At 42.3% G+C, this 288358-nt stretch overlaps 2 protein-coding genes across 6 annotated transcripts in view; one reads left to right on the plus strand and one right to left on the minus strand.

Annotated features, from left to right (window-relative positions):
* Window positions 1-1546: 1546 nt before the first annotated feature.
* Window positions 1547-116925, plus strand: FBLN2 (fibulin 2). Its single transcript, XM_082211854.1, is given in 22 exon segments — window positions 1547-1619; window positions 13957-13990; window positions 15751-15831; window positions 21558-21593; window positions 21596-21665; window positions 21667-23039; window positions 64177-64288; window positions 67131-67260; window positions 73662-73848; window positions 84821-85027; window positions 88326-88436; window positions 88914-89015; window positions 90386-90526; window positions 98700-98834; window positions 100353-100490; window positions 100816-100959; window positions 104638-104766; window positions 105831-105956; window positions 108102-108218; window positions 108317-108445; window positions 111725-111848; window positions 113567-116925. Coding segments are annotated over 20 exon segments (3903 nt in total). The 5' UTR covers window positions 1547-1619; window positions 13957-13990; window positions 15751-15797; the 3' UTR covers window positions 113925-116925.
* Window positions 116926-283017: 166092 nt separating this feature from the next.
* The window catches only part of WNT7A (Wnt family member 7A), a 52757-nt gene continuing 47416 nt past the window's right edge, over window positions 283018-288358 (minus strand). For all 5 annotated transcript variants that reach the window (XM_082213159.1, XM_082213160.1, XM_082213158.1 and 2 more), the window contains exon 4: window positions 283018-285081. In XM_082213159.1, the coding sequence (XP_082069285.1) occupies window positions 284602-285081 (480 nt within the window). In that variant the 3' untranslated portion in view covers window positions 283018-284601. The remainder of the gene's footprint in view (window positions 285082-288358) is intronic.

Below are 288358 nucleotides of genomic sequence, written 5' to 3' on the forward strand. Positions count from 1 at the left end.
AAAATACAACCCTTCTGAACTATTTGGAGGATGCTAACCCAACTCAAGACCTTTCAGAATTGTGTATGATCCTGTGGGGGGGACAGCATGGACACCTGTGAAGGAAGGATGGACTCTTTCCATTTCTTTTATCCGGGACATATATTAGCAGTGTCTGCACTTCCACAATTACCATACTTATCAGCTAAATCTTATTTTCCATGAATTTTCACAATGGACTAAGAACTGATTTCCCATACCCTGTGTCTGCCTAGCTATTGGCCAAGCTGCTGTAATGTCATGGAATATTCACAAACATTATGATGACTCAGTGGAAATCCTCTGAGGGAAGCAGAGAGGGGTAGGTCTATGGGATGCTGAAAAACAACAACACACATTCAAAATACAGGGACCGGAAGGGATGTATGCTGTTTATGTGAGAGAAGGTTGACTGAGTCTCACTCCAGCTGTCTTGCGATAACAGAAGTAGGGGGGAAAACCATGAATTCTAGCATGACCTAGAAGTGCAATGTCTTTAAATATCCCATTCTACAAGCCACTTAAAGAAAAATTGCTTACTTCTAAGGAGTCCAGCTTAACTAGCACACAAATTTTAACGAAACCATTTGTGTTTCCTGTGTGCTCTAGTTTTATATCTATTTCCTCTTATTCTGAATTGCCTTGCTGTTGCTTATCTTTAATCTCCTCTTGCAGCTGTTTGTCATGTAGCTTTCCCTTCCAGGTGTCTCTCTGGGCTATCCGGGAAGACAACGGAAGTGTCTTCATCAAATTCTGTTTCACTTACATTTTCATTCCAGACTCAACTGTAGATATGGGGGGCAACTGGGGGGGGGGGAGCCACAAAGAGTTGTGAATCTGCAGCATCCCATGATGTGGATGAGAGTTCATGGGAAAGAAAAGGGTTCAGAAAAGAAAAAGCAAATCAAGATATCAGGGAAGAATGCCCATTATTATTGCTTACATTGATAGCCAATTAGGGAACTTTAGCGAAGAAATAAATTTCATACATCTCCAGACGACTTTAAGCAGCACATAACCCAACTAGCATGCAGTCGTAAAGATTAAATTGTAGGAGAAACTAGCCATTATATTTTTAGTCTATTCTTCGCACAGGCGGTGCTGGCAAGTCTGTGCTTCTGCACAATGTGTGACTGTTACTTTGAGTATGATTGATCTCCTCAGTCCTCTCAACTCCCTCCAGAGCCTCTAGAAAAAGTTAGCAAAAAGATCTGTACCAAGCAGGCAGGATTAGAGCTGGTCTGCATGAAAGCCAAGTGGTGGTATTTCAAGGCAGTGAATCTATTTAAATGCACAATAAAACACACAAAAAATCCAAAATGGCCACATATAAATATGCTGCTGTTAATTTCTAAATCCTGCTGAACAGAAAAACAGTATTTCCATTTTTGTGCTCTCCCCTCACCCCGTTGCACATCTGAGGGAGGTAAAAAGTGAATTAACCGTATCATAGGCACATGGTACTTCCCTGCTCAGATTACACCACAAAATCTAGGCAGTTCCTTTGGAATGGATGTGAGTTGAAAGCAGCACTTGGAAACAGAGGACCAGTAATATGACTGGAGACAAAAGGTTATAAGAAACTGTAACTATAGTCACAGGTCTGTAAATCTACCCACATGTGCATTGTAATAGTTAACTAAATGCATCTATTAGGTTTATTATTGCATAAGAATTTTATTATTGCATAAGAAAACCAAAGTTTTGCTACATATTGTGATTTGCTAGTTCTAAAAGTATATATTGCTGTCCTCTTTATTCCTAGGCTTTGTTCTTAAGATTTACCTCTCAGCATTTAAAGTTATTGTTAAGTTTGTTCTGTCTGACAAGGTTTGAAAACTTTTAGCAGATGTAAAATGATTTAGTGGGTATTTTTAGCTATTGACTGTAAAAACTATGGTGAAGGTTGCATACAGAGTTTTTGCATTCTACTTTTCTGCAAGGTATCTCAGATGCAGAAAGAAGTATTTGTATTATTAATTACATCTTAAATTGGTTTATGCATTCTTTTTAATGAGAAGCAATTGCTTTAGATGCTATGTCTGAGCTTTGGGCTGAACTAAGCAATGTCTTTTAAACTTTACATTCTTAGAGAAAGTTAAGTTTGCTTTTGTTGGTACAAATCAAGGAGGAGTTGTGATTCAGTGTGACAGATTGAATGTGAGCCATATGAGACTGACAGGGTCAGGCCCTTATAAAAGCTGATTGCGTGTGTTACAAAATATCAGAGAATAATTTAGATTCTGACAGTGTCGAGTGCTTCATGAGCTTTTTTTCCTTTCCTCATTCCATTGGCTTGTGTGATGAAAAATGCTTGGGAGCAGTCATTTCTTTGCAGAATTTCTTGTGATGTGAATTCTTAAGGAATCACAACAGCTACAAAGAGTGCAGAGTAAGCAAGGGGTAGTATATTCAGTTGATGGTCATAGCTGAATCACTTCAGATCAATCAAAATTAGCTATGTTTAGGGGTTTTTTTCTGCATTAGGAAACATGCTATGAGACACAGCATACTCCAAGCACCAGTCTTCTCTTAATAAGGATTACATTTTCACTGTGGCATGTGATGAAATGTAACTCGCACGACTCTCATTAACACTGCTTACAGAACTTGCATGTTCACTCTGATGAACAGTTGTCCCTAAGAAGACCATAACAATGAATCAATTTGCTGTCTCCCTTTTGCTTTTAGCAAAGAGAGTGTATGTGTATTTGCAATCTTTTGATGAATAGATTCTCTTCCAATCTGATATTTCTTTTTTAGAATGGAGTAATTGTCTTCATTATGTAGAAGACAAATGAAAGACATAATTGTTTTGCAAGTCCTGTTGCTGGTTAATCATGAGGTCTCTTGATACAATGTGTATGAGCACATTTTTTTTTCTTTTAAACTTCACCTAATTCTCCAGGAGCTGAGACAATGTTAGAGCTGATTGTGAATGGAGGATAGTGTGTGTGTGTGTGTGTCTACACTAGTGAGAAGCAGAAAAAGGAGCATTTTTGTGCATTCACACGTGTTTCTTGCATACAATATAACAGATGCATCAGAATATAAGAGAATTAATCATCTATATTATAAGGCATTAAAGAGTTTTATAGGGGAAGTGAAGCTTTTGTCAGCAATTGCCTGAGCTGTCCTTGTGTTAAATGTGTGTTGGGCAGACAGCAGCTGCCCTAATCCTAGAGAAGGGCAAAGGAAATCAGGGTCTGGGGAAAGGGGGTTTCAAAGGAGACCCTAAGAAAGAAGGAGGCAGTGGGTTCATAAAGCAGTATATCCAGGATGGAGTTGAATAAGAAAGTTGGAATGCTAAGAAACATAAAAGAATGAGAAAAAAGAAGGTCAGAGCTAGAAGAATTAGGTGGGAGAAAATCTGTAAGAGAGAATGGACACTGAAGATAGGACTATGCAGCCAATTCATGACAAAAGGAGAGCCAGGCCAAAGTTCACATACAGTGGTACTTCAGGTCACATACGCTTCAGGTTACAGACTCCGCTAACCCAGAAATAGTACCTTGGGTTAAGAACTTTGCTTCAGGATGAGAACAGAAATTATGCTCCAGTGGCGCAGCGGCAGTGGGAGGCCCCATTAGCTAAAGTGGTGCTACAGGTTAAGAACAGTTTCAGGTTAAGAACGGACCTCCGGAACGAATTACGTACTTAACCTGAGGTACCACTGTACTGATCTGAAATAGGTGTCCAGATCTTTGACTCCACTATTTAACCAAAGATCTAAACCAGGCTTCCTCAACCTCGGCCCTCCAGATGTTTTTGGCCTACAACTCCCATGATCCCTAGCTAGCAGGACCAGTGGTCAGGGATGATGGGAACTGTAGTCTCAAAACATCTGGAGGGCTGGGGTTGAGGAAGCCTGATCTAAACTGTAGTGTTACATACTAATAAATCTCTACCTACAATATACTATCATAATGCATAACCGATTGAGGGTCAGCTAGAGAACTGGCCAGTTTGTATCTCCATTGAAGTCACAGTAGCCATCCCTGTGCATCTTAAGCAGTATATGACTTCTTAACCAAGAGACAAAAAGACAACTCCTGATATTGGTTTATTATGAAGGATGTGCTAGCAGAAGTCATCCGATTCATTCTTACCTCATCTTTGTAAGAAGCTGTCCAAATTCTGTTCTTAATTTATGGAATGGTAAATAGTTCCTGGTCCTATTGTGCCCATCTAGAAAGAACAGATGGTAGTTTAAACAAGTTCTGCTATGGGATAAAATGTTCCAAGTCTTTGACAGATCGCATCCATCTGTATGGAAGAAACAGGGTTTGGGTAAGGAAACAAGATAAATAAAAAGAATTTAAATTCTGTCTTGAAAAAGGGCTGTTTGTGGTTCTGTACCTCAAACATTACCCAGTCAAAAGGCATTATGTACACTTAAATGTGCTATTTTTGTCAGATAGGCGCAAAACACCAAGAACCCGTAGAACAGTGGAGAACAGTGGTCACTGTCCAGGATAATAAGCTCAGAAACTAATGATCTATTACAATCAGCCAAAAAAACAGATGTTCTTTATTTATAGAAATACATCTGTATATGAGGCTAATTGTTGCATTTGTTGACCCAACTGGCTAGAGTTTAGCCCTAGCCAGCCCAGTATATATCAGCTGAGTTAAAAATATACAAAAATATAAGAAGTGCCCTACTAGATTGGACCAAAGACCTAGGAGGTTGGTTTGTTCAAACATCGGAATAAGGGCCGTCTATTTACTCTCTTGTGTAGAAGCCGAGCTCCAGATGTTACTGAACTACAGCTCCCATTTTCCCTCAACACTGGCCAGGCTGATGGGGGATGGAGTCCAGTCACATTGGGAGAGCATCATATTGACTACTGCTGCCTGGTGGGTCCTCATAAACTGGGGTCTTACTGGGTGTTGACATCTCCTCAACATCTAGTTAGCAGCTTGTTAGTAGGTCTATCCCAATTTGGTCTTCGGCTTTTTGTACATTTGTATTCCAGAAATGCTACACTGGGCAAGAATGGTATTGCACCTAAGGGTTCAAAATATTTAACATTTTATAGGCAAGCATGACCCGCCCACCCCTGGGTCTGTGTACCCCAGGCTATGCATGGGCCCCATCAAACAATTTATATATTTATGTAATATGTGAAAGTGTCCACTTAGGCCTTCCACTTCCACTAAAGAGCTACATCAGGTCCTCAGAGGGCTCATCCTACCATTAGCTAGAGTGCTTTGAGGTGTCATGGAAGGGCAGCAAACTGTGAGTTATATACAGTGGTACCTCTGGTTATGTACTTAATTCGTTCCGGAGGTCCGTTCTTAACCTGAAACTGTTCTTAACCTGAAGCACTACTTTAGCTAATGGGGCCTCCTGCTGCATGATTTCTGTTCTCATCCTGAAGCAAAGTTTTTAACCCGAGGTACTATTTCTGGGTTAGCTGAGTCTGTAACCTGAAGTGTATGTAACCCGAGGTACCACTGTATATTGGGCCCCACCCTGGGCTCCCTCTCTCCCTGTCAGTGATCACTGTCTATACTGTGATTCTAATAAATCAAATTGTAATCTAGAACAAATGTTCGATTCTTATCACTGGGGAAGAAGATGTGTTGCAGACATATATAGAGTATTAATTTTATTGATAACATGTGGTGCTTTCTATCAGATTGAAAACTGCATCTTCTTGAAGGCCTTTCTTTTCATGTCAGTTGTTTCTTCATGTTTCCTTCTGTTGCATTAATTTTTACTGGCTCTGTTATCTGTTGTCTACGGACTGTGGGCAACGTGAGTGGATTGCTTGAGCATTAGCTCATTTTCTTGCTTCCTTGTAATAATGAGTTATATTCCCTTGCTTAATCCCGCTTGCGTTTATAATTTTCCTTTACTGGAAAACGAATAAGAAGTTGCTTGTTTTCAAAGGAATGAAGAATTGACAAAAGTAGAACATTTCATGGAGTGGCTACCATGCTCAGATGACTTGCCTTCACCCATTTATGCCAAGCGGTAGGAATATTGTATCATACATTTGGGCTTGTACTTGTCTAGGAGACTTTAACGAAATAGGACAGTAAAATGCATGTGTGGAGGTTGCTCGTATGCCTCATAGCTTTCCTGGCAGCTGTGTAGTAAAGGGCCTCGGAATGACCAATAACTGCATCTCCCTTCTATCCTGAATGGATGCTAGCAGTCAGACTTGGAAAACCTTACTGGCCCATGACAGATTTTACACTGGAGTTTCTCTTCTAGTTTCTCTCACAGGAGTTTCTCTCTCTTGTCAATCTCTGTCCCCTGACCACACCCAAACCCTATGATATTAATGGGTCAGCCTACACACAGTTGACTGAGGCATGTGAGGCTCATCTCGGCCAGCTGACCTCTAGTTGAATGTTACTGCTGTGGATTTGCTGTGTAGGCCTGTCACTTAGGACCAACCTTGAGTTTAAGCTTTGACAAAATGACATGAAGGTTCCTTGGTGATGAGTTAAAATCTGCTGGAGCAAACTGTTGTTGGAAGATGGCTTTTTGATACACAGTTCTCTGTGGACTGTTTGGATCTGTAAAGTCAACAAGGGTCAAGCTAGATGCGGACTTAGGCACAATGGTCCTGCCCCAGAAAAGCAAAAACTGTAGGTTAAGGATTCAGGTAGGTAGCCGTGTTGGTCTGATGCAGTCGAAATAAATTTAAAAAAAAATGTTCAGTAGCACCTTAAAGACCAACTAAGTTTGTTCTGGGTATAAGCTTGAAGAAGTGTGCATGCACATGAAAGCTTATATCCAGAACAAACTTAGTTGGTCTCTAAGGTGCTACTGGACAATTTTAGTAGGATAAGGAAGGCATCTAGGAGAATATTCCTGGCTGTAAGGGCATACAAGATAGTGCAAGATTCCTAAAACAGCCAATTTCATCTTAAACAAGATTTTGTGATATTAGGGGGTGCTTGGGACCACTTTTCTGGCTCCAGGAGAAGAAATAAGGATAAATATAGAAGGTAAAGCTTTTTGGGCAGCACAGACCAAGTGATTAAGAAATGGGTGTTGGATATGAGTCATATTTCCTCATGTAGTGAAATGTTTAAGAATTGTTCTGCAGTTAGATTCTAGAAATAGGTATTGCACAGAACATTTGGACCCATGCTCAGACTTGTGCTTAAGTGCTCGTTCCTTCCTTTCAGTCTGTTTCATCTGGTATTTATGTTTGAGCAGGTAATAATACAACTTGGGGCAATGAGACTAGCCACAGTAATACAACATTTGATGGACAAGGGCCTTCACTTTAGCCTTTTCTTTTTATTTGTTAATAAAGTACAGCACAACCCATTTGGTACAGGACTGGTTTGCAAGCCACATGTTACTTATGGAAAAGACCACAATAACTTCCTGTGGTAATAAGGGAACATAATATATAATTTACAAAAGAAACCAAAACAGATATTCTAATGTGATTCTGGTTTATGGGGGAAATCTGGTATGAAGCTCCAAGCTCATTAAGATCCTGAGAACCACACAAATACATCAAGGGCATAATGTGACTGTAAGTATTTCCCCCAAATTCCCAGAAAGACTGGCCTTTGCAATTACTATGCATAGATTCCATGTAGTATACAAAAACCCAGACCTCAAGGGTTTGCAAATTGAATTAAGATAATAATGCAACCTATATATATATATTGGCTTTTTTCCAAAGGTTAGTTACAATGCATACCTAACCTGTCTACCCAGAAGTAAGTCCTATTGAAGTCAATGGGGCTTACTCCCAAGAAACTGGGGTTAGAATTACAGTCTTAGCCACCAGACAAACCCACAATTTTGTAGCTTGTAATTCACAAGCATTACTTCCTTACCCCCGTGTGTCACGTGGCACCCCGCTTTGAAGACTAACTTTCAAAAGCAGTTTATTGTAAGTGATTGAAGCCTGATGTTCTGTGAATAGTAAATCTGCTAGGCATCTCTAAGCACATCTAAAATAGCATACTGGTTTCCAACATGTGTCCTGGTCTGCAATAGCCCCATGTGAGATAGATCTGGTAAATAACATAGATTTTCATTAAATTCTCATTTTGCCGCTGGTGCTGGTCCAATTTCAACTGCTTGGAGATCTCTGAATGCCACATTGGTGACTGACATCTCCAACTAGCTGAGCCCTCCAGCTTTCTTAAGCAGCTAAGTAGAAGAGCTTATTTAATGTATTTAACATACTACCTTTTTCTCCAAGGAGTACATGGTTCACCCCACTCCTCAGTTAATCCCTAGAATGACCCTGTGGGGTAGTTTAAGAGACTATGGCTGGCCCAAGGTTATCCAGTGAGCTTCATGACTGGGTGGGGATTTGAACCCAATCTCCTAGGCCATAGGCCAACGCTCTAACCACTACATCACCCTGGCTTCCTAGAGTACATCTGTTATGGGGCAGCTTTATCATTGTAGGTAAATAAATATAGGAAAAGAAAAATGTTACTTAGAGAAGAATCTATATATTTTCCTTGAAGCTTGAATTTGATTTATTCTGGACTGCTTTGTTTGTTTATTGCTTTATTTATTTATTGTTTATTTTATTTAATGCACTGTAAACCGCTTTCAGGTTTTCTCTTTAGAATACAAAGTGGCATAGAAATGAAATTAAGAGTAATAGTAATAATAAATTCCAAAGCAGAAAAAGGCACCTAGACATTCCGTTGTGGCGACCATAGCCTAGGTTTAAGGAGCCATTTGGTGATTAGCTTATAGATCTGAGTTTCTAACACTGCCATTAAAACCCTTTCCCCAAAACATGTATATTTATAAATGTTTTTGATTGGGTGATCCTGAAGCTTTGCTGTAACACAATATAGGGGAAAAACAATATTTTAAATTCCAGTAAAGTTAAGCAGCTTAAAAATAAAATTTGTCACCAAGATCTGCCCACTCAATCTTGCCCTGCACTTCCCATCCCAGAAGCAAGTTGGTTGTAGAATGGTTGTAGGTTGTAGAATGCTTCCAAAGGTTCTTCAATTGGTTGCTTTCCAAGGAGAGGTACTCCCACTATAAAGCACATAACATTTTGATCTTTTCTACCTGTATACCTTGAGTTAAGGCACTCCTTTCATCAGTCTTACCCCCAGAAAGCATGTGAGATGAAGGAAAGAAAAGTGAACATGATTGTATAGAAGGTTTCCACCATACAAAGGTTGAAGAAACAACTGCACCCTTCAATCACTTCTAAATAAACATGATTAGGAAGAAAGTCCCATTACAAAGGGGGAAAGTTTTTTTTAAAAAACACACAACAAAACCCTGTTTGGTATATCCAAACCCTTGTGCACTTCTAAAGTTGCTCTGTTATGGTAGAAAATGTCTGTTAAAGAACTGAGAAGAATCTTCAAAGTGGGGAAGAATGGACAGCAACAGACCCACAAAGATTGATCCAGTGGTCACAAATGCCTCCACAATTCCTGAATAAATAGTACAACGCTGTGCCCACCATACTACTTCCATTACTTTATGGAGAGAAGACCATTTCACAAGATTCTCTCCAGAGGTTCCCTGTGTGCCAGCCTTTTTTCATACATTCATCAAAATGGGCCAATATCTGGGACTATGTCCAGAGCACAAATAATAGTAACAATAGTAACAACAACAGCGTCTTCTTCCTCCTCTTCTTCTCCTCCTCTGTTTAATTTGTATACTGCCCTTCACCTGACAATCTCAAGGTGGTTCACAGCATAAAATGTCTGGGATGTAGCTAGCTGGTGTTCTCCATGTACTTTAGAAACACGGAGGAGAATATATGAAAGGGGCAGAGTCCAGAGTGTTTAGAATTCAGATCAGTTCTCATAATGGGAAATTTCCGGATTGTAGTGTAGGATTCTACTGTAACTAATGGATAGTGTAGCAAAGAATCCTTCTTGGGCCCATTACATACTGCGCAACTGTCCCATTTAAATTGGGACATTCCAGATTTACAGAAGCCACCCTGGCTTCTGACCCCAATCCCAGGTGTCCCATTTTTCACGCCATGCTGTGGCGCAAGTAAATTGGCTCACACCAGAGTTCAGGACCAAAAGACAGAAGCAAAACTTACCTTGCCCCACCCACCATCACCAGTGTTCTTCTTCCTTCCACTGTGCCTTTCCAGCCAGAAGCCAGCACCACACTGGCCACACTGGTGGCAGTGACCATGGCAGTGGTGGCTGAAGTCAGTGCACAAAGATGCAAAGGAGGGAGCTAGAGGTGAGAGGAGGGATGTCCTCCGTCAAGGTTGTGTCCCAGTTTTCCTCACTCCAGTGTTGGAAGGTATGCCATTAATTTTGGGTCTATTATTTTTGGTAGGTCTACTCTGAACAGGACTTCAACCTTTATTTGCTAGCCTACATTCAGCCTCCTCCGCCCCCAGCTTCTAAACCCTTGTTAAGGTTTCACACTGTCTCCTTGGCATCTGATGGAAAAGAGAGAGAGAACTGGGAGATGTTTGCATATTGTTGACACTGTAGTTTTAATCCCTCATGACAGCTTCACACAGTTCTTTATTCAAAGTACAGCACACTTAAAAGCAAACATGAGTTACATGGGAGAATCTGCTGGAGAAACCTCTACAGTTGGTGATATTGTTATTTCTGAATGGCAGCATTTTACATCAAAGAGAAAGGCATGCATCTATGTATCTTAACGAATCAAATTAATTTCATTATCTTTTATGGAGAGATTTTGTACAAGCTTTTGACTGATGGTTAATGGTTGCAGACTCATTAACAGCATGACAGATTTAAGCTTCAGTTTCAAAGATTTTGCTTCCATTCCTGGAGAAAAACTAGAAAGTACTGTTTCTCAGCATGTTTGGGTTTTGTGTCATTAAAAACTCCCCTCTTCCTGAAACATTTGTCTGAATTCAATTTGTTTGAAATCTGTGGTAGTGATTAACATTTCAGTCTGAGTATTTCAAAGACGTGCTTCAGCTTGTCCTGCATTAAACAATAATTTTTCGCCTCCAGCTAAATGACATTAATTGGTATTTATATATTATTATTAGGAAAGTTTGTTTTGTCAATTGAGTTTCATAGTAAACTAAACAAGCTGCTGGTGTGAGTGGAAAAGCCAGATGCATTTATGCCACATCTTAATTTCCAAGAAACAATTTAACCCATTCAGCTGTTATGCCAACTCACCCAATGCAGCTAAACTGTGGAATTTAACTATGTATTGGGTTCCGCAAGATGGCCACCAACTTGGATCACTTTAAAAGGAGATTAGATAAATTCATGGAGGATAAGACTGTCAGTGGCTACTAGCCATGATGACTTTGTGCTACCTCTAGTATCAGAGGCAGAATGCTTCGAAACATCAGTTGGTGGGGATCATGAGTAGGAAAGGGTTATTGTGGTTGTGTCCTGCTTGCTTACTGTGAGACTAGAATGCAGGACTTCGAAGGATACTTCTTGTGTTATTAAGTAAAGGCTCAGTATCTGTGTTTAGTGCCAGAGCTCGCTGTCTAATGGAGAGCAGAGACTGTCAAGGAAAGTAGGCTGGAAGGTGCGCAGCTCAAGTTACTTTCTCCTTGAAGCAGAGCAGCAATAGTCTCCCCATCTCCAAGTCATGGTGCATAATGCCCAAGGCCAGCCAAGTCATTTTGGCTCCAGAGACAAATCATTCCACTTAGCAGCAAATTGCTGGTTATTTAATTTACTATTGCATGACATCTGAAATCAGATGCCTTAGGGGTGGCTGCCTCACTATATCTAATGGTAGGACTGGTCCCAGCTATAAGGGTAAGCAGAGATGTGAAGCCTTGGAGTTGTACTATATCTATATTTGTCATTCAGAAGCCAAATGTGTCTTTTCTCTAAAAAGAAATAACAGGTTGAAGATTTCATCTTTTTAAGGATGAGCTTACACAAGGAGAGTAGTTAATTGGTTGTTAAATGCAACCTTTTATCTAAGGAAGTGTAACAGGTATGTGAGTGCAGAACAGAAAAGGAACCAGTTTAATACATTTAAATTGCTCTGAAAAGTGTTATTTGAAAAGCAGCAGGGGTCATTCTTTGTGAAACACAATAATTTTTTTTATAAAAAATGTTTTAAAAAGGCCTGATGTGTATATGCCCACATTACAAGACCACCAGCCGGGCTAGAAAAATGGTATGACTGGCATCTTATCCTCTGGAGAACTGGAGTTCTTAGATGCTTCATGAGTATTTTGAAGATCAAAGCATAAGCACATTAACAGACTCCAGTTTTATCTGCAGCAATCAGTCTCTTGCTGTCAGAGTGTGGAAAATCATAGAAAGGCTGCAACCAAAACATGCTGGAGATTGATATGGAGAAAGCAAAATATGGTGCAATTAACATGCTACTGTATATTGCAATCAAATTTGACTGTTAATCATGGAAAATGGCATTGTCTAGACAACTTTGACGGACAATTTATTACAATAAATAGCAAATACTCCTGTGGTGAGATTTATTGTGATACAAATGTCCCTTGATTTTTTCAGAGTTCATTATCAGACTTGAACCAAATCTTATCTGTTATTTTGGAGATATGGCTATAGCAGAAGGTGAAACCACTAAGTATAATTGACAATTCAGGGTGCACTACCAAGACTGACATACTATGGAAGATTTCTGGATGCTGGGCTTTGATGCTGATATTTCCCAACATGAAATTCAACAGTTTCAGGAACAGTCTTGGTTTGCTGAAAACAGCTGATAAACATATTTCTATCTTCCTATTTTTACCTGAAGTGGAAGGCAACATCCCTGTGGTATACCATGACTCTAGAACAAAAATCTTGAGAAATACATGTCTCTGTGGTGACGTGTTTGCATGCATGTCTCTGTGTAATGTGTGAGCTTGGTTACAACAGATACTTGCAATTTATCTAGAGAAAATTCAACAGCAAAATTGCCTGCAGTGAATTGAGCCTTCATAAATTCACATTCTGCTTAATATTTTAAATACCCAAGCCCCTTTGGAAAACATGCAAAGAAACATTAAACTTTGGGTAGTTCCTGTATTTCTGAGGGATAACCTGTGTATGCCTTGGAGAACAGAGTGGGAAAGGAAAGTATGAGAGGCAGCCTGTGGAAAAGACACAAGTAACCTTTTATACATGCAGAAGGGAAGGTCAGTGTATGTATATGTGAATGCATTTATTCATTCTGGCTTGTGGCCTGTCTTATCCCAAAGGTGGATAACATCATATATAATATATACAGCCGACAAAAATGGAGGAAAATGCAAGCAAAATATAATCCCCTGTCCTTGCCACAGCCCCTATCCTGCTACTCCTGTTGCCTCCCTGCCCAACCCGCTTGCTCCTATTCCCAGCCAATATTCCCTAGTACAGAGGTCAGCAAACCTTTTCAGCAGGGGGCCGGTCCACTGTCCCTCAGACCTTGTGGGGGGCCGGACTATCTTTTTTTTTGGGGGGGGGGCGGAAATGAATGAATTCCTATGCCCCACAAATAACCCAGAGATTCATTTTAAATAAAAGCACACATTCTACTCATGTAAAAACACGCTGATTCCCAGACTGTCCATGGGCCGGATTTTGAAGGTGATTGGGCCAGATCTGGCCCCAGGGCCTTAGTTTGCCTACCCATGCCCTAGTATGTGGACCAGTTCAATTAAACCAAATTCTTTCCAAAATGCATTCCTACAGGCTGCAACTCAGGCCCCCCTCCCACATTTTTGATTGGTTGCAAATCTGTCTCCTTTTTACAAAGTACTATAATCGATTTGACCCCTATGATGACCTTTGACTACAGGTTTTCTTGCATGTTAACATTGTTTCACTATTTTTTACTTGGTTCAGCATGTAAAATTGTTGAAAAATTGTGCCAGTTGTGAGCATGGGAGATCTCTATGCTGGCTGCATCTTCCTATGCATATTGTAGAATTTTCTGTCATGTTGCATGTGATGTATTTTTATGTAATTATGGGCACCAGGAATATGCTGAACTACATAATTTGTTTTTTGTTTCAGTTACAAAGATGAATAATGAACTTGGAGACTCTAAGTAAGTAAATAAGTTCCCAGGCTGTATGCTGATTTGTTTCAGCATATGATATGCTAATATATACAATCGGGATATTGAAGGAATTTTAATTAGTTCGTAATCCATCATGGCCTCAGTACATAATGACGAAGGCTGGTGTTTATTCGTCCCCATCCAAATTTACCATGTCCTGGCCAGGGGGAATCTTGGTAACAAAAAAAGTGTGGCTTAAAGAGATCAGATAGTCATGGGTGAGGGGTCCTACAGCTTTGACATATTCCTAGCATTCAGCCTGGGCAGCTTGGGGAGCCAGGATAACTGGGATCAAAACTGAGATTTCCCGTGGCTCATTGACTGATCACTAATATCCTCATCATTTGCAACTAATAATGTAAAGGATTAGCATTAGTTCCAGAGGTTTTTGTTTTTTGATCAGGCTGATGGTAAACAGCAATGGAAGGGCTGCTGGTGTTGAAGCCATTGAGTTTGCACTTGGTCACCATGTGGAATCCAAAAATGTCCTTTAGGGAATATACAGGAATCATGTTTAAGCAAAGCTTGCTTCGAAAAAGAGGATTAATGATGGCTGGGTCCCCATCTCCAACAACTCAAGAACTGGCTGTTCCTTGATAGGTGGAAGTTCCTCTATCAACAGGACTCTAGGTTCTCATTGAATTAGCCAAGGTGCTAGGCAAAAACTTAATAGAAAGCCAAACTGTGGTTAATATGATTAGCCACTGTTCAGGGTTCTGATGAAATGCAGAAACTCCTATACTCCTTTTTGTGGCTGCACCAGAGGCAGAAAGGGAAATTCATGGAACCTCAGGCTAGCCTAGCCTTATCCTCATAATGCTAAACCATGGCTTTGTGCTATGTGAGCTAGAACGTTTTCCAGAACCGTCCCTCAACACCACCCCAAAAACCTGTCTCCCCTGCCTCCCCCCGGCATGATCTGTGTGTCATTTTAGAACCAACTAGAAATGCTGACATCGAAATAGAAAGGATCCCAATATTTTACTTCAAAAGTCAAATTCTGAGCAAGCGCCTTTGAAAATGGCAGGGTTCAATGAGCCTGTTTGACAGTTGTTCTTAATCCAGATTTGTACGTCCAAGATTTTGTCTGTTTCCAGTGAGAGAATGCCGTGAGATCTTGGATTTAGACTGGAAATGCAATTCTTACCTTCAGTTGTAGGGTATCCTGCACACTGCACAAGGAAATTTATATGCCGTTTGGCAGGACTACAACTCAGCCCTTCTGTTTCTACATCTCTCGCCTTCACAATCCATTGACTAATTTGTGGCTTTTCAAAACTTAGCAGTGAATATCTATAGCATCTATATTAATATCTAAATAGCTATATCTATCTTCCATGCAGTTTTATTCATTTCAGTAAGAACCCACCAGGTAAAATCCTACCAGAATAGTGCTAAGGATAACAGCATGTCCACATGAGTGCGAGAGGCCCAGTCAAAACACAAACTTGATTTTTCTGTGGCTGAAAATATGTGTTTAATTAGAATAGTGCAAGGGAGAGGAAAAGGAAGGGTCTCATGAGAATAGCCCAGGTGTATGATCTTTCCAGTGACACATTCCCCCAACCAACCCTGGTATAACAACTGGCTATTCATGGATGCTGGAGTAACATTCAAATAATATATTACCAAGTTAAGCACTAAAAGAAAGGGGGGGAAGATTTATTTAAAAGCTGGCTCTAAAGATAATATTTCTAGTGGCAGAAGAATGCTATTTATTTTACATTTACGTTTTCCATTCTCTTCAGAAGTTCCCAGCAGAAAAAGAATGTAGGCCGCACTCTGAACTGAAGGCATGGCAGGCAAGTTCACAGATAGCAAGCAGGCATGTAAGTCCTAAGGGAGAAATAACGAGGATAATGAAATTAGATGAACATTGTATTTTAAGGTCAAAATTACTAAATGGCTCCATTTTTCTATTCAAAGTTTGCCACATAAGCCTGAAATACTGGAACTAAGCACATTCATACTCCCTTGCATACTCAAGTTGTCCATGATATTTATCTTTTCTATATATGCAGGTAAAAAGGTAAAAGGCAAAGGGACCTCTGGACAACTAAGTCCAGTCGAATTTGGCTATGGGGTGCAGCACTCGTCTCTGCTTTCAGGCTGAGGGGACTGGCATTTGTCCACAGACAGCTTTTCTGGGTCATGTGGCCAGCATGATTAAACTGCTTCTGGTGCATGGAACACCATGATGAGTGCCAGAGCACATGGAAACACTGGGAGGGGGGTTGCGTGTGTATGATATCGAACGTGTGTGTGTGTGTGTGTTTCTGGAAAACTGTAAACCTAACAGGATTACCAGCATACTTCCTTAAAACTCTTTCACATAAATTTGCATGTGCATCCAGACAAGCAAACACCTATTTACTTACCATTCTCGTATAAACCCCAATTATAAAATTAAAGTGAACATATTTGTAAGCCACATAATCACAACAGACACATAAACAAAAGATGCAGAATCAGCCCCTATTGTGTGTGTTTTAAAAATTATTACTGCCATGAAAGCAGTTTTGTTTCTACTGTCTAGGACAGCAAGCCCATATGCCAATTTCTTCTATTGTTTTTCAGCCTTCCTTTCCCTCCTCCTTTTAGATTGCTATACTTTTCTGCTTTGCTCACCAATCAGTGTTCTTCCCTTCAAAAGAATGTTTTCCCCACAGCTGGTGGTTGCTTTTGTTTTTCAGATTTCCTTATCACTATGAATGTTCTGTTTTATTGTGATGGGCTATATAATTTTTAAGTGGGCATGGAAATAGAGGTCTCTGTTCACTGTTAGCATAGTCACAAAGTTAGGCTGACAAGATAATGAGTGAGTTCGCATATAATTCTAAGCCACGTTTTGTTTAACCCATGGTTTATTGAATAAACCTCAGAGCTGTCTCACAGATGATCAAACAAGCCATAGTTTGTTTCTGCAAAGTTACTTTGTTTTCCAGCTGTTCTTGCCTCATGCCTCTGTAGATTTGCAAGTACAGTGGTACCTCGGGTTACATACGCTTCAGGTTACATACGCTTCAGGTTACAGACTCCGCTAACCCAGAAACAGTGCTTTAGGTTAAGAACTTTGCTTCAGGATGAGAACAGAAATCGTGCTCCGGTGGCGTGGCGGCAGCGGGAGGCCCCATTAGCTAAAGTGGTGCTTCAGGTTAAGAACAGTTTCAGGTTAAGAACGGACCTCCATAACAAATTAAGTACTTAACCCGAGGTACCACTGTATGTGCAGTGGGGTACTCAAACAGACCATGGTTAACAAGGTTCCTGGGTTGGGATGTAATGCTGAACCATAGTTAAAATAAGCCATGGTTCATGAGCCAACAGGAAATTATGGCTTCACATCATGGTTTATTGCTGGAAACAAACTGTGGTTTGTCTGTCAGACAGGGTTCAGATATTCAAACAAATCACACCTTCACTAAATGAACAATGTTTCAGTGTTAAGTGTGAACCCAGGTCAATAAATACATAGAATAGAAAGTGTTCTACAACATATAATTATTTGAAAAACATATAGTGTATAGCGCAAGTATTATATTCTATGTTTTTACCACCATAGAATTGCCAAAAACTTGCTAGTTTCATTTGACTTTGGTACAAAAAGCAACCTCAAAATTTCAAAGCACAAAGGGAATTGAGGTGGGCCAGATCAGTATGAAAACATGTTTTGAACAAAAAGAAGTAATAGGGGAATCATGTTCAAAATATATAAAACCTACAACTTCAGAAAGTCTGTTCCTACCATTAGATAAGTGCTTCCTTTCACACCCTCACAATCCGGAAATGTGTGAGCTCATCACAAATTAGTGCGAGAATATTCTTGGCATTTTTACCAAACCACACCGTCAGAGGTAACTGAAGTGCTTTTCAGAACATGAATGAACAACTTGGCAACTGCAATAATTATGCAGTAATTATCCTATATAATGTAGAGGATAAACTGCTTGCTTGATATGGATCAGAATTAGACTCCTGACAAAGACAGCAGAAGATTCTAAGCAGGAATAGCAAGCATTGTTTGAGGGCAAAAAATGGCATAAACTGACATCATTTAAATCCAAAGACATGTTTCATATAATCACCCTATATTCAGACAGCTCAGGAAATGTTTATGAAGAGGGAATCCTCTTGCCCTTAGGCTTCATGGAACAGTTTTTGTTCACCAGTATCATTTGAATAATTCAATAAGATGGCCATTGGAATATGGGCACTTGCACCAAAGAGTCTGTACAAATCAGATTCAGAATTACTTACTCCTATTCTGTTTTGTTGAAAATGAGAAAAGCAGGAAATGCTGCAAGAATTTGTAAGTCTGTTCAGTTCAAGCTCCAGTGTTGCAGTGGAGTAATGACCTTCCCCAAGATATCTTGCATGTTCAGGTAAACAGAAGCAAAAACTGATAGTGAAAGGGGAAGCATCAGACGTTGCACTGATGTTGGATGAACATGTTGAGGCAGCCCAAGTGGTCAGTGTGACTACTTTCTTTCTCAAACGCATTGTATTTTAATTCCAAGCATACTTTCAGCTGTTGCCTTTCTATACAACAGTGGAAAACATGGCTCATAGCAAAATCACAACGTATTGTTACAAGGTTTTGGCGTTTCCATTTTTATTTTCTTCTTCGTTTTATTTGAGTCAAACCCTTAGAATAAGTTCCAGATCTACTTAGTACATTCCTACTCCACCCTTTCTGTAAATTATGAGGTTGACACCAAGAAAATCCACATGTAATTAACAAGAGAACAATGTAGCAATAAAACCAAAGAATGAATATATACAAAAAATCTGCAGCTAATTAAAAATAAAAAACAGATTAGAAACACATATTAAAAGAAAGAGAAGCAGGGGGAGGGGAATTAGCCCTGTAAACCAACATGGCTCTTACGTTCTATGTCTTGTTGCCTGTGTGTCTTCTGGAATTCCCCAGAGGGATCTGGCTAGGCACTTTGGGAAACAGGGTGCAGGGATGGGTGGCTTTTGGGGTGTGATAGGATTGGGGAAGGGCACAGGCCAGGATGGAGAGGCTGCATGGAATCTGTAGGGAGAAGCAGGATGGTTTAAAGAAGATAGAGGGGTGTGTATAGCAGAGAGAAGAATTATGTGCGATAAGCAGCATACAGGCAACTCCTAATCTTCCCACCCTGACTCACCTCCATGTCCAAACACCCCATGAGCACCCTACAAGCTACAGACTTGCCCTTTCCATTGGGTGCACAACCCCGTCCAGAAGAGGTCACCCAGGTCGCAAGACTTGCAACACATAACATCTCTTGGAGGTTTTAAAGCAGAGGCGGGATGCCCATCTGCCATGGATGCTTTTGTTGAGATTCCTGCATTGCAGGGAGTTGGGCTAGATGACCCTTCCAACTCTACAATTCTATGATTCTATTAAATGGATTGCGTGCCCAAAACATTATTTCATAATGTTGTATTGCTGGTCAAGTTGCTGAAAAAGAACAGCTCTTTCTGGCAATAAGATGGAGCAGGGTTTGAAATGATTAATGCAACCTGGACTCATTTCATCAAATGATGAATACTGCTGTGGTGAATTCAGTATTTTTAAGGTAAAAAAGAAAGAAAGACTAATGCAAACTTCTTGAAGAAGTAGTTCAAAATTTATGGCGAATCAGGGGAAGCAGTTGTGCAGTTAACTCCTGCTTCTGCTGTCTATGGTGAGACTGTAACGCCTAAAGGAGGCTGGCTTTTCTTGCAGTTGAGTTGCAGATGTTGTGAGCTCCAGGAGCTCTTGTTAGGAATTCATAGTCCGCATGGACAACCCTCGTCTCCTTGTTTCTCCTTGTTTTGAGCTGCTCTGGGAACACATTGTGACACTGTTGTTTCGTTTCTAGGGCTGTAGTTACTTTCCTTTCCCATTAGTGCAGAAACTCATAATATCAAATATATTTATAAACACAACGTATGGTTGCTAAACATCTCCCAGTAAGATTCTGAATAGACTCAAGAAAAATGATTAGTTTTCACCGTGGAAAACATTGTTTTTGGGGTGAGCCCATTACAGTTGTGGTTTGGGAAGTATGGTACCATTCCTGGGTCATGACAGATGCTTTCACATCTTTGCTACTGTATTTCTCTACTTAATACCTTTCCTGTTGAGCTCCAGTGCAGCAGTGGCATCCCACCTCACACACTACAATCATCCCTTTCTAGGACTGGAGTTCACTGTGCTCTCAGTGATGCCACTGGGAGAATTATTATTGATTTCATTTCAACAGTTAATATGTAGCTTAATTCCATACTCTATAAGCAGTGCACAGTAAGGTTGCAAAAGATGCAATATAGATAAAATCAGTTAAAATAAACCATAAAAACTTTCTTGAGGTGCCTTTTGAAATACAAAGGTCTCCACCAAGTGCCAGAAGTTCAGCTAAGAGGTGGTCTATCTTAACTCAGCCAGGAAGGTGTTCTTCAGCACTAGACCCATAATAATGAATGTGTGGTTCCTGGTGGATATGAGTTGCATGTCTGTGCCATGGGAGGCCTACTGACAGGGAACTAAGGAATCAAGCAGTCCTTAAGGTATCCTGGAACCCAAGTTGTTAAGGGCGTTGTTGTCAATTAATATAAGAATGATGGGCCTGAGGGACTTCTCCTATATTTTCTTCCATCATAACAGTATTGGTGACAATGACTATGTTGGTGAGGGGCATACAGAGTTGGGGTTAGGGGCCCAAGAAAACAAGGGGAAATGCCTGGTCAGATTCCCAGATTCTTTTCATTTTCTGTGCCTCCTGGTGTCCCATGGACCTTCTGGTTCATGTCTGTCACAGCATTTAGGGCCTAGTGAAGGTCCAGCTATGAGGAGTTGCTGCCATCAAATTAGTTTGGGTCAGGGACAGGGACCCACGCCAGAATTGCCAAACTGAGACCATTTTGACTGTCAAATTCAGATTCCAAAGGGATCAAAATATAGTATGTTCACCCCTCCCCCATCTGAAGTTTAATTTGAAATTTAATGTGTGTGTGTATCAACTTGAGAAACTGCTTCAAATTGACACACACACACACACACACACACACACACAGGCAGCCTTCCAGGGCAAAAGCCTTCACACACAAGGCAGTTTCCACAAAGTAAAATACAGTATACAAAAGCAAAATTATAGACACCATAAATACATTCCATGATCAAATATAGGAATGTTAAATCTGAAGAAGAAAGAACTGTGTATTTGTCTGCCAACTATTAATTTTTTTTAAAAAAACCAAGGCTTCTAAAATAAATAAATAAATACCAAATGTTTTCAAAATATTGCTTTTTATTTTACTATGTGTATATTTTATGAATAGATAAAAAGGCCACTTTCTTGTTTCTTTTTTTTTTAAGGGGTAGTGAGGGGAGGCAAAAGACAGAGAAATGAAAAACATGCATCTTGGAATTGGGTGTCTATAGCGCTTGGACGAGATATTATGATTAATTTTATATGTAGCTTTCCAGATGTTGGAATTTTATCCCATTTTAAAACTATCTCTAATGTCTAACAGGATATGTGCAGAGTATAGCCTTTAACAAAGTTCTCTTTCATAAACCTAGGCTCTAGTTGCAAAACAGAATCCAGGGAAATATTTCTGACCAGGAGCTGAGTGAGCAGAAATTCCAAAGGGGGGAAACGCACGAGAGAGAAAGAGCGAACCCAATAAAAGGCTGGATTTTTGCTGCACTTGTTTTGGAAGATTATGGATAGGCACCGAGTGCTACATTTATGCTCGCTGAACACAGCCCTCTTGCTGCTTATTTGGATTGGCATCTCCAAAGCTCAGAAGGATTGCACAGGTGTGGAGTGTAAGCAGCTGGAAAATTGCATTGAGGAAGTGCTTGAGCCGGACGAGTGCTGCGCCTCTTGTCTCCAGCATGGCTGCACCTGTGAAGGCTATCAGTACTATGACTGTGTGAATGTCGGTTTTGTCAACGGCAAGGTCCCCGAAGGGCAGTCTTACTATGTCGACTTTGGAAGCACAGAATGCTCCTGTCCCAAAGGGGGCGGCAAAATCAGCTGCCAGTTTATGCTCTGTCCAGACCTTCCGCCCAACTGCATCGATGCCGTGCTGCCCGCGGACGGGTGCCCTCAGTGTGGGAGAATCGGCTGCCTCCATGAAGAGCAGAAATACGCAGCAGGACACACGTTCCACATGCCTCCGTGCAAGGTTTGCCACTGCCCCAATTCGGGAGGGGATCTCATGTGCTACCTGCTCCCAGACTGTAATGAATCCACATTAAACCCTCATAGCCCATCCGATACCGGGGACACCGAACCAGAACGGCACTATGATGATTCCTATAGTTATGACCAGGAGGCACCAGAAGGAGACACCACTCAGGTAGAGCCACCTAAGAAGTTCTACAGTTATTCGGCTCATACAGAGCAAGAGAGCATGGGCCAAGAGCAAAGTGAGGATTATGATTACCTTGCAAGCAGCAGTGTTACTCCTCCGTCACTAACTCACCCTGCTTCAACGACAGAAGCTTTGCCACCCACAACCACAGTTGCTCGTGTTCTGCAGTACCCTGAAACTAGTCGCGCCACTGAAAAGAGTGAGGAAAGGATTTATACGACAAGCACGGTATCAACCCCCAAAGCACGGCAAAGGCATCATCGAACAACCATTGCTAACAGCGTTAGAAAGGAACAAGCTGCGGTTACAACTGAGAGGCCCAGAAATATGGCAGATGTGGAGAGGAGAAAGCCAGCCAACAGGGAGAGGAATGAGCAAGAAGAAAATGCCCGCTTCAAAATCAAGCTAAACATGAAGAAAGACAACAAGCAGAAAGAAAACAGGTTGTTGGTCTTACAAGAGTCCAATATGACTCAATCGCATGGGCTAAACTCTTTGCAGGAGAAAAATGAGGAAATTAAGTTCCCCAAGGTCAAGTTCAATCCAACACAACCATCTCCCATTGCACTGAAAGAAGACAACAATAGGATATCCTTAAAACAGCCTCAGACTCTTTATCATTACACATCTGAAGAGGACATAGATCCCAACTCTGTTCAGACTTCCCCCAAGTTATCAGAAGGTAAGATTTTGTATTCAAAACCGATAAATCAGATTTTGTATTCATAACATTAAATGTTTCAAAAGAAATAGAGCAGAATATTGGTTTTGCCTGCCTTGTATGATGTCAAACATAGCTCTAATCTTCAAAACTATCGACTCAATTCTCAGTGAGTGGCCTCAATCAATGGTCAAGTCTTTGTTCCATTGTGGCCTATTGTTTTATTAGAACTATTTCTCAGAGTGAGAAGTTTAACGTCTGCATTATATATATATTTAAAAAAAACAAGCATGAATAATTGTTCGCTTTTGTAGAACTTTCATTATTGTATTCCTATCCACTCTACTTTCCTTCATAGATTGTTCACAGTGGCCCAGTTCACACATCAGCCTAGTAAAACCACCAGAGGAGGGTGGCACCAGAGTATGGCCTATGAGTGGGGTATGGCCTGGGCAGAGTCCTGATGGCTGGATAGTGAGGCATGGTGGGGCACATTTGGTCCCTGAGCATGATGTACAGTAAACCATGGCTTATGTCTTACCATAGAGGTTGCTAATATGTGGCCCTCCAGAGGTTGGAGGTTTGACTACAAGTCCCATCTACCCTTGACCACTGCTTATGCTGACTGGGACTGATGGGAGTTGGAGCCACCAACATCTGTAGGGCCATAGGTTAGCCATACTGTTGTATGGAATCTGGCCAGTGCTATCTATTGTTATAGAGATGTTCAGTCTGAGAAACTATTCACCTGGTTATAAATATCTGGTCAAAATGCTAAATGATGGCCTTTTAAAAATAATGTTGCTAGTAAACCTAGTGGCAAGCAAGTTGCTTATAGAAAGTTAAGTCAATCTCCATATACTGTTGAATTTGGAACATACTATCTGTTGTGACATTTCTATGCATTATGGGATATCCTCTCAATATAAAACACAATTTCTCATGAACTGTGTAGAGGGAGTATCTGACAGATATGCAGATCTGTTCATGAGCTATTTGTTACCGGTAATTAATGTTAGCTAAATGGTTGCAATTCTAAGTGGTTACAATGTTTTGTGATTAGCCTCTACAGTGTGTCAGTCAAAATGACCATTTGCCGTAGTGGCTTACCATAGTACACACAAAACTCCCTGTTATCTGTAGCATCTAGCCATGAGCTGGTGGGTATTTCCTTTTGTTAGTGATATGAAGTGTGGCAAAGTAGAAAAGAGGTAAAGGTTGCCTTATTACTACATGACTGTGCACTGATGACAATCTGTTACTGATACGGCTGTAGGTAACCTCCACCCAGTGCATTTGAATAAAGTAAAGTGCATATACATATGTCTGTGCTATAGAATACTTTGTGGAACTGCAAAAATAATTTATCAGTGGTAATCCACGGTAATCTAATTTTCCTTAGATTAGTGAAAGCTAAGGCCACTGATGTGAATAGTGACCAATATGTGACACAGTTCAGGTTCATTTTCTGTCAGACTTTATGTCACCTTTATCATGGCATTAACATATTTCTTAATAAGCACACTACCATGTTTATTTGTACCCACATTTAATATCTGAAAAACGTCCAGGAAGCCCTGATTATTTTGGAGGCTTGACTTTGCGTTGCATTTCTTCACAGTAACAATAAGCCATAAAGTGATCCCTTCCTGTTCCCACTCTGATAAGATGAGAACTGAGATCAGATCACAATGGCTCTTGTCCAAAATAAACCATATCCATGATCTAAAGATTGGGACGTCTGCCTCTCCCTTTCCTGCCAATCTGAGAGTCCCCATGCTTGTGTTTCTCATTTGTTTTGTTGCCAATGCTGACTTAATCAGTCACGATTGCCACCCTAATCAGACGGAGACCTTATATGTTCCAAACTGTGGTAAAATAATATCCTGAACTAGGTCAAATAGCCTAGTGCCAAAAAGATAAAATGCATTCATTTGTACAGTAAATGGGCTGTATTTCTGGCTGGTGTTAAAGTTGGGAAGTTGCCACTTAACGACTTACTGGAAATCAACGCACGCAAGTAAAGGAAAGTAAAGATTCAGGTTTGTATCCAACTAAGGTTGGAACTAGATATAGTTTGGAACATGTTATTGCCACCAAAGCAGCAGCCTTGTTTGTCCTGTACTTCTCATTCCCGTCAAGAACCTGTGCTATTATAAAAGACATGATGGCATGTCACAACGCTGGGAGTGTCCCTACCCCTGCAAGCAGCATCCAATGTAGCATGAGGGGATGGGGTATAGCATGATGACATCATGTCAGACATTACTTTGATGTTTCCAGGGGAGGGGAGAAGCAGGAGGAGACATGGAGAAGGAAATCATCAGGGTTGAGGCATAGTTGGCCACTGAGTAGAGGTCAGGAACCAAGAGTCAAGCAGAAGATCAGAGATGAGAATTCAGAGCAGTAGAACAAGTTGAGAATCAGAACTAGACAGGCATAATATAGACTACTGTTGTCTAAACAAAGCCCCAGCCTAAACAGGAAGTCTCTATAGCATGGGTAGGCAAACTAAAGCCCAGGGGCCGGATGTGGCCCAATCGCCTTCGAAATTCGGCCCACGGACGCAGTGGCGTAGCATGGGGGGGTGCAGGGGGGGCCGGCCGCACCGGGCGCAACATCTGGGGGTTAGGGTTAGGGGGCGCAAATCCATGGGTTAGGGGGCGCAAATCCACGGGTTAGGGGGCGCAAATTACTTGCCTTGCCCCAGGTGCTGACAACCCACGCTACGCCACTGCACGGACGGTCTGGGAATCAGTGTGTTTTTACATGAGTAGAATGTGTATTCTGCTCTGGTCAGACCTCACCTGGAGTACTGTGTCCAGTTCTGGGCACCACAGTTCCAAGAAGGACACTGACAAACTGGAACGTGTCCAGAGGAGGGCAACCAAAATGGTCAAAGGCCTGGAAACGATGCCTTATGAGGAACGGCTAAGGGAGCTGGGCATGTTTAGCCTGGAGAAGAGGAGGTTAAGGGGTGATATGATAGCCATGTTCAAATATATAAAAGGATGTCACATAGAGGAGGGAGAAAGGTTGTTTTCTGCTGCTCCAGAGAAGCGGACACGGAGCAATGGATCCAAACTACAAGAAAGAAGATTCCACCTAAACATTAGGAAGAACTTCCTGACAGTAAGAGCTGTTCGACAGTGGAATTTGCTGCCAACGAGTGTGGTGGAGTCTCCTACTTTGGAGGTCTTTAAGCAGAGGCTTGGCAACCATATGTCAGGAGTGCTCTGATGGTGTTTCCTGCTTGGCAGGGGGTTGGACTCGATGGCCCTTGTGGTCTCTTCCAACTCTGATTCTATGATTCTATGTGTCCTTTTATTCAAAATGCATCTCTGGGTTATTTGGGGGGGGCATAGGAATTCGTTCATTCCCCCCCCCAATATAGTCCAGCCCCCCACAAGGTCTGAGGGACAGTGGACCGGCCCCCTGCTGAAAAGGTTTGCTGACCCCTGCTTTATAGCCTCTTTCCGGCAAAGAAATCAGTGGCAAGCCTGTTACTCCAGCACCTTGAGATGCTTTCTTCCTGGTGCCCTTCCGATGTTTTGTTGGCCTGCAACTCTCATCAGCCCCAGCCAGCATGGTCAAGGATGATGGGAGCTGTACTCCATGGACAACTGGAGGGCACCAAATTGGCTACTCCTGCCTCAGGGAGACACTCTCTGGTCTGTAACCCTTCTGGCTCACCACACAGGGCAGCTGTGCATAGAACTGCATGTCAGCATCTGACTTGATTTTGGGGGTAGTTTTGTTTAGTCTTTACCATGAAAACTTCTTCTACAGCACTGTTTCGTCATCAGCATGTTAAAAAGGTGTTTCTTTCATACGCACAGTATGTATACACTCAATCTTAAGCAGCACTGCCATGTGATGAACAGTGTAAAGCCCTCCCTGCTGCCACACAGCCCCCCAAGTGAAGCAGCCTGCCTACAGTCACGTATACCTAAGTGTGCAAGGGGCCTGGTTCATGTTATTCTTGACCCACAAAAAAGTAGGGGGATTTATGTGAACTAGGCCTCTGCCTGATGGGTATCTCATAGAGGTTCATAGTGGGTGTAAGATACACACATGGCTTTTCCACTTAGACATAGTAGTGCAGTTCTGGAGTGACTGCATTAACCAAAGTAAACACATGGTTATTTTTCTGGATAGCACGAAAGGAAAACAGCAAATGTAGTTGGGTATAAAGTGTTAGCAAATCTCAGTGAATCTAAAGTTCACAGAGAAATATAAATTGGTACATAAGGAAGAAATGGATGCACTTTCTGGCACTGAAAACATCCATTACCACTCTCACATTTACAGGATCTTGAAATAGCTCTGAGCGCTAGAACTAAGTCATTCAACTCTTTCAGTTTCCTCCATTATATTACAATCATGGCTCCAAGGTAGCCGCGATGACTAATTTTGGCATCATTTGAAAAGTATCTGGTGATGTTTTGTGGATATTACTTTTGCTGACACAGACTGGATAGGTTTTGTGACAGCACCAGCAAATTTTCAAAACCATAGACTTGAACCATATGTTTTTTTAAAAGGAAGGCGGAGGTTGCCAGTGCCTGAAAAAGTGGGAGTTCTTAAGTCCCACCTAACCAATCAAGCTATCATGTTTTCTGTCAGTTCTATACACTCAAACTTAGTCATAAAGCTATCCTTCATCTGTATTCTACTTACATGGGTCCTGCCAGCCATGATAGCTAAATAGAATATTGGGTGCTGAAAACACAACAGTGGAAGACCATCACCCCATTTTAAAGTTCTGTAGATGAAGGTAGGAGGACAAAAGTTTGGTGGTAGAACATCAACCTTGCATACAGAAGGTTCCAGGTTCAAATCCTGGAATGTCCCCTGTCTGAAATCCTGGTATAGACACAGATTGGAATAGATAATATTGCGCTAGATGGACTGGTGGTCTGCCTTAGAATCATAGAACTGTAGAGTTTGAGGGGACACTGAGAGTCATCTAGTCCAATCCCCTGGAATGAAGGAATCCTCCTCACAGCCTTCCCTGGGTGGGCTCGAACCACCAGCCTTCTGGCTACCAGTTGTGTCACCTGAGGCCTAGATACAAGGCAGCTTTCTATATTCCTATACGTTTGGCCGACCTCCGTTAACAGTGTACTGTATGGAGACAAGTGTAGGGCTGCCATACGTCCAGAATTTCCCAGATATATCGGGATTTGCCCATTGAAAATAGCGTAGAGGCGGAATTTTCAGAATTCAGTGGGTTTTTTTGTTTTTGTTTTTTAAAAAAAATCTCAGCTTTTTGAAATATGGCAACACTTCTTCAAAACCATGGACTACAGGATCCAGGTTTGGCCCTTAGCCAGAGAAGACTTTATATTTGAACACCAGCACTTTAAACCATGCTTAGTAGTGAACCAGCAGCCAGCAAAACTGGTGAGAGATGCTCTCACCATCCCATTCCAGTTAAAATTGTATCAACAGCAGCAATCTTGAAAATTCTGGGCAATCTTCAAGGGCAGTCCCATACCGTAGTCTAAATGGGCCACTAGCAGAGCTTGGATAGCTATGGCTAGACTTCGTATGTAACCCTTCTTATTCAGGTAGACATGAAACTAGTGCAGCAGCTGCAAAAGACCGATGATCAGAGCTGCACAAATGACAGGAATCAAGGCATTTGTTTTCCATTTTCCCTTTGAAAATAGGTGATATTGACACACTTTTAAAACAAGCAGACTGCAAAGGATCTAAAAAAGCATCTCATAATTAGGAATGTCTTCTGTCATTGTTGGGAGTGGGACCAAATTACTGCCTGGTAATGATAGTCGCTTTAATTGGGGGTAATAGTGACTCATATGAGTGCATCCATATGTGTTTCATGATTAAACACACATGTTGAGGGTTTTTTCCTTGGTAACTCCTTGAGCTAGTATGAGTGGTGAGTTTGAAAGAAAATTGACAAGCTGGGAATGGGGGGGGGGAATGGGATTGTTAAGACCACATCTAATGTGAAAGTTAGTGCAGATGCTGGAATTGCCTTCCAGTGCCTTCCAGAAACCCACAGTTACTCACTGACAAAAAGCAATGAGATAATTGTTTTAAAGAGGGCAGTTGTTAAGCTCTCTCTTTCTCTCTGTTGGTTTAAGCAAGGTGAAATTGATTAGCCACTTCTAAATTAATGGTTTCCAAAGTCAGTGAAGAAGGTGGTCTGTTTAATAATTCTGATGACAATACAACCATGCAGGGGGCTTTGAAATTTCTCAGGTTCACAGACGTTTAATGGGTGGATACATTTTTCAGCTCAAAGGTTTGCGATGGAAAAGTATTAGCAACCACAGAGCACAGTGTGGTGTAGTCATTAGTGTCAGAGAAGGTTCTGAGAAATCAGGAGTCATAGCTCCACTCAGACAAGAAGTTCACTGGGTGACCTAGGGCCAGTCACTGGGCTCTGCTGTATTGGTAAAGAAAAAGCATTTTATATGTGTTGTATATGCGATACAACACTGTGACACCAGATAGCGCTGTGGAGTCCCATCTTTCTCTACCGGATTTTCCTGTATGAGCTTACAACGCGTTTAACTGAATCGCTTCGTTGACATGTCTGGATCCACCCACTGTCTCTCAGCCTAAACTATCTCACAGGGTTGTTGTGAAAATAAAATGGAGGTTGGAGTGGGCAGGGGAGAGAGAAGGACGCCTGCCACCTTGGAGGAAAGGTAGGATATATAAATGTAAATATAAATTTAAATCACCTAATAACTGAACTTCTGTTAAATCTTATTAATATCATGAGTATAAGCTGTATCAGTATGGGATAGTTCAGTCGGTAGAGCCTGAGATTCTTAAGAGGGTCATGGATTTGAGCTCCACATTGGGCAAAAGACTCTTGTATTTTGGGGGTTGGACTAGATGACCCTGCTGGTCCCTTCCTGCTTTTGATTCTATGAGAGGACATCAGGGTCGGCCATTTGCCCTAGCTGCAGTTCTGTGCAACCCAGTATGATTTATCATGTATACGTCAGGTTGTGTTGCTTATGCATATACAGTATACCACTTTTAAGGGTTATTTAATGGAGTACAACTTGCTTTTGAGTAGACATGGCTAGGATTGCCCTTGGTGGAGTTTTAAATGTTGCATGACTGGTCTCTGCACACACTTATCTGTTTCTGTAATTTTATTCTTGTTTATAGAGCTTGAAAAATCCATGCATGTATTGAAAGTTTACAAAAGAGTTAATCTACATAAATATATAAAGATAAGTTGTATAAGTATGCATGCATGCATGAGGAGACTCTTTTCACAGCAGAAACTTTGCAAAGGTTCAAACAGATGATTATATTTCTCCTAAAGTGGGAAGCAATGCTGATCTTTCTGTTCTTATTATTAAGTTTCCTGGCAAATAATGATAATAATAATTCAGATGTGGTTGATTCCTTCATGCCTTTGGTTAAACATCTGGCTTTACTACTTAAGTTTTTGTTTTTTTTAATGTCTCCACTTTGGTATTCAGTTTTCATCTTCTGAATCATGTGAGCTTTTAACCTGTAGCGTGTCACACCATAACATAATGTAGCTTGGGTTTCCCCTCCCTCTTTTTGTTTCCTCAATTTCCATTTTTCTTTTAATTTGGTATTTTAGTATGGTAAAAGCACACTGTATTATCTCTCTGGAAAGAATAACACTGATGGGCACGGAATAAGTTAAGAGATAATGATTGAAGTAACACTCAGAAAAGGCAATCACAATGCAAACTTTCAAGCAATGCAGGAAGCTAATCACCCAAAGCAGTGAAAGCAAATTGCCCTTTGTTTGTTCAGGTGGGCTGATCTGAGACAATAGAGACAAATCAAAGCAAGAAGTTCTGGAGATAATGGGGATGATCTGCATCCCAGCGAAGTCAGTGGCGAAGCTGCCATTGGTGGATGACACCCAATGGAATCAGTGCCAATGCTTGTAGCAAGGAAGGGCGAAAGAACCTGGTGACCACCTGCCACATCCTAGCTAAAGGATTGCCCTTGGAAAAAGGAGCATTGGGAGTTGCCTATTACTGAGTCAAATCAGTGGTCCATCTAGTGCAGTATTATCAATACAGTATGACTGACAATAGTTCTCCAAGGTTTCAGGCTGGGATTGTACTAGGGACCATCTGATTGTAAAGTGGATGCTCTGTCCTTGAGCTACAACTCTTCCCTTAGGTCAGGTACCAGCGATGAAAGGAAATGCAAGATCTCAACATAAAACCCATGTTTTATGTCACACTCACACATTAGCCAAAGATAACATTGAGATACCATCCCTGCCCCACCAAAACCCATAGATGACAAAAAAGTACCAAAGGTTGTTTTCCATAAAATATACATTTAGACTCTTAAATACACATGCAAAGTAGATTTGGGCAAGATTATAGCTAGCTATGGACAAGGGTGGCGCTGTGGGTTAAACCACTGAGCCTAGGACTTGCCGATCAGAAGGTCAGCGGTTCGAATCCCCATGATGGGGTGAGCTCCCGTTGCTTGGTCCCTGCTCCTGCCAACCTAGCAGTTCAAAAGCATGTCAAAGTGCAAGTAGATAAATAGTTACCGCTCCAGCGGGAAGGTAAACGGCGTTTCCATGCGCTGCTCTGGTTCGCCAGAAGCAGCTTAGTCACGCCACATGACCCGGAAGCTATACACCGGCTCCCTCGGCCAATAAAGCGAGATGAACGCCGCAACCCCAGAGTCGGCCACGACCGGACCTAATGGTCAGGGGTCCCTTTACCTTTACCTACAGCTAGCTATACGTGACAGCAAAGTTTCCTGGTGACCTATACAAACCTCCTCATCTCAAGGATTTGGCTGCTCCAAAACAAATACACCTGATCTCTCTTATTCTGGGAGGCAGGCAAGTCAGAAAAGGAAGCAGGATGACAGGAGCCTGTGGCATGACTTAAGGAGCTGAGAAGAGACACCCCAGAGTGGCTTTATAAAGTCTGTCTAAAAATAAGTATTGTCTCCCAGGGTTGTCAGTCGGGGGGGGGGGGGAGGTTGTTAGGCAAGCACTGCAACATGCCTGAGCTGTTTTACTTTTGCATGAGTTTTGAATGCATTTTCCTCCAACCATCCTGCCCACCCTGACTGTCTTACCCTGCAACTGTAGGTAGTAGCATCCAGTGGTGGCTGCTCAGTGCTTCCTGTAGCTCCCTTCTTCATTTTCCTCCTGATACATCTCCTGCTCTCCCTATCCCACCTGAGCTTAAGGGGCAAAGGTTGCAGTCCCTATCCCACTGCTGTGATATTTTTTTAAAAAAGCCAGTGGGACAGTGTGGTACCTTCCTGGGAAATGTGGTCTTTGCAGGATGCCTGACATACCGGTATTTTAAGAACCATGTGAAAGCTACATTTGCTAGAGCATGCATCTCTTCATTAATGATGTTTCTCACCCCAGGGATGAGAAGATGAGGAAGGGTGCAAGAAAGACAGCAAGAGAGAGAAAGCTCCTTCTTTTCTGCACCACAAAGTCCTTTATGTGGGAGACAGGTGGAGAGTTCTTTCACGGCTTAGGTAAAAAGGAACTGAGTTTAGGACAGAACTGATCACCCTTATACTGAAGGCCAACTTTGCAAATCAACAACATTCATATTAGGAGCCTAACTATTGCAAAACTTTGTCAGCCTCACTAGTTCTCAGTGTAAAAAGGACATGAACATACAGCTAGAAACAGAAAGTTATGCTAGATGAGGAAAACTATGTCTTGTTCTTCAGGAAGGTGAATGGATTGACTTTTTAGTACCAAGGATCTAGTTGATTTTGACCTATTTGCCAACAAAATATTTTCCCCCATTTGGTAGTGTTCTTGGCTTGGTATTTGGCCAGGTTCACATGAACCTTGCAGATTGCTTAAATCAACTATTCTTTGCTTACAGATCCTTGTGACATGGTGTACCTCTAGGTCTTCAAAATGTTCTTTAGCTATGGCCATAGATGTAAGCAGAGAACATGTGTGATTTGTTGAAGGTATGAATTCCTATAGTTATGGTCCTTGTAATTGGCAGGCCCTCTCCCTTTCTCCATACAGATCCATCCAGTAAATACAAGATCATTGACTTTTATGGGAAAAGTAAAAAGGAAACCAATGTGTGCATGAGGGGCACATTTAACTCCAGATCCTGCCATCCCCAAAGTCCTGGGTTAGAAAGAATGCTCCCCATCAATGCTACAATTTTTAAAACAAAGGAAAAAACAAAACACTCCATCCGCTTCCTCCAGCTAATCTTATTTCTACTCCTTCCCAATATTTCCATCTCCCTCTTTTCTTCCAAGCTGTGCCCAGTTTCACCTCCATGCCTTGGTGGCCGTGTTTGGGTAGGTGAGCTTTGCTGTGTTACATTCCTGGAAGATATGTCTACCTAGAAAGGGCATTCCTTAGAGCATGGGGCTGCCATCGTATATCCTGACAGTTTGATTACTTTGTTTTCTACTGCTCTACCTTCTAAGAGAACTTCCTTCCTTCCTTCCTTCCTTCCTTCCTTCCTTCCTTCCTTCCTTCCTTCCTTCCTTCCTTCCTTCTTTCTTTCTTTCTTTCTTTCTTTCTTTCTTTCTTTCTTTCTTTCTTTCTTTCTTTCTTTCTTCAAATTCTTGTCTGTGTTGCTGTATCACTCGTGGAAACATTTTAAATACATCTGTTTTGCCTATATTCAGACCCATCCTTTCCACCCCAGCAATACATTAGCCTTTCTGCTGTTCCCAGAAGGAAAAAATGCTAATTAGTACATTCCATGAGGATTTGTTGGGAACATTCAGAGTGAAGTACAAGTAGCTACTCAGCTCAGAAGGCATAAATTACTTGAGCACGTTTACAACCAAAAGAGTGGGAGGCAAGACTGACTTTGGCTTTATTCCGTTCCTTGCTTGGTGCATTAGTATTGCTCCAACCTTGTAAGTGTCACAAGAGTAATAAAAAGGGGTAGTTATTGCCATGCCATATGTCCTCTTTCTCCATCCTAAAAAAGTCATGAACAAAGTTGAGAAGATAGAACAGCTTAGAAGAATTGTTCTCAAGTTTTATTACAGCTTTCCCATCATTTCCTATATGTTTTCCCACAAGACAATGGGTGTTTGTTTGTTTGTTTGTTTTGATCAGCAGAACTTGTTTACTCTGCTTGGTTATATTGCTTTAATTTAGGATTGCGTGTACTTGGAACAATCTTAAAAGCAACCAACTAATTTTACTTGAATTGCATTCATTACAATGGAAGAAAATACTGGTTGCACATCATGGTGAGCCATAAAGAAATGGCCTACCCTGGCAGCATGCAAAACCTCTGCCAAATGACCCCTGTTTTACTCCATCCTTTCTGGAGCTGCACACAACAAATTGAGAACCTCAGTGTGCAAACCAGGGCCTGTTGTTTATCCCAATCTGCATTTTGAAAGTGCAAAGCAAAACTCTTCCCCATCACCAAACAAAGTGTGAGCACTGGTTTGCATGTTGCAGTAAGCCAAAGTCCGTGGTTAGTTGCTTCTGGCTCCAGGAGCAAAAGGATGGAGTTGAATCACCAGAATTAACTAGCATGCTGTCCATTCACAGAAAGCCATGGTGTATGTATGTATGGTTTATTGGGGATGTGTGAATGTGTTCCATGGTTCATAGAGCTCATCCACACATTGCATCAGTATATTTCCCCTGTATCAGAAAGAGTGAAAATGAAAAATAAAATAAAAATTGATTCCCACAAATGTCTGCAAGAGTTGAAATGCAGTCCTTGCATATCTCTGACCATCCCACTCCCTGTGCTGGTATAGAGTACCCACACAGCACGACTGACACGTCTTCCATTACTCTGAAATATGTTCAGTATGAGACTTGGATAGACTATATGGGAAAAGAATATACTATGAATGCGGGAAATGCCTTTCTGGGTGCCTTTTGTTTTGTTTGTGGATGGCAATCAATTTAGAGATGGAACATAGACAATCCCTCAGTAAAGGAGATGTTTAATTTAATTAACCACCCGCTGTCAAAAACTCTTCCAGCAAAACCAAGCATAATACTGGCAGGAAGACATTATGTAAAATATTTACTCCTGCATGGCTATGTTTTTGTTTTTGAAAAAAATTGATTCAGTGCTTATTCATGTGGTGGATAAAAGCCATACCACATCTATACCAAGGCTGAAATCCTGTGCCTAGGAATTTGTGGAATTGTGCCAAACCGATAGCAGGACTACACCTTCAGCATTTAAACCCATAGTGGGAGGGAGCTGAACTGTTATTATTTCTTCCCCCAAACACTGGGAAATGCAGTTCCACAGCTGCAGTTGTGTAGCCAATAATGCATGGTTGTGTTTCATCGAACAAATGAGATTTGAGTGCACATAGCTCAGGCCAGGAACTGTGTAACACATGCTCACTCCTGAACAAAATCGGCTCTGGATCTTGCCATAGACAATCTCTCTTACCTCTTGAGGGATTCTTAAATGGCAAGCCAAAAGTATCTGATGGTTTTACAAAGGTTTTCAGGTGGGGGAAAGACTTTGTATTTCATTGACTATCACCAGACTGTCTGCTTTCTCCAAGATGAGTTGTCGCCCCCTCCGGTGCCACATATGGCTCTTAGCCAATGCTCTTTGGAGAGATAGAAGTCATTACGTTATCATTCCAAACAGCAAACCTCTATAGCATGTTGACCCCTTCCTGCCTTTGTCAAAAACTCCTGAGGAACCATTGTTCGTAGGGCATTTTTTTATCGTTGATTGTGGAGTGCATGCTTTGAGCCTTTCATTATTGAATTATGTTACATATAAAATGGCAAAGACTCAAGAGCTCAAACTTGGCTGTGTATTTTGCATTGTGACTGCAGAAACCACAAACAGGAATGACAAAGAATTTCCATGTTTTAAAGCTTTTCCTATTTTCTTTTTCAAATTGAAACTTGAAACTTAATTAGGTTGGAGGGAAACTTTCTGCCCCCAAGCATGACTTTAAGTGGTATATTTAGTTGTATAATGCTTAGGAACTTTTTTTTTTTTGGTAAATTACTTTAATTTGTGCAGCAAGCTAATTTGAGAGTGATAATTTGAAGTCCTTAAGATCCCAAAATAAGAGAGTTTCTGAAATGGAAGCCAGTGATGGTTTGAGGCTCCTTCAACATTAAAAGTGACTGTTACTCTTTGTACTAACAATGGCCAGGACTTTGTGCGGGTGCCATGTTAATAAACCATTGTCATTTATAAAATTGTGCAGACTTGTTCGAATAGGGTCTGGTTTCCTAGTTTAAACTTTACATGTTGTAATCTAGGAAAATGAGGTGGGATGGGTCATATCTGTTGGCTCTGTGTCTGGTCCCATACATTAATCTAAGTCTGTGGTAGGGAATATTTTTTTCATCTCTAGGGCCCCGTTTGCTTGCAGATAGTCTTCTGAGACCATAGACCATTGCTGGAAGGGCCAGAGGCAAAGTTTTGCAGAGCAATGGATGTAGCCTGTACCTCTACACAGTAGGCTAAATTCCAGCCATGTGAATGTAAGAGGTTTCTACAAACATCTCAGTCTCTCTATTCAGGCAGGCAAAAGGCATTATCTTAGTTTTAAAACACGCTCTAGCTAGGCAAAAGTCCCCCCAGAGGGTTTTGGCCCGGTTGGTGACAGATGTGGTGTGAGAGTTATTATGGTCTGTTGAGAGTCCCAAGGGCCAGATTAAGAGGGCCATATAAGGTCCCTGGGTCTGAAATTCCCTACTGGTGATTTAAACCTCTATAGACACCATCCACATGTATAGACAAGCCGCACCAAGATTGTTGCTAGGTACGTACTTAAAGTACTAAGGGGCAAAAACAGGGTTGCCAAGTTGAATGAAATGGGGGGGGCAGGTAAGCCCTTCCCACATAATTGATCACATGATGCAGTGCATGCACACCATTTGAATGACAATGCTCATCAACTTGGGGGTGTCAAATATTTTATTGGGGGGCTGTCAGCCTCTAGGAGTTGGCTCCTATGGGCGCAAACCTATAGGGCACAATTTTGTATCACATTAGCATAAAATCAGAAGTCCAATTGAGTTCAATGGGGCTCACTCCCAGGTCAGTGGCTGTAGTCTAAATTAGGGCTAAAGGTTGAGGAATGGATAATCTTATCCACGCACTTGAACAGATCCGAGTTAAAACATCTCAAAATATTAAACTATAAAATATTTAGGCCATCTTTCCTCCTTTCTAGCCCCCTTCCTTTAAAATGTTTATTTCTCATGACACACATTATTTTTCTAAGAGTGCAGAGGGGATGAAAGATGAGAAATTCAATAAGATTAATTCCACTGCTCCCCACCCCCAAGTCTTTAAAATGCCAAGCAACATTCCACCCTCTCCCCACTTCTCCATTGGCCCAAATTGCTAATAAATCACCGCAGACAGCCTTTAATTTCCCAGCAACATCACCATCTCATCTCATTTGATCTTGTTGCAATAATATGTCTCTTCAAATAAAAGCGGCACACAAAAACAGCAGCAAGCCCATTGGCAGGTCAGAGGATTGCATAGTGGCATTTTCAGTTCCAGTGGCAAGCTGTCTTTATTTCTGGGCATGCCAGACAAAGGCAAGCGACAAGGGAAGGGAGGGTGTGTGTGGACAGGAGAACAGTAGAGCACTGCAGAGCTCACCAGGCAGTGGATGATTGATGAAAGATGACTCCCACCAGGAAGTGAGGGTGGGGCCCCTATCCCGGAGACCATTTATTCCTTGAGCAAACTGAAGTTGCAGCTGCTGCCCTTCCTGGTTGTCATGTGCTCCAGTGGCTCGTGACCACATGACTAGGCAGCTGATTAGTGGTCAGACTGGGGCCTGGGTAGGCAGCAGTGGCAGCTGTGAGTTAGGCTCTTGGACCCCAGGCTTGGAAAAGCAGGTGTGGCTATATTGCAACCACCAAGCTACAGTTGGATGTTTCTTGGGGTAGTAAAATGTGGTAGTAAAACCACAAGGATGTAGTGTCAGAAGAAGTAGGCTTCCTTGGGTCAGTTTTTGGCTCAAAAAGCCATGTGGCATTCTTTAAATCTCATTATATTAACATTTTAGCTGGGCGAACAGATACTCCAGTGGTAAATACAACAACAAACAAATAAATTTCTTCAGAAAACACTTTCTGGTCACTTAAATTGCATCACTGGATCATTTTTATTTGGTGTGGGGGGAATTGTCCCAAATGCATTACATTGGCTGGCAAAACACACCTACCTGTAAAATTAAGCTGGGGATATTTTGTGCCCCAGACACTTTTTGTGTATAGAAAGAAAATGGAAATGGGAAATGGCTGAACCCTGAAGATAATATTTCCTACTGTGCAGGTGACAATGTCCTTGAAAGTTTGTTGCAAGTCTACCTCTGTGCAGATTCTGCAACAAAAAGTGCACTGGTGTGGAATTTTACCCCCAGACACCTGGGTTAGATTTTGGGATTTGCTATCACAAGATTTGTCAACACTGCCGACATGGGCTGCCATACGTCCAGATTTTCCCGGACATTTCAGTGATTTCTGCCCAGACACTGCTTACGATATGTCTGGGAAATTCCAGACGTATGGCAGCCTTAATACCCACTATCTCAGATGCCAAAAAAGGGAATTGATGTGTGTGGTGGATAGGACAGTCCATGGATAGGGCTACCAGTGATTTGTCTTTGCTCGGAAAGGAGCAGCAGCAGGAGAGGGCTGTTGCCTTCATTTCCTGCTTGTGGACTTCCCAGCAGTATGCTGTGGGAAACAGATGCTGAACTCACTGGACTGGTCTGATCCAGTTATGTTCTTAACCTTAGATGTCAGAGCCAGCCCTAGGTAGGAAAACCTTATTTCCTCAAGGATTCTAAAAGCCAGGAGTCCATGTCCTCTTTTATCTGTGTCATATTTTGGAAGAGAGGCAGAAAACAGATGGGAGTAAACCATGGGAACTGAGTTTCTCAGCCTTGGGATGTGATGCTGGGAATGGCAAGGACTAAGAGAGCTGGGTTTGTTGCAGAGTTGGTGAGCATGCTTCTTAGGTTGAGAAATGGGAGGCGATATTGTATTAGAGATACATAGAAATGTTGGGGGCTCCTGCAGTGTTTCCTTGAAGCTCAGTTTGTCTAATTACACTAGAGTGGTGCCCTCCAATTACCACCATTCTTGACTGTTGGATGATGTTGTACTGATGGGAGTTGGAGTCCAACACCATCTGGAAGGCACCACGTTGGGGCCCCTTGAGTTTCATTCTTCAATCTCCATATCAAGTAATTTTTAATTCTTCCCATGTCTGTGAACCAGCATTGTTTGCTTGCTAAGCACATGTGGAATCAGTGGGCTGATTTAGAAACACACCACATTTGTCCCTTGTTTTGGGGGAGATCTTGAACTAAAGTTGTAAGAAAAAGAGCAACCTTTATTGAGCTTTGGAAATTTTGAATGGAAGAAGAAGAAGAAAACCTTTGTTAATCTGAAATATATAGCATATTAAGAGTATGAGCACCCTGATCCACTTAAATTTAATATTGAAACAAGAAGCAAATGCTGTCTAAGAGAAGGCATAATGATGACATCAGAGAAGCTCCTTATAATTCTAGATTCTCAGTCAAATCAGATACATCAAGAAACAGAGCTCTGTCTAAACCCATTATTTGGTTAAGATGCTGGATCGAAATTGAGATCTTTATTTGCTCTGGCATGATCCTGAGTGACAGGTAAGGTGGGCTGTCTGGTCAACCGGAGTGAATTATCAAATACTCTCTCATTGGAAACTTAGCTTTATTGCTGAATTTTGCAACTGGAGTTCAGGCACCACATTGCTGTGAATTTAGCCAGGTTAATGAGCCTTTCAGATTTTGTCAGTTCTTTAGTCATTTCCAACTTATTTAGACTGCATCTTGGACCAAATATTTAGTGGCTTCCACCTCCTGTTTCAAAAACATCAAAGCTCCATGGATGATATTATTGTAAGATGTTGATACTGTGTACCCAATATGGAATGATTTCCCATTGAAATCACTTGAATGGCAGGTAATGCCCGATCCTGCAGATAACAACATTTGCTCTTTCCTTGGTTCTGAATCGAAGCCTAGAAATAGTCCCTTTATGCAATTTATGGTAGTTTTATTTTTAAAAAATGAGGCATTAAAGATGTGGGAGACTGCCAAGTTTCTAAAGCCATCAATTACAGTAACAAGTGAACATGCTGTTATCAGTGTGGATTAGTTCAGGTCAGTACTTGGTCTATAATAACAGTTTCGCAAGCTCATTTTTCATTTAAAGACAACATTATCAAGGCTTCATCATCCAGTCATTTATCATGGACAGTAATCAGGGAGATACGATCCATTATTTCATCAGCATACCTTCAAGTAGAGGCTAACAGTATCAATCTATTGCTAGTTCAAACATTTCCTGTAAGGTATGTTTAGTGCAATAAATTTATTAGTACACAATAAAGCCACATCTATAAGGACCGGGTTGTTGTTTTTAGTTACTCAGTTTAGTTCATTATTGGGCCATGGGTGGCGCCGTGGGTGAAACCACAGAGCCTAGGACTTGCCGATCAGAAGGTCGGCGGTTCGAATCCCTGCAACGGGGTGAGCTCCCGTTGCTCGGTCCCTGCTCCTGCCAACCTAGCAGTTCAAAAGCACGTCAAAGTGCAAGTAGATAAATAGGTATCGCTCCGGCAGGAAGGTAAATGGCGTTTACATGGGCTGCTCTGGTTTACCAGAAGCGGCTTATTCATGCTGGCCACATGACCTGGAAGCTGTACGCCGGCTCCCTCGGCCAATAAAGCAAGATGAGCATCGCAACCCCAGAGTCGGCCACGACTGGACCTAATTGTCAGGGGTCCCTTTACCTTTACTTAGTTCATTATTTGTGTCCCCTTTTGTCTATTACAATGATAAAAGTTGCTTGCAATATTAAAAAATAAAGGAAGGGCAATTTAGACAACAACAACTTATTTATACCCCACCCATCGAAACAGTAAAATAACAAGAATTTAATACATCAGTAAGAGAGCAGAACTAAAGCTTCTACCAAATGACAAGATTAAAAATGTAAAGCAAGTACTGTAGATCAGATTAAAAACCAGATGGGATTAAAAAGACTTTACCAGCTGTCTATGGATAGAAAGAGAATCATAACCAGGAGGGAGTTTGCTGATTAAGTGGGATATAAATAATTTAAATAAATAAATCACAGCACCACCACTGAGAAATCGCTCTCTCTTGTTCCTTCGTGTCCTGTGAGTGACAGAAAGAGATGGTTTATGAAGCTGGCTTTAAAGTCCTGGTGTGCTCAAACAGTTTCTGAGAGCAAACAGTTTCTGAGAGGACATATTTATTCTGTAAGCAGATATGTAGGTGGGATAGGTCAATCAACAGAGCAATTCCCACAGTTACATTTCCCTGAATGCAAGCAGGGAAACTTGATCACGTCAGGAAACAAGAAGGTGTAGTAGATCTTCAGACCCTCTTATAGTCCTCATGGCTGCATTTTAGGAAATAGCTATATTAATGCATAGCATGGGTCGCATGAACATGCTCACGTGTTCCTGCTGAAAGAGAGACTTAGCTGCTCTTAAGTAGTGGGGAAATGGCTGTGTGAACTGTCTAGAACAGGGAATGAGACTCTTCTGGAGTCCAAGGGCTGCATTCCCTAGTGGATTCCCTTCTAAGGGCCACAGGGCGATGGCTTTGACGTATCTTTGACAGGAGGCTATATCCAGCTGTGCAAAACCATGTACATCTTACAATCTAGGCAAGCAAGAGGCATTATTCTAGTTCCATCCTGACAAAAGAACTGAAGGGGTGTGTGGCACAGAGCCAGTGAGGGTAAAGCCCCGAGGACTGGCTAGAGATGCCTAGAGAGCTGTATTTGGTTCCTGGGCCTGAAGTGCCAAGCATTTTGTCACATGGTGGACTCAGTGTATAGTTGGAATGCTTGCTGCAATACTTCAGTTGTCTTGCAACTGTTGCTAGAGAAACCTCTTTGCTTCTTGGTTCCCTTGCCTTGTCTCTGGTGATCACAATCTGCTCCCCATCTTTCTGCCTGTGTGACATCTAGCCAGAAGCTCTCCGACTTCTGCTCCTCAGCATCCATTTCATGCTGTTGCTGCTGATGTTGCATTTACAGTGGTACCTCGAGTTGCAAACACCTCAGGTTACAAATGCCTCAGGTTACAAACTCCGCTAACCTGGAAGAGTTACCTCGAGTTGAGAACTTTGCCCCAGGAGGAGAACAGAAATCGTGTGCCGGCAGCGCAGTGGCAGCAAGAGGCCCCATTAGCAAAAGCACGCCTCTAGTTAAGAACAGTTTCAGGTTAAGAATGGACCTCCAGAACGAATTAAGTTCCTAACTAGAGGTACCACTGTACTTCTTCAGATATGCACATCCGAGACAGAGCACAATCAAATAATCAAATTCTGCCTTCCAAGTCCTTATACTTAATTTATTTAAAAAACATACCTCATAGAAATGTACAATAATTATTCTCAAATGTTGCTGTAGCTATTTACCTTGGCTTTGCAAATTCCATAAGGGAATTTCTGTCTTCTGGGCAGAAATAATTTACATGAAGATGCATAAAGCAATGACAAGAAATTAATCCTGTGGTCACTCTTTCAGAGTGCGAACACGGGCTGAATGTAATGAACCAAACTTTGCTTTGAAAAACAGAGCGTTTCTCACACATCCCGTGACAGAAGTCCTTTTCAGTTGTTCTCTCACATGTAATTCCCACCCTCACAGAAGTCTGCTGCAGTCATTGGCTGTGCAGAGTTCTAAATTACAAGAGGACAGCAGAGACCCAGCTGCAAAGGTTTTGCATGACTATATGGTAGTCACTTTCCTGTTTTATACTCTGTAAACTGCTCTGAGGTGTGGTTTTTTTAACAATAAATTTTATGAAATAAATAAATACTAAAGAAATTACAAATATTAAATAAGTAATTTTAAAACATACTATAATCATGTGACTAAAATTACACGCCTGGGTAGCCTTACTGGAACAACAACAATAACAAAAAGTCTTCGCAGGCACTAAAAATAATCCAATGAAAGCATTTGTCTAATATCATTGGCCAGGGAGTTAATGGTTTTTAGCCATGATAAGTCATTGCAACCTCCAGATTCAAGTTTCTGGAAGGGTGCAAAGATCAGTGGGGAGTTCTGACCACCAACTGAGGGGGTTTCCAAAGGCATCTGGTGGTCCATCGTTGGAAAGAGGATGGACTAGATTAAAACTTCATAGAATTATAGAATCCTAGAATCCTAGAGTTGGAAGGGACCCTGAGGATCATCTAGCAATGCAGAAATACGCAGCTGTCAGACTGAACCTCCAACCTTGGCATTATCAGCACCATGCTCTAACCCAGGCATCCCCAGCCTGCGGCTCTCCAGATGTTTTGGCCTACAACTCCCATGATCCCTAGCTAACAGGACCAGTGGTCAGGGATGATGGGAATTGTAGTCCAAAACACCTGGAGGGCCGAAGGTTGGGGATGCCTGCTCTAACCAACTGAGCTATTCAGGCCTTGGCTAAATATAGGCAGAGCTTTCCTTGTATTTTAATATAGGCGCAAAAAAAAGAGCAGCATTTCTTGTCCCATTAGGAAAAGAAGGTACAAAGTGATTCCAGTGCTCAAAGTATAAAAGAGGTGTTAATGGCAGGACACACAACCTTTTATGTGTTTGGGTTACACATGCGCCATCTTAAAGAAATTGTGAAAACAGGATTCTGAATGGGGCTCTCAAACATATTGCAAGCCAGATTATCGACATCTCAGGAGGCATGAAGTCATGCTGAAGCCTGTTTTATCACGGTGAGGGATTCAGCTTTGCTGTGGAAAGAGTAGATAAGGCTTGCTGATGTCATTCTGCAGCTACTGCAGAAAGAGTTCACACTGGCAGAGTCTCTGGAAAGAAAGAAAAAACAATAATCTTCACACTTCAAGGGCTTTCTTGTCTCTTACCCCAGGAGGTCTGTCAAGCTCCAGTATCCCTGTGGTGTTCTGCTTCCTTACAAAAAAAGGGTGGGGGCCCTGACTCTCAGATTTAAAGGGGTGTTTTTTTCAGCCAAAGGGCATTAGATTATTAATGCTGAAAAGAGGCATTCTTCTCAAATAATTTATTTCCTTAAGAATATTTCCAATGTTAGAAATCATGCCAACTTTGCCTTCATCCCCTTCCAGAATGTGCAAAGAAAACATGAAAATGGTTTGGCTTTGTGCGCGGGAAGCTTTTCCAAAAGTTTTGGTTGCCACAAATGAATTTAGCTCTGGGGACTTGGAAATATTCAACTGTTACCCTATATGCTTTGAGTCGTTCACATGTGAATGCTTTTGTGGTATGATGACATTCTCGGTGATCTCTGGCTCATCCTGAGAAAAGCAAAATCATGGCTTTTCCTCATTGGGTCTGTTGCAGAGGATGTAGTATGTATGATGCTGGCTTGCGTCTATATAGACTGAGAATATGCCTATGTTGATTCTTCTGGGCACCTTAGTTGCCTTTGATCAGCTCATTGTCAAGGCTTGCAAAGCACTGGGCAAGAGGCTTTGTAGGTAGCATTGATAGGCCTGCAATACCCATTTTGCTTCAACTGTGTTTTTACCTGTCCCACACCTGATAGGTCAGGTGGGTGTAGCTTGACCAAAATGACCTCATGAGTCAAATGGGGAGGATCTGCTGGTTCCCCACTGTTGAATGAGAGTATTCTTTCTGGCAATCTGTATGGAGAAGAATTTAGAGACACCACACTGGACGTTCTAGAATCTAATGCTGGGATTTATGTTTATTTGTTCACTGTATCCCAATGACATGGAGTGCTTAAAGATTTCTGCTGCTGTTCAACTTAGTCACCTGTTTGTTTGAGACAAAAGTGCTATCAACATGCTGATGGCACTTAGCTCTGTTTCTCTTCTTTATCTCATCCAGGCATAGGCCAACTCGGCCCTCCAGATGTTTTGGGACTACAACTCCCATCATACTTGACCACTGGTCCTGTTAGCTAGGGATGATGGGAGTTGTAGTCCCAAAACATCTGGAGGGCTGGGTTGGCCTATGCCTGATCTCATCCAAGTGTGGCAGCTGATGTTCTGATCGTCACAAGGCATTTGAGACCAGTCATTTAAGTAACTTCTACTGTATATGATTCGTATCATCAAGCACAACTCAGGCTGCTGACTGTGCCCTTTGAAACCCTACACTATAAATTGATTTTGAGCATGATATCTGAATTGCCTTATCTCAAATTTATTTAGAAGATTTCCGTGCTGCCCCCCTTTTAAAAAAAATCAACATGCATGTATGCTGCCTGATCACTGGAGACCTTGTACTGTGTACCAAATTGTCAAAAGAGACATGGGGGGGACGACTAGAATGTCCTCCACAGAAAAGTCTTCTTGGCCACCTCCCTCCTTTTTAGATGATAAGTGAAAGAAATACCCACTTTGAAGGAGAAAGGAGATTAAATGTTTCTTTGTTCTTCTGACACTGGGTTGAATCCAGCTAAATCATTGTTGTTGTTTAGTCGTTTAGTCGTGCCCGACTCTTTGTGACCCCATGGACCAAAGCACGCCAGGCACTCCTGTCTTCTAAATCATTACAAGAATGGAATGACATCTGCAGACACAATGGAACTTTCCCTCCCTCTTCTCCTGTCATGTGTCCCCCATTTACACCCCAAATCTGCTCCAGAGGTTTGGGGGAGCCCCCAGAGCAGATTTGGGGACACAGTGCAGAAGGAGAGGAAGTTCCATCGCACTCTCAGAAGTGATTCTGGGCAGGCAACTCTTTAGTTGGGTAAAACCTATCTGCATTACTTTGTGTAGACTGACAGCATTCTTTATCGGCATTAATTGTTTGCTCTTTTGCGATATACTGTGTGTGTGTGTGTGTGTGTGTGTGTGTGTGTGTGGTTTGGTCAGAACGGAGACCACAGTATTCAGGGAGTGTTGCTTCTGACTAAGCATGCATAGCTATAATGCTGTTGGCGATCATGGGTACATTCTAGTGGAAAGGCAGGATGTAAATATTTTTAAATCTATATATCTTTGCACACATTCACGATCAGTGGCCAGTTTCTCAGCTGGCATAAGTCAAAACAGAATTTCAGTGTCTCTCGCTGCTGTGGATGTAGCTCTGCCAATTTACACAAGTCAAAAGGCTGGTCCTTGGATTGTATAGTCTGCCTTTTGTGTTTTATTTCCTTTCCAGTCCCTCCGCCCCTTGGTAGGTGGTATGGAATAGGCATTTAATTAGTTGCAGGCTGCAAATGACAACCAACCCCCTCACATTGTTTACATTTCTGAACCAGACTCTTTCTGGAATGTGCTCTGTGGTTGAATATATTTGGAGTCTCCATAGGCCACATTACAGTTTGTATTTATGAGACGATAGCAATCTTTTCTACTGTACTGAGAAAAAAGGAATTCCGTTCCAAATAATAGACTTGACTGCATATCTTGCTAATTTTATGGTAATAAAAATCTTTGACATGATACAGTTTCCTGAAGCGCCGGCTGCGTGTAGCTGTGAGAGGTCTCCTTTGCTCTCTCCTTACCACAAATAGTGTGTAGTGCCAGCCAGGAGATGCATTGCTGCATGTGCTTGCCCTGGGTGCTAGGAATGGAAAAACTATGATGCACAGAGGCAAGGTATATCCTGATCATTTCAGAGACAGTGTGGTATAGTGGTTATAGTGTCGCATTAGGGACCTGGGAGACCAGGACTCCAATCTGCCCTGTCATAAAGCTCACTGGGCCAATCATTCTCTCTCAGCCTAACCTACCTCACAGGGTTGTTGTGGAGATTATATGAGACGGGGAGAAATCTGTATACCACCCTGAGCTCTTTGGAGAAAAATGTGGGATCTAAGTGCAATAAATAAGTCAAAAAGTCAGCTGTTCTAAGATTTGCAGACTGGATGTTTATGTATTACAGTGGTACCTCGGGTTAAGAACTTAATTCGTTCTGGAGGTCCGTTCTTAACCTGAAACTGTTCTTAACCTGAAGCACCACTTTAGCTAATGGGGCCTCCTGCTGCTGCTACGTGATTTCTGTTCTCATCCTGAAGCAAAGTTCTTAACCCGAGGTAATATTTCCGGGTTAGCGGAGTCTGTAACCTGAAGTGCGTGTAACCTGAAGCATATGTAATCCGAGGTACCACTGTATTATTTTTTTACTTCTCCGAAGAGCATAGGATGCTGTACCTAGTTCTCCAAGTACACTTGGGCTGGATCTAGACACATCAAAGAAGCGTTTCAGTTCAACGTGTTTTTGTATGAGAAATTGTGTTGGCAAAAATGGAACTCCACAGCACCCTCCGGCGTCACAGTGTTAAAATGCAAATATGAAACGCTTTTTCTTTACCAATCTAGCTGAGTCCTTAGTAATATGGATGGAGCAGCTTACTTGTTTCTGTCTGATGGGTCACTGGGGCAAAACGCCTGGCTAACAGCTTGTGGCTAAGTCTTGTAGTTAAGTTTAACCAGCAGTACAACCTTGGGAGGTTGTGGACTCTCCTTCCTTGGAGGTCTTTAAGCAGAGGTTGGATGGCCATCTGCCAGGGATGCTTTAACTGAGATCCCTGCATTGCAGGGGGTTGGACTAGATGACCATTGAGGTCCCTTCCAATTCTATGAGTCTACACAAAGTAAATAGACCTCATCCTTAAACCAGGGAAATCTAGACTCTCAAACTAATCATAGCTAACTATGAAATCTGTAATATAATAATAATAAAATAATATTGATATGATGTAGGAATAACTTGCTCTGGATTTCAGAGCAAAGGGACTCCTTTATGGCAAAAATGTGTACTATGTACATTTTGTAACCATCTGGTTTACATAAACTACATTGGATCCAAGGACTTTTTCTTGAGACATGTCAAAATAAAGTTTTTTTTAAAATTATTTGGCTTAGCTTTTGGTGCCTCATGTTAAGCTGGCAAAGGTGGGAATGTTTGTGTCATAATAAATATTCTCGGTTTTATCCAGCTACAGTGGTACTTCGGCTTACAGACTCTTCAGGTTACAGACTCTTCAGGTTACAGACGCTTCAGGTTACAGACTCCACTAACCCAGAAATAGTACCTCGGGTTAAGAACTTTGCATCAGGCTGAGAACAGAAATCACACGGTGGCAGTGCAATGTCAGCGGGAGGCCCCATTAGCTAAAGTGGTGTCTCAGGTTAAGAACAGTTTCAGGTTAAGAACGGACCTCCAGAACGAATTACGTTCTTAACCTGAGTTACCACTGTATGTCCTACACAGAGGAGACCCGTTGAGATTAACAAACCTGTTAGCTATGCCCAATAACTTCAAGGGGTCTACTCTGAGTCGGACCAGCACTGGGTACAACCCACAGTGATTCCAAGGCTTTGGGGACAAAGCAGGCTAGAACTCTTGCCACTGATTGATTTTTTTGAAAGGAGGAATAATACAAATACAAAAACTCAAAGCAAAAGCAAACAAGGAAAGCAAAAAAGCAATTCAACAAGCAGTTAAATGACCCACTTTGGGGTAAGAGAAGGGAACTGTAGCCGCTAAGCATCTTGCTTCAGTTACTGTGTCCAATCTCTTTTCCAGCAATGACAACATCACAAAGAACCAACTTACCTGCATTTCAATTTCCCTCCTCAAAACTTGTTCCCATTCTGAAGTCATATACGATACTGTTTTAAAACAACAACCTCTGCTTTTGTCACCATTGGCTATTGCTGCCATTGTTATGTGGGCAAAATCATTTTGTGTGGGGAATGACTTTGTCAAGCACAACATAATTACTCTCTCCTCCTCCTCCTCATGTGTGTTGCCCTTCCCAATCTGTTCCAGGTTTCACCATAACTCCCCACAGCAGACTTGGGGGTGATGTAGGGTGGCGTGCAAGGGAGAAGAGAGAGGGGGGAAGTCCTGTTGCAATCACCGAAGTCGAAAACCAGTTGCTGGAAAACACATGAGGGGAGAGTGCTCTTGTGTTCGAATCCTGCTTGCAGGTTTCCCACAGGCACCTGGCTGGCTACTGTGAGAACAGGATGCTAAGAATACATGGGTTACCAGTGGCTCGATCCAACAGGCTCTTCTTATGTTCTTAAGGTTGGATTCGGTTACTACTAGATTTCTGTTTTTATCTGTTTTTTTATGGTACAATGATACCTTGGTTCTCAAACTTACTCCATTCCAGGAGTCCGTTTGACTCCCGAAACCATTCAAAAACCAAGATGCGGCTTCTGATGGGCTGCAGGAGCTTTCTGAACTCAAGCAGAAGCCACATCGGACGTTCAGCTTCTGAAAAACGTTCGCAAACCGGAACACTTACTTCCAGGTTTGCGGCGTTCGGGAGCCGATTTGTTCAACAACTAAGCCATTCTGGAACCAAGGTTCTGTTATCATTTACATTTTTCTACCCTACTTAGACGTTTGAAGCAGTTTTGAAATACTTTTGAAATAAATAAAAATTGTTTTATCTTGTTTTCTGGTATCAGCTGGAGCTGTTTCCTTTCCCTTTCTTTGACGCTGTACATCTGCTCCCTTCCTCATGGTGCATTGTAGTTTGGCTTGAGTGGGTTGACTTGTGGAAAGCTGATCAATGGGTGGCAGCAGAATTATGGCAAGGCTGGATGGTGTATCGATCTCTTCTAATTCTGTGATATATTCTAACTCTGTGATATATTTGTACAGGCGGGGTGGGGGGAGCATGAAAAAGATGGCAAGGATTATATGAAAGAGCCTTGGGAATTGGACAGGATTATCTTCATAGTCATTCCACTTGAAGCCACTTGGAGCTGTCATTCTGTTAGCATTGCTTCTGAGAGAGAGAGAAATCTAGCACATTACTGGTTTCCTAGGACAGTCACTTCTCATACACACTAATTGGGTCTGAACTGGCAGTGACTGACCAGGAAAATGAACTGGGGGTGGGGAGTGATGGAAATGTTAGTCATTAGGAAATGGATCAGAAATAAAACTGCTACTGTCATAATGCTTTTATACAAATCTCTGCATTTATTCCACCTGGAATAATGTGTACAGCATTTCAGAAATGGGGAAAGGGCAGAAGAGAGCAACCAAAATAATTGGGGGGCAGGAGCTACTTGAGGAAAGGTTGTAATGTTTGAAGCTTTCTAGCTTAGGAGAAAAGCAAGTAAAGAGGGAACAAAATAGAGGTGTATAAAATTATGTGTGGTGTCATGAAAACTGATGGGGATAAGTTTTTCTTCTCTCATACTCTTAGGCCCCAGAAGGCAGGAATGCTTCTGAATTCAGTGCCTCATGTTCCCTTACTGCTACAGTGCCTCCCAAATGTCACAACTTCCATTCCACATTGAGGATTCAGCTATAGAGCTGTAAATAAAACATTTTAAGTGTGCTGAAAAGTGTATTATACCAATGTGGCACTAGATGGCGATTGTGAGCTATGGCAAATTCAATATATTTTTCAAAACTTTTTTAAAAAGCATTTTCACAGTGTTTTTTTATATGTGTGTAGATTTGATCCCAGACTCTGGTGCGCTAAACATCAACTGTTTAAATATTTTTTTATGTTTTTCCACAAATAGTAAATTTGAGACTAAACTGTAAAGCGGAGATCCATTTTATATGTTAAGTATGTTCCCAAGTGTTGTTTTATGTCTTGCAGACTATGGTTGGGGTTTTGGAATTCTTGATATGGCTGATCCTCAGGCTAATTTGTCATTTGAAGTGGTTACCATCAATTGCTTGCCTCTTGTGGGGAATACAATTTTAAAATATCCTCCTCTTCATGTGGCCAAAAAATTGAATCATTAGGTTATTGTATTACTTCAGATGTCTGGTATTTATTATGCATACAATCAAGGAACAAAGGGTCTGAGAGTCTACCAAGATTCCCTTTGCAATATTTACCTAGAAACTTGATTGACCAGTGCAATCTTATACACACCCACTTAGGAATAAGTTCCACTGAGTTCAATGTAAGTGGATATAGAATTGCAGCCTTAGATGTATTTCTTTAGTACAGAACTGTAGCTCTACAGATGTTCCTAGACTGCAGTTCCATTATCCCCGACTGTTGACCCTGCTGATGGAGTCCAAAAACATCTGGAGAGCCACCAGTTTCCTATCCCTTCTTTACTTGCTTTGATGTACAACTATGATCCACATTTCTCTAGATAACTATCTGGTTCGTTATTTCTTTACCCATTTCTGCAAATTAAGGGCAGGATTCCCCCAAAGATAAACACCTGAAGGTGTCACGGATTTCAAATGGAGAAAGTTCAGCAGCAACTGTCCTGCTGTAAAGAATTAGTGCTTAAAAGAGCTTTAAGTTTTGGATGAGTAAGGTCTATAATATCTATCCTTACTTTTTAGCAGATTGCTGCAAGAAAGCTCCACTGTTATTAAAGTCTGGCAAAACTTCCCTAATGAGCAATTAACAGGGCACCACTTAAATGGGTTCTCCTGGCACCACTTTTCGAGAACAGCAAGTTAGCCTTAGCATACTACTGAGTATACAGAACAAAATATTGCAGCTAGACTGGAGATTGGGAGTAGCCACTGAAACCATACAACACCAGTCCTGAAAGACCTACATTGGCTCCCAGTACGTTTCCAAGCACAATTCAAAGTGTTGGTGCTGACCTTTAAAGCCCTAAACAATGTCTCCACCCCCATCATTCAGCCCGGACACTGAGGTCCAGCTCCGAGGGCCTTCTGGCATTTCCCTTGCTGCGAAAGGTGAGGTTACAGGGAACCAGGCAGAGGGCCTTCTTGGTAGTGGCGCCCGCCCTATGGAACACCTTTCCATCAGATGTCAAGGAAATAAACAACTAGCTGACTTTTAGAAGACATCTGAAGGCAGCCCTGTTTAGGGAAGTATTTAATGTTTGATCGTGTTTTTAATATTCTGTTGGGAGCCACCCAGAGTGGATGGGAAAACCCAGCCAGATGGGTAGGGTGTAAATAAATGATGGTGATAATGATGCTTCACCAAATTTCCCTGCGAGAAATGGTTTCTCAGGAGTGAGGCCCACTATTAGGAGCTGGAGCAGCGTTGGCTTCACAGCTTCCTCATGCGGTGAGCACCCCACCTGTCCTGCCTTCTCTGCTGCTGTGGAGAGGCAGTGTTGGTATTGGTGCTGATTTCTGGCGAGATCTCATGAGATCCCGCTTGGAATCTGCCACCTCTGCTTTGCACCACTGCCATGCGGCCTTGATAAGGGATGATGGCAGGGCAGGGCAGCACTTCCTGTTTGGTCTCAAGAGGTGAAATGGGAAGTGCCGCCCCTGAGTGCGAGCAGCACAGCTTTTTCTTTTTCTTTTTTAAAGTGTTCATTTTGTTTTGTTTTCTGCTGTCGCTGCAAGCAGCTACAGCGGCAACTGTGTTGGCAGCCTGCCAATTTGCTTCTTTGCAACGCACTGCTACATTGTAAGGGAAAAGCAGCAGTTCGCCACAAAACATGATGGTGGAAACACAAAAAGTGGCCTCCTTTTGCTAGGGTTGGGGGATGAGAAAAAGAAACCACTGAGAAATGTGTTTTCTAAAGTGACTTGTACGTATTCAGCCAAGTCCTACTCGGAGTAGAACCACTGAAATTCATGAACTGTTCTGAATAGGACTAGCATTGCATGCCAGCCTGACTTCCACAATCTCTTTGCATTAGTATATGTAAGTCGTTGCCGTCAGTTATCCCTCCACATGTTTTTAGTTCTTGATGCTGGAACATAAATAAACATTCCTTAGTGTGGTTCCTCTTCATTTTTGCCCCCATGCCTTTAGACACAATCCGCTTACTGGTTGGGGGCATAGCTGTCAACCTTCCCTTTTTTTGTGGGAAATTCCCTTATTCCAGCGCCGTTTCCCACTGCTTCCTGCTGCTATCCCGGATTGTTAGATATCCCATAGACTGTCCCTGGGACAGGTGAGGCTGCTTATCCCTTATTTTCAAATCTGTAAGTTGACAGCTATGGTTGGGGGCAATCCTTTTCTAAAAAATGAAGGCAAGGACCATATATCCAGCTGCAAATATTTGGGACATGACCCAGCCAAAGTTGAGAACATTTAATTCCCAATACTTCCTAATGCATAGTAACAGTGCAGTCATATCCATATCTACTCGGTAGTAACTGCCATTGAACTCATTGAACTCGCAGGTAATTGGTTACAGCAGGGGTCGCCAACATGATGCCTTCTAAAGGTTGCTTAGCTACAACTCTCAACACCAATGGCATTGCTGAATGGGGCTGATGGGAGTTGTAGTCCAAAGCAACTGAAATGTGCCACCTTAGCTATCCCTTGGGTATAGAATTGCAACATTGAGCATCTCCATCACTCTCTCCCATTGAAATCAATAGGACTTAATGGGTCCTTGATTGTGATTTGATTGTGTCCTTTACTGTCCACTTTTTAATCCTTCCAGCAGTGTCTAAAGAGGGCATGAATTGATCATTCTGAGAATGCATTAGTTTTTAATAATGTGGAAATTACTATTTTGTAGGGGGAAATACTTATGCAGCACCGATTTATTTTATTTTAATGACTTGAGGTCTGCTACTGAGCATCATGTCACACTGTGTGTTGTGGTGGCCCTGCTCCCGAAATGTAAACAATGTTAGAATCAGTGCTTTGGAGGCAAGATGTTACATGCCAGAAATGTTGCTATTTTGCACAATTTATCCGACAGCTCCCCTGGATGATTATATTTTACCAGGCATTGCCCACACAATTTGTATCTTTGCAGTCATAAGTATGAAAAAACTTTCAAAAGCTGAGATTCTGTGTCTAGTACCTCATTCGGTGGAGGGTTTTGTTATGAAATCACAGCATATACACTGGGTATTTTTAGGGATATGTTCTTGAACTGCAAATTACATATATGGAGTGATTCCAGTTTATTTTTGCAAAGTGTACTGTAGGGAAAGTAGTCGTTATTTTGGAAGAAAACATATTTATGACTTAGCCAGACATCTTTGCTATATCCCACATGTTTTAAATATGTCCAAAAACAAACTTCCCCCCTTTAAAATTCCTGCATCCCCTCTTAAGTATGAGCAAACCACTTCAAGATAATTTTTAAAATAATACAAAAGATTTGGTGCATTAAAAAAATATCTTGGCCAATTCACATGAAATAAAGTAACTGTGGTTTTATGGTGACTTCATCATGCATTAATAATAAGTTGTGGTGAAATTGCAGTGGTGAAATAACTTTGTGGGTATGATACATGCTATGAATGCAGATGGCTTCAGGCTAGATGATCTGGTGACCTGCATGGACTTATGGGGCAGCTCAGGCTCCCTTGTGCCCCTGAGAAGAGGGAAGCGGTGGTGTTATCTCTGAAGATAGCCCCCAAACTGGGTGCTCTAGCCAGTGGCGTAGCGTGGGGGGTGCAGGGGGGGGCCGGTCGCACCGGGCGCAACATCTGGGGGGGCGCTCGCACTCGCAGCTCTCTGCCCCTACTTGGCTCACTCACTCTCTCTCAGTTAGGGGGCGCAAATTACTTGCCTTGCCCCGGGTGCTGACAACCCACGCTACGCCACTGGCTCTAGCATTTTAGCTCTAGAGATCAGGAGGGAGGAGTTCTGGCATGGAAGTGACCACAAGAGTCACCTTTGTAAAATTTGGAAGCAGCCCCTTCTGTTTGCAACCCACTTTATGTCATTCTGATTCAAATTGTTCAATCAGAGCTCTCTCTTCTCTTCTGAAAAACAAAACAAAAAACCTGCTAGAATTAGATGCAGATGGCAGGTGTGGTTGTCTCTCCTGTGGTGCCAATTTGAATAAATTATTGTGGGGGCCCAGGAATGTCCCACCCAGCATAATCAATCACATGACGCGGTACACACACACCATTTGAATGGCAGTGCCCATCAACTTTGGGGGGCTCAGCCCCCACAAATGCTTTATTGGGGGGGGGGTGAAGCCCCCATGGCCCCTAGGAGTTGGCTCCCATGGTCTCTCCTCTGGGGATGAAGCCTGAAAGATAGGTGGAGTGGTTCTGCTGCAATACCAGACTTGACCATTTGGGGGTTGGAAAACAGAAATCATGTTCCCTCCTCTAGTTTTTTGTGGGTGGGGGACAACCACATGAAGACTGGGGGCAAGATGAAGGTGCTCCTGGATAAGAAACCTTCCGAAAATCAAGTCAAAGAGTGGCGCAGAAGCTATCATGCTTAGGTGATTAAAACTGGAAAAGTCAGTTTTTCTTGCACAATCATGCAAAGTTCATGACTGAATATAAAGATAACATTTATGACTATGGTTCTTATAGTTCCTGGTGATTTCCTCGGCTTGCTCATAACATAAACAGACAGTCATTTCAGATTATATTTCCCAGTCATCCTACAAACACATACAAAAGTATTTCAATATTGGGAGGCAGGGGAATGTTGACTAATCCCATCTCTCTCGACCACCTCTCTCATAATGAATTTTAACAGCAATTATAGCTCCAAGTGCAGACATTTCCTAGGGACTTCAGAGCTGGCCAAGTTTAATGGATCAAGGCATAGCTTTGGACTATCAACTTTTTCCTTAATCCAGGAAATACCTTGGACCGCAATCTTAATTGCTGACATTCTTCTGCAAGCTCTGATTATGACAGCTAATAAAGTGACAAAAGTAGGAAGCCATAAGGAGCAACGGTGCTTGACCTTTTGTAAATGCTATGTTTACTTGGCCCAGAACATAGTAAGCAGACACCATCATCTGTAATTGTAAAGATGGTTCTACAGACTGGTAGATGTCTATCCTCAGCCTTTGGGCTTGTGTCCCTTCCCCCACCCCCAAAAAGAGGTTTTGACATCTTCATGTCTATTGAGAATCTGAAGCATTTCCTTCCTATTAATAGCCAGTGGCCTCTGGCCAAACACCCTGTCAAAACCTCTCTTATCTAGAAGGAACTGGGCTTTTGAGGTGTTTGGGATTTGAAAGAAAATGCTCAACTCACAACACCACATTATCTTGTCTTTGGCTCTGGCTCTCATCAGTGCAGATCATGACAGCTGAGATAGGGCGCCCAAATTGCAACCCACAGATCCTGCCCACACCTTGGCTATTTTCAAGGCAGCAAGAAAAGATGCTACACTTTCTGCCATATCCCTTCACATGCTCTGCTTGTTCATCTACATTGATGCCCTAAGGCATTCTGGGCAGATAAAGGTGGCAGGAGGTGGCAGCCTTGGATGGTGATTTGCAGTGCACCTGCACATCAACTAAAATCAGGTTAAAGGCAGAGGAGATGGGATAAAATGGATGTTGACAACTGGTGTCAGTCCTGGTGAGACTACCTGGCCTCATGCGCCCTAGCATTTAGCAGCCATGATGCCTGCTGGTGGTGGCGGCCCTGCTCTGAGCCCTGTTGTCTTGATGCAAAGCAACTTCCAGCACCATGCTGAGAGGCAGAAGGAGAGCAGATCTAAGCAATGTAGTGCTGCTGTCCTAAGTGATGCAGCCTCTGAAGTTGCACTCCACTGGAGCAGGTGACTGAGCCTTGCCCAGTTGCCAAGGGAAAGTGGGGGCTCCTAGCCTGGCTTCCTCCACTGTGCTGCCTCGCATGGCCAGCCTCAAACATTTTGCTGCCCAATAGAAAAGTTTGAGGTGATTATTATTATTATTACAGTGGTACCTCAGGTTAAGTACTTAATTCGTTCCTGAGGACCGTACTTAACCTGAAACTGTTCTTAACCTGAAGCACCACTTTAGCTAATGGGGCCTCCCGCTGCTGCCATTTCTGGGTTAGCGGAGTCTGTAACCTGAAGCATATGTAACCTGAAGCGTATGTAACCCGAGGTACCACTGTATTATTATTATTATTATTATTATTATTATTATTATTATTATTATTATATTTAAAAAATCTAAGTGGTGTACAAAAAAGAAGCAACAACAGATAACTTAAAACAAAATATTTCAAAAGTACACAACATTTTGATTTCACCCCCTGAGGCACATTCCACTATCTCTCAAGACAGATGGATGCCAACAACAGAAGCCTGCAGCCAATGGATGCCATCTGTTGGCTGCAGAGACAGCTAACTCATAACTGCTGCCTCCTATGTCGTTTTTGCTGCATTAACTGCACTGAAGTGACCTCTCTGAGTCACAAGCTTTTGGGTAGTGTGTATGGAGGTCCAGCCCAGACAATAAGACCCCACTCTTGGTCTCCCTGTTGTGTTCCAAAGGAAAGCAGAGCAATACATTTGGCACCAGCTTGGCTGCAGGTGTTGGCAGAAGAAGGCATACAAGGAGCCACCCAACCTTCTTAGGGACAGCACTCCAGACTTGTGTACCATTTACTCTGTAGCCTTTTCTTCTCCAGAAGATGTCCCGCAGAGCAGGACAGGTACAGATTTTTTCCCTTGGGGTTTCATCCTGAAGCCTTTCTCATGAATGAACATAGCTGCAAGGTAGTGTAGGTTTAGGATCAGAGTTTCCTTCTCCCAGGTCGATGAGCCCCATCTGCCCTCATTTTTCTCTACAGAGTGTGCAGTAAGCACTGCTCAATCATACAGTGGTGCCCCGCAAGACGAATGCCTCGCAAGACGGACGGAAAACTCGCTAGACGAAAGAGTTTTCCATTTTGGAGGTGCTTCGCAAAACAAATCTCCTATGGGCTTGCTTCGCAAGACGACAATGTCTTGCGAGTTCCTGCGGGTTTTTCCCCCTCCCCCCTTTTCTAAGCCGCTAAGCCGCTTATCAGCTGATCCGATCAGCAGATAAGCTACTAAAAGCCGCTAAAAGCGCTAATCCGCTAATCCGTCAATGGGCTTGCTTCGCAAGACGAAAAAACCACTAGACGAAGAGAATCACAGAACGGATTATTTTCGTCTTGTGAGGCACCACTGTATATATATACTCTGTGTTCAGGTAGGTAACAGTGTTGGTCTGATGCAGTCAATATATTGTCCAGTAGCACCTATATAGTAGCACCTATGTTGTCCAAACATCACCCTGGGTAGAAAACACTTTAATGTTTGGGAAAATCCAATCATATGGCAACTCATGTTAGAAGTGTGGATTTTGGTGAATATCCTTAAAAATAGCTCAAAAACTTCATTGGTTGTGGGATTTTTTTTGTTTTTTTTGAGATTTTGCAAAAACACACACACCGTTGACCAAAGAAAGCTCAACAACTTTTGTGTCCAGATTTCACTCTTTTGCCAGCCAGCCTCCTTATTCAAAACAGATCCAAAAGCCTGCTGGAATAAAAAAGTATCCATCTGCAGTGGAAGGACAACAAGGAGTGAGCCAATCTAACATCTCTAGGGAGGGAGTTCCAAAGTCTGAGAGCAGCCACCAAGAAGATCCTCTCCCACATCCCCATCAAGTGTGCCTTTGAGGATGGTGGAACCAAGAGAAGGGCCTCTTATTCTCCTGGCACCACTGTTGGTATTGTGTGAAGTAGTAATGTATGCATTAAGCTACCAAGTTGAGGCACTGAGCATGAAGACAGGATGCAATTTATTTGAATAGAACTTTCAAGTTTGAAGGATCTTTGAGTATCAAAAGAGAGCCTTTACCTTTTCTCCATGAAAACCTGGAGCTAATAAATTATGCTTTCATGGAAACGTTATAGATTAAGCATGCTAAATTAGTTGACCTCTGTCTCGGATGGTTCAAGGTTCAAAGTAGGAGGATTATCCTACACTCTGGCCAGAGGGAATATTAACTTGCCTGTTCATTTGCATTAGGAGCAAAGTCAACCAAATCATTCAGGCTTGTGGTTATGTGCATATGCTCATGGGGTGAGGAGATAGCTCTATTTATCTGCTTTTTCTAGTTGTCTTTTTTCAGACTAACTGGATTTTTAACCTGAGAAATCAAGCCAAAGAACATTTATGCAGCAAAGTGTAAGCTATGAACAAAGAGAGCATTATTGGAATCATATCAAAGACCCAAATTTTAAAAAAAATTAAAAATGAACAAGCAATTTATGAAAGCATGACTTTGGAAGCAGATATGGCAATAGCTTTAGAAGGAAAAATAGATTTAAAAACAAACCATTTCTCTATATAAGATATGTTATAGATAATTTTGTATACGTGAGCAGAGGTGCTCTCAGGACAGAGAAATTACTTGCCTGCCTTAGTAATGCAAGTTATGTGATTCAGAAATATGAGACACTGTTCACAATGCTGTCCTTACAGTTTAAGGTATGGGTAGGCAAACTAAGGCCCAGGGGCCAGATCTGGCCTAATCCCCTTCTAAATCCGGCCCACGGATGGTCCAGGAACCAGCGTGTTTTTACATGAGTAGAACGTGTGCTTTTATTTAAAATGCATCTCTGGGTTATTTGTGGGGCATAGGAATTCATTCTCCCCCCACCCCCACCCCCCACAAAAAATATAGTCGGGGCCCCCACAAGGTTTGGGGGACAGTGAACCAGCCCCCTGCTGAAAAAGTTTGCTTACTTCTGGTTTAAGGCAATGAACTTGTATACCTCTGTTATGCAAGCTTTAGAGGACACGCAAGGCAAGAAGTTAGACAAGAACTTTATTGTCACTAATAAAGAAAAATAGATAGTAATGGGAAACTCTTGACTCCACCCAGAAACAGCCACCTAATGTCCATTATTACACTTTCCACACAATATAGTTTCCTTCACAATTCAATCTATTATTATTTGAAATCAAATAATTATTCCATATTCACAGTGGGTTCAATGGAATGATGGTATTGTTATTAGTGTTTCAATATTGTTTTATTCTTGTGTTTTGACCATCTTTGTCATATCAACCACAGTATGTATGTCTGTCTGTCTGTGTGTGAAAATATATGCACTAATGCAATACTAAGGAACAGGTTTGTGTTACCATCATTCCAATTCATGTTAGAAACATTGTAATTATTCTGGGTGTAATTATTTTTGACTAAGTGATACACAAAGTTGATCCACTGAAATCAGATACAGTATATAAATATAGGTACAGTATATTTAGAAAAATTCCAGGACTATGACAGGTTCATAATCAAATAAATTGTAAGAACCTGATAATTTTAGTTTCTTGGTTCTGCATATAAATATTTAGTTTCAAATGCCTGAAAGTGCGTGTCTCTATGTGTGTATGTATACAGTATGTAGGTCAAATCCACTTTACCTGATTCTGTTTCAGAACCTCCATTTGATTGCATGGAGGCTGACATGAGACATAATACAGATAAAAACTATGAGTTGGCAAGGATACTAACAGCCTCAGTTCACTAATGCAATTGTCTTACTGTCCTTGAGTTTTTTGTCTAGATAGAAAAAGTAGATCTGTATTAGGAGTCCATATATTTCAGGAGAGGCGACTCATAACTGATCTAGACACTAATGTGATCTAGACATCTGTTCCAAAAAGGATGCAGGCCACTTCAAGCAGGGCTCTGGGATCTGGGATAGCCCCTAGCAGGTGCACCAACTCGAGGGGGTGGAGGTGTCTTCGGCCCCCTTAATTTTTGTTGGAAGCGGGCGGGGCCTCCTCAGTGCGGAGGGAGCAGAGGAGGCCAAGTGTGGCGCTCAATGCAGCACAGTTTCAGTGGCCGGCTGCTCCAGAGCGCTCATCCTTCAGAAAATGTGATGTCACACATGTGAGCTGCGTGCAGGGCCCCTCAATTTTGGAGGCAACTTGACCCTTTGTGTTAACTCCCAGGAGCAATGGAATTAGCTTTGGTAAGGGTCTGAGCTTAACTGAGCAATTAACGTGGTAACTAGGCAGCTTTCATTATCATCATGTTCTCTGCTACTTGTTAGAGCTTACGAAGGAGGGCAAGAAGATGATGAGAAACTGGAGAATTTGATTCTTTGACTGACGTCTGAATTCCTGGGTTTGGGGAACAGCCAAGTGATGAATCCTCTGACTCTGGTCTCCTGCGTAGTGCTCTTCCTTAGACTGCATCTGAGGCCAGCTTGAAGTTGTAGGACTCTTGAGGCAAGGACCCAGTAATCCACCTCCAAATTTGACTGAGTCATCTGGTGTCCGCTAGATTATACCTTATAGAATACATGTTCCATAGCACAGGTCTTTCTTTAATTCCAATATCAAATACACACTGTGGTGGTAGAAGGGCTGCAGTTTTATATTTTCACAATATGTACTAGCGAATGAGAAATTTCCTGTAATTTAGATGCTGTTTCTGACACTGAGATTTATAAGTTTCCTACAAAAAAATTCCTCCTGAACTTCAAACCTTCCTGCAAAAGTTCATATTACCACAAATTATCTGTAATTTGTGTGAAATCAGAATTCATCTGGCCACTTCATTTGCAAACACTGCCCAGCCAAATCAAGCAAAGATGTTAAAACCATCCATATATATATATTTCCAACATCAGCAAGTATTTTTACTCTTCCATTATTTTCACTGTGATAGCTGATCTGTGAGTCCCTTTTGGATATTCCTGCAGAAAAAAATTCAAAGGGCATGTAGGACCAAACATTTTCTATAATTGCCTATGTGCTTGCAACCTACACTTGAGATAGAGGCTGAAAAAATACCATATTGCCCCCAAAGAGCAATAGTGGACAGGCGGAGTCCCCCCAACTCCAGGTGACCCCCGAGCGGAATAATGACTCAAGACAACGTGCTATGGGATTAAAATTGGCCACAACTTTATTCAGATGTAGGGAGACCTTGGCTCAGGCATTGGGCGTTTATCCTTCCCAGTCCCCAGCCTGGGAGACATCAGGGTTGGCTCCCAGTACATTTCTGAGCCCAATTCAAAGTGTTGGTGCTGACCCTGAAAGCCCTAAACGGCCTCGGCCCAGTATACCTGAACGAGCGTCTCCACCCGCATCGTTCAGCCTGGACACTGAGGTCCAGCTCCGAGGGCCTTCTGGTGGTTCCATCACCTTAAGAAGTGATGGAACCAGGCAGAGGCTCGAGAAGTTAGGTTACAGGGAACCAGGCAGAGGGCCTTCATGGTAGCAGCGCCCACCCTGTGAAATACCCTCCCACCAGATATCAAGGAAATAAACAACTATCTGACTTTTAGAAGACATCTGAAGGCAGCCTGGTTTAGGGAAGTTTTTAATGTTTGATGTTTTATCATGTTTTTAATATTCTGTTGGGAGCTGCCCAGAGTGGCTGGGGAAACCCAGCCAAATGGGAGGGGTATAAATGATGATGATGATGATGATGATGATGAACTGACCCCTGGCCTCACCCCAGTGTGTATGCTTAGACAGACACCATTCCTTGGATCTACTAACCCTATTCCTGAAATCCTACAGTATGGGAAGCATGCTTCTTCTGCTTGCCTGGGCTATGAACATCATTCTGCCTCCACCCCCAACCCTGAGGTAACATCCAATTGTTTCCAGAAGCTGCACTGTGGACAACAGAAGAAACTGGTTTTCTTTCTTTCTTTTAGCTTGCGGAACAAGCTTTTACCTGTGAGAGTTTAAAAATACATGAACAATGAAAGCGGATAGTGTTCAGCCTGTCTGTCATACGCTTTGTTTGCTGACAGCACTGGATTCTTAAATGGTTCGCCAGCTGCATCTGTCTTGTAAATTGGGCTGGTAATTGAGTATGCCTAAAGCTACTGGCCACAAACCACTCATTTTGGAGTCATCCCATTGACCTTCTGTACTGAACCCGAGCACTGAGGGTCTCTCGACAAGCAAAGTTCAGCTTCTTTTTCTTGGAGGCCTTAAGGCCTTGAGGAGTCTGTTCTTCACTGAATATGGTCAATACTTGACTAATGATAATTCAATAAAAGACATGGCCTTTTAATGCAACATTACTCACATGAATATTGATCAAAACCAGTAACATTTGTTAAATCCTTGCTAGATAGTTATTCCTCTTGTATGCTACATTGTTGCTTCTGCCTTCAGCAATATAGAAGATTAATCAAAATTGGTTTTATGTAGAAACACCACAATCAAACGTGTATTTTGTGAGTGACACAACAAAAAGAAAATAATCCATATGGCCGCTAGGAAAGATAAAATACCAAATTCTGGAATTTAAGTTTCCAATGTGTATATGAGTTTTGGTCGCTTCTGGCATTGGTTTTAGTGGTGTGGAAGCTGCTCCTCATCATTCTGTCATCTTGGAGAGTCGAAGTCACACCACAGCTCATTTCCATGATTGTGTTGCTCCTGCTCTGGTGTGGTGGGAGCCACAGAGAAAGCTCCTTCTATACAACCTTGGTTCTCCAATTATACCAAGTAGTATTCAAAGCAATGGCATTGCATGGGTTCCTGTGCCCTCAAAAGCTGGAAGGGGATCTTGGGAAGCAGGCTTCTTTTCGAGAAGTAAAATCTGGTTAATGGATCTTAACTAACACTTGAAGAAAAATGCATTGCAGAACTGAAAATGCAAGTGGTACCTGTATACAAAATGTTGCAGTAAGGTGTGGCAGACATCCATGCCCTTTTACAGGATACTCCATTCCACACACCCCTTCCTTGCTTTCCATTTCTCTCCCTTCCAATAATCAGCCAGCATTCTGTGACCACGGAGTATGCTCAGTCCCCATAGGGCTATTTTGGGCTTTAAAAAAAAAAAATCCACTTAACATTTTGGTACTTCTGAAAACCTTGGCATTCCCCTAAGCCTGCTGATACATCTACCTTGTCTGTGGAAGGTGTCATTTGGCTATATAAGGATCAATTATTAAGACAATGAGCTCACTGTATAGGATGGACGACAAGGTGGGTGAAGCTATTCATAGGTTATATGTTGTTAATAGTAAATATTCGGACAGGATCTGTATCCCTCAGTTGAAGCAGCTGTTCAAGAGAAGCTTGAAGGCTGCAATCCCATGTACACTTACCTGGCAGTAACTCCCATTGGACTCAGTTGGGCTTACTTCTAAGTAGACAGAAGTGTAAGAAGCAGTACAGTTGTACCTTGGTTTTCAAACAGCTTAGTTCTCGAACATTTTGGCTCCTGAATGCTGCAAACCCAGAAGTGACTGTTCTGGTTTGTGAACTATTTTTGGAAGCCGAACGTCCAACGGCTTCCGATTGGCTGCAGGAGCTTCCTGCAGCCAATCAGAAGCTGTGCTTTGGTTTCTGAATGTTTTGGAAATCGGACAGACTTCCAGAACGGATTCCATTCGACTTCCAAGGTATGACTGTGCTGTAATTGTAAGCTTCTGCACAATGGAATTTTCACAGATATACCCAGGTATGTCCCTTTGTACAAAATCAGGAGACCAGGTTGCAGAACTCATCCTAGCATACAAAAATCTGTTTTCCCAAAGCGTATTTTATATAGTTGTATATCTGCTATTTTTCAGGTTCAACGAAAGATTTAATTGAAACTTGCTGTGCTGCTGGACAACAGTGGGCTATTGACAACAATGAATGCACAGAAATCCCTGTAAGTGGAGCTGATGGCGATATCTGCAGGTATGTAAACTAAAGTTAAGAAGCTGAAAAATCACAAGCAGCCTGCGTTTTATAATCTGACATATGATCCATGTTACACACATACAGGGATTATCCACTCTTACCATTTGCCCTGCTCTTTCAACCCAGAGCTCCATGCTTTAACACTCCATGTCCAAACGTGCCTTTTCTCTCTTTTTTGGCCCCAAGCTTTTCTCACAAAAACCCGTTCTATAAAACTTAAATCAGACCAAACATCAATTCAGGTTTTCTGCAGATTGACGTTTGTTCTGATTGAGCTATAAAGAGCTAGTTTTCACCAGGAAAGCTCTGGAGGGGTGCACCCTGTCACAGAGCTTTAAATTGTGGACCATGCCTGGAAAGTGCAGAAGAAAGATATGGATAAACCCATCTGTGCACATGCTGCGTAAACTTACTGAAGTGTGGCAAGACGGCCTGACATATATATATGGAACATTTCTCTCCCAAAATATAGAGCCTGAATGAACTTGAACCTTTTAATATGCACATTCCTCCAATTACAGGAGAACAATTATTTTGGCTTATCGCAGATCATACGATGATTTTTTTAATGCTATAGATGAATAAGATAAGGCCTTTAATTTTGCCTGATAAAAATCAAGCTCCCTGCTGAGAATCTGTGCTAAGTGCAAAAGTCTGTTTCTCATAAACGGCACACATAAAGTGCACTATGCAAAGGACTGTGCATATGGAACTGAGTTAATGGGATGCTTACTTTCCGTCACTGCCACCTGAATCTCTGTTTCCCCAGCGTAATCTCACAGAATTTGATATGACCCATTTGCTAAGAAGTGCACTATTATAGTTACATAAAGGAATCAAGACCCTTGGTCTAAAATAGCAGGAATACTGCATTTAAGAAAATGTGAGCCAGTTTCTCTCTCATTTGTGGGGGGGAAATGTCTAGCACAAATGGAAACTAAATAAATAAAGATCAAATTTTAAGTAAATGAGCTCCTTACAAAGGGATTTAGAATTTAATTAATGGGTCTTTCTTCTCATTCCATATGTAAATATCAGACTGAACTCCTGCTCAAAAGATTATACTCATTTCACTGCAACTTTCTATAGCAAGTTTACAAATAACCAAAGTAGATCTGATATTGGTGGAGTACAGGAGCTTAGCGAGGAGAAAAAAAGTGCACTTGGTGATAGAAGCATGATATTTGGTATGTATTTATACAAAGAGGAGCGTGTCAAGCCTCCTCATTTTATGCTTTTATAGCAGCTGCACAATCCCACCTCTTATCATGGCCTGAGCATTGTACCAATGGAAGGTGTGGACTGGATGTGTACTGAGCCAATAAATAAATATGTATAAATCAATATGTATAAATATGTATTATATGTATATTATATGTATAAATAAATATGTATAAATAAATAAATATCTATACTGAGCCAATAAATAAATAATGAGAATGACTGAATCCATGTTTGCCATGGATGGAATGGTAATGCTTGTATCTGGCAGGATAATATAACATAGGAGCCAACCCCTAGGGGCCAAGGTCCCTTTGGCCCCCTGAATAAAATATTTGAGGGGGCTGGTCCTCCCCAAGGTTGATGAGCATTGCCATTCAAATAGTGTGTGTGCACTGTGTCGTGTGATCTATTACGTTGGGGCATGGCTTACCTTCCCCCAATATTTTATTCAAGTTGGCACCCTGCAATATATAATATTTCTATGTTGATCAAGACCTGGAATGTATGTTCTTGCATAGGGACCATAGGAAAGTGCCTTATACTAAATCAGACTTGTTGGTCCATCTAGAACCGAACTCTCCAGGATTTCAGAACAGGGACTTACTCACAAGTAAGCATCCAGTGGATTGCAGGGCATCTTGCAGGAAACCCCCCCCCCCAGAGATGGACAGTACTAATAGTCATGTTGTTATGTATAATAATAATAATAATAATAATAATAATAATAATAATACTTTATTATTTATACCCCGCCCATCTGGCTGGGTTTCCCCAGCCACTCTGGGTGGCTTCCAAAAGAATATTAAAATACTGTGATACATCAAACATTAAAAGCTTCCCTAAACAGGCTGCCTTCAGATGTCTTCTAAAAGTCTGGTAGTTGTTGTTCTCTTTGACATCTGGTGGGAGGGCGTTCCACAGGGAGGGTGCCACTACCGAGAAGGATGCATTTTAAGGACATGGAGAAACTAATTTGAGACCCACCACTTGGCCCCTAGATCCTTCTGAATCATGGTTGCTAAAATCATGGTCAACTCTAGGCAGTTGGATCATGCAAGACCAAGATTGCATCAGTTGCTCTAGTTGCCAATGAATTCCCAAGCTAAATGTAAAGTGCTGGAGGGGCGGGGGGGAATCTCCGGGTTTGGTCCTGCTGGGTGTGGTGAAGCAAACCACTGCAGTCGTCAGCATTGAACCAGCTGGCAAGCAGATGGTTTAAACCTGCTGGGTGCTGGATTGCCAGCACAAAGCAGCCCCTTGCAGCCAGCAGGATTGAGTGGAGAAGTGCAATCCTGTGGGAAACATGCTGGCGAAGCAGCCTGCAGGATTGATCCCTGTAGAACAACAGTGCCATGAGCCTAGAGCTCCACTAACATCATTCCACAACCTTCCTGTTGTGGCAAACACAGTACTGCCCCCCCCACACACACTCCTTTGCCCCTGTTAACCTCTTGATTCAGCATTTTGAGCTGCAAAATAGTGATGCCAATGAAAGGGCAAGAAAACATGCAGAACATCTATTTGGCGTGTCCCGTGGTGTCAGTTCTTACTGAATAATGGCATTTGCAAGTAGAAACCTGCCTTTTGAGAGCAACATGTGTTTTATTTGTTGTAGAATTGCTCAGAAGCAGTGTTGTGTCTCGTATTTAAAGGAAAACAGCTGCATTGCTGGCATGATTGCTGCCAGAGAAGGTGAATTGTGTGGCCCGGATGAAAGTGAGACCTGCGGAGGATCGTTTTATAAGGCAAGGCACAATGCTGGAACCTTTGTGGCACCATTACTAATTCAAATCAGGTTAAGCTTTGGCACTTTTAAGGGCTTGGCATTTGTTCTCTCTCTCTCTCTCTCTCTCTCTCTCTCTCTCTCTCTCCTTAATTGCAAAGCATCATGGACCAGGAATGAAAATTTCACTTAGCTAAGCATTTTGACTGCTCATATTTATTTCTCTGCTTCAGCCAGATGCACAATCTTGAATTTCAGGGCCTTCATTTTAATTTGCTTTTCCATATATCTAATAGATAAGAATTTCATTAGTGCATAGCTTAAGAAGTCTATCTCCAGTATTATACTTAACAGCATGTTACTTGCTTTTTAAAAATCATATTATAGATAGGGAAGTAGATTACATCAGCCCCCTCCCCCTCCTTGCTTAACCACTTATTGGATTGAAGCTGAACTGAGTAGTTGAACAGAACACTTCACTTAGAAGAAGAAATGTTTCGCTCCAGAAACTTTAGCTCATAAATAAAGATCGATGCAGATGCTAAATTAGGGGGGGGGAGAGGGGGATTTGCCCTGGCAAAAAAAATTGCACAGCTTCATTCACTTCATTGATTCCCATACAATGGAGCCTTGCCAAACTGAAGGTTTCAGAATTCATTAAACATTGATCACCATTTACAAAGTTGTTTGATACTCCCGAGTGTAATTTTCCATAGCCTCAGCAGGAAATGCATTAATCCTGCCAAGTCTTGTAATATCAAAGTGTCTTACGAATAACTTCTGTTAGTATGAAAAATGTAAGGTCATTCTTGGTGCAACACAGGGGTTAATTGGTTACTGAGGCTTATTATTCCTACTGAATAATCTAATTTTCAGGACATTATTACAGTATTTGATTATTTCTGAAAATGAGTAAAAATGCTATGCTGAGATTTGTGTTATGGATCATTTATCTGCAATGGATGTTGCTATGATATAAACTGTACAGCCCAGTTGCCCTAAAACTCCTAGTGAGTGAACAGGGAGAACTGCTTGTCAAGGACGCCTCCAAATTTCGGGAATTACTTCTTTGTGCAGTGAAGTCTTGTTCCATGCGCATTATTTCAGAGAATGGGGCTGTGATTTCATGCATGCTTACCTGGGAGCAAGTCCCATAAAAAGGTTTGATGGGACTTGCTTATGAGAAGATATGCACCCAATTGCATTGTAAGCAGCATTGTAAGTCAGGGTGGTATTACTGGTGCAACTACACCTGATCACCTATTAAATAATGTTGAATGTTGAGCTGTTTGAAATAGGAAATGCATGCTGTGTTTGCTAGCATTCAGCCTCCTGCTGTTGGCAGTGGTGGCTGGTGCCCATTGGGACTGGGGGTGGAGGAGGTGGAGCCAGAGCCAATGACAGGTAAAGCCAATGACATCGCTTGTCCCCATCCTCCTGCTTGCTTTGTTCAACAAGCGTGGCATTGAGATGATAGCTCAGTCAGTAGAGCATGAGATTCTTAATCTCAGGGTTGTGGGTTCTAGCTACACATTGAGCAAAAGATTCCTGTACTGCAGTAGGTTGGAAATAATAATAATAATAATAATAATAATAATAATAATAATAATAATAATAATAATAATAATAATAATAATTTAATATTTATACCCTGCCCATCTGGAAACCCAGCCACTCTGGGCGGCTTCCAACAGAATATTAAAATCACGATAAAACATCAAACATTAAAAACTTCCCTAAACAAGGCTGCCTTCAGATGTCTTCTAAAAGTCAGCTAGTTGTTATTTACTTGACATCTGATGGGAGGGCATTCCACAGGGTGGGTGCCACTACCGAGAAGGCCCTCTGCCTGGTTCCCTGTAACCTCACTTCTCGCAGTGAGGGAACCACCAGAAGGCCCTCGGAGCTGGACCTCAGTGTCCAGGCAGAATGATGGAGGTGGAGACGCTCCTTCAGGTTGATGGCCCTTGTGGTCCCTTCCAACTCTACAACTCTGTCAGACTAAGGAGAAGGAGGAAGTTGAGGGCCAGGGCCAGCACTGGGGCTGCTTGTCACTAAGAAGGCAGGCAGCTGGGGGCCAGCTGAGGGCAGGCTGATGTTGGCAGTCCAGGGCTTAATTTGCCCTAATGGGCCAGCCTTCACTGGCTGATGGTTCAAGGAAGATGCCTTCAAAAGAACAGTTAATAGTAAGACTGCAAAGAGTATTTCTGAGGCATAGAGAAAATGGGATTGGGTTTCCCAACTACAAATGTGCACTGTGGGGCATTGGCAAGAATGAGCAAACAAGATGAATGGGAAAGGGAGGCATATTATCATATCTGTATTCCTGGATTGGTTTGTGGTGAATGTCACTAAGACAGGATAACACTTAGTCCTGAGGGCATTCTGTTTTTTTCTGAGACAACCCAATCAGCCTTACAGCCTTAATTGTGCTTGATAAGCTTCGTACAATGCTGTAATTCTGCTTCTCATTCCTTTGATTAAGGGTAGTGTACCTATAAAAAAGAAATAAAATAACAGATTCCTTTTATTGAGCCAATTAATGTTGGTTTAAAAGCATGCATGCTCTTAAACATCATTTAGTATTCTGTGGCAGGCTACAGAGATCTGAATATGAAAGCATCCAACACACTGAAAAGATAAAACCTCAAGCCCAGATGGAGGGAAGTACAATAAAGATGACATCTGTAAGAGAAGAAGGAAGTGAGAAGAAAAGAATAAAAGCAGGCGTGGAAAACATAGAAATGCTGCAGGACACTCTGCTCATTAAAGATTCCAAGTTTAGTCCATAATGACTCTCTAGTCTACGGAAGACTCTAGGAGGAATATAAAATGTATTTATGTACATTTGAATTTGTTTACTACATTTGACTACTAGGGTCCTCAAAGTAGCAGCTTATAAAAAAAAATAAAACATCAGCAATGCAAAACATTATAAAATCAGTTCATAAGAACAACACAGATGCAAGATGTTAACAATATTCCATCTTCTTAAACACAAATGAACCAATCCTGTCTTCTTAAGACGCCAAAGTAAGTAGCCCTATTTCTTAGACACCCCTGTGGAATAAAGCCATCCTGACAGATCTCACAAAAACTGCAGGGGGAAGGGTCTGGTCAGTTTCTCTGGGGAGCAAACTCACAGTGCAGGTCCTGCTATGTTTCAGGTAGAGGCTAATTTTATCTCAGAAGTTTGATAAAACATCACCTTTGCTCCCCGGAGACATATCTATTAGAGGTGTGCATCAGATTCAGATAAATTCTAAATCCCAAGCTGAAGAAGACTGCTTTTGAAAGGTTTAGGGCTTGCCAAAGGTGAACTGAGATATCTTCAAGGCAGTATGTGTTGAAGCACCTCTGAAGTGCTTAATGGCTCCAAGGCAATCCAGATTTTTAAAAAATGCTTCAGACAGGCATCTATTAAAAGCAAAAATACTGTCTCTAAACCTGCCATTATACCATAACGCCAGGGAGGAGTGATGGGCAATAGCAAGGAAACACCACAATGGGGAGAAGGCAACACAAAAGTTCCATTGTGCCTGACAAGTCAGGCTTGTAATCATCAGAGGGGGTTACTTTACCTGGAAAATGAATTATTTTTTGTTTGCACCTGATTTATTTATTCCCAGGCAAATTCTTTTAGGGTTGCAGCTTTAAAGTTAAAAATCAATACCTTGAAAGCAGCCTGTAATCAAAACAGCAACCAGTGAAATTTTCAGAAAATGGGTATGAACTCTGCAGGGCAGTTGTGAAGATGCCTAGCCTTTGGTGCTATTTCCTCTTTGAACTCAGGAGCGCTATCCCCTTCACCACTTCCCTCATATGGGGGGCAATAATGGGGGCAATTTTGCTGCAGACATTATGAGGCCCAGAGAGAAATGGGCCTGAGATTAAAATAATACATTTCTTGTGATGAAAGGGACTGCAGAAATACAGACCAGGAATGTAAAAACCAGGCAGCAAAGTTTCTTAAAGAAAAAGTTTTTTTATTTGGATTTTGTCAGACAAAAAGCAAATGTGGGTGCATTTAGGAAAATGAGAAAATGCCCACCCCTCCTTAGGGGCAGCCTACTTATATACCTTCTTGCAAAGCACAGTTCAGCCCCTTGGCATCCCTTTAGCCAATGATTGACAATTTCCTATGGTCATTGATGCATATTCATTAAAGCTCAACCAATGAATAAATTGGTGTGTCCTTTCGGTTCCAAGTTGCCTATTCCACTAGGTGGCGCTACTGGCTTATAAACTACTTAACCTCTTTACTAGTTCCAGGAAATACCCCTGAACCCCCTGCTTCCCAGAAATGTACTTGTGGTTTAGCAACTTCACACCTAAGAGTTATATCTGGAGCCCGGTGGTCAGCAAACATCCTGCTACTTGCCTTTGTCAGGGGTCGTTTCTCAGAAATGGCTTAACCTCAGGTGCAAGCTACCCTAACCACATCCTTGCAAGCTAGCTGCCTCTGCAAAAGGTGGCAAAGTGGCAAACAGGAGAAAGAGAAATAGTCTTTAGCTTTCTAAAATGGCTTTGTGCTTTTAGCTTTTAGATGGCTCTATAATATGGCTTCAGAGGTTCTTAGCCTGGCTCTCCATTGGTCATCCTGACCTTCACCCCTTCAGTGACTGGCTGCTTACACTGTCAATCAGCCAGCCTGCCAATGAAGGAATAGGGGGAAGTATTTTGGCACCAGCTCAAAATACACATGAGCACTTTGTTGCAGCATTAAATTAATATAAAAATTAAAATGTCTCTTTCAGTTGTCTTCTCTGTATTGCACCTAGGAAAGAAAGAGCTGTGGGGTGGAAAATCCAGCTCTTTTTAGTTGTTTTTGTTTGTTGGGAAATTATGTGCAGTTTTCTTGTTTGTTGTGGCTTGATTTAACAGTTTGAAAATGGAATCATAAATTGGATGCCGTAGGGGTAATTATAATTACCTGCTGCGATAAATTAAGTTTCTCAGTAAGAAAGAACAGGTCTATTATACTTGAATTTTCAGCTTTGAAACTTCTTGTTGTGGGTGATTGCAACGTTTACTAGTAGGTACGGATCGACCGTTGTGTTCATTAATGTGAATTTTGTCACAAATCATAAAGAAACATATGGGGAGGGAGGAGATCTGATATATGATCCTGAAACCTTTGTGTTGAAAACAGGGATTTGCAGAATAATGAAGTCCACCATAAAGATGCCATTTTAGCTGCTGAAGCCCAAGCACAATAGGTCTTGTGCAGCTGTATTGAAAAGCTGGTTCACACGTGAGCCTGATATATTAAATATCACATGAATTTGTTACAGTTAGTCACTGGGTGACAGGGCAGCCCTGATTCTGATGCAGGTGAAACAAATGCACCCCTGCCTCCCTAATTTTCTTAGATTCGGGGTGATGGCTAGGGCAGCTCAGAAGCATAGCTGTCAACCTTCCCTTTTTGGGTGGGAAGTTCCCTCATTCCAGTGCCATTTCTGCTGCTTCCTGCTGTTATCCCAGATTGTTAGATATCCTGCAGACTGTCCCTGGGACAGATGAGGCTGCTGATCCCTTATTTTCAAGGCTGCTGATCCCTTATTTTCCAATCTGAAAGTTGACAGCTATGCTCAGAAGGGCCCTCGTGCAAATGTGTGTGTGCAATGGTAGAGGCCTAGCTGGAAAGCTTAAAGCCTGCTGCCACTACAAGGGAGACAGATTGAAGAAAATGTGAACTGGCTCCACCCCTTTGCTAGACCAACTGCAGCTAGAAGGTGGGTGGAGTCATAGATCTTAAAAAAGTGTAGACTCGCACACGCTGGCCGGCTTCCATTTTGACATGCATTGTTTGTTTTGGGCTTCTCAGAAGTACATAAAGGCAAGAAGTGAGATGGGGGGAGAGTGCCAGCCAGCAATGGTGCCCACCTGAGAGGTGCCAGGACTGCACTCTGTCACACTCCGACTGAAAAAAATAGCACTAGGAAGTGCACATTTCTTAGGACGGCCATGCTTCAGTTCATGTATTATTGGGGGAAGTTAGTAGGTTCACTTTCAATATGAATTGAACTGAATTCCTCTCAAGTTCCTGCCCACTAGAAGAAGAAGAAGAGTTTGGATTTGATATCCCACTTTATCACTACCCTAAGGCGTCTCAAAGCAGCTAACAATCTCCTTTTCCCTTCCTCCCCCACACCAAACACTCTGTGAGGTGAGTGGGGCTGAGAGACTTCAGAGAAGTGTGACTAGCCCAAGGTCACCCAGCAGCTGCATGTGGAGGAGTGGAGACACGAACCCGGTTCCCCAGATTACGAGTCCACTGCTCTTAACCACTACACCACATCATCATGCTAGAAGCCATTTTGGCTTACAAGTGATATATAAATTAGTAAATAAGAATAATATATAGTGGTTATTCGGTGATACGGCCAGAGTTGCCATGCTAACAGTCCCCTTCTCTTGCAGCAATGCTGCGATTGCTGTGCGTTGGGCCTACGAGTGAAAAGTGAAGGTCAAAGCTGCGAGTCCAACCCCAATCTTGGCTACCCTTGCAGCCATGTAATGCTTTCCTGCTGTGAAGGAGAAGACCACCTCATCCCTCCAGAGCTAAAGAGGCACCCTGAACCACTGCCAACAGTGACACCAGAGAAACGTAAGTGCTGCATTGTTAACTACAGGAAGCAGAGATGTGAGGCATCTTCTTCACACTCCATAAAAACCATCAACCTGGAGGTAACTTGCATTCTCTAGGCAAACCATTTCCAAGAAATTTAGGTGACTCTCAACTGCAATAGCAATTACTTGCCTCTGCACAATGCTTGGTTCCGCTCCTGTCTCTTCTGTTTATTGCTTGTTGCAGTATTTGTGAGAAGTGCCACATTTTACCATGAGGCCAAGCAGGTTTTATAAGGGGTTGTTAAGGACAATGTATATATACCTGTTTTTCCGACTTACAGAGATGGAGGTTATTAGCATAGAGTTTATGCTATCCACACATATTGAGGGACATGAAATCTCCTTGCTGCAGTAGTACATTTCTGGAATCAAAGTTTTCATAAACCATATCAATATATAGGTGCTATGGGACATAATTTTAAAACTACTACAGAGGTATTTGGAATGTGTGCTTCAATAACATTATACTTTGTATTTCCTGGTATTTTCCCATCCCTTGAGTCTATGTTCATCAAAAGCATAACTGGGGATCTGTCTGTTGTCTGTCTGCCTCCCCCTGCTTTCTCGATCAGCAGCCTTTAATATTAAACAAACACAAAAAAGCCACATATTGGAACAAGATACATTCACCTACCATTATGAAACAAGACACTATGAAATTTATCCCCAATATACTCAAATGTAAGAGAATCTGCACCAATCATGCAACCATACTTATGATATGGTATGGAAATTTCAGTTATCAAACTACATTGTTTGAGTGGGAAATGGCTATCAAAGATTAGCTAATATCAACAGACGTTTCTTACAATGCAATTACGACACATATATATACATGAGAAATAATGTTACCAAGTGATAACCGTGTTGCTTGATAAATGCCCAGAAGAAGGGGATAATCAGCCGTCTATGAATGTTGAAATAAGATAAAATAAATTGTTGCAAGAGTTGCCAAGGGAACCTTTAGACAAAAAACAAAATTCATATTCAAGGAATCTTACTTCCTGCAGCAGATGAAAGGACAAAAAACAACCACTTGGACATAAATCATAGCAATGAACTCAAATTGGGATTTATTTGAATTTCCTGGGAGGTAATGACTGAGAGGTGAGATGCTTCGCCCTTGGCAAATGTGGATTCTGGCTACATGCAGAAACTAAAATATGTTTCACAATAATACCATTTTATTAGATCATTTCAAGTTGTTAGTACTAACATACACAGTCCTGAACAAGCTTGCCCTAGTACCAGCCAAACAAAGTTTTGAGTTCTGTAGTGGGGGTGCTGGTGCTGGTTGTGGATCTCCTGGTGAATGTAACGCAAGGCCTTTTCAGAGGTGGCATCCTCTGTGGAACTTCCTGTTGTCTCCCTGCTATTTTCATTCAGGAATCACTTCCAGATCTATTTATTTTTGCAGGCCTTTATGACATAGTAAGAGAGACCCGTTTGCTATAACTGTATCACTGGTTGTTCTACACTTCGATTACTTTTTTTTTTTTAAGGTTGTGGTTTTAATTATGTTGTTTAAGCCTGTGTTTTTAGATGATGTAAGCCACCATGGGCTCTGTATGAGAAAGGGGAGATTATAAGAAATAAAGCTTAATAAGACGATAATAATAATTAGATTTAAATCAAGCTTTAAAATCAGCTGCATCACATCCCTCCTGTTTTCTCATTGTAATTTTGCACAACTCATTTGAATCAACTTCTTGGCTGTGATTCATTCATCTCCAGTTACTTCTCATGTGTCCAGCGGTTCCGGTCCTTCACCTGATATATTTATTAATTTTTCACATGATCGGGTGGAAGGCTACTTCATTTGGAACACAAACAGAATTATTGTGGGGAGGGAACCTGAACTGCAGCTGTTGGATTTGGAACTCCTGCTTTGTTCATTCCAGAAAACAAGTATCAAGAGTGGAGAGAAATGGAGCTTTATGAACTAGTGAAGTGACAGTGCTTCATCTAACAACCTGGTGTCAGGGAAGGGGGTGTCCAGGGAATTCAGAGGTGTCTGGAGAATACCCTGAATCCAAATAATCTCACAGCTCAAAAAAAGGCTTGGTAAAATGTAGGAATTCATATAAACACTAGTTTTCATCGTTGTTGTTTTTCCAAGTCTCTCCTTGGCACAGATAAAGGGGAAAGATGGATGCTTCTGGGACACAGCCCATCCTCTGTGGACAATGATCCCATTGTGTGGATGCAGGGAGCGGGGTGAGGGGAGGGTTTGCATCTCTGTGTACCACCCACATAGAATTGCATTATTCCTTTCTGCCCTTTTTTAGGGACTCTGTGATCCACAATCCCTCTTTGCTCCCATCCTCTGCCTGCCTAAAGGACAGGCACTCCACAAAATCAATAACATTTGCTACTTGGTTACAGCATAAAAGCTATTATAAAAGAAATTAGTCCATTGATCTGCCCAAACAATCATTTCGAGCAGATCCTCCTGGACTGTGTGCACGCACCCCCTTTCTTCTTCTCCGACTTCTGTTGAGAGTGCTCCCTGTAATTGCTAGTAATTGTAAGCAATTTCATTCTTGGCTGGAAGTAGCAAGAGAGCTAGCTGAGAAACAGAAGTATTTGCACAAGGCAGCTGGTGGCATGGGACCTCCCAAATGCCCAGTGCCTGGGGGGGGGGCAGGGAGGGCAAGAAGAGATTGGTCTTATGAGTAGGTTGGACCTTGTTAAAACATGGGGTTGATCAGCTGAAAGGTTTCATCATCCCAGGTGAAATTATGTCTGCTCCAGTCATTTGCAGATGCCATTTTTCCAGCTGTCACTATGGAGATTCTGCACCCTTTCCCTTTCCTGTTCTTTTTACCTTCAGGGTGTAAATTCAGTTGCTTTATGGGTGTAACTGAATTATTTTGCTTTAATGTTTCATAAATTATGCTTTCGGAGATCATAAAGTAATTAATGCAGCACACTATTATTTTTGATGTTTAATTAGGTTTTACATAAAACAGAGCACAGTAATATATTACAGCAAAATCCATGTCAGGGAGTAATGCAGTAAAGAGAGAATAATATTTAATGAAACCCTTTTTTTTAAGAGAAGGAGGTTAGCAGATTGAAACTCACATAGATTCATAATAAAGCCTTTCTTAAGTGTGTAATGTGGTTTTATTGCAGTCACACCTATTAGGGAAAATAAGTCTTCAATTAAAGAACAGAGGAAGGAGATTAGTCTACACAGTGTTTCCCAAACCTGGGTTGCCAGTTATTTTGAGACTACAACTCCCACCATCCCTAGTTGCAGGACCAGTGGTCACAGATGATGGGAACTGTAGTCCAATACAGCTGGAGACCCAATTTCGGAAACACAGGTTTAAAGAATGGGCATGGGGAACCTGTGGCCCTCCATATGGTGGAGAACTACAACTCTCATGATCCCTTACCATTGCCCATGTTGGCTGGGGATGATGGGAGTCTTCAGATGCCCACAGGACACAGATAAAGATGAAGGTTGGCCTGACTTCTTGGTTCAGGGAGTTCCATATGTGGAGTGGTGCTCCATAGAAAGCCCTCTCACAAATTGTCACCAGAAGCCAATGGCATGCTGAAGAGGGCCACATCAACTGATCTTAAGGGACCAGCAGATTCACATGGAAAGAGGTCATTCTTTGGGAAGCTTGGTCCTAAGCTATTTGGGGCTTCAAAGGATACAGCCAGCACCTCGAATTGCGCATAGAAATGAACCAGCAGCCAGTCAGCTAATAAAATAAAGGGGTCACATGATCCCAACACATGGTCCCAGTCAAGAGTCTAGCAGCAGTAATTGGCACCGATTGAAGTTTTCAAGAGCAACCCCTTATAGAGCATAGGATAATAGTCCAGCAGAGATAATAGTTCAGCTGTTCAAGAGTGGAACGGACTCCCTCTGGAGGTTGTGGACTCTCCTTCCTTGGAGGTTTTTAAGCAGAGGTTGGATGGTCATCTGCCAGGGATGCTTTAGCTGAGATTCCTGCATTGCAGGGTTTTGGACTACGCTCAGGGTCCCTTCGGACTCTACAATTCTATGGTTTTATGAGATTTAAATAATGCATGTCAGATCATGGCCACGACTGACCATACCAGGAATATGCACAGCTGGTATATTGGTCTGAGTTGGGCAACAGGATACTTGATTATTTTCCGCAACTAATGACTTTTTGCCCTTTAACCGCCAGTCAGTCAATCTCAGTTCCTCATCTCAGTGGCCATGGAGATTAAGTTAACTGGCCCGGAGTAAAAGCATCTGATTTGCATTTAACTGTGAAGTTTTTCATAGGACCTTTTAGAGGGTGGAAGGAATATTTGCATTTAAAATAATATTTCTTGCCAGTTGCTTTGCTTGATTCCCAGTGAGATGTTGTGCTTCTATGGTCACCAATGAGGGTTTATAGCTTCACCATAAGGTGATCAAGATTTTAGAGGGTTGTACATCGCCTTTGAGATATTGATTAATGGGTCTTCTTCTATATTGTATACACATACAAAAAATAGATAAACAAGCTACTTGCTTCTTTTAATTTTCTGGAACTAATACTGTCAAAGTTACAAAAATAGATTCTTTTATAACATCCTATAATTCCTTTGTGGGTGCCAATAACAAATGAATGGAGTCCATTGGAATGAAGTTGCCTGATGGCATCAATCCAATTCTTCTGTGAACTGTGGCTCTCTATTTCAGCAACCCCCAGAATTTTAATCACACATTCTTTGACCAAAGCAGATACTGGTCTTTTTCAATGCTGAACTCAAAACTATCAAATAACTTCCTAATGCTTAAGTCTGTGGAATATTTTCCACAACCATATGAAACAATACATAGGGGCATCAACAGATATCTTAAAAATGATCCCAGAAGCTGGCAGTGGGAGATTATCAAGAATACAACCACTCACAGAGATGGAAAGAAGAAACAGTTCCAACCAAGGAAGATTGGCAACAAAAACTGATGGTGCATGCAGAAAAGGCGAAACTTACCAGAAGATTAAGAGACCAAGAAGAGAGATGTTTTAATGTAGAATGGGGAAATTTTTTAGATTATATGAAGAATTTTTGTAAACACCTTAAATCATTAGCAAGACTGACATAAAAGTGCACAATGAGAATAACCTAAATAGAATATAAAGGATAACCAGTTAATAGATTTGAATTGGATATGCGGTGGTAAAAGATATAATATAAGTAATGGTGTAAAAACCTCCAAGGAAGGAGAGTCTACCATCTCTTGCGGAATCTGTTCTACAGTCAATCAGCTCTTACCATCAGAAAGTTCTTCCTGATGTTTAGTCAGAAGCTTATTTCTTGTAACTTAAATCCATTGGTTCAGGTCCGCAGGACAAAACAAGCTTGTTCCATCCTCCATGTGACATGTTCCTCTGCACATGTTCCAACATCAATAATATTCTTAAATTGTGGTGCCCAGAACTGGACACAGTATTTCAGGTGTGGTCTGAATAAGGAACTTTGTCAACAGCCTTACTGAAATCAAGATATACATGTCCACAGCATTCTCCCGATCTACCAACTTTTCAACTTTATCAAAATAAGAAACGAGATTCATCTGGCATGACTTGTTTGTGGAAAAACCCATGCTGGTTCTTAGTAATCACACCATCAGTTTCTAAGTGCTCACAGACTGACTGTTTAATTATCTGTTCTGGGACCTTTCCTGGTATCAGTATCAAGTTCACCAGCTGTTAGTTACTTGGGTCTTCTTTTTTTCCTCCTTGTTGAAGATGGGGACAACATTTGCCTGCCTCCAATCTGCAGGGACCTCACCTGTTCTCCAGGAATTCTCAAAAAATTATAGACAAAGGCTATGAGTAGGAAGAGAAGAGAAGGAAGCATTTTAAAAATCTTTTGGGGGGGGAGGGTTTTATTTATATGAATGATGGTGCAGGTGAATGCATAGCTGATATTTGGTAAGCTGATGGCATTTCCTGAGCAGATAACAATATTTTTTCTTTGCTAATGTTCCCACACTTGCGTGTGTTATGGAGCTACGTGCTTTTTCTAAAAGAGAGGCTTCTTGTGCAGCTGCCCAGCCTGACCCATCTTTTATTATAATACAACATTTTTGTCCATTGTACTCAGGCAGAGTCCACAGGAATAAAAGAAATCTCAAATCAGCTGAGACCTGCCTTAACTCTCCAGGTCAAAATGTAAACTGATACCTGCCTCTTTATTCTTGCTATTTCTCTGCTCAACTTCAAACCACTGGTAAGCCACAAAAAAGAAATGAATAGGAAAAAGGTAACAAAACACTGATTAGTCACTTACACTGGCAATGCTGAGCTTATCAGAAGCAAACACATTCCTCCCTACTGGATTGTAGCTGCTTTGGGGAAATGCGAACAATTTCTGCCTAATATATCATTACCCTTCAGAGGCTGATATTTATTTATTTATTATTAGCAACTTGTACAATGTCTGTCGTTACTGGTCCCCCCCCCCATTTCCCCCTTTATTAACATGTTCTTAGCTTCTTGTTTCTGTCTGTTTCCTTTAAAAGCCATTTTCAAAAACTTAGAAATATTAATGGATTTTCAAACATTGCACTGAAAACAAAACCATGAAGGTGACTCACACTTGAAAGAGCGACTGTACTTCTTCGCTGGACGAGTGGCAAAGGAAAGGCTCTCCAGTCACGTATAAATGCATTAAAATATTTATGGGAAATGCAGTAAAATGATAGGGAACGTTGAAGTCTTCTAACCAGTGTTCACATCATGACATCTGTAGCCCTGCTACCCAAGTGGTGGAAGGTGGGGTGCTGGATGATCAGGCCTGATGCTGACACGAAAAGGCAGTGAGGCTGATGTGAGTTCCAGAGGATTCCAGGCTGGCTCAGCTCCGCCCTGTTTCAGGGCTTTGTGTTGGCTCCCATCAGCAGGAAACCTGCCAGTGGAACTCCCCACCACCACCCCATCTGCACATGTGGTAGGCCAAAGGGGGAGTGCAGTGCCAATAGAGTAGCACTTGCATTGCTCTAATGGTAACGGCTGGTGGGAGGCCAGTTTAGCCAGCATTGGGAAGGTTTGGATTGCAGTGTAAAGTTGAAGATTATAGCTTGGCTCCTCAGTTGTGTGCAGTGGCACTCCATGAAATGGAAGCAGGGATGCAGTTTTCTCCAATCCCTAGAATAGAATCATAGAATAGAATCATAGAATCATAGAGTTGGAATAGACCACAAGGGCCATCGAGTCCAACCCCCTGCCAAGCAGGAAACACCATCAGAGCACTCCTGACATATGGTTGTCAAGCCTCTGCTTAAAGACCTCCAAAGAAGGAGACTCTACCACACTCCTTGGCAGCAAATTCCACTGTCGAACAGCTCTTACTGTCAGGAACTTCTTCCTAATGTTTAGGTGGAATCTTCTTTTTTGTAGTTTGGATCCATTGCTCCGTGTCCGCTTCTCTGGAGCAGCAGAAAACAACCTTTCTCCCTCCTCTATGTGACATCCTTTTATATATTTGAACATGGCTATCATATCACCCCTTAACCTCCTCCTCCATAACTCCTCCTTAACTCCCTCCTCCTCCTTAAATCCCTCTGTCCCTGAAAGCCTTCTCCAGGAGTTGAAAGAGTTGAAGGGAATAGGAATAGGAAGGGAGGCGTTGCTGGGGGTTTTAGGGAGGAAGCAGAGTTGGCAAGTTCCACCTATGAGAACATCCAGTTTGTGGAGCAGGAACCTCTGCTGGATCCAGCTCACTTCCATGAATGGGAGGAGCCCTTCCATTTATAGCAGTAGTTCTCAAAGGCTGTGGCAGGAGAGGGCGGCAGGTGTTGTAGGCAGATTAAAGGACACCCAACATTGCATTTTGGGAATGGTTCATGTTCCTGTGCAGCTGCATTGTTTTCTATTTTCTGGGTGTCCCATGATCATATTATGAAGTAGTTGTGTTCTATGTTATGAATCAATCACTGCTAGGAGTGTTTTCCAATGTATTTCTAATCCATAAAAATATATGGTGTGGTGCGAGTAATTTTTTTATTCTGAAAGTGTGGTCCAGAGAAACCACTGATTTATAGAATGGCAGGTGTGAGTCCAGCTCTGTTGCTGTTGTCCCCTGAATGACGCAAGAAAGGCAATTCCCTGCCTGGGGAACTAATCTAAATTTAGACAAAGGAGAGAAGGGAAAGAAGAGGGGGAGAGGAACAATGAGATCAGATGCTGTGTACTTCAGGAGAAGTGGTGCAAAGGAGATATTCGCACACCCTATGCTTCTGATTAAAATGTGAATGGAGTGACTTGTGTTTTGATAGCAGCAGCCCAAGAGGAGAGCTTTCCAAACTGTACCCCGTCCCCTTTCTGGGCAAAGTAATCACTCCCCCAAAACACCCATTTTTGAAGGTTACCTGCACAGGTGACCAGCCTCATGTTGCCCCAGGTCCTCTCCCCTTTGGTTGGGCCTCCCCCATCCACACATCTGCCAACTCAAATATAGGGATGGTGGTTTTTAAGAGTTTTTATTATAGCATCTTGAAGATTTATTTATATGCCAAGCATAACAGTTGAACTTTGTACCTTGCTCAAAGGTAGTAGGCGAGCTGGGTGCCAAGTTAGTTTTATATTATCTTGTACTCTGCTTATCTCTCCCTTAAACTTCTCTCTCTCTCTCTCTCTCTCTCTCTCTCTCTCTCTCTCTCTCACACACACACACACACACACACACACAGTGCTTTTTTCTTTAAAAAATGTTTAGGGGTACTCTCATTTTGACTCCAGAAAATCAGCATTTTATAGTTCAAATGGGGAAAATAAATACAGTAAATGGACAAAAGTACAAAGATTCACAAAATGTTTAGGGGTATGCGTACCCTTGCATCCCCCCATAAAAAAGCACTGTGTAGATATAGAAATATAAACTTTAGTCATGAGTCTAAAAGAATGACTTTTGGACACCAGTAGAATGATTGTGATTCTTTTTTGGTCATCCGTTTTCACTTGGCGTTTCCTATTTAATGGTCAAAGAACCAGGTCAGAATTTAATCAGCTCTGGCTACATCCATCATGCTCCAGGATTATTCTCTTAGATCATAGTCATTAACAATACAGAAGCATAAGGAAAAAGCACCCCCTCTCTCCCCCCCCTTCCCCAATGCTACTAGTAGTACTAGAAGCTGACGATCTCTGTGGAATAAACATATGTTAATCACAGGCATCTGACGAAGGGGACTGTATTTCATCCAAGCTCATGCCAAAATTGATTGGTTAGTTTTTAAGGTGCCATAAGGTTCTTTGTTGTTTTTGCTGCAAGAGACCAACATGGTCAACCCTCTGGAAATGGTTGCATTTTGCATCATCATCTGTTATGCATTATAAAGTCCATTTCTTGATAAATGGCACAGTGAAACAGAATCTGTCTCTAGACAACTGAAGTTTACACCAGCCATTGCCTATTCTGCATGACCTCCGGCATATAGGTTTTCCTTTATTTCCTCTGTTTGCCCTCCACATTTGCTGACCAAATGAGCTGTGCACTAAGAGCTAAAGCAATTCCTTTTAATCAATGGCCATTTTAAAGTTCAATTCTCCCTCTCTCGGAGCTCTCCCTCCTCCCAGGTTTGTGATCAATTGCATTTAACCTTTAGGCTTCCTCTTTGCCCAGCCTCCTCCCCTCCTCCTCGTGGCAGGGAGAGCAGAACGGAGGAGGGCTAAGTTGTCCAATATGCTAATGTGGATGTATGCTTAGAGCTTGCCCAGAGGCAAGGCTCTAGATAGAACTTGAAACAAGATGTTCACCATTAAAAACAGATCCCCTCTCCTGGGTTTTAATATGTTCCTCATCTTCATTCTGTGGACTTTGCATGCATGCACTGTGAATGAGGGAAATCCTCTGGATTTGCCTTGTTCAGGGCACATGTCCTTCTTCAGCCTTTGTAAGCCACCATCTGCTGCTTCTGTACGCTCTTGTCATCTTGAAGATGGTACTGTGCATTCACAAAATCTCTGAAGATCAGGAAATGTATTACTTTTATTTCCATCCATACCCCACTCTTCTTAGTGTCATTCCATCTCTTTGGATTTTTCTGCAGTGTTACACATTTAAATATGGCTTCCCAGAGGCCTGCACCCTTCTGTCCTCTCCTGTCAGGTGTGGAGAGTCCTCCCCTCCCTTCAGTAACTTCACAGATAAGAATTAATGAGTGGTTGGTAGATTTATAGGCTTTTTATTACAGCATCATGTTGCAAGCACAAATACACAGCTCTCCGCAAGGAGGGCAGTTGGCTACTCTAAACCTTCCTTCTGACTTCTGCAGCATATTGGGCACCAGTGGGAAGTTCCTCCCTCCCTCTGACTCCTTTGCTCTCTGGTACATTCGGATCTCTGAGTCTGTGGTGAGGGGGGGTCCCCCACACTCTCAAGCAGCGTCTCAACTAGCTGCCCCATCCCTTCTGGTTCTCTTGTCATTATCTCAAAACTGGGTAACTCCTCCCTAAGCTGTTCAGCCTCTCTCTCTCTCTGCTTCTGAACATGCTGTGGACAAGGAGGGGGGCGACTCTTCCCCCTTCAGCTCTCCATCGGAAAGAAGCTGTTCTGCCAATGAATGCATTCCCCAGTCCTTGTCTTCAGACCATTCCCTGATATCTGCAGGGCTAACTAGAAGGCTCGGTGTGATAAAAGCGTAGGAAGCCTATTATGATGTGTCTACAGGGCTCTTGTCAGGAGAAATGCTCCCCTTTCTGCCACCATGGCACTTAGTGACAGGAACCCTGGTGAAGAGGTATGCGTCCCCCAAAGTCTACCTGTCAGTTGAATTACTGCTACCACCGTCATTCAGAGACAAGTCAAGCTATGGGAGTAAGGCTATTCCTGCTCTCCCAGTTACAGCCTGTCAGACTGATGGGTTTTTCACTAATATATAGCAGTGCTCAAAGTCATGTAATCTGCATATAAAGAACATGCATTTCCCCTTGTCTTTACTAATGGTTTGGGCATGTTGACAGTTTCAGAGTTTGAGGATCACCATGAAGCCTTGTCGATCAGTAATGAAGCTGAATTGTCAAACAGTTTACCTGGAGATGACCTGGACGAGTGTCTTGCCTATCCTGGAGAGCTCTGCCAACACCTTTGCATCAACACAGTGGGATCCTACAAGTGCTCATGTTTCCCAAGATTTACTCTGCAGGATGATGGACTCAGCTGCAATCCAGGTGAGAAGAAGAAACACTGGGAAAATGTGTATAGGGTCCGACTACAATAGGTTTGCTCTCATATTTAGCTCTCATAATTTGCCAGCTGGGATGCGGGTGGTGCTGTGGTCTAAACCACTGAGCCTCTTGGGCTTGCCGGTCAGAAGGTCGGCGGTTTGAATCCCCGCAATGGGGTGATACCCGTTGCTCGGTCCCAGCTCCTGCCAACCTAGCAGTTCGAAAGCATGCCAAAAAAGTGCAAGTAGATAAATAGGTACCACTCCGGCAGGAAGGTAAACGGCGTTTCCATGTGCTGCTCTGGTTTCGATATTCCATTGCACCAGAAGCGGCTTAGTCATGCTGGCCACATGACTCAGAAAATCTGTCTGCGGACAAACACTGGCTCCCTCGGCCTGTAAAGCGAGATGAGTGCCGCAACCCCAGAGTTGTCTGCGACTGGATTTAACTGCCAGGGGTCCTTTACCTTTACCTTTTAATTTGCCAGCACACATGTACATATGCACCAGCTGTTACTGTAATCATCATCATCATCAACAACATCATCATTTTTAATTTATATACCGTCTTTCTATCTTTCAATACTCAAGGTGGTTTGCAAGCTGAAGAAACAAAAAATGTACATCTTATAACAATCTAATGCAATACAAAAATGTGATAATAAAACATAACTTTAAAATAAGCAAAGTACATCAAAAAAGTAACATTCAACAATCATTAGAATAGTATAAAATAATAATATCAGCATATAAAAGTTAAACAGAAATTCAACCTTAACAGTTACGATAAATAATTTCTAAACTATAATCAATAAAACAACGGCTAGCCACAGTACATAAAATAATACAATAGAAATTGAGAAGCAGAGACTAGAGGTTGGAGCAAGGCAGGTGGAAGAAAGCCTTGCCTGATGAAGCCTCTCCCCTCACAGATCTTCCTCCAGGCACAGCTTCCTTATGAGGAGTCCCAGGGCCAGGGGGTGGGGTAAGGCAGGTGGAAGGAGGCCTACTGTAATGATCTTCAACCAAATGTATGAAATGCGCCCATAGAAGAGTCTTGTGTGTGAGGTACTATGAAACCTTTATCTGTGCAGGCTGATATGTGATGGCTCTTTCACATGTGCCGGCCATCACATGAAAGGTGTGTGGGGATGCCCTGTACACCCAGTGTCTTCCAACCCCAACAGAAAAGGTGCTCATCCAGCACAGCAAACAGCTATTGGGCTGGCTGAAGAGAGTATGGTTTCCCTGGGTATGGTGGCACATGAGAATCACTCGAGAGGAGGGATCGTTGGCAAATGACTAAGGTCTCATGAGACATCAAATATGCATTGGAGGTATATTTAGCCTTATTGAAGGCTTCTTCATTGGGGGTGTGAATTTGACAATGGCAGTAGCTTGTTTAGCTGCAGTAGTATGCATGGGGGTGCTCCAGGCTCCAGAGGATTAAATTCCTCAGCAAGCATAACTCCAGGGGCTTCTGCGGGAATGGGAGGCCAATAAGATTTCCTCATCCAGGGTTCCCAAAATACTTGGTGCCACAACAGTCCTTGATTACAGCTCAGGTTGATTCAAAAATCTTTTCGCTTGTACTGCTTCCAGTCTTACATTTTCTTTTCCAAAAGTTATTCCAGTCATTTATTTTCTTCTTGCCAAAAAACCCTTATGTTTTCCTCTCCACCCTCCCTTTCTCTTTCTTATTCTCCCTTTGCAAAACTCCAACAGAATCACTACAAAAAAGTCGTGATTTTTCTTAGAAAAAAATCGTGTTTCATTAGCTTTTCAGGAGGATAACCAGCAGGATTTAGGTGCAGTCCCTCCAGCAGTGATGCTGCATTCATAAAAAACATGTGTTGCAGCATTGTGGTTCAGATTTTTGTGCTTACTCTGTCCACTGTTGGGAAACAATTTTTTCATTCAAATATTTGCGGTGTGTAATTTCCTCACCCATCACCAATAATAAGAATGTGGTTGGAAGGTGGGGGTTGGGCAGAGATGTGGAAAGTACAATTAACTTTCAATTTGTTTAATTTGTATAGACAGTCCTAATTAGGAAACCATGACTATATGAACCTCTCTCCCTCCTTGTGGGATGTGGGCATTCTCTTTGACTAGAACTGCGTCATGTTATCCTGCCTTTTCATTGTGCTTCATCCTCACTAGAGCTTTCGGACTTCTTAACTACTTGGCAAACTTGATTGAAAATCCTCTTATAGTAACAACAGCCCCACATTTTCACAATCAGACATATAGATCATATCCATGGATGGAAGCAAGTCACAGCTTTAAATCTATAGCAGGGAGCAGAGTCGTATTCTGTATGAAACCAGACACACACTTAATTAAAGTGAAACAGTTCACATTTCTATGACAAATAGAAGTAACTAAATCAAAATATGAAACTCATCCAGGCTCTGCCCCACAACCACCTCTTGTTATCTTTTTAGCAGATGCTGTTCTTACTGTTTTGCAAACAAAACTAAATTGCAGCAAGAGATCCAATGTATCAAATACAGTTTTCATACTTGTAAGCTGCCCTCTAAATGTCAAATAGGACAACTTGATTTATACAAATCATATCAATTATTCTTGTGGACTTACACTGCAATTCCTTCTCTTAGTGATGACTAGCTATTCATAGTCATCTATGTCTAATATATGTGTATGCTTTCAAATAGAAGAAAAATACACTTTTGAGATGCTAAAACATGGGTAGCATCCACCCAAAGTTAAGAACCTTGATTAACAGTTGTAAATGGAAGAGGTTTAATCACTTCCTGGATAACTCCAAATAACTCAATGAGACTTTCCAGTGCTCCCCTTCAAATGGACCGTACCCATCATTTGATCAGAAAACAAATTTGTCAGCATCCATAATGACAAATATCTTCAAAATATCATTACACATCACAAATGTATCCTTACATTTTATTTTTGTATCTTTACAAATAATTGTTTATCCCTCCCTTCTCAAATACGACTGTAGTTGTCTTTAGCCAATTTTCAATGAGCAGGCGAGGAACGGCTGAAGCTTCACCCACTGGTGTGGATCGCAAGCAATGGAACAACTGTGAATATGATTACTGAAAAAGAAAGAGTGTGTGGGACCTTACATACCAAACAAAGCGAAATTGGACCTAAACAATCCATTTATGATATCAGCTCTCTGTCTGGAAGCATTCTGTGTTTTCTTATAAGCCACAAATAATAGTTTAGTTACTGTTCATGTCCCTGTGGCTACTGAGATATATGAAGCAAATTAAAGTTGATTTCCTCCATTTTTATATAATATAAATGTATAGATTTTGAAGAAGATGGACCAAATACTGCCTTACAGGACAAAGCCACTATTGCTCCAGAAGCCTTGAATATCCAGCCCGCAACCATCAACGAAGAGGAAGAGAAGTGTAAAGGTATGTCTAAATAGGCAAGGTGGAGACATGAGATGGTTTTTACAAGTCTGCAATACATTCAAAAGCATCTTCGGCTGTTTTGATTTCAACACACGTCCACACATTGCTTGCCTCCAGTATTAGCCTGAAGAGAGCGAGAGACGGACAGAATCTCAGAAGGTAACGTGCTGAGGTAATTTGAGGTTAGCTTCTGAATTCAAGGTTATTTCATGCTATCTATTTAGGGCTGTTGAGGCAACACAGCTGTACATGGTAATTTCAAATGCACAGATGAGAATGAATGACACAGGTGTGTTTGCCTATAAAAGAAGGCTTGTACATAGTGATTAAGGTTACGAGAATAGATTGTTTGTTTCCACATTTTACATCCTGGTGCAATGACAGGGGTTATAATTAGAGGAAGAAATTCTTGGGACTTGGAAGGAATTTTGCTTTGCACAGGAGTTTCATGCATTTTTCAAACACTGTGTTTCCTAGATAATGGTCCCTGCAAGCACATATGTAATACTTTGGAAGGGGCCGTTGTGTGCTCTTGCTCACCTGGATATGCTCTGATGTCAGACGGGGTTTCGTGTGAAGGTACGTGAATGCTGAAATTCTATCTACTCTGTTTCATACATGGAAATGTATCAGGGAAGCTTCCTAGCAGCTTGTTGGCAAGAGTGGTTCATGAGAACATTAGCTAACTGGTGCAGGCCATGACACAAGACATGTTGGGCAGCCCAGTTGCTCAGTTCATTGATGTTGTTGGAGGCAAGTCGCAAACATGGATGGCCTGTTTTATACATCATGCTAAATAGCTGTTGGGTGAAGGGTTGTGGATGATCTCTCTCTCTCTCTCTCTCTCTCTCTCTCTCTGTGTGTGTGTGTATATTCCCCCCTCCCCAGTTTTCTCTTTCTGTGGCATCTTTTCCCCACCTTTTCTCCCCTCTATGAAATTAGGGTGAACCCCATATGTGGCTGTGAGGCCACAGGCTTTGCAGCCCTGCTTTAAAATCTGATGTATAAAACTGCCATTCATTATTTTCTGTGCCCTATGAAGCCCGCACTCCCACTGATGTTGTCATGCACCTAAGTTAATTTTCTGTCTTAGAGATACATATCACTGGGTGGAAAATTAATTAATTTAAGTGCCAATTAAGAGTCAAACACCTCCTTCATTGCCTTCCTCATGATCAGACCAAAGCTCTCATTTCTGCCCATGTCCTAAGTGCTGGTGTATGACCCACAGTGTGAAAACTGCATTGAAAGCCTCCTGTGGTTGCTTCTTTTACGCAAGAAGGTCTTGCTTAAGCAAGAGCATACCACAGGAATTGGGGCATTTCCTTCATGCCACCGCAAACTAAAAGAGAGCGAGCGAGCGATTTGATAGTATGGAGAAAACATTCTGTTTCTCGCAGTAAAATGAATAGGAAACCACTCTGGCTGAGGGCCAATGAAAGTCACTTAAAGACTGTCATATGTGCTACTCTTGGGCAATGACTTTGCCATTCAGTTCAATATGTCAGAGATAGTATTGTGCAAAGCGGCCTCACATGTGTATTGTGTGACTAGTCTGCTAGAACTAATAGCAGAAGCAAATATGTTTCTGTTGGGAAGGACCTTCCTCACCCTCATGACTTCAGTGTTTCACCTTCTGCCTCTTTGGCATGTAAGAAGTAAGAGAAAGCACCACTAAATCCAAGGAAGCTGAAGGAGAAGTTTGCAGAAGCAACCCATAGAGACTGAAGTCAACAGCGCAAAAGGGCCCAGCTGAAGATCCAGAGACCTTCAATTCTTGAATGAGTTCAACGATTTGAAAATTTAGCACAAGGAAATTATAGCACCATAACTCAGGCACATTGTTAATTAGATCGTTTCAGTGTGGAACAAATGTTATTTCATCCCCGGAGTAATTCTAATACAATTTTGTTTTTCCCCTCCCTTTTGACTGCAATGTGTTGATAAAGACCTGGATGAGTGCCTTACAGGTATTCACAGTTGCTCCAGAAGACAATTATGTGTGAACACATGGGGATCATTCTACTGTGTCAACCACAGTGTTATCTGTGCAGAGGGCTTTGTACTCAACATGCATAGAAAATGTGTTGGTAAGAGGATATGATAGGTGGCACCATAATTCTTCATGCTACGCAATGTGCTCAGCTTCATATCTTGGGTGCTATAATCCTCCCTTCCCTCTCTGTATTTAAGTCCATGAAAAGACATGCCCTGTTATCTGGGTTGTGTTTAACATTGTCCATTTTCTGTTGCCTGGCTTTTGCCCAAGCAAAATCTCTATATAGTCCTAAACATCCATAGCTGTGATGGCTCCATTCTGGTAGAGGAGAGGCAACCATTTCAATCACCTACCTTTGTATGAACATGATAACATCTGTGGCTTTTGTCTTGTTATATCAGCTTCATGTATTTGTCTCATGACCACAGTGAAAGACAGTGCAACCAGGAAGGACTGTGGGGAGAGAAGAAGGAACTGGGAGGAACTGAAATGGTTATATTTTACCCATCCCTAATAGGAAGCCATGGAGCTGCAAAGTCCATGGTGGGCCAGTGAGCCAGTGGAAGGATTTGCCAAACCTGGGCTGCGTTGCTGTCCTTTATGCCACTTTGATAGCATCCTGAAAATTCACGTTACCCTCAGCTGGTTCCACTCTAAGCCTACATTTGAATACAGTTGAAACCAGAGCTTTTTTTCAGCCGGAACTCACCGGAACTCAGTTCCAGCACCTCTAAGGTGGGCGCCATTACCATTATAATAGGCGTTCATGGTGAGTTCTGGCACCTCTTTTTTATATAGAAAAATAGCACTGGTTGTAACTGATGCCAATATTCCTTATTAGTGTGAGATGTACAGGGGCGCCGACTTATAAAAAATATTGGGGGAGCCCATGAATAATAAATAATGAATAATAAATGAAAGCTCATGAATAATAAATAAGCTCATGAATATGCAAATAAAGTGGTGCCGCCTCCTCGTGAGCGAATAGGGGAGAGCGTGCTGCGCCTATTAATCAGCTCCGAAGGAAATTGGGTGGAGCTTTTGCTCGGGAGGGAGGGCAGGAGGCATGCAGCCCGACCCTGTGCATTTTGGGCTGGGGGAGGGGCGGCGATGGCGCTCTGCTGGAGGGGCGCCCGAGATTATTGGGGGGGCAGAGCCCCCCCAAATGAATTTTTGAGGGGGCTCGGGCCCCCTCAGGCCCCATGGAGTCGGCGCCTATGGAGATGTAATGCATACAATTTTAACACATACCAAAAGGTGGCTGTTCTTTCACAACGAGACATGCCCCTCCTAGTTAAGTTTTGTCTGAGCTATACTACAGCACAAATGGTTCTAGATAAATGTTGTTTCTGACACATATTCCATATGCACGTGTTTCCTGTCTTTGCATTTGATTTTGCTGTACGTGTGGTACATGGAGTACTCATTTGCCGTTATTAACATTTTCTTGACTTTTTAAGGAGGCAGGGAAAACCACAGATATATGATGGTTTCTAATTTATTGAGTTGCTGTCCCTTGAAAGAACCATAAAGAATCCTTGGCCAGCTCAACTGCTTTCGTGCTCCGTCTTGAACTATTTTGGAGAAAAATGTAAATGATTTTGAACTTAATGCCTGCAGATTATACATTTCTAATGTCTGAAGTTGTTAATAACATCAGTATGTGTAAACTTACCAGTAAGGGAGCCATCTTCTCTGGTTCCAAAATGGATAACTTAAGAAGAATATTGTCTCTTGAATTTCCTGTAGTTAAATAATGAAAGATTGAAATTCCAGCTGCATTCCTAAGTGGGTTTCCAGAATTTCTGATAGTCAGACATGCTGTAAAAGTCACTGTCTATTAATGCAGCATAGAGACACCTCTTTGGTGTTGTTCCATGAATACGAACTGCATTTTTTTCTCTCCTAAAAGTTTCATGTTTACCACAAAAAAAGGATTCACTGCCCTAGTTCACACAACACAGTAAGCTCCTCTCCAGCATTTTTTATTCCCACTCCTTGGTCGCAACTTGTTGTGAGTAGTGAGCATAAGTTTGGACAACACACTAAGCCAAACTTTGATTTAGTTCGCTGTGCAATTGGAATATAGAGGATGGGAAGAGCAAAGCAGCTGTGAGCCTGCCTCTGAGGTCCTGCACATTTGCACAATCCTGGAAAGCCATACATCCCAGCTGCACTATACATATACGATAGTAGAAGATCACTTTAAACAGTCCCGGGCTTTACCCAAAGTATCCTGGAAACTGTAGTTTGTTAAAGGTGCTGAGAGTTGTTAGGAGACCCCTATTTCCCTAACAGAGCTACAATTCTCAGAGTGGTTTAATAGTCAGTTCTTCTACAAACATTGGGAACTTTAGCTCTGCATGTTTATCCCAAGGAAAACCTGGTGACCCAGTTTGGATGTCTAGGCAGCAATCTTTGGGTAGCACCCTTCAACACCACCCCCACCACCCCCTGTATATGGCCACAACAGCATCTATTTAAGCTAACGAGCAACAGGAACAAGAGACTGGTAGCAAACAAAACCCAAATTCCTCCCAAGGTCTAGATGTGTTAATGAAAATCATTTGGCTGTACTTATGGTTAATTTGAAGATGCGGCCGGTAAGGTGGTGTTCCTTTTGTGCTACATCAAGATGCAAAAATGTAATAGGTTGCAACATAAACTGTCCATCGGTTTATGTTCTTATAAATTCTTTCAACCAACAGGTGGCAGCAAAAAGAATGCTGTAGATCCTTTTGGTCTCTGCCACTTTAGCCAAGAGGAAGTGCAAGCAAGATCCCAGCTACAAGTGTGGCCCACAAACCTCTCACCCTAGTAGTGGTTTCAGGCAGGAAGGACTTACAGTACTGGTGACTTCTGCCAAAGGGGATCTCAGGAAGGTTAGCAAACCACTGTGTTTAGCATTCAGCTCAGCAATGTTTCAATGTACAGACTTAGTTGTGACTGAGTCTGTTTTTCTATACAGGTCTACACTTCCCTTTTATACTCCTTAACCGTTGATCAGTTTCATTAACCAACCTTGAGTTTTAGCGTCATGGGTGTTTTTTGTGTGGGATGGCAGATTCCCTGTGTTCCTGGATGGGAATGCCGAGCTCAGTCATGAACACCTGAGGCCCTCCCCAAACTACCCTTTGCTTACTGGTGGTAGTCAGCTCTGTGCTCTGCAGAGCCTCAAATGACTGAGAAGCTGGCAGGAACAGCAGAGGCTGATGCATCACATCACAAGTGTGCAGAAGTGACTCATTGGGTGGGGCAGGTGGGTCGCTATTACTTGCTGGGAGGGAGAGAGGCAAGGTGGTGGGGAGGTTGGCATGGTGCTAGTGTTGCCATTCCATAGCTCCTGCTTACGAGTTTGCACAGCACTGATCTTCCTGTGGCCTCACCACTTTCCCTTTCTCTCTGGGTAAGCAACAGTGGCCTACCTGCCAGGAAACTAGCATAGTGGATCCACCTCCATCTGCCAAGCTGCTTCTGCAAGTTTGCGTACATGGATACTTGCCAAGAAATGACTGCAGACAGTCGTTTTGTGATGGATAGACTGGCTAGGAGTCCACCCTTGAAGGATGGCCAATGGAGTAAAATCAAGCAGTTTACAGTGGGAGTCTTGCAAGCTCTCAGAAAATCTTTGACTCATGTCATTGCAGCAACTTTTTCTAAAGCTACCCAAATATTCACGGAAGGCAATGATGAAATGTAGCAGATATTAGAAAAGTAATTCATCTAAAAAGCACGAAAGATTCCATTAAAATCCCCACTCAGGTTTCAGTATATTAATGCAACCATATGCTGTACATATTTGGAAAGCTGACTCTGAACTGAACATGAGAGGACTTGTTAACGTTGTTGCTTGTTGTAAAAAAACCAACAAAAGGCAGGATCAGCTGAACATTTCCGTGATAACTGGGAGGATACTTCAAGGAGATTTTTAGGCCACGTATTTTAGGAGTGTTGAAGATATGCTATGCAGAAGATATATTCAGAAGCACCCCCCACTGAGTTTCTTTGGGCTCACTCCTAAGTAAGTATCTTGAGGATTACAGCCTTTGTATTCTGAGATATGCTAACTTGGAAGTAAGTCTCATTGAGTAAACATCAGTAGAATTGGGCCACAAGTAAACTTTTCTGTGAATGTTTCCTTAGACTCAGTGAGTTATTTAATTTTTGTTGGCATTCATCAAATTTCATGATTTCACATTACAAATAAGACAATGTTGAAAATATTTGTTTCGCAGTGTGATTCAGTTTGTTTCCAGACAGGTCAGTATTTCCCACAGAATATAGATTGCATTTTCTTCTCTCAACTAAGTTTTCACATTCAACTGAAATCAATCAGCATGCAAGTCAAACCTGTGAAATTTATTTCACTGGTATAAATTCCAGGGAGGGAGCTATTTATACATCTTGGAGAAGGTGAAAATAATTGGAGTCTTCTCTGTTTTCATGTTTCCATATCATTCTAGTTTTAATTAAATGTTCAAGGTCGCTTAGGGATTCCAATTACATTATGTTTCCTTCCATCTTTAATCTCTGACAGCTTTTTGAGAACCATTGAGAGTTGGAAGAGGCCTTGTACACCATCTCTCAGCCCCTTTGCTTGATACAGGAAATGGAGAGAGCAAGAGCATACCCTGCTCCTCTCCCAACAGATGACTTCCCAACCTCAGCTTGGAAACTTTAGTGAGTGTCCAATGAGGACATTGGATTGGAAGTTTAGTTCTTTATAAGCACAGTGCTCTATTACAACAGCTGCTAAGGTGCAAGAATCACATGCACTGTTGTTGTTGTTTAGTCGTTTAGTTGTGTCCGACTCTTCGTGACCCCATGGACCAGAGCACGCCAGGCACTCCTGTCTTCCACTGCCTCCCGCAGTTTGGTCAGAAATCACATGCACATCTCCTGTTAAATAGCTGGACCTGGAGCAAATGTGCATCATGCCTCCATCAGCACATTTAAACCCCACCTTCTGATGTAGTGTGTGCAAGCAACCGGTGGCTTCTCCTGTGCAGCAGCAGAGTAGAGGTCAGAGGAAATTCTAACAGCCCAGTTCTCTTTGAGGCTATGTCTTCCATCTCTATGCATTCCTGCACTTCTTCTCCTGCCTCCTTTTCTCCCATCCCTGACCACCCGAACCCTGCCTCACAGGTGGCGTAGAAACCCAGAAATCACTGGCCCCTTCCCCTGGATCATCCTCCTGTTCCTCTTCGCACCCTTTGGCCCCCTTCCTGTCCCTGACAGTGAGAGAGAGGCAATTTGTTTTGTTGACAAACAGCTCTCATAATTGAGAAGTTTCTCATAATGTACAGCTGAAATCCACCCTCCTATTCCTTGAGGAGTCATCTGGAGAGTTGGAGTGTGCTGTCACCTCTGTGCAGACGACACTCAGTTCGATCTCTCCTTTCCATCTTCATCAGAAGATGTTGTGAAAGTGCTGGAACAGTGTCTGGAGTCTTTGTCCTCTTCTATATGAAGGCCTTCAGGTATTCTCCCTCAGCCTTCTCTTCACCAGGCTAAACATACCCAGGATCTTCAGACTTCTCTCATATGACTTATTTCCCATACCACCAACCAACTTCATTGGACAGGATTCAGCTAACTTAGTCCTGCTATCAGAAGCCCATGCAAGCTCTTCTGTTAGTTCAACGGTACTTTCGCCCCCTCTTCTCCTCCCACACCTTGCCCTTCCCCAAATTGTCTCAGGGAATCTGAGAACCTCTAGATCAGGTCATTATCATCATCACACTGTTGATTCATCTCTCAGCTAGTGATTAACTGCAATCCTCAGATCATTTTCACATGCAGTACTGCCAAGTCAGGTATTCTTCCATTATATTACTTTACTGTAATACAATGTACTGTAGAACATCTGTCTTGTATGCAGAAGGCCCCAGGTTCAGTCCCTGGCATCTCCAGGTAGGGCTAGAAGAGACTCCTGACTGATGCCATAGAGAGCCACTGCTAGTCAGTGAAGGCAATTCTAAGCTAGATGGACCATTGGTCTGACTCAGTATCTGGCTGCTTTTATAATGGCTGTCAGCCTGGCTTATTCTGTGGCTCCCAGTAGGATTTCTACACCCTTTCTGCCTTTGACATTTTAAAAAAATCCCCTGATTTATTTTTGAGATGCATCATTCTTGCTTATGAGACGTAAGTGGCTTGTTGGTTGTATTTCTATCACATAAAGTGTGTATATTACGGATGGACGGTCTGGTTGAGGATATTTTTATTTCAGGATTTATTTTATCTGAACACATTGCTAGTGTAGTTGCTCTTTTCCCAAGAGGACTGGATTCTAGTGGGGTGTACCTCAAACGATGAGGCGAATTGGGGTGATTCAGGGAAAGGTCTCACATTTCTGAGTAGGATTGTGCCATTGACAACAACAACAACAACAACAACAATTATATTATTTATACCCCACCCATCTGGCTGGGTTGCCAGACATTTCAAGGTAAATCAGGGACTACCTAAGCTTTTGGGTGGGTCTGTGGCTTCAGCTGTCTGAAGAATGCATGGCCATAATGTTTCTGAGAAACAAAACCAAGCTGGGGTAATGGTCCATGCTGCTAGAGTTACATTTCCCCACCCCAGACTTTCAGGGATATTTTTTTCACCACTCACTTCTCCGGTGGAAATAAATATGGAATTATATCTCTTCCAGGGAAAAGATGCTGTATTTCCCAAAATCCATGAGAGGCAGAAGACCACCCACCACCACCAAACCTTGGAGTAACAGGGTCCCAGCTGGGTGGTGACATTTCCCCCATCTCAGTCTTTCCATATTCTTTCCCCACCTGTCCCAAATTCTGTTGTATCCACACCAAAATGTTCTTTGCTGCTGGGAGAACCACTGCAACTATCATTCTGAATTTGACAGCCTCAGAAGGGATGGCCATGCCTGCAAAATGCACCAATTTGGCTAGAAAACAAAAAAGTTACAGATTTTCCTTTGTTTAAAGATTTTTTTTTTAAAATGTGTCCTGCCTGAAAATCTCCAGATATACTCAACCTGCACTGGGCAGGCTTAATTCATTTGTGGAGGAGGGAGGCTCATGTTCCTGTAAATTTCATCCACTTTGGCCAAAAAGGGAGAAAGCTATGCATATTTTTAAGATTCTCTATTATAGCAAATGGGGGACACAGAACTTCATTTTAATTTGGCTCAGAAGCTGAATCACAGATCAAAATGGAGACAGCATGGACACCACACCCACACAGGAAATCTTGGGACCTGTGAACACTCCTAGCGAACACTGCCTTCCGTAAGATCTGGTGAATAAGTCGATATACAACTGGTTGAGGATATGGAACTGATTGAGGATATGGCTATATTAGGAATTCCTGGACCTTCTCACAAAACAAGTGAAGGGATTTCACTCTGCTACAGCCTCTTGCTATGTATGTCCCTGTCACCATTACTATACCCAGTAGCATACAGTGCCTTCCCTCTGGCTGAGATGCTGCTGCATACCAAGATGGAGAAAAGAAGAAGTGAACTAGTGGTGTGGTCAGCATGGTGCAAATGCACCAGTGGAACCAATCTAGTGCTCTTGCCAGAACATCTGCTGTACCCCAGCCTTGCTGCTTCCTCACTCCTCCCCCTCTCTGTCCTAGTTTGCAGCAGTAACTCAGCCACAGGGAGGTCAGATGAACACAGCTCCACCACAACATCTGTTACGGACTATATCTGTATTACTGTCACAGTCGAATTGGAAATGGCAAGAATCAGCTTCTGGCTTAAATCCTAGGACCTCCACAACTAGTCTTACTTAAGTGCTGGCACAGATACCTGTCCTTCTTTGTGGTTCTTACTCCTGGTTGCTTTGTTGTTCTACTCATGTTTGTCCTTTGTGCCCTGTTGCACCTAAGTGGTTTAATCTCTCTGAAAATGTTTTAATGAACATGAAATCTAAATTATATGTGCTGTCTTAACTGGGGTCATCCTGCGCATGAGATGTAAAGCTTTCCATCAAAGCCTTCCTAACTTCTGTGTCTAATCAATTCTTTCCACTGTGACCTTGATGAATGCATCATTCAGTGCAAAAGCAAAAGAAGAAATATGTCTCATAACTCTACCTATAAAATGAAAGTGTTTTAAGCTCCTCTACCTTGGCAGGAAACTCTGGAAATAGCACCATGTAAACCTTTCCTTTTGGACAAAATAACTTCTACTAAATCTTTTAAGATGTTTGGTTTCCTGTAGTGAACTTAAAAGAGGTAAGTTCTTTGGTGTGTGCTATACTGACATCTGTTTCCTCTCATAGATATTAATGAATGTATAACAGACGCTCATACCTGCAAGAGAGGGGAGCACTGTGTTAACACAATTGGATCCTTTACATGTCTTCAGCAACTCAACTGCGAATCAGGTTATGAGCTGAAGGATGGTGAATGTGTTGGTGAGTTTACTTATTTTAGTATGAGTGGTGATTTGTGTGCTGGGGGTAGTATATTTTTAATTTTCAAAATAAATATAAGCACAACACACTATAACAACAACCTAAATGCAATGAGCCCGGGACTGCAGGCAGCTCTGTGCAACCCTCGGAGCCGGTCTCCCGAGGGTTGCACAGAGCTTCCTGAAGCCTGCATTCACCCCATAGGACGCACACACATTTCCCCTTCATTTTTGGAGGGGGAAAAGTGCGTCCTATAGGGCGAAAAATACGGTAATTGTCAAGGAAACTCTCTAACTTTGAATTGCTTACAGACACTCCAGTTTATGTTAGCTGGTTTCAAATATTTGTCATCATTACCATTTACAGATGCTTATGAATTTAACAGTGTTAGGGGTGGGGTGAAGCCCCTGATTTTAGCAAACTGATACATAAAATTGTTGCCATAAAATTGAATGGGAGACGACCTAGGAACACTGAGTTGCATTCAACTAAGCCCTACTCAGAGTAGACCCATTGAAATTAATGAATCTTAAGTTAATCATGTCCATTAACCTCAATGGATCTACTCTGAGTAGGACTAGCATGGAAGACTACCCCCTGTACATGCTACCTTGAGCAGGAAATTGATGTGATGGATAAATTAATTTTAATTACGAACTTGGCTGTGAAATTTTCTTTCATTTGGTAGGCGACTGGACCTGCTGCATGGTGGGAAATGGCTTGCAGTGTGACCTGCCGAGGAACATCTCTCCACACATAGTCTATGTAGCATCTTATGCCAAATTTAATATGCTAGTTCATTTGAAAACTAATGTATTAAAAATCACAAAACAGGTGCCTAAGTGGCCCTCAGATGGATGACCGGCCTCTAGGCCTATAATTCAAGTGCCCCTATAATAAGTAATGCCTGATTACTTGCTGTCATTTCCATGCATTTGCATGTGGTGTAGATGCATCTTTATTATTTTTAAGATGCTTCATCCTGTTTTCTTGGCAGAATGACTAGGCAATGTGGGCAACATTTGAAAGAGTGTAACATATGAGTCTGATACTTAACAGCAGGAGACATCTGTCTTTGGATTTCTTCATCCATGAATTTTGCTACAGATTGGAATTGTTGGCAGCCCGAGTTGGTTTTCTTTCCGTAAATATTCTTCAGATGGCTTATCTGACATGAAATGAAGATGCATGTTGTGTTTTAGAATATTTAATAAGAAAAGGTTAGCCACCATATAGGCTGTGTGAATTTTGCTCTGCAGTTACACATCCGTAATACACAGAGTAATATATTCTCCTGTTAAGTTGGATTAGTTAATAAAGGAATGCCATAAATGATCTTAGATTAAATTGTGATGCTGTACAATATTGCAGCTTCGCATTGTAGAGTCACCCTCTAAAAACTTCTTTTGAGCTAATCTACATTAATGAACAAATGGAAGACATCAGAGAAGCCAAGACAACAAAATTAGGAAAGCTATCACTAGATTAATCCACTTTTACTTTTTAATTTCCTTTAAGACATTGATGAATGTGAACGAGGAACTCACAGCTGCAAGATAAACTTTGTATGTCAAAATACAAAAGGATCATTCTATTGTGAATCAAAGCAGCGGTGCATGGATGGATTTTTACAAGATCCAGAGGGTAACTGTGTTGGTGAGTTCAACTCGAACAATATAGTTGTAGATGAATGAGCTCCCCATACTCTTATATTACCCATAATTGTTCAAGTTTAATGGTCTTTCAAATTTTACTGTTCTCCCCCTAAAACCTATCTCACTTTTTAAATTTTTTTATTATTAAAAAAGGATTAGATTTACATAGCGTTAAATATAGAAACGTTGGCTTTATAGAATTCCAGCAACCTAGAATTTCTTGAATAATAAATCAAAACCAAATGAATAGGAAAGAAATGACAGCTGGAAGATGGCTCCCTGATTAATTTACTAGCTGAAAGCTTAATGTATATTCTCGTCCACAGATATTAATGAATGTACATCACTTACGGAGCCGTGTAAGGCTGGATTCAACTGCATCAATACTGTTGGGTCTTATACTTGTCAGAGGAACCTCTTAATATGTAGCAGAGGGTATCATTCGAGTGAAGATGGAGCCAGATGTGTCGGTAAGACAGACTAAGTAACCTGGCTAATTTTGCTGGATATCCCCCATCCTTAAATGCCAATAATTACATTCAAATAGGGGGTTTGTTTGTTTGTTGACAGTTTTCTATACATATGCACATCCCAGATTCCCCTAACACATAGAAGTGTTTGTTGCAAACAATGTTTAAAGCTGGTGACGACTTGTTTAAACACTTTTTAAAGTTTAAACCATTTCCCCCCCCTCCAAACCGCGGAGGTGATGCAGGCCCTCTCCTGGCTACTTTCCCCACAAGGCTTTGTTCTGAGGAATGAACCTCCTTCGCCTTTCCTCAGAACAAGGTGGAGGTAGCAGTGGAGACTGTAGCCTGCTGGGTGGTGGTTGTTGGTGCAGCAGCAGCAAGAGATCTGAACAATAATGAAGCAAAGGCCCTTGGGGGGGGTGTCAGTTTTGCCATACTCACTGCCTGCAGCGGTTGTCTCATTCTGCCTCATGTGCAAGCCATCCCTGCACATTGCTCTTGGAGACATTTCCACCTCCACTGCCAAGCACGCCACTCAATCCTGTCAATCCAGACCATTGCTCAGAGGTGTCCTCTCTTTCCTGCCTCTGCCCAACTGCAATTCATTTAGAAATTTGGCAAGTACAGAGGTCAGCCTTGTGGCACACTCAATGAAAGCACTGCGCCTCTCTCTAGAGACAGGTAAGTGATGCACCTCTGCTTAGAGTCTAAATGTTCTACTGTGTGTTCTTTTTTTAAAAGGGAGGAACATAAACAACAGAACCAGGAGATTTTGTGGTTCGACTTTTCTCTCCTTTTTTCATAAGAGGCATCTTTCTGGATAATTAGCTTTCAGATTGGATTAACATATGGTAATATAAATAGATCATCTGGACAAGCCTCCGCAGCAAAACTGAGTCTGTGTGGTTGCTTTCTTTTGTTTAGAAAATTCATCTTCTCAGTGGTGTTCGTTCTCTCTAATTCAGTAGATTGGTTAGCAGCACCTTTATCCTATATTTAATTGAAAAATACTGTAGCTATCGTGAAATATGGTGCACTTCTGACTGAATAATGTTCTGGACATAATTAAAGCTGAATGCACTGGAACACACAATTTCACAGAAGCTAATCAAAGGGCTGGACCAATGAATTAATGGCAACTAAAGTTGCTAATTTGCAGATTTAAATCTATATTAAAATTAACTTTTCATGCTTGCCGCGATACAAAGACAGAACCAAAGGGACAGTGCTTTAATGAAAAATATCCATCCTTTCCAATATTGATTCATATATTTATTTAAAACACGACTGATTAGATAATGGATAAAACAGGAAATATTTCTAACTGTACCCAGGTTTCCCTATGGATTTCTACACTAGAGATATTTTATTTATATCATTTATTATTTGGAACAGTTTCTAGTCATGCTTCCATGCAAAATTAGATGAAGCCTTTTAGTGAACTTTGCACAATAGACATAGAAGTATTGTGGCTATTGTGCCTAAAATTTGTCCTGGATTTTTTAAAACCATTCTACATCAGAATTTTTTCCGGCTGGCCTGCTGGTTCTTGTTGTACTTGCCTACTTTTGATGTTGCCAAGGGGTGTTTCTGGGCATCCTTTCATTCATTCAAATAATCTCTTCAACGGTCTGTGATGTCCAGCCTTTCTGGATGCAACACCTCCTGAAAACCCCATGACATCTTAGGTACAGTGGTGCCCCGCAAGACGAATGCCTCGCAATACAAAAAACTCGCTAGACGAAAGATTTTTCCGTTCGCGATTTGCCTCGCAAGACGAATTTCCCCTATGGGCTTGCTTCGCAAGACGAAAACGTCTCGCGACTTTTTTTCTTTGACTAAAAACAAAGACATGTTTTGTTTATAAAGTTAATTTATTTTCCCTTAAATTTTTGAACTGCTCTTTACAGTATGTGTGACTTTAAAGAGCAGTTAATAAACTGTTGTTGTACCAAATTTGGCTTTGTTTGGACTTTTTTTGACCATAGGAACGCATTAATTGATTTTCAATGCATTCCTATGGGATTTTGTGCTTCGCAAGACGAAAAATTCGCTAGACGACAAAAATTGCGGAACGAATTAATTTCATCTTGCGGGGCACCACTGTAGTTCCTATTGTGTGCCTAACAGCAGAGGCGCCATCTCCCAAAGTACATTGCAGGGCCTGTATTCAGTCTTAACAATGGGGGGGCCCCTCAAAACCTCCTCTGGTGTCTGCATCTATCTCATGTGTTTTGAACCTGCTACCCTGGCTTTCTGCACTTCAATTTAAACCCAGGGAAGGACATCATGAGGTGGGGCTTTTTCAGATCAGGAAGTTTCATGCAGCCTGGGAGGCTAAGCCTAAACTTATGCCTAGCACAACAGTGATTGGACAAGGAGCTATTTTAGCTGAGGAAAAAGGAAAGGGGAAAGATGGTAAGTTGTCCAGAAGCATGTGATATTAGTTATCAATGTCTAAATGGTCCAAAAAGATGTCTGTGCAGCATCCAAGTTAAGGGGGTGTGGAAACCAGAAAACAATCTTAAAGAAGGAAAGCAGTCTGGCAGACCTCTGGGTACAGAAGGCCTCACAGTGTGAGGCCTTACAGTCAACATTCACCAGAGATTCCAACTAAAATGTGATGGTCTTGGTTGCTTCTTAATTCTGAGTGTTAAGTACATGACTGATGTCTATCACTGAGGGTTGTTATTTGATGCTCTGTATAATTTCCATATACAGTCGTACCTCCTTTTGCGTCCGGGATCCATTCCGGAGCCCCGGACACTCGACAAAAGGGACGCTCGACAAAGTGCTGCTCTGTGCATGTGCGAAGCAACGCTTCTGCGTGTACGTGAGTGGCAAACCCGGAAGTAACCTGTTCTGGTTCTTCCGGGTTTGCTCCGGACGTTGGACGAAATGGACCCTAAACGGGGGCGGACTCAAAACGAGGTACCACTGTACCCAACTATATTTGTTTGCAGGTAAATCCCTTAGTCCATTTTATAGGAAAGCTATGCATGTGTCATTCCGCCATCACTCCCTCATCTTACAGAGTTGGTAGCTGAGTGGGACTCCAGCACTTTGTAGATTCCATACATCATGGGAAATGTGTGAGTATAGGAAATTTACGGTGGATTGTATCAAAAGGCTACAACCCTCTGTGCGACCAAATCCTCAGACTGTGTGTTGCTGTTTTTTAATAGGTGAGAAGGGAGAAAACAGATATCAATTGTGATTAAGTCAAACTATTATTGTTTGCCTAACTTGTCCATTCTCAGAAAACCCTGTTTTAATGAATCAAAGCATCACAAACCAGACAGGAGAATGTCAGATAAATGTAGATGTTATTACAATGTCAAGGGCACATCTCTTTTTATTTTGATAATCTTTTTGTTTGGAACCAACCACAGAGGGCATTCTAAGACCTTGCCAGCTGCATCTTCATTTTCATTTTGAAACACTGGCCACTGGAAGCGTAGACCTGCATGAAACCAGCTTTGGGAGACAGGGATTGCTGATCGCTAATCACTTTTCCTGCAGTGTCAGGAAAAAGTTAACCGTGCTTCTGCTCCAGGTTGACTCTCATGATGCAAGCCTCTTCATTCAGTACAGCTGCCTGCAAACTGTGATATTTGGAGAATGACCATCAGCTTGGCCCTCTGCGGTGAGAGTAATTGCTACCTTTTGCTTCTGTAGATGTTGATGAATGTCAAACCGGCGTACACCGCTGTGGCGAGGGACAGATTTGTCACAATCTACCTGGAGCTTACCGCTGTGATTGCAAGACGGGATATCAGTATGATTCATTCAGCAGGACCTGCAATGGTATGTGTGGCACAGGAGGAGATGATATTGCTGATTGATGAAACATGGACCTCAGGCCAGTGCGCAGTGCTGCCGTTTCCAGCACAATTATTAATTCCATAGCACCAGAACTCAAACAAGATAATAGAATTGCTTCTGAAACCACCTTCACTCGCAGTGAACTGCTTGTCTCTTAATCAGAAGCACTAGTGAGAATATGTTCTAATTTTATTTCAAGTATAATCAATTGATTGGATAAGAACTGAATTAGGAGGATTCCATAGGTGAAAAACCTTTCTGCTGTAAATATATCACAAATTGTGGACCAGAGAGTAGTTCAGTTTCTGACACAAGTATGGTTGGAGGAGAAATTCTATTCAATTCCCATTTAAAGGGAAATCTACTCAAGTCACACTTTCTGAAACAGCATATGAACTGAAATACGGCCATCCTTTGAAACTGGAACTTCTCTGAATTTTGCAATGCAGTTCTCCAGCCAAGTGAGGAGTACAAAAATGAATATACTGGGGTTAAGTGTGCACATAAATAGCATACAAAAATACAATATATCATGTATGTATTCTGGACCCTCCTCATGTCAAATTCTATCCAATTTAATTTTCATTGGGAGGAAAATGTTTGGCAGCTGGATATGAAAATGTGTGCATGCTAGTTGGGGGACAGACGGACAGTGGATACTCTAAAGCTTGTGCACAGTATTTTGAAAGTGCAAATGTGCAATATCTTCTGATATTGCAAGAGTTCCTAACCATCAATCCCAAGAACTGTAGCTCTGTGGTGCGAATAGGGGAGTCTCTTAATAATTCCCAGCACTCTTAACAAGCTACTGTTATCAGGATTCTCTGAGGGAAGTCATGATTGCTTAAAGTGACATAACACTGCTTTAAATGTATAATGCCGATTGAGCCTCTGTTACATCATATGTTAATACAAAGTAGCATACAAAGTTAGGAAAATAAAAAATGAAATCAAAGCAATTAATCAATGCAGTCCTCAACATTTTTCCTATTCTCTCTCTCTCTCTCTCTCGATTTATATTTTTGTTTACTGTGCATTTGTGGCAGACATAAATGAATGCTGGAATTATCCTGGCCGACTCTGTCAACACTCATGTGAAAATACTCCTGGATCCTATCATTGTTCCTGTTCTACTGGCTTTCGCTTGGCATATGATGGGAAGCATTGTGAAGGTATTGGGCTAAACATCTATTTGTTAAATCTTTATTAATTTGAATTTTAAAATATCAAAACACAAGAACATTTAATACAGACACAAAGTGAGAAAATGAAGAAAGAAAGAAAAGAGAAAAAAAGAGAAGGGGAAAAGTAATACTGTAAGTTTCATATATGTAAATGCCATATCATATTTACAAACTCACAAAAAAGAACGAAAACATTACTATGAATTAGCTAAAAAAGGCTTCCAAATATTTTCATTTACTATATCTATTCTTTCCTTTATAATGTTCAGTCTCAAATGAACTTAATTATTTTTGTACTTCCAAACATAATATCATTTCCACCTTTTATTTACATGAATCACTCTAGTTCTGCCAGGAGATTCTTATTCTTACAATAATTTTTTAGATATTCTTTAAATATTCTCCATTCTTTATATACATTCTGTTTTGATTGATCTTTTACTCTTCCTGTCATCTTTGCTAGCTGTAGATATTCTATCATTAGGGCTTGCCACTCTGCTATTGTAGGTATTGCTTCATTTTTCCAATTTCTTGCCACTAATATTCTGGCTGCTGTCGTTGCATACATGAACAATGTTTTTTTTCCCCTATTTCTATTGGCAATATGCCTAGAAGGAGGGTTTCTGGTCTTTTTTAAAAAATTAAATTTAAATATCTTTTTAAGTTCATCATAAATATTGTTCCAGAAGTCTCAGATAACTATGCAGTTCCACCACATATACAAATAAGACCCTATCTCTTTTTTACATCTCCAGCAGATAGGTGATCTATTTTTGTACATTTTTGCCAATCTTGCTGGAGTAAGGTGCCATCCCTCCATAGTCTCTCCCATTGTTCCATTTAAATATTATACCCAAGGTCTTGCACCCATCTCAACATTACTGACTTAACTTCCTTTTCTTTCACTTCCCATTCTAATAGGAGATCGTACATTTGTGAGATATATTTTCATTTTTTTTAATTAGATCTCTTTCAAATATAGATGTTTCTTTTGCAATACCTTCTTTCCTATCCAAATTTAGTCTTTGATTTATCTGAAAATATAGGTGCCAGCTTGTCATATACTTTTTAATTTCCTCATATTTTTTCAGTTGTCTTGTCTTGGTTTTCCTCTAGTAATATTCTATATGTGGCCCATTCACCTTCCATTTTCTTTTCTTTTTTTAACAGCCAAGGCTTCTGTGGATGAGGTCCACAGGGCTATTTTTTGCTCTAAAATTCCCTTAAAATTATCCCAGATCTTATATAATGACTTTCTAATTATATAATTTAGAGAACCCCTAACACTAACCAACACAGATGTGTTAGATCTAGAGGGCCACGATAACTGATATGGGTAGCACGGATACCTGACATATGATAAGGTGAGGATTCACAGGGGTATTTGGCTAAACATCTAAATCTAAACATGTCTAGATTTTGTATGTCCTGATGCCACAAAAAATCCACAGATTCACATGTGCTTGACTGAGATTAATAAATTATTTTTATCTGTGTTGGTGAGCAGATGGTTGCATGAACAAATACTGATGACACCAAACTTGATATTGAATGGGGAGGTTAGGCAGTTGGTTGTGTAAAAACCTATGAAGGCAATGCAAATGTATATCTGAAAGTGCATCCCATTCAAAGCAATACTCTGTATCCTCCCTTGTATATACATTTAGATGTGCCACCAAATCTAGGTTTTATTTGTGCCGCTGATCAAGCAAGTGATTTTGTTGCATTATGTATGTGTTGATCTTCTTAGCTAGATACATAATGAAACGACTGTTATAAGAATTACTTCTACTGTTTTAGACACAGTCAGCTCAATATGACTTTACTTTCCCTTGTTTTGTTAATCATTAAACTTTTCTTCATCAAGCATTTCCATGTGCTCATTGTTATGTGTCATTGTGAATGAAATATGTAAAAAAAGAGAATCCAACCAGCTCAATCAACAACAATTTTAGCTGATGAATCAAATATACCATCATGCTTCAAGATATTTCTGCAACAGTCAATACAAATTTACTGACTGTCAAAAATGGGCCTTTTCTTTAACCTTTCTGCTCTTTGTTTGATAACAGACAATGACTGACATGGCAGTGGCTGGACTGATTAAATGTTATTTCTATACTTCTTATACAGATATCAATGAATGTGACAACAATCCATGCAGTCAAGAATGTGCTAATATATATGGTTCCTATCAGTGTTACTGCAGGCAAGGCTATCAATTAGCAGAAGACGGCCATTCTTGCAAAGGTATGTTTTGAACTTTCCATTGGGATTACTATTGCACGTTCCTACTGGACAGCAACTTTGTTGTCCTCACATGTCTATACATTCTTCTTTTTCCTCAGATATTGATGAATGTGCACAAAGTGCAGGTATTCTGTGCACTTTCCGCTGCATGAATGTGCCTGGAAGCTATCAGTGTGCTTGTCCCGATCAAGGATATACCATGGCAACAAATGGAAGGACTTGTCGAGGTAAGAAGGAGATGGAAGTGCTTCAGATTCTACCTGCTCAGCCATCAGGTCAAACATTCTTATCGCACTGTTTGCTGTTATTACAATTGCAATAAAAATCACAGTTAGTCCAGATATTATTGAGGTTGCACAAGGGGGGAAAAACTTGGAAGGAAAGATAGCATTTGAAGGGCAGGCTCTATTTCTCTTATGTGGTTTGTTTGGGGCAAAAATACAGAAGGCTCTTTTGCTTGTTTTTCAAGTGCAAGGAGGGCTCTCATCACAATACTCCACCAGGTGGAGAGAGTTTGGCAGAGGCGAGAGATCATTTTGGACACCTTCATAGTAGGATAGGATAGCTGCCCTGATCGCTGCCATCCCCAGCACCACTCTCACTCCTGGGACACCACGCCACCCTCCAGTGAGAGCCAGTGTGGTGTAGTGGTTAAGAGCGGTAGTCACGTAATCTGGGAAACCGGGTTCGTGTCTCCGCTCCTCCACATGCAGCTGCTGGGTGACCTTGGGCCAGTCACACTTCTCTGAAGTCTCTCAGCCCCACTCACCTCACAGAGTGTTTGTTGTGGGGGAGGAAGGGAAAGGAGAATGTTAGCCGCTTTGAGACTCCTGAAGGGGAGTGAAAGGCGGGATATCAAATCCAAACTCCTCCTCCTCCTCTTCTTCTTCTTCTTCTTCTTCTTCTTCTTCTTCTTCTTCTTCTTCTCACCAAGCTCCCAGAGCCATTTCAGAGTTGGTGTCCCTTTCAAATATGAGCCAAGCTTGGCTTCCACCCATGATGACTGCTGACGATGTTCAATTATCCAAACTGCAGTGCCCCAGCCTATAGAACTATGAAATCTATAGACTTAGTAGATCTACAGTGCTGGTATTTATAAATGAATAGAATGAGCAGCTAGTTTATTTTTTGTTTCACAGTCATCTTGAATTACAGCAATGTATACAGGTGATAAGAAAATAGCAGTGGTAACCAAGTCCTAATGGTTGCATAGACACACACCACTAGCATTATTCTCATGTCCCAGGAGTGATATCATAAGCCATGTAAATAATACTCTGCTGTCTCTGAAACGAAACACCAGCATTTTTGTTTGATTTTCCTAATACAATTTGATAACAGTGGTAGCATATCAGTGCTTTTGAGATTACAGCATCAAAACTGGTACAAGTCGAAAGCAGCCTAGCTGAGGATCCTTGGATGGATTACTGGCCCAGTCACCTGGATGATATCTTAACCCCAAATTATCCTACTTTTGAAGGCAGAGTAAGATCATCATCATTCTGCCTTTTGAAGGCCATGCATGGGCATAAAAACCAAGCAGGACGCCCGATGGTCATGAACCTGAGTCACGTAGCTGCTTCCCAGATTTTGGGGAGATACTGGCTACATGATTTATCAACGTTGGATTTTCAGCACAGGAAGCCTATTTAAACAATAAGCTCCAAAGATCTTAGACATGAGATGGGTGAGCTCACTTCCACACCATGGGGAGAATGTAGGGAAAAAATATTTTTGTATCGGGGACATATTCGCCTATGAGTCATTCCACCCCCTTCCTTCCATTTCATTCATGGCCTTTTTATAGTTGAGTGAATTCAAGCTGATCTGTTTGAACTGGCATGCTGGAGTTTTATGTTATGGATCATTGTTTTTAAAGCTATGTGGTAAAGCTTCAGACAGCCAAGATGGAGAAGTAAATCTTTTTGCAACATCGGGTTCCATATGGAAACAATTTAACCTTTTCACCTAGTTTTAAGAAACAGTGAGGAGGGGGCTTAATTTACTTTAATTTTCTTTGACTTCCTATTAAATTTTTTGCCCTTTGGGCTTTTAAACCAAGCCATGCTCCACGCAAGAGCAATTTTTGACCCTCCGGGAAGGCTATGGTATTTCTTTAAGAGCCTGCCTCCTGCATGACAACGGGCAAATTTCACCACAGGATTTTGCCACATGGTTTGTCTGTTAACATTTATTTTATTTGCAAACCTCTGAATGCTGTCTAGACATCTGAGAGTTTTCTGTGTGGCTACACACAGTCCTCAGCCACTTTTCCCCCTCCCTCCTTGAACTGGATCCATCGCATCTGGTATCCCATATCTTCGGAACCGCAATTGAACATTTTGTCATCTTATTGTTCAAAAAGCCGTTATTGTGCTCAGTAACAAAAGGAGTCTTTCATTCTGATCTTAAGCACATTTTGTGGAAATAAACTTCTCTGAATGCAGGGGAAATACAGGAAGTCTGCAATCTTTTTTTTAAGCTTAATGCAACTATAAGTGCAGAAGAGGGTTCTGTTGCTGGTTTTGTTTTTTTAGTAACGTGTCCTAATAAGATAATAATCAAGTCCAAATCTGCATATGTTAATTTATCCCTTTATCTTCCTACTTGTATGAAAAAATACTGATTTGGTTCTCCCTTTCCAGTGTTATTGCAGAGTACACAGGTGTACAGGCCAAATATCAACTTAAATATAAGTATCCCAGTAGATACCTACTGAGTGATAGACAAATACTGTCACACACCATTTGCATAGCCTTGCTAAGGGCCAACCAATGAGGTAGGGCTATTGGCTTCATGCTGTGCTTGTGAGCTCCCGCGGGTCTTCCAGCTGGCCACTGCTGGAATCAGGTTGCTAGACTTTAGATGAACCCATGCCAGTGTGATCCAACTGGGCTTTTCTCAAATTCCTATTGCAAAACATACAAAAGTGTAGCACCCAGAGTGTCACCCTGGAGGCTATTTGTGTGCAGAAGTGAAGAGGTTGGCATGGATTCCCCACCACATAACTGCTGTACTGTCCATAACTGTTGTACTGTTGTGTGGAAGAAGCAAAGCTTTGAGTATAAGGCTGAGGTCCTGTGCATGCTCACTTGGTCTTAAGCCTTACTGATCTCAGGAGGTCTGACCACAATAAACATGCACAGCATTCAGATGCCTGAGTCAGCACTCTAAAGCTGCAGTTGTGTGCTCATTTACTTGGGATCAAGCCTGTTTAGATCACTTAGACTTCTCTGTAAGCATGACAGGTTTCCCTACTGGCGGTTAATATTTTCCAAAGAAGCAGATGTACTTGAACCTTAAAAATGGTTACATCAAAGCAAATTTAATGCACTCTCTGCTGCTCTTAGCATAAAGTAGCACAGCAATAGTTCCCATACCTACATGTGAGTGATATTTCTTGCATAGTTTTGGAATAAAGCTGCATCTTGTGATTTGGAATAAGGCTGCAACTACACTGTTTTGTGAATATGTTACGTGATCTTTCTTATGTGTTTCATTCCCAGATATTGATGAATGTGCAATGGGAACCCACAATTGTTCCTCAACCGAATCTTGCTACAATGTTCAGGGCAGCTTCCGGTGTCTTTTGTTTGAGTGCCCAGCGAACTACAGAAAAGTTTCTGAAATGTAAGTCCAATAAGAAAGCCACTAAATCATATGATATTTATAAAGTTCTCCTCAGTACAGTGGTGCCTCACAAGACGAAAAGAATTCGTTCTGTGAGTCTTTTCGTCTTGCGATGTTTTTCGTCTTGCGAAGCATGGTCCGTCGCAACTGCGCCTCTTCAAGCGACTTTAAAAAAAAAACCCAAGACGTTTTCGTCTTGCGAAGCAAGCCCATAGGGAAATTCGTCTAGCGAAGCAACGCAAAAACGGAAAACCCTTTCGTCTAGCGAGTTTTTCGTCTTGCGAGGCATTCGTCTTGCGGGGCACCACTGTAGCTATATCTTAGAGAGTTTGTTTAACCCCTACTGTCCCTGGCCAAAAGCATAAAACAGATGCAAAAAGATATGAATGAGAGAGTTTGGGGTATACTTTGGACCCCTCCTCTTGAAAGCTCTCGTACCAAAATGTTTGCCTACAAACATTTCATCCTGACCTAATTTAATTTTAATTACTTTTACAGTGTGCAGAAGTGTGGTAATTGGCACTAGTTGACACAAGAATGGAAACAGAAGAAAATAATGACTTTTTAAAAAGGGGATTCCAGAGCCTCCTTTCAAAAGGAAAATCACCATTAACTGCAGATAATAAGATAATAAAATTAGTTTTTACGGGACCAATTTCTTTTAATTGCAATTTTTTTCAACAGCTCAGTGGTTTGCTGGTAGTTTGATTTCTTTTTTTAAAAAACTGTATATCCTGAATTCTCCCCCCCCCCAAAAAAAAAATCAAAGTGGCTTACAACACTAAAATATACAAACATAAATTGCATTAAACGTCCATCAGAACATACCAATATTATTAAAACAAAAATTGAAAATCACCAAAAACAGTAAATTGTTTACTCCACACCCAAATTATGAACTCTGACAATCAAGGCAGGCCTAGTCCCTCATCTCTCTGGAGCGGGGGGGGGGGGGCGTGCTGCAAGGGAAGGGAGAATGGGCAATCATGATCTCTCCCTCTCTGCCACCAATGGATTTTCTACAATAGAGCAGAGTTGAAAAACCATGTCGTAACAGTATAGGAAGAGGTCTGTTAGATCTAGTCCAGAACACTGTTCTTGCAGTGGCTAACCCAATGCCTATGGGAAGCCATGGCAGCATAATGTCAAGGTGTTTCCCTGGCAGAAGTGCATCCACTACAGTCATCTGGAGGTTCTGCTTGAGAATTTGCAGAGCTGTCAGGCTTGTGGGTCCTGGGACATTTGAGGTGTCTTAGCATAAGGCAGCTCTTTATCCTCGATCTGTACTGCTTTAAATGAAAGCAGAAAAGGCACTCCTGGGCTGCCTTTGTAAGCATGACTCTCTGGGATTTTGTATATAGCCTGATCAGAGCACTGCACTTTGATGGTTCACAGATTCCTTTTGCAGGCAAACGGCACAGTACGATTTTGTCTGTTTTCCTCTATGTGCTCATTGTGGTGCTTCCAGAGGGGGCTTTCAGGGTTCATGATCTTTTGATACTTGGCTGTTATGCTGACAATTGCATCAGTGTAAAGAGTGTTGTAAAAGAAGAGCGAGCAGCTGTTAATTGCACAGTCAAAGTTTGCAGCTCTGTGGTGCATCTGCCTAACACATGAGAGAGGTTTTTCTGGGACTTTGCAAATTGCCCAGATGTGTATCTTTTCGAATCACAGTTTCTGCAGTGCTAACTATTTCCCTTTTCTCCTCTCTCTCTCAGGAGATGTGAGCGTATCAACTGCTTTAACTATGTGGACTGCCAAAACACTCCTTTGCGAATTACTTACTATCAGCTTAACTTCCAAACTAACATTGTCATCCCTGCGCATATTTTCCGAATTGGTCCCTCGCCTGCTTATGCTGGAGACAACATAATCCTCACAATCAACAAAGGAAATGAAGAGAACTACTTCAGCACCAGGAAGCTTAATTCCTACACAGGCATTGTCTACCTTCAGCGGCAAGTGAAGGAACCCAAAGACTTTTTGTTAGATGTTGAAATGAAGCTTTGGCGTCAAGGAACCTACACGACCTTCCTGGCTAAAATTTACATCTTTATCTCTTCTCATGCCTACTGAGGCATATGTACTCTAATGGGAGTTTATTGGTGCTATCGCCTTTGTGTTTTCTACCAAAGCTTATTATGATGCCTAGTTATAGATTTTTTAAATAATAATCATTTCCCCCCTTATTATTTTTCTAAAAACATCTTTGTTTTTTGTAAAATTAACTTAAAACGCATAACCCGTTTCTCTTATAACTCTGGATTTTTAACTGAGCAGAAGAAGGCATTGTGGTTTAAAGCAAGTATATATGTACAGTATTTACGTGATGCTCTAAAATCTTCTATTGGTATTGCACCAGTGACAACTTCAGAATGAGTTGCTGGGGGGGAGACAATCTATCCAAACTTAAGCACTTAAAGGTCCTGTTGATTTCCCAGAGAAGTAATCATGTGGCCACTGAAATTAGTTTGACTTTGTGCTTAAATACAGTTGGATTGGGCTGGTTGGCAGGCAGGACGTCAGTCCCTGCCCATGGCAATGTCTGATGGAAGTGATCTCTTTACACCTGCTGAGCTTCTTCCGGTGCAGCTTTTAAAAAGCCCTTAAAGTCTCTTTAATGTATTTACACTTATTTACATGTAATATACAAAGAGAGTTCACTATGCTTGGACTGTGTAGCAAAAAAATGCTGCATTCTGACATGCCAGCAAATCAGATGGGGACATGTTAGTCTCGCACCTCCTCATGCAATTGCCTGCTCAGTAACTTTAGCTGCCTCGTTCTCTTCCTCCAGGCAGGAGGAAGACAAAAGGTTAATATGAGAACTAATGCACATCACAGCAAGCTCTCCTTATAGAGTTACATGCATTTTCAGCTTTGGAGGACAAGAGGTAGAAATCCAAAGGGTTGGATGAAATCCAGCCTCCTTAGGCACTTGGGTCTTGTCCAGTGTCCAGGAAGCTTGAACATTTTTTGGGTGGGAGGGGAATCGGGTCAAATCCAATGTTCATCATACTCAGAATAACCCACTGAAATCAATGAACTTAACCCTAAGTCCATGGATTTCATTGGATGTGCGCTGAGTGTGACAACAGCAAAATTGTAACCATGTCTACTCCGAAATAAATCCTATTGAATGAAATGAGAATTGCTCCCAGGCAATGCTTTCATGCATTCTCTTATGGTGCCATGGAATTACACCTTCTGGTATATCAGAGATACTGCACCAGTAGTGCCAGATCAGTGCCACACTTTACATGGGAATTGCAATTGCTGAGGGCAAACCACCCACATCATGGGAAATACATATAGCCAGTGTCAGCACACTGTACTCTCAGGCAAATGCTGCAGGCCTGTTGCTTCTGATCTCTGCCTCTTCATTGGGCTGGGTATGAATTTTTCTTCTCCTTGGTCCCGCATGCCATACAGCCACAGCAAATCAGCAAGGGATATAGCCTTTCAATCCACAGGTGAGCAGCATGTGGCCACCTCCTATATAGATAGGCCCATCCTCTTTCTCTCTGCAGTGGAGAAAAGATTAGTGTTGCTGCACTGCTATTTACAGCATGGGGAAATTGAAGCCCACTGAAACCTGGAGCCAGTGTTTACATGTCTGAGGACTCAAATTGTACATCCTGTGACTATGCAGCAATCACGTTTGCTATGTGGGGCAGTTTTTAAATGTGCGAGCTGTGGTGCTAGAGTAGGAGTGGGGAACCTCTGGCCTCCCAGATGTTCCTGGGCTGCAGCTCCCATTAGCCCTAGCAAGCATTGTCAATGGCCAGAGATCATGGGAGCTGTAGTTCAGCATCATCTGGAGGGCCAAGGATTCCACACTTCTATATTAGGTAACATTCAGGCTGACATCATATACACAATTGCCTGGAATCAATGGGATTTACTTCTTATTAGACATGCATAGTGCTGTCAGTCACTTACTATTAGACGTCTTTTCTTTTTTGTCCTCATAATTTATGTTTACTTATCTGCAAACACAGGTCCCTTAACGAAAGAACACAATTTGGGTGGAAGTTAATCCATGCTTACACTTAAACAAAGCCGAATAATTTTCAGATCCAGTGGAAGAGAGAGATGTGTTGTGCTTTCTTGCTGAAATTGACATTGCAGTTTGCATTACTTGCCTGGTTTTGTATTTAAATTCAGTACTGAAGGTGCCCATTCTTTTTGGGGTGCATACAAGATGTATTATATTTTTTAAGGACATGCCAAAGATGAAGCATGACAGACCAAAGATGCAAAACCGTTGTTAACACCTTATTGAATGTCATGGCTATCCAATTAGAATGTTAAGATAAAACTTGAAATAGATCAGATTTATTTTCTGCTTTTCTGGCCTAAATGACATGGCAGAAGTAGGAATCTAGTTAATTTGGCAGCTTGAATAAACCATATACTATACCAATAGGACAATGCAAGGTTTAAATTCTTTTCAAGTTCTCTTATTTTATAGAAAACTGGATAAGGCCCAAATCAAGCAGCCATGTGTACTGATGAGTAGTTTAATCAAAATAATCTTAAAAAGTTTTTTTGCAAGTGAATAGCAGAATTTTAAAATAAATATGGTGTGGTGTTATTGTTTTTTTTAAAAAAGATAGAACAGTCTAGTGCAAATCTTTTACTTAATTTTTTTAGCACAGCTATACATAAATAACATATGAAATGTTGTTGATCAAAACCATAACTGCAACATGTAGATTTTTTTGTGATATGGTTTAATCCTTTCCTTATATCGTAGTGGATCTTATTTTGTATATAAAACAAGGAAGAAGCCAAGCCTTAGGGCCTTTTTATACAGTAGTATAAAAAGTATTATAAAATGCTGCAGTATTATGACATGTAAAATACTAATGTGTACTGTGGATTAAACATGTAAATGCTTTTTATGTTTAGCAGGAGCGAGGGGAGAGGGGAAAGATGTGCTGTCATCAGATTCATTGAATGTTGTCTTCCCTGCTATTTCTGTTGAGATTTCAGTCCATAGTAAAGCATAAGTATGGTTTTAGCTAATGCTATACATAGTTGTGCTTCTATAAATTCTTTTCTTGGTCTCTTAGTGCATATTTGCTTCCATTCTAATAAACAGACTCTTAGAGCTGAAAGTGGAATTGCTAGGTACTAACCTGGAGACTTTTGCTGTCACTCCAAATAGCTTATTGGTAGAAAATGCAGCAGGAATGTCTCCCACCACAATTCTCTGGTCATTTCTTCATCCATCTGTCTCAGTGAACCTGTTGGTTCCTGAAACTAGATTTTTCCTTCCCAGAGCAATGGGAAAGGGATCACTGGACACATGGGGAAGGAGAGAGCGTCGAGGAACTCTAATTACTAGGAACTAGGAAACCTTACTTAGAAGGGTATAGGAACATAGGAAGCTGGCATTATCCTGAGCCAGATCATTGATCCGTCTAGTTCAGTATTGTCCACCCTGACAGGCAGAGTGTCTCCCAGCCCTACTTAGAGATGCCAGGAGTTGAACCTGAAAGCCTTCTGCATGTAAAACAGATGTTCTACCACTGAATTACAGCCCTTCCCCCAGAAAGGCATCTCACTACACCACTCAAAGGCTATCCATATACAGTGGAACCTCAGTTTTCAAACGCCTCTGTTGACAAACATTTCGCCTTTCGAATGCCAAAAGCCCAGAAGTAGCTGCTCTGGTTTCTGAACGATTTTCGGAAGCCAAACATGCCACATGGCTTCTGTTTCGAGTTTCCCTATGATATTGAAGCTTCCACTTTCAGTTTTTGGTTTTCGAACGTTTCGGAAGTCAAACGGTCTTCTGGAACAGATTACGTTCAAAAACCAAGATTCTACTGTTATCATATATCATAGCAGAGTTGCAGAAGATCATGTGATACAAGCAGATTAACTACAGAAAATGTGTCTTGGGTATAAACAGCCTCAGACCTAACAACTACACATTTCCTACTGCACAGCATCTTGAGAAATGAGCAATAAAAGAGCAGGTGGAAATAGGTTTACTAGAGAAGTTCTCAAATTCCACCAGAGATGGCAGGGTAGGGCTGTAGCTTCAACTGCGGAGGAATCACATTGGAACAGACTGGAAGCCTATTTGATTCAGTTATGGTCCCAGAGTCCAGTAAATTAAAAGTCAAAAGTGTCCCAAACTATGGCATGAATTCCATAAGTAATGTGGAATGGTCTGCCCATCTCCAAGGCATATGCAGTACAATTAAGCACATCTTTCTGCAGGGAAGAGGAGCAGGGCAGTATGCAGTTATGAGACCTGAAAGCTTTTTTAAAAGCTCTGTGCAATAAACACATGATGGAGCGGTGGAGTTCTCCTTGCCCCGGCAGGGCACATCAAGAAACCATGAAACCCAGCATTTTCAATCAACATTAGCATTTGATTGAGTATAAATGCCATTCAAGCTCCACTGGTCTGTCCTGTCAGAGAAATAATGGACAAGCAATTTGTAATGTAGAGACCTTCCGCTGACTAGAAGCAACCGCAGTCAATCATTTTGTTAAGTCACTGGCAGGCAGTTTCCAATGACGACTCTTCATTTTCTAACAGAGGTAATTGATAAAGTCCAGTGTGAGAGTGGGGTCCCAAACAGACTCTTCTGCAAAGACTTTCTTTGGCATACCCACTCTCCTTTTCCCAACATTGAAAGCACCATTTTAGCTTTTGTGGAAACGCTAGAGCATTTTCTCCTCTAATTGAAGAGGAATCTCTGCAGACATGGCTACTATTGTCGGCTGAAGCGAGTCCCAAGATTACAATGTAACCTTGATATCCCAGTGGGCAGATCAGAATGTTACGGCTTTCATGTTATTTTACAGCTAAAATTTCAATGTCAACATTGGTTTAACAAAGGCATCAAGCGTCTTTACTCTAGCCACCTTAACAATGCAATCCTATACATGTCTACACTGAAGTAAATTCTATAGGTCTGACATCCAAGAAACTGTATGTAGGATTGCAAACTGAGGATCTTGCTCACTTTAGGAGCCTTTGTTTTATGCTGTAACCAAATGGGTTTAATTGATTAACTGAATGAATGAATGAATGAATGAATGATTATCAGCAGCTGACAGCCATTTTATAGTTAGACAGTTCCTCTGACTGTGGTGTGTGATGTATCCTTGAAGTCAGTATAATGTAATTTATGCCAATTTCAAAGTTCTTTCATAGAGCCACATGAGAGTGTAAATGTGAATTTGACTCACTAGTCTTGCTAGATACTCAAAAGCTTTAAGGAAGTTTGAAATTGGCTTTAGCTTTACCTTAAAATAATCCCAGATTAAGTTGCTTTGAAGGAAGCTACTGCCAAAGTGATAAACGGGCAATGGTTGCACTCCATCAATGATGAAAGCTTTTAATAAATTTGGACAATCTAAGAAAATGTTTAAGGCTCACTTCCCTATCCGTCTTCTCAGAACTATTCAAATGCTCAAAAGAATGTGAGGGAGCTTAAACTGAGGATGCTGAAGAAGCTGTCCTCACCTCCAATATCCACATGCAGCAGGTATGAGGTGTTAGGAGATGGGTAGTCCCTCTGGTGGGGGACGTATCATACTCTTTCTGGGGTAGTTTGCTCACTTTTGGTCCCCACCCTGCACTCAGCTCTCACTTGTGACTCCTAGAAGCTGTTAGCATGTGTCAGCAGCCACATTCTGGAAGCAGCTTTGACTGACTGGCTAAACCAGGTGAGCGTAGCTGATGGGTCTCAAAAGTAAAGTAAACCTCAGGTTCATATTGTCTGTGTGTACCAGTTGGCTTTTTGATGAAAGCAGCTTCAAAGCTAAGGAAATGATATTTTATTTGCATTATATTAGTGCCATTGCAACAGAGGGAGAGAAGAGAAGCTAAGGAAAGCAGGCCCACTCTACCAACTCTGCTGAAACACCAGCTCCTTGTGGCTCCTCTTTTCTCTGAACTGCTTCCACCCCAGCTGGTTATTATGAAACTCCTGTGACTGGAATAAAGGGTGCCTGAGTTTTCTTCCCTCCCCCCTCTGCAGCCCCCCTCCTCTAATTCTTTTTGTTTCATTTCCTCACATTTTTATTGATCTCATTTAAGATGCTTTGGGAGTCTGGACAGCTCAAAAGCAAGGCAAAAAATAAATAAATGTTAGCTTTAACCTAGCTTTTAAAATTAATATAGTTAACCTAGTTTAACATAGTTTTAAATACAGAACAATTGCTGCAACACCAAATAAATTAGAAGAATATCTTGCAAACTTTTTACCTTCAGAAAAGAAAATTCTCCACATAGACATATTTACCAAGTAAGCCCTCAGCATATATCACAAGACCCCTTGTTGTTGCAAAAGATTCTGGGAAATAGTCTCAGTTATGCACATAGTTCACTTTGGGCTTTTTGAGCAATCCTAGTTATTTTGGCTGCTTCGAGTCTTGTTGCTGCTTCTTGATTTACGTAAAAGGTAAAGGTAAAGGACCCCTGGACGGTTAAGTCCAGTTAAAGGTGACTATAGGGTATGACACTCATCTTGTTTTCAGGCCTAGTGAGCTGGCATTTGTCCACATACAGCTTTCCGGGTCATGTGACCAGGATGACTAAACTGCTTCTGGCACAACGGGACACCATGACGGAAGCCAGAGCACACGGAAACGTCATTTAGCTTCCTGCCACAGTGGTACCTATTTATGTACTTGCACTGGCGTGCTTTCGAACTTCTAGGTTGGCAGGAGCAGGGACAGAAGAACGGGAACTCACCCCATTGTGGGGATTCGAACTGCCAACCTTCCAATCGGCAAGCCCAAGAGGCTCAGTGGTTTACACCACAGTGCCATCCATGTCTTTATGTAGTAATTGGTAATTTCAGAGTCAAGCATTCTCTTCAGTTATGGGCTGGAGTTAAGACTCCACCCTTTAGCTTGTTCTTGTGTGTACTCTCACTTTCTTATGCAGCTGTGTGCTAGCCTGTTCATCAACAAACAACCTGTTGTTCTGCAGCAACTTTGTTTAATGTTAAATAAGTAAGAACTTTACAGCAGCAACAAGTAAATTAATATCATATTATCCTATGGTATATGCCACATGATTTATGTGCTTTATGTGTTTTTATCTTATACTGGTTTGTTGTAATTGAGAGAATGAGTATGTGTATCCACTACTTCTACCGTTGCCCTATTGCCTGTTTAGCATGCTGTATGTATGCATGTGCTTTTACCTTACCTTATGGCCGTAGTAACGATTCTTCTTCTCCTATGGGAAAATCGAGAGATTTAATTCAGAAACAGTGGAATGGCAGCAATATGTGGAAAGACTGGACCACTATTTTCATGCTAATGAAATCACTGAGGGTGAGAAACAAAAGGCAACAATGCTGATGGTTTCTGGCAGTGAAGCTTACTCCCTTTTTACAACTTTAGTGCAAACCACAAAAGCCAGGGGACAAAAGTTTAGCAACCACAAAAGCCAGGGGACAAAAGTTTAGCAGAGTTGCACAATATCTTGTCTGACCACTATATTCCAAGGCCAAGCATAACGTTTTGAATGCCATTTTAGGAGGAGGAAGGAAGGTGAATGTATACTGCTGGTCGCAAAAAGCTTGCCGAACGCTGTTCTTTTGCAAATGTTCTGGAGCGCGGAGTTGGTGATATTAAAATTCAAAATCAATGACTGACCTGGGACAAAGCTTTAAAGGGGGTGACAGCCATGGAAGCAGCAGTGAGAAATCTACAGGATATGGAACTTAACAATAAGGACAAAATACAGACAAAATGAGTCAATAAATCCAAGCGCACAGCCCACAGGAGAAGCCTAGAGATCTGGAGATGCGTTGTCATTGCGGAGGAATGCATTCATCCTCTGTAAACACAGAATGTCTTGGTGCCACAAATGCAGAAAAATTGGGCATTTAGCAAGAAATTGCAAGAGGAGCTATTTAGTTGGACAACCAAGTCAGGCCAAGGAATGGGCAAGAAAATAAGGGAAGAGAAAGCAGATCAAAGGGTTCACAATATGCAGCTGAGGGGGTGGAGAGAGAAAGTGGAGCCTACAATTCCACAATCATCTAGTAGGCATGGAATTAGATGCAGGAGATTCTGTTACAGTAGCCAGTGAAGAGACTTACCAACAATGTAAAGGAGACCTAGGACTATTGGCCAAGACAAGGGTGAATAATAATAACAATAACAATAATAACAACAGCAACAGCAACAACAACAAATTATTATTATTATTATTTGTCAGGGGTTCAGGAGCAGAGGCAAGGGCAAGGGAGGAAACAGAGAGCGAGGGGGAGGAGGCAGAGGAAAAGATGAGTGATGACGACGACCCGAGATCTCCGAGTCTTTCCAGTGAATCAGAAGATTCACAGAAAGGAGCACCAGTGGCCAGGGCAAGGGGGGAGCCTAGGGGGACACCCCAGGGAGATAGAGCCAGAGGGGACTCAGAGGAGAGCAGTTGGAAATCGGGACCAGCGTCACCGCCAGAGAGCAGGGAAAAGGAAGAGAGCCAGGGATCAAGCGCTGGCAGCTCACAACAGGGGGGAGGGCATGAGTCAGGAGTGGCCACACCTCCATCGGGGAGCGAAGAAACGGTCAGACGGAAAGTGGAAAGTTGGGCGCGCGCGCCAAGTTCAAATGCACAGGGAAGTGACGCAGTAGGCAGCCCTGAAAGAGAGCCAGGTCCTAAAGCCCGGCGCAAGGAGACAGGAGAGTCCGGGGGGTCGGCGTCAGAAGAATCCAGGAAGGAAGAGACCCCGGGGGGCAGAGGGACCCAGAGGAGAACAGTCAGGCGGAAAAGGTGGAGCAGGGCTAGGGTATTAAGTTGGTGCGCAAGGGGCGGAGACTCAGACGGGACTTCGCCGATCTAGCCATTAGACGTAGAGTTGCACGCAGCAGCTTGAGAATGGAAAATGTAACTCAATAAAGACTTTTACTAAATGATCGCTGGCTAGCGTGATCCTCTGTGAGCTAGGATCTGGAAGCAGCTCTGACAGTAAGTCCCGTCTCATTAATTGTGGGCATCTACAGCCTCGAGGAGAGGAGAGAAGCAGGTGCCTACTAGCGAGCTCACGAACGGCAGACGACATGACGGCTGAGCAGCAGATAGCGGAACTCAGAGAAGCAGTGTCACAACTGAATGCCGAGGCTCTCGCATCCAGGAAGAGAGAGGAGGAGGCAGCTGCCGCCTGCAGGGATCTCCAGATCAGGTTGGACATGCTTACTAAGCAAGGGCAACTGACACCCAAACAGGAGGGAATTGGGTTGGCGAGACGAACAGGCGGTCTGGTCTCTCACTTCGATGGGAATCTGCAACAGTACCCCAACTTTAGAGCAGATGTAATGTGTGCACTGCAACTGCTGAAAAGAGACTTTAGAGATGAGCAAGAAAAAGTGGGATTCATCATGTCTCATTTGCATGGAGATGCCAAAGCATGGCTGCGCAATTTGTGGAGGGATGGGGATCCGGCGCTCCAAAACGCGGATGCCTTTATTAAAGCGATGGATGGATGTTTCTTATCAAGTATTGACGTGGATCTTGCTCGGCAGCAGATACATGGATTGAAACAAGGGAGGGCCAGCGTAAGGCAGTATCATGCACGCTTTTTCGCCTTGGTCAGTGCCCTGGAATGGGACAGAGATTCGGCTCCGGTAAGAGACCTGTTTTGGGAGGGATTGCACAGCTCGGTTAAAGATGAAATTGCGAGGGGGGAGAGACCCCGGACCACGCAGGAGATCGTTCAGAGGGCGCTGGCGGTGGGGGTGCGGCTGGAAGAACGTCCGTGGAGCAGGGACGAAGGGCACAGCGGGCGCGAACCAGCCAGGGGCTCCTCCTTCCTTCCCAGAGAAGCAGCGCGTGCGCAATCCACGCCTCCAACAGGGGGAGGGGTGGAACCGATGGAGGTTGGGAGTGCAAGGGCTCAGTCAGCAGCCAGAGCCCTAGCACCGGCAGCAGTGAAAGCGAAGCCTCCTAGAGGGAACAGGAAGTGTTATATCTGCGAGGATCCAGGGCATATGGCGAAAGAGTGTCCCCGGAGGCTCCACAAGCACACTGCAGCCTCAGCAATGGTGACTGCAGCAACGCAGCAAGGAGAACCACAGCAGGGAAACGACGATGTCTGGCTGGAGGAAGAGGCACTGGGGCCCAGCCAGACGTGTCAGTGAAGCAGTCCCCAGGGATTTTACCGCCCATGGACCCCCTCCCGCCCAAGCCAGTAGTGAGGCTCACCGCATCGCTCCAGCTACCCAATGGAATCACCATGGACGTGCCAATCACCGTCGACTCGGGAAGCAATGCAGACTTCATAGGGCAGGACTTTGTCGACCGGCACGCTATACAGTTGCTGCCTGCCACGCTGCCCCTGCAGGTTGTCACGGTGGATGGCAGGGAGCTGCTAGGGGGGCAAGTGGTGAAGCAGACGCCACCTATGGTGCTGCGGCTTGGAAATCACAGGGAAATCATCAGCTTCAACGTCACTCAACTGTCGGACACGCCTATTGTATTGGGCATGAGTTGGCTGGACAAGCACAGCCCGACGCTGGCTTGGTACCAGAGGCAGCTGACCTTCGGCTCTTCCTTTTGTGCTGAACACTGCATCATGCCCCGGCAGGAAGGGGAGCAAGAGGAGTCACAGCTGTTGCTAGGCACGCTGCAAGCGATTCCCCACAAGTACGCAGAATTTTTGGAGGTTTTCTGCGAGAAGGAGGCAGACAGGCTACCCCCCCACAGACCATATGACTGCAAAATTGACCTGCTGCCGGGGGCGGCGCTGCCTAAAGGGAAGCTGTATTCCATGTCTGAGGACGAACTGCAGGAACTCAAAGAGTTCATAGATCATAATTTGGAGCGCGGTTTCATCCGGGAGTCCAAGGCAGCGGGGGGCAGTCCTGTATTCTTTGTTAAGAAGCGGGACACGCCCCAAAAAAGGCTGGTCGTGGACTATCACATCTTAAACAGTGTGACCAAGCCATCGGACTTCCCCATGCCCCGAATCGACGACCTCCTCGCAAAGGTACGGAAGGGCCGAGTGTTCACCAAGTTAGACCTGCGGGGGGCGTACAACCTCATTCGCATGCGGGAGGGAGATGAGTGGAAGACAGCCATGTTCACGCCACTGGGCACCTACGAGTATAGAGTTATGCCTTTTGGATTGCAAAATGGCTCCCACGCTTTTCAAGCGTTCATGCATCACGTGTTGGCGGGGCTACTCTACAAGACGTGCGTCTGTTTCTTAGATGACATCCTGATCTTTTCGGAATCGCAGCAGGAGCATGACAGACACGTCAAGGAAGTGCTGACCAGGCTGCAGCAGCATAGGCTCTACGCCAAGCTGGAGAAGTGCCAGTTCGACGTGACGGAGGTGGATTTTCTGGGCTACAAGTTGTCTGACAAGGGGCTCGCCATGGACAGCGCCAAGGTTCGAGCGGTGTTGGATTGGAAAAGCCCGCGCAACCGGAAGGAGGTCCAACGATTTGTCGGCTTCGCGAATTTCTATCGCAAGTTCATCAAAGGCTTCGCTATGCAGACAGCGGCCATCACGGACACGCTTAGCTCCAAGAAAAAGAAGTTCATCTGGACAGAGCAGGCGGAGCGGTCCTTTCAGGCACTCAAACGTCTCTTCGCGTCGGAAGAGCAGCTGCTGCATGTCGACCCCAGCAGGCCGATGAGGGTCGAGACAGACGCCTCGGACAGAGCCGTGGGAGCAGTCCTGCTGCAGAGAGACCCGCAGGGGGTTTGGCGGCCGGGGGCGTTTTACTCCAGGAAGCTCAGCAAGTCCGAACAGAACTACACCATCTGGGACAGGGAGTTGCTGGCCATTCATGCAGCATTCAAAGCGTGGAGGCACTTCCTGATCGGCGCCAAGCACGCGGTGCAGGTCTGCACGGACCACAAGAATCTGGAGAACTGGCGCACGGCACAGTTCCTGAACCAGAGGCAGATACGTTGGGCTGAGTTCTTTGCGAACTTCGACTTCCGAATAGAGTATGTCCCGGGGGACACCAACATCATGGCGGACGCGCTCTCCCGTAAGCCACAGTATCTGGAGGACGCCACGCCAGCGGCCGCCATGCACATCTTCGCACCAACAGTGTGGGCGTGCGCTGCGGCGACAGTGGACCTGGAGGCGGTGCGACGAGCGTTGCAGAATGACTCCTTCGCGCAAGCAAAGATGGCAGAGATGCAAAGGGGCACGGCAGCGACCGACGGGTTCCAGCTGAGAGATGGATTGCTCATCCGTAAAGGGGCCATCTACGTGCCGGGAGACGAACTTCGCGCCAAGGTACTGCATCAGCTGCACGACGCGCCCACTGCCGGGCACTTTGGCAAGGAGAAGACGGTGGAATTAGTCGCCAGGGATTTCTGGTGGCCCGGAATGAGAGGGGAGGTCGCGGACTACGTGGCGAGGTGCGACACCTGCCAGAGGGCCAAACCAGTGCACAGACCGCCGGCCGGACTGTTGGAACCGCTGCAAACTCCGGTCGAACCATGGGAGAGAGTCGCCCTGGACTTCGTCACGGATCTGCCCAGCTCGGGGGGCAAGACGGCCGTGCTGGTGGTGGTGGACTTGTTCTCCAAGATGGCACATTTCATCCCGTGTGCGAAGGTGGCCACGGCGGAACAAACCGCCAAACTGTTCATAGACCACGTGTTCAAGGTTCACGGTCTGCCACGGTCTATTCTGTCCGACCGCGGGCGGCAGTTCATCTCGAATTTCTGGCAGAAGCTGATGGGCTTCCTAAACGTCAAGATCAACCTGGCGTCAGCGAGACACCCGCAGACCAACGGGCAAGCGGAGCGGGTCAATGCCATCATGCAGCAGTACCTGAGATGCTATGCGAATCAACAGCCTGCGACGTGGGTGGATTACCTGCCGCTCGCCGAGTTCGCCTACAACAACACGAAGCACGTGTCCACGGGGGTCACGCCGTTCTTCGCCAACAACGGGAGGCACCCCAGAACCTTCCCGGGACTGGAAAGAATGGTGGAGGGGGAGCCGCAGACAGCAGATGCGTTCGCGTCAGAGTTGCAGGAGGTCCACGATCAGCTGCGGCGGCACCTGGAGCTGGCCAAACACGCATACAAGGTGCAGGCAGACAAACACAGAAGGGTTGGTGAAGAGATCCATGTGGGAGACTGGGTCTGGTTAGCAGCCCACGCAGTGCCGGCCAGGTCGTTGGCCAAGAAGAAACTAGGGCATAAGCAACTGGGGCCCTACCAAGTCGAAGAGCAGGTCAACCCGGTGGCTTTCAGGCTGGCGCTTCCGGAGGGTTCCAGAATGCATCCGGTGTTCCACAGATCGGTGCTCACTCCCTACAAGGCACCGCACAGGTTTCAGGAACCCGGAACGGCGCCGAGTCCGCTCAGGGAAAGAACCGGGCACGCGGGGGTGGCACAGGAGGAGCGCATCAACGAAGTCACGGAAATTTTGGACTCCAGGTGGGGGGAAGAGGGAGTAGAATACCTTCTCGCCAAGGAGGGCACCCCGGCCAGTGCGAACAGCTGGGTGCCGGGCTACGCCTTGGATGAACCTCTGCTCAAGGACGAGTTTCATGCCCTCTTCCCGCATAGACCAATGCCAGCAGACCTTTTCGACGACTGGCTTTTCACTCCCACACTTTCTGCAAGCACGTTCCGGGGGTTCGACTCGGAAGAGGACCTGATACGAGATGCCCGTTCCCCGGAGGGGTCACCCTCGGGATCTGCCTCAGAACCCTCGTATTGGTGGGACGATAGACCAGAGGAGCAGTGGCGCAAGAGGTGGCTGGAAGGTCCCGGACGAGCAACGCCGCCAGGAGGCAGTGAGGGAGAGACGGACATGGACGTTTTCGGGGACGACCTTGGTTTCGAGCACGGCGGCACAGAGATGGACGCGGAGGTGACCGTCGTCGACGAGAGCAGGGAGGAAGAACCGGGAGACTTCAAATGGAGGCCCACCACGGGAAGCGAACGGTATCCGACGTTCGTCCCTCTGCCGCAGCAGCACCCAGCTCCCGCACCGGAAGGAGGGGAGGGGGGAACGGGGGGCTTCGAGGGGGGGATGGATGTCAGGGGTTCAGGAGCAGAGGCAAGGGCAAGGGAGGAAACAGAGAGCGAGGGGGAGGAGGCAGAGGAAAAGATGAGTGATGACGACGACCCGAGATCTCCGAGTCTTTCCAGTGAATCAGAAGATTCACAGAAAGGAGCACCAGTGGCCAGGGCAAGGGGGGAGCCTAGGGGGACACCCCAGGGAGATAGAGCCAGAGGGGACTCAGAGGAGAGCAGTTGGAAATCGGGACCAGCGTCACCGCCAGAGAGCAGGGAAAAGGAAGAGAGCCAGGGATCAAGCGCTGGCAGCTCACAACAGGGGGGAGGGCATGAGTCAGGAGTGGCCACACCTCCATCGGGGAGCGAAGAAACGGCCAGACGGAAAGTGGAAAGTTGGGCGCGCGCGCCAAGTTCAAATGCACAGGGAAGTGACGCAGTAGGCAGCCCTGAAAGAGAGCTAGGTCCTAAAGCCCGGCGCAAGGAGACAGGAGAGTCCGGGGGGTCGGCGTCAGAAGAATCCAGGAAGGAAGAGACCCCGGGGGGCAGAGGGACCCAGAGGAGAACAGTCAGGCGGAAAAGGTGGAGCAGGGCTAGGGTATTAAGTTGGTGCGCAAGGGGCGGAGACTCAGACGGGACTTCGCCGATCTAGCCATTAGACGTAGAGTTGCACGCAGCAGCTTGAGAATGGAAAATGTAACTCAATAAAGACTTTTACTAAATGATCGCTGGCTAGCGTGATCCTCTGTGAGCTAGGATCTGGAAGCAGCTCTGACATTATTATTATTATTATTATTATTTAATAATAATAATAATAATAATAATAATAATAATAATAATAATAATAATACCCCACAACTCTGGCTGGGTTTCCCCTGCCACTCTGGGTGTCTCCCAACAGAATATTAAAAACATGATAAAACATCAAACATTAAAACTTCCCTAAACAGGGCTGCTTGTCTTCTAAAAGTCAGATAGCTGTTTATTTCCTTGACATCTGATGGGAGGGCGTTCCACAGGGTGGGTACCACCACTGAGAAGGTCCTCTGCCTGGTTCCCTGCAACCAAAATGCTTGTTTACAAAGCAATTGTACTACCAACCTTACTATATGCTTGTGAAACATGGACCACTTATAAACGCCATCTCCAACTCCTCGAAAGATTCCATCAACGGTGTCTCCGGAAAATTTTACACATCACTTGGGAAGACAGGCAAACTAATACCAGTGTACTGGAAGAAGCAAAGATCACCAGTGTTGAAGTAATGATTCTTCAACATCAAATTTGTTGGACTGGTCATGTTGTGCGGATGCCTGATGATCATCTTCCAAAGCAACTACTCTATTCCAAACCACTGTATATTGATATACATATACATATAGGTATATACAGTCATACCTCATGTTACGTTCTTTCAGGTTACGTCCTGCGGTGACCCGGAAGTACCGGAAAGGGTTACTTCCAGGTTTCACCACTCATGCATGTGCAGAAGCGCAAAATGACATCATGCGCTGCTGCGGGTTGCGTTCTTTTCATGTTGCGAATGGGCCTCCGGAACGGATCCCGCTCGCAACCAGAGGTACCACTATATACTCAATGAAACAAACTTGAATTGACATATGGGAAGTAACAATTAGAATTGAAGGCACTGTTATTAATTACCATTTTTAAAAGAATTATGTAGCCTGACTAAGCTTCCACAGCTTTAGAGACCATGGATAGGTTTAGAATATTTATTTCATTAATACAATTACTTCGATTCTGACTTATTTAACAAAGCACCGCCTTCTTCATGCATGATCAAGTTTGTTATTCCTAGTTTCTCCAGGTACATTTATATAAAAGTAATGATGGGGAAATGTCACAAGAAGATGGCATTTTCTGTTCATACATTCAGATTTATTCATCCTTATACAGATGAGTCCTCTGTGGTAGAATTGAGGCATGAGAACATCAAATACCACATTAATTTTCCATTGCTGTATCACAGTTGGTTGCATATTGATTTTACTGGCTGGTAAACAACAAACTGTGGGGAAATTATGGAGCAATGCCATTTTAGCGACAGTTGCCCATAAAAATGTGCAACCTCACTTGACAATGCACTGCTATTTACAGTGACTCCACCAACTTTCACAAGTGCCACTATCTTTATCTCATACAGGGCACTTGAGTTCCTTTCATACCACAAATGTTCCTAGTTTTGTTTTTGGAGTTTATTTTTGGATCTGTTTTCATTGTGTCATAGTGCCATGATGCCTTGCCAATGCATCAAATTAACTTTGCTTCTTTGCGACGTACTTCCTGTTGATGCCGGATACTGGCATTCCTGGGGTGGTGGAACCTAGCACAGCAATCACAAACTTTAAAATGTCTTAGAAGCCTAATGGGGTGACATGGCGTTGGCATGATGTCATGGCACAAATAACCACCCTTGAAGGGGGACCAAGAAGGGGGAGATGTTTGCGCTTGGATGCCCTGGCAATTTGGTGAGTTAAAATTGCTCCAGAAAAGAGGTAGCAGGAGGCATGTGGACACACGTACAACAAGGCACTCCATTGGCCCTACCCACTGCTTGCTTTTCCACCTGTCTGCTCCATGCCAGCTAGCCCATTCCTCCCCGCTTGCCATTTGCTTCCCCACTGTCCATTTGTATGTATTAAATAGTGGGTGGACATAGCAGACGACACAGAGATTTCTCCAAGTAGTTCTTTGTAAGTAAGCTGGAACTGAACTGAACAGCAAACAGCTCAGCCCGCCTGCTTTTACAGTGGTACCTCGCGTTACAGACGCTTCAGGTTACAGACTCCGCTAACCCAGAAAGAGTACCTCGAGTTAAGAACTTTGCTTCAGGATGAGAACATAAATTGTGCGGCAGCGGGAGGCCCCATTAGCTAAAGTGGTACCTCAGGTTAGGAACAGTTTCAGGTTAAGAACGAACCTCCAAAACGAATTAAGTACCACTGTATAGGCAGCTGGCTGTCAACATTGTAACAGCAACAACCCAGGGTTTCCCACCTAAATTAACTGACGTGGACCTGAGTGAAAACTATATACATGGTGGCCAGGGTGATAACTTCAATACATAACAGTATGTATTTGCCTTTCTCCACCTGTCTGTTTTGCATATTTCCCTCCCTTCCTCAGCTAGCTCCGGGAGCCATCTTGTGGGCCCTGCTCTCTGGCCTCAGGTGTGTCATGATAGTGCAGCTACCTTGCAGTTTAAAAACTGGGGGATAGTGGGCAGTAACTGTGTGAATGTTGCAGTCAGTCATGCTGACCTAAGAGTGGGAAAGAGAAAACACTGCCATGCAGGATTCCAACCATTCCTTTCAGCAAGGGATGGGGGGGGGGGGAAATTGGGACAAGGTGTGAAGACCTCACAACTCTAATTAATGCCTCTTTTGTGGGGAGGGGTGTTTCTCTGTCCCTTTTGAAGGATTTACAAATACTGGCTGAATCTTGCTGAATACCAGGCCAGGAGATAATAGCATCATGTGACAGTCTAAATACCATGCAAGGTGATATGCCTTCATAGCGCAACTAACCCCTGCTGTTAAAAAGGGGGAAATGGAGGCAAGAGAGTATGGCAGGAATGGAAACGAAAGACTGAGAGGAGTCAGAGGACAACAGTGAGGAGTCAATAGTGCAGCAGTACAGAAAACCATTTTTGAAGGAGGAGCAGCCAGTACAGAACAGAACCCCTTAAAAATACACATGAATTGGCATGACTAGTCTGATATCAGTGATGCTATGGTGCCTGACATCAGTTAAATATGTAGCCGAAATTCTTAATCCAAGCATTACAGCACAGAATTACTTCATTAAAAGATATGCATTGGATTAGAAGTGAAGATTTTGATCAAATCAATGTGTATCTAAAATAAAATCATTACAGGAAACCATAACAGTACAGTATTATATTGTAACATAAAGGTTATTTCTGTGGGATCAGTCCAGAGGCTCAGTTCTCTCTTATCTTGCAAGAAAAAAACCTCATCTGCCTTAGTGGAACAAAATCAAAGGTGACATTTTGAAATACAAATGGGGATTTATGTTTCTATGAGAGCCTGATATCACATCCCAATTCGCCAAAAAAATCAAGCCAGGCAAATGAAATGAGACCAGTTAAGTCATTCTCAAGAAAGAGAAAAATGAACCGAAAGGTTCTTGAAACTGTTCTAAAATGAGGTATTAGTCTCCAAAGTTTTCATTTGATGTGTAACAAGGACTGCCCCGCAGGGTTCACAGACAGAAGAAAAATGTACAAATGCTGAGCTTTTTGAAATGTAATGAGGACAAAAGAAAGGATAATTTCCCCATTCCTTTAAAAAAAGCCCAACCACAGTCATTTACTGTTCATGGCTTTAGACATTTTTCAACCCAGGGGATACATTCTGTCATAGAGAATCTTCTGTGGATCACACGCCAATGGTGGGTGGGGTCAGAGACAAAAATGGGCAGAGCAATGGATGCGACTTTGTATAATAGGCTGCATCCAGCCATGCAAAGTCAGAGATTTTGACACACGCAGCCCACTGCACCCAGGTAATCAATAGGCTTATCACAGTTCAAAGATGCATTTCAGGCAGGTAAAATTGCTCAAGAAGGACACACAACAGGATGTGGGGAGACTCCCATGAATCAGATAAAATGGCCAGGGCCTCCATTTTTGCTTTAAACTTGGGGTCACCAGTGTGGTCAACGGTACCTCCTATGCCTTTCACGAAATATCTCAGTATCCCCTCAAACAGTTCCAGTTTGCACTGATTTGTACTGTTCTGCATTAAACACATCCCCTTAAACATGCCCACATTTCATTGGATGACAGAACAGGACACCCCACACCATTCAGTTATGAACAGAGGAGAGGGACAAAGATTTACTCTATGAGCAAGATCAACAATGGTGCATTTGTTGCAATTTTTGCATTTAAGAAGAGGCATGTGTTGTGTACTGAAGTTCTCACCCTGGGCCAGCAGGGGGATACTGTAGATAGTTTTCACTAAGGTCCACATATGCAAATAAGGAATTGAAAGTGACATTCAGTGACTGGATAGTTACAGAAAGTTGTTACTGTTGCCTTGTAGTTGAGCTCTATATAAGCAGGTTGGCTGAAACCTTCAGCTCAGTTCTGTTCTGGCCTGTGAATAAACAAAAGCTGTTTGAAGAATCGCTGTGTTGTCTGATATGTTCACCCATAATTTAATAACTTGTGGGTGGGGAGGAGTTACCTGTACAATTTTGTGGCCCTGACTCTTTTTCTATTGGCCCTGACTCTTTTTCTCTTTTTCTATGGCAGCCATTTTGTACTATGCTGTGCCATCATGGCAGCCATTTTTGTTATGCCAACCCCCACAGTCAGTGCTCCCCCCCAGAGGGTACTCAAGGGTACGCAGTACTAGCATAGCTGTTAACTTTTCCCTTTTCTTGTGAGAAATCCTATTCGGAATAAGGGAATTTCCCTTAAAAAATGGGAAACGTTGACAGCTATGAGTACTGGCACTTCTTTTGATGTTGTTAAAAAGTGTGGCACTTATTGTAAACTTCATTGTGAGTACCAGCACCTATTTTTCTAGAAAAGAGCACTGCTCAGATCTTGTGAAAAAAGCACTGCCATTTTGTGTTATTCCATACCCATGGCAGCCATGTTGTGACTGTCTCAAAATTCCAAAATGCCTACTGCCGCCTGCCCCCCCCCAAAAAATTTTTTTGGCGCCCTCTGCATTAAACTGCCTCAGGAAATTATGGCTGGGGTGGACTGACTCTAATTTTGTGTAGCCAGTGGAACAGGAATTCAGAGTTACGTACATCTGCAGAGAACCTTCTGAAAACACAGAGATTTAAAAATATTTAAATTTTCTACCAAGTAAATGCAAATAGGATTGGAGAGGCACTTCTTTCAGGCATTGCAAAATTTTGTCATTGTTCAAAACTATTGGGGTTAGGGGGAAATGAACAAAAATTTAACTCAGATCAGTGCATGTTTCCTCCTCTCTTCCCCCCCCCCCACCCTTTCCTGAAACACGGCATTTGGCATGATTTTCTGGCTTGAGAAGCAAACCAATCACAATAGTCACTTGTAGAGCTTCAATTCCCAGGGAGAGTTATGCTTGATACGACTAGTTCAAAAGGACAGGATCTCACACGGCCACAGGCCGAAGTGCCAGCCTATAAGCTGCAAGAGTATTTTCCTTGTCATTTCACGGCATTCCACAAACACTTCTTTCACTGAGGGCCTGGCATCTCTCTTGGCTCTCGCTTTTCATTTTGACACTGAGACAAAAGATTATGTTCAAACTAAAATAAGCTCTGGCTTTCGGACGCATCTGGCAAACCAAGTGCTTTCATTTCCCCGAATGGTATGTTCCTTATCGGAACAATTCTTATGGCCTAAGAAACATGTCATTCCCCTATATTCCCCCCGCTACACACATATATTGACAATTCACCAAGGAAAAGTACTCAGAACATGAAGATAGTACTGTATTAGTCATATCATTTTTCTGTCTGTTATGTTTTGAATGCACTGTGAAGATCAGACACAAATTGTACAACCCTAGAACATTTCTGAACATAGGATGTCAGGACAGCAACTTCCTTCATCTATATTTTGGATAGCTTGTATTGCCAGTTAAAATACTATGCATGGTAATAAAAGAAAGAAAGAAAGAAAGAAAGAAGGAAGGAAGGAAAGAAAGAAAGAAAGAAAGAAAGAAAGAACTCCTGGAATTCCAATATGTATATATTAATTTGTTGCTAGAAAATGTAAGGTTCATAGAAAATTATGGCAAGAAATATAAGAAGTGTATACAACTGTCACCACAACCAGAAAACTGCCATACATTTTTAAAAAGTAAAAACAACAACATAAAATATTGTGTGTAGTGCTTATTGTGCAGCCAGTGAAATTTCAGGGCGCAATTTACTTGGTCTTTCAAGAGTGTGCATGTATTCACAGCCATTGGTGAGGCGTTCATGTTTCTTTCTGTTATTTTATTTTCTGTGCATATTGTTTTGTGGCTTTGAATATACAGTGTGATTATTGGGATGCTTCCATCATTTATTGTGTGCGGATCCTCCTTCCTTTTTTCTGTCGATTTTGCTCAGGTTTGTCAGTAGCTGTGGCCTACTACTGCCTAGAAATTGAGAGATGACCTTCCCCACCAAGAAATTTGTAGTGAGTAAAAATGTAGGTAAGAGAAAACGTTGACAGAGTTGTGTCTAACTGGCAAATGCCATCGTGTTACCTTCTGGTATGTCTTCCTGCCATGGTGTTACTGGGGGAAGGAGACCTAGCCTGCACTCTAGCTGAGTCCTCTGTAAGACCAATGTGGGTGAAAGAAGGTCACCAAAAGGTGAGCACCTCAGCCCACCTCTCAAACCTGGCCTGCAAGGGATGAGGAAGAGAACTACCTGGCTCACCAGACAAGTCCTGTTCCCCACCCCGACCTACAAGAGCTAGTGATAGGAATTACCCTTTGCACATAGGCCTTCCTTGTTAAGAAGAGTATCAGGGGGCAGAACTAAAGGCATTTCCTTTCTCATTCTCAGTTCCTTTAATTCTATATAGGGCAGCAAAATAAAGGGGAGGGGGAATCAACCTCCCTGCCTTTCCTCCTACTCTCAGAGTTCATCCAAATGGCTGCAATTTTCAGTTAATAAATCAAAGTTTTACAGCAGATTTACCGCAAAGTCTGAGCTGAGGTGAAATATGAATACTTTCATGGAGTCATATTCCAGAATAAGCGAGCAGCAAAGGTACACAGCAGCCCTGCAGTAAGAACCAGACGGTAGGCCATTGGCAGGGCAAACTAGATCCTCGTCAAATTTGTTAGTCCTTCTATACCTTTAGAATAAACAGTAATATAACACGTTGGGGATATGCACAACCCTTTTTCAGCCTTACATGTAAAGTTCAGCCATATATTAAAAAGCCAGCTGTGCGTTTCCACTAGGCTCCAGTGCTTCCCTGGAATGTGATGACAATGGAGAATGAGGGGAGAAGTGATACGCACAGAACATCTCTGTCAGAAAAAGGTGGAAACCCTCCCTGATATTCAAGCCCATCTTCATGAGCACTACACAATATTTCTTGGTTTGACAGGATTATTCTGCTTTGTTCTATAGCCCTATTGACTAGTCCAACTCCCCTTAGCCCCGGCCAGCATGACCAAAGGTCAGAGATTATGGAAGTTGTGGTCCAACAATAGGACAAAAGTTTCCCCATTCCTAGTCTACCCTAATTGCCTATATTAATAGTATACAGTTTGTCATCAGGGCTTGTTCCATGTGCCATAGGATGGTTTCTTTGTAGAAGTCTATGGTGTTCATTAATTCCAAATGTCATCTTTGTTAGGATATTTCCGTTCCACCTTAAAAGGGAGCAGGCTTTGTGAGTCACAGAGTCTGCGTATTTCCTGTTCACAGGAAGTTTCTGTTTGTCTATTGCTTTCGTTTCTCTCTCTGTGCCTGAGACACCGAAGCAGGCAGTCATGTTTTCTTTGTTCTGACCAACGCTGAATAAAATTGTAAATAATGCTCTCCTGCGTGCATCTTTCGCTGTGCGTTATCTGCTGATAGAGCGTGCAAGAGCTCTGGAATGTGGGAAGCTATTTCTGGGGCTCGTAGCGCTAATTGAATGATACTGCGTGTCTATGGGAGAACTATGGATCATCCGGAATCGACATGGGGCCTTGATGGATGATGTCTCCCTGGCAGTATCCCAACAATCTTCCACTATCACTTTCAGAGTTTCAGCAGATATAGTGGCTCAGGGTGAAAGGAAATGCAGAAACACTAAAGAGTGAACTCGTTATTAGCTGGACTGGGCAGTTAGGATTGTGGCCTTTCCTAGTTCAGTGGTACCTCAGGTTACAGATGCTTCAGGTTACGGAAGCTTCAGGTTACAGACTCCGGTAACCCATAAATAGTACCTCGGGTTAAGAACTTTGCTTCAGGATGAGAACAGAAATTGCGTAGCGGCGGCGCTGCAGCAGTGGGAGACCCCATTAGCTAAAGTGGTACCCTCAGGTTAAGAACAGTTTCAAGTTAAGAACGGACCTCCAGAATGAATTAAGTTCTTCACCTGAGATACCACTGTATGTCTTTTCTTAACAAGGGAATGTGCTGATGGGGAAATGGCCCCATGCTAAATTTCTGTTTGTCTGTTGTTAAAAGCAAAGGTGCAGGGAAATGACTGGATAAAAAAGGTTGGCAACCTATGGGTAATAGACAGGTGATCCACTTCACTGCCCAAGAATGCAGCTAACTGATCTCAAGTGATGTTTGGAAATGAAAACTGGATGAGTTCAGGTGCTGGGGGAATCTCCATCCAGACAACTGTCAGACTGACAACAGTTTATTTCGGAAGCTGTCTTCTCTTCCTATATTGCAGTATGATAGCTGAATTCGTAATTGCATATGTGGGCTGACCAACTGGCAGAGTGCTTATCAGGTTCACTTTCAGATTAGTATGAATTCCAGGCTGTGATTTATCAGTCTTCCAGAAACTATTTTAAAGCTCATCTTTCCATACTTGGAGAAGGGATGACTTGGAAGTTGAAAGGGCTAAGATTGGCTTGGCTTTGCCATCCTCATTAGTTTGACCGCTGGAGGTTTATTTATTCATTTAAAGTGATGCACTGGCATCTAGAGTATATCTTCACGTTTATAATGGACACTATTCAAACATGCAGGATGCAACTTTGCAGGGATTCCTTGACTAAATTTTACCCATCTTTAGTTGTATTTCTGACTTGCAGGAAACAAAACAAAGCACAGAGTAATCCATGTGTCACCTTGCATTTTTAAAATATCAGTTAAAAGATAAGGAACCCCAGTTCTCCTACAGGTGCACACAGGTGCTACAAGAAAGCAAGGCATGATTCTTCAGTATTTAAAGTCAAATAGGCTGCCCTTTTTGCTTAGATCTGTAGACTCTCTGCTGGGAAAATTTCACAGTTTCGCTACTTAGTAATACCACTTCTACAAGGTTGTGATCCTGTGCATGTTATTTACCTGAGAATGGTCCTGACTGAAAACAGTGGGACGTACCTCTAAGAAAGCATGCATAAGTTGGGTTTGTCAGGCGGGAAATGGCTGGTGCTCATACACGTGTATAATTGTGGCACATTTAATTTGGTTTATTTAATAGCATTAAGGCTGCAGTCATATACTTATTTACCTGGGAGAAAGCCTCATTGAATTTAATGTTACTTACTTCTGAGTAAACATGATATGTTCGTGCTGTACGTTGACTATGCAGAAAAGGGTGGAAGAGAGGTTTGTGAGCCTTGTTATGCAAAGGTGAGAATAACCACACCTCCTGAAATTTCTTCTTGTGTAGATCTATGAAATGTACACCCCGGTCGTCTGCTGAATCTGGTTTGTCTAATGCATTTGAACTACATTCTAAAAACCTTTTTCTATATGAGGTCCTTTCAACAGTTAAATAACTCTGAGTCATCCAGTGAAGCACAATGGCAGAGAAATCAGAACAAAAAAGTACAAAAACTACTAATATTTACACAACAGAACTGATGTATGAAATCCACTGCCACAAGACGTAATCATGACCCTAATTTGGATGGCTTTAAAAGATGGTTAGACAAATTCCTAGAGGACACCTCTAGTATTTCTTCTATCATGGAGAATTTTATATACTTATATGCTGCTTAATTCCAATATAGTCTCAAACAAAACCATACCAGCACATTTTGAAGTCCTATTAGGAGTCAGGGATCCCTTCGCTCTTAGAATCTGCATTATTTCACAATTTGTGAAACACATTTTAAAATTTTGTTTATATTTTGTTGCATTTGATACATTCTTGAGGTTCCAAAAAGGAAACTGGAGGGGGGAAAAGAGCTTTAAAGTGAACTTTAGCACTATAATAAGGCAATTTTATGCACACTTACTTGAGCTCAGGGTGATTGCACAACACATGTATATTGGGTTTACTCTAGAAACAGGCTGGTGTTTGATAAACCAAAGCAGGACATGAACACAGATGTTGCACATGAGCTGTGAAAATAAGAGGGAGATGTCCATTGCAGCAAATAGATCGAAGGGGACTGGAAACTGGTTTCACTTTTCAAATGGTGTATTTAATGTGACCTGGACGTCAGGGAATCATTTGGCAAACAAATCCAGATAAAAGCAGGCAGTGTTGGTATCAAACAGAGAAAAGAAAGAAATCATATAGTCCTCTATTATTGCATGGCAGGTGTAGCTGTGAGATGAGTTAAAACTGCCACAGCCAAATTTGATCTATAAATGACTCAATCGCTGTGATTATCACACCTTTGCTGCCATGCAAAGTAATGTGATTCATTATCTCCAAAGTGCGTTAATGATCATCTTTGCATTCATCAGCTTTCTGATTAAGGATGTGAGGTTCATTAATGTAAAATGAGAACCATCCACACCAGCGACAAATTGTTAGCACTCTTCCAGGAATGTTGCCCAGGAACCGTTTATCAAATTGAGCTCAGCACTGAGAAGCATTGTTGATTCTTGAAGAAACTGAATTTGGAACAAGACAACACTAGCCATATTTTTACCTTTGATTCTCTACGCCAGGCACCAAGAAACATGTAGAAATTAATAAAGACACCTTATACGCCATCTGTTATAGATGCTTTAGTTGAGATTTCTGCATTGCAGAGGGTTGGACTATATGGATTTGTAGCTGGGTTTGGACCCAACGAGTACTCATTAATGGTTCCTCGTCATCCTGGAAAAAAGTGACAAGTGGGGTGCCGCAGGGTTCTGTCCTGGGTTCGTTGTTGATCAATGTCTTTATAAAGGACTTTGAATGAAGGAATGGAGGGGATGCTCATCAAATCTGCAGATGACTGGGAGGGATAGCTAATGACGCAGAAGACAGAATCAGAATTCAAAATGACCTTAACAGATTGGAGAACTGAGTGAAAGCTAACAAAATAAATTTCAATAGGGACAAATGTAAGGCTTAGCATTTAGGCAGGAAGAACCAGATGCACAAACATAGGATGGGGGACACCTGGCTTACTAGCAGTACATGTGAAAGGGATCTAGGGGTCTTGGTGAACCACAAGCTTAACATGAGTCAACACTGTGATGCAGAAGCAAAAAAAAAAGGGGGGGAGCTAATACTATTCTAGGCTGCATCAACAGAAGTATAGTGTCCAGATCAAGTGAAGTAATAGTACTGCTCTATTCTGCCTTGGTCAGACCACACCTGGAATACTGTGTCCAGTTCTGGGCACCACAATTTAAGAAGGAAGCTGACAACTGGAACGTGTGCGGAAGACAGCAACCAAGATGATCAAGGGTCTGGAAACAGTGGCAGAGGAAGCGACTTGGGCACCTGGGGTGGCGCGCCCAGGGGTGGGGTGAGCTGCCCATAGGGATGGGGCACACTGCAGGGCCTCCAGAGTCTGTCTGCCTCCTCCCACGCAGCCACCCTACAGCTGTGGGGGAGGCAGCAGGTGGACCGTTTGGGCAGTGCGGCGCCTGTGCGTGCCCAAGCCACCGCACCTTTCCCAGGAGATATGTGTGGCTCGGGCATGCTGCAGGCCCCACAGTGAGTGCCTCCCAGCATTTTGTCACCCCCCTCAGTGGTGACACCCGGGGCAACTAGCCCCTACTTCACCCCCTTCTTCCGCCCCTGTCTGGAAAGTAAGCCTTATGAGGAGCGCTTGAAGGAGCTGGGTATATTTAGCCTGGGAAAGAGGAAACTGAGAGGAAATATGATAGCCATCTTCAAATAACTTAAGAGCTGTCACATGGAGGAGGGAGCATGCTTGTTTTCTCCTGCTCTGGAGCGTAGGACTCGAACCAATGGCTTCAAGCTTAAAGAAAGGAGATTCCGACTAAACATCAGGAACCGCTTTCTGACAAGAAGAGCTGTTAACAGTGGAATGGACTCCCCCACGAGGTGGCAGATTCCTCTTCCTTGGAGGGTTTTAAGCAGAGGTTGGATGGCCATCTGTCATGGATGCTTTAGCTGAGATTCCTGCATTGCAGGGGGTTGGACTAGATGACCATTGAGGTCCCTTCCAACTCCAAGATTCTATAATTCTACAACAAATGTTAGCACATTAGTTACTTGTTCTCTTACAGCAATGTTTGCCTAGGAGGTAAGGACTGCATATACATCACTTTCCCATTTCTGGTTGCATCCTTTCCTAGTTGCTCAGCAAAGCTCATTGTATCCTGTCCCCAAAACTGAATGGCACATGGGGTTGCTTTCTATTATGCTCACTGGCTTCTCTAGCAGTGTCCCCACAGTGCTTTCACATATGCTGCTTATTAAAATGAAAGTCAGAGCTAGCTTTTCTCATTAAATTTCATCACTTCATTATGACACTGACAAATACGTTTGATTTCTCAAGTCAACATAACGACTTCGATGGTGGAAGGCGGCTTTTTGCAAAGGAAATGCTTCACAATGCTAAGACGCAGCACAAAGGAATTCATTAGTTTACATCTCAAGAAAGTGCTGAAGTAAAAAAAAAGCCATTCATTCACAGGAGATGCAAAGTGCACACTGGAGCATTTTCTGAACCTTATTAGCCTGCATTAGCGTATATTAAGCCACTTTGGCTTGCGTTCCCAGCAAGGGCAATGCTAGCTTGGGAAGGGGCCGTGTCATTTACGCACGTAGTTCCTGTACCCAGACATTACAGGAATGAAGCACTATGGAATTGCGCTGCGGGTAGCTGTGTGAGCTGATTCTTCAAAGGGCAAATGCGAATAAGTAAAAATAAATCCAGTTTTCAGAAAGGGAAAAGAGACAACTTTACAAAGTGGGGCAAGGAGGGAACTTACCCCTAAATCAAATTGGGTTTCGGGTTGTAAGGTAGGGTTACCAGACATCCCTGGTTCCCGGGGACAGTCCCCGGATTTGCAAATTTGTCCCTGGACAAATTCTGTCCCCGGAATGTCTCCAGATTTGCAAATCTGTCCCCGGGAAACGTGGCAGTGGCAGCCTCAGCAGCCCAGAGCCAGCCTGGTAGCGCACTTGCCTCTGGCTGGCTGCAGGAGCTGCTCACTGCCGTGGCGTCTGCCATTTTTCCTGCACCACGGCAGTGAGCAGCTCCTGCAGCCAACCAGAGGTAACTGCACTACCAGGCTGGCCTCTTCTGGGCAACGGCCGCCTGCCCGTGACTCCCGAGCCTCCCCTGATCTGTCAAAACAAAGCAGGAAGGAGATCAGGGAAGGCTCAGGAGTCACTGTTGCCCAGGTGTTTTTTTAAAAAAACCTCTGTGTATTTATGTTTCACAGGGTGCGAAAGAAGGGTTTTGCACCTTTATACAATATGCATTTGTGCTTGGGCTCAGGGTCTTTTGCCTCACCATCCCCAATACTGACTCCCTTTTGCTACTCAGTTTCAAAAAAAGGGGAGGGGAAGTGTCCCCGGATTCATTGAAAAAAATCTGGTAACCATATTGTAAGGGGCTGAGCTGCTTTGATGTTGCCAGGGCTAAACAACTTATTTGTATCCATGCTCTTTTCTGTTTCCAAATTCTGATTTGCTGATAAACCTTTCCAAGGATTGTCTTACTATTAGTGGAGATTTCGGAGATGCTGAGATACTGCAAAGGTCTCCGTTGCCCCAAAGTTTCACAAAGCTTATTTTGCATAATTGAACCCTGCATTGCTCCAGAAAATATATCTGAGCCAAGTTGCTCAGCAAAACTTATCATCCCATAAAGGATAAAAAAAATTGTTGGCCTATGCCAGTGGTGGCGAACCTATGGCATGTGTGCCAGAGGGGGCACTCAGAGCCCTCTCTGTGGGCACATGTGACGTCGCCCCTTCCAACTCCCCACAATCCTATGATTCGATGGTTAGCCCGCCGGGCTGCACTTCTGAACCCCACTCATGCAGGAGAGAACAAAATGCTGCCAGGCTTACTGACAGTTCTGCACCAAGGCGCTTTAAGACAGCAGAATGGAATGTTCACGTTTCAGCTGCAGCCCGCGGGCAGCAAACTGGCTACTCGCATATGTGAGGCTATACTCATCATGCGCGCTGCCCCTACAAACTCTGTGCTGGGGCGCCTCCCTTCTAGGCTGCAACTGGCAGCAGCAGAGCATTGAACCGCTGTGGTTCTCTGGGCTTCACTCCGGGATTTCCTTTTCGCCTGCTTGGTCAGGCCAGGAAGCAAACTTTCGGGCTGAACTCTCTCCTATCACCATGGGTAAGTGCAAGATCCTCCCTGCTAGGGGATACACACACAGCAGAGGGCAAAGGAGACTGTATTGTTTTTTTCATAGGATTGTGGGGAGTTGGAAGGTAACGAAGGGTCATCTAAGTCCAACCCCTCTGAAATGCAGGGATCACAACTACAGCATCCATGGCAGATGGCCATTCAGCTTCTGCTTTGAAATCTCCCAAAGAAGAGTTTCTTGAAGGGAAATTATCAAAACGGCCATGTTGTCTGCGTGTAAATATATAAAAGGATGTCACATAGAGGAAGGAGAAAGGTTGTTTTCTGCTGCTCCAGAGAAGCGGACACGGAGCAATGGATGCAAACTACAAGAAAGAAGATTCCACCTAAACATTAGGAAGAACTTCCTGACAGTAAGAGCTGTTTGACAGTGGAATTTGCTGCCAAGGAGTGTGGTGGAGTCTCCTACTTTGGAGGTCTTTAAGCAGAGGCTTGACAACCATATGTCAGGAGTGCTCTGATGGTGTTTCCTGCTTGGCAGGGGGTTGGACTCGATGGCCCTTGTGGTCTCTTCCAACTCTATGATTCTATGATTCTATGATTCTAATTCCCTTTTTCATGATTTCCCAAACAAGGATAATGCAAACTTTTACCTTTCAATAAAAAGTTGTTTGTATCATTGAAAGCTCTGCTATTGTGTTTTTCTTTTAAGACAAAAGATGTTAATGTATGAGTTGTTTTTTTCCAAAGTGAAAACCTCAGTATTCAGGTTAAAATGCCGTGCTGGCACTTTGCAATAAATAAGTGGGTTTGGGTTGTAGTTTGGGCATTTGGTCTCTAAAAGATTCGCCATCACTGGCTTGTACAGGTTTTGTCTTCATCTGCTCACTCCCAAAAAGTCAATGTGGAAAAACATTCTGTGTGACCAAAAGGTTGGTGGCAGTTGCCTTGATCAAAACAGCACTTTTTCCGTATTGCATGACAATTGCTTGAATTCACACATTAGATTACTTGGTGTGAGTGTCTTCCCTCCAAAGGTCTCTCCTGCTTAGGGGCAGGGAATGCATACTGCGTTAACCTGCCTTTTGTCGTTCTTTTCTCCCATTGAGATTTTCTAAGCAAACAAGATTTAAAAATCTTTCAGTCAGTAAACTGATGCTCAAAGCAGTTTTGCCGCCAACTTCCGCATAATCATCAAACAATCACAAAGCACATTCTAAAAAATAATAATAATAACAGTGTGATACCAAATACAATCCATCTTTTAAGAGATGTCCTGTTTTGAAATGGTTTTCCCATGGTTGTTTTATTTCTGAAAGGTGAGGGGTTTTGTATTTGAGTTAAGAATATTCATGAAATAATCCTTCTTCTTGCATCATTTCTTTCCTCTGCATTTACGCCAAGGTTGGGCTTTCTGCAGAGCATCCCATTAACTGCCATTGCCAGAGTGAGAAGATAAGTGTAACCTTTCACTCCCTTGACAGTGAGGAAATCAATGACTTTATTAGGACGTCCGTGTGCCTTACTGTAAAGCTCAGCAGTTGTTTAGGCTATCTGTACAAAGATGGACTCAGCTGTGCCTTCCTCATACCAAAATAGCCGTACTTGATCACTAAAGGGCACAGAGTATTTTACTAAAGGGCAGAGAAGGAAATGACTTTGCACTGAAAATATTGCAGATTGCTATCTTTTTTAGACAGAAGGGTTGTACACAAGCCTTTCCTGTTACTTTCACTCTGTGGCATTCCGGCTTCTGAGAGGCCAGAATTCAAGTTTCAAGTTTTAACTTAACCTATTTCAGGTGCCTTACAGTAGCTTATCTCCCCACCATTAGAAAGTTTGTTGACGGAAATACCAAGATAAATTAAACACAATGTTTTTCACTGAAATCTGAAGATCCTCTATAGATAAACCATCTGAGAAATTTCAAAAGAGCATGTGGCGGTATTTCCATAAGATTTCTGACCTTTAGCGGGAAGAATTTCACACAATCCATTCTTTTCCATGCTGACTCAGTTCATAAACGGATGAATAAAAATCCTCCTTGTGCACAAAGCCTTTATATGTGAACAGCTCTTTAGCTCCATTCAGGTGTTCATTATCTTTGGTTAGTGAATGCACGTGGGAAGGGAAGACTGCCCTTTCAACCTATTTGTGTTCATTTGGAAGTCTGCCTAGGCCTAAACAAGGGCTTATTTTTCTTTTTAATGTAAAGTTGTTTGAGCTGATTAATTAGGAATTTCCCCTGCAACACTACCACAAACCCTGCAAATACTTATTCATCTCTTGTAATGAATCTGTTTGGTCTATGCAGCTATCTCTCCAGGGTTTGGGCTCCATTAATATTTTAACATTCATCCATTACAGTGCTAATGATCTTAATTAGACCTATTGCTTTTATTTAAATGTGCAGAGCCAGAGCCAGGGAAACATGAAGCATTTTGCTTCTCTACTCCTGGTTCCCAGTGAAAATACATACAGAGTAGTGATGTAATTCAAGCTCTTGTCATTCATTGTATCTCCCAGGCCTCTGTTACAGCTAAACTGCCAATTCCCTGCTCCCCGCCACACACGTTCAGTTAACTATTCACAAATCAAACCATTTTATATAGCAGAACAAGAAGAAACTTATATTTACATTTATACTTCTCTGCAGCATTACAAATAATAAAATAAATACGAAATCAACCAATCAGTGGAAATAATTAGGTGGTATAAATCGTGTCCTCCCTAAAAGAGGGCATGTGTTGCAGTGAGACCTGGAGACTGATCTCCTGGTTGTGGGTGGGCCTATTGGATAGCCACAACACCCGATTGGTAGGTCCCTCATTGCTGGGTGTAATCTGGCCAATGAGGTGCAGTCTAAACAGATTGAGGGACCTATATATACCTATGCACGTGTCCCAGAGCTTCCTCTTTCAGCTCGTGCATCGGAACACCCGCCAACCTCTCCCTAATTTTAGGGCCTTTTGCAATTGACCTTGCTATGCCGTCGTGTGTCGTCTGTCGTTGGGACAGGGGCACGGCAGGAATTTTCCCCACTTGGCTGATTGGCTGTGGCCATTTAGGTTTGGCCTGCCATGTAGCAATTCGTCCCAACTTGTAAGGTTGTGGATAGGCACTGGTTCATGTGATAGGGATGGGAGAACGGTCTCGCCTTCCCTATGTGAAGGGTATTCTGTTAAAGGAATCCAGGGACTCAACTTGTTTCGGTCAACCCCCGAGAGGGGGTGGTGCCCGTGCCTGAGTCCAGGGGAGCATCTGGGGAGTGAATAGTGTCTGCTCCCAGACTTTTCACCTTCTTCAGGTCTTCACCCTTGGCTGACTATGATAGAGCTCTGGGTCAGCACTACCTGCAAGGGTGTAGGGAGCTAGTCAAACCGGAGCCTATGCAACCACTCACCTTTCTGTTATCAATAAAGTTGTGGCCTAAATTCTGCCAAAAACCAAAACTAAAATTTGAGTCAAATGTGTCTTTATTTAAGGGGGAGGTCTCTGGGTCTGAACACGCAAATGATGGCATTTATCTTTGCCAGATTTCTGGGTTCACTGAGAAAATGAAAGTGTCTGGATTACCCAGCATGCCTTTGTGTTATTAAACTGTGTTATATTAAAGAGTGGAGCTGCTGCAGCACCCAGTCTGCTGCGATAACATATGAGAAGCCTTAGGCCACAAGGGAGGAGCTGCAGCATGTAGAACACATTGCAGTAGGCCAAGTAGGAGGTAACCAGAGCATGTTTCACTCTGGCAATACAGTGTGCAGGCAGGCAGGGTCTCAGCTGGCATACTAGATGGAGCTGGTAGACAGCTGTCCTGGATGCAGAGTTAATGTGTGCCTTTGTGGACAGTTGTAAGTCCAAAATGACCCCCAGGCTGTGTACCTAGTCCTTTAAGGGCACAGATATCCTGTCCAGGACCAGGGAGTCCCTCACACGTGTCTACCCTCTGTCCCTCAAAAACAGTACTTCTGTCAGGATTCAACTTCAATCTGTTGACTGTCATCCATCCTCCAGCCTCCTCCAGACACAGAGGAAGTTCACCGCCTTTCAATTCAATTCAATTCAATTTCAATTCAAATGAGAGGTAAAGCTGGGTATCATTTGCATATCGGTGAACATTGCTGATGATCTCTCCCAGCGGCTTCATATGGATGTTAAAAGACATGAGCGTAAGCTACTGAGTACACTCACAAAAGGACCTGCACACACATAATTATGCATCCTCTGTCAAAGACCAAATTATGAGCTCAAATAATATCACATGTACAACTAGCAAAAGGGACGCAGGTGGCGCTGTGGGTTAAACCACAGAGCCTAGGGCTTGCTGATCAGAAGGTCGGCAGTTCAAATCCTCGCAACGGGGTGAGCTCCCATTGCTCGGTCCCTGCTCCTCCCAACCTAGCAGTTCGAAAGCACATCAAAGTGCAAGTAGAAAATAGGTACCGCTCCGGAAGGAAGGTAAACGGCGTTTCCGTACGCTGCTCTGGTTTGCCAGAAGCGGCTTAGTCATGTTGGCCACATGAACCGGAAGCTGTATGCCGGCTCCCTCGGCCAATAAAGCGAGATGAGCGCCGCAACCCCAGAGTCTGTCACAACTGGACCTAATGGTCAGGGTTCCCTTTACCTTTACCTTACAACTAGCAAATATTCCGAGAACATACAGATTCTATTTAAGCAACCAGAGAGCACAAGTGAAATATCAGCATAAAAAGTCACAGAAGGATAAAGGTGGTGAGCAAATTTATTTCAGCTCTGCTTTGTGATAGACTTGGCTTTATTTGTATGAAAGGCTGCTTCACACCTGACAATGTGCCTCTTCTGAGATCATGTATCAGCATGGACAGTATCGTGGTTGGGTGTGGAGCGCAATTCTGGTTTTGGTATTGCAAGTAGCGACGTTGGGAAGCCAATTCATGTATGCTACATTAAAGACTCCCCCGCCCTCGTTTTGACCTGTTGTGGCATACATATTTTGTACAGTTCTGTTCTACATGGATTTGATCTTTGCGGACAGAAAGGCTGCAAGTGAAGCAAGCCTCACACATTGTGTCATTCCCGGCTTATCCCTTGACCTTCAACTTCACTTGGATCTTTTAACGAGATAGTGGAGGCTTAAACCGAACCAGGCTGATTGTTTTGCTCCTCTTCATCTCACTGCCTGCTTCTTTGAAGAAACCCGACTCTATTTTTAACTGTGGAATAATAATAAAAAATGTCCTAGAGAAAGAGTGCTTACGAAAGCAACACTGTTTTTGATAAGGTATGAGGTTTTTCTTTTCTGTTAATGAGCACCTTTTTGTCACAGAGTCTATGTTAAATGTCAACTGGGCAGATCTGCGAGAAGCAAAGGAAAACAAGACATGCTGTTCTTCTTCTGAACCAACAGCCATTTTTGAAAACAGCTTATCCAAAGGATTTGGACACAGGCATGAAGAATCCACAGAGGTGTGGGCCTTGATGTATTGCTGCCTGACTGCTGTTGATTTGGGTAGATTGCTAGTTCAAAATAGCCTTCTCTGTTGCTTTGGTAATCTAGGAAGATGATTTTTCAAAGCTGACGTGCAAACATGCACACCTTTCTGTCATGCAGTGATACCCTAGCTGAGGTGGCAGAGCTCCTTTTTCAGATAGTTCAAGGGTGCCACCCTGTGGATATTATTGCTTAAGTTTTGTATTTGTTTCGGAAGAACCACAAGACCTCAAGGCTTTTCAGCTATACCTGCATGTGCAGCCAGCGTTCATTATTCGTATTTGCAGTTGTGACACAGGTAGATTGAATATCATCAAATCATAGAGTTGGAAGGGACCACGAGGGCCGTCTGTTTTCCAGCTTCCTCCCACTGCCTAAAAAGCCAGGTCATAATAATTCTGCTAATTTTTTCAGCAATGTTGTGAATCCAGCACACTGCAGGCAAAGTCAGGTCTTGGTAGGCATTTTCAGGCCCTTGCAAGGGCCCACAACCAGGAGTGGATATACTATGAAACCAATGAAGCTTCAGGGCCCCTAATCCCAGAGGCGATTTTAGTGTGCACGGCTTAAAAATATTTGGACTAGTAATCAAATCGATTGCGTTTTCTGTTGTGTCAATTTCAACAATCCCAAAGTTTGAGAGTTAGTAGCACAGATGTTGTAAAGGTGTAGTGATCTGTCATGGAACAACCCCACTGAAGAAGATAGCAGGGGTTATCTCATTGCTGGTTGTGAAGGGGACTCCATAGCAGTTCAGGCTTCAGGGCTCCAAAAATGTAGGTCTGCCCAGAGGTGGAGCTAGCTGCTCCAGCACCCAGAGCAGTGCACATGCTATGCACCCGGGGGTGGGGCTAGCATCCCAGGGGGCACTGCTTGTGGCGAGTGTCCCAGGGGGTGGGGCAGTGATGTCACCCCCCTCAGGGATGACACCCAGGGCGGACTACACCCACCACACCTCCTTCTTCCGCCAGTGGGTCTGCCACTGCCCACACCCCTATAGAAGGCCCACTATCAACCCTCTACTGATCCTCTTCCGTGTTGTCACTGCCGGCTCACCTCCCCTCTCTGAGCAAGCCAGCAGCGACGAGATTGAAAAGATGGAGCAGTTGTCTTCTGGACAGATGTAGGGCTTTAGCCCAGAGGGAGAGGGCAGGTGACTGGGCAGCAGGGACTGAAAGGAGGAGGACCCAGAGGACCAAACCTGGAGCATGCACTTGGCAGAACCTGCAGCGAATTATAAAAAGGCTACTGGAATACAAATAATAACAACAACAACTTATTATTTATACCCCGCCCATCTGGCTGGGTTTCCCCAGCCACTCTAGGGATCTTCCACAGAAGATCAGTAATGTATAACAACAACAACAACAAAAACTATTATTAATAATAATAATAATAATAATAATAATAATAATAATAATACCCTGCCTATCTGGCTGGGCTTCCCCAGCCACTCTAGGGATCTTCCACAGAAGATCAGTAATGTATAACAACAACAACAACAACAACTACTACTACTACTACTACTACTACTACTACTACTATTAATAATAATAATAATAATAATACCCTGCCCATCTGGCTGGGCTTCCCCAGCCACTCTGGGCAGCTCCCCGCAGAATATTAAATAAACAATAAAATATCAAACATCAAAGACTTCCCTAAACAGGACTGCCTTCAGATGTCTTCTAAAAGTCACATAGTTGTTTATTTCCTTGACATCTGATGAGAGGGTGTTTCACAGGGTGGGTGCCACTACCGAGAAGGCCCTCTGCCTCGTTCTCGCGGGGAGGGAACCGCCAGAAGGCCCTTGGAGCTGGACCTCAGTGTCCGGGCTGAATGATGGGGGTGGAGACGCTCCTTCAGGTATACTGGGCCGAGGCCGTTTAGGGCTTTAAAGGTCAGCACCAACACTTTGAATTAAGCTCAGAACCGTACTGGGAGTCCATGTAGGTCTTTAAGGACCGGTGTTCTATGGTCTCAGTGGCCTCTCCCAGCCACCTGTCTAGCTGCTGCAGTTGCTTGGAACATGGTCTGATAACGCCAAGGTCACAGGTTTGATCCCGATATGAGTGCATATTCCTGTATTTCAGGGGGGTTGGACTAGATGGTCCATGGGGTCCCTTCCAACTCTATGATTCTATGTTCCTTTATTTATTTATGTTACTTTATTTATTTGCATCAATTAACACTCAAGAACAAAAGCACATATAAACCTCCACCAGGGGGTGGAGATGCTCCTTCAGGTATCATGGGCTGAGGTAATATCAATATATAATCTAATAATAATAATAATAATAATAATAATAATAATAATAATAATAATAACAACTTTATTGCTTAAAGCACCTCAAATGCATTATCTAAAAATCCCTACAAACCATAGAGACAGAGGAAGGCACCTCTGTAAGGCAGGATTGGCATCTCTGTAATTTCAGATGGGAGGCAATGCAAGGAGAATTCCCAAGGGCCCCATTGTACAATGTGATTCAGGTAGACAAGCAGATCATTGATCAAATAATCTGTTTAATGCTTTGTATTTTGGTTCTCTCCCCCCCCCCCCCGGCCATCCCCACCCCCTACTAGAATTCCAGCTCAGATGAGGGCTGAGTCAGGCCCTGGTCCTGGGAGTATCATTACTGAAGGAAGACTTTTCTGGTCCTTCCTCCCTTTCTCCACCTTCAGGTACATCTTACATCTACTGCCTAGCTTCATTAATTCTTCAATAAGCAGTCAATAGTCTTGATTGAGCTCTCATTGTAAAGGGGCATTAGATTGTCCATCTTATTAAAAACAACATTACATGGCTAGAGGACATCTACTGGTCCTGAATGGGGCAACTGTGTCCAGGGCAGCTGTCTACCAGCTCCATCAGGTACGCAGGCTGAGACCCTATCTGCCCATGGACTGTCTCGCCAGAGTGGTGCATGCTCTAGTTTTCTCTCACTTGGATTACTGCAATGCGCTCTACGTGGGGCTACCTTTGAAGGTGACCCAGAAACTACAACTAATTCAGAATGCGGCAGCTAGACTGGTGTCTGGGAGCGGCCGCCGAGACCACATAACACCAGTCTTGAAAGACCTACATTGGCTCCCAGTACGTTTCCGAGCACCATTCAGAGTGTTGGTGCTGACCTTTAAAGCCCTAAACAGTCTCAGTCCTGTATACCTGAAGAAGCGTCTCCACCACCATTGTTATAAATTAAAATAAAGTTATAAAATAGAGTTATAGAATAAAATAAAATAAAAATAATATATTTATACCCCACCCATCTGGCTGGGTTTCCCCAGCCACTCTGGGCGGCTTCTAACAAAAGATTTAAAATACATTAAAACATCAGTCATTAAAAACTTTCCTAAACAGGGCTGCCTTCAGATGTCTTCTAAACATCAGATAGTTGTTTATTTCATCTGATGGGAGGATGTTCCACAGGGTGGGTGCTACTACCGAGAAGGCCCTCTGCCTGGTTCCCTGTAACTTGGCTTCTCGCAGTGAGGGAACTGCCAGAAGGCCCTTGGAGCTGGACCTCAGTGTCCGGGCAGAACGATGGGGGTGGAGACGCTCCTTCAGATATACTGGACCGAGGCCATTTAGGGCTTTAAAGGTCAGCACCAACACTTTGAATTGTGCTCGGAAACGTACTGGGAGCCAATGTAGGTCTTTCAAGACCGGTGTTATATGGTCTCGGCGGCCACTCCCAGTCACCAGTCTAGCTGCCGCATTCTGGATTAGTTGTAGTTTCTGGGTCACCTTCAAAGGTAGCCCCACGTAGAGCGCATTGCAGTAGTCCAAGCGGGAGATAACCAGAGCATGCACCACTCTGGCGAGACAGTCTGCAGGCAGATAGGGTCTCAGCCTGTGTACCAGATGGAGCTGGTAGACAGCTGCCCTGGATACAGATTTGACCTGTGCCTCCATGGACAGCTGTGAGTCTTGTCTTGTCAGGATTCAACCTCAATCTGTTAGCTGCCATCCATCCTCCAACCGCCTCCAGACACTCACACAGGACCTTCACCGCCTTCACTGGTTCTAAGCTTTCAGAGAAGACATATTTGTGAATTTCAGGGAAAGCTATTTCTCATTTTTCCCTGGTATGAAGGGAGCAGCGAACAGGGGACACTGTGAGTATAGCATGCCTTTTAAGTTGAAAATCAGAATGTTTCCAATAAAGTGAAAGATGAATTAAGCCAACGCTATCGGCGCCTAACTTAGACTGGCACTACTGGAATGCTATGGTGCATCTGAACACTGAAAGATTACTAAGATACTGTGCATAGCGTCCATTGACTTACCGGGCCATTATTTTAAAATAAACACTTGAAAATCTCAGTACACACTGCAAGCACCTCTAAAGTTTCCTTTATATTTGTGAACCTCTGTGTTTGCACATTCTTATAATTTAAGGAGCACTAAATGGATTTTTTGTTTTTAAACATTTTTAAAGTGTTTCTGGGCTGGCAGCCAGATGTCAAGTTCCTACCAGCATGGTTTTCTTTTTGTTCAGGAAAATAAATATATAAGCAAAGCTTCTGAATCAGGCGCTCATAATGAAAATGCTGATCCTCAGTTCTACTTCTGGCACTATGAATACTGATTTGCCAATTTGGAAAGAGGCCTTTGAATTAAAGACAACAATTACATAAATTTCAAATAATGCAAAATAATAATAATGCATTGCAGAAACCACTACAAAGTCTCTGAATCAGCTAGCTTCTGAGATCATCATTTTTCATACCTATTTTCCATGGAGCTTGATTGGTTATTATGCACTAATAGTTGGAGATGGACTGATCCTCTCTGTGTGAGAAGTGCTTGCACATCATTATATTCAGAGTATGACCTGCAAGGCAGCAACTTAAAAAAAAATAATAATCTTAGGCCCCGTAATGTTAGATTCATAATTAGGACTAACTGGATGTCCTTCCTCTTCATGGTGTTCCCAATTAAAGGCAGAATGATGTGGCCAAAAATGGTAGGTTATCAATGTTGGCAAAACCCAGAGCTAAATGAATCTAGTTCATTCAAAGACAAACGTTGATAACCTCTGGAGATTTTATTTTATTTTCATGTGGTGCCAGCAATGTACTACATTACAGGCGGTGGGGAACCTCTGGGTCTGCAAATCTAATTAGCCTACCGGCTCTCCTCGATTTAGCCCTATGTGACCATTTTCCCTGGACACCCTTCCCCACTGTCACTCAGTTGACATCAGATGACATCAGGTGTGGAACAAGCAGTGTTTTTTTTCTGGCGGTATGCAGTACCGGCAGCTGAGGGAAGAGAAAGCGGGTTGGCACAGGGGTTTGGGTAGAGAGAGGGCCTAGAAAGAGAATAAAGTGATATGAGTTTCAGAAGAGGAAAGTTCTTTGGATCCTTGCTCTCATGTAAGTGCCCATAACCCTGTTGTTGACATGCAACCAAGGAAATGGGGGCAATTGGCAGGCCCCCCAGCTGGCTCCAGCCCACCGGCTGGTGTGCCAGGCAAACTCCAGTCCTTGGTACAGCATGAATCTGCAACCCAAGCTTCAGAAGCTAAGGCACGCTACTCAGCAGAGTAAACGCTACGCAGCAGAAGTGGCAGGAGAGGTGGTGTGAGCATATTTACAAGCAGTTTATTCAGCGTATATCAGGACAAAAGGAAACATGTCTGATCCCCTTCGTGTCCAAAGCAAGACAGCTAAAGCAAAAGCTATACACAAACGGAAGTTCCCAGCAAGCTGTGCTGGAGTGTAAACAGGCATGTGACACACAACAATAAAATGTGCTGGTAGTATATGTTTTATCATGTTTCCCCAGCCACTCTGGACAGCTCCCAACAGATTAAAAACATGATAAAACATCAGACATTAAAAACTTCCCTAAACAGGACTGCCTTCAGATGTCTTCTAAAAGCTTGTCCCTTCCAAAGCTTGGAGACTCCTGCCATAGACAAAAGCAGCTTGATAAACATACCCTACCAGCACATTTCATATTTTCAAGGACAGAATTTTAACAGCTTGCAACAAGAATTGTTGCCCTTTAAAATGAAAGCAGAATACTGAGTGCTCCTCTTTAGAAGAGATCTCTGCCGGACGTTTACGAGAAAAGGAGAGCTAGTCAAAGGGGTTAAGTGGAAATGACAGCGCTGGCCTTGTGTTCACTCCTAGGCTACACTTGTCATTTCTGAGCCCTCTGCTAATTTCATTACTCAGCAAGCTGTTGGGATTGATTTTTGTTTCCCAGCTGTTAGCAAGAGGAAATTTACATTTTTACTAGATTTCTGCCTTTCAGCAAAGAAAAATGAGCCAATCAGGATTCGTGGTTGGCAAAGTTGCTCTGGAAATGTAAATGTAATTGGCAGTTTCTACATCAGCTATCTGTGAGGGAGCAGGATGGGAGGGGGTGCATGAGAGAGAGTCATAGTTGCTGAGTCCTTGTTATTAGGTTATAAATGGAGAAGACTGCTTACCTCTCTCCCCCCACAAAGATCTACACCAGTGTGCAACTACTGACATCTTCAGTTCAAATACAGGAAATTATAGTCAGCCGTGACTCATACATAAATCTTGAAGGATGTATTAAATGATAAAAATGGGGTTGCTGTCTGGTTAATAAGAAGAAAGTTAGCCTTGTGGATTAGAAATGAGCTGGATTTATAACACTCTCAGCTTCTAGAAAAAGGTCCAGATAAAGCAGAGCTAGAGCACGCTGAATGAAAAATGTCTGGCCAGCCTTAGGCACCTGTATGTAACTCAAAAGAAGGGTTGAGAAAAGAAAGAGGGGCAGATATGTTGGCTATAGATAGCTGAGCCAGAAAAGCAGCGACAAGGAGTCAATTTGGCATTGGGGTTGGGTTATCTTGGCCTTGGACACTTTGCCAAGAGGAAATTTTAAGCGAAAGCATGGATATATCATATTGTATATTTTGTTTTTAAAAAATATTCTTGCAACACCCAGACATTTCAGTTTATTGTAGGACGTCCAGTGGTTTAAAAATACAACGTGGAAGGATAAATTACTTCAGTAGTATATATGTATATTCAAAACAATAATGCAAATATCACTCTTCCTGATGGTAAAGTGGGATTGGCTGTATGGATGAGATGGGCCCCAAAAGGGAGTCAGCAGGAGTGGCTCAGTGCAAAAGCCTGGTCCACTTGGTTGTCAGGGAAATCTGGACTTTTTTCCCTCTCCCCAACTCCCAGCCCCGTATCCTAGCTGGAAATGAGGGCTGCTCTTGTCCACACATTAAACCCAGGCAGCACACAGGAAAACAGAAGGTTCTGATTTTGTGTTGATAACATCCCACCTTTAGTCTCTTCTGCTTTGATGTAAAACCAAAGATATCAGCAGCAGGCAACAATTTCCTTAGACTGCCATATGTTGTTTACAGCAACTGAGGACAGAGGTTGAAGATAAGAAATGAAGAGGAAGAGGAAAAGCTAAGGTGAGTAAGAACATGTTGATGGAGGGAAGAAGATGCCAAAATACTGGAATGAAGAAACAAATCAGAAAGGGGGAAAGGTACATGAATGAAAACTGCATTGTGTGCAACAATGCTGACATCTACTGGCTTGTTCTGTTAGTTACACATTCTGATTGTGCTCTCTTTTATCACATTCATTCAAATTCCTTATAAATTTCTGGTCCTGCACCATAATCATAATAATATTTTATTTATACCCCACCCATCTGGCTGGGCTTCCCCAGCCACTCTGGGCAGCTCCCAACAGAATATTAAAAACACAATAAAACATCAAACATTAAAAACTTCCCTAAACAGGGTTGCCTTCAGATGTCTTCTAAAAGTCTAAAAGCTGTTTATTTCCTTGACATCTGATGGGAGGGCGTTCCAGAGGGCAGGCGCCACTACCGAGAAGGCCCTCTGCCTGGTTTCCTGTTACCTCACTTCTTGCAGTGAGAGAACTGCCAGAAGGCCCTTGGAGCTGGACCTCAGTGTCTGGGCAGAACGATGGGGATGGAGACACTTTTTCAGGTATACTGGACCAAACTTGATGATCAAGAGAGCCACCCAGCCAGATGGGTGGGGCATTATTATTATTATTATTATTATTATTATTATTATTAGCAAATATGCAAGAAGCTATCTAGAAGCCATGCTAAAGGTTTCCCCACAATCTTTCTATCTAACTGAGGTTAGTCATTCTTGGATTTCCTCATTCTTTTTATATCCCAGGCCAAGCATGTGTAAGAACTCTTCTCACTCTTGCCAAATGCAGAGCAGGCAGGAGGAATGGCTAGTGGCCAGATTAGGGAAGGGCCTGCGTGATCCCATGATCCCTTCCCATGCTCTTTAAGCACATGTGCGGGTCTGAATGAGTTCTCTATCCTGTTTTGGCTGAATGGACTTAATCCTTTCTTTCTGTCAAGTCAGTTGTTAAATCCCTTTGCGCTCCCTACAAGCCTGCTAAACCATAGAAATCACAGCCATCTCCCGTGCACGCTCCTAACATTTATTCATTTTGACTTGCAAAATATAATCCAGTAGAATGATCAGAAATGTGAATATCAGCCGCTATGGACAACTGTCCTCCTCAGCAATGGAAAAAAATGAATCCTAGACAATCAGGAAATAAACTTCTGCAGTGTCGTTTCACAGCAAGCCACTGCCAGCATATTTTCAGTACTGGCATTAGAATCACAGCACAGGAATGCACTCTGAGCTATAGCCCTTCTGCTGAGCTCTGTAGGTCAAGGTTGAATATAGAAGTCCAGAAAGTTGTCATTGTTTGCAATTGTTCAGACGCCATGATGATTAGAATTTTGGCTGCATCGTTTTGAAAAAGATGTCCTTGATAAGCTGCAGCATTTCAGATTTCCTTCATAGATAATGAAGTGTACAATAACTGATATCACTGGCTATGGAGGGTTTACAAACATTGTGTCAGCATTCCAGAAATACAAGTCACCTCTTTTGCATAAGTTAAGATGACTGGTGCAAATGATTTATTCCTGTTACTCAGCATGAATCACCTTGGCACTTTCTTTAACAAAAATGGTATGAAAACCTTTTTTTTTGCCAGTCATGTATTTTCCTCATAGATGATATAAGAAAAAGGGTATAGATAGGGCTATTTAACACTATTAAATTTCTCACTTGGCCATTCATGTGATTGTGATAATATGTTTTATGTGGCTGTACACCACCTTACTCCTTTATAATAGTGCAGTATATAAATAGCTTTTTGAAATAAATAAATAAATAAATAACTAATAGATAGATAGATAGATATAGATGATATAGATACAGATACAGATATAGATATAGATATAGATATAGATATAGATATAGATATAGATATAGTAGATATAGATATATATGAGAGTTTTACGTGTCGTGAACCAGCAGCCATTTCTACAAGAACAGATCAGTGCAAGAGCACATGGCATGTCCAAATAAATAAACAAATGATATTGGGTTGGACTTTTGTACAAGGATCAACTGCTCTTCAGATTGGACACTTACAGGTGTAAGGTAATCCTGTTTCTAGGTTCTTGCCTGGATTCTGGGCACGCCATACATTGCCTCAACCCACGGCTGGATAAGCCATTGATAGCACTGTAGGTTTCTGGGCTGATTATTTTTGGATCTCAATATGGTTTTGTCTTTCAGCAGGAGTGAATGACCTTCTTCTCTGTGAAAGGTTATTGCCATGCAGGAAATGTCAGCTGTGTCCAGTGGTGGGTACAGCAAGAGGCAAATGCAGACAGAGATTGCAGAACACACACTCTCTAGTCTCATTTTTCTTGCTCTCCGCCACCTCATCTCCCTCCTCCTTTCTTTCTGCTTTCCTCCTCCTCCTCCTCTCCATCTATTTCACTACCACCCACTGCAGCCAACTCCAGGGGACCCTGGATGCCTGGGCAACCACAAGAATTTCACTTACAGATAGGTAGCCGTGTTGGTCTGCCATAGTCAAAATAAAAAAATTCCTTCCAGTAGCACCTTAAAGACCAACTAAGTTAGTTCTTGGTATGAGCTTTCGTGTGCATGCACACTTCTTCAGATACACTGAAACAGAAGTGGCCAGATCCTTCTATATAGTGAGAAGGTGGGGAGGGGTATTACCTTCTGAGTAATACCCCTCCCCACCTTCTCACTATATAGAAGGATCTGGCAACTTCTGTTTCAGTGTATCTGAAGAAGTGTGCATGCACATGAAAGCTCATACCAAGAACTAACTTAGTTGATCTTTAAGGTGCTACTGGAAGGATTTTTTTTATTTTAAGAATTTCACTGTTGGTGCCCATCCACCACCTGCTGCCTTACCTCTGACTCTCCAGCAGTGGCTGGGCCGGGGTCTACTTCTCCACCGCAGGGCCTCTGTTTGGGCCCACAGGGAGCAGCAGTGTCAGGTGGAGGCTGAGCAGCACACGTGAGACATGACGTGACGTCGTGATGTTATGTCTCGCCCGCCACTGGGCACCCACAGTCTGGGGCCCAAGTTGGCCCCTCTGCTACCACCCCATTTGCCCCTCCATTAATGCAGGTATGAGCTGATTGTTTGCAGAGGGCCACATTAAATTAACCAAAGGCCACATGCAACCCTTAGCCCACAGATTCCTATCCCAGCCTTAATGCTGGTCGGTGTCTGGAAACTGACAAAATAATGTTGATATTTCTTAATAGCTCAGCAAAACCAACATAGAGTTGGTTGGCAGCTAAAGATTAACAGATTTACTGTAGCATAGGCTTCTGTGGACGAAAGTCCAGTAGATGATCTGATAATATAAATCCATGCCACTTCCTTTCATACTAAATCTAAGGCCCAGCTGCCTGAGAGTTTGCACCTAACTGAGGCATCCTTCTTCCACATTCCCTGGCATCAAATGAGAACAGCCCTCAGCTGCCATCACCTAGTTTCGGGCAGGGGATGTAGAGGTCATCCCAACCCTTGTGCCGTAATGCTGCATTATCACCAATTACTTTACCTTTCACGAGTCACTTCACATATTTTTGCATACATTTAAGCTCTAATGTCTAATTAAATTGACACAGACTGTATGTTCTGCATTTCATTGCCATTTAAGCCAACCTTTACGGTTTCCCCTTTATATTCATGTGTTTAGATAACTCTAGTGGGTTTTACACAGTGCTGCCATAATCAATGTGTTGGTCTTTTAAGGTGCCACAAAACTCTTGTTGCTTTTTATGCAACAAACTAACATGGGTGCCAATCTTAGAAAATGTGTATATTTCTGAGCAGTGCTGTGTGTGTGTGTGTGTGTGTGTGTGTGTGTGTGTGTGTTGAGGTACCCTCGTTTTGACTCAAGAAAATCACCAAGAAAGGAAATGAAGCCACCACCGGAGGTGGTAACAACAAAACTGGCCAATCACCGTTCTAGATTCCAACTCCTACTTCACACATTAAACGCTCGCTTCCGACTCAGGAAACACCACGACAGGAAATGAGGCCACCATCAGGGATAGCAACGGAATTGACGATTCACTGTGCTATTTAACGGAACTGACGATTCACCATGCTAGAGAAGAAACTATTTTTTAAATTAAAAAAAAGTTTCTTCTTCCGTTAGATTCACAAAATGTTTAGGGGTATGTGTACCCCTGTGTCCCCCCAGAAAAAAACACTGTTTCTGAGAGTACAGTGGTGTCCCGCAAGACGAATGCCTCGCAAGACGGAAAACCCGCTAGACGGGTTGTGGGGGAGGAAGGGAAAGGAGACTGTTAGCCGCTTTGAGACTCCTGAAGGGGAGTGAAAGGCGGGATATCAAATCCAAACTCTTCTTCTTCTTCTTTTCCATTTTGGAGGTGCTTCACAAAACAAATTTCCTATGGGCTTGCTTCGCAAGACGAAAATGTGAGTTCCTGCGGGGGGTTTTTCCTCCTCCCCCCTTTTCCCCAAGCCGCTAAGCCGCTTATCAGCTGATCCTAAGCCGCTAAGCCGCTTAACAGCTGATCCGCTAAACCGCTTAACAGCTGATCCGCTAAGCCTCTAAGCCGCTTATCAGCTGATCAGCTAAGCTGCTTATCAGCTGATCCGCTAAGCCCGCTAAGCTGCTAATAGCGCTAATCTGCTAAGCTGCTAATGGGCTTGCTTCGCAAGACGGAAAAAACTGCAAGACGAAGAGACTCGTGGAACGGATTATTTTCGTCTTGCGAGGCACCACTGTAGATGGCCCAGGCACATCTGCAGTGGCAGACCCTTGTTGTTGGCATTCACAAGGCTGGGTTCAAGTAGTAGTTGCTGTTGCAGGAGCTGCTGCAATGAATCTTGTTAATGTGGTGAAGATTTGCCCCCTCGCCTCCCCCCATGCCCCTCAAATAGCTCTGAGGGGTTGGGAGAGCCCCCAGAGCAGCATGTGGGGGGAGAAAAGGTGAGCTCATTCCAGCTTTGCAGGGGGTTGGACTAGATGATGCTTAGGGTCTCTTCCAACTCTGCAATTATATAATCTGGCAAGCAGAAATAGTTGCACTAAGGGAATTATTGTATTAGTGTTACGTTGAAATCCATCCATTATATCTATTGTCTTGTTTGGTGAATAGCTCCAAGATCAAGTGCTTCCCAGTAGTATGTTTGTGTACATGCTGTTCATTAGTGTCTAGCTTTGTAGGCTTTCTCTCTGATGAATAATCTCTGAATAAAAGAAATTACCTCATTCATCCCTTTAATTTAGCAGTTGGAGTTTCTTCATGCTGTATTGATTAAAACAAAGGCATGCATTAGAATGATTCAAGAAAAGAGTTACAAATAAAAGTGGAAGGTATTCCACTGATAGATTCTTTAAAAAGCAATAGAAAATGATTAGGATGAGTCAGAAATAATCTAATTTCTACTGTAGGGTGGAAATAACATTCTTCAAAGGACATTTATTGTTCTCTTCAAAAAGTATCTATGCTTGAAAGGATTGCAAAACTGTATACTTAAAAACTTGAACGAGTTTTAAAAATGCATATATTTTCCTAATCCCAATATTATAGTGCTGTTTTTTCCTGCCAGCTATACAACAGTAGTGATTTTCATATATTTCTTACATCTTTTCTAAATGTATTGTTGCTTGGTGAGAGACACCAGAGGTTTCAGCATTTACCCAGCGTTCAGTTTCCTTGGAAAGAAGGTCAGTGGAAACTGTGGTGTCTTTAGGATAAATGGTTTTATTTGCACATATATAACCTGATAATAGGATGGAAGTGCCCTCTGCATTGACACTCCAACAGATCTTGCCAAGCCATTAGGTTCCCAGGGAGATCCCCAAACCAAACCAAATATTTGGGTCCATCATAGTGCAAGAGAAACCTCTGTGTCTGTAGCTTCTAGCATCAGCCAGGTATCCCATAACAGACACTTGCTATTGTTCTTCTAACTTGCAAGATGATGTTGCTTCCAACTAAGTGAGGGTAGGGGGATGGCTACTCCCATTTGTCTCTATGGCAACAGGGAAACCTCTTTGGACATAAAAATGCCAGTACTTGACTAGCCTTCTGTGGCCATTATCTTACAAAGAAACTGGTCTGACTGGTTCAGAGGCCTCTTCTATTAGATTTGAAATCTCCATGATACAGAATCGCAGAAGGGACCCACAGACTGACACCACCAGTCCAAAAAACATCAACCCTATAACAATATATTTATACTTATAGCTGGAATTTGTTGGCTCTGAAAATAGGCTGTTTAGGTAGAGAGGCTGGAAACCAAGTTCATGAGAAACCTAGGAATGAAGTATATCCTGAAGTGTGAAGTAGCAGCAGGTGAACACCCACCTGAGAGTTTGATAGTGTCTCTGAAGTATCTTGACTGTTTCCTGTGGCAGTTTCCAGAGAGAAAAAGCACACATACAGTGGGTTTCTGTCATGCTAAGTGCCGCACTCTTAAAGTTTACTCTAAAACTGCTAAGTGCCTCTTGTTCATTTTTGTAATTGTTAAAACCCTCCTTCTGGAGCATAAGCTCCCGGCTTATTGCACTGGGTGTTAGTCTATGTGAACTATATCTATGCACATATCATATTGGCCTGAATATAAGCCTCACTTTTTTTAAACAAATTCTGACCATGAAAAGTTAAAGTGCGGCTTAAATTCGCAACCTTACAAAAATTGGCTTGTACGATATCGCTGCTGAAATAGACATATGGTAAAACAGAACGGGTGTGAGTGCCTGTGGAATTTTAAGGGAGTGGCTTATATTCAGGTATTTCCCCCCCTCCCCTTGAATTTTAAAGGTGCGGCTTATATTTGGGCCAATAAGGTACATGTGAAAGGAAGGAAAGTGTACAGCTCATTGACAAAATGGCTACTGTTTATCTGCCCTGATAGCTGAATTATGAAGTGTATGGTTATGCTATAACGCCCCAGATTCCTTTTTTACTTTTGGCTCAGCACCTGCCTGCTCACCCTGCATACAATGGGAGTTAAACTTGTGGACATCACAGTGGCAAAGTTTGGCAGGTGCAGTTCAAGAGGAACAAAACTGAAGACGACCATTTGGTGAGCACCCTGAGGGCATCTGTCAAGACTTCCTCTGACCTGCCCCTTCAGGTCTATGGGACTAGAAAGGATAGGGACATGGTCTTCCCTTGGAGCCTGCCCCCCTCATTTACACCCAAGGCCCAAGGCCCAGGGGTGGTACTGCCAGCCGCTCCTTAGCAGGGTCAACTCCATTTTGGGCAGAAGCAAGCAGGGGGGGGACAGCAGCCACCCCCACCCAATCCTGAGCCCCCCAGCCATTCCCCTCAGTTGGAGATCAGAGCTATGGGTGCCACAGGCTTGTCATAAACGCCCTAGCCTGGCCTCCTGCCCCAAGTACACAGGAGGCCAGTATTAAGGTAGGGTTGAACTGCTGCTCCAGTCAGTTTCTGTATATAGAATGTAGGTGGGGGATCTTTGCCTCAGGCAGGAAAAAATGTCTTGGGCCAGACCTGTTCTTCCGTACCTCAGTGTGAAAGCCCTGGGAGGCCATGATAAGAAAATGACTAGTCTTTGGCCCTGAGCCAAAGGAAGCTCACCCTGAAAGAGCTGAGAGAGAAGGATGAAACGTCAACCTGATCGTGCACCTGCACCGGAGGTAGGAATTCAGTTACATCAGGCATAGGCAAACTTGGCCCTCCAGATGCTTTGGGACTACAGCTCCCATGATCCCTAGCTAACAGGACCAGTGGTCAGGGATGATGGGAGTTGTAGTCCCAAAACATCTGGAGGGCCGAGTTTGCCTATGCCTGAGTTACATTAATCATAATAACTGTTGCAGGTCCCTTTAATGTTTGCTAACATCATTTCTCATTCAGACACCAAGACGTGAGTCTTCTCTCTTCATTCCTTGAATGTGGGAATATCTGTGACCGGGAGCATACATTTACCCAGCCTCATCCAGCAAACAAGTGCACTGATTCCTCTCATGAAAGAGAAGTTGGGATTAGATCATACTTTCATTACCCGTAACCTTTTCCCTGCCAGGCTCCTAAAACACCCTAATCTCCCCTTTGACTCCCACCATTTCCTACAGAGTGTGTCCTTGCTCAGAGCCTGGAAAAACATCTTGGGAATGTTCCCTCCTTTATACCGTGTTGTCTAATCATTCAGCTGCAGTTCTCTGAGTCATAGTATAGCACTAGGAATGAATCAATTTAATCCCTTAACCTTGATGTTTGTATCTCAGAAGTTTCTCTGTAATGGCTGGACCGTTTATTTTCATGGCAGAATTTTTGCATAGAGGTTTCTGGCTTTATCTTCCTATTAAGAAAAATAAAATCAATACTGGCAATTAAGCCAAAACCCACAAAACAGTAAGCACCCCCCCACCTCCTTAAAGCAGTGGCACTTTGTGATTTAAGAGACATCCCTCAATTCTCTTCCCTCCTCTTCCAGCTCCAGGTTGCAACTGAACATGGTATCTTCTTCATTTCCTTTCTGCTAATGAGTAGATAGGGAAAGTGCACTCTTGCCACTCATATAACTCGGAGACAGTGAACATGAGGCTGACCCTTTCCTTTCTGCACTCAAAATCTAACCGGGAACTCTTCCGTATATTATTTTGTAGCTGTCTGTATGTTTAAGGATAGCAAGGTTTGACAAATTACTTGTTTCCACCAGTCACTTTATCAGCAAAAAAATGTCATTGTTTGACAAAATGCCAGTTCATTTTTCGGAATACCCAGGCATAGGAAATGAGCCAGAGTTATTTTCTGCAGAGTTTTAAAGCAGCAGCAAATATAGAAAGGTGTTTATATTGGGGATCAGGGTGAACCTTGTCATCTGAGATTATGTTTAAGACATTTTCATCATCTTTTCAACACAAAAATAATGGCGTTAACAAATCTCTCTGTACAGACAAGGCTTTTCCTGAGGAAACAATAGAAATATGAGAATTGCTTTTATGGGGTAGAATGTGGATAATATTACACACATGCCACCTTTTGAAATACGGCCTGCTGAATTTTCCCCTCTATCTACACTGAACACAACAAGCCAAATCAGCTTCTTAATGGCAGAAAACCCTTCAATAAAAATTGATGTGCTTTTTTCCCCATTTTATATTTTGTCCTCAAGATGGTGATAAGGATCTAATAAAGAGACTAGGAAGCTCTGGTACCAGAGCATTCGTGCAAATATTTCGCAATCTATGTGCTCCTGCAAACAATGGCAAAGCCCTACCTGGATAAGTTCTGTACATTCTGGAGAAAGAGCAGGGCACTTCTGTTTGAAGACTGGACCAACAACTGTCATGGGTGGCTGCTGAGTGGGCAGCAGCTGCCGGTCACATCTTTTAAACTTTCAAACAGTTTGCCTTCATTGGCATCCCACTTATATGGTAGAGAGAGGTTTTTGGTGGAGAGGAGTACTGGGCTAGGCTGGTGTCTTGCCCATCACTTGTAGCTGCCTAGGCTTTCCCTCCCTGTGGGAGCTCACTCACAACCTTGTGTTCAGCCTTCATTCTTAAAGTCTGCTGATATGATGACAGACATAGACATAAAACTTCCTACACTGTCAAACTGTGTCACCGAATCATAGAAAGCAACCCCATGTGCCCTTCCAGTTTTGGGGACAGGATACAATGAGCTTTGTTAAGTGGTTTTAGCAGCAATGTTATTAAGGTGTATGTAAAAATGGATTGTTAACAGATGAAAATCCAAAGTCATAATTTATTAAGTTAAAGGATTAAGATAAAAACAAAGAGGGAAAGGAATTGCTGAATCAATTAATAGAACTGGAATACAAAAAAGGGAGGTGTGAGGAGGTCAGGGAAGCAAGGAAATGAAATGTAAGGTACGGAAAGATTGATGTGTTTTTTTAAAATATTTATTATCTTTTTTCTGTATTTTGTATTTTTATATTTTTTTATTTCTTTCTTTTTTCTTTTTCTCTTTTTATTTATGTAATCTTTTCTTTGAAACTTTAATAAATATCATATAAAAAAAGGATACAATGAGCTTTGCTGAGCAACTAGGAAAGGATGCAACCAGAAATGGGAAAGTGGTGTATATGCAGCCCTTACCTCCTAGGCAAACACTGCTGTAAGAGAACAAGTAACTAATGTGCTAACATTTGTTGTAGAATCATAGAATCTTAGAGTTGGAAGGTACCTCAATGGTCATCTAGTCCAACCCCCTGCCAAGCAGGAATCTCAGCTGAAGCATCGATGACAGGTGGCCATCCAACCTCTGCTTAAAACCCTCCAAGGAAGAGGAATCTGCCACCTCCTGGGGGAGTCCATTCCACTGTTAACAGCTCTTCTTGTCAGAAAGCTGTTCCTGATGTTTAGTCGGAATCTCCTTTCTTGTAACTTGAAGCTATTGGTTCGAGTCCGGCGCTCCAGAGCCGAAGAAAACAAGGTTGCTCCATCTTCCATGTGACAGCTCTTTGGATGTTTAATTATAACTATCAGATCTTTGCTTGGTCTGCTCCTTTCCTGGCTAAACATACCATACTCCCTCAACCGTTCCTCCTAAGGCTTAGTTTCCAGACCCTTGACTTTGACTAGGAAAAAATAGTCTTCCCTTCCCTTTGGCATTTTACAGGCCTGTGTGAATGTATCCCTCTGCTAGTTAAAAGATACATAAGATATTACCTTGCATGCCATTTATTGATCTATTGCCTATTGACATTGCATGGTACGGTGACCTTATTTAATTCATACAGAAGTACCGTATTTTTCGTCCCATAGGACGCTCGGTCCCATAGGACGCACCTAGTTTTTTGGGGGGAAATAAAGGGGGGGAATTCCTTTATTCCCCCCCCCAAAAGCAGGTCGGGGAAACCGAACCAGGTCGAGGAACAGCGGGATGGCGCGCTGTGCCTCCCTGCTGTCCCCCGAGCTTGTGGGGCTGGCCGATGTCTGCCTGGTGCGAGGGGCGCTCTGCTTCAGGGCGCCCCTCGCACCAGGCAGCAGGCTGCTATCTGCAGTGTGGGGAGCCCTGCGGGGAACTCCTGCAGGGCTCCAACACACTGCGGATGTCTGCCCGGTGCAGGGGGCACTCTGCTTCAGGGCGCCCCTCGCGCTGGGCGGCAGGCTGCTATCCGCAGCCTAGACATCCCTGCGGGACCTCCCGCAGGGCTGCCTAGGCTGCGGATGTGTTTCCGAAGCGCCGGGCACTCTGCTTTCAGGACGCCCGGCGCTCCGGGAAGCAGGCTGCTATCCACAGCCTAGACAGCCCTGCAGGACCTCCCGCAGGGCTGCCTAAGCTGCGGATGTCTTCCTGAAGCCTGGAGAGCGAGAGGGATCGGTGCGCACCGACCCCTCTCACTCTCCAAGCTTCAGCAAAAGCCTGCATTCGCTCCATAGGACGCACCCAGATTTCCCCTTGATTTTTGGAGGGGGAAAAGTGGGTCCTATAGGGCGAAAAATACGGTAATTTTTGAATTCAGAGCCCATTGGTTTCATACTTGGGGGTGCAGTAGAACCAGTTGCTGAAGAATAAATAGTTGGGATCTGATGACGGTAGCTCAGGCTTTGCAGTGCTGTATGTTCTGTATGCATGTAACATGATCCAGTCCTGAAAGAAATAAAAAGCATTCACGGAGGACATACAGGTTCCTTTGTTTTAGTTTATGTCATTGTACAACACTAGGGGGCAGACTAAAGATGCAGACTAGAGACTAGGAAGACCTTGGTCGTGCAATTATTTACTCTTTCACATCTTTCCTTTAAATATGCTGCAGTTTTGTCTCTCTTCATTATGATGGATAAACTGTACTGATCCTGCAATCATGTGCATACCAAAAATATCTCTAAACTCATATGGCTGCCTGATCAAGGCAACCTTAGGTATTTCCTTAACTGACAAGAGTAAGCCTAAAAAGAGAGTTGTAAAAGAAACTAATGGCCAGGGAAAGAAAACCATTTTATAATAAGTTTAAAATATGCCAGGTGTCAGCTTCTGGAATGAGCCATTTTTAGCCTCGGGGTTACAGCTCCCTTCCCGTCTAGTTTCAAATTGTTAGAGGGGGAGGAAAGTGGATATGCAACTCTCCATTTATTTATTTATTTCTAATTTTTATTTTTATTTTCCCCATGGGGGAGATGCACAAAGCCACTGGAGACACTCTATAATATTCTTCAGTTCAGGTTCAGTACCTTGACAGCGTTAAAGCGAACATGCCCTTATGTAACCATTGTAGTATCCTTTCTATATATTTCTATATATTTTTAAATTAATTTTCACATTTTCACATTATCATCATAGAAACCATAACAAACAAATACAATTAAAAAGAAAAGAAAAGAAAACATTTTCAAACCATATTTAATCTATATTTTGGGAGTACTCAGATCCCTTGACTTCCCTCCAATTGCTCCCCTTGTTCTTTTATAATATCTTATATTGTACATGTCTACAATTTCCTTATCCTTAATTATTACAAATTTTAAACATTATCGTAGTATCCTTTCTAAATTTACCATTTCTTTTTTTAAAAGTTGATTACATTTATGAAAGATTCGTATAAATGTTCTATGTAAACCACTCAGAGATATTTTTTAAAAATTAAGCGGGCTATACATTTTGTTAAATATATATATTGGTACCTAGTACTCATAGAATTTTTTTTCTTGGTCTTTCCTTGAGTTTCTTATTTTCAGTTTGATTTCATTTTAGCTTTGTCTCTGCTATTCCCAAGTGCTGATTTTGCAAAGTAAGGTTGGCTGGAAATGGCTTTCCAAAACTGACTTGCAAACTGTACCTGGTGCGAAATACAGCAGCTAAGTAGTTCCGCAGGACTTCCTTCTATGCATATACAGTGGTACTTTGGTTCTTGAATTTAATCCATTCCAGGAGTCCGTTCGACCCCCGAAACCATTCAGAAACCAAGGCACAGCTTCCGATTGGCTGCAGGAGCTTCCTGCACTCAATCGGAACCCGTGTCGGATGTTTGGCTTCCGAAAAAGTTCACAAACCGGCATTTGAGAACCGATTTGTTCGACAACTAAGCTGTTCGAGAACCGAGAAGCTGCCCAGACTGCCTGTCGGCTACTGAGCCAAGGCATTCGTTTGGGGCTATAAGGCTCTACACAGCTCAGGACCAAGTTATGTAAGAAAACACCTCCTACTGTAAGAAGAATCTGTGGAGGAGGCCTATTTAACCACACCACAGTCTACAGGCGTTTGTCTTGTTTTTGGTATCAAGGCAGGCCTTCCGTGTCGGCACCAACTCTAGGGTGCTTCCACAGACACTGAAATGCATCTATTTACTCAGTTGTCTCCTTGATTCCCATGTCAGTCCCTGACGCACTATGGTTATTGTACTGATAATTTGCTAATGATCTGACTTTATGGTGTACTTTGATGAGGTGTTGTTGCTGTGCACCACTCTTCCTTGGCATGAAAAACAGTAGATAAATTATTTTAATATAAATACATAAAATGGTGAGGGATATACAGTGGTACCTCAAGTTACATTCGCTTCAGGTTACAGACTCCGCTAACCCAGAAATAGTGCTTCAGGTTAAGAACTTTGCTTCAGGATGAGAACAGAAATCGTGCTCCAGCGGCGCGGCAGCAGCAGGAGGCCCCATTAGCTAAAGTGGTGCTTCAGGTTAAGAACAGTTTCAGGTTAAGAACGGACCTCCGGAACAAATTAAGTACTTAACCCGAGGTACCACTGTATTTATGTGTTGGGTGGAGGAGGTCTGGCAAATTCTGCCATGGTGTATTGAGGTTTGGAAGCAAAGTATTTAAAAGTGTAGTGTATATTTCTGTGGTAGTCAGTCAGAAAGTGATTAACACCTTCTCCCATCTAGGTGGCTGCCTCAACCGCTGTGAGTTATAACTTCGTCATGAGCAAACTGATGCTGATATACTGCATGGAAAATAGTTAGCTGATTGTGGCAATAACAAAATTGACATCCACACTCTCTGCAGACATAACTAAAGCTTGCCTGTGTGTTAAATAGGATTGTAAGGTGTTTATTTTAACTCATTTTTACAAAAAAAGATAATAATAATCAAAGGTCCTATCATAGTTTATTTCTTTTCAGTGCTTACTGATATAAAAACAGTAGATGACTGTTTTTATTCCGCCCTCAGTTCATGCCCATTCTATAGGCTCATGATTGAGGACAGTGTGAACCATGGGGATTGTAAGGTCAAGATAAGAAGTCATATAAATAGGAGCGACCTTTTCAGGCAATCTGTGACACATTTCCCCTCAAATGTTTATAGCTATTCAGTTCCTTTCCAAATCACATTAAGGGCCATTTTTGTACTGTCTTGGGTTGGTCATCCATCTCATTTGTGTAAGACAAAAACCTGCCACCTTCTCATTTTATCTTCTCTTGCGGATAATAGAAAAAGGAACAAAAGTGTACACGATAGCCTTGAACTCGTAGGAGGGGGCAGTGAAAGTGAAGCTTAAGGAAAGCTGCCTCATCCTTCTTATTGATACATGTCCCTCAGAATGTCTTGCATAAGACTGAAGCTAAAGTTTGTTTACAAATATGCTGCCATTGAAATAATGTTGTCCAGAAATGAAAGTGAGATAATATTCCATTTTGCCACTGTTATTTGGAGTGCCACTAGTGGTCTTTGTATTTTGCCTTGGATGCTACTTTTAGCCCTGATTTAACCTGTTCCCTAGAGGGCAAATTGTCCCGTCCTGCCATTCTACTTGTGGGTTGCTCCTCATCCATAGTATACATACATGGAGTGCCACTATTTACCTCAAAATACCTGAAACCACAGTTCTTGCAGTCCCTTTAACTGGGAATTTGGATTAGCTGGGGAGAAATTGAAAGCTTAGTCTTATATAGTTGTTTTCTTATGGTAAAATGGAATTAATTCAGTCTTTGATTCTTTGGGGAAAGTGGAAGGTAATGTAGTTAGTCATGTAACAGGGACAGGTAATTCTTGGTATTGTAAATTTCTTTCTTGGTTTAAATTTATCTCTTCAAAGGAAAAGCAAATTACTTTTTTGACTAGCAGACTTTCTGCCTCTGGAAATTGTACTTCCAGAATTAGCAAACGGATTGTTTTTATCCTGAATACAGAATACCAGTGGTATTTATAATGTATTTTGCTTGTGGTTAAAACTGTCTTTACTGCAAAGAGCAATCACTGAATCATATCACCAATACAATTCTAATGTTTATTTTTCAATGTGGCAGACAGGTAGCGTCTTGTCAGAGGCAAGCATATCTGCAAGTGAAATAATGACTCTTTAATTAAGATAATTATAAAATAGGAATGTAAATACTTAAGGTGCAGTATGTCTGCACTTTTTTTTCTTTCTTTCACATTATTCAGACACTTACCTTGCATTCCTGAATCCCTCCTGACCCCCTCCCCTCTCAGTCCCAGATGATGATAGCAGTATAGACAAAAGGCAATCTCAGCTACTAAACTCTGTTTAGAATGGGTGGCTCATTTGATCTCAGATAGAGCGGTGGAGTACATTTTTTCATAATGTCATGTGGCCTTTCCACTGCTTTCTCTTTCCATGTCCTCTCCTGTTTGTTTCCTCTGCACTGATAATAATAATAAAAAGTCAGTGACACCCACTGACACCGGAGCCAACTCCCTAGAATTCCTTTTCAGAGTTATTTTTTTCAAGCTCATGGATAGATACTGGCTGCATGTGGCTACAACCAGGCTTTAAACTTAATCTCTGTGACTTGCAGTGGGGATCTTGACTTGAGCCATCTATTCACAGTCAGATGGCAAGCACCCTCTTCAGAGTCCAAGCAACACTGGAAGGGCAGGAAGGGCAGGGGAAGCCATAGGCTGGTCCTGGCCCCAGTCCTGCTTGTGGTGCCCCAGCCTTCAGGCATTAAGCAGGAAGGTCTGAAGGGGACTTTGGCAAGGGCATATTAGAAGCCACCCCTGGCATTGGGAGCCCTGAGAATGCAGAAGCTTCTAACTGCATTCAGCTGGATGTGGTGAGATGCCTCCTCCAGACCTTTCTGTTCAATACACAAAGTTATGGGATGGGAAAGTTGGCAGTGGGGCTTGCACACGCAGTGGCATAGCATGTGGGCAGGGGCACAGGGGCATTTGTCCCTAGCTCAGAATTGTTATGAGTGCAAAATTTCAACACCTGGTGCCACCTCCGTCACTGGGCTCCACTGAAAACAGCTTCTCCCTGCGAACCAGGAAGTGACCTCTCCAGACAAGGGAACAACTCTTCTTCTCTTATCTCTGTGGCTGCGATTTCTTGGGTGTGATGCAGATGCCATTAGGCAGTTGAATGTGTATGCGTACACCGTCCGTTTCCCTCCCTCTCTCCCACCCACCCACCTCTCTGTGCAGTCCCAAGTTCTGCCAGCCCATGACACTCCACGGACCATGTGCGATTCTGCTGCATGTTCTTTGCATGTTCCCTTGAACACCTGAAGAGCGTGATTGCCTTAAACAATTATGTGAGAACTTCAATGTATGTCCATTGCATAACTGATCTTGCTTTTGCCAGGCCAACTTTTTTCAGTCTGGAATCAAATCATCTGGAGTATTTCATACTTACCTGCAGCTCCAACTAACAGTTGCCCCCAGTCTGCAGAAGTGAAGAGAAGTACACTCTGGCCTCTGCCTCCAGCCAGAAGGCAAGGGCTGCTGTGTCGGATCTGACACCACCACCCTCCCAGCCCGGTGGATATAAATGCCTGTTAACACCTCAACACTTTTTCCTGGCCTTCAAAGACTGGCCCGCCTGCTCTGCCTTTTCCCTCCGCGTCCCTTGCCTTGTGTGTCTTGTCTTTTTTGGTTTGTAAGCCTGTCTCTATTATTATTATTGATGTAAATTGCTTTTGGGAGACCACATTTGCCTGCACATTGGAATGAAGATACCATACACTGTATAATATAATCTTTGTGATGCAAACAAAACTTTTGGTTTTTTTTATATATATAAATTTTTATTGCGTTTCTTTCCATAGGTTCACAAATTCAGATGCAAAGCAAGAAACAAGAAACAGATTTTAAAGATAAACAAAAATAAAAAAAGAATTAAATATATATCGAATCATCTTTCCATATGTCACTACCAGTTAGACCTCCTCACATCTTCCCAACATTGCGTTCTTTGCAATAACAATATCAGCAATTTGTTACCTTATTTCGCAACCTACTGTAACTTTCAATTATTATGTTACCAAGTTCAAAATGTTGTAATTCAATTTTAGTACCTTTAAAATAAACATAATATATTTGTTTCAAATTGTCTCCTTTTTCTTTTTTTGTTATGACTTACTTTAACATTTACCTAATCAAATTGCAGAAGCGTAACGTTTCCTAATCGTGCACAATCTTAACATTCAAACAACTTATGGTATTTTTGCAAATAGTCTTTAAATTTTTTCCAGTCCTCCTCTATTGTTTCCTCGTTCAGATCTCGGATTCTGCCAGTCATTTCTGCTAATTCCATATAGTCCATCAACTGCGTCTGCCAATCCTCCAGTGTGGGTAAATCTTGTGTCTTCCAATGCTTTGCGATGAGAATTCTTGCTGCTGTGGTTGCATACATAAACAAAGTTCTATCCTTCTTTAACACCTTCCGGTCCAGCATGCCCAGAAGGAAGGCCTCCGGTTTCTTAGGAAAGGTATATTTGAATACCTTTTTCAGTTCGTTATATATCGTTTCCCAGAAGGCCTTCACTTTCGGGCAGGTCCACCAGAGGTGAAAGAATGTCCCTTCTGCCTCTTTGCATTTCCAACATTTATTATCAGACAGGTGGTATATCTTAGCTAGCTTGACTGGGGTCATGTACCACCGGTATACCATTTTCATAATGTTCTCTTTCAAGGCACTACATGCCGTAAACTTCATACCGGTGTTCCACAACCTTTCCCAGTCCTCAGACATGATGTTATGCCCAACATCCTGTGCCCATTTTATCATGGCAGATTTAACTGTCTCATCCTGTGTGTTCCATTTAAGCAGCAAGTTGTACATTCTCGAAAGTACCTTAGTCTTTGGTTCTAACAATTCCGTCTCCGATTTCGATTTTTCCACCTGGAAACCAACTTTTTTGTCCATTTTAAAAACCTCTTGAATTTGAGCATAATGTAGCCAGTCTCGCACCTTACTTTTTAGTTTATCCTGGCTCTGCAACTTCCAATTATCTCCAGTTCTTTCAATTATTTCCCAATATTTTGGCCAGTAGGCCTCCATATTGGGTCTTTTTAGAGCCTTGGCCTCCAACGGTGATAGCCACCTCGGGGGGATGCAAACAAAACTTTTGATGCTGGATTCAATGATATGGATGTTAGTTTTTCAATCTTTTTAAAATTATCTTCTAAAGGGGGGGGCATGTTGTATCCAATATAATCTGACTTAGAGCAGGCCCATTAAAGTGAATAGACATGACTAACTGAGCATCATTAATGTCAGCGGGCCAAACTCTGAGTAGAACTTAGCTGGCTACAATCCAATAATTTTTGTGCGCTTGTTACCCCAAAATGGGAAGTACAATATTTCAAATCTTCCTCGCAAGTGTCTCCCTTCTGGAAGATTTCCAAGCCTGATTTGCAGGGGCTAGCATGTACAGAAGGGGTGTGCATGTTTTTAGATGTTCCTATTTTATCTGGAAGCCACTCTGAGTGCCTGTCAGGGAAAAAGGGTGTGTGTGTGTGTGTGTGTGTGTGTGTGTGTGTGTAAGTGGTGGATAAAAGCATCCAAGCAGAATCACCACAACTCTCTCTCTCTCTCTCTCTCTCTCTCTCTCTCTCTCACACACACACACACACACACAAATATTCACAAATATTCCTCCTGCTTTTGGAGCTCTGCCCACTTCTAAAGTATGAATGATGATCAGACCCCCTGTTGGTAGAAAACACTCTGCCTTGGTCTACTAGAGGTTGACCTAGCAGTTCAACACATCCCTAAATACTATTTGTGTAACTCCTGAGAAAATGAAATGAATTTATCATATTCTGACAGCCATTAAATCATTAGACTCACTGCTTGTCCATGAACCAGCACGCTCATAATTTATACTTTTATCTCCTGTGTTTCCACATCTTTAAAAGCATGAAATAATAATGCCTACCTAATTAGGGATGTAGTGACAATTATTTAATTCCTGTCTGTAAATTTCTTTGAAGTGAAAACACCTGCTTCTCCTTTGTCTTGTCTGGTCATTTATAAGTATCCTGCATTGTGGGCTAGAAGAATTTCAGCTATGCCTCACAGTTCATTTGTGCCAAAGTGGAAAACCCATAAACTGAAGTACCCCAAATAGTTTAAACAAGGGTAGGTACAATATAGAACACACTAATCGTGAGTGAATGAGAAGGGGTTTTGTCTGAGGTGCCAACGGTAGATTAATTTCTTTTAGCTGCTCTGCAGTTGCAATCCTCATGGGAAGATCAGAACTGCCCCTAAGGCAGTATTGCTGGAGGTTTAGAGGAGTCAAGACTGCCTATGTTGTGTGTTGTATCTTTAGGTAGTGAAGGGTATCAGGTCAGCTGTAAATAGCAGCAAGAGCAGCGTGGATAGCCTTGGTGTCAGACTGTGCCAAGGACAACAGAGTTTCATACAATGATGAAGATTGATAAGTTGAAACAAGGATAGCCAGGATGTTTTGGACTACAACTCCCATCAGCATAGCCCATTAGTCAAGAGTGATGGAAGCAGTGGCGTAGCGTGGGGGGTGCAGGGGGGGCCGGCCGCACCGGGCGCAACATCTGGGGGTTAGGGTTAGGGGGCGCAAATCCACGGGTTAGGGGGCACAAATCCATGGGTTAGGGGGCGCAAATTACTTGCCTTGCCCCGGGTGCTGACAACCCACGCTACGCCACTGGATGGAAGTTGTAGTCCACAACATCTGTAGGACACCATATTAGCTATCTTCCAGAAAGCTTGCACATCCTGGATGGTTCAAATGGAGACTGCCCTTAAATACCTATTCTATTTAATTTTCTTGCCCACCTTTTGAGGCAACTACGCACAACTGAAGAAAAAACGCAAAATAAAAACAACATCAGATAACATCGCGTACACGTGAGCCTGGATTCATACACCTCTGATTCATGTTTGTTAGCATCTCTTGGTGGTTTCCAGCAGTTCCCTGTTCCCTTTGTCCTTGGTTTTCCTTTTCCATGTTCCATTTCCTACATGAGTATTACATTTATATTCCTAGTCTGACATAATGTTGCAATGGAATGCAGTGGGCAGAAGGTGGCAATCAAGTCTATAACTCAGGCTACCAAGTGATCAGCAGAGGATGGAGAAGAAAATATGAGGAGAAACTATTTATATTAAGTGACCTAAGAGCTGGATTCCCGTTAAGAAGACAAAGAAGTCCCATGGACAAGGGCTGTGTGATGTATGTGATCATTACTAGAGGGCCTGTCTGTGTGCAGCTTTTGCCACATAAACAAGCTGAATCAAATTGTAGTCTTCAGCAGGAGCCATTTCAGATGCAGTCATGAAGCTCATTGACTTTCACCAGCATGACTGCATCAAACTCATTTATTTATTTATTTATTTACCTGTGATGCAGATTTTCCAGAAAAAAATGGACTGGAAAATTTGTACATTTTCTGTTTGCACTGGAAATTTTCTGATGCCCTAAATGTAAAGGACCCCTGGCAGTTAAGTCCAGTCATGACGTGCTTTCGAACTGCTAGGTTGGCAGGAGCTGGGACCGAGCAACAGGAGCTCACCCTGTTGTGGGGATTCGAACTGATGACCTTTCGATCAGAAGGCCCTAGGCTAAGTGGTTTAGTGCACAGCACAACTCGCGTCTGATGCCCTAAAGAGTGATCTAATTTAGCATGTTTGCTTTTCTTGAATTTAGCAAAGCTAAAAGTGTTGAAACTGCAAAGCTTGTATGAGTAATTTGTAATCTAATCATTGTTACTAATATTCAGTTTCAGTGATCATTGGAAAGGTGAGTCAGGACTATTTGTGCCTTGTTCCTCACTCTCACCACCCCTGTGGCTCAGTTCTTGTTTGCTTGTCTTCTCTATCCACTTGCCTGTGTATGCTGTCATTTAACACCACACTCATGTTTGATTTGATCATGGATGAGGGTGCTGCTTTGACATGACGCCTGGGGATTTATCTGACCCAGGTGTGCCAGCCCAGAGGCTGCAATGACAGGAGCCAAGGGAGTTGCTATGGTCCATAGGACATCCAGGAAGCTCCTATATCTGAACGCTGTCTGGGAGGGCCTCCACCTGGTGTTCAGCAATGGAGATAGTAAACTAGGATTACTGCTGATGTACCATCCACCTTGTTGTTCAGCAGCTTATCTGACTGAGCTGAAGGAGACAGTCTTGGGTGTGGCTTTAGGGAAACCCATAGTGATTTCAACATCCATGCTGTGGCTTCCTCTAGCGTTTGAACTCAAGACTTCATGGCTCCCATGACGAACATGGGGCTGTCTTAAGTCGCCATCAGTCTAATACACAGGGTAGGGGACACCTCTGTCAAGGCTTCGGGAATTTTATTCCTCCCCCAGTGGCAGCAAGAAGCAGAGAAAACAAAGTAGAGTCCTTTTTAATGAGTTTATTCATTCCTACAAGCAAGAGACAAAAGAACGCAGCCAGCCCTGGCAATGGCATTGCTCCTCCCTCTTTCCTAGCAACAGCATTTCCCTTTACGGTGGCCACTCATGGCCAATTGTCACTGACTCCTTTGTTCCTGCACTCTTAACGAACGCTGAGTTCTGGGAGAAGGGGGGGTCAGAAATACTCTCCAGTGACAATGTGTCAGCTGGCAGCTCTACCCTCTGTCTCCCCTCCCCCTTCTCCTAACACTTCCCAACTCATATGTTCGTCTGTCACTGAGCTGTGACTTTCCTCAAACCCCTGCTGTAAATCAAGGCTGCATTCCTCTTCTCCTGCAGCGTCAGGAGAATGGGTGTGTGATCTCCACCATTCCTCCTCTATCTTGTCCCCTTGGGTCCAGTCCCTGAGAACCCTCAGCTGTGCTCCAGTTGGAGGAAAGGTGGTCTGGAATTAGCAGGGTTTGATCCCTTACTGATTAAATTTGGACTCACAGCTCCAATCTCCCACTCAGGTATAGTGGACTGATTTGGATGGTCCACCTCCAGAGATGAATGGAATCCAATATATTCCAGAATGCCCTGGCATTTCTGCCACTCACACCACACACACATCCCCGCAATGGATAGACCAGTCAACTCTGTTGTTGTGTTGTGCAATAATGAGACACGCTGGGCTCTTGACACAGTCGCCCTCTCTGGCACTGTAGAAACCATTTTGTACCTTAGTGTAACAGAGACCTAAGGGTAATGGAGCGGGCTGGGTGGTGCCTAGAACACAAGTTGCAAAAGACACGCTGCAAAGCTGACCAAACACAAAATAAAGCTCATAATGGAGCCTACTGTGTGGTAGTGAGTGCGTCACTTCTCTTCTGCCAGGGATGCGGGTGGCGCTGTGGTCTAAACCACTGAGCCTCTTGGGCTTGCCGATCGGAAGGTCGGCTGTTCAAATCCCCTTGACGGAGAGAGCTCCCGTTGCTCTGTCCCAGCTCCCAGTTCAAAAGCATGCCAGTGCAAGTAGATAAATAAGTACCACTGTGGCAGGAAGGTAAACATCGTTTCCATGCACTCTGGTTTCCGTCACAGTATTCCGTTGCACCAGAAATAGTTTAGTCATGCTGGCCACATGACCCAGAAAGCTGTCTGGCTCCCTCGGCCTGAAAGCGAGATGAGCGCCACACCCCATAGTTGCCTTTGGCTGGACTTTACCATCCAGGGGTCCTTTACCTTTACCTTACCTCTCTTCTGCCATTGTATCCTCAACCACCCATCCAATGGAGCTTTTTTTTTTTTTGTAATGTTCAGGGTCTGTTAAAATATACTCACAGAAATTGAGTTTTGGACCCTTTGGAAGCCCAGTGTGACTTATTTGCAAGGCACTTGGATGTTAAGTTGCTGTGTCTCACTCCCACAATGACTGCATAAACAGAGTGGATAGATCTGGGAGTAAGGCAAGAAAGGTGACATTCCTCAACTCAAATGGGTTCACTGGGAGGATGCTATCTACTAAATAAGAAAAGTTATGTTGCTATATTCACTGCTCTGCGCAAATAAAAGACTTGGGTTCAATACCCCTATCATTTTTAGATTAAAAAAAATAAATCTAGATTTTTTAAATAAAACCCTCAATTTTATGCATATTCATATGGAAGTAAATCCCAAATTGTGCCATATTATGTACAGCTCAGATGGGTCCCCAAATATACTTACATTTCTACAGCAGTGATCTGTAACATGGTATAAATTAGTAATATTACTTGGGTCTCACTATACTTAAAGCAAACAAAACCCAACAGTAAAACTAACCCCAGCACGTAGAGTTTTCCAAATCCTTTCTCTCTCTCTCTCTCTCTCTCTCTCTCTCTCTCTCTCTCTCACACACACACACACACACACACACACACATACATACACACAACCGAATGCCACCCTCAATTTCTTTAAGAATAATCTTCATTCAGCCTCCATCCTGGACCATATTTTTTTTGCGCTTGGGATATGAAAACATTTCCCCCTTCCTTTCAAATTGGTAGTTGGCACTGCAAGAGTACATTTTAACCCTTTGCAGCAGGTTCACTTCCAGTTCAACAGGATAATTGATCAGCAATTATGTAGCAGGCAGGTGGAAAATGGGAATAGGGTGGAATTTGCCTGAAAGGAAAAAAAGGATTAAAGAGACCTGGATGCATGTGTCAGGCTCTGGGTCCTTTCCTGTTTCTAACCTTGTGGTGGTGAAGTGATTGGTATCTAATTGCTTCAGGGGTTCCTCCTTGTCGTCGTCTTCTTCTTCTTCTTCTTCTTCTTCTTCTTCTTCTTCTTCTTCTTCATGAACAGGTCCTGTAATTCTTTTTCCTAGTACTATCAGTGGGGAAATTTGTTTTAGTTTTTCCTGTACGGGGCACCAGTTCTGATTCTTTATGTGTAAGAAACGAAAAGGGTTCAAGGTGTCGGTGACGTTATTTAGTTCGCTAATTGTGATTTTGTTTTTGCAGCATCATACGTAGACAATTCTGGCTGACTCTTGGGTTTACAAGGTAAAATCCAGTTAGTTTCACTTAACTCCTATTGATTTCAATGGAGCTTGGGTTATTCATCATGTTGGCACCTTGAGCTCCTCATTTGCCACATCTTTAACAGACAGCAGTGGAACATCTCTTTTTTAAAAAACAAAAAACTAAACACACACCTGTCTTTGACCTGAATGTGTATGGAATTTGTGAAACTGCGAAGAAGAAATAATGATGGACGATGACTGATCAGTAACCTTCCATGACATGCTGACTTTATATCTGTATATGAGGGGAATGAAGTTTCCTAGAGGTTTAATCTAGGCTTGCCAGATATTTCTTACTTGAGGGAAATATCTCTAATTCCTAAACACTGCATCTCCGCACAATTTAATAAATTTCCCTCATTCCAAAGCACAGCACTGCTGTAGTCCTGTATGGAAAAGGAACCCAGGGAAGTCAAATGGCATTTATCATTAAAGCCTGATCTAGCCACTGAAGAATGTCTTGGCTACAACCACCTCCGTTCTGCTAGGAGAAGAGGGGGGGGAGGTGGCACCAAAAACCAAGAGAGAAGCAGAGGGAGAGATGGCAATCCAAAATGGTGGTAAGAACTTTTTGTGTTTTGATAAATCCTGAACATAAAATCAATTAGTCAATAACAATGATTGACATAAGTTTGAATAATCATATAATAAGGGGAGGATGAAAACAAAAATGAATAGTCCCGTTCCCCCCAAAAAAATCACCAAAAGGCAAAAAATAGATACACAGTAATTTTCAGGGTCAGTCTTTATGAAATGCTAAAATGTCCAACCCTATTTCAATTAAAAACAACCTTCTTTGGGGGCACTGGGAAAGAAAAATAAGTAAGTAAACCAAAGTGCAGGCATTAATTAATAGAACAATCAATATTATTATTATTATTATTATTATTATTATTATTATTATTATTAGTATAACCTGTCCATCTGACTTGGTTGCCCCAACCACTTTTATACACTCTTATACATGGGGACATGGGGCATATGTTAAAACTTGGTTGGCACCCATGTATCTTGGGAGACAATGCAGGAGTGTACCTTTGGGATGAAGTCAAACCATTGCAGAGTTACAGCTGTGACTGTAGAGATTGATACAGGAGACACTGCTTTGTTTCAGCTGAGGCAGATGAAGGCACCCACTTGTACTGCTGCAGGTGCACCAGGGTGTTTCTTCTCTCTGTGCTCCCCCCAGTGTTCATTCCTCCTCTGGTCACTTCTATGGATGCATGACCTGTCTGTCTGTCTCCAGGCACTGCAGTCATCCGCAAGGGATTTCTACATGGTGGGGTTAATGTTGCCAGCTTTCGTGTCATGTTTGTGAGCTAAAACTGAAACTAAATCATAATGCAAGTGAGTGTCACAGAATTATCCAACCACAAATCCGTGTACATTCCATGGACCACCTGAATTAAGCTCGTGGACTACTGGTAGTCCATAGGTCACAGTCTGGGAACCTCAGGTGTTGACAGTACTGAGGTAGATGGTGTGACTCAGTACGTCAGGCTTCCAGGAATCAGCTTCCTCCCTCCATGGCAGTAGATAAGCAGAACAAAGAAAAATGAGTCTTTTTACCAGTTAGAAACTTTAATAATCACAGTGAGAGAACAAAGAACACACCCCCTGGAAATGGCAGTGTTCCCAATTAAGTTCCCTCCCCCCTCCATCCTATTAAACTACGTCACTCCTATGTCTTATAATCTGAGCTTGGAGCCACTGTGTTTTCTGTTCTGCCACTTTCTGAGCTCTCCGGGACTTTAGGAAAGGGGGGGTGGACACTCTCCAGAGACTGTGAATCTGTTAGCTCTCTCTTCTAGTGTTTCTTCTGCTAGCTGTTCCCCATCCAGTATTTCCCAGCTTCTGCCTTATGAACTATGCCCCTTTGCAAACCACTGTTCCAAATCTATACTGTCCTCCAGCTCCTGGGAAGATTCAGGATCAGGACGAGGGGGTGGCTCCCACCATCCCTGCTTAGTACTGCCCTCCTCAGCACGATCCCTGATACAGTATAAGGCAACTTCCTATGTTAGTTATGTCCTATATATGAGAAATTATTAATAATGATAACTAATCATATAGACTTAAACCAACTTATTGAAAACATTATTGTCATATAAATCCCCATATTTCACCATGATTTGATTCTTAGCAACACTTTGATGTTTTTCCTCCTCCTTTACTACAATTCTGCTGTGCTAGAAATATCCAGGTTTGGTGTGGAGACACTCTGAACATTACAGCCATGATCCCTGTGGTAAGTTGTTTATGACAGCATCTTTTTGAAAGTGTGACATGTAGGCTGGCCCTACACAAGAGGAAAGGAGAAGCCTGAGTGAATGATCCTTCATTTGGGCACTAGTGTCGAGCATTTCGTAGTTGTGACACTGCTTAAAAGTGGAGCCAGTGTGGTGAATTAAAGTGGAACCAGTGTAGTGAATTAAAATAGGTTGCTTTAGACCAGGTATGAGCATGTGGTATTGCTAGAACTCCAAGGTCTGCCAGGTCAAAAGTGGCATCTATGGGGTGGAGCCATTATGTACTGAATCCCATGTCAAATATTGGAATGTACAAAATATAGCCACATGCACAAAGGTCTTAAACTGGCTACTAGAACTGCACATAGACCTGCTCAAAAGCAACCAAAGAATATTTATATTTTACTGTAGAGAAACACAAAGGCTGATAAGCTATTAGCGGGGGGGGGGGGAGCCAGACCTGACACAACAGTATTTTATTTTCCTTCTGATTATACAAGCTATTGTTGAGTTATTGAGAGTCATGGACCCTTGCTGCAAATTCTTCAGCAATCTACCATATCCCCATTCCTGCCTTAGATTAGGAACATAGGAGGTTGCACTATCCTGAGTCAGACTATTGGTTCAGTATCATCTACACTGACTGCTAGCAGCTCTCCAGAGTTTCAGGCAGGGAACTTTTCCAAACCAACCTGGAGATGCCAGAGTTTAAACCCAGCACCTTTTGCATTCAAAGCAAATACTCCAACACTGAACTATGGCCCTTGCCCATAAACTGACAAGTGATGTGTGGTCTCTCTCACAGGGTTGCTGTGAAGATAAAACAGAAAAAGCCACCTTGAGCTTCACTGAGGAAGACCATGGCATATGTAGAAAATAAATAAGGTTGAACACACAGGCATTTCCTCTTCCTCGCTGTCCTCAGCCTGACATTTAGCCCCCACCATCATTCTGAAATGTGTTTCAGATTGATTTCCCCCCACCCCACCCCCCAAAAATTCATTTACAGATTCGTCTCCTTTGCCACCTGTTGTTCCAGTAACTAATATTTTAATAGAAGCTGGTATTGATTTATAGCTTTTGGTTTCCCTTCCCCGCTTTGTTCTATGGAACAGAAATGACTTCACTTAGCTAGTATGATGACAATAATAATAATAAAAATCTTCGCAGATAATTAAATGCACAAACTCCCTAAGGCAATGCTTCCTTCTGGCCTAAACCACTTAAACTTTAAAAGGAGCTGGAAAGTGTTAAAGCCTCTATCATTTCAATACTGGAACATGAAATTTGTGACCAGATGCATTAAATAGCATTCCTTTAATAGGAAAAAAAATGCTTTCATTTTAACAATCAGTGACTTTTTTCTTTTCTTTTACTAATTGTGCATATTATGCAAGTCCTTTAATATAATTGTGTCGATTGAATAAGAGATCTGATTTAAGACGCTCTATTAAATTACTGGCAGTGGTGGCCAGAGGCTAGGAGTGTTCTTCTTTCATTCCATTCATATTGCAGATCAAGGATCCAGTTCCAAGAATAGTAAAAGGATACATGTTACAGAATACACCTCCACCTTTTGCTGGTTCTCTTAAACTTTTTTTAAAAAACCTTCTGTAAGCTTAATAAGGAAGAATTAATAAGATGCATTCCTTCCAGGTATGTTACTGACATCAGTCTTTCATATTTCTGCCGTATGACAGAGAGATAAAGGCTGTAATTTTATGCACACATACCTGGGAGTAAGACCAGTGAGGCTTACTTCTGACTAGACACAATAGGACTGTGCTGGGTTTGATCCAGGCTTAGTCATCCTTAATATAGACCCATTGCAACCATTGTGATTTAACTGGACTAACCTAATCTGGCTTGCTCTGAGCATGACTAAATCTGGATCAAACCCAACAGATTTAATGTGTGTTTAAAAGGAGCAAAATTCTACTTTCAGTTGCGGACTTTGCTCTGCTCCAACAGCAGAACACAGCTTACACTGGGGTACAGTCAATATGTATACAGTGGGTGAGATTCACCTAATGAGTTCCATCAGCGGAAGCCCTGCACAAGGACTTCCGGTTGTGCAATGGGGCTTCCTTCCTTTCCACCCCCGTGTGCCCTCTGAGTCCCCCAAAATTGGCTCAGCATGGAGGGGTTAGAAGAACATCAAAAACATAACAAGGTTGGTCTTGCTTCAGTTCCAGGGAAACTGAAGCCCAACCTCTGGGATTCAGCTTCAGTTTTTTGACTCAGATTATCCAAGACCTGGTGCTACAAAGCTGAAAGCATGTGCTCAAGCCACAGCACGCATTACTGCATCAGTGTGTGGATCCATAAGCAAATCTTCATTCATAGATCTAAGTGACTGGGGTGGGATACAGAAAAGTGGCTTCTCAGAGACCCTGGTCCAGAAGCATATGAGGATTCACACCCAAGTGTTAGAAACTTGAATCTAACCCAGTAGAAAAATTGGTAGCCAGTGCGGTGCTTTCAACAGAGGCACCACATGCAGAAGCATTCTGCACTAGCTGCAGCTTCTGGACCAAATTCAAGGGCAACTGCATGTTAAGTGCAGCTATTCCTGTCCAACAATGGCCATTGCTGGTGACAAAGCTGGTCAAAGGCACCCCTGAGCCTCCAGTGATAATGCTAGATCAAGAAACAGCCCTAAGCTCCTCACCTGTTCTTTCTGAAGGTGTGTAACCCCATCCCAGCAGGCAACCCCAAAACAACTCACTCACAGAGCCTCCAACCTCTGGGATTCAGCTGCAGTTTGTTAGCTCAGATTACCTCCTGATTCAGATGATCCAGAGAAATGGAGCTGTCCTTGTGCTCCAGATCTAGTGAGTGGTCACAACAATCTCATGTAGGTGTTGAACTAAACACCTATGGTAGCAATTGAGATTAATTTGAGGCATGATTTATAGTCTCATGTTGACCGCATAATTTTTAGTTAATCATTGTGCTATCAACACCCCATTTTAACTATTCTATCAATGTTGAATATGTATTTACTGAGAAATGGTATTTACTGAGGGACGCGGGTGGCTAAACCACTGAACCTCTTGGGCTTGCCAATCAGAAGGTCGGCGGTTTGAATCCCTGCAACAGGGTGAGCTCCCATTGCTCTGTCCCAGCTCCTGCCAACCTAGCAGTTTGAAAGCACGCCAGTGTGAGTAGATAAATAGGTACTGCTGTGGTGGGAAAGTCAATGGCATTTCTGTGCGCTCTGGTTTTCGTTACGGTGTTCTGTTGCACCAGAAGCAGTTTACTCATGCTGACCACATGACCTGGACAAACGCCGGCTCCCTCAGCCTGAAAGCGAGATGAGTGCCGCAACCCCATAGTCACCTTTGACTGGACTTAACTGTCTGGGGGTCCTTTACCTTTTTACCTTACTGAGAAATATTTTGTTTACAAGTATTTCCCTTATACAGGCAGAGAATTTGTCTCAAAGTCAAGACCAAAAAGGCCAGGGGGTGGGGGGATGGTGTTAAGAAGCAAAGCAAAGGAGATGTGGGAAGTGAAAGCAAGGACAAACATTAAGAGCAAGTGTTAAGAAAGAAACCCAGTTGCCACAGAGAACATTTGCAATTCTAAGCACGGGCCCTTGGGCCCTTGTTGATGTTCTGTAATGAGTGAGTAAGAATGACGCAGGCACCTAAAAGCGGAGGACGGGGGTCTTCGCTCTATTATAAAGGCCAAATGCTGTCTTCATTTCAGATTGCTCAGCTTCATTACATTCAGAGCAGGTTGCACATGTATGTGATGGCAGACTTTGGCCTCCATCCAGGAGACATTGATTACACGGTCACCAGAGCTAATCACAATCAATGGTGCCAAGAAATTAGGTCATCCTAGTCCAAAACCCAGTAGTATGTGTACTGCAGTATGATAACAGGGACACCAGCAAAATGAATCTGAAAAAGGCAAACATTAGCCCAGTGCTTTGAACTCAGTAGTCAGGTGGCAAGGCACACAAAGGAAGGAGTCTGTGATCAGGACTCTACAATCCCATCCCCTTCGGATTCAATAGGACTTACTTCTGCATAGACATGGTTAGGTTTGTGCTCACAGCTCCTGCGCAAGAGTTAACCTTGGCTTCTGCTTATCCAGAAAAACAGCAGCTTCAGTTGTTGCAGAAGAAGAAATGAGCTTCTCGAAGCTATTTAAGCTCATTTCATTTATGGAGCCTTGCTTTTCATGTTTGGTTAAAGCCTGCCATATGAAGGAATTCGCTGGACATCCCATGATACTCTGGGGCTATGGGTGTCCTATGCCATTGGAAAACTGCCTGAACATTGCCTCCTAAAATTGACTCTTGCTTACATTTGCCAAAATGTTTTCATTATGTCTCCTAGTGTAGCCATTGTTTCAAGAGGTGTGAATCCGTGTTTATGGCTAGCTGTGTACCCAAGGGAGCAGTTTTGAAAAAGATCTCTACAGTAGCAACCCCCCCAATCCTTGCTTCCACAATTCAGGCAGTGTAAGGGACTGTGCCAGAAGCCATGCCTGAACTGAGGGACTCTGGGAACTCTGGCCATCAGTCAAGACATTGGTGAGCCTTCACAACAATCAGGCATAATGGAAGATATATTGGGTAAAAACTAGTCCAGTTGACATTAGTGTGGGAAGTTTCTCATCTTGGTTTTTATCAGGCTTTTGACCGAAATCCTGTGCTTCCTTTTTCATTAAACTTATAAACAATCTTCCCTAGTAAAGGGGTTAATTTTAAGCTCATTCATCTTACACAGACGTGAAATATTTTCTCCAGCACATAAATTACAAATTTTAATAAACCAGGACTTTGATTGCTCTATGTGGTTTGACCTGCATTGTAATCTAGGAGACACGACTTGACACGGTTCCAAAAGCCAGTTTCTGTTTTGCATTTTAGAAGATCTACAAATTTGGGCATGTACAGGTTTTCATGGCCTATGAGCAAACAATATTGTTGCTGGAAAATTATTTGACCAGCTCGTGAAAATAATTGCTTTTGCCAGAAAGTGATCATTATTCGCTTAGAAAAAAGTTCAATTCATTGTTAACATGGATTATCTTTAATTTACGTTCATATACCCTACAATCATTTCCCCACTCAAATTAAACTGGGTTTGTAATTGGAAACAAGGCTTCGATTTCACCCTACAGCCATGATCACTGAATTTCTTTCAACTGAGAATGCACGATCCAAAATCTGGAAATGTTTCAAGGTCAAGTTCAGTTCCTTGGTGTTCCGAGTTACTAAATCCAAGCTTCTGTGTAATGCAAAAGCTTTGTGTATATTTTCTGCAAATTCAAAAGAATTTAGCAGAGATTGTATGGTTGTGATATATATGAATATATGAAACAGTGATCGTGTGGTTTTTTTAAATTTTATTTATACCCCACATTTCCCCCCAAGACCTCACAACAGCCCTATGAGGTAAAATAGGCTGAATAGTCCCAGGTCACCTGGTAAGATTACTGAGTGAGCAGGGATTTGAACCTGGGTCTCCCTGGTGCCCTAGTCCAACACTCTAACCACTACACCGCACTGGCTATCCATTTTATTTAATAGCATATTTATTTAGTATTATTTTATATATTTCTCTGCTACATTCCTATCCCGCCTCTCCTCCCATGAGCTCAAGGAGGTGCATGTGGTTTTCCTTGCTTCCATTTTATCCTCACAACAATGCTGCAGCTAGGCTGGCATAACAACTGGCCCAAGGTCACCCAATGAGCTTCATGGTTCAGTGGGGAATTGACCCTGGGCCTCCATAGTCCTAGTTTGAGGCCTTAATCGCTACACTACACTGACATATGATATTCAAGCATACTCTAAGTTGACCATGACTAATTCAGATATTTAGCTATTCAAATATATTGTGAATAAACAGTTATCTACATGACTGTTGTGTTTTCTTCCAAGTGATTTTTCTTCTACTGCCATGTTTCAGAGCAACAGTGGTCAAGGTTCTCCATTTAAATTAGTGGTTTGAATGAGCAAAATATAGATGAGAAATGATATCCTCTGTATTTAGATAGCCCTTTTGCCTAGACCCTCTCAGATATTCAGGGAGGCTTGAGCCACTGCCAGCTTTTGGGACCCCTAGCCAGATAATCAGAGAAGACATGTTCATCACACAGAACATCACGGGGTTGGGTGGGTATCTGCAGTTGTGGAGAATTGGTATGATCTAGGGTACTGATTCTGAAGAGCATTGGTTGGTGGAGGACAGCACTAACTTAGCAAAAAGATGAAGCATGCTGCAAAGAACTCCCATTTCTCTATGAAGCCTTCTCTAGATCTACACAGCACCTTCCAGAGCCCAGATTTCACAGGCATTTCTGTTAAAGTCATTCTCTTCTACTGTCTTTGCAGTAAAGAGAGAGTAAGTACATTGATGCCTTTTGTTTGTTTGAATACTAGTCTCTTCAATGAGCCTGAAGAGTCTATAACCAATCCGTTGGAGGGTCATACTGAGTCTCAGTTATGATGACACAGTCCATTCACACCACATTTCAGGGAATCCTCATTTTCACACTGCAGATGGCTCAGTCAAATAAGTAGTGCTCGTTTGCTCCACAGGATGCCATATTCAGGTATATCACTATGTGGTAAAAAACATAGGTGCTTACATAGAGACAGCATCAGCTACTCTCTTTACAGATTGAACTGAGGTAACCATAAACACTGAACGATCCTTCTATATATCTTTCTCTGTAGCATCCTGTTCATGTATTAAACATTCCTTGTTTGTGTGAACTGAAAGTTCCCTGAAGAAATGGTCACATTCCTAACCGGTGACTTGACCTAACCCCATAAGGTTGGCATTGTTCATTTAGGAATGTGTTCATAACCACTTGGTTAGGTGCTGAACATGTTGTGTTCATGTAATCCAGGAATTACACAGCTGATGAAGATGCCATGATAATGATGCCCTAGTAATTTGGATCTAAAGTCCTCAAACCCTTAAATGGTGGTGACTAATTCTATGACTATAGTGTTTCTTTGAGAATATAACAATACTTTCCAATAAATCCCATTGTTAGAGCTGACAGCTCGTCTTTAAACTTCTGAATATTTATGGCTTAGTTGAGTTTGGCTTGTCTGCTTTTAGCACTGTGTCATTTTCCAGGGACTTTTGCACATGATTAACAATTAACTCTGTTTGCTACCCATTGGGATGATTAATGTTCTTATATGAAACAAATTTCTGCAGAGCAAAACACCTTGTGTTTTTGCTAGGCTAAAATACAGAATGTGTGTTTGTTACAAAATAATTTATTATTGAACTTTCATCAGTGGGTTTGCTCTCTGATATTGTATCTCCCCCCATGCACACATCATCTCCTGTTATTGATTAAAACTGAATGTTGCCTACCTCACCGTTACAATGCTACTTTCCCACATTTATTATCAAAAAGTACACAATTCATAGGGGATATGTTGAAGTATTTGAAATTATGTAGCATAAGAGAACAGTAGGTAATAGATAGATAAACAGGATTTTGAATAGCCTTGTAAATAACCCCACAGAAGTCACGAGCCTGCAGAAATTATGACTACCCTGTCAGAAGCAAGAAGCCGACATTTTCATGCTGGACCATGCATGGAAATAATTTCAGATTGGTAGCTCCTGAGAAAGTTGCCACTATCAGTCATTCTTGATTTTAAAAAATTATATGCCCCAATCAGGAGACCCTTTTATGCTCAGATGTACGAACAGATCATCTGCATGTGCCAGTTGCCCAGTTGCCTTGTTCCATTAGAGGGTTCTGGTCTCGATTGTTGTGTCAGCTCACAGCCTGCACTTCCTCAAGGCACTTAGGGACCATGTATGGTGGCCATTTATATTTAATGGTTCTTTAACTTGTTTGGCTCTATTGTTTAGGCTGAAGTAAGTTCTCGGTGCAGTGCATACTAAAAAGAGCATGTAAAGGTCATCAGTAAAGATTTTACTCTAGGAGCTCAGCCAAGACTAGTATGAAAACTCATTTGTTCATGGATTTGGCAGCAAAGACTGACATGAGCATTTAACCATGGAGATTGTGTACATTCCTTACAGTGTGCTAAATCTCAACATACAATGCCATTCAATAGCATATTTTGTTCAATTAAGTGGATCCTTGACACTTAGTTTAATGAATGCCTTTTTATGTGTATCCAATTATTTTTTTGATATGTTTTTCCCCTTTTGCTGCAAGTTGTTAAAGCTTTGCTATGCTCAGTTCTTTTCTCTACTTCAACCCCATACCCTTCTTAAGGTTACATATATTTATTTCTAATCACAAATCTTACATCTTTAATATTAATTGTCTCTTGCTAGCTATCCTGTCCTGGAATCCCTGGGCTTGGGCATCACCAATGCAGAAGCCAAAAGAAGGGCCTGGAATTTGCATACACAGTAGTACACCATGTGACAGAAGAGGTCAGTAGGAACTAACCTGACAGCTGTTCTTTAGCAAGAAGGCCAAATTATCACTGTCAAAGTCTCGACATACATGCACGCTTACCCATCTGCCTATCCTGTTTCATCTCACATAGCTTTCCTCCTTAGTAGCTACTGGCCTTTTGCCTTGATTGTGTGCGGACAACCACTGCCCCCTACATGGTCTTCCAGCCATGGTCCTGTGTTCAGGCTTTCCATAGGCATAGGATGCTGAACTAGATGGGTCATTGACCTGATTCAACAGGCCATTACATTTTAATGTTGGGTTTTCCATTGGGTTGTGGGGTAGTGATGTGGTTGGGAGGATAAATATAAATTCTAAGCCCAAAACAGATGGATTCTGCATCCTGCACATTTACATATTCATAATTTATTCTGCTGCATCCAATTATGAGAAAAGGTCAAGGAGTTCTGCAGATCTCTGACATTCCCCCAGCCAGTGATGCCTGATGCCTTTCCTGATGCCTAGCTCCATAAGCCATCAAACCTACAAAGGTGTTTTGTTTTGTAAACCATGTGCTCACTGGAAGGACAGATCGTGAAGCTGAGGCTCCAATACTTTGGCCACCTCATGAGAAGAGAAGACTCCCTGGAAAAGACCCTGATGTTGAGAAAGATGGAGGGCACAAGGAGAAGGGGACGACAGAGAACAAGATGGTTGGATAGTGTTCATAGGCGCCGACTCCATGGGGCTTGAGGGGGCTCGAGCCCCCTCAAAAAAATTTTTGGGGGGGCTCAGCCCCCCCAATAATCTCGGGCGCCGCCGCCGTCCCCCGCCTCCTCCGCACCTGCTCCTTCGCCAGCCAGCCAGCCGCGCGCCCTAATCGGAGAGCCCCGGCTGCCAAGGCACTGCCGGAAATCCGGAAATCCCGCGAGAACAGGGGAATCCCGACTGGCCACACCTCCCAGCCAGCCAATCGGCTGGCTGGGGGGCGTGGCTTGCCCTATTTAGGGCCGGAGCCACTCTATTTGCATATTCATGAGCTTATTTATTATTCATGAGCTTTCCCGGGCCCCCCCAATATTTTTTCTAAGTCCGCGTCCCTGATAGTGTTCTCGAAGCTACCAGGATGAGTTTGACCAAACTGCGGGAGGCAGTGGAAGACAGAAGTGCCTGGCGTGCTCTGGTCCATGGGGTCATGAAGAGTCGGACACGACTTAAGGACTAGACAACAACAACCAATCAATAGCTTGCAGGATTTTCATGCTAAGGATTGCATTTGGTTCTTTTTTCCATGTACTTGCAAGAAATGTTGGAATACATACAACCCTCCTAAATGGGGTTCTGTCAAATGGGGAATTGTCAAATATTGTAGCATTCCTATCATTTCCTTGTGCAATCATAGCAATCATGCATTTTAGTCTATAAAGCTCATGCAAGCTATATTGCCACAGATATCTAAGTGTTGCTTATCATATTTCCTTCCGATCATTTGTCAACAGTAGAGCAGTGGGTAGCAATGTCTTTTGCATTGGTAACATTAGGAATTGGAACAGAACCATTATTTTAAGCTAGGCGCGCAAACACAGTTTTGTTAAATGTGTCTTTTAACTCTGCTCCAAGGTAACAAGTATTCAGCTTAGGCATGACATCATTGACTGGAAAAGCAAAACCCAGACTTTCAATACAAGCTGGCCTGCAATATAAATCCTTGAAACATTCATCCTGTAGGTGATATTTTATCCTGCATGCAACCTGGATTTGTAAGGCTAGCCATCCCTTCTTGAGTCACTTCTGTACAATTTGAAAGCACTGGTGCACAGCTAACTGCTAGTGCATTGTGTTCAGTTCCAGCAGCCAGTGAATGATTTCCAGGAGTTGATTATTCTTGGATGAATTGTTTTCTGACAAAAAGTATGTGCAGGATTGCCAAACTGTATTTTGTATTTGCTGTTACAAATGTGTAACTGTTAACCAACTGTTATACTCCATTGATAAATTAGTCTACATTGGTGGACTTCATTTTGTACATTCCACTGGCTATGTTCTTTGATATTTAACAATACAGTCTTCACGCTTAAATGATAGATGTGCTCTTGAAGTATTTGAATGGGGGAGGGGAGTTAGCTTGGTCAACAGGGGCAGCAGCCTCCCAAGAATCCTAGGACACCCCCCCCCCCCCGATCCCTGAATCTAGAAAATAAACTGCATTCAAAATTATCAAAGTGGAGAGAAAATGTTGCTGAATTACTTCCATGTTGTTGGGGCTGAATTTCTATATTTTGAACTATCAAGCTCATCTTCATAGCCAATAACAAAGGGTCACTTATTACTCTTTCAAAATCTTCCGTATGGCGCAACCCAATAGGTACAGTTATGAGGAAGTAACGTGTGAGCTGGCTGGACATGGTTCATGGGGTGGCTAAAACGGTGCTGCTGCAATCCTGTGAGTCATTGCTGGGAACTCAGGTGACAATGTGGAATCATACAAAGAGGATAATTTATCAAGATTGCCGCTTCATGTGGAGGATTTTAGATAACATTGTTACCTTTTAGTCCGGGAAATGATTGGCAGTTCAGCCATTTGCTATATCAATGGGGCAATATAATTTGGATGTCAAGAAGCCTATTGCTGCCACAGTGTAAGCATAAGAGCCAAGTCACATTATTTGATTCATTTACAATCCTATATGTGTCTACTCAGAATGAAGTCCCATTTAACTCAATGAGGCTCACTTCGAAGAAGAAGAAGAAGAGGAGGAGGAGGAGGAGGAGTTTGGATTTGATATCCCGCTTTATCACTACCCGAAGGAGTCTCAAAGTGGCTAACATTCTCCTTTCCCTTCCTCCCCCACAACAAACACTCTGTGAGGTGAGTGGGGCTGAGAGACTTCAAAGAAGTGTGACTGGCCCAAGGTCACCCAGCAGCTGCATGTGGAGGAGCGGAGACACGAACCCGGTTCCCCAGATTACGAGTCTACCACTCTTAACCACTACACCACACTGGCATGTAGAATTTCACTGCTGGTGGTTGAATGTGGAATTGGAAAACAGATCACCTTTGACTGATGCCTTTAAGCCTTCTTACTGTTGTATACATCATTTTCTGTTCTCAGGATGGGTATATCACTATATTTTTCATATCCCCACACAACAACTTACTTTTATTATTTTTAAGCTTACTTATATTTTTGTTTTCCACTTCAAAAGACTTCCTTTAATAAACTTTAATAAACTAATTACGCAATCCGGGATTTATTTGATACTTACCAAAAGGGTGAAGGGAAGTCAAAGGCTAAGTAGAGCCTAATGTTTATATTATTATTTTTGTATGATTGTATGCTTACTTTTTGTATAGCATGAAAATAGGATGAATAATTTATGTTAAAATGTCTATTTTTGTATCTGTTTGTCCTTTTTTTTCTTTTTCTTTTACAAATTCTGAATAAAAATTTACTTGCAAAAAAAAAAAAGACTTCCTTTTTTTACTCAAAGGCATAGCTTTGAAACTTGATTGAAATTTGTTGATACATGCAATTTTCTGCCTTTATGAAACCATAGACAAACTCTGTCTGAAACAATTTTACCACTTTTTGTAGACACAGCTAAAAATATATTAAAAATGAGAAAGGGGTTATAATCTGGAGTTTAGATGGCATGAACTGGCCTGCATTAAAGAAAAACTTCAGGAAATGTGAAAATGAACCAGAACCAAGACAAAAATGGCAGATCCAAATTCCCAGTGTCAAGGGCAGAAACTATGCCTAAAGTAGGGTGTGTTCTCTTCCTAATGGGAATTTGGCAGATCTGGTATATATGTGCAATTCCATGAATTTTCATTTTATCAGTAGCCATAATGAGCACATTTGTTTTTAGTTATTTTTGAATAGTATCTTATAACTAATCTTTACAGGTTTTTTTAACTGAAACAGAAATGTTCTCATATCAGATCATTTTATTTCAAAATTATGTTAACTGCTTACACCCCGGAAATTGCATAATCTTAAGCCATTTCCTTTGTGGGGGTCGCCTTTCTAATTCCCATTATGAAACTATGAAGACGCAGGGTAGGCCTAAACAAATCTGGGGAGTAGGCCTACAAAGAAGGAAATACCTGCCCTTTTTTGAGATTGCTCTCATGGAAAGAAAAGTAATATATACAGAAAGATACCACAATGCGGCCAGTTAAAACAATTAGAGGCAAGAATAATTAGTTGTAGGGTTAAGGATCTTTTATTCATTGCTTTCCACATCACAGTTCAGAACAAGATGTAAATGCAGCCAAGTGCAATATTGTGATTTGCACATATATATTAATGCAAAAATGGTCTTAGCTTCGCATGATGTTGATTTAATGCTCATGACACCACTGCAAGTGAAAATAAACAGCATTGTGCTCATCCTACAGAGCGAAACAGGAGAAATGAGGAGCCTTTTCCCCTAGGAAGATTGAAACTCATTCCAGTAGTGACTTCTACAAAACTGCCTTCCGTTCTCTTGCGGCCTGCTCAGATTCTCAGCCTGAAAACAGTTGTGGTTCTCATAATCAGGACATGTGGGAAAGCAGACTGTTCCAAATAAATAATGAGTTGCCAAAATGTGCGTAGTCTTTCCCCAAATTAGGATAATACATTTCCTGGTAGGATGGTCTCCACCTGGAAATGGATCCAATAGACCTGCAGAGTATATGGTAAGGACCCTGTGTGGGAAGGGCAATATCTTAGTGGTACAGCATCTGCTTTGCACCCAGAAGGTCCCAGGTTCAATCCCCAGCATCTCCAAGTAAGGGCTAGAAAAAACACCTAGCTGAAGCCCTGATGAGCTGCTGTTGGTCAAGGTCAGGCATCCCCAAACTCGGCCCTCCAGATGTTTTGGAACTACAATTCCCATCATCCCTGACCACTGGTCCTGTTAGCTAGGGATGATGGGAGTTATACTCCCAAAACATCTGGAGGGCCAAGTTTGGGGGTGCCTGGTCAAGGTAGACAATACTGAGCATGATGGACCAATGTTCTGACTTGGTATAAGGCAGTGTCCTATTTTCCTAGAATGGTCTCATCAATAGCTGCTTGGTCAGTGACATGGTCCGTCTCTCAAAGGCTCTATGCACCCATTCCTATAGTGGCTCTTAGACATATTCTGCTCACTCCAAATGTGAGGCAGTTAAGATGATGACTGGAGTGGAAATGTTAGGAGATTCCTGGTAAATCTGATCAAAAAGTCTATGATGTGGTGGTATAAGAAGGTAAAGGTGTTATTTTCTCTTACCATTGTATTGTCGGTGTGTCAACTATATCTCTTCTAGGTGGTGGATGTGGTTGTTACTGCTTTCCCATTCATATCCTGAGAATGAATCATCGACAGGTCATTGTGAACATTGCTTGCCAGTCATCTGGCTGATAAAATCATCCATATCTTGGATGCCACAATTAAGAATGAGTCCATATGTCTGGAGTGTTAGTAATGTCTGTGTATCATTTCTTCAGCTGATGAATTTCAGTCCTTTGCTGTCAAAGACACTGACAGGATGCAATATGGAAGACCATATGAAGATTTTATCCATGTTTCTGTCTGTTGACTGAAGTTTCTGGAAGGACCTGCAGGACATGGTGGGTTTTTATTATTATTCAGGAAGTGTGGGATACTACTGCTATTCACTAGAATTTAAGCGATTCTTGGTTGTTAGAAGGAATATCTTAGCTCAGGCTTCCCTAACCTGGTGCCTTCCAGGTGTTTTGGACTACAACTCCCATCATCCTTGACCATTAGCCATGCTAGCAACATCTGGAGATCAGCAGGTTGGGGAAGGCTGCCTTAGCTGCATGTTTGGTGGTCCTACTACAGTTGAAATAAAACTGAAGTGACCGTACTCATTCAGAATCTTAATTTGTATATTCAGAGTCTCATGTTTCATATGTATTCATGTTCTAGCTACAAAATTTGGACAGGCAGTTCTTCTTACTGCCAGTCCAAATGAAGCCAGGTCATGTCTTCATCTGGACACAGCCATCTTGTGCTTGCTATGCACAGATTTATAGGCATCATTTGGCTCCTGTTCAAAAATTCCTCAATGTTGGAAGACACCAAATTCTGGCTTGGAGGAACTTAGCTGCAGTCTGGCTCCTTCTTCATCAGATCATAGGCAAGCAAAAACTTGCAAATAGTTACTCATTTAAGTGTGGTTCTCCATCTCCCGCTGATTTTGCTGGAATCCCTGTGGCAAATATGCTATTTTTTCCAGTCCTTAAAAGTGCTTACAATATGAATCAGCAGCAACATGCTGAGCATCTACATACTGGCAAGGGCTACAAGCATCCCATGGGGTGTGGAGACTCTCCATGTGATGACAGTGCTCTCTGTGGCAAGCCTGTCTACAAGATGGGGCTCACTCACTATGAGAAGCAGAGTCCCACTGCTTGGGTAATGAGTTTATGAGCCCTATTAATAGAGCAATGCAAGGCTTCATAGACTTCGTGCTCATCTTATTTAGCAGTTATGCTGTTTCATGCTCAATTCAAAGTAGCACACACATTCCATTGACTCCCCAGTTATAGATTCCAGGAGTAAATAAAATAGCATTATTAGCACTTAATTAGGTTCTCGCGGCACAGTGATTTATGGTGAGTGTAGCAACCTATTTGCTTCTAAGCCAGGTACAAGATTCTGGCTGCTACTATGCCAGACTCAAGGTATGTGTACTGACATCCAAAGACTTAAAAGAGCTTGGGACCCAGATACTTGGCAGAGTGCCTGCTCCTATATAGACTTGCCCCAAGTTGCTCTCTTGGCAGTGTCACCCTGTCCTCAAATTCATTAATACAGCTATGCGGGCAAGGGCATTCTCAGTGCAAACATTCCTCATGAATTTCCTTCCCCTCTCAAATAAGGCTGGTACTGACCATTATGTGCTTTGGGGTCCAGTTACATACACTCCAATATAAACACCGACAACATTGACCTGCGAGCACTCCAACTGGAGGTGTCATGGGCTTTGAAGACACTTGAACTCAGGAGGAAAGGGAGAAATGCGCTAAGAGGAAGGCACACTTGGCAAACCCTCAGCATGTCCCCACTGTGGAAGGACGTGTGGATCCAGAATTGGCCTCCACAGTCACTTACGGACTCACTGCTAAAACCGTGATCATGGAAGACAATCTTACTTGGACACGAGTGACCGCTAAAGAACACACACACCAACATTTGTCAGATGAAAATGGGACATTTCTCACTCCCCCCACCCACTGACCCTCCTCAAACCCGCCCCCCCCATTTTTGCCTCCCCCAGCAGGGACTTTCCTATCAGAAGGAGAAGGTCAAGTGCCAGCACCATTACACCAACAGGACACAGCACACAGGTCGTCCACCGCCCTGAGAGAACCTCTTAATCCTGATATTATTTTGCTTTTTGGTAGATTGGCAAAGCAGCAAGAGTAGATGCGGAAACACAAAGCATTTTTAAAAATAAAAATCAAGACTCATTATGTTCTGCTCTGCTCTCCCTTTCTTCCCTCCCAGGGTAGCCCTGTCCTCTGCCTGCCCCTCAGAGTAGTGCATCACACGGGGCTAGGCCTCAGGGGCAGCAGCCTCTGTTCCTCATCAAAGCAGGAGCCCAGCAGCGGCGGACATGGAGAGGCAATGGGATGCTTCCTTGCAGCAAGTGCAGCTCACCCTCCTCCCTGAGCTTAGCAAAGGCAGCAATGGCGGGGGAACTAGGGGCAAATCACAAGCAAGGATGGTTTTCCAAATACCAGGACTGTCCCTGTAAGATCGGAACACTTGGGGGGGGGGTATGCAGTTAAAACCCACCTATTTGGTCAGGCTTTTGCTCTGATGAAATTTTATTGGTTTTGTTGCTGCACATGTTATTTTATTGTTGTCTTTGAAGGATTTAATGCTGCAGCTCACGGGGGTGGGTTGCCTTTTCAGTAATGAAGAGTGGGCTATAAATATTTTAAATAAATAAAAACCCTTTACTGCTTTTACAGAAACACAATGAATTCAATAGTTTTCACCCAATGCTACAAGACAGCTCAGGTAGCTTTTCATTATACTTCTGCATAGAAGCTGTGTATGACCATGTTGGATCTAGTTGAAACATAATTTTTCAATTCATTACTACAGGCAGTGTAAATAATATCTGGGATATGGTTTTCACATTCATAGCAGAAATGAGCAATGGAGATATTTACTGTTGCTATTCCCTTGAGCATTTTCCTCCCCTAGATGTGTACTTTCTCACAGTAGCCTGTCTGCACTTTATAATTATATAAGAAAGTAAATTCATTCATTATTTTTGGTAGATATAGCTTCTTATCCATTTGTAATTAAAGCAACACCCATAAACTAAATTATATTTATAGGCACAGATCGCATAGTCTTCTAAACCAAAGTGTTCTGTAAACAAAGTCCTTAAGAGAGCAATCCTATGATGCTCCAAAGGGTAGAGACAGAAGTCCACAGGTGTAGAAGGAAGTCCCTCACAAGTCCATCACAGGTGTAGAAGGAAGTCCCAACAATATGGGCCTAGAAATCACCCTCTGTGTTGTGGTCTGATAGATGTCATGGGATGTGGCAGAAATTTGGTTCATATCACTTTTAAAGGCAAACTTACCTAATCTGCACTTTCCATGACAAGATGCAAACTGAAGCACAGAAATCCTTTGAAATTCACACTTTTCAAAATATAAATGCATATGTTAGTGGGGGGGCATATTAAGAGAAATTGTTTTGCAAAGTGGTGTCTGTTAGGAGAGATTTGAAGTAAAATGCTGATGAATTTTACTGTGGACTTTAAAAAATCAAATTCGCAAACTCATGTGGAAATGTGGAAAAGTGAATTTAAGATCCCAAGCGACCCCCATGAGAATAAAGATACAAGGACACAGAATTTTAGGTTAATGCGAATGGGCAAAATTTAGGCCACAACTTTACTGGTTACAGAATGTGAGCGGTATTGGTTTAGGCATTGGCATCAACAGACTATATCTGAATCCTGCCCGCTATGCAGGAAGTCTGGTAAGGGTAAACCACTAGTAGGGGGTGCCCCGCCAATGTGGATCAACTCAAACATCCCCTAGGTTTCTGCCAGGGTTGTGGCATGGCCCTAGCCCCTCCTCAGGCTTCAGACAAGATCCACACCCCCGGATTCCTTTAACGGAATACCCTTGAGCAGGAGGAGCAGGTGATGGCCACACACCCCTCCCCCCACATTGCTATTCCAGTGCCTAACCACCAAACCTTACAAAATTGTGATGATTGCAATGAGGTAGGCAAAACCAAGTGGCCAGTGCCAATTTGCCAAGTGGAATAAGTCCTACCAGGCCCCACAACGGCAACCAACTGAAGTCCATAGCAAGGCCAATGACACAAGCTGAACAAAAGGTGGGAGGGATCCACGGCATGAGGCTGAAAAGGGGCAATTCAGTGTCATGCAGTGATTTAAATTGGCCCCGGCCACGCCCCCAATCTGCCTCATTGGCCACTTGGCTAACTGGCATAGCCAGGCCTCCCCAGCATAAGGTGGGACGCAGTCGTCGCCCCCACACCGAGAGGGGAGGCTTGGTGGCTCACCCACAATGCATCCCCACAAAGAGGTGGAGCCGATTTGCCCACCGCGATGTGAACCACAAACCAAGTAATTACAGAGAAAGTTTTGGCTTTGGATGTATGAAAGACCAAGTGGGCTTTGGGTAAGCTACTCTCTCTATATCCAGCCAATTCATCTAACCTAGGGAATTCTTGAAAGAGTAAAGGGTAGAGTCCAACATAGAACAGTAGAGACTGAAATTTTGCATTAATTTGTGACACTAGCCTTTAAATGGCTCTTGATAGCTCAGTTGGTTAGGGCATGGTGCTGATAATGCCAAGGTTTCAGGTTCGATCCCCGTATGGGACAACTGCATATTCCTGCCTTGCAGGGGGTTTGGACTAGATGATCCTAAGGGTCCCTTCCAACTCTACAATTCTATGATTCTAAATAAAGATCTAAAACTTGGCAATGTGACTTCCTTTGTTATGCTTTTGCTTACTACACATTTTACTAATGTTTGCTTGAGAATGTAATGGAAATTGCACAACATACAGATTTTCTGATAATACTAAAAGCTGGCGCAGGATCAACTTTGCTCTATTTCAAGGCATAAAGTATATTCTCCAATTCTGCTGATACTGAGCGATACATCTCTTCATGGGCCAAACAATGAAAGCAACTGCAAAAAAAGGGCTAGTTTGTTGCATTCAAACATATGAGAGTGAGGTCACTTCTGTTCATATTTGATTTTCTGTGCTTTTTCCATGTGGCTCTAATATAGACATCTATGTAGATAATTTAATATTTGCTTTATGAGGAGAGTGTGATACTTTGATTCTCTTTTCACACATCTAGAAACATTTCATCATATTCTTACCATTTACAAAGATACTTGCTTGACACAGCAAGTCATCTGTGAGTTCCCTGTCTCACATTATTTGAAATAAAACATATTGAGGATTTATATATTTGGTTTACAGTATAGTTTCCTTCTCATTCACAACTCTTTCAGCACATTTACACTTTTTATTAAAACATGTTAAAGCACTTCCATTATTAAACAGTGCTTGAGGGAACCAGTGAATGATAACAAAACTGGCATAAATCCCAGCGTGTTCTGGGGAGACGAAGGGCTAAGGATGCTAACTACCAAACAGAATGACAGTAATTAAAATTAATGAAAAAAATTACCACATAACACACACTGTTTTGACATACTTCCCTAGATTATTCAATACTTTTCAGAATCTCAAGAGATAGCCATCGTAGGTGAAGTTTGGGAACATCTCAACACATTTTATAAACAAAATCATAGCTAAATTAATATGTCAATAAAAACTGAGGTAAAAGTAGCTTTAAAAACATTAGAAAATCTGTAATTGTGAGATTGTGAAACTGAGAGGCTATTGTACAGTGCACAGTCTGGTAAAAGTCTATCTTCTCTTAGCCAACTAAGTTCTATGCAACGTAGACCTAGTGAAATTAATGAGCCTAAGTTAGTCATGCCTATTAACTTTGGTGAGTCCAGTTTGTGTAGGACTAGCATTGGATTCAACCCTAAGACTACATTTGAGGCATTGAGCTCAGTTGTTTTAGTATGTTCTAAGTTCAAACATGCATGCCAAGGAAGCCCATGTAAGAACAATTTATAAAATGCCTGTGATAGGGTTGTTAATACTACAATTTCATTCCCTCTTCCCATTAACTACAAGAAATCCAGACTTTGAGGGAAGAGATGGACACTCTGAGCTTGCCACAAGTGATCCGGGACCAATGAAGCCAAATGATGGACGATTTGGGACAGATAAAAGAAAGTGTTACTTCATGCAGCACATAATTAAGTTATGGAGGCAATGGTGGCTTGGACTGCTTGGGGGAAAAGACTCAACAAATTCATGGAGGACAAGGCTATCCATGGTACTAGTCACAATGGCTATGTTCTACCTCCTCTGTCAGAGGCCTTAAGCCTCTGAATACCAGAGGCTGGGAATCACAGGTGGGCAGAGGGCTGGAGTCCAGCTTGCAGGCTTCCCAAAGGCATCTGGTCAGTCACTGTGAGAACAGAATGCTGGTCTGGATGGCCCATTGCCAGATCCAGAAGGTTCTTTTTGTGTCTCCTTGTGAGTCAACGACAAAGACAAGACCATAGTATTGTTACCTACATTTGTGCCAGAAACCTCCAGTTAAATTGGTATGCCTTGGGAAGCTTGAACATCTGTTTAATAAACATGAGGAATATAATAAAGATAGTTTCCCTTGTTCTAAGCAGAAAGAGGTAAGTCTGTTTTTTTCAAAATATTAAGTTGTCTCGTAAAGGGAAACTGTTCAAGATTACACACAAAAAAATGTTATTGAGATGTTGCGGTATGTAGCATGTATGGAAACATAATTAACGAATTATGAAGTGGCTACAATATCCTTCATCAGTAGGCACCCTTTGTCCAGTTTTTGTGCTTCAGAATGGTCCTTTCTGTTGGAATAGAATGCGGTGGTACCTCGGGTTAAGTACTTAATTTGTTCCGGAGGTCTGTTTTTAACCTGAAACTGTTCTTAACCTGAAGCACCACTTTAGCTAATGGGGCCTCCTGCTGCTGCTGCACTGCCGGAGCACGTTTTCTGTTCTCATCCTGAAGTAAAGTTCTTAACCCGAGGTACTATTTCTGGGTTAGGGGAGTCTGTAACCTGAAGCGTATGTAACCTGCAGCGTATGTAACCCAAGGTACCACTGTAGAGTGTTTTTGTTGTTTGGGCTCTATTTAACCAACACCTTTGGTTTCAGAAGACATGTTGGATGCCTTAAATGTTAAGGATCTATAGATTAGTAGCATTGTTGTGTCATGATTTTGTAGCTGGGATATCACAGAACAGGTCAAGACAGTGGCATAAAATATTCTGACAACCTAAGAACGTTGCATATAAATATTGGGCATACTTTCTTAAAGAGAAACATAGAACCTAAATAGCATTAACTCATATATTTGTTTCTTATCGAGTGTCAGACATTCTTGAGGACTTGGCAGAGTTCCCTAATCCCTCAAGCTCTGGATGATTTATTGCTCTCCATAATGTTCAGTGAAGTAATGATATGCCAGCTGCACAGCCTGCTCACTGGTGGCAGTTCTCCTACTCCCTAATCCAAATCTATATGCACAGAGAGAAGATCCATGCCAGCAGCTCCACAATTATAAGTTTGTGTAAGGCTTTTATCCCTCTGAATAATGTCCTGCAGCCGGACACACACTGATCTATAGGCAGACTCCCCTTTTACGTCAAAAGGAACTGGTGTACCCATTCCTCTTCTGTGCTGGTTTTTCTAAAATGGCTTGTCCAGCCAGATTTACCTGTTTCATTGAATTATTGTTGTGTCCTGTTGTATGTTTGTGCTTGCAATTCCCTGTGATAGCTAATTCACAGAAGACAGGTGGAATGTGTTACAGGGTTTCTGGTGTTAATGGCCCTGTGAGATGTTTTTATTTCCAAATATCTGCAGCACTTGCCATTTCTGTGTGAATTTAATGTGACACAATCCTATGTTACAACAGAAGAAAGATGCATAATAACACTTTCCTCCCAATGTGAACTGCCAGACCCACCCCAACATGGCACTTTATCATTTGGCCTTCATCATGAATGCATGGAGATGGTAGGATCAAGATCAAAAGTACCAGTTAGCATTGCTTCAAAACGTCAGAAGTGCAGGAAGACATAATCTGCATTCCTAGATGTTCTCTTAACTCCCACTGGAATGCCTATTTGACCGAGGCTATACCATTTTGTAACCGTATAGTTGAGTTATTTACTATATGTCTTAAAGAGATGTCCTGGGGTGTGCAGCTATGTCTATTTTAATTGCAGCCACATGAAATTAAATACCATTAAAGTGAATTTAATTTGAATGATGCATTTGCAATTAAGCTATAGTTTAAATAATTATAGATTCCTTCTAGAAATATTAGCAGAGGTAAACTGCAGTATGTAAAAGATGGCGCACATTGTAGAGAAGATAATAAAGGAAAATTAGCACTTGATAACCAAAGCCCTCATTTTCCTATTTTCTAAGTAAGACCACAGGAACAATTAATTTTTCTCCTTCAAAATTAACAGCAGAACTAACAATTCCAGTAGTTGCACACATGATCAGCCAGTCTTGTGAATGGTTCAACACAAGTTCAAAGCACGCCAGAACATGTTCTGAAAAAATGTTTTAAAAGTACAGTATTCCATGCAAGGACACCTTGTTTTGCAAACAATGCTGAACCACTGACAAGACTTCCATTGCAAATCTGAGAAAGTGCAAAGGTTTTATGAACTGGACCTAAGGAGCAAACTATGTCTGACAGATGTTATAGGACTGGGTTGAAATGACCCTCCATGCTAACTGGGTCATGGAACAGGAAGGACCATTCAAGGTGAGGAGAACATTTCAGGGGCTGCTTATCTTTCTGACTGTCTTTTTTTCTAAGTGCTCCAAGGTAGTGCTAAGGCACTCTCTCCTCACACTCTTGCAGGAGAGGGGGGCTGCTAGCTTCCATTTTATTTACCCCAAAAGGAACAGGCCCTATGTACTGCTTCTTCTGTTGATTCTGGAGGAAAAGCAGGTGGTGACAGCCAACAACCCTTTCTTTCAGTCTCCAGAAGAGGGTGGTGTGATTTTAATACTCTCTCTTGGGCTGCTTTCAAAAAGCTGCTAGGTAAGCCCCGTGTTCACAAAAATGTTTCAACCATTTCCCCTGTCCTCAAAAACATCCTTCCTTTCGATGACTATTTTGGCTCACCCCTACATTAGGCGCTTTGTTGAATTGTTTGGTGGTTGACAAAGCAGCTGCAGAGAGCCATCAGGATTGGAGTCATGGCACCAGGGGAGAGGAGTTGAACCCTTCCCCACAGGCAGAGTGAGAGAGACAGAGAGAAACTAGTTCACAACTTGATCCAGTGAAGATCTCCACTATCAAAATAAAAGGGAAGGCATTTTATGTTGATAGCTCCTCCTCCTCCCGAAGCCTCTAGCACCTCAAAAAAATCATCTCCAAAGAGCTGAGGGACCTTCAAAGTAACATAAGAACAACCCTGCTGGGTCAAGCCAGAGGCCTATCTAGTCCATCATTTTGTTCTCGGAATGGGAAGCCCAAAATAATGACCTGAGTGCAACAACCACTCTTCCACCATGTGATTCCTAGCAACTGACATTCAGAGGCATACTACAGTGGCACATACTCAGGTCACATACGCTTCAGGTTACCTACGCTTCAGGTTACATACGCTTCAGGTTACAGACTCCGCTAACCCAGAAATAGTGCTTCAGGTTAAGAACCGTTTCGGGTTAAGTACAGACCTCCGGAACGAATTAAGTACTTAACCCGAGGTACCACTGTACATTTCCTTCTTATTTATTTATAAATAATGAGAATCAGGCTCAGAACATTGTGGCAATCTCTTCCTGATTTTTCAGTAACAGTCCAAATAATGGCATGCACTTGTTGATGTTGTCAGACAACTTTTTACAGATTAACTGATGCAGTACAACCACACAGTACTGCTTCACTACATTAATATATTCTAGCCTACAAAGGGACTAATTAATTTTGATTGCTGGCAGGCAGCTGCCGGAACTCCACCTTTCTGCATGAAGCCGATGTCAGAAGCCCCAGTGACAATTTATATCTCGTTACTGGGCATATGTTATTAATTTCACAACAGAGGAGTGTGAAGCCTTGGGGGAAGTGTTTTGGTGTTGCTTCCAAGATCTCATTTGTATTTCAGGGATTTCTGATGCCACTTATGCAATGTTTGCCCCTAACCTCTCCTCTGTTTGCAAAGGCCTTAAATGTACTGCTTAATAGGCTGTATGCCAAGTTGCTTGGTTTCAGTGGTTTCTGAAAACTCGTCTAAAGACCAGCAGAGAGAAATAGCAAGCCACAGTTTTTCTTGTTCAGAGAAGTAAACATGAAAGCAATGTAGTGAAGAATAACACAACAAGCTACCCTTAAATATTCAAGTGAAGAACAAGAGTTCAACACTGTTCACTGTTGTGCTTATTGTGCTTATAGAGCCAGTCCTGACAGACCTGAATAATTGGCCAATACTGTATTAAAAACAGGGCCGGATCCCACTTTCAGGGGGCCCTGGCCAAAGTGTCCTCTGATGGGACCTCTCCTACATCAGTGGGTCCCCTTGGGCTTACCTGGCAGCAGTAACAGAACTCTAAAGGTGCCTGGGATATGCCCTTTCTATTCCTTCCACAGTGCCCAGGGCACCCAAAGTAGTGTCAGTCTGGAGTATTGTGGGGAAATTACAATTGACACTAGCAGATCTAGCCACACAGCATGGAGGCCTGAGGCAAGCGTCAGCACTGATGGGCCCCAACAGCTGCCTTAGGAAGCCTGGTGCTGACCCCACCAGGGCCTGATTAGGATTGGACCAAAGGGCCACCTGGTCCAATATTTTGCTCCCATCAGTAGACAGGCAGGTGCTTTTAGGAGACTTACAAAGCAAGGCATGTTGAAGATAACCATCCTCTATCCTTGTCCCCGACTTCTGGTAAGATGTAATCAGAGCTGTGCTGCCTCTGCACATGAAACCTCCATTTTGGTCCCTCTCTTATTCAAATATTTATTTGATGAAATATTCCATAAACAACATTCTACAGATATCAAGAGTGGGATAATGATCTAAGTTCCAGAAAGAATTAGTTAATGAATAAGGCGCATGCATTTTCATGTGGATTTGTTGTGCAATCCTGTGCATGTCTACTCAGAAGCAAGTTTCCTTGAGTTCAGTGGGACTAACTTCCAAGCTAAATGTGCATAGGGTTGCAGCCTTAGTGTGTTCAGAATCTCAGGTTTTCATCTGTCTTCCGATGTACTGAGTTGCTGGAAACTTAAATGGGAGAGTAGGGGAGAGAGATTGCAGGCCTTTAAGAGCCTGCCCTTCCAACCACACTTTCAACACCTGGCTGAGGAAGGCTTTGGTGTAACAAAGGTTGATGACAGATCCTTATGCTGACATTCTGTGTGGTGCTGCCTGTCTGTCTGTTAGCACACTGCTACTTTGTAAAAGCAGAAGCGCTTTATAGCTTGCTTGTTTTGAGAACTAGAAACACATCCTTTTGAACTTAAACCTATAAACTGCAGCCTCATATTAGTCACCTTGTGACAATGAGTTTGGGAAGCAAATGATACGTTCCAAAGATAAAACAAGGCTTGCAATCCTGTCATTCTGCATGAAATTGTTTTTTAACAAAAGTCTTTCCCCCCCTCTCACCTTTGTAGCCTTAGAAATTTGAGGGTGAATGGGTTCAAATTCATGATATTTATTCACTTAAAATATAGTTAAGCAATTAGCTTAGTAGGAAACATACCCTCCAATTTTATCCAAGAGTGACTCACCTGGTTGGGCAAAGCTGCTATGCTAGGCTCATGGCAGGTGGGAAGAGGCGAATGGGGAGATACTATATTGGTTCAACCACACCTAGCGAGCCATTTCTGATTTAACAGGAATATAGTCTGCGTTACACTAGATGTAACATAAGTGGTAGCTTGGATGTTCGTAATGGATTGTATTCAACATAGTGTGACGCAGTTCGTTCCAGTAGTGCAAGGATGTCCCCTTACACAGTGGAATGATGGGATAAACCCCCTCGCACTAATGCTAATCTTTGCACCAGCAAGAAATGTAGTTGAATACTGCCCTATATCTATTTATTTCTACATAGGAGTTAAGTTATACCCCAAGAGAGAGAAAGCATAATCAAAAAGGGGTGGTAGTGGCTAAAGTGGAAATAGGTTTGCACAGAATTTGCCTGTGCTAGTGTATTTGCATAGCCTTGATTTCATAGTTCTAAAAAGTGCAAGATTAAGGGATTAGATAGGGATGACACAATGCTAAAATATGCAAGTTTATGACATATAGATGTATATAGATATATGACTCCTGAATGATAGGGAAATGCATGGAACTAACTTGAGCCTCCAGAAACAACAGAACTGGCTTGCTTTCAAATCTACTCTGAAGAGCTCTTCTCTGGCATAATATAAAGAAAATTTGCCTGGTTTCATTCATGAAAAGCTGTGTGCAGGGTTGCAGATGGGGAATAACAATACACTCCTAAACAGGTCTACTCAGAAGTAAGGCCCATCAAGTTCAATGGCTCTTACTTCCAGGTAAGTGTTATAGGATTGCAGACTTAATTGATTCCTTCACAGGAATTCATACATTTATTGTCTGTGGATTATTATTGGTATTATTACTACTGCAAGAAAAAAATCATTTATAGATGGTTGAATAAATGAGATTTTCCGTTTTTATTCACCTATCTTTACTGTTTGTTTTGATTTCTTCCTCTCATGGGAGTGGCCCTTTTGTGTGAGCAGTGTAACAGGTGAGCTTAGAATACCTCTGATATTAAAAGGATCACCTTCCTTTATCTGAAGTTGTCCTCTGTTTGAAGGGCTGCACAATCTAGACCAAGAGCCACAAGAAGGGAGAATAGCAGGGGCCTTGAAGTTGCATACCCTCCAGCATCTTGAGTCCCAAAACAAGAATGCGCCTCTTCTCAACCGTGTTCATGCGTGAGTCTTGCGACCCACATGAGATTGTGGAATCCAAAAGACGCACTTTGGGGGGGGGAGAGGCTGTGTTCACAAAGTGGATTATGTCAGCGATCAAACTAGGATATAAGGCGGTCCTTAAGATATCCTGGACCCAAGTCATTGAGATGTTGCATGTGTTACAGAAGTGTTGTATGCTGTTGGCCCTCTGCTCCCATCAGCAGCCTAGCTGCTTCATTCTGTACTTCTGGAGCTTATCAGTCAGGTCCGAGAGCAGCCCTAACTTGACTGCATGACAATAATCAAGTCATAAGGTTACCAATGCATGGATGGCCTTAGTAGACCATTTGTACCTCAGTAGGGACCTGGGTGGCGCTGTGGTCTAAACCACAGAGCCTAGGGTTTGCCAATCAGAAGGTCAGCGGTTCAAATCCCCACGACAGAGTGAGCTCCCATTGCTCGGTCCTTCTCCCGCCAACCTAGCAATTCAAAAGCACGTCAAAGTGCAAGTAGATAAATAGGTACCGCTCTGGCAGGAAGGTAAACAGTGTTTCCGTGCGCTGCTCTAGTTCGCCAGAAGTGGCTTAGTCATGCTGGCCACATGACTTGGAAGCTGTACGCTGGCTCCCTCGGCCAGTAAAGCGTGATGAGCGCCGCAACCCCAGAGTCATCCATGACTGGGCCTAACGATCAGGGGTCCCTTTACCTTTACCTTTAGGTACAAATAATACATTATTATTATTAATCCATAGATGCTTTCTTTCGATCATACTACTCCATATTTCTGGAAAAGTTATCCCTCCTCTCATTTTTTAAATATCTCCTCCAAACCCCCTTTTTGCTAAACCTTTCCTTAGGCACCATATCATAACATGTCAATCCCAAAGTCTTGAAAGCCAGGGTTTTGGAATGGTTAGTGTCTTGAACCTGGACTCGGGATCCACTTATCTGTGAAGCTCACTGAGGGACCTCAGGCCAATCACTACATCTCAACCTAAACTACCATTTTGTGGATAAAATGGGCAGGAAGAGAACAGTGTACACCACATTCGCCTTTTTGGAGGAAACATGGACTATATAAATTAATAAATAATGTAAATTGTTTATTTACATTATTTGAAGCTTCATGTAACTAAACAATGCCCTCTGTTGTGTGGTCCTTGTAGAAATGCCATCCCTACCTATGTGTGCAAAGTAGGGACAGCATCAATTTTTTTGCAGATTTGTCAGAGTACCCCTATAGTGTTAATAACTACGGTAAATGGAATAAATGAGAGGATTGGCCAGTGGATCCAAGGCCTGTTTTATATTAATTCTAGTGTACCAGAAATCTTTTTGCCAAATTATAGACAAGACTTCAGCTTGTCTGAACTGAAGCTGCATACATTAGAGAAGATGTTCATTAAAATCTGGTTCCAGTGAGTTGTTTCATTCATGCTCTTCCTGCTGTACAATATAATGAATTCTTTAGACTTTGAAAGTGAGTTGTTGTGGCCTAAAGTAACAAATCAGTTTTGGAATGCATGCTGTCTGTTGTAAATGATTTGGGGGTAATAAATTTTCTGTTACAAAGCAATAGGCAGAGTTTTCATAATGTTGAAGAGTTTGGACTTGTCTTGAAGTGAACAATGTCACTAAAGCAATGCATCGGTTCCAACTATTTGTTATTATAAAAGGTGAATTTTTTTTTGTCCTTAAGGTAGAATCCTCATCAAATTTCATTCTTTGCTGTAACATGTTTTATTTCATATGTAGAACAAATAAAAAAAAAAATCTGAGTGTATTGGGTATCTGTTGCATTCTTCAATGTAAACCACCTCTGGCTACTTTGTAAAATATATTTCTTATTAATTAACAGAGAAATGTTTAATATGAGCTCTAAATCTGTTGAACGGGCCTCAAGATTACATACATTTCTAACTATACAATATAGGTAGCTTATGTAATATGTAATAATAAGAGATTCTTCCAATGTATTTCCTCAAATTAACTTTATAATGATTTGTTGGACATCTTATTTTATTTCAGTTATTTAGCACCTCTTTTAAAGATACATTTCCCCAAAGCAGCTTACAAGGAAAAGACACGTAAGCAAAGTGACCAGAACACAAAGATTAAAAATAAATTAAAGAGAATAAATGCAAATCATAAATATATGGCCATTTTTACTGTTTGATTTAATTTCCTTTCAGAAAATGATTCTCTGCCCTAAAACTTGGAGTGTCTTTAAGAATTACAAATATTGACATGCTTTTGCTGGTACCCTCACATCACTGCTCAATCCACTCTGCTTTTCCCTTTCTTTTCTATTTGTTTGAAATGTGTGAACCACATTCACTAGAATCAATTCAGCTTGGTTTTAGGTATGCAACCACACACATGAAGGATAAGGACATAATATATGTGTAAACAGCCAGCATTATTGAAACACCAAAAGTTGCAAGTTAAGAGGAAAGGAGAATTCTTCAACAACCTTCAAGCACCTGAACAAGTCACATTCCTTTACTGACATTTGTTTCCCAGCAAGCCCTAATACTTCAGGGCAAGTCAGCCTAGAGGAAGAAGTCAGTATACCTCTTAATTATAAACAAGACAGAATGTCTCTTTAAACTTCTTTGTCAGAGTACATCCATGCAGGTTCTTCAGGTTATTTCTGGTCAACGGGGACAGCAGCAAGTGGTCTAATTGCTAACATCTGTAAATGTATTGCAGATAATGTATTATTTTTTCACTCATTTTGAAAAGAAAGTTACTGTACATGTCAGAGAACCCACCTTCCAACAGAACTTATTTATCCAGAGGTCTTGGCTGTTTCTCACCGACAGGAAGGAATACATTAAAATATTCTCTGTCAATTGCTCTTTTGAATGTCAGCAGGGGCGCCGACTTATAAAAAATATTGGGGGGGCCCATACCGGGGTCCTGCCGCTGGTTCGCTCGGGTAGCCGGGAGAACGCAGTTCGAGGTGGCGGTGTTGGGGAGAGACCCTCGCTCAGGGCGCCACTAGACTTGGCGGCCGGCGGCCTATCTGGGGGGTTTTGGAGCGTATTTCGGCGGAGCGATTGGGGAGGAGGGGGCTTGTTGCCGGATTCTTCAGCTGGGCCAGAGATCCGCTGCTGGGGGGTCCCTGGGCCGAGTTGTGAGCACGGCCTGCTGAAGGGAGATCCAGCCGATTGCGCGACGGGGACGGCCGGGGCTCTCCGGCTAGGGCGCGCGGCTGGCTGGCTGGCGAGGGAGCAGGTGGGGAGGAGGCGGGGGTCCTCACTCTCTTAGGAAACGCACCCGCGCGCCCGATTGCCACGAAGTCCGAAGGGTGCGTGTGTGGAATTAAAAAGCAAAAACGAGATACGGGCAGGGCAGGCAAAGAGTTTTCTGCAAGAGGATGGAGGGCAGGTTGAAGAGAAAATCACTCAGGATGAGACAGTCAAATCAGCCATGATAAAATGGGCTCAGGATATTGGGTATAACATCATGTTTGAGGACTGGGAAAGGTTATGGACCACCGGAATGAAATTCACGGCATGTAATGCCTTGAAGGAAAATATTATGAAAATGATTTATAGGTGGTACATGACCCCAGTCAAGCTTGCAAAAATATATCACCTGTCTGATAATAAATGTTGGAAATGTAAGGAGGCTGAAGGGACATTCTTTCACCTCTGGTGGACTTGTCCAAAAGTGAAGGCCTTCTGGGAAATGATCTATAATGAGTTAAAAAAGGTATTTAAGTATACCTTTCCCAAGAAACCAGAGGCCTTCCTCTTGGGCATTGTTGGCCAGAAAGTGTTAAAGAAGGATAGAACTTTCTTTATGTATGCAACTACAGCAGCAAGAATACTTATCGCAAAATATTGGAAGACACAAGATTTGCCCACACTGGAAGAGTGGCAGACGCAATTGATGGACTACATGGAACTGGCTGAAATGACTGGCAGAATCCGAGATTTGGGAGAAGAAACAACGGAAGAGGACTGGAAAAAATTTAAGGACTATTTACAAAAACAATATAAGTTGTATGAATGTTAAAAATTTACACGAGTCGGAAACTATAGCTTCAGCAATTAGATTTGGGAAACAGGAAATTATATTTTAAGTAAGAAAAGGTCAAAATCTAAGGTAATACTATGTTTAATTTAAGATATAAGTAACTGATGAAAAGTATGTTAAATTTAGAGGTATAGTATTTGAAAAGTACAAAATAAGGTACGAAACAAGGTAATAATTTGCTGATATCTTTATTATAAAGAATGCAGGGTAAGGGAGATGCGAGGAAGTCCAGTTAGTTATATAAAAAATGTGTTGAATGGTTGGTTTTCTTTTCTTCTTTTTCTTTTTTTCTTTTTCTTGTTCTTTTACTTTTTTCTTCAGTGTATGTTTCTAACTTTGTATTTGAAAACTTAATAAAATATTTATAAAAAAAGAAGAAGAGAAAATCCTTTCGCTTTTCTGGGGCGCAGGGAAGTCTCAGAGCCGGAGGTTGGGGAAGGGACCCCCTTTGCTCTGCCCTCTTCTCCCGTCTTAGATTCGCATGGGGGTCCCCGCCTGAGCTTGCTCTACGCGGCGCACCTTGCTAGCCGTGCAGCTGTCCTCCGCGGCCCAGCCCCTCTGCCAATGACAAGCGGGCGACGTCGCAGGCGGGGAAGGCGTCGCTTTCTTTCCCGATCCTTCATCCTCCGATTCTTCCAGCCCTTTTGTGGGTTGGAAGCTCGTCTCGTTCGCCCTTCTCCTTTCTTCACCCTGCGCGCAATTTTCCTCCCTCGTCTCCCTCCCCATTTCTCCTTCCTTCCTGACTGACTGACTGACGGGCTTGGGCTCGGGCTCAGGCTCGGGCTCAGGCTCGGGCTCCGGGTCGGGCTCGGGCTCCGGGTCGGGCTCAGGCTCGGGCTCCGGGTCGGGCTCAGGCTCAGGCTCGGGCTCGGGCAGCCACAGCGTCGGCGGTGTTGGCGATCGGCGGCGCGGGGGAATGGCCCTTCCGGGGGAGCCGGCGCTGCTCAATGGGGTTGCCAAGGAGACAGGCCGGCCGCCCCCCGCCCCCGGCCCGGCGCCCCCCGCCGCGCGGGTGCCCGTTATCGAGCTGGTGCGCGCCGGGCGCCCTATAAAAGCCGCGGACGCGCCCACCGCCGCCCGAGATTATTGGGGGGGCTGAGCCCCCCCAAACGAATTTTTGAGGGGGCTCGGGCCCCCTCAAGCCCCATGGAGTCGGCGCCTATGAATGTCAGTAAGATACCAAAGTTGCATCTGGAATTTTGACAGTTTCTCACCATCATTACCAATCGCTTATTTGTGAACAGTCATGCGGTGCAGGGTATAAGACTTCCCTTCACAATACCTTTAAGGGAGGATTGCCTAACCTGTAGCTCTGCAGGTGTTGCTGGGCTAAAACTCCCCAAATATCTGGCCGTGCTGCCTGGGGCTGATGGGAGTTGGGAATGTCACATCATCTTGAGAGCCACAGGTTAGTCGCCCCTGCTATAATGTGCAGCAATTGGTCTTGCGTGATGGATAAGGGTTTGTCTGTGTGTGCAAACACTAGAGAGGGAGAGAAGTAACAGGTTTATATGTCGTGGCTGAGTTGAATTGCAAATAGAAAGGTTCATCGCCATAAGCTCAAAGCTCCATTGCCCTCTGGCCATATCCTGAACCTTGCCTTCATCTCTCTCACCCCATGACAGAGCTACAATTCCCAGAGTTCCTTGTGAAGGAATATTGTTTGTTAAACCATCTGGGAATTGTAGCTCTGTGAGGGGAGTAGAGGGTCTCCTACCAACTTCAGCTCCAGCACATCTTCTGAATATTCTTTATTTTGACTTCTGCCTGACTCTTACACACTTTCTGTCTATCCTGGCCACCGAAGTCTGTGCTTGTGGATTATCTCTGTGGATTATGTTCTTGTGGATTATCTCTGTGGTCAAACTGGGATACAGTGGAACCTCGGCTGTCAAACGTAATCTGTTCCAGAAGACCGTTCGACTTCCAAAAGTTTCGACAACTGAGGCACAATTGCCGGTCAGCAAAATCCACTGAAAAAAAATGGAGAAACCCACCTTGGAAGCTGTTCAACTTCCAAGGCACATTCTAAAATGGAAGCATTCACTTCTGGGTTGTCGGTATTTGAAAGCCGAAACGTTTGACTTCTGAAGTGTTTGACAACCGAGGTTGCACTGTATAAGGGTTCAGGCAGTCCCCAAGGTACCCTGGACCTAAGTTGTTTGGGCCTTTGTAAATGAATGCACAGGGACGCGGGTGGTGCTGTGGTCTAAACCACTGAGCCTAGGGCTTGCCGATCAGAAGGTTGGCAGTTCGAATCCCTGTGACGGGGTGAGCTCCCGCTGCTCTGTCCCTGCTCCTGCCAACCTAGCAGTTCACAAGCTCATCAAAGTGCAAGTAGATAAATAGATACTGGTCCAGCAGGAAGGTAAACAGCATTTCCGTGCGCTGCTCTGGTTTTGCCAGAAGCGACTTAGTCATGCTGGCCACATGACCTGGAAAAACAGTCTGTGGACAAATGTTGGCTCCCTCGGCCAGTAAAGCAAGATGAGCGCTGCAACCCCAGAGTCGTTCACAACTAGACTTAACTGTCAGGGGTCCTTTACCTTTTGTAATTAATGCAAGGACTTTGGAAGTGGCTTGGTAATAGAGGAACAGCCAGTGCAGAAGTTTTAACAATTGTGTCACATGTTGTCATTCATAGGTTCAGCCACTTGTTCACAACTGTCAAGCATACAGGACTCAACCTTGTCCACATCTTCAGGTTCCAAAGACTACACTTGTTTACTACAGCCAGTGACCGGGTTGAACAGTTGTAAATGGAAAAGCAGCTTGTCCCTTCTGCTAGCTAATCCCCCCTCCTCAGCGGTTCCATTTGTTTAGGCTTCCCCCCACCCCACCTGCACTATGACTGCCTAACTCTGCAACCATTGTAAGCAATGGCACAGGAAGAAAATCCCATACATTCACAGAACTCGATTTGCCATGATTATCTATTAAGTCCTGAAATATACTCAGAGTCGCAGAGTGATTTCATGCTCTTTATTCAGCTCATAGTGGTGAGGAGGAATGAATGAAAGTCCCCTCACAGTATCTGCTTTATATACATTATTTACACAATGGGCTGCACATGATTGGCTAATTCCGGAATTCTACTGTAAGCCAATCAGGTTGTGGATTCACTTCAATCTGGAGCAGGATTGGGTGGTTCCTGCCAACCAATCATACTGCTGCATTGTTCTAGGACCAATCAGACTGCTGCATTCTGAATCCTATTGTTCTAGGACTAATCAGACTGCTGCAATTTGGATCCTATTGTTCTCAGTACATAACAAGTCCCATACCAGCATGTGCTCTGGATCACAGCCTGTGAATTGGGGGATTAATCCCATATCACAGAGATATGGGTTGTACTCTTGTACTCTAGACAGGGAGGATCCTAGTTCCCAATATGCCTCCTGAAATCTGCCTGGTGAGACATGCTTTGTAAATTTCATACATGCCCATCCCAGCTGCGGTGACATAATAGTGATATTTAGGGAGAGCCTCAAGGACGTAATGTGATACAGGGAAAGGCAATTAAAATATATTAGCCTTTTACTACTGTGTTTCGGTATAACCAGACAGAATATTGGTGGCAGTCCTCTGGTGCTTGACCAAGCTAAAGCAAAGTGAATACAACTTTTAGAAGACAGATGCTTAGGGCTGTTTGTATGTGTGTTTTTGTTGTTGGTATTACTAAGGCATTGCTGATGAACTTCTGAATGCTGTAAGTCTATCATGCAGCCTTCCATTTCAAGATTCAAATTTGGCAGCTCCTTTCAGTTCTCAATGGGAATTGCTTAAGGTGATAGCAGCGCATCCACCTACATAATCAAACAACATCAAAGCTGGTGATATATACTTTATAAAAACACAAATCACTGAATGCGTAACACTCACCTGACAGCCAAAATATTTCCCTAATTATGATATTAAATTTAAAATGCCAATTAAGATTAATTAGATTAATTAGGGTATATTGTAGTACGTGTGGAAATAATAATAGTGTGGAATGTTGAAGGATTAGTCACTTAAATTGCTTACATTTTAGATCTACCAAAATAGCAAATTGAAACTTTGTTGCATAACGTAGTCATAATGATTGCCATTGCAGGACAATAATTTTAGGAAGTGGGGTCAGGGAGTGATTTATGAAGACCCTTTCCCTCTCCCCCTTTTGACAAGCTTTTGGAAATTGCTGTGTTCAACTGGCTCAGGAGGAATTTGTTTGTCCTCAACTTTACAGATTGGTTAGGTTCACTCATTGGACCAAGAAATATCAGCCTCACTACAGATCGAGGATATAGAATCATAGAATCATAGAATCATAGAGTTGGAAGAGACCACAAGGGCCATCGAGTCCAACCCCCTGCCAAGCAGGAAACACCATCAGAGCACTCCTGACATATGGTTGTCAAGCCTCTGCTTAAAGATATAGAATGAATATGAACACTGAGTGAAGATCCTATAATCTTCATTCATCTATTCCTCAGTGATGCAGCATGCAGCCAAATCTGAGTAGCTACACAGTGTCACTGAGATTATCACATGCACTACTTAACTGTAATTAGCTGGTGTCACAACTAGGGAAGTCTTAACCGGGGTGGGCAGTGTGTGGAATAGAAATATCCTGCTTACACCAAACCTCTGTGCATGAGCAGCTGCTTACACAAAGGCTTCCTTTTTCAGATCTCTGCCCTGAACCTGCCAAAATCAGGGGCAGCACAGCAATAAGGTTAAGTCTTACATGTAGTTTGCCCAGAACTTCTTCCATACCTTCATGCTGCTCCTTTCTGAGGCTTAAATACTAAACTGACAACTTGCTCTTTCCTCACAGAAGGTAGACTCCAAATTATTATTATTTTAAACTTTTATTTTGCTTTAAACAGGTACATATAAATATAGACAACCAAAATTACACAGGAAAATTCCTTAATAGTAATGGGGGGGGGAACCTTTAAAAACTACAAAAAATATCAAAGTACATGACACAGAACATAAGCAACTATGGGAAAGATAAAAGAAAAAGAAAAATAGAAAAATAGAAGAAAAGAAAAAGGAAGATGAGCCATAGCAGGAAAGCTCATCTATTGTACACTTCTGTCAAGCTCACAACAGATCATTATTCTTATCAATTATCTCTATCTGCATTCCAAAGGAATCCCTCATCTTGGTATCAGGGAACATTTCTCTATGAGGTATCCCAGATCTTTCTTGCTGAGTCCTTGTTTCCTAAATAACTATTTAAACATTCCCATTCTTCTTTCACCAATTTTTTAGGTTTATCTCTTATTGCATCTGTTAGCTTTGCGAGCTCCAAGTACTCGCACAATTCAACTACCCATTCCTCTTTAATTGGTGTATTTTTATCTTTCCAGTGTTTTGCCACTATAACCCTTGCTACTGATGTTGCATACATAAATAGCCTAGTTTTGTTTTGGGGAATATTATCTGAAACCATTCCTAGTAAAAATTCTTCCGGTTTCTTGCTAAATGTAGTTTTTATCAATCTCTTTATCTCTTCATAAATCATGTTCCAAAACCTTTGTATCTCTAACAGGACCACCACATATGGTAGTATGTTTGGATAGGACTCCAAATTATTTGCTACCTTAACAACTGAACATTCTTTTTGCAACCAAACCAACTCAATAATAATAATAATAATAAATTTTATTTATATCCCGCCCTCCCCAGCCAAAGCCGGGCTCAGGGCGGCTAACAACAAAACTCAGTCAGTGCTTCTGGCTTTATAGCTCCAAATGAAATACAATATCAGCATCAATGGTATTCAGTGATCTCACCTGTTAAGATGCTGTTTGTCATTGGCACAACCAATAATTTGGGGTTAAGATTTGAATACCCACTGTTCTGCTTCTTACAGGATTTGAGAACAAAATAGATAGGAAAGGGTGAACATTGTTTTAAGAGTCCCTTATGAGGGATGCGGGTGGCGCTGTGGGTTAAACCACAGAGTCTAGGACTTGCCGATCAGAAGGTCGGCGGTTCGAATCCCCGCGACAGGGTGAGCTCCCGTTGCTCGGCAGTGGCGTAGCGTGGGGGGTGCCAGGGGGGCCGGCCGCACCGGGCGCAACATCTGGGGGGGGCGCGCTCGCTGCCTCCGGAGTCGCCGAAGAGCCTTGGGCGCAGGCTGTAGTGGAGCCGCATGTCTCGCGGAACCGACGAGCTGTGCGCGCGTCCGGGCTGAAGGCGCCCGGCAGGCAGCGGCTCTCAGCGCTCGCCGCGGAGGACGCGCCAGGCAGCCCCTCCTCACAGCCCCGCCTCCGCCGGTGCTGCTGCAGCTGCTGGGCCGTTGCATTTTCCTCGCCTCTCTGCCCTCCTCCAGGCAAGCGGCGTCGTTTGGGCAGCAGCGCCAGCGGCAACTCGCAGGTTAGGGGTTGGGGGGGCGCAAATTACTTGCCTTGCCCCGGGTTAGGGGGCGCAAATTACTTGCGTTGCCCCGGGTGCTGACAACTCACGCTACGCCGCTGTTGCTCGGTCCCTGCTCCTGCCAACTTAGCAGTTCGAAAGCACGTCAAAGTGCAAGTAGATAAATAGGTACCACTCCAGTGGGAAGGTAAACGGTGTTTCCGTGCACTGCTCTAGTCATGCTGGCCACATGACCCGGAAGCTGCATGCTGGCTCCCTCGGCCAATAAAGCGAGATGAGCGCCGCAACCCCAGAGTCAGTCACGACTGGACCTAATGGTCAGGGGTCCCTTTACCTTTTATGTGGTAATATCTGAAATTTTTAAAAATACCACATTAGGTAAGAAATATATACTATTTATAAGAAATAAAAAGAGGGGGAAAGGTTCATCCCTTTATAATATATATTTTAATACAGGCCAATAGAAAATGCTTTCCATCCAATATGTCTGACCTACATTCATTTTTAAAATAGACTTTAGAGCCTTTTTTGAGTGAGAAAAAGCAGAAACCAGGATGTCACGTTGGCATTTTTGTTTCCACGTTTTCTTTATCGCCAGCTGAAGAATGTGTTTTTCATTTATACCTACCTGGTACTTTACTGCAGCCTAACAAACACTTCACTGCATTTAAAGAAAAGAAGTGTCATGCTAATGATATGTTACTTTCCCCCACATGTGTGTGTGCACGCACACACATCACTTGAAGGGTAATTTAAATTGTCTTCTCAAGGCATGGTTTGCATTATTGTGCTAAAATGTGCAAGTTAAGTACTGTAAATGGGTAGTGTGGGAGGAAAAGAGTCCCCCCCATAAGATTTAGTAGTGAATTTTTTTCTGTTCTGTATTGAAATATAATTGCTGTCTCTCTGCTAAATCTTAAAGAATGTGTCCTGCTTTTATTAACACAGCTTTTCATATTCAAATTGAATTCTCAGCCCTTCAGAATTGCTTTTTAAGAAAGTAAACCTGAAATTATTTCTGTAATTGTTTCTAGTTTGTAGCTCTTCATGAAAACAATCCTTAATGCATTTACTAGGGAATGAGCCCTAGTGAACTCAATGGGTTCCTGAGTGAACATGTGTATTTCATTTTTGTCATTTCCAATGCTGGGATTTATCGCTGTGCATTTGCCCATCATATGCATTTCTTAGAATTAAAAGGCTCTAGAGCAGTCTAGGAATTAGAGGTTTTTCGGAACATTTATTTGTCTCAAATAAACTGAATTTGCTTTGTTGCAAATATGCTGAATTGTGGTCCTTAAAATGGTGTGTGTAACTGAGGTCATAATCCTGAAGTTGCTGGTTTTGAAGAACAGACATTGACTTCAGCTTGAAATTAGCCAATTAAATACTGGTACCCCATAGATGAGTGGGTTAATGGTATCGATTCTGCATTTTGAAGGAAGGTAGAAACCGTTCCAATGAAGAAAATGAAGGGCACAGAAAAATGGCCAGAAGGAGGAACAGCATGAGAATCCTCTTTGGCCAGCTAGAATGTATGTGCCTCTTTAATGTGGTGCAAGCTTTACTATGAGAAAACTCAGAAATTGAGCATGGATTTGCAGAAGGTGGATTGTAAGCAGTGGTGATTGCACTTGTTCATCAGGGCCAGGCAACATTGCCAGTGGAGAAAAAGCAAGAATCACAGCAATGGCCTCCTTTTTTGCTTGTAAAAAAAAACGGTGTATTTGAAGAGCACTTGTCCAGAAGAATGTGGCACTTTGTGGGACCATATTTCATCACTCTGTGATACATGGAAAAGAAAAGAAACAAAACAGGATTTTAAAACTAAAATAAAAACTGAGCAGTATGTTGATGTATATAGATAATCCTATACTTTCATCTCACCTTTCCTGAAACCCGGGTAAATGTTGAGGGAAAAGATCAGGTGGGCTTGTTTTTTACTAAAACCCTTTTACTTCTTCATAAACATAGCCACTTGACAGGGGCTTTTAAAAGTAAACTATGTGCAGATCGGCAACTGGAGACTTGAGTGGCATTTCTAACCGGCACGGATGGAGCACACTGCACGGCAGACCACTTTTTGTTGTCAAAATAGGGCACTGAAGCTTTAGAAGGGCACAATATATTTAATTACCATTGAAGTGGGAGTCCACTGGCCATCAGCACGTATTTGATCCACTGAAAGGAACTGATGAAAGACTTACTGAACCCTCTTAAGTTCTGCCTGTTTCGCTTATGATGCAATGTTTCCTTTCCAGCTTTTATTTAAAAGTCACTAAGCACACACTAAGGCAAGTTCTTAAAGAAATGGGAGTGCCTGATCACCTCATCTGTCTCCTGCGAAATCTCCATGTGGGACAAGAAGCTACAGTTAGAACTGGATATGGAACAACTGATTGGTTCCAAATTGGGAAAGGAGTACGGCAAGGCTGTATATTGTCTCCCTGCTTATTTAACTTATATGCAGAATTCATCATGCGAAAGGCTGGGCTGGATGAATCCCAAGCCGGAATTAAGATTGCCGGAAGAAATATCAACAACCTCAGATATGCAGATGACACAACCTTGATGGCAGAAAGTGAAGAGGAATTAAAGAACCTTTTAATGAGGGTGAAAGAGGAGAGCGCAAAATATGGTCTGAAGCTCAACATCAAAAATACGAAGATCATGGCCACTGGGCCCATCACCTCCTGGCAAATAGATGGGGAAGAAATGGAGGCAGTGAGAGATTTTACTTTCTTGGGCTCCATGATCAGTGCAGATGGTGACAGCAGTCACGAAATTAAAAGACGCCTGCTCCTTGGGAGAAAGGCGATGGCAAACCTAGACAACATCTTAAAAAGCAGAGACATCACCTTGCCAACAAAGGTCCGTATAGTAAAAGCCATGGTCTTCCCAGTAGTGATGTATGGAAGTGAGAGCTGGACCATAAAGAAGGCTGATCGCCGAAGAATTGATGCTTTTGAATTATGGTGCTGGAGGAGACTCTTGAGAGTCCCATGGACTGCAAGAAGATCAAACCTCTCCATTCTGAAGGAAATCAGCCCTGAGCGCTCACTGGAAGGACAGATCGTGAAGCTGAGGCTCCAATACTTTGGCCACCGCATGAGAAGAGAAGACTCCCTGGAAAAGACCCTGATGTTGGGAAAGATGGAGGGCACAAGGAGAAGGGGACGACAGAGAATGAGATGGTTGGATGGTGTTCTTGAAGCTACTAGCATGAGTTTGATCAAACTGCGGGAGGCAGTGGAGGACAGAAGTGCCTGGCGTGCTCTGGTCCATGGGGTCACGAAGAGTCGGACACGACTAAACGACTAAACAACAACAACAACAAGCACACACACTTATGTGGACGACTAAAATGTAAACGGTTATTTATATATTTGCTTTATATTGCGCAGTCCAGGAGCAAAGAAGGAAGGGGGGAATACATCATCACATTGCCTGTGTATTCTGTGAAAAGGCTGTATTCCTTAAGCGTGTTCTCTTTCATAGAGAGCATGTGTTGCGGTGGGGTCTGACAGGCCACCCCTCTGTTGCTGGGCGGGTTAGTATGGATGACCATCCGCAGTGATTGGGCGGTTGGGTTACTGGGCAAATTTTGGTGTTGCCATTTGGGGGGGGGACCAAAGGTTATAAAGCAAGGCACGCAGCAGTGGCTGGGCACTTTTGCTGCATGCATCGGATCACCTGCCCACCCCCCCTTATTTAGGGCTATTTGCATTGATTTTGCTATGCCTGTCATGGGGTCGTCTGCCTTGGAGCGGGGGCCTGGTAGGAATTTTGTCCATTTGGCTGATTGGCTGGTGCCATTTGGTTTTTGCCTACTGCGTAGCAAATTGTCACAACTTGTAAGGTTGCGGTTAGGCATTGGGGTTAAAAAATTGGTTGGTGGAGGGGTAAGGATTGGAGGTGCCTGCCCCTCCAGTGCTGCTGCTGCAAGGGAATTCCGTTAAAGGAATCCAGGGGCTTGCCATTCTTTCGTCTGTACCCCTGAATGGGGCTTAGGATTGCGCAAGCCCCTGGGAGTGTGCAGGGGGGGGGTGAGGGTCTGGTGCCCGGCCCCATGCTCGCCCCAATATTATTTTCCCTTACTGGCTTTTGCTGGCATCCGGAAGTCAGTTCTGTCCCTAGGCGTGGGGACAGATAGTCATAACCAATGCCTAAGCAACCACTCACATTTATGTATTTTAATAAAGTTGTGGCCAAAATTATGCCAAAAACCTTAAACAAAAATTATGTGTGAATTGTGAATTATTTAGGGGTGGCTTGGGGGACCTCGACACGCAACTGAGTATTGCGGGTAACTTTAAATTTTTATGTATGGAACTACCAAAAGGATGTCACAGGTTTGTCTCCCGTGCTGTGTCCATCGTTGGAAAAACAATGGTAGTAAATTCAGACTGACCATCTGTCCAAACACATAAGCTTTTTGTGTCTGAAGGCTATTTTACTATTTACTTCATTTGTTACTGAATATTTGTCTGTGCACCTGCAGGTTACACAGAATAGTTTTCTTTATATAAATATTTACATAGCAAGTACTTGCCCTCAGTCTCTCTTCATTTCCACAGTAGCAAAAAAAGGGATAATGCCATTACAATGTAAAGTGACACGAGATGTATGCAGCATCTGCAATAGGTTCCTAATGGCAATGTGTTCTTCATTACCCACCACAGAAGTTGGCTTGAGGCTAATAACTTACTGCATTGAAGTTTGGCCACCGTAGAAACACACGGTGGGAATGGCTTGAATTATTTCCTGCCATGATGTGGGGGGAGGGGGCGGCGGCAATGAACTCATTTAATTATCCTGGAAATCTGCAATGCTTTCTACAGAGTTAGCTCCACCCTCTCACAAAATTTTCTAATATGTTTATGATGTAGTCCTTTCCACATCTCAGTGTGGTATATATCTATTTACAGAGTACTTGTTTGATCTAATGCACTTTTTTCAGCAGCAACAATGGTTGAGGTCAGGAAACTTTGTGCCCACACTGACTGCATCTGAGTGAATGTAATTTTTCTACATTTTCATTCAGTAACAAGCAGTGTTTTCAAGGACTAGTCCATTGCTTGTTCAGTATTGTGAGGATTCAGAAGTAAACTAGGCCCAAAGAAAAGCTAAGTGTTGTTTTATATTGGATTCGTCTAAGGTTTTTAGCATGCTGTTGTTGCCTGCAGCCTATCTGAAAATTAGATCACAATCCTGTTTACAACTGGGCTTCTTTAGCCCTATTGAAATCCGTGGGGTTTATGATGTCCAACTGTAGTGCAAAACTGAAATCAAGTTCTCCACTCATAGTATAGCTCTGATAGTATAGCTTTCTCATACTTTTTTCATTTTATGAATTTAGCTATTGCCTCTGACTTTGTGAAAGTAACGGGTAAATATTACATATCTTTTTATATACTGAAATAGTCTTCCACTCCAGCAAATCAGTTACAGAACTGTGTGACAGCAGTATAAAATATATTTTAAACTATATGATTTAGTGATCATATAATTGAAGTAAATTTTACTCATAGTTATTTATTTTGTTTACATTTAATGCTGCACTTCTTCAATTTCACAGGATTATCAGAGTAGCTCACCATACAAAATAAATGGTCACACCAACTGTTGCTTACTCTTCTCGACTAATTCTACATGCATACTGTCCATGTTTTCAATATACGGTACCTCTTTTATTCGTATAAAGGTGAGACTTTCCTATTGTATTAAAATTGTCAACCTCTGACTGCCATTTTACCTTCCATTCTCTGCAATTTGTTTATAGATGATCCTTAATCTTCCCTTTTCCTCTTCCCTGTCATCTCCTCCTTATAGTGATTAGAAACCTTCCTCACCCTTGAGGAATGGCATGTCACAAACAATATATCCAGATGAAAGGGAAATACTTGACCAACATGTCTTGTCAGCTCTTTGATCTCCTTGTGGAAGGTCTGTGCATCTTCCAACATTTCCTTTTGCAAGGCGAACAAATGAAACACTGTCTTGTTTGGACAGAGAGATCTGCATGTTTTACACAGAAGGAAACACTGATCTCTTGCCACTCGCCTTATGGGAAGAAAAATTCTGAGCCTTGAGAAATGAAAGATGTGCTTGGAACAAACACTTCCAGGCAAGGGGACCAAACTGATTGCATGCTGTTTTTTACATCACCTTCTAGCATAGTATTCTAATGTTGTTATTGTCTGCTTGTTGGGACATTCCAGATATTTTAAATGCACCATATACTCAGACTCTCTCTCTCTCTCTCTCTCTCTCTCTCTCTCTCTCTCTCTCTCTCTCTAATTCATTTGGAAATGCTTCAGTATGATGGCTAGTGTGGTGCAATAGCTAGCGATTTTGTTTGTGCTGCTACTGACAGTCTGAAGGAGCAATTTGGACTGAAAAGGAAAAGTCTCTCAAGCAGGGCAGGAATATGAGGACGATCACTCATAGTCTTTCTCTTTTCCCATCTAACAAGTGAATACCACTTATCCTGTAAGGCAGGGATTGGTAGGCTGTGGTCCTCAGATGCTGTTGACTTCCAAATCCCTAGATCTGCTGCCCGTCCCAGCTGTTCCCCAATCTGCAGAGTGAGGCAACTGCCTCATGGTACGCTATGTGCTGGCCAGCCCTGCCTACCCCACACCTGATGTCATCTCTGATGTCAGGTGTAGAGCAGTTGAGCATGACTTGACTGAAATGACCTTGCAAGGCCATGTGGGAAGGCCCAGAGGCCCTAACTAGACCCATGAGCCAAAGGTTCCCCACCATTGGTCTGGGACCAGGGTATAAAAATATGCTAGTTTAGCCCACCATCTCCAGCTATTCTTACAGAAGGGAATCCTTCCTGACATTCTTCCTAATCTTGCTGCAACACAAACCAGCAAAGATTATCCCTGAGGGCTTCTAGTAAACTACTGATCTCTCTCTGTTTATGTTATATGAAACTCAGTCCCATTACTCTTTCTGCCTTCAGGCTAAACATACTCAGCCTTTCCACATAAGTCACTTATCCCGAACTTTAATGATCTCCATTGTTGTCTCCCTGTATCTTCCTTGAAATGGCCACCATACTTCAGGCCTAACCTGTTCCAAACAGGCATACAGCATTACCTCTTCTCTTGGTTCCCCTTTGGTTAATATGGCTGCTGCCATCTCCATAGCTATTCCCAGGAATAACTCTGAGGAAGGTGCGGTTAGGCTTTCTTGGGTGTTTACATATCACCACACCAGTTCTCCAAAGTGAGCAGCCTTTGTGGATATATGAACATGCAAGGAAGCCAAACCACATGAGCAGAAGTTTTCATATTATTCGCAAAGTAATATGGGATCTGCAGTGAAGATGATGACCACCAGATAAGTGTGAAGGGGACTTATACAATTCCTTCCATCATAAAGCTCAAAATATTTGTCATGAAATAACATAATCACATTTATTAGGGCTATTGCAGTCTCCAGGTCTTTCTCAAGACTAATAGCAAACCCTTATTCTATATCCATACCTTTCTGTTTTCTTTTTCATTTTGTTGTTCACAGTGATACTGAATGCCACAGAATGCCACAAATTATAAATTGCTTTCATGATAAACATGGCATCAAAGTTCAGCAACAGCAGACTGAGTCTCTGAATGTTGTGTTACTTATTGTTATAGATCACTGCTGTAATACAGGAGGACAAAAAACCGAGTATAGGTTTAAGACAACCAACAAGTTCTGAAATATGAGAGAGATAAATCTTTAAAGAAGATCCGGAGGGAAATGATAGTAATAAGACATGTTAAACCCCAAAGCTGTCAGCAACTGCCAGTAATTCCCCCGCTCTAAAAATGAAGTTAGTTAAATGTAAAATTCATTTTCGTGTTTTACTTACTGCAGTTTCATTACTAAAGAAATTGAGTTCATCTGAAAGACAAGAGCACATAATTGACAAGAATATCCCTGGCTCACACATGTTGTGGCAAGCTTTACACAACTCTGTTGTGGTAATTATGGTATCCTGCTGATCAAGAATAATTATCATTGCTATAGCAACCTCTTATGGAAGAAACTATTGGGGAGAAGGCTTGAAGAAAATGAAAAAATAAATAAATAAGAGCACAGTTCCTGGAGAACACTGCACAGCATGTCTATTATTTTGTTTAGGAAGGCATTAAATGCTTTCCTACACTATTCACTGGTTAAAAAAAAATGTATTGAATCTCTCATCCATCTTGTGCTGTACATATTATTGTATGTGTTCTTAGTGCTTAAAAGAACAAGGCTGGATCACCTCCATTCTCCAGAACCACAAGTTGACTCAAGCATTAATTATTTGGCAGTAGGAGTTCTGTTCAGCAAGCTGGTGTGAGGTCTTACAGAGAATTCTGATCTCTGGGCACAGTTCAGAAGAAGTTAAGCTCACCTAAGTCGCGATGAAATCTACAGGAATTAAGCACTTAATTGTGCACTTGATTTCAATGGAACTTAGACACACCTTCCTTTTTCTGGGTTGTACCTCCCTATCTTACTGTGTTTTGACTCATTAAAAGTTTTATATATTGTTGTTGTTGTTTAGTCGTTTAGTCATGTCCGACTCTTCGTGACCCCATGGACCAGAGCACGCCAGGCATTCCTGTCTTATATATTATAGATATATGTAAAAAAAAAAAAAACTTTATAAACTGATGTTTAAAAAGGTATATATGTGTGATGGGAAAACATAAACATAAGCACACAAGAATGTATCTGCAGGAGACCTTCTACACCCAGGGGCGGAGGAAGGGGGCAGGGGGGTGTATCTCCCCAGGTGTCTTTACTGAGGGGGGTGACATTTGGCAGTCGCGGGGGGGGGTGGCGTGCCGAATGTCCATCAGTGGCTCGCTCTGCCCTGGTGGCCGGCTTGCTCCGCCCCCGGCTGCAGGACACGTGTGCCGCTCTATGCACCCGAACGGCTATCCCGCGCCTGGGAGGGCACCCTCTGTGCCCCACCTCCCTCGGGGGTGCGCCCACCCTGGGTAGCACAGGCATATGCTCCACTGCTGCCTACACCCCAGGTGTAGTTTGTTTTTTATTAGTACTAATTTCAAATGACTTTAGGCCCATAGATTTCAATGGGTCTACACTGAGTATGACTGAGTCAGGTACCACCCAGAGAACATCGCCAGGATCCCAAGATGCCCTTCCCTGCATGCATGGGAGGCATGCTAATTTTCATTCTGCCAGCCTCTCTAACTACTCCATTAAAATGATGCCTTAAATTTTAGGGGTGGCTTTGGATTGGGGAAAGGGATTAGTAGAAAGAGGGGTTGAAAAACTACTGTGTGCAGACAGTAGACCACATGCAGCTCTTTGGATCCCATCCTATGTTCTTTTGCTCAGAACTGATTTATTTACGCTCTGCATTTATCTTTCTTTTCCATTCCTTTTTGCATGAACTGTAGAGCATCCCATTGTAAATATTTACTCCTACACTTCATGACTTCAACAATGGTGCCCAGTGCTTTGGTTTGGAGAAGTGAGGTAGAAATGTGTTTTTAAAGAATTAACTTAGTAAATAAATGCCTTGTTAAGAGTGAGGATGTATGATTTTATCATCACAGATAGGATGCTTGTTAGACCTATCCTAGGGAGTATTCCATGGAACAGTATACAATGCTTGCAGTTCAGAAAGTGCAAAAATATTTGTAGCATCAAGGATGCCTCTCTTGACTCTTAAGAATGTCAAAGCAAAGACAGTTTTCATCAGAACACTCTCTTTCCTTCATGTATGGCTATCCAGCTTCTCTTTAGTTAAACATTAACTAGTTTTTTAAAGGACGTGGAGCCTATTTTTATAACTGGAAGTCCCCTGTCACTTTTTGTCTTTCATTTTCCTTGTACTTAAACCTAATTCCTGGTTGATGTATGGCATGATTCACACATGCAGTTCTGTTTGTGGTTGGCTACTTGAATTGCAGCAGTTCATACCTAGCTTAACAGCTCAACTTGGTAAGCTGTTTAAGCAGAGTTGCAGTGGTCTCAGCTAAAGTAGGCAATGACCTGCAGCCAAGTTGCATAGCTGCTTAATAGAAAAATGGCTTGCTATGGTGAGCTACAGGCACAAAGCTGCAAGTCGCTACAGACAGGTGGCTGTGTGTGTGAATTGGATCTGAATTTAAATATTCCCCCAAAGAAAGTAGCATTCTTATGATTTTGACTTAAAATCTGAAAGGCCCCAGATATGAATCTTGGGTAAGCTTTACTTGCCAAGCTGATTCAAGAAGTGAGCCCTGTACATTGGAGGCTCTGGGGGCATCATTCAGTGATTCATATGCTACATGATTTGCACGAAGAACCAGTGGAATGGTCAAGGAGCTAGTGAAGAGATAGCCTCTGCTGGAGACCCACTGCCAACAACAATACTGGGCTGGACAGACGAATTATCTGACTCATTGTAAGATAGCGTCACATGTCCATAAGTCAGAAGCGGGTTTAGGGTAGGCAACTGGTTCAGCTGCGCAAGGCACCACACCACAGGGGGCAGCACAACAATGCTGTAAAATGGAGCACAGGAGGCAAGGGGTGCTGAATTTTAGCATTGCACAGAGCACTACTGAAATTTGAGAGCCCAAAGTCTGCCACTGCATAGATCTACCTCCTATTTTCTCTGGGCTTTTTCTTTTTTAAGTTACTGATTCTGAAAAGCTCTTAGGGCTGTATCTAACAAATATGTCCTGTTTGCACAAGTGCTTCTGCTTGCAGAGTGGAACTTTCCCTCCCCTGTGCACTCTGAAATCTGTTCTGAGGGTTCCCCCAACCCTATGGAGCAGGTGGGTGTGTAGAGGGGAGGGCATGAGAATAGGAGAGGGAGGGGAAGTCACATTGAACAACTAGAAGCCCTTGAGCAAATGACTTCATTGGATTTGTTGTTGTTGTTTAGTCGTTTAGTCGTGTCCGACTCTTCGTGACCCATGGACCAGAGCACGCCAGGCACTTCTGTCTTCCACTGCCTCCCGCAGTTTGGTCAGACTCATGTTTGTAGCTTCGAGAACACTGTCCAACCATCTCGTCCTCTGTCGTCCCCTTCTCCTTGTGCTCTCCATCTTTCCCAACATCAGGATCTTTTCCAGGGAGTCTTCTCTTCTCATGAGGCGGCCAAAGTATTGGAGCCTCAACTTCACGATCTGTCCTTCCAGTGAGCACTCAGGGCTGATTTCCTTAAGAATGGAGAGGTTTGATCTTCTTGCAGTCCATGGGACTCTCAAGAGTCTCCTCTTCGTTGTATTCGTTGGATACAATCCACAATACTTTGATTAAGCTTACACTGAAGGGAAAATTTAAGTAAACTAGAAAGGAAAAAATATGTGACCTCAGCTTCTGTTAGACTTACCATGGGCTGCAAGACCAATGTGTGCACTACAGTCTTAAGGTGCTCCATTAACCATGTCTACTCAGAAGTAGGCCCAAATGAATTCTTGACTTGCTCCTTAGGAAGAATCTTTCGGACTGCAACTTTCAGGTGGCATGGCTATAAATGTGAGAGGTGGAACCTATCCCTCTCCATTTTTGAAATTTTAAAATGTGGGAGAGTTAACTGCTTCGCCCTGCTCTGGTTGTTCCTTCAGCCTTATCCTTAGTCCTTCACTCATACGTGAAAGCTGGCACATGGATATTAATATTTGTAGATGGTATTCCTACATGTGTGCCAACAGCAGATATATTTAAGGCGCTTCAAATTGCCATGCTTCAGGCTAAACAGTAAATTAGAACATTACTTTTTAAATTATCATTTGTATCTTAGCTTTCTGGCAAAGAAGGTAATTAAGAAACTGGTTGTGAGTTAATTAATACATTTTGCTAAGTGTTTTAAGCAATTATTAGATCATAACTCAAATCTAAAGTTTTGCAAGGTAGGTGTTTTTTTTTGTGTTGGAAGCCGCTGTAGTTGGAACCAGAAACCTTTAGATCTATGCTGAGCTTTCCCCTATGGTGTGTTAGTCAGGGCTGCATAAATGGTAAGTTCTGTTGCTTGAGCAGAACTTACTCCACAAATGCAATAAAAGTTGGATTCAACCAAATAAAATGATCAATAAAGCACAGAAAAAAATCTGCAAAACTTAAAAAAGTCTACAAAATAATTATCAACAAAACACGGATAAAAGCAGTAAAACATTTAGAAGGAAATATAGAAAATGAAATTTTATGCCAAAATAATAGAATTTTCAGCCAGCATATAAAACAACAGGGCACTATATTGATGCATGATTTTAGATTTTGAACATACACAGTAGACCCTTCCTATACGTTATGTGCTTTATAAACAATGAATGTTGTTGTTATATATAAAAAAATGAGAAGAACAGCAAAGATGATTGCATTGTTTCTCTTTTTTGTTTTTTGTTTTTTTTAATAGACAGAAGCAAAAATCTTCAAAATCCAAAACTGAAAACAGTGTTGGTTGGTCTGTATTGATATATACATGTTCCAAATGTCATCTCAGTTGTGAAAAACTGCAAGGGCACAGGAAAGGTGAAACACATCGAGTAATGAATCACGTTCATGCAATTTGACAGAAGTATGCATTATATAAATTGTGCAAATAAATGTTTAGTCTCAATATACAAATTTCATCTGCTCAGCATAAGAATAAAGACATTATCATAGACATTGGTCATGCACATATATTATTTGTGTGCACTTAAACTGGGCAGATGGGATAATGAATGTGGGATATACCAGATGTTACATTTCCTGAAAATAGATATGTTAAAGGAGCTCACAAGTGGTTGTCAATGCCCCTTTCATTAGCCCATCAGTCTAAATTTATCCATTTGAAATCAACACATTACTTGGTCTGAACTACAGGTCTCACCTTAGAACCTTCTGTCACTGTACTATCAATTAACAGAAAGGAAGTACAAAGTGGCATTGTGTAAATATTGTGTAGTAACAGAATTTTCTGACAGGTTTAAAAGAAATTTAGTCCTGAGTAAACAGATAAAGGCAGTTTAAAACAACAGCAAAAGTTTGTATGTGTAGGATTAAATAAATATAGGGTTTCACTTTTAATGTTGTGCACATGGAAACAGCAACATCCCTAAATATAAGTTTACAGAAAATAGCCATTTATGCATTCAAATAGGTAATGGATCTGGGGTATGAACCCGTGAGTCGCACAGAAAGCTGAATAATTTCCTGGGGACCATTTCATAGACCATGCTGCCTTTTGCTTCTTGCGCATTGTACGCTGAGGCAATCTCTGGGTCAGTTGGCTAGCATAATGTGCGGTGAACCACTTGAGGCTGCAAACCTCTTATTTATGGGTAGGCAAACTAAGGCCCGCGGGCCGGATTGTCTTCCATTGACAAGCATTTGAGGAGCTTTCCTCTTTTTTTAACGTTAGTCAACAAGCAGCAGTTATGCAACGCCACCACTTGAAAGCACCATAAGGACCCATTGATTGTGCGGCAGGATAAACATGCACATAGGAGGCATCCTTGTCCCCTGTTTTCGGAAGACAACGAGATGAGAGGAATTCTCCGTCAAAGTTGGGAGCAGGCTATTTAAGCAAAGAGGGCTTTGAGAAGAAATGTATTTGGAGCCTAAGGAATGCACTTGTCAGCAGTTGCTTTTGTGCCAATAAGTTAGATAAGTATTACTGTTTACATACCGATTCATAGTGTTATTCAATAATTTGCATTGTAACCAGGACAACCTTGCCATCACATGGCACATTCATTATGACTGAGATATGTATCTTCATAAAGAAAATGCACACCTACAAGGCACATCGACACCTAGAGGGTCACCTGTGTTGTTTTCAGCTGCCAATCAGTTTGCAGAAAAATAAAACACAACTGTGCTGAATTTTAGGGCCGCAGGCTAAGATCACTAGAATACTCAAGGGTGCTTTATTTGACTTTATTTGGTGATTATGGGAAGAAGTTCACTGGTACCAGGCAATAAACCAAACACTTGGGTCTGACTCAGTTACTTACATTAGAAGAAGAAGAGGAAGAGTTTGGATTTGATATCCCGCCTTTCACTCCCTTTAAGGAGTCTCAAAGCGGCTAACATTCTCCTTTTCCCTTCCTCCCCCACAACAAACACTCTGTGAGGTGAGTGGGGCTGAGAGACTTCAGAGAAGTGTGACTGGCCCAAGGTTACCCAGCAGCTGCATGTGGAAGAGAGGAGACGCGAACCCGGTTCCCCAGATTACGAGACTACCGCTCTTAACCACTACACCATACTGGCTTACTATGAGTCAGAGGCTGATGTGTCTAAGCAGCAAGTATCCAGGGTGATAGGGGTATCTGGCTGGCAATGTATTTTCTTCCATCCCAAACTGACAATATGGCACAAAACTGCAAGTTCAGGTTATGAGGCAAATATGCATTCCTGTGGCTTGTATAAATCAGATGTGCTGAATAAAAGTATCCAGATTCTGAAGGGAGGGGAACCCTGATTATCCGTAAAGCAATGCATTAATTGACTCCATAAAGCATTTATGGAGCATAAAAGATAATCATATCACGTATAAAGAGAATCAGAAGTGGTTCTTGTTACAATGATGGCTGGAAAGTGTGTCAGGTTTTTTTTTTATGAAAATGGAAGTTGGAAAGTTCCTGCTGTATCCATGGACAACCCAGATCACACATGACATTCTCCATGAGAATGTGTCATTGGGAATATTTGGGATGCATCAAGTGGGAAAGATTCTGAATATCTGAACTAGTCCAAAGTTTATTAAAAAAAGAAATTTCAGATAAAGAATGATGATTGTAATGAATTTTATGAATTTTATTGAATCCAGCAAAAAGAAACAGAAGGCAGGGTTCCCCTTATGACCCCTGTCAGCAGAGCCCCTATGCAAGGATATCTGATTGCACAAGAAGGCTTCCTCCTCCTCTCTTCCCCAATGTGCCCCCCCAAAAAAATAGCCTTGTGGGGGTCTGGAGAAATATGTGCAGGGGGAAGAGAGAGCTAAAATGCTTGCACAGACAGAATGATTGAAAGAGTACAATGTTGACTTTCACCCACAGCTTTCCTACAGGGTGAAGTTAGTTAGACATGCTTGGTATATGGTCAGCCCTGGAAATATATTTTTGAAACCAGAATGGAGCTCATATTCCTTTCACAAAAATATATCTCCCTGGTTTGGCACACAGACCCTCCTTGATTTCAGAAGTCTAATTTAGGATCATTTTGTTATTGTTATTGTTTAAATATTAGGAGTCAGAAAACCCTGGTTGGTCTGCTCCAAATCTTCCCAGAGATCTATCAGTAGATTCTGATCGATCTTTATCCTACCCCAATACAGAGCAGAAAATCCACCTTCCAGTCAAACCAAAATATTCACCGGTTCCAAGAGTTGGAATTGTTCTCTCAGCCTGCAGCCTATCTTGACAGGCCTCTTGGAAACCTACTCTCAGGATACACTCAAAACTGCATAGACTGAGAAGAAATATGTCTCAATGACCATTGGACCAAAGGTTAGTGAGGGAGAGCTCTATAATTATTCAAGTCGGATAGTATGTCAACAACAAAGAAACAATTAGTGACGACTTTTAGTCAGTAGGTATTTCTCCTAAGTGATCCGTTTTACAGATATGTAATTAAAGCTCTGTAATGATAGGTTCTGCGTATCTCTCGCTCTCTGTCAAAAAAGAGAAATATCCATCCTATCAATAATTGTAGGGTTGAGAATATGTCTCTTTTCCCTTCTCCATTACTCTCTCTATAATCAAACTCTTTCCTATATCTTGGTTTGCTACGGACACAGTTCCAACTGTTTTGAGGGATAGATACTTTTTTTTAAAAAAATGAACTTGTTAACCTTTTCCAGGTATATTTTTGCTACGTGCCAACTACATTCTGGCTAGTGCTCAAAAATATTTTTTGGCAAATCTTTGAAAATTTTATTTTTCAAGCTCCTGAATATTTTATAATCACACTGAGGCCTAAAAAATTTAATCTATTGTTTTACCAACACCTGTGCTGAAATTGGCTGGTGAAATCGGTGGAGGTCTCTGCAGGCCAGAACCTCAGCCTCCCCTAGGTAACTGCCCCATCACAAATACTCAAAGCAAACAAGGAAATGGATCTGGAATTGCTCCTTTGGCTCTGTACTTCGGGTGCTAATTACAGCAAAAGAAAACTAAACAGAGCTACCAAAACTATGAAAGCTGAGCTGGCAAGTTCATAAAACAAAGACAAATGGCATGTTCCCCACTCAGCTTGGCCGCTTGCCTCCATTGATTGGCCGAGGGAATGTTTCACATTTCGTTTCAAGCTGGATTTTCACATGGATACAACATTGTTCTCTTTTGTGAAATGTGCCTGCTTTAAATGCACTAACAAATTACCCCAGTTTACCAGCACTTTGCACGGGACCCATTCCATGCAAGCCTATCAAAATTTCTCCGCATCCATGTTGCTGCTTCCAATGCCAGAGAAAGAAGTCACTTATTTCTCCTCAGCAAACACATCCTCTGTAGAAACCCAGCAAAACAAAGTACCCAAAGACAGTAAGTTATTTAACTCCATTGATTTCAGTAGATCTGCTGGTATGACTAATATTGGGTATCAGGACTCCTTGGTAAACGTCTGGCAGGATGTTGCACTTTTAAGTAATTATAGCCACACAAAAATTCAAGGAATGCAGGAAGTAAACCCATCTCTTCTGGTGATCATAACTGATCATAATGGGAGTTTAAAGTCCTAAATTACATAGGCCCCAAATAGCTGAAAGACCAGCTCCTTTCTTGCAGGCTTTATCAGATGGCAGGAAAGCCATCTTGGTAGTTCCGCCATCTTTAGATTTTTGTGGGGGGGGGGTGGTCTAAGAGAAGCCTTTCTCCATGGCAGCCCCTAAGGTGTGCAATTCCCTCTTCAGAGATGTGCATCTGGCACCCTCACTGTATAGCTGCCAACATATGCTATACATATGTTATCCTGGCCTTTGACAACTGAGGTGAATGATTGGCTGTAAATTGCTTTAGCTGAGTTTAATGTTGTATGTCTGCATTGTGAGACTGAGCTGAAGATTATGATGAAGCATGCATGTGAAACTGAATTAATAATAATAATAATAATAATAGAATAAGGAGACTGCAACAACTAGTTGGTCGACAGCAGGCATCTTTTGAACTTTTAATTCTTTTTTATTAAATAAAATTTCTACTCCACCTTTCCAAAGGAAGCTGACAAATTAAAAACAAAAAAGACAACAAAAAACAAATATGACATAACAATTAGTAGTAACATATGCATAACTACTCAGAATTCGGGATGCACAAATTTCATGAAAATTTCATTTTCTCTCTCACACACTTTTCCAGTTTTAAGTTCACTTCTCTACATTTCCAAATCAGTATGCACATATTTTTAAAGGCTTGCTGGAAAAGGTTACCAGCATTTTAGTGCCTGTTTCTTCTAAAGTACACATTTCTGTATGCAATGTTGCATAGTATACACATTTTTACAAAGCATATTTTTGTTACTGTTTAGATTTTCCCCAATACAATGCCTTTTTGTATGCATTATTTTCAGTACTATGTACACTTTAAAGGTAAAGGGACCCCTGACCATTAAGTCCAGTCGCAAACAACTCTGGGGTTGCAGCACTCATCTTACTTTACTGGCCGAGAGAACCGACGTTTGTCCGCAGACAGTTTTTTCGGGTCATGTGGCCAGCATGACTAAGCTGCTTCTGCTGAAACCAGAGCAGCGCACAGAAACGCCGTTTACCTTCCCGCTGGAGTGGTACCTATTTATCTACTTGCACTTGACGTGCTTTCGAACTGCTAGGTTGGCAGGAGCAGGGACCAAGCAACGGGAGCTCACCCCATCATGGGGATTCAAACCGCCGACCTTCCAACGAAGTATTGGAAGACACAAGATCTACCCACTCTGGAAGAATGGCAGATGAAGGTGATAGACTATATGGGATTGGCTGAAATGACTGGCAGAATCCGTGACCGGGGGAAAGAGACAGCGGATGAAGATTGGAAGAAATTTAAAATTTATCTTAAGAAACATTATAAAATTAATGAATGCTAAAATGTTGAGGTTTTAGAAAAAAAGGGGGATTACAGCTGTAAAAGATTAAGTAAAAGAAAAGAATGAGGGAAAATTTGATAAAACCAAGGGGTAGGATTTGCTGAAACTAATTTGGGAATTGGGATGCAGAAAGGGGAGGTATGGGGAAGTCGATGAAGTAAGGTTTAAGAAAAAAGGATTTGAAATTATACATGTTTGTTTATGTGTTTGTGTGTTTGTGTTGTGTAATGTTTGTGTTTATAAAAATTGTGAAAAACCAATAAATTTTTTATAAAAAAACACCAAACCGCCAACCTTCCAACTGGCAAGAGCAAGGCTCAGTGGTTTACACCACAGCGCCACCCGTGTCCTGTTTTGCTAACTTAGTAGGAGTCAAATACCACCGGTAGGTTTGCTATCTTCCTAAAACTCAGAAAAATAAGTGGGAAGCCAAACTTTTCTCTCTCTTTTTAAGGATGCTGCTATGTGCTGCTACTGAGCAGCAAACACACCTCTAAAGAAGATAGGCATGGGGCAAGGCCTCCTGTGTTGAATGCAGTGCACAATCAAGAGGTCCTTCGAATAACCTGGACTCAGGCACTGAAGACTGCAATATCTCAGCATGGCTGCTCATTCCACACTTGTTCAGAATGCCTGAAAATAATGAGCCCTATTTCCCCAGCATCCCAACAATATTCAATGGAATCCCTTACCTCTAGATTTGCCTGATAATAGCATGGAGAATTTGGGGAGGTCTTTTTTATTCAGCCCTAGGCACAGCTTGATTAGTTGCTTTTTGATGCTAGTTAAACTCACTTTAATGCCAGTTAAACTCTTCACTTGGAATGAAGTCATAGCTTGTTTGCAGAGCATAGTCTTTTCTAGTTCCTACCCAAGGTATCGGAGGAAAGGAAACTGCATGACATGTGCTATCAGCTGTCGCAGTCATAGAAATGTGTGCAAAGTCCTCTGTGCTTGCACTTGTCCAAGCATCTGTTTTCAAGGCACTTGCAGGTATTAGATCAGTGCAGACAATGAAGGCATCATGATCAGCTTTGCCAGGGCTAACCAGGAGGGAGGGGCAACACTGCACACCTGCCGCCTCGTTCAATTGCATCAATTGTGCTTACTGGGAGGAGCAAGGTGGTGGGTAAATTGGTGCAGTGTGGGCAGTGGCCGAAGAGCCCAAATGGTTCTGATCCTGTACAGAACCTGATCTCCTTTCTCCCTTCTCTCCCCACAGTAACAAGGGGGCACAGCAGCATCCCATTTTGAAGTGTGCTTTATAAATTTATTCATTTATTAACTGGAGCAGGCACGTCCAGCTCCCAAGAGACTGCAATCTACTCCCAGTATTAAAAAAACTGGCAGTGATCTACCCATTGTCATTGGAGGCAGGAGGACCGTGAATGGGGTGGGTGGGTAGAAGGGGAGGACTGACCAAAGTTGCTAAGCTTTTGGGGGGGGGGAGCATTGAAAAAGTTGTTGAGCTTTCTTTAAGGGGAAATGCCATACATTGCTCACTGAAAAATCAACAGCTAACAAACGCATGCACCAAAATAGACAATCATCGTATGCACAACCAACATCAACAAACGCCAAACGTCTGCCCAGTTGACGCAACAGAGGAACAGAGGGTGTGTGTGGAGACATTCATTCCCCTGTTTTTTCAGTCCCACGATTGATAAGGATCCTGTGATCAACCAGGATCACCCAGGGATCTACCTGTCAATCGCAGTTGACTGGTTGAACATGTCTGATCTAGAGGCATGAGTGACAAATTCAAGGGCAGCCTTTAAAAGGCATAATGTAGAAATGAGCATCTGGTCTGATCTACCATTTTGCATATAAAAATCTAGGAGACAGCTCCAGAAAGTTATTTCTGAATTTGATTACTGGGTAACAGAATGTGAAACAATAAAGAGGTATGGTTATTTGGGGGGATGGGATTGTAATTCTCACCTAATGTTCAAATAGATTGGTTACAAAGTGATTGTACTTATTCATGAAGAGGGAACTTAGGGGGTGGTCAACTGTAGCCCACCAGATTAGCCTTCAGGACTCTCCCTGCAGTACACCCCCTCCCTAAGCTACACCCTGTCTCCCCAGGCCACACCACTCCATACCTTCCTCAGGTACTTTTGCCCAGCTAGAGTGTTTCCTTGAACTGTGATCATGCTTTTTTCATGCTTGGATGGAGAATTGGGCAGGAGCTGTAAAAACCTCTGGCTCTTGTATGGCTGGAATGTAACCTAAGGTACAATGGTAAGAGTGAAATCCATTGATTCACCCGCCACCGACATTCGCACCCCCTGGAAGGTTTCCTAAGAAGGTTTTCCCTTGGGCTGAAAAAGGTTCCCCACCCAGGTATAATGAGTCACTGTGTTATAATACAGGAAAAAGGACAGAAGAGACATAAAGCGCTCTGATATCATTGCATAAACATTTGGTGCGGAATGTTGTGTCCTGTTTTGGTTGCCTCGTTCCGACAGTTACTGCAGAAAATTGCCCAGGGAAGGTACAGAAAGGGGCAGTTAAATGTTTAGGGATCTGAAACAGTTTGAAGTCCCTATCAGTTAAGTGGTCTGGAAAGGCAGCTGCCATGCTTCTTTACCATAATTCTCTGACCACCAGGTGCTAGGTACGAGTTAAGGAGAGTGGCCAGCCTCATCTTGCCCTGATTGTGAACTTTGAGGTATCTGCTGGGCAGCTATAGCAGGCATAAGGCAGAAATTAACACCTGGTTTGCTCCAGCATGACAATGCTGATATGCCTAACGTTTGTCCATGGTTTTAAGAAGCGGTCAGACATTATGAGCGGCTTTCCAGTGCGACTGCAAAGTATGACTATATTTTGTGGTCCAGATGTGTGTATTGCTTTGCAGTGTCCTTCCCTTTGGGCAGCCTCTGGAACATACAGGTTATCCAGCCCGATTTTACCTAATGGCTAAATCAACAATTGCTTCTACCTGTTATTCCTGGGTGAACGTAAGATTTGAAAAGCTGATGGGTCACAGCAAGTTTAACTTGACTGTGCGTGCCAAGTCAAACAGAATAAAAGGTGAATGCAATGGAATGTAAAAGAGAGTTGTACTTCTACTGAACAATCAGCTAAATGGCTGGTGATATAATTTATTCAAATGCTAACAACACCTGAATGATTCAGATCCTGGGTATTTTGAGAGTTATCAGGTGTCATTGGCCTTCTTCTGCTACACTTCAGAAAGGGTTGTAATGGACAAGAATTCAGATATAACTGCAATACAAAGATATTACATAAATCCAAAGATATTCTCTCTCTTGGGACTATTTTTATCTTCTTTTTTAAATATTTAACTCTAAATGCTATGCCAGAGAAATGCTCAAGATGCCTTACTCCAGATTAAGCAATGAACTGTAGGAACATAATTTAAAAGCAAGCAATTTATTATTTATCTTCAATTTAAATTGATTTTGAAATTTTGGTTAACATATGTGAATTGGAATTTCTTTTTATGTGTGTCTCTTGGACTTCTTAATCCAAAGTGCAGCCTTATTCCAAGTACTTATGCTGGATAGTCTTGCATTAAAGGGGAGGGAGCATTTCAAGACAAACATATTCTGAGACTGTTGATCCTCCCTTCCCTAAAGCCAAACAGCCATTTCATTTCAAGACTTAAAAAATTACCAGTCAAAAATCACCAGAAAAAACAACAACCCTATTCTCTGATCAGTGAACAGAAGAGAGACTACCTCAACTTCCATTAACATTAATAGGAGCAAGACTTATAAATCCCCCATGTATCAAGAAGAGAATAACCCCTTAAGGTAAATTTTCAAAGCAAGGCACAGTGATTTAGCTGAGTGAGTCATTGATGTTAATAGGAGTTGTGTGGCTAAATCTGCCATATATTGCTTTGAAAGTTTACCTTTATGTTTTCAAGGCTGAATACCTTTGTATATGATGGACTGCGTTTGGTCAAAATATACTTGTTGAAATTAATGAACATGATCAACTTGTTTTAAACTGTTTCTAAAAAAAATGACTTTGTGAGCTGTTCACTTGGCTCATTCAATCTTTTTTCCATTATTTATGAAGAAGCCGTGCTAACTTTTAATAGGATGTAATGTCAGACACTAGAATAAGCTATGAAATAAATATAATTGATAAGTCCTTTAGAGCAGACTAGAGATAATTAACAAATGCTTGATGAGTAGCCTGATTTTCAGTAGGCTGCAATGTGGGTGTATGACAGGGATTCACCCTGCGCCAGTGTTGCACAGCCACCCAGAGGTCACCAATAGCATTACACATATGCAGATGGGGATCCAAGGAGATTTTACCCCTCAATGAATGCAGAGTGGTATAATTTGGGGAAGGAAGAATCACAGAGTGGAGCCAATTCTATGTACAGTGGTGCCCCGCAAGACGAATGCCTCGCAAGACGAAAAACTCGCTAGACGAAAGGGTTTTGTGGTTTTTGAGCTGCTTCACAAGACGAATTTCCCTATGGGCTTGCTTTGCAAGACGAAAATGTCTTGCAAGTTTGTTTCCTTTTTCTTAACACCGTTAATACAGTTGCGACTTGATTTCGAGGAGCAACTCATAGAACGCAGTGTGGTAGCCTTTTTTGAGGTTTTTGGTGATTTTTGAAGCTTTTCCAAAACTTTTCCGACACCGTGCTTCGCAAGACGAAAAATTATTTCACCTTTGGTGGACATGCCCAAGGATTAAGGCTTTCTGGGAGATGATCTATAATGAAATGAAAAAGGTATTTAAATATACATTTTTGAAGAAACCAGAGGCCTTTCTCCTGGGCATGGTTGGCCAATTGGTGTCAAAGAAGGATAGAACTTTCTTTATGTATGCTACAACAGCAGCAAGAATACTTATTGCAAAGTACTGGAAGACACAAGATCTACCCACCCTGGAAGAATGGCAGGTGAAGGTGATGGACTATATGGAACTGGCGGAAATGACTGGCAGAATCCGAGACCAGGGAGAAGAGTCGGTGGAAGAAGATTGGAAGAAATTTAAAGAGTATTTACAGAAATATTGTAAAATTAATGAATGTTAAAATGATGTCGGAATGAAGTTAAGTGGTTTTAGCAGCAATGTTATAAAGGTGTATGTAAAAATGGATTGTTAACAGGGGAGAATTTAAAGTTATAATATATTAAGACAAGGGATTAAGATAAAAACAAAGAGGGAAAGGATTTGCTGAATTAATTAATTGAACTGGAATGCAAGAAAGGGAGGTGTGAGGAGGTCAGGGAAATAAGTAAATGAAAGACAAGATATGGAAAGATTGATTTGTTTTTAATTTTTGTATTTTTCTGTAATTTGTATTTTTCTCTTATTTTTTCTTTTCTTTTTTCTTTTCTTTTCTTTTTTATTATTGCATTTTTTGTGAAACTTTAATAAATATTATTTAAAAAAAGAAAAATTCGCTAGACGAAAAAACTCGCGGAACGAATTAATTTCGTCTTGCGAGGCACCACTGTAACCCCATCTGTTAAGAATAGCCATATGTCTTTGCAATGTACTTCCTTCTACTCAGAAGTTACTGAAACAACCTAGGGATAATTTCCAAATCCCTCCCCTCTTTTATGCATTGACAATGACCAATGGAATACACCATGCTGCTTAATGACACCCCCTGATTAATTTCTCAAAAGGACTATTTTTGAATGATTGATATTGATCTATTATATTTCCATGCTGCTTTTCATTCACATGAATCACAGAGCAGTTTACAAACCATAAATGGCAATGACATAAGAGGACATCACACACACGACATAAATCATGTAGAATAATTAACAGATCTTCATTAAAACAATTACAATCTACAAAACACTATTTACAAAGCTAAACAGCACAATTACAACAAGAGTCATGCACTATTACAGGAGTCACAAAGTACTACAGCATTCATAATCTATAAAACAATATTAGCAACATTAACAAAATAGCAACCAAAACATAAACTAAGCGTTGTTGAATTAATGCATACACTTTCCCCACCCCTGTGACTCATAATCTTCCACTCTTTTCAGTTCACTAAAGACACCTACACATCATGCCCATGGCAGCAGCTCCTTCTGAAGGCTCCTAGGGCTGGAGGGTGGGGCAAGGTAGGTGGGGAAAGCCATTGCCTGGTGGCCAGCTCGAAAGTCTCTCTCCCATCACCCAATGTGCTGTTCTTGAAGAAAATAAAACTTTAACATGTCTTTGGAAATCTGTCTAAATCACTGTGTGTATGTGTATGTGTGGCTCCCTGCAAATCTGGTGTGTAAAAATGTATGTGTGTTATTGCATGTATGTGTGTTTGAGACAGCGAGTGCTGTGTGCATATGCGTTTGTAGCAATGGAGGAAGGGATTTTTTAAATTTATTTATCTTGTCCCATTCATCATTGAAATGTGGTCCTCAGAAGGCTAGGCAAGTTCCAATCCGGACCTCAAGCTGAAATACTCTCCTTCCTCCGGTCCTCCTTCCTGCCGCCACCCCATGGGCTATACCAGATATCCAAAGCCAATCATGATACAGATGTTTTGGGGTTTCTCAGGCAGAGAAAATACAACTTTTTTTAAAAAAAAATCCAGCATACAAGCATCATTAAAGAATACGTGACTCGTGAGCTGAAAATAGGAGCAGGAACGGGGGTGGGGGCTGGGGATGAAAATCTTGATTGCAAGTTGAACACCTTAAGGCGTTATAAAAAACAAGGGTGTAGATGTCTTCAGTTTCCCAGGAGAGGGGCTGGGCCAAATCTGGGGGAAGGTGGTTGCGGGCTTTTTTAAACGTTTAAAGCTTTCTTTCAGCGGAATGCAACACCTGAAATCTTATGCATCCTAAACTGGAAGTGAACCAGTTGAATATAGTGGGACTTGCTTCCAAGCTGACACAAACTTGCCTTCCAAAGCAATGTTTATCTGAACCTCAGCTGGGCTAGAATGTTTTAAGCAATGTATAAGTTTTCGCCACACTTTTTCTCATAAAGGTAAAGGAGCAGAGCCATATTCAAATAGGATGAGAAGGAAATAGACCGCTGTAAAGCTCTAACATTAAGTCTGCAGTTCTATGTGCACTGGCACACACTGGTAGAATTATTTCACTCCCAGTGTATTTCTTCTAAATGGTTCTCCTTGGATGAACTCATTAGCCATAACATTAAGATCCTCCTAAGAGCAATGTGATTGAGCTTGACTTGCCCAATGCTTGACTATAGACAAGCCTCTATTATACAAAGGCATGGGAATAATCTCCCTGGTGTATATAGGGTGTACAATTTTGGTGGTAGCTAATGCAGGTGTTTTCCTTGTTTCCTACTCAGAAAATCAGCCGCATCCTGAAGAGCTGAACATTTAAATTTTTCCTTCCTTTGTGATATCAAACAGCCTATTTCAATGACTCTGTACTCACTCAAGAAGCATCCAGGTCGGTTTTGTAAAGGCCTAAAATGTATGTGCTAGCATCTTCTTCTGGGCAAACTTTTCAGTAACAGGAAAAGTGGAAGGAGAAATTATTATGAATAGAGGGAAGGAAGGAAGGGAAAATGAGAAAAACAGAAAAAAATGGAGAAAATGTGAGGAACTCTGCCAATAGGGTGTTGTCCGCCTTCATAATCCATTGGAACCCAAGATTTGCCCTTTGTGAGTGTGGCAAAATGGTTATTGTCTCTGTCAACCATGTTGAATTTTTACTGTTGGCATTTTCTGTTATAGAGGCTCCAGCTCAATCTGTATGGCCTTGCAATCTGTTGGGCCGCCCTAGTGAGACCTTGTCAGTCTCTCTGAGAGGCATTTCCCCTTGAAGAATCATCAAGAAGTCTGGCTATAATAAAGGGGGAAACTCATACTGGAAAACAGGAGCGAAGCCACAAAGAATCCTGGGAACTGTAACAAGACACAGTGGAGACCATCCTGTGCTGTACCTGCTACTGTTGTAAGTGAAAGAAGAGCAGCATTGGTCCACCATGTGATGGGCCTGCCAGTGCCGCATGGGAGTTAATGACAACAGTGGCGTAGCATGGGTTCTCAGCACCCGGGGCAAGGCAAGTAATTTGCGCCCCCTAACCCGTGGATTTTAGCACTCGAGTCTCTTCCGCCCCCCCAGATGTTGCGCCAGGTGCAGCAGGCCCCTCTGCACCCCCCACGCTACGCCACTGCTCCCACCACAAGTCTTCAGGACAGCCTTCCGAAGGCTGGCGCGGGGAGAAGGTCTCTCCGCCCCACCGCCAGGCTTCGGAGCAGCCTTCCGAAGGCTGGTGCGGGGAGAAGGTCTCTCCGCCCCACTGCCAGGCTTCGGAGCAGCCTTCCGAAGGCTGGTGCGGGGAGAAGGTCTCTCCGCCCCACCGCCAGGCTTCGGAGCAGCCATCCGAAGGCTGGCGCGGGGAGAAGGTCTCTCCGCCCCACCGCCAGCCTTCGGAAGAGGTCCGAGGACAGTGGGGTTCCTGCTTCCTCGAGGAGGGCCGGCCAAACGCGCCCCCCAAATGTTGCGCCCAGTGCGGCCGGCACCCCTGGCACCCCCCACGCTACGCCACTGAATGACAAACAGCTGTACTGGAGCCTCACCTTTCACATTTATGCAGACAGTGTAGTATCTGACATGGGGAGAGGCAAAGGCTGTATTTGAAGCCTTTGCACCCTCTCTGCATTAGTTCCCCTTTGGACACTAGCTTTGATGCATGCATGGGCTTGTCAGTGCATTTTATAATGTCTGAAACCACTCGGCGTTTACACCCTAACTTCTATACTGAGATATCTCTCAAGTATGTATTATTTAGCCTTGATCACACTGAAATAACACAATTCTTTGCCTTAGGGTTGGAAAACTAGAATTTGAGTCATCTCAGCGTGACTGGAGCTCATGTATATTACTGACCTAAGGGCATGCATTAACAGGCAAGAGTCAGCAAAGATGATACATTTGTTTTCTTTTTTTTCCTAGCATATGTGCTCAGAAAAAGTAAAACATCTCTGATTTAGAGGTGTATATGTAAACAGAATTAGAGGAACAGAACATATTTCAGATATCACTGATGGGTAAATCTCTCTGATATTGAGCCTTTTGCCTGGTAAGGCTCCTTTTGCAGTATAGAAACTGAGTCATATGCAGAAGTAAGCCCAACTGAATATGCTGAGACCTACTTGCAAGTAAATATATATTGACTTGAATTCCAGATTAATAATAGTCACAATTTTAAAGCAAAAGAAGAAGTCCAGTATGTGGTGGCTAGCCAGTGGCAGGATGAAGTGGATCATCTACATTTCAGTCTGACTTCAAACCTGGGTATGGTACCAACACAACCTTGGTCACCATGGTTGCTTACCTTTTGGGGGAAAGAGATGGGGTTGGGCTATCCTGTTGATTCTGCTGGTGCTTTGCAGCATTTGATACAACTGACCATGGTATCCTCCTGGAAAAGCTTTGCGGGGAGATTGAGCCTATTCTGGTTCCATTCCCACCTACAGGACCACTACTAGACGGTAATGTTGAATGACTTCTGATCAGCCTTATGGCATTTATGCTGTGGGGTCTCACAAGATCTATCTTTCCCCCATGCTATTTAATAATGAAACAGAGGTACAGCGGAACCTCGGTTTTTGGAAGCCGAACGTTTCAGTTTTTGAACACCAAAAACCCAGAAGTGAATGCTTCCATTTTTTAACGTACCTCAGAAGTCTGAGGCACGTTTCTCCATTTTCTCAGTGGAATTTGCCAATCGCCCATTGCACCTTGGTTGTCGAACGTTTTGGAAGTTGAACAGTCTTCCAGAACGGATTACATTTGACAACCAAGGTACCACTGTATCATCCATGCAGGTGCCACTCAACTCTATCTCTTTATTCCAAATCAATCAGGAGAGGCTATGCAAGTATTGGATCTGTGCTGCGATGGATGAGGGACAAAAAGCCTTAAACCAAATCCTAATACAACGTAGGTGATGTGGATAGCTTCCAGATTCAAGAATTTGTGAGATGGCCTGTTCTTTCCACCTCAGAGTAGTAGGGGATGTGTAGCTTGGGAATATTTCTCAATTCTCAGCTGTTCTCAATGGCAACGAGTGCTCAATTCCTGAACTAAGACAATCTGGCACCAGTGACCCACATGAACTACAGGATTGGTGGCATTTGACAGTTTGCTGTTAAAGAGCAGGCAGAGTCTTCTCTCCAGTCTTAGCATTAAGCACCACAGCACTAAGGCTGGAGAAAAGCTTCATCTCCAGTCTTAGTACTGTGGTGCTTGGTGCTAAGATCAGAGGTAACAGGTGTCCAAGTCTGATGGCAAAGATCTTAAGAGAACTGCTGACAGCCAGTGCCTCATAGTAGCATCCTCAATGAGGTGTCACCTTGCTTAGCAATTGAAAGCATCATGACACCTGGCTCCATCTTTTCCAAGTAAAACTTTGTTTCATCAGTGAAAAAGAGATAATTGCAACTGCCCTCTACCAAGTGCCAGCAGATGGCATTCAAAAGATGCTATTATCTCTAGGCGGGGAAAATCTTCCTTTCTCCTGAGACCGCAGAAATCCGAGATCAAAAGATTCTTAGGTGCAAATGCCATCTTGCTGAAAGGCCGACTATCAATAATTCATCATGAGCATACAAAATGCTATTTGCTTACTTCTCCATCCAACAAAGTTTTACATAACATTTCACATTTTTAAAACTCATCAGAGTAACCTGAAGCCAGTATTTATCTCTGCAAGCTCTAAAAGGAAGCATGCTTTGAGGTTGCCTAGACCTCGGCCTTTTCGGAGCGTGGGGGAGGGGATGTGTGTGTAGTTTTGCTTATTGATAGTGGTACTCCAAAAAAAGGAACAAAAAAGAAAGTGGGGGCAAAAAAACTACGAAGTACTTTGTTATGGCTCTGCCATTCCAAATTTTTGTGTGACAACAGGTCAGCAGGCTGACTGCCAATGGCTATCTGCTTGGTTGAAAGAAAAAACCTTTTTTTTTTTTGGTAGCCTTATTACAAATGTCTGGGTTTAAGAAACCTCTGCTTCTCCCACATTAGCACTCTAGACAAATCTTGAACCACCTTTGTGGCAAGCCCTAACAAACTCTGTCACTTTGACCTAATCCAGTTTTCTGCACAGCTATGGTAAAGTCACCTTTAGTTTTATCACATTTTAATGCAAACAAGGCCGGAAGGGTACTTGTTTGGATTGAAGAAGCTGTGACAATTCATCTGAATGGGAACTTCAGTAACTGGGAAGAAAAATGTGACAGGGAGCTTTATCACTGCATTGTACACAACAATCTGAAAATTATTGCTTCTTTGGGAGGCTATTCTTTTATTGAGGCCTAGCATAGTCTATGCTAAGCAGCTAGACAGAACTCTGAATGGTTTGCCAGTCCCAAAGACAGATTTTTTAATTCTATTGTTTGTGGGTATCCCTGACTTTCCTAAGAGGATTCAAAGACAGAACAAGGCAGCCAGCACAGGACTTTGCTAAGGTCCACGATATGTGCTTTAAAATTCAAACGCCAAAGTGCATTTTCCTTCATGCTCGCTTTGAAAAAAAGTAGGAACTATCTGAAATATAAAATGAGCAGTAAGAGAAGACAGTGTTTTAGATGCTGAAAGAAGATAGCGAGGCATAATCTTTACTGTAGTAAACGAAGTATTAGATAAATATCATGATAGCATAAAATACACAGATCACACTTGTATGTACATGTAGGCAACAGATATGATATTATCAACGAAGTCATGATCTAAGGAGTCAGCGATGGCAGCTAACCAATGCCATATTTAAAATGTGAAGTCGTTGCTGGGTTTTATCAAAACTGTTGTGTAAATGATTGGTTTGTACAAAGCTGTAAATCTGCTATTCAACTGTTATTTGAAAACCCATATTGGTATTGATGACTGTGCCAATAATCTTTGTCATTTGGTGAAGACAATGTGTATCTTTAATTGTTTGGTTCCAGGGATGCCTTGTACTGGAGGAAAGGCACTTCCGCTTGTGAAAGACAGCTGCTGAATTCTCCCAATTTAGTTATTTATTTTGGCCCACTGCAGGCCCCTATGCACTATACTGGCACACCCCTCAATCCTATTCTGGCACGCCCCTCAATCCTCAGGGGTGACTTGGTGGGACACAGAGTGAGGAAGGAGAGGTCACAAAGGCCCCATTGCATGAGCAAAATTGTTTGTGCTTCTCTGTGTCAGTTATTATATGTCCTGAAAGCATAACACAAGGTTAATTTTGAATTGATTGACGAGGCAAGAGTGCCCCTGTAGTTTAGGCAAACAGCAAGAAAAGAAAAGAAAAGAAAGTTCTGCTGTCATAAGCTTCAAATTTCTATTGTTTATAAATATGGAAAAAGAACTTGAATCTTGGCACTTGATCTACCTGTTGAGATCTACAAATATGCCAAATTTCAAACCAACCCTGTACAAATTGCAACCGGCATGGCACATTAAAATGTGCTCAGAATGGACACATTTATTTACTCATTTTCGTTCAATTTCTTTATACAAGCCTATCATATATTTCTTTTAAATTGTGGTGAAAACAACTAGTGTATTTTATTCAGACTTGTTGAGAAAGGCACATTTTCATTGGTTTCATAGGGTTCTGAGCAGCAGTTCGAAAGTAATTCAGGTTTTCCTGGCCCCTTAAAGTCTATGACAACAACTATTGCTAAAATAATATGGGGTGGAGTTAGATTTTGAAACAAGATTTCTGTCACTACTTCAATGTTTGCAAAGGGAAGCACCTATCTGGTGCTACGTATAATGTCTATTTCTTTAGCGATATGGTGAGGGGCCATCAACTTTTTTGGGATCCATGGTCACAATTGGAAACCCGAGAAACTATTGTGGGAAATAATAGTCACAAAGCAAACACAAAATTATATTTTCAAAAATGCTCATAGGAAATACCCGCTGCTGCTTCTTTGGTCTTCAGGGAAACAGCTCTGAGCATGCTCAGAACCAATGTATGCCTCTGATAGGCTAATGCTACAATACAGGACTGTTTCTCCCCTGTTAAAGTTGATGTGCTGGACAGGCTTCATAAAAACAGGTAATAGCTTTCCTGATTTTCTGGCAGCTCAGGTAGTCACATGGTTTCCCTTTATTGAGAATTTGATAGTATCCTTAGAATTATGCAAGAGGCCATTGTTCTTTCCATTTCTAGATCAAAGTCTGATTATCAACTTCCTAATAAACAACCTCAGGGGAAACTATAAAATATATGCTAAAAATGAGTTATAAAAATCATTAAACATACCACATTGGGGGAGGGGAATCCCCTCCAGTTTGAGAATTCATCCATCACTACTACCAAATTTGTCACTGGAGACTTAAGAAAGCAACAACTTTTCATGTGACTGATTTGTATTTGTATTTGAAACTGCAATTTGGAATTGATATAGTAAGGCTTACATTGGAGTTCTGTAACTGAAAATTAATAAAAATTATTAAATAAAAAAAGCAAGCAACAGCTTTTCAAACCTGTCCAAATCCATATAATGAAATGTGATATTTGAATTTTAAATTTTGCATCAATTGGCTTTATGCCTATAGCTGAGCGTTCATCTTTTTGTCCCTTCTTTCTAACAACGGTCCTCCAACAAAAGCTCCACTATTTACTACTAAGCACATGCAGTAATAATATTGCCTCCGAATTGATTAATGTAGCATTTGACTGAGTACACTGCAGGTATAACAGGATCAGGAGCAGATATCTTTGCATGTGCTTGTAACAAGCCTAACCACACAGTGTTAAGACCTGTGCTAGCAAATAAATACTCAAAATAGGATATGACAGGCACCAATCAGCTGTCAAATATCACTGGGTTGTGCTGCTGCTGTTAGATTGAATTTGAAACATCATATCCAGTGCAAAGATTTGCAGCTAAAGGCAGTTGCAATCTGGATCTTTGCACCATGCACAAAGACCTTATGCGGCACAGAACATATTTTGTGCGGAGAACTTTTTAAAGGATTGAACTGTTTGTTTCTCACTTCCTTAGAAATTGTCATCTGCTGAAAACAAAAATTGCAATTCACTTTGGCAAACGGGCCAGCAGAAGGAGAAATCAATAAAAGGGAAAAGGTGTAATAGAAAACCCACACACAACGTTGTCCAGATTGCAGAAATGTATCCTTGATGTGCAGGCAGCTTTGGAGTTATTCTAATCTTAGAAGCATCCACTTAAATTTAGTCAATTTCCAGTGGGGATGGTGGGGGTGTTTTGCCCACATAGCTTTCTCAGTAATTATGTTGGGTGGACTATTAACTGCCTCTGCACAGGCTTGAGTACTACACGCTCTGTACTGTGTAACCTTAATAAATCCACAAGGTTTCTGTACATAAACCACTGCTGTGGACCCCAGAGAAAGATAATTGACCACAAAATGAGTTATATATCCCAAACTGAAAGTACTTATTATGCAGAAGGAGACAATGAGTCTCTTGCTAACAGGACTGCATTCTGACTGTAATCTTCTTTAAAACTTGCCATTTTTCACATTTTAAAAAGATGGAATGTTTCATTAACAGCAAACTTCAGACTAGCTAGATTGAACTCATCATTATTCAGTGGGGTTTCTTTCTTTTGTTAATCTGAATTTTAATTCCATCCGTCTGCAAGTCTCTGGCATTCCCTCTCTATTTGAGGGAATGGTCTGCGAAGGAATGTTGTTGTGCCACCTTTATTTCAGTGGTGTGTGTGGAGGAGCTCCTAGCAAACAGCAGCAAAAAAAGAAAAAAAAAAGAAAAAGAAATGACAAAGAATCCTGTATCACCTTGAAGACTTATAAATTCACTTATATGGCACGCCTTTCTGGACATGAAGTAAAATCTTATTTGACAGGTAGAATTAATATACAAGGGTGTAAAGGAGAAAAATATAAGGTGGAGTTGAACGGCAACAAGACACAGGAAATACAATCAGTGGTAATTCCATCAGATCTGAAATGTATACTATATTGCTACAGCAACCAATTAGAGCAGTAGGTTGATAGTAATTTTGCTGGCATTGCTAAAAGGAAGTGTTAATACCTGTAGCGGGTCAAGAAATCACTAAATCTATTGAGACTCAAATGTATAGAGACTGACAAGATTTATTTATGGATAGTTTTTCTGCAAAATACTAACACAGATACCCTTCAGAAAATAGATGCATCCTGCACAGATAGGGTGATATCCAATGTTAGTCATTCTTGGAGTAGACTCATTGGAATTAATCAGCTTAAGTCTATTGATTCCTGTGGGTCTCCTCTTAGTTGGACCCATAGCACCCATATTTCATAAAATGGATTCAAGGACCACAAACCAAAGAGAGCCAGGCATAGCAAAACTCCACAAATGTCAGTGAAACTTGAATATGAAGCTCGGTTGCAATTTTACACTCACTTACCTGGGAGGAAGTTCCACTGAGCTCAGTCAAGTATAATTTTAAATTGATTTGCATAGGATTATGGAACTTCATCCCAGTATAGGGATATCCTCCATGCTGTGCACAAGCAGGCAGTAATATTTATTTGTATTGGCCTCTGGAGAACAATGAGGTTGGTCCTATTGATATATTTATTTTTTAACTGTGCTGCCGATTCTTTTTGGCTTGTGTGCATTTTATGCTAATGAATTCATTTTTTAAAATTGTACTGATTTTACTGTGTTTTTTATTGTTTTGCTTAAATGTGCTTTTGTGTCGGAAACTGCCTTGGGCATTCAATGTCTTCAGTTCACCTCTGTTTTTTATAAGACGAATGTTTTGGGTCTTCATTCACTCTTATGGAAAGAGGGAGATAATTTCTACCTCAAAATGAACAAATTTAAACAATGGGAGTGTCAGAATGAATATTGTCCCTCACATTCTGTTGTTCTGTGGGGTAAAAAGCGTACAACAAATACATCTGAGTGGATAGCTCAGTTGGTTAGAGCGTGGTGCTGATAACACCAAAGGTTCAGGTTTGATCCCTGCATGGGGCAGCTGCATATTCCTGCAGGGAGTTGGGCTAGATGATGATAATGAAGATGATGATGGTGATAATTTATTCCGTATACCCCGCCCATCTGGCCAGGCCTCCCCAGCCACTCTGGGCAGCTCCCAACAGAATACAGTGGTACCTCCGGTTATGAACTTAATCCATTCCAGAGGTCCGTTCTCAACCCAAAACCACTTGTAACATGAGGTGCGTTTTTGCTAATGGCGCCTCCCACTGCTGGCACGCAACTTCTGCTCACATCCTGGGGCAAAGGTTGCAACCGGGCGCATCTACTTCTGGGTTAATGGAGCTCGTAACCCACAACGTTCGCAAGGGGGGTAGTACGTAACACGAGGTTCCACTGTATTAAAAACACAATAAAACATCAGACATTAAAAACTTCCCTAAACAGGGCTGCCTTCAGATGTCTTCTAAAAGTCAGATAGTTGTTTATTTCCTTGACATCTGATGGGAGGGCATTCCACAGGGCGGGCACCACTACCAAGAAGGCCCTGTGCCTGATTCCCTGTAACTTTGCTTCTCGCAGTTAGAACCGCCAGAAGGCCCTCAGAGCTGGACCTCAGCATCCGGGCTGAACAATGGGGGTGGAGATGCTCCTTCTGGTATACTGGGCTTACCTGAACCTCAAGGTCCCTTCCAACTCTATGATTCTACTAAAATACATTGAGCTGAATCTAGTCCAGTCCCACTAGCAGAGAGGAGGGAGGCAACCTTTGCCAAGTGCCACCTTCCATGCTGTTCTGGAGAGTTGGAAGGCCTTCTGGAAAAAGACAGGAGATGTAGCTGTATGGGAAATGGGATCTGCCAAAGTTACCTCCTCTGCTTGGGGGGGTGGGGTGGATCAAAGCCTTCTGTGGACAGAGGGAGCCTCTCCAGCCACAAAAGTTGGTCTGGATCCAGACAACTGTTGCTAACTACCTAAATTTAGCAGTTCACTTAACAATATGTCATTTACGTATTCATTTTTAATGAGATACTATATTCAGTGTCATCATGTGAAAAAACCATTTAGCGCCAAGATAGTGAGTTGAAACACTGGTAAAGATGTCCATGGCTTATTAAATCATACTGAGGACCATTATCTGCTTTCCACCAAATTACTCAGTCGAAATCCTCTTTAAGGTGCTATGATTGTCTGTGCCAAGAACTGAAAATCATCTGTTTTCCTGCAGTGGTTGTGAAAAGTAAAAGTGCTGAAATGGACAGGCTTATAGGTAAGATTCACTCTTGAAATGAACTTAGACTTGTGGCCTTGACAGAATTGAAGTGAAACCCTTTTATAGTCCACTGAAACATAAACTAACTTTATAAACATAGGGAAGAATGTGTTTCTGTAATAGTTTATTAGAATAATTATCTTTAGCATTTTCTAACATCTCATTGTCTGAGTGAAGCAACTTTCACTCATGCAGCAAAGTCTCCCCTCGCTCTCCTCCCATGGCACACGCATGGCACTGCCCCCAAATTTGCTCTGAAGGGCTGAGTGAAGCTCCAGTACAGATTTGGGAGGAAGTGCAGGAGATGGAAGAGATCTTCTATTGCACAAGCAGGTGTTGTTCCACTTGTGCAGTAACATGCCTCTAGCTTCCATGCCCTTACTGCAATTCACTGGAACTGAACTGAAACTCAATAGCCTTTCTCTGTTCAGTCTTCCCTCCATGCTCACCTTTCTTCAGGTAACAACAGGCACCTGTTCTCTAGTACTTTGTGAAGACCCAGGCACACTGATAGTACTACTTACAATAACAATGAAGGTAAGGTCATCATAGGTACCCCCTCCAAGAAAGGTTTCGAAGGTGGACCCCTTTTCAGTTGGGGTCTCTCACCTACGGGATGCTTTCCCCCCAAAAAAGGCCCACCTGGCACTGACATTACTATATTTTTGTTTCCACCTCTGTTTCCCAGCATTTGATGATATTTGATGGTCTGAAAATCATAATTTTTCAGCTGAATCTTAGCATTCTAGAGTTGGAAGGGACTCCTAGTCCAACCCCCTACAACAAAGGAATCTCAGCTAAAGCATCCATGACAGATGGCCTTCCAACCTCCGCTGAAAATTGTTGATTGGTTTTATGCTGGTGATATTCTGCAGGGATTTTTATTGTGTTTTAATTCGCTGTTTAAGGTTATGTTGTTGATTTTTTTTAATGACTTTATTTATGCAACTTGCCTTGAGGCTGTGTAAGGTGCCAAACATATTTATTTAATAATAGGGAAATTATCAGTATTCTAAATCCTAGTAACATAAAAAATGCATATGGGGCAGAATGTTACTTGGTATTTAATATATATCATTGCTGTCTGTTTCAGACTGACTGTAACTATAGTGCTGCAGTGATTTCATGATAGATGTAGTTTTTCTTTCCTGGTAGTATATAGGAGAAGCTGGAAACAAACAGATCCCCCTAGAAATGTTATCCCTTTTTATGATATAAGGTTGCATGTCAAGAGATAAGCATGAGATTAGTGTACTCATGCAGATGATCTTTGGCTTTCTTTCCCTGACACTGAGTACAGTATATCATTCAACACCCGTGTTTAGGGATTTTAACACATGTGCAATGAATGTTAAAATGCTTTATGGTTAATATGATTGCTGATTAATATACCTCACTAGAGAGCAGTACTTCCTTATCAGCGACATCTGACATATTTATATTTGGCAGTTATAAATTGCCAGATATCTTAGACCACAGGCTCTGGGAAGGGTACGGTAGATTTGGCTGGGGTGGGTTACATTTGGAGTACAGCTTTCCAGACACTTCATGGTAGGATCTACCAGATGAATTCTGTCTTTGTTTAAAACATAATCGATTTAAAGATAAAGAACCAAAGCAAGGAAGAGCAAGGCCTAACGCACCTGGGCAGCGAACAGAGTAGCACACAAATCACCTGCTATTCAGAGTCTTCTCCATTAGGTTGACATACACTGTTTTTCCATTTACGTTACAGTGATTATTTCTGAGTTTGCATCACACACATAAACTAACATATACGAAGGTGACACACCTGCATATCCTCTTTTTGGTCATGCACTCCTACTTTTAGGTGATGTATAAGTGACCAATTTGGCAAGCACTGATCCACCTATTGATTGTAACTCGCAGTTCGAAGTTTGTCAGTTAATATTCTATCTTTCCTCTGAAATAAATCTATGCTGTTCTTCATTCTGGTTCAGTTATCAACATTTGATACCTCATATGAAATACAGTTGTTGTTTTCAGACCTTAGAACTAGCTCCTCAGAGAGATCTGCTTTGGCTTCTCTTCCTTGGACTTTCGCATTAGTGTTCAAATTCTTCAGTTTAGAAAGGTCTTTGGCCTTTAAAGGCCTGCCTCTTACTACCTGGTACTTTTTTTACTCCTGTTTTAACTTTTTTATATCTAGTTCTGCTGTTTTCTTTAGTTATTGTGGTGTTGTTGTTTTTAATTATATTTTTTGTATTTCACTATACTGCATTTTGCTGTATTTTTATTTGAAGCTACTTTGAACTCATTAGGAAAAGTGGGGTTTGAGTAAATAGATAAATGATTCTGACCTATTAATCATAGAAACCCCCATCTTTGGGGGGAGGAGTTGCTAGGAGCTTACGGAGGAAATATGCATTGCATTTTTGGATCATTATAATTCATATCTCCTACACATGGGTTTTCATGAGGTTCATATTTCTAGGTTCCTTATTTCTGTGGGAAACTCACAAGGGCAGTGCATGACTTTCCCCAGCTTTGCTGTGACATAGGTTTGAGACAGGAGAGCTGCCTCGAGGTTTAAGAGGACCCTGGGCAACATCTCATCTCATGGGTGCCCTCCTTTGTTGTTGGGCCCTAGAGGGCTTACCTGACAGTGTTGGAGCCTAACTGCAGGTGGCAACATTCTGAGCAGCATTTGATGACATGACATCCAGCTTAATTTCCCAAAATGACTCTGCCTTGGCACTGTGAGAAATTTAAATGGCAGCTAAACTCAGCTGCTTGGTGATACACAGAACATCAGTGAGTCAGAGCCGCAGCAGGCATTGCTGGTGGACCCTGACTGGATGCTGGGGTCCTGGCAGCTGTACAAGGATACCTGGTGCTGACGCTGGCCCTGCCTTGAGACATGATGCACAAACCTTCAGTTTGGTACTAACCTAGGGTACCCATATTTCAATGAGTAAAGGACACTCAAAAAGTTATTGCCAAAGCACCACCTTTTGGAAAGTGACAGCCCTAGATAACTGTCCCCTCGTCCCATACAACCACCTCTGCTTCTCCTGTGACAATAGCAAAGGTGCCTGCCCTAGCCAGAAACCAGAAGCCTGTGATGCCCTGTTTCTGGCTGGGAACTGACACAGTGGTTTCAGCTTGTCACAAGCAGCCCTGGAGTTTGTTGTGTGACTGTCAGCCAAGCTGTATTTGGACCCGAGGTATGCAGGGCTATGCCAGTATTTACTGAACTGTACAAGCACTAGGGAGGACTGCTTGATCCTTTAGTGCTACTGTGTTTTTGACTAACCTTTTATCATTTTTTGATATAGCCCTCATTTACACCATTTTAATTAGGGTTGCTGCTCAAAATTCCACTTAAAAGAGAAATGGAGCAAGTTTACAATTCTCCTATGGTAGAACTGTACTGTCTGCCAAAGTGTGAGAGTCAAAACTTACAGCATTCACATTGTTTCCATGGCTGGTGGTCTTATTTGTTCTGCAATATTTTATTCTTCTTGTTGTTATTATTATGGTTGTTGTTGTTATATTAACATTTTTTGCCTGTTACCATAAAAATGTCTTGAAATTACTTACAATCATAAAAGCATACCTAATTCAAAATATTAAAAAACGTTCTTAAAAGAACATTATATGAGTCTCATGTGATTTTGTGCACACCCACGTCACTATCTAACAGTAACACCATGTTGTTTTACATGTGTGCACATTGCTATGTACAAAAACCCATGCATTTTGGGGGGGGGCAGTTTAAAGAGTATAAACTTTTGCTACCATTGTGAACAGCCAAGAGTATTTCAAAAGATACTTACAAGAACTTCCAAATGTACTTTTAATGCTACTTAATTTTAGAGAGAGGTGTCTAAACACAACTTGTGGAAGCAATTTTTTTTTAATGGTCTTAGTTGAACCAGCCACTTTGCCTCTCTAGTATGAATTTCGTGCATAAGAGGAATTTAGTGAGATATGGATTATCCAGTCGCTTAAGCCATTATCTACAAGAACAAAAAGAAATGCAGGCAAATGTAGTCAGGCAGATCTCTGGTTCACATAGCCTTTCAGTTCTGAAAAATCAAATGAAAAGGCACTACTTTTCCCTTTCCAGAAAAGCTACTTTGACGTCGGCAACACAGTATCTGTATGGTAGCTGCATAGTGTAACCAGAGATTAATATTCTGGAAAACCACAATTTATGATAGCTAGGATCGCACAAGTATCAGCTGACAATACTGCGTCACATTTTATTTCAAAGAAGTAGCATTAACAATGGCTTATAGTAATAACAGTAATGCTCCTTCCCCTCAGGGATAGGCAGAGAATGCTATCTTGCCACATGATCTCATTTCTTTTAAGCTTTGCACTAACCGCTGACATATCACATAAATGCCTCCTTTATTACCTGCCAGTGATTGTCTTCTGTATTGGGAATAGCCCCTGGAACCGATGTCCACATGCCAGCAAAGTGCTTCACTTACTCCATGTGAATTTCTCTCTGTTTAGTGTTCCATGAGGCCTCTTTATACACCTGACCATTCTTGCTAACTCAGGTAGCCTAAATTACACTGCCTATGAAAGGCCTTTGTTCGCCTGCCTCAGTAAAAATGGGACTGGGAGCTGGCAGAGGCTTGGGTTATGTTTCTGTATTTGCCAAGTAAGTAATTTGCCATTTTTGTCCATTTTTAGCTGTGTCCAGCACGTAATGTAGCCTGGCCACACATCTCTGCAAGGATTTCAAATCTTATCATTTCAATTGCTTTTAAACAATGGGGCCATTCAAGTTTAAGCCTGTGCTTATCATCCCTTTGGTGGATAAAATGATGGGCATTTCACATTGGCTGCACATCTCTTTCCAGTTTCAGTACGGTCACATATAGATGTGTAGGTTTTGCCTTTCTGCTATTGTCTATTAGTTATACTACTTCATAGGTCACACTTTCCATGTTAGATCAGATACAAGATGCATCAATGTTAACAAAGCCAAAAGGTAATTATTTCACAGAAAGCCTTTACGTACATACCAACATATTGGATACATGCATAGCCAGTCAGTCTACATCCAGTTATCAGTGTGCAAAGGACTTTAAACTACGTATGAAATGGTTGTGGTTGTCCTCTACAGAGGAATTTACTTATATGCACATTTCAGAATCTACCACCGGGATGTGTTACAGACTCAGTTATAAGCTGGGTTCGTGCATCTATGACTTTAAGTCTTTTAAGACTAGGAGAAATCATTTAGATTTTCCCTCTACTGCTGGGAAACAGGAGGAGTAAGAATCCCTGTCCTTTCTTATCCATTTTCTGGGATTATCGCCATGTAACATCAGGGGGAGTGGAAGGACCAAGCACAGGGCAGAGACTAAAAGCAATATATATCCCTGGACTGGGCAAAAGGCAGGATGTATATTATTATTATTATTATTATTATTATTATTATTATTATTATATCAAAGTCATGTTGGTGGGTCATGTCAGATTAACAATTAAAAAACACAACTGGCCTGTATCCATGGTGCAATTGGGTAATTGTAGATCCTGGACTTAATGGTCTTACTATGGGGTCCCCTTCCTCTGTAGATAATCATTAGTATTACAGTGCTACCTTGGGTTAAGTACTTAATTCGTTCCGGAGGTCCGTTCTTAACCTGAAACTGTTCTTAACCTGAAACACTATTTTAGCTAATGGGGGCTGCTGCTGCACCTCCAGAGCATGATTTCTGTTCTCATCCTGAAGCAAAGTTATTAACCCGAGGTACTATTTCTGGGTTAGCGGAGTCTGTAACCTGAAGCGTATGTAACCTGAAGCGTACGTAACCCGAGTTACCACTGTACTTCAAAATGACGTAAGCCAGTCCTGCTGAGTGGGATCCTGAGCACTTGCCTACCCTAATGTTTATGGAAGTTTTTAATATTTAGTGTTTTATTGTGTTTTTAATATTGGAAACCACCTAGAGTGGCTGGGGAGGCCCAGCCAGATGGGTGGGGTATAAATAATAAATTGTTGTTGTTACCCTTATAATCTAACAGTAAATTTCAGCCGGTTGCTGTGTATACTGGATCAGAGGATTAGGGACTTGTGCTGCAAAGAGAGGGAAAGCCGTGTGGGAGAAGTGTGCATTAAACCTAGAAGTCCCCTTCCCCTTCAGGGTCTGTAGTGTGGTCTGTACATGCATGTAGGGCTGGAGAGAGCAAAACGCAGCATTGTACAAATAATGACAGGTAGATATACCCATGCCCAGTTGTTGTACATTTCCATAAGATGGCAAGAATCCATAATGTTGGGCTGTTATATCATTTACTCCAGTATCTACTCCAAAATGGGATACTGGCCTTAAATTGATTACCGCTGCTCTTGAGCCAGTATGGTTCCCCCTAAAATTTATTAGAAAAGAAAAAAGAAAGTAAGAATATCATCAGACCAAATCTAGAAGATCTTAATCATTTAGCCAAACAAGACTTGCAGAGTTATTGATTTTACTTTATTAATTTATGAATCGCCTTTCACATGCGTCTCCAGGTAATTTATAAACATAAACTAAAAATGATAATAATGTCCTTCAAAGGCTCAGCAGAAATGGATAAAGAGAAAGACACACACACACCTCACCCGCAAATGAAAAAAGGTTTTCCTTTTCAGTATTGTTTCTTTAGCTCAGATTATGATCAAAACTTTCTGTACAACAATCTGTTCAGTTAGTCTGTTCCTTCCCTGCTCCACGCACAGCCCTGTGGTGCACCTCTTAAATGGCCAGAAAGGAAATGGGAGATGTGTTTGGCCTGCATCTCGCCCCATTGGCAGTTTTAGCATTGGATTCTCAGGAGACAAAGATCAGGTTCCAGGTGGTGGTTGTTTTTTCGTTTTGTTTTGTTTTTTCTTACTTCTGAGAAAGTACTCTTTTTGGCTGCTATGGCCAGTAAGCAGCAATGCAGCAACTCTAATATTCAGTTATTTTATTTGGTAAGAAAAACCTTATACAGTGGTGCCTCGCAAGACGAAAAGAATCCGTTCTGTGATTCTCTTCGTCTAGCGGTTTTTTCGTCTTGCGAAGCAAGCCCATTGACGGATTAGAGGATTAGCGCTATTAGCGCTATTAGCGGCTATTAGCGGCTTATCTGCTGATCGGATCAGCTGATAAGCGGCTTAGCGGCTTAGAAAAAGGGGGGGAAAGGAACAAAAAACCCGCAGGAACTCGCAAGACATTTTCGTCTTGCGAAGCAAGCCCATAGGAGATTCGTTTTGCGAAGCACCTCCAAAACGGAAAACTCTTTCGTCTAGCGAGTTTTCCGTCTTGCGAGGCATTCGTCTTGCGGGGCACCACTGTAGTTCTAGTGAATTGAATGTTTGACCTTAAACACATGTTTAGGTTCTAGAACATTCTGCAGTCATACGCCTTCTGTTGAATTAGATAGTTATCTATTTAGCTCATTGTGATATATTTATAATATGTAAGAAATAAAAAAACTCTGCTAGCTTGTAACATTAGAGTACGTCATTAGAAAACAAAACTATGGTTTGGTTTTAACTATTTATTTCTGCTTTTACCTTGTATTTTTATCCTGTGAATCACCCTGCGATCTTATGATGAAGGGTGGTATAGAAGTATAATAAATTAAATTAAAATAAAATAAATGTTTACATCTCCATCTTCTAAACATATCTGCTTGGAAAAGGGGCCTCCAACTTTTTAAGGCAATGGTGCCCATTTGGAAATCCAAGTTATTATCAAGACAAATTGCCTATATCACAGAAGAAGAAAAATGCTGATACTCAGAATGCACCCAATAGCCAAAAGAGGCATAACACATACACACATCCCAAGACAAATGCAACACAGAAAAAGCAGGTCTGACCACCTGCCAAAAAACAGGCAGCACTCCCTAAACGAGTAACAAAAAAGCAAAGGGAAAAAGTAAAAATTGGGAGGGGCAGGGGTTCTTGGCAGGTGCTGAAGAAGCTGTCTGAAGGCACTGTGGGGACCCCGGACTTATAAAAAAGGACCTCTTATTTCACCAGGGAGATTATTTTCAGTCAAGTATAGTTGAGAATCTATTACGTACATGACTTTGCAACAACAGTATGGCAAGACTGGCACTTTAAAATATTTACATTTTTAGCAAATATTAAAGCAAGCCTATTGCTAAAATGCTTTTAGTGACACAGAAGCTTTGGGGAACATGTAGAACTGAATGTTATTTCTGTGGAATGCATCTCATTTTATCCAATCTTGTATACTAGAACAACAGGCACAAGATGCATTTTTATGCCACATTTTGAATGCAAAAATAGCATTGCTCTGCAAGCTGTCTAAACAATGGCTGTGAGGGACAGTAACAGCTAAAATGGAATATCCCTGGGAAAGTGGAATAATGCAATCTTAGAATGGGAGGTGAGGGAAATTGCCTTATTTTCTTTGCTCTAGAAATATGAACTTAGATCCCACATTTGTTTGCTTTAGTTTGCAGATTTGCCAGGTGCAATGAGACACTAGGACAGGATGCACTCAAGATATTTGTCTGGGTGATTTTCTTTCCCCATTTTATTTTCCTTGAAATCCTCTTGCATACATTAACACATCCTCTTTTCCACATCTGGCAATAAATGATTGCAATAGCTACTTTCATTCAATACTGCTGTTGATTCACAATGTTTTGAAGGCAGGGACTTAAAGTGTGGTGAATATTTATCAGCCAATAACATTTTTCCCCAGCTTAAATCCAAAGGTTCCTTTCTGAGTGCTTTACTCAGGTAACTGATAATCTTCCTCAATTATTTTTTTTTAGAAATTGATTTTGTAAATTTCTAGCAAAGTCCTATTTTGAAGGGCTGATCAGTTAGCTGATTTGCTGTTTCGTTCAACTATCCATAATTTATTCAATAAAAACATTTCAACACTAATTTTCCTTTATCCCAAAAGTACTCCATTTCCCCCAGTGTTTCACAAGGACTTTTAAAATTTGTTAAGAACACCCTTTATGAATCACTGTGTTTTAATGTGATTGTGTCAATATTATAATGTGTTTTCAATTACTTACACTTACATTTTAAAATTGCTTGGAGACCTTTGTGTGAAAAGCGACAAGTCTAATAAATAAATGGCTCAGGACTGCAATACCTCAAGGACCACCTCTCCCCATATACTGTAAACTGTCCCAGACTCTGCATTCATCATCTGAAGTCCTTCTTCATGTGCCTCCTCCATGTGAGATTTGGAGGGTGGCAACACAAGAACAGGTCTTTTCTGCAGTGGCTCCCTGTTTGTGGAATGTTCCCCTCAGAGAGGTTTGCCTGAGGCCTTCATATTATTTATCTTTAGGTGCAAGACAAAAATGTTCATCTTCAACCAGGCCTTCTACAGCCTTTTAAATGTGTTAAATGTGGGAGGTGGGGTTACTCTTTTGTCGCTTCTGTTTTGAATATTTATTTGTGCTTTTTTCATATTTTTTATCTTGTGAACTTCCCTGAGCTCTTTTGTTGAAGGGCATAATAATAATAATAATAATAATAATAATAATAATGGTCTCTCTTCAGTTCCCCCTCCCCTGACAACAGTCAGCATTTCATGCGTACTGACCATGCACATCACTGGATTGTTTAGGGGGCATCCTCCTCCTAGTATGGTTTTCTTTTCTTTTTTTCACTTCTGCAAATCTTGGCATTCCTCCACAGGGGATGTCTCTGGGTCCTCAATGTGGTGCTGAGGTCCCCTATCTCTTCCAATGAAAACGGTTAAGGAGGTTAGCTTGTGGGAGGGCTGTTTGGTTTGGGATGGTCTGCTTCTTCGAATTGTGTTCGAATTGTTTTAGTCTGTGTTTTGTTTGTTTGGGAAGGGTTGCATGCATTTTTAGTGGGGGGGGGGGAGTCTGAGCCTCACCAGTTTTTCTTCTGTGATATATGGTGCCCACATCAGTTTCTTAGATTTCCAAATGTGCCCCAGCAACCCAAAAGATTGGGGACCCTGGCATATATGCTGTTTTAATCATTTAGCAGGCAGTTGAAGTACATAAAAAAGTCCAGCTAACGATACCAAAGAACAATTGCTCAACAGATCTAACTGCTCTGGCTTCTCGTTTTCTTTATCTTTGAAACTTATGCATTTTTAAATATAATTTGTTAACCGATAAACATGGAAAGAGAGAAGTTGACACTGACGGTTCCCAAGTTAGCATTCAAGTTGTTGGTGCTGCAGGGAGTTCGTCCACAAAGAAGTTGCTTCCCCAAGTATTATAATGCTTTTAGGCTGATCTTTTCCAAAGGATGGAAAGACCTTGAAGATTAGAGCCTCTATTCCCCCTGACCTCAAACAAAAAAAGGTTCAAGGAGCATTGGCTAAAGCTGGTGGACAGAAGCCTTGGAAATTCCTCTAACTAATATATGTCGCTGCCACCCCTACATCCTCCCTTCTTTGAAAACATTTCATTCATTATGCATCTTCTGGAAGTGTGGAGACCCAAGGCTTTCTGCCAGTGTAACCCAGCACATTTCTCTCCCTGCCTCTCCTTTAATTCCCAAAAGTTGTCAAGCAGCAACTCACTGAGAAAGGGAAACAAATTAAATCTGGATGCATTCAAGTCCCCCCCTCCCCCGTGTGTGTGTGTGTGAGAGAGAGAGAGAGAGAGAGAGAGAGAGAGAGAGAGAGAGGCTGTTAAATGGAGTGCATTCTTACAAATGATGTTTCACACACTAAGGGCAGCATATAAAAAGAGAATTTCCCATAGAGCTGATATTGAAAGGAGATTTAGAAAATACACACAACAGATTTACTTTCTGTGAGGCCTTTTAAGTGGTCTTAAGGAAGTGCAGACGGAAGCAGACACTGCCAGTTTTCCCACCAAAGTTGTTTGCCTTTTATTAGAATGTGCTGTCAGAAAAACGCCAGCACTTCCCAGGCCTCTGCAAGGACCTAGTTTTCCTTCTAATGCACATGGAGGTGTAGCTCTTGAAAATGTGTTATGAGAACTTTAGTAATAGTAGTTCATGCCTTCATTCAAAAATCCAGTTATTACAGACTGAATACAAACATGGCCCTTTCCAACTCACCATTCCAAAGCAAGCAAGGGCAGAGGCCTTGAGATTCCGCAAATCTTCAGGAACAAACCAGAGCAATTGGTCCCCTATCCCTGCAGGTGAGGACTGCTACTACCAGATCAAGTCTCACCAGAAAAATTTGGAGAGAAGACAGACGGGGGAATATCAACTTCCTGGAGAGGCAAACCTGGAGAGGGTTTGTATTATCTAGTGTGAACAAATTAAAAGTGCAAGGAGCTGCCCAAATTAGGTAATGCTACTTATGTGGATGTGTTCTGAGCAGCTGGTTGCTTCTTCACTTTTCAGAGCCTCTAAATGTCTTTACAGTTTCCATTTCTTCAACCTTCAGCAGAAGCATGCTTTCAGGTTATGGGAAATCAACAATATTTTATGTTTCAATTGGGCTGAGTTCTTTATCCAATAGAAGGAAGAGAGATCCAGAAAGGATAGGGTGTCTCATTAGGGGTTGGAACCCCATGCAACCCATGTCTGAAAGCAATTGGGAAAGAATGATGAGGTCTTGTTGCCTCCTTTGCTTTAAAAAGGCATCACAGCATGGCCCTAAAGGGCTAAGAACAGCTCATCTAATTGCTATGAATTTATCTTCCCGTTCAGATCACCCGGGTAGGCGTTTAACATTCACATCCATTACTTTGCCAGGCAACCTTTTTTCTTAAAAAAAAAACCAAAACCTGACCTCATTTTTATTTTGTTGGTAAATTTGTGGATCTTCCCACTGATGGCCATCAGCTGCCACGTCACAGGTAGCGATGATTCAGACTACAACGTTTATCCCTGCCAACAAAGACGACAATAAAGACCACTTCCTGTTTAGTAATTAAATCTTTAAGACGTGATAGTCTGCATCGTGAGGGTTTCTGTGACACGGTTGTCTCATTTTGGAACAATAAATAGCATGAGGTTTGTCTGATTATTATTGTTTTTAACGGTCAGGGCATAGTGTTGCCAGAGAAATGTGTATTCAGTGGGGCTTCCTGGTGAGTAAGACTACAACACATTTTCTCCATGAAAAAAAAAGGAGACTCAGGGAATTAAAGAAAACAAAAAAAAACCTAAAACCTTCCAAATGTACATTTTTGTGTTTGTTTGCAGCTGTCGCTGAGTTCCCACTCTGCTACTCCCCCATCTAGATTTTATCTGGACACTATTCCAGTCATATTGCAAAGGTAATGATATCACAACATCAAGAAGCCAATCAGATTTGGTTACAGGGCAGCATTACTTGCCGAGAGCAAAGACTTCTCATAACTCTAGAGAAGAATGGAGGAGGCAGGATGAGAGAAAATACTCCATTGCTGAGGAGGTAGATAATGTCCCCACTTTCTGTCTCTTATACCTGCCCCCTACATTATGGGTGCACCTTTTTTCTTCCTTCCAAGCCCTTTTCGGATAACTGACCAAAAGGAGGGTTTGTTTTGACACCCTCTACCTGGTTTTTCCAAAGCACTCTTCAGTAGTGAACTCAATTTGTTGAGTCCCTATCAATTTGGAAGCAAATTGGGCACAGGAACAAATCCATTAGTTCCATCCAGGCTGGATTACTGCAGCTGTACATAGGACTACCTTTGAAAAGTCTCTGGGAGTTTCCAGGGGTCTAGGTTGCAGCTGGAAGGAAATGGGTGGGTGCATGTCCATGTTACACCAATCCTGCAACAGCTGCACTGGTTGCCAATCTGCTTCTGGGCACGATTCAAAGTGTTGGTGATTACCGTTTAAGGTCCAGGATACATGACCAGTTCCTTCCATTTTATCCTGCCTGGAATGGATCAGGAGAGGGTCTCTTCTGTGTCCACCTAAAGCTGAAGTTTATATGAGTAGCATAAAAGGCAGAGCCTTCTCAGTGGCTGCACCTAAGCTATGAAACTCCTTGCCTCAAAGTTTACCCCCTACATTGTTGCATTTTACTCACTTTCCCCCTCTTCCTATTTACCGTAGTTGCTTTATCTTGTTTTTATGAAGCTGTAATTTTAAATGTTGCAAGTCACTGGGAGAAGGGCATGAGAAAGAAATACATTGTAAGCAAAACATAATAATACTGGCACATCCTCTGTACTAGCATTTAAGACTGATATTATGTTACAGCTGCTATTTGAACCCAGTCGGTATTAATTCTTCAAGCAACATCACAACTTCAAGCAACTTCACAACTGGTGATGCAATGGAATGTTGGCTCAAGGAAGTAATTGCATATTATGCAGAAAAGTTAGCTTAAGTGCTAAGTAATATACTTAAGTGGTGAAGATACTTGCTGCCTTGACCCAGCAGGGCATCGTAGCAGATGCTAACCTATGGCTTAGCCCCAAACAAAAGCAGCCATCATCTATGTTCAAGATAAATCATAGAATCATAGAATCATAGAGTTGGAAGAGACCACAAGGGCCATCGAGTCCAACCCCCTGCCAAGCAGGAAACACCATCAGAGCACTCCTGACATATGGTTGTCAAGCCTCTGCTTAAACACCTCCAAAGTAGGAGACTCCACCACACTCCTTGGCAGCAAATTCCACTGTCGAACAGCTCTTACTGTCAGGAAGTTCTTCCTAATGTTTAGGTGGAATCTTCTTTCTTGTAGTTTGGATCCATTGCTCCGTGTCCGCTTCTCCGGAGCAGCAGAAAACAACCTTTCTCCCTCCTCTATGTGACATCCTTTTATATATTTGAACATGGCTATCATATCACCCCTTAACCTCCTCTTCTCCAGGCTAAACATGCCCAGCTCCCTTAGCCGCTCCTCATAAGGCATCGTTTCCAGGCCTTTGACCATTTTGGTTGCCCTCCTCTGGACACGTTCCAGTTTGTCAGTGTCCTTCTTGAATTGTGGTGCCCAGAACTGGACACAGTACTCCAGGTGTGGTCTGACCAGAGCAGAATACAGTGGCACTATTACTTCCCTTGATCTAGATGCTATACTCCTATTGATGCAGTCCAGAATTGCATTGGCTTTTTTAGCTGCCGCGTCACACTGTTGGCTCATGTCAAGTTTGTGGTCAACCAAGACTCCTAGATCCTTTTCACATGTACTGCTCTCAAGCCAGGTGTCACCCATCTTGTATTTGTGCCTCTCATTTTTTTTGCCCAAGTGCAATACTTTACATTTCTCCCTTTACATTTCTTCATCTTGTTTATTTTTGCCCAGTTCTCTAATCTGTCAAGGTCGTTTTGAAGTGTGATCCTGTCCTCTGGGGTGTTAGCCACCCCTCCCAGTTTGGTGTCATCTGCAAATTTGATCAGGATGCCCTTGAGTCCATCATCCAAGTCGTTGATAAAGATGTTGAATAAGACCGGGCCCAAGACAGAACCCTGTGGCACCCCACTAGTCACTCTTCTCCAGGATGAATCATTAACTACTGTCTCATCCCAGGTGTACACAGGTACAGTGGGGGGGGGAATAGGTGATAAAATTTATGTTTGTAAATATAGCTGTCAAAGCTAATCCTGTTACTGGCAGATTAAGATGTTATCCATGGGTTGTTAGTAAGGGAATACAATATTTTCAGGAAATCATGCGCCAAGTGTGTAATTAGTTTAAAATGGCAAAGCCGCACAATGCTCTATTCATTGTATTTGACATCTTCCCACATACAAATAGCAGAAGTCTATAGGCAGATAATGAAAACCAATATCCATTGGTAGGAGCCCATTCCTACAAAGACATCAAGAGATTCGACCAAGGCACCCTTCATAAGTATTAAATGTATTAATAGCAAATGGCCTTTTAAGATGCTAAGTGAAATTATTGTCCTATAGCCTACTCTGCGTTTACATAAGAGATTTAGATTTGTCATAATTGCAACACATGAGAGTAAATGGCAAATGCCAGTCTCCTCTGCTTACTTCAACTGCAATTTGCAAAGGAACTTTGACTTTCAGGGTGTGCTTCGAAAAGTATAGTGTTATTTGCTCAAGTGAGTGAGCAACAAATACCATTTGCTTCTGCCTAGAAGACCTAACTCTGTTGTGAACATGGGTTAGCTCCAATAGTATAAGATAAACAGAAATTCTGTGCTTGCATAATGGTTAATCGAACAGAATATGATTTTGGGAAATTAGAATGCTTTTATGAAGTTGAGTCATGATCAGAGGGGATATTTGTATTTTACTGGTTGTTAGGTATTGACATTGGCTTAGTTTTAAGGTGCAGTATGCACGCACATGTGCATGGGGTCACAAATATCCACCAAATATACCACCAGGGTCGAGCACATACACACCCAGCACATTGTATACACTTCTGGAGACTTCCCAAGTCTAGTGAGTGGTTTCTCATTCACAGGGATAATGGAGAACTGCTGCAAGCATAAATCATACGCTTACACACAAATTTAATTCAAATTATTGCTTTTCACTGGAAGCTCTGACAACCACACAGAGTTTCTCTATCCCTGCCCCGAAAACCCAAAACTGTATTTTCTGCCCCCTCCCCTCACATTCATTATAGCTTATTAAAATTGAGGGGGTTTCCTGGTAAGCACACCTTGTCATTACTAAACTATTAAACATGAATTTAAAAATACTTTTTAATTTTTTTGTTATTTCCCTATTACCCATGTTTTATTGAGATTGACTCTTTTCCTTTTTTCAGTTGCTTGGCAAGATCACAAAAGCTAGCCATGCTTCATCGACTACTTGTTAGCTGCTTTTTGGCTGGATTCACTTTCTCTGTGTTCATTATCTTCTGGCAAGGATAATAAATATTGCCTTCAGAAAATCTTGGCTTAAGATACATGGCCAACAGACCAAAAAGGCAAAGTATTTCCTTGGATACATAGCTGTGCATTGGATTGTGGCCTAATAAATTAAGAAAAACACCACCATCTAACAAAACAATATTTCAAGTACTGTAGAACATATATGAGCATCTGCATTCAAACTTACCTTTGATATCTTAACTTTCACTCAATCCTCCATCCTTGTTCATTGTTCAATGCATGCTACAACTAGCAGAGGAAGAGGAGTGCGGGGGAAGCGTACCGCCCCCGGCAGTGCAATCCTGGTGGAGTGCCATCGCGGCTGCCCCCCCACCCATGTGGGGCGCCACGCCCCCACAGGCGGTGTGTCACCCCCCATGGGCACATGCCACACCCCTACGGGCGGTGCGCCATGCCCCCAGGACACGCGCCCCCCCCGGTGCTGGAGCATGAAGCTCCGCCACTGCTGCTACATAAAAACTCCAGCTTATAAGACCTAGATGTGAGTAATAATAATAATAATAATAATAATAATAATAATAATAATAATTTATTATTTATACCCCGCCCATCTGGCTGAGTTTCCCCAGCCACTCTGGCCGTCTCCCAATCAAGTGTTAAAAACAATGCAGCATTAAATATTAAAAACTTCCCTAAACAGGGTTGCCTTCAGATGACTTTTAAAGATAGGATAGCTGCATATTTCCTTCACATCTGAAGGGAGGGTGTTCCACAGGGCGGGTGCCACTACCGAGAAGGCCCTCTGCCTGGTTCCCTGTAACCTCAGTTCACGCAATAGGGGAACTGCCAGAAGGCCCTCGGCGCTGGATCTCAATAGTGTTTGTTTATGGAATTAATTGAACAAAATTTATATGTAGCTTGATTGTAAGAAAACCTCCCAGTGGTTCACAAAAAATATAAAATAAAACATTAAAGTTCTTTATAAAATGCCAGTTGAAAGCAATTATTTAAAAAAATATATATATCAGAAAATTATTAAAACCAACAGCAACTAAAAAGAAATAAGGCACATGTAACTTCTACTTGTCTGGATAGGCTTCCCTAAACAATATTTGACCACCTCTAAATCTACCAGCCTATTTTACTATATTTATGAGAATGTGCATTACCTGGCTTATCAAAACCTGCCCTTTTGTATTCTCCTGTCTGGTGTATAAGCTGACAGTCATATTGTGAGCTACCAAGGCTAACACTGTAGTAGCTGTAACAAATTCAGTGGGCTAAGCATTGCATCCCCTCATATGTGACTCCAATCCAGAGGGGCATCAAGATCTGGGGGGACACCCCAACCCCAGATTTGGTTCCAAATAAGTTCAGGTATGGGGCTAATGCATAATTAGGGTTTTAAAATGGCTTCAGATCACTTCTAGCTTTCAGGAATATTTGTTCATATTTATAGAAGTATTTATTTACTACCCTCTCATAAAATTCCAGGGCAGTGTGCAGCAATATAAAACCATTTAAAAAAAACAATAACATAAAAAGCAGTAGAAACTGGTTGCATCAAGTAAGGAACCGAACAATTCTTCACCAGGACACAAAATGCTACAGACTTAGTCAGTTCACATCCTGACATTCCTTCACACCACCCCTCAAAAAAGAAGAATATGCCTCAGCCCTGAGTATATCATAGCAATGCTTCCAGGCTTGCTACAGCACTGTAGTTCAACAATGTTTGGAAGGAAGCGGGTTCTGTAGACATTGTCTGTCCTTCATATTAGCAAAAGGCAGGAGTTGTTCTATGGCAACCAGCTAATGTTGGCCACATGACCTTTGTCAAGTTACAAATCCGAAAATTGTTAATTGTTGGGGAACAAAAAAGACTTATTAGCAAAGGACTGGGGGGAGAGGAAAAAACAAGCTCTCAGTGAACATGGAGGGCAGTGTCCATGGCCTCATGCTTCAGGCAACAAACTTGCTCACTGGACGGTTTATTTGTTCTTTCTGTTTTAATCTCCTTCTATCTTTTCTCTTCTCTTCTCTTCTGACCTTCCTAATGAATTCTAGGGGGGTATTTTTGAATCATGGTGATATCATGGGTTCACCCCCCTCGCTTTTACTTTTTGAATGTAAATTCTTTTTTGACATTCTTACTTATTGCCCAGCATTGACTCCTTTTTGACAACAAAACCAAACGCTCTTTGGTTATGCATAGTTAACATTTTGCTAATGGGAAGCCAAGATTCTCTCAGCAGCTCAACAACATTTTCTAAAGCACACTGGCGTTGTTGTAGCAACTGGTGGCTGATCTGTGAATAAAGCAGATGTCATTGTGGCAGGATAAAGAGAGAACAATCTATCACCCAGATACTGCCACTCCTCCTGCCCAAACAAGTCATCAAAATGACAACGTTGGTGCCACAGCCATCAATTAGGGGCTCTGCATCACCTTTACTCTTCTCGTTATGAAATAAATTGGTGTTATGCGACTAATGTTAAGAATGTGCCAGCTCACTGGCAGTGGCTTTCCCATGAAGGAGGCAAGACGTTGCCAGCTGCCCTTAGGCTTTGATTGATTCCGCACTTTCATCCAAATGGGTCTGGCCTAAATAAACACAATGTATATTCTCAGAAGTTTTCCTCTCCAGGGTTAAATCTGAATTCAGTTCATTAAACATGCAATTGGACATGGGCAAGCATTGAAATAATCTGACTGGTACCCATACTTTGTACAAAGGCATTGAGAGAGGATAAATTGCCTTTCTAACTTCTTGTTTTTTAAAAGGCTTAATCTGCTTGGGCATTCTCTTACTCTGAGATTCTCACCACTTTTGCTTAGAGTCGGCGTAGCTGATTACCCTCCCTCCACCTTGTCATTTTCCTTTTGCAGCAACAAAACACCAAACAATATTTGATGATTGCACAAAACACTCTCTGGATGGTGAATTTGAAATCTGGGCATAATTCAGAAAAAGCAAAGTGCAGGAATCGCACTGCAATCGATGAGCTTGAGGTGTCCAGTAAAGTACCGTATTTTTCGCTCTATAACACGCACCAGACCATAACACGCACGTAGTTTTTGGAGGAGGAAAACAAGAAAAAAAATATTCTAAACAAAATAGTGGATATATGATTTTTGTGGTTCATGCTGTGGCCACAGACATGTGATCTGGCAGTGAGTTTGGAGTAGCCCAATGCAAAAATCCTGAGGATCCATGTGGAGCCATGCTTTGTAGCCACGGAGGAGGAAAGGAAGGGGAACCATGGATTCTCTGCTCACGACTGCAGCAGATCCCCCCCCCCCGCCACCCGTATGCATTCGCTCCATAACACGCACAGACATTTCCCCTTACTTTCTAGGAGGAAAAAAGTGAGTGTTATGGTGCAAAAAATAGGGTACTTAAGTCCCAACGATTTAAACAGAATGAAGCCATGGCTGTCTGTCAGTTTTATAGACTGTAAGGTCTTCTTTACATTAGACCTGCAGACATTAGATCTTCTGCACTCTGTTAGCATTTTCCATATTATTTAAATGCCACTAAACATCCAGGAGCAAAATCATCGCAGGCTGCTGCTGTGTACCTCAGGAGGAAGAATTGCACATTAAGCATTACTCAATATTTTAAAATTATTACATTGATTTCTAAATTTAAGAGTTGACTTAGCAATAGATGCATGATTATTGAATTCTGTGGCTTTTTCGTGTATTATATTTTGCATTTTGGTTTCTGCCACAAGGTGAAACTTTGCATGAAAGTGGCTACTGGTCCTAATCCTAACTTTCTGGGAGTCTCAAACTGTAAGTTTGTATGTTATTGCAAATATCCCTGTTGCAGGGATGAGAAATGATATGCAAATAATGCTCTGTACTCATGATGAGTGCTTCAGGCAACCACATTCACTACATGCAGAGTGGAATAAAAATATATGGTTCTGTATAGAGTAGTTGTGTGGAACAGTGGGCCTGCAACATTAAAGTGATTAATTGGTGATGATAATCTCTTTTAAAAAAACCCCACAACTTTTGATCAACTAAAAAGGTAGTTCAATTTATCAGGCTGCACCATTATGAAAGAGGCATTCTTGCTACTCTCAGAAGTACTCTGAATTCAACTGACGAAGACTGGGATATAAATAAATATTACTTTCTCTCTCACCCTTTCTGAAGAGGGTCTTTGTCTTCTCAGATGATGCTACAACACACACATACGTTCTCTAAAAGCAAATAAAAATATTGCTTCAGAACAATGGTTTTACTCTATGCAAATTTGTGCAAGTTTGGTTGGTTAATCTGCTCAGATTTCTTTGGCAGACAGATCTAGTTTTCATATGAAGTAAGAAGCTCACACGGGCAATTTGGGTGTTTTGGAGTGTAAGGCTTTTGTTCCCCTCCTCTCTGTTGCTCTTCTGTTTAGCAACACCACCCCACATTATCTTAATTCATCCCTGGCTACACTTCTTCCCAAGTGGATTCGATTCTAGAGCTATGAAGGGGAGAGTGACACATCAGCCACCCTTGAGGGAAAAAGTAATACACAGTCAGCCATGATTGCTGCAGTTAACAATGGCACGGGCTCTTTAGTAAGATAGCACTGAAGAGTTTTGTGAAAGTACGGTATAGTGATTAGCTTTTCCCTCACAACCTTTCACCTTGGGCCACTTCCAGGAGTACACAGTGTACAGAAATTCCTGTTTTCACAAAGCTGCAAGTTTCATCGCTAGGCATAAACTTTGTGGTATAAAAGAATTGTCTCTGGAATGATAAGGGTGAGAGGATTGGCAGGCTGTGTGCCTTTGGCAACTTTTCTAGAAAACACAACACCCCCCCCCCCCGCTTTGTAGCAAGCAAAAATGAATACCTTGGTTACACTGAGGGTAATTTGCTGCAAAACACTAATCTTTGCTTCTAGAATGTTCTGCTTCTTCCCTGCTTTGATATTATATGCATTTAAGGGGGAAACAGTCCTTAATAGCCAATTAGGGGTCCCAGTGTTTTGAAGAGAGAGCGAGAATCCTTCACGCTAACCCAGTGCCAATAGGACCATAATGTTTGATAAAACCCAAGTATTGAGTTAAATACTGTGAGCGACATGTCGGCATGTGCTGCATATAAATGCCTGAAAGCAAACCCATTGCTAGTAGGAGTGCAGGGTAAAATCTGGCTTCCTTTCTCCTACTCTCGTGCATACATTTTTCAGATTAGCTCTGCTCCTAAGAGCAATCATTTTTGAATACTGATAGATGAATATTCAAAGCTGAGTCTGAGAGCTGGTGCATTTTTTTAAAGTTCACAAATTGCAAAATGAGAGTGCCACATTCACTCAAGTAAATGGCTATTCAAATTCAAGGTGCTAAACTGTTTGTTTTAGATCAGGAGAGCCATTTCAGATCATATGTAAGCCTATGATTTTACAGTACAGGCAAGTTTACTTGCTGATTGAATACTGCTTATTAAACTATTCAAAATCAATAGCCTTGGGCTGCAATCCCATACACACCCAGGGAGCAGTCCTAAGTATGGGAGGCCAGTGTAATTTACACTGGTTTACAGTAAACTAGCATAAAGTATTGTTGTTTAGTCGTTTAGTCGTGTCCGACTCTTTGTGACCCCATGGACCAGAGCACGCCAGGCACTTCTGGCATAAAGTATACCAGATGGAAACTCTGTTCAGGAGTGGGGCTACTGCTGATCTAAGCCTGGCAGGTGAGTTTGACTTACACCACCTTTTTGTGGCATAAGTCCACTGGGTTGGCAGGTCAGGTGACTGAGCTGTGCAGATTTAGGATCCAGCAAAAGTTCCAGTCTCCCGCACTCAGTTCCTCCTTCTCCTGGAACACTTATTTTTCAGGGCTTATGCCAGCATAAGAGCCACAGGTCTTGGGATGAGGGAGTTATGCCAGCATGCCTCCAGCTGAGACAGGATGGGAGAGTTACAAAGGCACTGCCTGGCTGCATCAGGAATTGGCCAGCTGAGCTGGAGGTCCTCGAGATCCAAACTTGCTCAACCTGGCAGATCCTGGGTTTCAGTTGCCCCCTTATATGGGAAAAAGTCACATTAAGCTCAACAGAGCTTACTTCAAAGTAGACATGTTCTGTAACAGCATAGCTTCAGCATTCTTGGGTTGTTTTTAGAGATTTTCTTATGTCGTGTTGGGTAGACGTTCCATTGTGTTGGTTTGCTTGCCTTTGCTCCTCCCTCATTTCTTATTATTGTTTTGAATTCTCTTAATGTGCAAGCAAGTTCTAATGCTGTAAGCAGTGGGGTAAAATATATACATAAATAAATAAAAGTGTGTCTTCAAGGAGGTAGTACATCATTGGGCAGGGTCCGAATTTCCTGGAATGGTGAAATCTTCTGCAAGCTCTCTGGTGTTCAAAAGCACATTCATCCTGCACCCATAGCGGATTAGTCTTGTTGTCATTATCATGTGGACAAAGTGATTCATCACATTATTCTCCCACCTTGCCTGGAAAGATCCATGACAGCCATCATCAGGAATAGACAGCACTGTTGTGGGAACGTGCCACTCCAGCTGAAAGAACAGCGTAGTTATTGGTGCAAAGTGTTATGGCAGCAGCATGGGGAAACCATCACATCAACCCAATTCAGATCATAGGAAGAGCTCTGCTTGGTCATGTCAAAGGCCTAGCCAATTGTTCTGTCCCAGGCAATGGAGGGAGAGATTCCAACCACAAACCACTAGTCTCAGCTCAGACTCTAGTAAGCAATGCCAGGTCCAGCAGGTCAAAGTCAAAGTGAGGTCAAATTCCCATGAACAGGATCAGCTGAAGTAGAGGTCTGGTTCCATTGAGGTCAGTCAACCAAAGCATAGTATAGATCCGGATAAGCAAAGTCAGGCAAAGCAAAGGCCAAGGTCCAAAATGAGGCACGTAGCACCTTGGACAGCTCCAAGTGGACTATAGGCTAGACATCAACTGGGCAGGTTTGAATGTTGCTCCAACAAGCAGCCAATCCAGACTGCAGCTCTCTCTCAACCGCTTGCTCATCCAGATGAGTGGAGCCTCTACTCTTAAAGGGACTCAGGCTATTCTCAGAACCAGTCAGCACGGGGGAAGCTGAGATTCTACTATGGTCCTCAGCTGGAGCCTTCAGAGTCTGAGGAAGATGGCACACTCTCTTCAGGATGGAAAAGTGCTGGCAGGGATGTCAAGGAGTCGTTCTGAGTACAAATCCTCCTCCTGGTACAAGATGTCCCCTTTATCCTTGGTCTCTTCCCCTGAATCTTATCCCTGGCTCATGCCACCAGTCCAGCATCTCAAAAGGACCAACCAATGCCTATGGGAAGTCCACAAGGCATAAGAGCAACAGCCCTCTCACGCTGTCGTTCCCCAGAGACTAATATTCAGTGGCATGGTGCTGATTCTGGAGGGAGTATATAGTCAGCATGAGTAGGCAGCAGGGAGGAGAGGTGAGTGGAGGAAGGAGGGGGATGGAACAAGGGAATGAAAGGAGATATCCTGACCTCCCTGCCCCTGCAATCAGTAGCATAGCAGCAGCCACAGTTGTCTCTGTTAGATTCAAAGTGGTTGAATCGTAGAAGGGCAGGATCAATTATTTTCCACCTTTGATTTAATCCAAGCCAGAGGCAAACTCAGAAGTTTTAATGTTAACTTTATTTTCAAGGTGAACAGCATGAGTCACCCAATGTCATATTCTGAGCCAAGGAATTACAAAGCTCAGAAACATCTTGATCATACCTTAATGAACTTGTTCTCTACTTGTGGCTGTCTGGAATGTCTGAAATGATCTGTTATGGATTGGTATGTGAATTCTCCTTTATGGCAGGAGGGAACTGGAATTGAAAGAGGGGTTGATGCCTTTCATTTGCAGAATCCAGATGTTCTTTAACATGGTGGGATCAAAAAGCTCTCCTCATATAAGGCATCTCAAAACATAGGCAAAGGTCTACAATGTGAACTCTTCCATCATTAATCACTATATACGATGCAGTGTCGTAGGACCTACATGCATTTCAACCACCATGAAGACCTACACAATGGTGCAAGTCTCCACACCTACATATTAACCCAGCTGCGTTGTGGTTTTGAGTAAATGTGTTCACTTAAGCAAACATGGGTTGTCTGCAGATGCACAAAGATCTTCAGTCACCTTGGTGTTGTGCAACCCTCTGTATGCATTCCTCTTTCACCCACCAAGTCCCACCAACAGGGAAGAGGATAGGAAACTTGCTCACACATATGTCTGGAAAAGACATTCTTCCACACCAAGCAGCTGGTTTATGTGATCCAAGAGATGCACTCCCACATCTTTGCAATGTTGAAGTAAACATTAGGAACGACACTCAGATTATGTGCAAGTAAGCTCAATCTGAGTCCCAACATCTTCTGTCAACTCACAAAAGATATCTGGAAGCGGCTCTTAGGATGCACACTGCTTCATTGGTATACCTGATAATAGGACTGGCTGAGCGAATGCTTGAGGTTTTCTGTGGAATCATCTGAGCCTATTTGCATGAAAACTCCACTGGTCTGGTCCTGAGAAACCCATATATATCTATAGCATTCCACATAGGTGTAAGATCAAAGGAAAGCCCCTGCCCCCAGCATTCATCCAGCAGCAAAGTTTCTCCACAGAGACCTTTATGTTCCATACATTTATCGCCTGATCAGCACTGTCAGCCCCACGTAACATCAAGCACCAGTAGGAAGAGGGAGAACAAGAGAGAAGCAAAGGATTGATTTGGTTCATGCACGGTCTCCCCCAATGTTTGCCCACTTAAGAACCGGGTGTGGGCATGACTCAGCTCCCTGCATGTCACCTGACCAGCATTTTCAGTGAATGACACTTGAGGTGGGAGCAGGGCCCACAAGCACCTCAGCAGGTGAGCAGCCTTGTGTTCTGCTTGTGAATTCCAGGACTGAGGTTCATACCTTCATTGGAGCATCCATGGCATTCAGGATCATGAATCTGGATGTATAGTAATAATCTGAATGTGAATGTAACTGGCAAAGTATCATAACAACAAGGCAAATTCACTTCATTGGAAATGCAACTATAGCTATGCTGATACAAGCCACACCATGTGCCTTTGCAGCTACATGCATCTTTAGGACTGGGTCTTCCAGTTTGTTTCCATAGTCTTTTCCCTTTGTTTTTATTTATTATTACAACATATCATCTCATAATACTATAGGTGAATGGGTTTTTCTTTTCATTGCTGGTTATTTGTTATACTTGCTATAGAATGGCAGTGATATTTTTGTTGTACTTTTGGTCATTTCTTCAGCCTTCGATACAGTAGAAGGGTGGTACACAAATTATAAATTAAATTAAATATTTGCTTTCAAATATCCACAGGGTTCCTACAGGGACATTCACTGAACACTTTGTTCATCTGGCAAAAGCCTTTTTGAGGGGAATTCTATCATAAATTGCTATTATGCCAATCTTTAATAAAGAAAACCCCAAGAGATGGTGAATAATAGGTTGGGGAGAGAGATAAAAAAATACAGAGGTATCTCTTCTTCATGTTTATTTTTCATGCCATTGAGGCATCATCCATCTGTTGCTTCAGATGCCCTGGTTTCCCCTGACTTGTAAGATTGGACCCTGTTATCACTGTATGTCTGTTTTTAATCTGTTTGCTATAATATTTTTTATGTTAAATCTGCATTTAGACTTTTATTTTTATTGTGTTCTATTTTTTATATTGCTTAAGAGATTTTCAAATATTAAGCAATGTTGGTCATTCCAAATAATTTATTTATTTAACAATTAATTCCCAATTAATTCCTCACTGCACAATTTAAAAGGACTGCTAGTTATAAAAGTTTTATTGACTTGAAATACTTATAAGCAAGAGAGATAGTCCAAACTTTTAAAAGGTTCTGTTCAAGTTAAAGATGATTTCTAAACCTAAATTAGTGAAATATTCATGTACTTTCTCCCTAGTTCATTATGTAGTTTCTAAAAATGAATTTTCTTTGTACACACCCGCTTCTTATTGTTGCAAGTAAATCTATTTAAAGAAACCAGATCTTTAGGAGTCATTGAGATAGTTATACACTGTGCATCATTAATGTAAAGATATACAGAAAGAGATAAATTCTACGTAATGCTTTCGTAGAGTAAAAACATACTGCAAATGTAACGGTTGGCGCTTTCTGTAATTCACAAACAATGTCTACATTATTAAATCACATGTCCACTTCACAGACATTTAGCTAATAGTAATTAGTGGACTACATAAAACTTTGAGAATCGGTTCTTATTAATGCAGTGATAGAGTTAGATGTTTCTCAAATCATATTTTGTGGATGAGCCATAAGTTGAAAATCTACTTACTGTCAATTCATTGAACATTTCCTAACCCATAAGGTGCCATCTAAAGACATGGTTCATCCAGTGTTCCTCCTCAGTGCTTTGTAGATTGTAGCTTGAAAACTGTAGAGAATGTAATAAATGGGTGTATATAAAGTGTGACACTATTGAGCCAACCCAGCTTGCAGCTTCATTTCAGGAAAGTTGCACCTGTTGAATTTATGATCAACTGTTCTAACTCATCTTAATGATGTAGATGAGTATATTCCAGGCTTTTAGTTCCATAATTCATTGGTTCTCAAATTTCTTTGGGCTCTCAAATTTGATGAAGCTAAACCACCCCCTCCACTACTCTCATTCCATTCTGGTCCCTTCCAACTCTATGATTCTACAGCATTGTTGTGGCGCCCCCTGCAGCGCGGCACCCAGTGCGACTGCACTACTCATGCTAGCCTAAAATGGCCTCTGCTTAAATGCCACTGCACAATTCAGCAGATACCGCTCTCATTGCAACCCTGTAACGAGAGATGCTGCACCTGAGGAACTTCTGTCTTCTCCTAGGTTATTAAATGGTGAAACTCTCTATCCCATTGAGGATATTGGTGAGCATTAGCCCTAATTCCTTTTACACTTACCCACTCTTGTTGGAGGAAGTTGCAGGGAGGAGGCTTGCTTCCAATGCACTCTTCTGCTCTTTCAACCCAAGTGGTTGTGCCAAGGAACAATTCAAACATTACTTCGATGTTGTGCCTGCTACCAAGAAATTAAGCCTGCTCTGATCTACATGGCACCATTTTTTTATGAAGTGACCCCCGTGTGGTTCATGTGATTTAAATCATGACTCATAATAAAGCTGTGTTTCCTCACATTCATTTCTGATCTCTCAAATGTAGCCCTTAAGACTAATTTAGAGTGCTAATAGTTCCTAAAGAAGGCAAACTACTGGGCATGTATGCATTCTTGTGATAGTTTTTAATGAGACAGGAAGACCTCACAATTTGACCACTGTCACTAAAGTCCTAGTGTGTATACTTTACCAACTTAAAATGCAGCAAGGTTGTTCCTTCTCTCGATCAAAGCTGTTTTGAGGAAAGATGCATCAAAGCACAGTAAGGTAAAGGTAAAGGACCCCTGAATGGTTAAGTCCAGTCAAAGGCGACTATGGGGATGCGACGCTCATCTCGCTGCAGGCCAAGAGAGTCGGCATTTGTCCACAGACAGCTTTCTGTGGCAAGCATGACTAAAGCACTTCTGGCACAACAGGACACTGTGACAGAAACCAGAGCGCACAGAAACGCTGTTTACCTTCCTGCCACAGCGGTACCTATTTATCTACTTGCACTGGTGTGCTTTCGAACTGCTAGGTTGGCAGGAGCTGGGACAGAGCAACAGGAGGCCATCATACAGATTTGAACCACCAACCTTACGATCAGCAAGACCAAGAGGCTCAGTGGTTTAGACCACAGTGCCACCCACTCCACAGATCAAAGCACAATATTTCATAAGAAACAGCAGGGCAGACACGGGATAGATATGGGTTGTGGCTAACGTTATATGTACACTGGTTCCCAAACCAGCAGTGGGGGACATACTAGACGCAGGACACACAGCTTCATTTAGAAGTAAATCTCATTGGTTTTAAATGAAAGGTTGGAATAGTGATTGGAATAGCAGCTTTAAGGAGTTGTCAAATTTGATGCAATTGATTTAAAAATTGTTTTATGTTCTACCCCTTCCTAAAGCCTTAGGTGGGGCACAATACAGTCATGTTTATGTCTCTAACAACTAGGTCCTGTATTTCCAATACATCAGTCTGAAATACACTGCCCAGGATTTAAATGGCAGCCTTTTCCATCACATCTCGAAAGATAGGGCGCACACCAGAGCACATTTGATGTGGCTTGAGGGGGCTGCAGCCTTGAAGAGAAATAAGCAGCCCCTCCATGCAGACACACAAGTTCCTTAGGCATGGGGCTCTTTGGAGCCTTACAACCCAGAGGGTTGCATGCACAAGACAAAAAATTGTGGATGTCCAAGACTTCACATAAGCAACCTTCGTATACCTATGTGAAATAGCTTACAGCAGGGATGTCCCTGGTTGATCCTGGTAGATCGCGGGACCCTGGTGCCACCCCCCCAAAAAAAAGGCTCAACAACTTTGATTAAGCTTTTCAAAAAAAAAAAAAAAGAGCTGAACAACTCTGGTCAATCCAATGGGTAGATCACTGCCGGGGGGTTTATAGTGGGAGTAGATCATAGTCTCTTGGGAGTTGGACAGTCCTGGCTTACATCATGCAACAGATTTTCATGTACAATTTTTTACATTTCCTTGTATGAGTTTCTTCCATGAAAGTTTCTCTGGATATAATGTGGAAAGGGGTCCCATTAGTTTCATCTTGGAATCAGGATGTGAAATAGCAAAAGTCAATTACATATTCGGGGGAACGAATTTTCCGTGATCCTGGTGGAATGATCACAACAATTCCCCCAAAGCAAAACAATTTAATTGAACATAATTGCAGAAGAAAATCTTAGGGATAAGAAAGGAAATGCCACAGTGCAGGAACTGAACACACACAAAAAGTAATGGGGGCCTGATTGAAAGTTTGTCTAAAATGTGACTTGATCTTTTTCACTAAGAACCTTCCGAGAGGGAAAGAGTAGGGCAAATGCCAAAAACTAGTTGGACAAAACCCGTAAGCTTTGTGTCTTATCTATGAGAATCAGTCTATGCGTGTCATGCTAGTTTTTACAGTCATAGTCTACAGTCTTGCACTGATAAAATCAAATTTGACAGTAGCACAATATAGAGGTTTAACTGACAGCACACACAGCACATTTGCTAGTCATAACGCCACAGTTTAATGACTGATGCATCTGGGAAGCTAATTCAGATTTTTTTCTGAATGGGATAAAGGAGCATCCAGTTAATACCAACCATGAATTCAAACCATGTGACAAAACTGATGCTACATACCCTGTTCTTGTTCTGCATATTCTGCAAATTGAACTGCAGGAAAAGAGCCACGTTGTACATACATCCGGAGAGAAAATTCATTCTGTATTTTGTACATCCACCAGTAACAACTGAATGCATCCAGCTTGCTACTTTCAGGTCAACAAAGTAATCAGCCTTTATCTGTTAAATAGCCTAACAATTACAAATTGTGTGCCTGTTTTGAGAAAAAGTACAGGTTATAGAATTATACAAGCAGACATAGTATAAATAAAATATTCATATAAAAATAGTCTCTTACAAAATATACTCTTTTATCCTATGGTTCATTTTCCAAAGATGGAAACTTGTCTGGAGTTTTGCATTTATGTGTGATGCATTATTTCCAACTGGATTTATGTAATGCTCCTTAAAATAAAATAAAAAAACTGGACAGGTTATGCACTGGTATCTAGGTGAAGATGTATATCGGTTTGAGATTCCAGACAACTAGCAGCAAACAGCCAAACAAATTATAAAAGATGCCTGCTTTTGTACTTAACATCTATTATTGCAGGAAAAAACATCCTGCAATTCCAACTAGTAGAAATATCTGAGTAAACAATAATATATACAGCTCAAGGGTACCCCCTCCTTTCCATATCTACAAAATTATTCCACAAAAAAAGCAGGCTATCTAAATGCAGAATGGTTTTCAAAAATGTCGGTAGAGTTCTTTTTAATTAAATAAATTAATATTAGCTTTATCTGGATAAATTGTTAAATATTGCTATTATTATTATGCCCAGATGTCCCAAATCCCTGTGCTAAAATATCTGCAGCACGACAAAAAGGCAGATAAACCAGTGTTTATATGGAAAACATCAACAATCCTACTTGCAGTAGCACATTGTCTGAAAAAAACGGAAAGACAGAAGGACCAGCAGAAGCTTTTCACAAGTGTAGAAATCCCTAAATCTGCTTAATCCACTCTCTTTAAGTTGAAATTCACACTGGCGCATTGTCACCCCATCCTGTGCAAAGACCATGATTAAGAATTGTTTCTTCCCCCAGCCCTCTCTTTATGCGTGGTGCCTTTCAATCTCTCACTCATCCAGTCCCAAAGAGCCCCTTGCCTTGGTCTGGACATGGGCTTTTTCCCTTAAGGCAGTCAATAAATTATGTTCTGAAGGCGCAGACTATCTGAGAGCATTTCCCCCCACTTTTTTTGTATTAGGTGACTTGTTTGTTTCTGTTTCCTTTTTTAAAAAAGTCTGGTGTTGTTTTTGGACTATTTCTCTAAGTCTTTGATGGGTCTCCACTTAAGCGCTGATATATTAAGAGGGGAAGATGGGATCCATTTGCTGGTTTTCTTTTTGGAAACAGTGTGGGTCTTTGCTACAGTCGTGTGTAGGTGCACTGAGCTTATGTGCAAAAAAAAATGTGTTTATTCCAAGGCTGTAGGTTCCCCCTCCCAAGCCACACTTTCATTTACAGGTGTACACTTCTGTTCTTTCACTGCACGTATTACATTTAACATAACAGCACCAATGAAATTTACAGTTGCACTGCCACACTCTTGAATACTGATGAGTATTATAACCTCGACCGCAACACATCAGGTCACAGCCATTGGTCTGCTGGGCTGTTTTGTTGCACATTCTGCCCTGTGTTCCCACACTTCCAGTAACAGGGTCCTCTTCACAGTAGTTAGGCGATTTCTCTATGTACACTAAATCTGTATCCATGGGTTTGCGGTAGGAGAGTGGTTTCTTTATCTTAAGAAAAGTTGGGCGTTTATTACGACTTGCCCTCACTGGTTCAACCTGAACGGCTTCGTTGTATTTGTCCTTAAGGATGTAGCCCAGCTCCCTGAATTTAGGAAGAGTTGTCCAGCATGTCTTAGTAGTACATGATCCCGACACCCCGTGGCACTTGCATTCCAACTTCATGTTCTCTTCAAGGATCTAGAGTAAAAGGAGGAGAGGGTGTTATATTTAAAACCACAAGAGAGAACGGAGAAGAAGGGTGGTGCACTTAAATCTGTTTCAGAATATGCAATAAGGACCCCTGACCATTAGGTCCAGTCATGGCCAACTCTGGGGTTGCGGCACTCATCTCGCTTTATTGGCCGAGGGAGCCGGCGTACAGCTTCCGGGTCATGTGGCCAGCATGACTAAGACGCTTCTGGCGAACCAGAGCAGCGCACGGAAACGTCGTTTACCTTCCCACCAGCACTGGCGTGCTTTCAAACTGCTAGGTTGAATATGCAATACTAAGCTTTAATTTCAAAAGTTCTTTATCTTCATAATTACAATGGAGAACAAATGGTAAAAACCAGGCCATGCTTAAAACATACAATGATGCTTATGGAGCCATTTATTCTAAAAATGCAGCAAACACAGCTTTTGTTGATAAAGGAAACATTGGTCAACCACACCTCTGCTTAATCAAAGGAGGGGTTAAGTCTTTAAAACCACTTGCAATATAGTGGGCCAGTGTAACTAGAGCATTACAGGAATCCCAGAGATGGATAACATCCATTTTTTGTAGATGGTGTTGAGGATAATTCTGTACAAGTTTATTTGCCCTTATTTTTCTAGCTTTACACCTTATGTAGTCGTGCTACAAAGTCTACCAACTGGTGTCTTGACCAATGTTTAGAATGTGTTGCCCTAATCTAGAGTCCCCTTGTAGGGACAGGGATGCCTACAGAAACAACAAAGAGCCTCATCACACCTTCAAGCAGCTTTTAAACAAACAAACAAACAAATAAATTTATACCCCACCCATCTGGCTGGGTTTCTGGCTCGATCAAGCATTGCAATATGCTTCAAAGGCTCAGCAAAAAGAAATGGGAGACAGGAGCAATCTAACATGCAGTGTACGCTCGGGTTGCGAACATGATCCGTGCGGGAGGCACGTTTGCACCCCACAGTGTCTGCAACCCGCAGCGCCGCATCTGCACATGTGTGGGTTGCGATTCGGTGCTTCTGCGCATGCACAAAGCACGATTTAGTGCCTCTGAGCATGCGCGAGCACCGAAACCTGGAAGTAACCCGTTCTGGTACTTCTGGGTTTTGGAGTGTCCGTAACCCGAAAATGCGCAACCTGAAGCATCTGTAACCCGAGGTATGACTGTACATCTATTTTACAATTGGCACAGACTGTACTTTTTGCATTTCATGGCCTACATTTTTTCTTTTCACGTGTTTGTGCTTAAATAAACCTGCCATCTGAGGATAGCACTTTCTGCATCTACTCCATGATGCCTGACATAATAAGTCTTCAAGGTGCGATAAGACTCCCTTTTGTTTTTACTACAATAGTCCAACATAGCTACATCCTCTGAAAATTAAATCTCTCTGTTTCAGGTGGTATAACTTACCCTGAAATTTAAATGCTGTTGTTTTGAATTCTAGCTAGCCGTGTGGCTTTGTTCAGAGCAGTCTACACTTTTACAGTGCCCAAGTTCCAATTCAGCCCATGAACAGACAGTGACCACAGAGGGAATAAACAGCTCCATTGGAAAGAGCTGAGTAAGCTGCTGCAATGGATCAACAGCTGAAAGGACTTGTGACATGTGTTGAGCTTGCTGTTCTCTGTGATGTATCTTGATGCCAGCTGGAACCAGCTTTGAGACCTTTCTTGTCTAAAAGCGGGGCTGGGCACATGTTGCTATGCCCAAGTTTTCATTCATATCAAAGTGCGAGTCAGACTATCTTTTTTTAGGGACAGGTTATGAGTTCGAAGCAGATTTCGCATCTAGGGATATCCAGTTAGAGGAGCTCAACTAAGTAACTAGGAATGGGAGAGATTATTGCCTGGCACCCTGGAGATCTACCAGCAGGCAAGTGTAGTTAGTTCCTTTGTAGATGGCAACTGCTCACATCTAAGTTCTGTGTGTTCTCAAAGCTCACTGTAATTGTTTCAAAAACACATGCTTCCTGGTCTAGCACTAGTTCCCCTTTTCATTTACCCCTCCAGTTTTGAAGTCCTGATGTCTTCGGTGAAAACATTCCTCTCCTCTTTCCACACACCCCTCCAACCACTTCATTGTTAATTTTGTCTGACAAACAATACAACAACTTTAACAAACCTTGGCATATTAGTATTCTTGTCGCATTCCACAAGTTCCTCTCAGGTGCCTGTCCTCTTTTTTCAAAGTCTTGGCAATATGACAAGAGTAAAGAACTAACATAGATTACTGGTTTCCAGGCAGGTCCCAGTCCCAGTTAGCAATAGCCAAAATATACTCAAAGACTTCTGTAATACAATTTACACTATTTCTGTTGTTTTTGTAACCATCACCACCACTGGGTTAGCTGTGTTAGTCTGTTGCAGCAAAAGCAACAGAGTATTGTGGCACCCTAAAGACTTAACACATTTAATATGGCATAAATGTTTGTCATCCAGAGTCCACGAACGCTTGGCCCATAATAAATGTGTTGGTCTTTAAAATGCTTCAAGGCTCGTTATTGTTATGCTTTTCTATTGTATCTTTCAGTGAACAAAGTGCCTTCCTGCCACCCTTTGACACAGGCTAGTCTGAGAGACACTGACTTGCTTAAGGTTACCAAGTGACCTTCATGACTGAACAGGAATGTTAAGCTGCATTTTGACCCAAATCCAAACCCCGCACCCTATTATTGCGATCTTCCTGGTCCCAGCAGAGCCTGAAAGGCTTGACTAGTTTGCCACAGGTAATAGTTCAAATTATACCAGCATATAATAATAAACACAGCAAGATGTGCAGTCTTCAAATTGCAAGCTTGCTTACACACACACACACACACACACACACACACACACACAGTTCCAGCAGCAAACCTGTGGTTTGAAAGCAAAAGGTTTAGGCTATTCTAAATGCTGATATAAGCAGTCTTTTAAACCTTGCCCACATTTTCTCTAAGCCTCTGGGATGAATTGATGGCACTTGTTAATCTATCCATCTGTCTCTTCTCCCCCCTCAACTAATTAGCATCAAAAATTTGGGTGTGTGCACTTTGTATTATCTATAAGTAATAAAAACTGAACTATGGTATTCTATACTTAATGCATAGCTATTCCACTCTATTTCTAATCACCATTGAGACCATACAACCAAGAGTTTAAACCCTTGATTTCTTTTCTTCTGTTTCATTCTCTACTGTACTACACTTCCACTAAGGACAAATACATTCTGGGGATGGCGCATACATGCAAAAATGTGTACACCCAAACCAACCCCTTGGAGCTGCCCCT

This window comes from Podarcis vaucheri (assembly GCF_965113315.1).
Source record: "Podarcis vaucheri genome assembly, chromosome: 2".
In the NCBI taxonomy this organism is placed as follows: domain Eukaryota; kingdom Metazoa; phylum Chordata; class Lepidosauria; order Squamata; family Lacertidae; genus Podarcis; species Podarcis vaucheri.